Genomic DNA, 243,793 nt, shown 5'->3' with positions numbered 1-243,793 from the left:
ATAATGTGGCCTGTTGGAATCAAAGATTGTCATATTTGTTTTGTATCTTAATATTCTTCCTCTGCTAAAATCCTGCTGCAAACCTCAAACTTCAGTTTTGATAAAAAATTAAGGGCCACCTGCCCTCTGTGCATCCCCTGCTTTGAGAACAAGTGTAAGAAAAGGATGTTCGCTCTGGGACTTGAAAGAAAAAAAAAATGATTTCAGCAACTTAACAAATGCTTATATCTACACTTGGTCAAGTATACAATACATTTTGTTCGTTTGCCACCTTGCAGCCAGCCTTTTTACAGACCATTTATTAAAACACTAATGGTTTAATTAGAAAGATACTGTATTTATACTGTATATGTGTGTGTGTATATATATACATATAAATGTATAATCCATAAAAATCCATAAATCCATAAAAATCCAAAGACCTCTGATGGAACTTGTAATTGAAATTTTACTAGATATGAAGATAGCCATCCGTCCAGATAGGCAGGGTCCAACCTGGACAGATCGCCAGTCCACTTCATTGTAAGATAGCTTACAATTTCTTGTATTTTCTTGTAATTCTTGGACATTTATCACTTTAATCACTATTTATTTACTTTTCATTAGCTTCTGTATGCATTATGTATATGTTTGTGTTTTAATGTCTCACATTATGAGGGTCACACCAAAGTTAAGAAACACAGTCAAACACAGAGTCAAAAGAAAGACACAAGATCACATTTATTTATAATCAATCAAGTTAAATTCGGAGAGGAAAACAGACGTATAAATTGGTTAAGGCTACTTAATTAAGTCAGTAACTTACAATTTTCATTTTTTTTATAAGCTCAAGGGTATTAATGAATAATATTACATCAAAAGTGTAGGTTAGATTACAGTAGAACTACCAGTCTCCAAAAGAGTGAATCGGTGACTGTAAAATTGGAAATGGACATGTCTAGTTTAGTTTCTTTGTGTGTATGTGTGTGTGTGTGTGTGAGAGATGGTGGTAGTGGAGCAGGACTCCACTCTCATGGGAACCATAATTTCTAGCAGCGCCCCTGGGGTAGGAGTCGTCGTAATGTCGCCTTATTTTGTATGACTTAGCAGTTGATACGGAGGAAGCGCATTAGTAGCGGCTTGTTTTAGAAGCAGACATTAACACTATGGGCAGTAGTGGACATTACATCACAATACACAGTTGTTACTGGTTTAACAATATCAGCGAATAGCTAAAATTACAATAGGTAATAGCACGGTTACCGACAAAAGCAGCAGTTACTTCAGAGGGACTTGATACAGTAGTGCAGGTGTGAGTAGTAATGGCTCGTATAACACTTAGCCTATGTAGAAATATCTACCAGTCCCATATTAGCGTGAAATTATTAGATTTAATATACTCAAACTCCTCGCTCGTAATTCCTCTGTACCCTCGCAATGCTCTATTTCCGTTCGACTGCGCATGCGCATCCGGCTGTTCGCGGTTGCGCCAATTGGTAGAGGATGTTGCTAGCAGCCAGTGTAGATGCACAGGCTTTTCACAACAATAACACCAACAAAATTTGCATCTCTGCGACTCTGATTTGAGGATTATAGGTTCCGAGGGTTTTCGGAAACGGTGCATTGGACTGCGTGACGCCGAAACCCCCTTCTGCGTTTTTGGCTACGTCTTCTGTTGACAATGGGAGCGGAGGGGTTTGCAAATCTACAAGGCTCCTTCTTGCCGGGGCAGGAACAAGAATCATGGCTGGCCAGCTAGGCCGCAGTTGGGTTTTGTAGCTAGCAGCAACAGCCCGTAGACATTAAAATACTGTGTACAGGCTTGGCACTTGCACATACAGACTTTTGCTTAGGATCCGGTTTTTAATCGCACAACTATTGTTCATTTTCCGTTTCTTGAGGGCAGCTGGTGAACCCGCTAGCTTCAACCTTGACTGGCTGACGTCTTGCCTTCGTAGCTATTTAGCCGGCTAACGATAGCTAGCAACGCTTCGTCAACCATCCACTGGACAAAATTATCAAGACCAACCCATACATTGTGGGATTTACTGTCATTGTTGGCCGCCACTTCGGTATTTGCACTGCAATTTCCCCGTGTAGCGACCGCCTCTGGATGAATGTGGGACAAAATGGAGACCCCGACGATTGTGTACGATTTGGATACCTCTGGGGGCTTAATGGAGGTGAGTTTGCTCTACTCGAAGGCCGTGATTAAATAAACACGTTCACATATTGGTCATGTTTCAATGTCTTTCCCACCATTATAGTTGCAGTTACAATCAGACCAAAATTGCATGTTGTCAAAGCATTTCTGTGCGAGCTAACTGTAGTTTGTGTTGCCAATGGAGGCCACAAGTTAACATTACCGCCCCCACCACCCCGAGATCAGCATAAAATGGTACAGGCAGCACCGAGTTGCATTTTCAAACCCTTTAGGCTTACAGTCGTACTGTGCAGCCGAGATCTCATCTCACAGAGCTGAACAACTTTTAACAGCAAATCCAAACATTACTGGCGCCGCCGAAGTCAGAGGAAGTCGAGAAGAGGAGTCGGAAGTTGGTGAGAGACGTCCGAAGGAGCGGCAGGGCCACCAACCACGACACCTGCGATAGCTGCCGGGAGGGGGGAGATCTGCTATGCTGTGACCACTGCCCCGCAGCCTTCCACCTCCAGTGCTGGTAAGATTACATGCTGCATGCGCCCTACTAATGCATGCTAAAAACAGACTAGGGTAAAGCAGACTCACCGTTAGGTACACGTATAAATGTTTGATGCTTGTCACCATGATTAGGTAACGCTTTGCTGGTTTTGGTGCTGCAGGAAATGAGCAGGAGACATGTAAGTAAGTCTGTAGACGAGATTCTGTTCCTGCAGCGTTGAATGAAATATGCAGTTGTTGTAGCTCAGCACAAATGGCGCTTCTGCTAAAAGAGTCGAGGTCATCATTTATATGAGTGATTAAATATTCAAACAACCGTGGTTGCACAACATATTAACAATGCTTCCCACGCCTCAGAAGTGTGGGGCTTACCTGAAGAAGGAACATTGAGTTTGATGCACTTACATTTAGCAGAGCTTCCCTGGCCCTGGTAGGTATAGTAACAGGGTTGCAGCACAGCAGTGAACAGATACTACGATCCCATATACAAATTAGTAATCATAAATTATAATTATTTTAATATTGATTGATATGAATGAAATAATACCCCACACTTCGAGAAGCACTGGTGTATGTGAACAGAAGAGGGCGACAGTGAGCCTCGTGGAGCAATTAATTAACGTGGTATTGTAGTCCAGAGTTTCCTGTGGAGTTGTTTATATGCCGAAATTACCGTTACTCATTACGGCATTCAATGATGTGCCCAAGTCGCACGTTTTGCATGTTTGGTGCAGCTAAAGGCACATTTAACTTCACGGATTTTGGTTGGTATCTGCTAATTTGATGTAAGCTGGTGTCGGCTAACTTTAATGAAGCTAACTGTTGTTTCTGGTTAACGTTAACCGTTATGTGACGCGCGGTCAATAGCACTAAATCGTTTGTTATTGACTCTGGAAAGGCTGTTTACATCTGAAGCGCGGAGGCTACCATAAGCGTGTGTACGCCGCAAAGCGGCTGGACTCTGCTTATACTCGGTCCTCCCCTTCTGTCGTGGCTGCAGCCAGCGGAGCTATTGCTGCTAAAAATGGAGTCTGTTTACAATATGGCGACCTCCCTGCTCTTTTTTTCGTTTCCACCGCCATCTTATCAGCCCAATAAATGAAGCTTTGAGAAAACGCGGTTGGTTGTTAATAATTTGCGCAACATTTCTTGTTATTTTACCCGTTTGGGATAGCGGTGCGATAGTGTTGGGTGTGGACAGTGTCTGAGGAGGCGCCAGCAATTCATAGCGTTTTCGCCGGTGCTGCTCTGCATGGTTCTCCGTGAGCTTACTATTGCTTACTCGATGAGTAAGCAATGTTTGTTTGGCTCTAAAATAGGAGGATGTATTCCGAATCAGACACTGCCATGCAAGCAGCCTTTTCTGATTATTATCTTAACCGGAATATGCCCATGTTCCAAAAAATATTACATTACATTACATTATATTATATTATATCAGGGGAGTTTTCACATTGGTGTACTACAATATAGATGTTTATCACAATCAGACCATGTACAAATACACAGGAATATGAATAGAGTATTCTACCAGTAAGTCATGTAAACATAATCAGAACCATTTTTCAAATCAAGGTAAAGAGTCATTATTGTTCATGTTAACACAGTCTGCTATGTACATCACTTCTGGCTTCAGCTGTGGTCTGCTGGTTGTGCATCAGTTATGTTGTCCTCCTTTACTTACTGTTTTTCTGTCCCTTTCTACAGTTTGAGTATATTCTATGATGGAAGTTACTGTTGATGATTGGTCCCCTGTGCATAAATGTATTCAATAATCATAGTTTATTTTGAAATGTATATGGAGTCGATGACCAATTGTTAAAGTATAATGTATTTATTTTCTTGAATTAATTTTTAGCTTGGTTGCTAATGATTGTTTTTTATTTTTTTAACACAGTAATCCACCTTTGAGTGAAGAAATGCTTCCTCCGGGGGAATGGATGTGTCACCGCTGCAATATACGGAAAAAGGTAAGAGGCAGAGCTTTTCTGTTACTACTACATTCCCTCATCAATGTAAGTCACTTTGCAGCTGTTGAATGAAAAGAAGCATCTGTATGACAAGTACAGAGGTTTATCAGTATTATTGTGTTTGTTTTCCACCATCAGAAGCGTGAGCAGAAGCCAGATCAGACCAATGGTCTGCCGGAGAGGTCCTTGACCAAACTCGCTACTTCCCCAGCCATGGAGCTGGAGCTCAATGCCGGTCCCCTGCGGCTTGATGGTCTGCCTCCGGGAGCCGGAGCTGCAGGACCAGGTTTACGTGTGGCCCAGGTGCGCCTTTTGGAGCGCAGGTCAAGCAGTAGGCCAAGCAGCCGGCCCGGGACGCCGACCTCCAACACTTCATCCACCCCGACCCCCTCAGAGGAGCAGAATGACGTAGAGGATGAGGTTATAGAACCTGAGGATGAAGTTCAGGGTGCAGAGCTTGAAGGTGCTATACTATCTGCTCCATCCCCACGCCTCCTCAAGAGGCCTTTTCAGCTGCTAATAGCAGCAGCTATGGAGAGAAACCCCACACAGTTCCAGCTACCCACTGAGCTTACATGCACTACTGCACTGCCAGGTCAGTCTGACATCTTGATAACATGTGTTACACTTCATATTGTTTTTTGGTGCATTTCTTGTCTTGTGCTTTTCAAAAGTAAATATAGATTTTTAAAACCTAAAATGCGTTGATGTTTAGTTGAGGCCAGTTATTTTGGTTATTTTGGTACTATTCCTAATGGAAACGCAAAAAAAATTATGTATCAAACTGAACTGTTCCGCTCGGTGGAACACATTATATTTTTTGATGCATATGATGATGTAACAGCAGGTGAAAATCTGCTTTTCTAATTTCTCAGAAATCCAGAAACAAACACAACTAAACCTCAGTCGATGTAAGTCTTAGAAAGACAGAAATAAAGTGCTGCACACTGGTTGTACAGTGAAACAACATTCAGTGTCACAAACTTGAAGCTGTGGAAAGCAAAATCACTGACCTTTTATAATTTATATTTTTCTAATCGTGCTCTTGGATTTTTAGGCAGCAGTAAACGGAGGAGAAAAGAGGAGCTACTGGGGAAGCCATTTAGGCGGCCGCAGCATGAACTGGATCCCAATGGCCTGGTTCCACTGCCAGTCAAAATTTGTTTCTCATGCAACCGGTTAGTATGACAAAGTTACATTATGTAACAATGCTGTGTTTCAAATTTTTTAACAAATTTTCTTGTGCTTCCTCTCACAGGAGTTGCAGGTTGGCTCCATTGATCCAGTGTGATTACTGCCCCCTTCTGTTCCACATGGACTGTCTGGATCCCCCACTCACAGCTTTACCTGCTGGAAAATGGATGTGTCCGAACCACGTCGAGCACTTAGTGGTAGAAAGCATGGTCTTATCAGAGTGAAACATGGATATGTTTTTTCCTCAGCTGAAAATTAGTGTTCCATCTCAAATGTTTTGTCTCATGTCCAGCTGAATCAGAAGACCCTGAGCTTGTCCAGCCGCTGTCAGCTCTTCGACCAGTTCCAGGACAGGATGTCCCAGCATGCTGTCAAATTGGACTTCCTGCGCAGAGTCCATCGGCAAAGTGCACCCATCAGGCGCACCACCATCCAGCACAACAGGAAGACTATCAAGGTAGACTGAGTCTCTTTTTTACTGTCTTTCTGTCTAACTGTATTCATAAAGACTTTGAATATGTGTCCAAAAATTTGGATGGAGGCCCGAGATGATCGTATTAACACGAGATTTCTCATTTAAAAAACATATGTCTTTGGTAGAGGTGCATTAACTAATGATTTAATCATTGTGAGGTATCCAAACACAATAAACACACAAGTCCCAACATTCATACTGAGACACAAGAAGGTGTTAAAGTGATCCAGTTGTGTTTAACAATCAGTGTTTCTTCTCAGGTGCCAGATTCCATTAAGTCCCAATACCAGAATCCTCCTCCAATGCTGTTTCCTGCGGGAGTGCATCAGCTGGAGCTGGTTTGTAGTGGCGTTCCTGAGCGTCAGCCCTCAAGGCACCTCACCACGGAGGCTGAACAAAAGGAGGTAGGAAGAGCAAATGCTTTTAGAAACTGCACACTGTTGTTTTACACCATACACAAATAGTTTTTGTCCCCCACATAAGTCTAGCCGGCATTTTCTCTAATTTGAAGGTTGATTTTTGGGGTTTCTCTCAAATGTGATGGTGAATGGGTTTTAGCTGTGATTACCCCTTGAATGAGGAAACAACTAAGTATTGTTAAAAGTCACACAGCAAATGTCTATCACTGACATGTTGTGTGATTTTTAAATATGTACCTTGATTCTTAAAATTGTGTTGAAGAACAGCACTAGCATTTAACTTACACTTCTGATTGTATTTGATTCTGAATTGGAAGAATAAAGTGTCCCATAAGTCATACTAGCTTTAAGTGAATTAAAAGTCTAGTAAAAGTAGTATTTATTTATATGTATGATAGGACAGGCTTCTCTTGAGGATTGGTGTATGATTCTTGTGTAACTAAACACTGTTTTGCCATGTTGAACAGTGGCTGCAGGATGTCATCGCCCTTCAGTGCAGCATCATGCGACACTTATCCATCAAGCAGAAGACTTCATCTACAGCGACCACACCGTCGCTAACATCAGCAAAGACTGAGTCTGAGCAGAAAGTTGGTACTAAAACATGTGAAATGTCCGAAGACATGAAAACTCGGGCGTCTTCTGGAAGGACTTCTTCCTCTGAGCCCTGCTCTAAACCCTGCAGCACACCTGATGACCAACATGGGGGCTCTCTTTCACGGGACACACCAGCAGAGCTGAGTGTTTGTAAATGCAGCATGACAACATGTCAGAACTGTAGGAAACCTAACGGACCTCTAGAACAGGAATGTCAACCCCCCAAGGCCAATGGACCTGTAGACTGTAACAGTTCCTCAGAGTCTTGCAGACAAGTGGAGCTGCAGGGCAGAATGAAGCCCAGTGCAGTGCCTGCAGCCCCTGCACCTACCTCTGTTCTGGTGAACCACATAGGCGCACAAATGGTTAAAAAGGAGCCGGAAAGCACGACAGAGGCTTGCTCTCAGAAAATCTGCCCCACTGCCCCAACGATATGGCCCCACAGTGGCCAACAAATCCACAGGAACCAGACGGTGTGTCAGGAGCAGTCGATGACCAGCAACGAAAAACACTTCTCCTCTGTCACCAGCAGTGCCCGATCTGACACACCAATTAAAGGCAATCGGGAGCATGACTCAAGCAAGCTGGGATCATCTACACCCACTCCAGGTAAACACTCATGGGGCAATAAACCTTAGGTTCTATTACTGGGTATTTTAGAGGTTCTGTAAGAATTGTATGAAACACCATAGCAGCCTGTGTTTACATTAATGGCTGCTAATGCTGCTGCATAATAATACTTGACTTCATTGATGCATATTTCTACATCATTATTTAGATTACAACATGTAAGGAAAATTTAAATTGCCTACCAAAAGTAATTTTCTTGTCACATTGAAGGGAAATTTATATCAGTTGCATAGCAGTTACTGTATATTAGAAGTGATTGTGCCGTTGTTGCCAGTAGCTATCTTGAACAACATATTTCAACACCAGGCACATAATGCGGTTTCTCTTCCCTGTCTTACAAATCGTGCAAAACACAGAATCACACACATAAAAAAAACGTGTAGACATATTGTTTATGTTTACATTATTTAGTCAATTAATAATTTTTGCTTGATCTCTAAAGAACAGGAATTGAAGAATGATAAACGTATGTCATCCCTGATACTCAGTCAGTTTTTATCCAGCCTTTGTATATCAGTATCTGTGTCTATGTTGCCTACTATGCAATTGAGTTAAACATTTGCTTTGTGGTCATTAAGACATTGTTAATTTACATACAATTTCTAGTCAAAAACACTCGGCAGAGGTAAATAATATTCTTTCAGCATTACATTTGACTTTTAACAGTGTATTAAACGAGAGAAAACGCTAAAGAAGTTGTATCACAAACGCACTATAAACAACCAATGCAGCAGAATAGAGGTGCAACACACAGTCGAAGATGCACAGTGTTACACCTGTATATCTTTCACTTCAGTCCTTTCAAACTGAAAGCAACTGAATGCTTTTAGATTACTGCTTGAGCAGCACACATCACAACATTTGCAGGAAAGGGATGGGATTACTGCTGACTTGTGATTCAAATGTTTAGATCAGTGTCTGTGATAGTGCAGCCCTACAAACCTTGTTGGATTCTGTTACTGCAATCCTGCAACAAATGAAACTTGACATTTTGAAGGACGTCTGATCAATTCTGGCGACGTGTTGGCAGTTGTTAGGCACCCTGGAGATTATTAACCACTGACACAAAGCAGCACTTAATTGCAGACTGTAGCCTAACGGCTCCCTCTTGTGGTCACTGACCACAATGTTCCTGTTCAAAAAGAATAAAAACAAAACACATTTAACAAGTATATATTTTAAAACATGTTCACATTTATAAATTAATAAACAAAGTTCCAATCCACTTATATGTCACCCTTCCATGACCATGTTGTCCCCTGCATGTGTCTTCTCTACAGAGGTAAAAGCTGGACCTGGAATGGATTCATTGGTGCCCAAAAGTCTCCCCTCAGTCTCTGACCTGTCAAGCTGCATGAAGGGTGGCGATGAAGGAGGTATGTGTGCTAACTCAGCGGTGAGATGAGACAAAACTGAGTCATTAAAGCTGCTTACTGACATTGAACTTAAGGCACTGAGGCATTTGTCTAAAATTGTCCAGATTTGGCTTATGGTAAACAGTCTGTAATGAAGCAAACAACATGGTATGATTACTAATAATGGGTCTGTATGTCTGTGTCTGTAGGCATCATGCTGGACAAACTGGATGCAGAGATGATCAAGCTCCTGGCCTGGCAGAGGATCCAGCAACTTTTCCCTCCCAAAGCACCCAAGTCTTTGCTTCCCCCAGTGACCAGCGATACCACCAAAACCCCACCCCCACACCCCATCAGTAAGGCACTTGTGGAGATAAATGCTTCTGTATTGCTAGTACAGGAGTTTGCCTATTTAGTTTCCTCCTCTAGTGACTAGTGAAATGTCTTGTCGTTACCCAACGTGCAACACACAAGACCATCAGTGTCACGGTGGTGCTACTTCTTTAACTTAAGCCTTTTTTTTTTTTTTTTTTCAAACTGTGCAGCAACTTAACAATTTTTTTTTTACAATGTTTTGCTCTAAGGTTTTAACACTGAAATGCTTGCTAAACGTTAAACTCTGAATGTCCTTGTTCCAGGTCAGAAGAAGGTGCAGGCTCGAGCTGTCTTCTACCCTCTGACAGGGAAAGGAGGAGCTGTCAGCATGTGCTATAGGACATTATACATAGGATCGGGTAAGACATCATAATGACAGCAAAAACTTGTGCTTCTGTATTGATGCTGTTTAGTGGTTTCACTAGAAATGGAAATCTTCAAATCATTTTCTGAAGCCTACTAGGATGTGTGTTTCAACAGTAATAGAAAATGATGAAGTCTGCTCCGAAATGCTTGATTGCCTTAACGTGTTTCTTATTTTAAATCATTAGTTCAAATGGAAGCAAAGTTCTTTTAGAGCTGTTTGTGGAGCATTGTTTTGGCTTGTGACTGGGGGTGGGTGGGAATCACATGGTACCTCACGATACATGGTCCATGATACCAATAACCACAATACAACGATTCTGTGATAATCAATATATTGCATGGCAATCATATAGCGTTACATCATGATATCTGTCTAACTGAAGAAAACAAAACATCCATGAAAAGTTAAAAGTGCAGGATTTCTCTGTTTATTAACAACGTAGCTTCACAACACCATTATCCCGCTGTAAACTCCCTCTCCTATTGGCTGGGTAACTTCCGCCCAAGTTTCCCTTATTCGTTTGCACAGTGCTGCTGTGGTGGAGACGTGAAGTAGGGATGCCGGGAAAGTGAAACTGGCGGGGACTTTTAACTTTAGAGCGCCTTAATTTGTTAAGTAAATTATATTTGCCCTGGTGTATCAACCATTGTTTGTAACTTGCAACACAGCTCATCTTTGTCAACATTCCAGTTGTCCAGTATTTATGGGCACATTTGCCATTAGATGTAACAGGAGCATGGGATTTTCTGCAATGTATGCACATACAGACAGTAAATATACACCAGAGCTTCAGTGACAGGTTGACTAGAGAGTGGAAGAGATGTTCCAAAGTATGTTAATCTTTTATTTGATCTGTAGTTAGTTTTTTTTTTTTTTTTTTTTTTGAATGTGCATTTTAGAGATTTGCCGTACTTGTGGATTACAACCTTTGTTCATGTTTTTTTTTTAAAAGGTGCTGACATGGACGTGTGCCTTACAAACTATGGTCATTGCAACTATATTTCGGGGAAACACGCCTGTATTTTCTATGATGAGGTATGTACTTTTTTCCTTTATCGCCAAACTGCACCACAATTCTGAAGTTATTTTAAGTCACGGTCATGATGTTTGTGTTCTGTCCTCTTTAGAATACCAAGCACTATGAGCTGCTCAACTACAGTGAGCACGGCACCACGGTGGACAATGTCCTCTACTCGTGTGACTTTTCTGAAAAGGTCTCGCCATCTGCACCCAGCGGCCTGGTGGCCAAAGTCCAAGGCATCATCCGTAAGAGCAAATTACACAAAAACAATCTTCAAAATTGCTATAATCATGAAACATTGGATTTTGGTCTGATAAACACTGATTTATCGTGATCATAGTCCGGCCCTATCTGAGTTATTATCATTAACGGTCATGTATGCTATGTGTCTTTTATGATTGTAACCTGATTTGACCACATCTAAATCCCGAAGACATGCATTCATCTCCAACAGTTAGCAAGGGCATTTCTAAAATCTCAATACATAACAGAGGAGTCTGGTGTATTTTGTGACTGCACTGCCGTAAGCCGGCTATCGCGAGCCGCATCACAACCCCTTCTGCAGTATTTCAGTTCACCGGCTGTGTCAGTTCAGGATGCACTATGGAGTAATAGAAAACGATGTGCCTGATATCCAAACAGAAATAGAGTAGGGCTGAGCCGTGCTATCACTGTAGAGTGGAAAAGCGCCAAACGTCTCTGATGCATTAGAAAACCTGTGCTTCTGTATTTATTTTTTCTCTTTCGGCACTAGGCCTTTACTGTTGTTGGTTCCATCTTCCATTCTAATTTGCTGTATTATTCACATATGACTGCATCTCTGGTTACTGGATTCTTAACAAATGTCTCCCGATGTTGTCTGTGTAGGACGGAGTAAGAAGCGCGAGGAGGGCGAGGCTTCCAGCTCTGTGGTCGGTCTGCTGCCACCTGACGGAGTGATGAGCAGCCAGTCTCAGGGCGGCTCCGAGCTGTCCTGCACCTGCAAGGCGAGCAGCTCCAGCTTGATCGGAGGCAGTGGTGCGGGGTGGGAGGGCACGGCCCTCCTTCACCATGGGAGCTACATTAAGCTGGGCTGCCTCCAGTTTGTCTTTAGCATCACTGAGTTTGCAAGTAAGCAGCCCAAAGAGGAGCAGGCGGCCACGTCTGCTGCTGGTTGCACCGGCACCGGCAGCACCACCAGCAGCAGTAACGCAGCCAGTGCCACTACCAACCCCACCCCCCCTACACCACTACCACCACTGCCCAACACTGCCACAGTGAGCAGCCCCTCCAGCCAGGACGAGGCTGACGCTGAGAGTGTCCCTCCCCACCAAGTGCCCGTATTGCACTCCAGCTCTGTTCCATAACCCGCACAGGAAGTCCCACCCTCCCTCCTTTTTTGTTTTGCACCTTTGCAGTTGCAATGAAGGGAAAGAAATCTGCACAGCTGGTTGGTCAACAGGGAAAAGTTGATTTTTTTTCCTATTTTCTTTTTTTTTTAATGGTTTATATCTTTGCATGAACTTGAAGTATTATTGACAATCTGTTCTGTTTTTGAATGACTGACGGTAACCCTCTGTTCACTTCGACCATTAGGAGTTTGAGCAACATTATTTACCTATGCTCAGTTTTTTTGGTTGTTTTTTTTTTCTTTGTTTTTTTTGTCAGTATATGTTATGTATGTATGGTGTAACATTATTCTGTCAGTCATCCCATTTAGCACAAACTGTTTATTTTGTAGTAGTGAATTCCATACATTCTAATTTCTTTTGCTGCTTTTGCACCACAGGTAGCTATATATGTATGAAAACATACATGCTTATACACTATGATATGTATATATAATGTAAATATATACAATTTGGTGCCTCTCAATTGGAGAAGTGCTGGATTTCATGTAGATTTACCATTTTTTGGTTTTTAACTGTACAGTTCATGAAATTTGTGATACCATGTGGAGTACCAGAAGTTTTGTGATAAGACTTGTTCCTAGTCTGTATTTTCCGCTGTAGTCCATCTGTAAATACCATAATGTTTTAGCACTCATTTTAACAACATGTGCTGCTCTGTATATAAGCACTCTGTCTGTATCTGCTTGTCTGTTCAAACCTGTAAATACAGAAAGATTTTCTAAGAACAAACTCGGTGGAAGTGTTTTGTTATAGATTTCAGACCCAGATGACAGTGCTGGTGAAACAGTACATTGTGTTACAGTTGCCAATCAGTCAGTAAGAAGTGACATGACAACTTGTCATATTCCCATGTTCCATATACACCTTGCAAGTAAGAGTGGAAGAGCATTATATTGTACCATAATTTAAATTTTGCTCTGCTTAATTTCTCTAATTAATTTAATGTTTCTCAAAACAATTAGTACAAACAGCACCACACAGTGTATAAGCAAGTCACTTAAAAATCTGATTAATCTCTTGAAAATTCACCAGATATCGATGAACATTTCAATGCCATCACAATGACAAGTCTTTGTTTACAAACATTGTTTAGCCATACTAATACAGCAATGTAAACTATGACTGGACACTGGATCATGGTCATGGCATCCTGTACAGTGTATCAGTATACAATTGTGTGGGGTTTAAAGCAAGAAACTGGACATATTTTACTCATTCATACTCATATATTCTGTAATATGAGGCATTACAGTAAGTATGCAGTATTACAGCACAGTGTACCTTGTTGAAGTAGGTACCTTTTTCCATTTTAACAAAATGTTGAGAAGAGAAGTCTTTGCCTCCAGGAAAAGTAAATTAGTGTTAGTTTATTTATTTATTATTAGTGAAAATCGAGATTCAACAGATGGAAGTTTATCAGTTCACGTCACGTTTACCAAATAACCAATAAATAGAATATTATGCTTAATAATAATAATAATAATAATAATAATAATAATGATAATAATAGTGATGATAACAATAATAATAATAACAATACTATGCTTAAATGTTCTTGGAGCAGATGAAACATAAATAATCAAAATAAATTATAAGTAAGATGAAAAAAACTCTAAAATGTGTCTAATCTTTTTTCTAAACAAAACACATTTTACTTTTGTAGTATTTGTCATTAAAGTGTTTATCATTGACATTACTGTGATTGGGGACCACAGAATATTTTAGTACCTGTAAGGAAAAACTGGAACGTCAGTGACTGTCAAAAGCCCAGACTGTGGTTTTGTGGAAACAGTGCAACATGTCATTTTCTCAAGTATACAAGTCAAAGGCAACTGTTGTTCAAGGACCTTTCAGATATTGGACTTTCTGTTTTATTATCCTTTTTGGTTCAGAGGAGAATATTGAATCTCTTAGGAGAGCACTTATTACAGTTTTACATACTATTGGTCTATGAGAATATAGGGTAATGCCTACCCTGACCTGCGGAGGGCAGCATCACGCTATCTTGCGTACAGCCTGTCGAAACCCTATTAGAAGAAGAAGAAGAAGACATCCCTCGCACTACTTCCGTTCCGTACTGTTGATATGTCGGTGTGTGTTTACTTCGTAGCGGGAGCTGTTGTCCTCTATCTGATAGTTTACTACAATGTGTTCAGAGGAGTGCGGGGCTCGACCTCAGTGAGGCTGGAGGGGAAGACAGTCATTGTCACTGGTAACTACCACTGGTAACCTGTTAGCCTTTGTGAACACTTAGCATCAAGTAGAATGTACACACACACACACACACACACACACTCACCAATGAGTGATTGTGAACTTTTACTTCTGCATTTAACCAATCTTTATTACGCGCTAGTAGTGAACACCAGTGATGGAGAAATTAAGCTTATGTGAAGCACTGAACCACTTGTCAGTTGTTTAGAAAATGGGTTCATTACTCGAAGCCTCATATAGAGCGACCTCTCCTGGCGAAGCGCAAGGCTGCAGTCAAATTAGGGAGGCTCGTAGGTGAACAGGAGGCTTTTAATTGCACACACATCTCAATGAGCATTTGAGTTTTTTTTTTACTTTTGTAGAAAATACCTTTTGTTCCGAAGCATCTTTGCTTTGATCACCGTTTTTAAATGATCTTTGCTTTGAAAATTATTTGATTCACACACACTAAGACTTAGTATTATGTTATATTTACAAATAAAGATTGATGAATGTGTATATTGTGTTAATAAGAAGAGAGTGCTGGGAAAATATGGCATAGGTTGGGTGTGCGTCTATGGCAGGGGGTGATTATGTTGCCTGCTGCCCAATGGGTGTTGGGGGACCCCTCAGCCATTGAAATGTCCCAGGATTTGAACCGGCAACCATCCTGTTATAAGCCCAAGCCCCTTCCAATTGGTCCTATTATTTTTTCTGTATATTTTTCTTTCATCAGCTCACACTGTGGTCACTTTCACTTGTCCACCAACAAACACATATGAATTTATAGTCTGACATGTGAGGCAGAGACCAATTTATTGTTTGTGTAATGGCCGTATTGGTGACCTTTAGTTATTCTTTCCATAGATTGTCTTTCCATTTAAACACACAGTAAAGCACTGCATATTAGGACAATGTGAAACATTGCTGTCACAGTTATCCTGACCATTATTTGCTATTCCTGGCATTGCACCATTGATTTGTATCTAATACCTGAGAGTGGGATATTCATCATTCAGTCACTTACAAGTGGTCAACATCTTGCACAGAGCTGGTACAAATGGGATTGTACTAGTAAAACAACATATAGGTTACACAATTTTGAATTTTGAAAGTGCAGGGTTGTTTCCTTTTGTCAGTTTCTTTTTAAAATGTATTTGTGTTGTTGTGTTGTTGTTAGTTTAATACATGTGGCTCACTTTCCTGCACAGGAGCCAACACTGGCATTGGTAAGGCCACAGCTCTGCTGCTGGCAAAGCGAGGAGCCAGGGTGATTCTTGCCTGCCGCAACAAGGAGAAAGCTGAGGTGGCTGTCTACGACATCCGCAGGGTAAGTACACTGACGGATGCTTTTCAGACATTAGTAGATCAATACATGCAGATATTGTGGCAACAGAGAGTGTAGTTCAGCAAGTTTTTATAATGGATTTTCTCTCTTAGTATTTATGCTATACTGCGTTCCGGCCTGTGCAGGTGGACTTGTTCATGTGTGTGTGACAGCCAGCATGTTGGTTTTTCAGGAGAGTGGGAACAATCAGGTGGTTTTCATGCAGCTGGATTTGGCGAGTCTAAAGTCTGTGCACAGTTTTGCTGAAACATTCCTCAAGACTGAACCAAGACTGGACATCCTCATCAATAATGCAGGTGAAGCTTATTATTATCATTTTTAATTTATCTTTTTCTTTTTGTATTCAACACTAGTGTACATTGTTGTGAAACTGAAGTACAGTAGTTGACTGACTGCCCAATTCCCATGTGGTGTTTCAGGTGTGATGGGTCCAGGATACACTGAGGAAGGCTTTGGCGCAGCATTTGGGGTGAACCACCTCGGTCACTTCCTTCTCACCAACCTCCTTCTGGACCGACTGCAGAGGTGCGGCCACAGCCGGGTGCTCACCGTGGCCGCACTCCTGCACCGCTTCGGAAGCATTGACTTCCCTCTGCTGGCTTCCAAGAAAGATTTAGTGTCCAGTCAGTCCACCTGGCACAACTTCCAGGCCTACTGCAACAGCAAGCTGTGTAACGTCCTCTTCACCAGAGAGTTGGCCAACCGGCTGGAAGGAACTAGCGTCACCTGCTACAGTCTGCACCCTGGTCAGCACAATCTATAATTAGAATTTTTGGTGCAGCTCTTTTGTGGGTAAAGACCAAGCTGGAAATGTTTTTTTTTTTTCTGTCATCTCTAAATATGGGTTTAAGGTAAATACAGAATTAAATTTTGGGCTCCTTTAGTTTTGGGCTCCAGTGTAGTTGCACAGAGTGCACCTTATCCAGCTTATATGTGATGCTTAAACAGGGAGTCTTTTGTTGTATGAGTTGCTGTAGCTTTACATTAAAGTCTCTTTTTTTTTTTTTTTTTTTTACAGGCGTCGTCTACACAGAACTGTGTCGCAGTATGAGTCTGTGGCAGCAGCTCCTCATTATGCCCTTTGCCAAGCTCTTCCTCATGGATCCAGAGATGGGATCACAGACGACCCTGCACTGCGCCCTGCAGGAGGGCATCGAGCCTCTCAGCGGACGCTACTTCTCTAACTGTGCAGTGCAGCAAGTGGGCGCCAAGGGACGAGATGATGCCCTGGCAAAGAAATTATGGGAGGTGAGTGAGAGGTTAACTGGGTTATTATAATCGACTGCAACCTAATCTAGAAGCTCCGAAGACTTTATGGATACTTGGCATTTCACACACAGACCTCAACGGGCTTCCAGTGTTTTTGGCTTGTTCCTAATCTCTATAACTCAAAGAGCTACTTTTATACTGTGTGTTTAATCGTGGGTCATGTTTGTTATATTTCTGTTCTTCTCTAAGCACTGTGCCTCCAATTTGTTAAATGACAGTTTTTCACGTGTTGTAATTACTTTATTTATGGATTTCTTAAAGCACTTCTGTCTGGAAATATCCTTCAAACTTGATTACTCGCAGCTGAGGGTGAGTGATATTAGCTTACAATGATGTCACCATATTCCAGGGAAATTTGTGATATTATGAATGATAAAAAAAAACAAAAATAAAACGAAACAGAATTTTTTTTATAAATGATTTACAAGGTCAAAAAGTGTATATCCATAATTTCCCAGTATGCCTATTTACAGTAGTAGTGAATCTAGCACCGCAAGATGGCCGCAGCATCATGGTCCAGTCGTGACACGCCATAAATAATAATAATAATAATAATAATAATAATGATGTAGTGTGCTACACAAAAAAGTGTGGTGCAATACTTTAACTTCAGGAATGTGCACAACATTATCATCACCTGATGATAAATAATACAATTGACCTCAATTTTTATTACGTGCAGCAACAAACGGGAGCAGTCCAAACAGCCGTTCTGTCAAACTGTAAACAGTCACTGCTTATAAAATGCTTTCATAACTTGGGGGATGGTTTTGGATTCTTGACGTTAGGTTGTACAAGGTACTTGTACTCAAAAATTGTTGATACAGCTGACAGTACTCTCACTGTGATGCTGTGCAGACACAGGATCAGTGAAACACTGCTGTGACAGAAACAGAATGGTCACCTAGTGAAATCAACAAGTGTGCACCATCTTAAGAATACATACCATTACACAGCCTTCTCTGACTGGAAACTGGTTTGTGTTGCGTTGTCAACTAATCGTCCCCCCACAAAAGAGTGAATAATGGCAATTTTCTCACATTTAGAGCAGCTTGTTTTGGACTTTCGCTCATTGGGATCCGTGTTGAATGACTGGTGAGCTACAGACAGTGGGTTAATTGAGCTGCACTGGACTCTGCTTTCACTGTTGTCAGGTCAGGTATTTTGCACACTTTGCACATGCACAGAGTTACAAGGCAGCAGCATTAGGTAAATCAGTGGCCATATGTTATGTTGTCCAGGATGAAAAGGAAAGTCGTTTTAAGAGCAGAACATTGCACAGCAGAATGAGTTCTGGTTAATGTAATGGTGACGTAGCGTTTGTGTTTACTTGACAATATATTTACACAGTTGGTTCAAGAGAAAGCTTTACACGTGTGCCTCACAGCCGTCTGCAAACCTTGTCTTGTCTCTCCTGTGGAACAGCTTACGTTAGAACAAAACAAGGTTAAATAAATGCATGTTGGACTCTCTCTGTACGTGGTGTGTGTGTGTGTCACAGGACTAATTAGTAGTTATAGGGGTCTCATTTTTCCACTTGTTAAGTATTTAATTAAACAAAATTAAAAGACTAATGTCTCTCTGGTTTTCTGTGGTAAGAGATGCTTTTGATTGATGCGGTCCAAAACTGTCAATATCAAAAACAAAAGTCTTAATAAATGAATGAATTAATTAAAAAGAACATTCAAAAGTAAATAAAATGGGGAATCAACACAAATGTATAGAATTATGCCTGAGATCAATGACCTGAGATCAATGACCAATGACTGAAGATGAGCTAAATGTAATATTGTTTTATATATAGATTGTAGTGATAATTATACACAGGATATTAGTTTGTTCTGAAATGTGTTTGGTGTACAAATAAAGAAATGTATTTCAGCTGTCATGGGGGGGGGGGGGGGGGGGGGGATCAAGGTCAGTGTTAAAGTAGACATGTTCCAATATCAATATCAAGAAATGTATGCATTGATCTGACACCACCACATCTTTAGCCAGAATTAGTCACCATGTCAGCAGTTTGGCAGTATTTCATGTTTGAAAGTTCATACACTAAAACAGTTTATTATTGTTTATTCCTACATTTATGTAGTGTTAAAATGTCTGTTACACTGTTTCATACAGGTAATGTGCTGTTTAAAATGTAGGGTCATTTATTTGATGAAATATACATCAAAAGAATATATATACAAAATAAATTCTATACAGGGGCTAACGGGTTATGATGCAAAAAAGGTTGCAATAATCTTGTAAAAAGGGCTTTTTTAAAGTTGCTTCTGATTTGGCTAAACTTAAGGTATGACAAAAAAAGGTTAAAAAAGCTAAAAAGAAATAAAATGTAAACGTTACATAATTACATACTGACTTATGACACTGCCGTGAATGAGACCATACTATTCTCGATACATTTTTTATTGTATGTATTTTCATCTCATGTAGTTCAGCCAATGGTAGAATCATTTTCTGCTTGTATACATACATGTCTTAGTTGTTTACCCCTGTTGTCATCACACTATGTGCTTTACTCGTAACCAAAAACAAATTTGTAACAGGCACACAATAATGACTTGTAATATTAATAATTTATATGATAGAAACATTAATGTTCACGATACAAGGAGGAGGAATCGGATGAGTATTGTGTTGAAAGGTGCAAGCGGTAATAAAAGCAAAACTAAATCTTCCCTGTAAAAATATTTATTTGTTATTATGTGTGTATGACCTGAGATCTTTGCAGTGGCTCCATCCACATGTTGCCACTCATTTCACTTCCATGACCATCCATCCATCCATCTTCTACCACTTTATCCTCCACATGAGGGTCACAGGCGCGGGGATACATGACCCTCCTACAAGACAAAAATGTTGAATCCCACTTCTGATTGCAAGTGTTCACGTTCTCCACCAGGGGGCAGTAGCGCAGCATCACTCTAACAACAGAAGCCCCAGCGTCACATCCTTCTGTTCCTCGGCTGTTGTTGCTCGGAGCAAGGTTGTTGAGGACCATAACCCAGCAGACCTATGGATTCTGTTCATTATGAGCACTGATTATTAACACAGGTAGGCATGAAAGCCAGGTCAGTTGGGTGTGTTAAGAGATGTGCTCTTGTAATTACTCAGTAGGACATTCTTCTGTGCAGGCTTTTCCTTTGACCCCCCAGTGTTGGTGGGGAGATGCACACATCCACAATCGATTCCTATCTCCTCCTGCAACCATACCTCCGTCCCCTTCCTTCACCCTCCTGCTGTGTCTGTTGCATTTGTGAAGGACCTGTGTGGTCAACTTTCTGTTGCAGCTTTCATGACAGCCTTTTTTTTTTTTTTTTTTTTTACCACCATGCTGCATCTCACTTGTTCCAGCAAACGCTGGGGAAGCAGTCACTGGCAAGAGGTCGTTAAGTTCGCTGTCATCAGTCCTAACACCCAAGCAGTTCCAGTCGAGCTAAATCTGTATATTACACTGAAAACACTGACAAATCTCACTGACCTCAACTGTATTGGCACTGAAGCCGAAATCTCAGACATCTCCATGAGTGGAATGGTGTTGGTATGAGCCCAGCTCCTTGTTCCTCTGCTGATGCACAGTTCATCCACAGTGAGCTCTATAGATTGCTCTCTCTTTTTAGTAATATGTTGAGCCAAGTCCCATTACCAAGCTCATTGTGGCTACCTGTTCCATCACAGGTCTATTCCAGGTCATTTTAAGCCTTCCAGCTTTTCTTTAATCTAGAACAGTTTATCTTATCTTTTAGATGTGATGATGATGACCCAGTCATGGCCACGGTCACCTGTTTGCCCTTGTTTTTTTTCGACTTATTCGCTTGGCACATACAGTATGTCAGCGCTCTCTGCCTTCTTCTGTATTCTGTGATTGGTGTCGAGGAAAGTTAGGTGAAGTCTCCAAGCTATTAGAGTCGGGTTCATTGCGTACCTCTAGTTTTATTTGCTGAAGTCCTGTGCATGTTCCATTTGATGGGGAGATAAGGGGGGATTGAAGGGAGAAGACCATGGGGGGCAAATAGGGGGTTGCAGTCAGGGATGGTTTACCCTGTGAAGACACATCAGATCCTTCTCAGGCCAACCATTCCTAGAAATTGTCATGGGTCAATGACAAAATGTGTGCAAAGCTTAATCTCAATTTATTCTCAATTTCCTGGGTTTCCTTTGTTAAACTGTGTAAATGTAGATATTTATATGGTGGTAAACATACCCAACTTGCAGCCACACTTATAAAATTATATAAGCAAAATGAAGGAGCTCCTGCACTTCAGCTCATGAAGACTCCGCAGATGAGACAGCTGTGTTGTTTCAGGCTAAAGGTTTGCAGCTCACGAGTGCACACCTCTCCTCCTTGATCTATAGTTCATAGATGTTCTGTCAGTCCTGCTCCACTCTCTTGTTTGAGAAGCAGCTTGCTGACGACTTGTGGACTGTGTTTGCTTTGGGCAGACTTCACAGCGCGGCAGTACTTAGCGACTGGATTAGTGCATTAATTAGGCTGCTGTCGGATGCATAGAGCTGCGCAAATTGATTTGGATGCCGTTTGAGCCATGTGCCGCTTGTTTATATGTGGACAATATCAACACATCTGAGTGGTGAAAAGAAAAAAAAAAAAGATATTTCACTTACTCTGTATAATAAGCCTGTTTGACATAGTTAGGTGCAATAAAGTCACACAAATTACAGGCAGTTCTTCAAATCTAGCAAATTAACAAGAAGTATTTGAACAATGTGGCCAGTCTTTACTACTGGGACTTTTGCCGAATTGACATACAATATATTGGGTCTGCACTGGTATGTACAGCCTCTGGGAAGTGGCTTGTAAATGCGCAGGAGCCAAAGTTCAACATCTGTCAATCATATAAATGGAAGCATTACAAGTGGAAAAATGTAAGTTCAGGTGTGAATGCAACCTGAATGCATCCTGAATGGGTCTCCTGATCCGATTCCTCACGCTACATTCACAGGTAGTCTGGGATAATTTAGTATTTCAGGACCACCTCCTCAAAACATGAACAGACACGACACTTTTTCTGATGTTTCTCTTTAACTCTGCCTCTCACTTGACCCTGATTAACACAAGCACATCAAACACATCTGTTCAGTCATACTGGTTATTGGTCTTTATAAACGAAAATGACATCCTTTTGTATGTATATAGAGTGGGGAAGTGAGATCTGATTTAAGGAGATGCAGTCAGACAATCACTGTCCACTGGTGTCTGAATGAGACTTAAGTCACTATAAGGTTAACTTTAAGCAGTGTCGGTGCTAACTGACTAAATTATGTGCTTCATGCCAAAACCCTACAGTGCGACAAACCGGTACACTCAGTTCTACTTGTTTACCACTAATATCTCCATCTTCAACAGTGAATTGCAACGATATGATTTCCATTAATTGTAGTCGTAATTGTTGTGAATGATGAAAAAAACAAACAAAAAAAACATTCTTTCTCCACATGACCCTTGAGGTGACGGTAAATGATCTCTATTTACAGTATATAGTGCTTTTCTAGTCTTGATGACCCCTCAAAGCTGCTTTACACTAGTTTTGCCATTCACACAGCTACACATCTGTATATACAGGGAGTTTGCTAACACACATCTTTCATACTGATTCACACGCTGTCAGGAGCGATGCAGGGTTAAGTGTCTTCCCCAAGGGCGTGTTGGCATAGACTAGCGGAGCCGGGAATCGAACCCGCAACCCTCAAAGTACCACTTACCACTGAGCTACAGTTGCCCCCAATTGTGGTACATTCATGTACTAGAGCTCTGTACAACAGCGTAACAAATGCCCAGATGTTTCTCTTCATGATCCATTACGTCCAATAACATTTGAGAAGCCTAGAATGCTATTGACTGTGGGGAGTCAGCAAGAAGTCTTTCTGGCCCAGTCAGCGAGATAGAGAATGTGAGTTCTATAAGGACCCCATCTTAGTTGACACTGGTCAAGAGGTAGGGTAAACTACGGTGGTCACCAGCCTATCACAGGGCCAACAAGTAATTTATAGTCCGCAGTTAACCTAATCCAAATCTGCTTGATATAAACCAATACGGAGAGCATGTAAATACAATTTAGGCTGATATCATATCTAAAAATAAAAACAACGAGGCATTTCTTTAAACATCACATGTCTCCCTGAAGAATGTTTTGCCATCAGTCATTAACCAGATCTTGTAAATTTTTTATGAAGTTGAAATTCGAGTTTGCCTGTTTGGCTTGTAACTTGGGTTGAACGTGTGTGGGCGCGTGTTCAAAGATTGAGGGAGATGCGCTTGGGAGACATCCAGAGAACAAAGTGTTAGTAAGCTCATATCCAATGTTAAATCCCCCCCCCACCACCACCACCTCTTTCCTCCAGACACTCCTCACTTTTCAGTGTGAACACACACACACACACACACACACACACACACACACACCACCCGTCCAGCCCTTATCAGTAACAGTGCGGGTGCCGATAAATGGAAGCATCCTCTGGGTCTTGTTATTTCCTCCGCTGCAATTAACATTCCCATCTGCTAACCTGTGATTAACGGTGTTTACCGATATGCTGCGGCATGTTCGACTGCTTGAGTCACAGTACACACCTTCCCCTCTCTTTCCCAAGCCCTCCCATATGCTGCTCAGGCTGTCAAGAGTGAATACAACTGAACACTTCGCCTGGGAGCCTCTGTTGCTTTGGCCTCAGTGGCAGAAAGTTGGTAAGTTACGACGGTGCCATATTGTCAGTATGTCTGACTGATAGCGACCCTTGAATAATGCTTAAGTATCATTTTCTATGGGTCTCCTCCTACCCTTGACTCCCCCGTCTGTGATCGTCACCCATGGGTTTCTGAAACAATGTTGGAAGGTTCTGATCTGGCAGCTCAGGAGTCTCTTAGAGTTAACGTTAAACCTGGGGTAGGCATTGTATTCTTGGCATTATTAGTCAATACTTATATAATAATCTCTCAGCATAATGTAAATCAAGTGATGTAAGTGATGCACAAATTGGGTCCATGACAGGAGACCAATCACAGGGTACTTCAGAGAGAGATAGGCCGTTCTACAAAGCAGCTGCGTTTGAGCTTCCCCTAGGTGGAAACATTGCTATTCCATCATTGGCAATGACGGCCTGTGCTCCAAAGCAACCTTAAAAAAAGGGAAGAGCTAGACAATAAAACGTTTCAGTGTGAGTGGAGCGTTTCAGAGATTCAGTTCAATCTGATTTCATTTGTGAATCGCCAAATCACAACGGCACATAATCTGAAGTTACATTTAAACACCTAATCTCAAGACCTTAATGTGGACATAAGGCAAAAGCAGAGTTTCTCCTATTCACAGTTTGTGTTCGATAATAGTGGCTGAGAACATGTGACATGTTCTGTTCAAAAATCTTTATGGCATGAGGCTGAATGACCCACAGACATCTGTTTAGTTAGCATAACTCTCCCTCAAACACTGCAACGATATCAAAAACCCTCAGCAGTTGTTTCTTTAAGCTCCAACTAAATATTGTGACACATCTATTAAGCTGCAGTAGCTTCATCCATTTTGGGTTGTCCAGTGCTCTGTTCCCTTGTAGGTCTACAATTTGCCAAGATGGTGTGACACTAAAACACAGTTCAACTTTACATGAAATATTCATGCAGATTATTATTTTCTCTATATTGCTTGTAAAGTGAAATTCAACCTCAGAATTCAGGATTTTTGCTTTAGCTTTAGATATGAGTTGGCTCTGAAATACAGATTTCACCAGTTGGGAGATGGGGCGAGGTAAACTTTTTCTGCTTTGAATGGTTGCAGTAATGCACTGGCACTGGCACACACACACACACACACACACACACACACACACACACACTTTGCCTGCTCAGACTGAGAGGAAGTTCCTCTGGTGCACAAAGATCAGTTTCACATTTTGTGGTGAATCACTGCGTGAAACCATCAGGCTCAGTGTGCAGGTGTTAATAGGAGTTTAAATCATCATCTCCTTTCATTTGTTTTGCGCATGTTTTAATTACGCTGCCTGTTGCCTACTGTGCCTGGAAACGGTATGAATGAGACATGGAGAGAAAGCAAACCTCCAGCATTTTAAAAGCCTCTTACATATACCTTCTGTGGCACTTAGCTAAATGAGCCCTTGCTCATGCTTTTTGCAATTTGCAATAATCTAATGAGAAAATGCTGCTTGCTGAGCAGAGACGGTTAAACAGCAACATTTTAGAGAGGTTACTGCTGTAAAAAAACATTCATTAGATTGAAATTGCAGTTTTGTTGGTTGTGATGACAACAAATTGCCCATTAGCTGCACAGAAAAAAAATATTTTTAATTTATTTTTTTCTCACACCTATCCATCCACTCACAATTGGTTTTCTACCTGAGGACTCGTGCTTCTTTACTGTTAAAATGAAGTGACATTTTGTAACATTAGTAAAATTCCATGTCATTGTGTCCATGTCATTAATAAAAGTCACATTTAGCTCGTCACAGTGGTTTATCAACACATCTCACATATAAGCTGCATGATAAACCCTGTGGGAAAAATTGCACAAAAAAATAAACTTACTGGTGAAAGTACCAGTTAAACCTCTGAAACTTCCCAACTGTTACGAGAACAAATATCCCCAAAATTACATATAATTTTCAGTTAAAATGTGCTGATGTATGAAAGCTTAAAATCCAAAACATATCTGTAATAGGCACACACGATGTCAGCCAAGGTCAAGTCCGGTTTAAGAAAATTTGTTGTGGATTGGTGCACTGCTGTAAGGATATTCAAGCTTTTCTTATGGAGAATTGTCAGATATTTTATCATCACCCTGATTTTCAAATTTCTTCGGTCAGTGCTACAAATAGAAAAAAATTATGTAAATGTAGACGTCTGGAGCAGTGGCACTAGTTTGTTCAGAATCAGCTGTTTATCTCAGATGATGGTTCGTCTTATGTGATTTCCATATTCCCGTGGCAGTCTCCATATTAAAACCAGTTTTTCAATGTTGTGAGCTTGGCGGTCATTGGACAAATCCTGCAAAAATGTTACTTCCAGGGAACCTCAGCTTCTCTGGGAGTCAAGTGAGCAGTGCGTCTGCATGATGATTGGAGGAACTGTCTGAAAGGCGGAACAAGCTTTTAAACACCAACAGATGTTTTCATTCCCCACATGTCACCTATTGTAGATTCATATTTTTATTTCTCCTAACAGTAGTAAAATATTATGTTTTTTTTTGTCTTATTTTATCATAAAGAGTAAGAAGGATCATATTGTCATTTTGCTGTCCAATCCAAATCACATGTCCCTTTTATTCTGAAGTGTTTAAGATATTTCTAAGAATGTGAAGAGCACTTGTGCCCCCTTAAGATTTGTATCAAAACAAGACAAAACATTACTACTAACCACTTTAAAAAGAAAATAAACTTGCAGCTTGTTGACATTTGAAAAAAGTAGGCGTAATGATGAAACCAACACAGACTCCTCAAGGCTAAAGGTTTTCTCTGCTTTTCATTGGGAACTGATTGAGGAATTCTGCAAGAGCACCATTATTGATTAAACGCTGATTGTGGTGGGTGAGAAAAATCACAACTTGAAGACAAACATCTGCGCAATTAACACAGCACTAGACACAAAATAGCCTGCATGAAAACATATCCTTTCACTGGGGTTGGGCTGGAATCTGTCTTTTGTAAGGTGTTTACACAGCACACAGCTGTTATTTATTTGACTTAAAAGAAGACAAATGGCTGCCTTGAAAATCCACTTTTGGAATGAAATTGTTGTTCTGAGTTGGTTAAGGACAGATCGTCAAACTTGGACACACAAACAAGCACACTAGCCTGGCTGTGTGTGCACTGGCCTCAAGCTCCACCTCATCCATCGCAGTGTCCTACACTTCCATGTAGGAGACTACTCAAGAACAAACTTTGGATCCACCCAGTCATCAGGATTACCTGTTGCACATAAGCATGGGGTGGTATGAGATTCTAAGTAGGATAACCTTAAGCAAATATATCATGGTATTGCTTTTGAGCTCTAAAATGTACCTCCTTCGGCCATCAGAACAGAATGACAGAACAATTTACCTTAACATTCAAATACTGCATTATAACTTGAAACTGTTTATAGTTTTTCCCAGTTTTCATAGTAGGTTTTTTACATGTTTATACATGCATGTAAACAAATGCATGTATAACTGACAACTGTGCTGCCACCTTTAGCTGGGAATGGACGTACGATGAGGAAGAGTCAGCACCATCAGTCAGTAGCTATTGATTACCTCATTGAGGAGGATGGGCATTGTGAGTGTGTGTGTGTGGCAGTAGGAACAGAGGGGGGAAGGGAGAGCTGGGTTTATTCAGGTTCACAGGCTTACCCAGCTGTCTCCCGCCAGGGCCTTTAATGGAAACATGCCGCTGATGTCGATACTTTAGGGACTTGGGTCATTTGGTAGCTGTCAGTCAAAATTAGGCCTCCAGTCTGGGCCTGGTGCCATGAGGCTGCACCGTCAGTAAGCCAGGCCCGTTTGTGTCATATACACTAGAGATACTACTTTTACAGATACTGCTAGGGATGCTGTTTTTTTTAATTAATCAGTATTAATGCCATGTAGAAACAGCTACAGTGCAATACATATAGTATTTTAAACATATTGTATAATATATGTATATATATATATATATATATATATATATATATTTACTATTATATATAATATAATAGTAAATAAAAGTCTTGTTTTTCCTCAAAGAGTCTGTGAAAAACATAGCACAAACTGCATGATTTAAGCCCGATTCTCCAGCCAACAAAAGCCGAAAGTCATCATGTGGTATCTCAACAAAGACATGGTCAGATGTTTGCCGATGTGTCACAGGAGTTGTCTCTGCAGAGTCTGTGACAAGTCCAGTCAATAAGAGACCAAGAGGGACCATACAGTAGACATATGCATACCTGATCTCCCTCCCATGGAAATGGCTAGATGGCGACTTTTATGTCACACGGTTGGACATGGCAACTATGAATTGTCCTTTATTAAGACACATGGTCCAAGCAGGTAAATGAGGTAAGAAGAAGAAAAATGAGTAGAGACCAAGAACCAATAAAGAGAAGAAGAAGAATTAAGAAGTAATGGTTGACTGAATACAGAAGAAGGCAGTAATGCATCACTTGATATACCAACTGCCATTAAACACCACTAACTGATTGACTCACTGACCAAAGACTGGTTCTCCACTGAGAAGTAGCTGAGTAAAGTGCAACGCAATTAGTCTGTATTGTTGTGTGTGTCTTCTTGACCAAGAAGAGGCATATTGCTTGGTACTTTACCTGTTGGAAGATCATGTAGGCTACAGTCATTCGACTTCATTTTTGTTTAGAAACGCAACAATTCTGGTCCCGATGAGCCCACCTTCCACACTAACCCAGTGTTTAAGCCCCAAAAACTGAGAAGAAAGGTAAACATTTGAAAACAATGAGGAAGTTACCTGTGTTCACCCCTTGATTGGTTCTTATCGGCAACAACTTGACTATCAGCAGTGAAAGAAAAGTTCAAACTGATTTTCAGTTTCACCTCATTATCGTTTGCTTTTTTCATTAATTTTCACTATTGTTGTTTGTTGTCAGTTATACATCAAAATAAGCAAACAAACCCGTGGAAGAAAATTAGCGTCCTGTTCAACCCAGAACGCACATACCCAGTGTACCTGAATGGTCACAAGACTCAAATAATCAACAAGACAGCAGGTTGTGGAGTGTGAACTGCACAGTGATCCTACGATTTGAAAGTTGTGTAGTGTGATGTCGGCTTTTTTGTCCTTTGTGCTGGCTGTCCTTTTAGTCAGACAAAACATTCGGACACTGTGATTTGATTTGACACAAAATAATAAATGCCACATGAAAGAGCTTCAGTTTTTCAGCTGTGTTTCAGTTTGACTTAGATTTACGGATTTACATTAATATAATCAATATAATGAAGTGAGATTTTGTTGTACCACCCTTTTATCTCAAAGTGCGCAAACTGTTCAAAAGTAATTGAACATCTGCCCACAAAAAGTTTCTTATGTAGCTGTGCGTCATTTGTGTTACTCTCTCCACCAACTTTGCACATGATTCAGAGTTAAGTCGGAAAGTTTTCGTTTCTATCAATGCGAGGTATTACAGATAATAATGAAGTTTTAAAAGCAAAAATCAATCAGAAAGATATCAAAGGCAGATGCCAACCGTATAGGTGAGTGGTGCAAATCTTGTGGATGAAAATGAAGTTGAAGAAGAGGAAGCTCCTTTATGACTGCACAGCAGGTCATGAACACTCTCCAGGTTGTAGACATATTTCCTTCTCAACCATCAAGACATCGTGACATTAATCTCAGAGAATTGACCCCAAGATAAAGTCCTGGTAAACTGAAAAACAGAACGTCAGAAAGACTACAGTTCCCATCAACGACACAGAAAATTAAACGGCTAGAAGTCTGGAAGAACTTTAGCCTTTAGAGGCAACGTGCTCTTAAGATCAGTGTACCCGTGTTAAGCAAAAAAGTTAATTTTAATGTGTTGTCCATGATGTTAAATTAGCCACTGATTCAACCATGAAATACAGATCTTATAAGAGTTAGAACAGGGAACTGTCTCTTTCATATAGATGCAAACCTGTTGAAATAAAGCAAATACTCTTTGATCTAATGTAATGTAGGAATATGGTTTAAAGGGACATGTGTTTGTGCCATGCTGTTTTGTACAGTTCACTTTGGTTTGTGAACTACCTACAGTATATTATGATTTATGTGGAGTGGTGCATAATTGTATTGGTTGGGGCATTGGAAATGGAAACAAACTTGCAGAGTGCAAACCTTTACCAAAACCATTTAATCCACCAAATTGTTGATACACTGTAAAGCTGATTGGATTTTAGTGGTTGCTTGTCCTTGAAACTTTGAGATTTTCTGTCACTCATGTTGTTAGTTGAGGTAGTAGAGTGAGTTGACCCACCTGGCCCCACACTAACATACCTTTCAGATCCACCAACTTGCAAGGATGAGCCTGTGTTGCTCAGGAAAACCTCACCATTATATATCAGTTCAAACATACATAACTTTGGAGATAAGTCCCTTACAACAGACGTTTTGAGTTATGCTGCCCATAGTCAGACAAAGTGGTGGTGTAGGCCAACATACAGACATTTTTTGTCCCTAGAGCCACACATGGAACAACTTGGTTGTTGATCTACTGTCTAGCACTTGGCTGCTTTTTCTTTGGCTCTTTTCACTAAAGCCAGAGTGAGGGGAAAGTGCTGATTCCTCAGCTGCAGCTCAGTGAAAACATGTCCAGGTCAAGCGTGTCACTTGTAAACTTGAGGGCTTTTGATTTTGTTGATCCAAGCAGAATGTGTAATATTAGAGCAGTGAGATCCCACAGCTCTCATGCTTGTTTCTCAAGACAAGTGCACACACACACACACACACACACACACACACACACAGAGGCAAACTCACTTTAGTCTCTTTTCCACTTTTCAGAAAACCCACAAACAACCAATAACATGGCTTTTGTCTGCAATGGGAATAGATACAATTGGCATTCACTCCTGACAAAATGAACGGTTACTGTTTACTTGTCTGAGTAACCTGCAAGCATTATCCTTCACAAACATCATATCATTATATTACATCATATTATTGTTGTGATTATAAAGAAATCCTCAGCATATACAGGCTAACTATATCTATGTGGCTAACTTAAATAAGATGGTCGGCAATATACTGTCAGAGAAATAACATCAACTCAATTAACTGTTAATAAGGTATTATAACCTTATTATTTATTTTTTAAATATGTAAAATGATAAATAAAACATTGAGGCTTCTCCCCAATCTAAAGCAGACATTTGTTATTTGAATTTCTTTCCTTTTCTGATTGTGAATTATTTGGACAATTTCTCTGTTGAACTGTCCATGGTGCTGAAAGGGCATTGAGCACTTGTTTAGGTTGAAGTCAAAACATAATACTATTATTCAGATACATTATTACTAGGTTAAATGATTGTGATATTTTTCCCTTCTTATTCTTTGGAGGCAGACAAAGAGGCAACTGGTAGTGACATAATAATCCCATATTAATCTGAACTCCTGTTTTGAAGTCTTGATATTTGTGAGATGTTGATGTTTTGCAACTGGAAGTTCACCGGCAACCAGGCTCCAATTTAATCCAATTAAATTAAATAATCTTTTTTCTCTAAATAGGTACATCATTTACAAAATCATAATCTCCAATTGAAGAAGACCCAAAATGTGTGATTGAGACTGGAAATTGTTAACTGACATTAAAAATCTAATGAGAAGTAGGTTAATTTCCTCATAGACTTCTGTTCAAACAAAGTCCTTTATGCAACCAGCAGAGCCCCCCACTAGTCGCTATTCAATATATTCATAGACCGATAGATCGATCGATCATGGAAGACTAAGTTCATATTTTATATATGAACCATGAGGCAGACGTTTTAGCTTTTTAAGTCCAGACAGGTGATACATGTTTCATTTTACGCATACAAGATAATAACTTATTGCCTCATGATGCTATATCTTGTCCCAAATTAGGACTTTAGAAGCCCCAGGCTGCTGTCCAAAAAATAACTGTCAATCAGAAATTTGGATTACTAAATGTGGTTACAAATAAAATATAACCTGTTAGTCACAAAAAAGGAAACAAACAAAAAACAAACCTCTCAACACCACTAGGAATAGTTATTTTTTGTTGTTGTCATTGATTTGTCTCAGAGTTGGTGACCTGGCTGTCTTTCTCGTTCTAAAGCATTAGTAAATCATCGACTAACTATTTTCTTTTGTTTACAATTGATTTACAATTGATTAAGCCGTAAGCTTTCTTTGGTTTCTTTGTGCTTTGAATAGAAAAGCTTAATTTGTCATTGTGTGGAATACAGCAAAAATAATATTGTGCAATCCTGGTCACTACTTATTAGAAAAAGGGAAAAAAATGCTATTGGAACATTAAAGAACATTTGAAAAATAAAACAACACGGTAATAGAAAAATGGACAGTGGCAACATGCACCCTGTCATACTACAAAGATGGCAAGATGAGATGTCCTCGGATGACCATGGACAAAAGCATGTCCTTTGTTAACAGATAGTGGGTTGTCTTTGTTTGAGCAAGTGACGCTGCAACAATCATTGTATCCTACACACACACACACACACACACACACACACATACACATACACACAGAGTGTAGATTTCAGTTACTCTGCAGCTGTGGGAGCCAACCTGCCTCCCTGTGCCAACAGTCAGTGTCACAGAGCAGCAGCAGCTTTGCTTTGTTTTGAATTAAAACTGTGGCTCGGGGCACTTTGTTAACTTATTATGGAGAACAGAGGCTCTCACCAGTAACCCCCTCTCCACACACACACACACACACACACACACACCCTGCCTTTTGATAAAGCTTGTACCCTTGTCAACAAGCACACATTTTAATTAGTGTTGATTGTTGTTGGCATGTTCAATAGTTATTAATTAGAGCGGGGAGGGGCCCCAGTCTTGATTGCATGCCCAAAGCTGCAATCACACACCAGAATAACAGGGATGCTGAGAAAAATCTGGTCAGGAGGGGAGGAGTGGAGGCAGACGGGTTATAACCCCTTTGCTAAATAACCTTCTTGCTAAAAACATGTGTGTCATGATAATGTGTAGAAAGATGAAAACAGTCACTGGGATCATATGGTGCTGGAAATGCATGCGCTCAACAGTGTCTTACTTGCGTGTCTAAATGCATATCAGTGTGATACTGGTTGTAGTTCTTGTGGCTGAAATGTGAAAGACCAAAGGCCACAAATGTCTTAGAATGAAATGCATGAAGCAAAATGTATTTAGTTGTTTGCAATATTCAATTTCACCTCTAGGTGCCTCTAAATCCCACACACTGGTCCCTTGAGACAGTAGTGATGAATGAGGTCTATTGTTCTTACTCTCTCTGACTTATAAGGTAGTCTGTTCTAGTGGCTTTTAGACCTCTCTCCATTTTTCTTAAATTGATGCGATTACATAAATGTGTTATCGTGTTCTTACGTCATGCCTTACTGTGTGCTGCACACAGGATGTGATTTTGTTTTATGTCAAGACCAGCGGAGGCAACACCAACATTAGGCCAGTGAAGCTAGATGGCCACAAACTGCTGCTGTATACACACAAACGCTCCCTCAGTCAGGTCTGATAGTTTTACTTGAGGGATGCATTATAAAAAATAATGTTGCATCAATTCTGTTCACAAAGACCAAACAGAATCAGAACAACACAATTACTAAATGTCTGCAGCTTTAATAAAGAGATGAAAACGGTGCAAAAAAATACTTAAAGAAAAGAGGAATACATCCTGTCGCTGTGACCTCTGTTTTTAAGTGGAACCTGTTTGACCTGCCTCTCTGTGCTCCGGGGCTCACACTTCATCAAGTGGCCCAGTGAGAGAACCAGCCGCCCCTCAACCCCCCCCGCCCCTTTCTGCCTGCTCTTCCTCTCCGTCCTGCTCCTTGATGCGCCTTTTGTTTGGTGCCTAATGACAGCTGTGATGGAACCGTCATGGTCTGCGATCACACAGGCCCACAGCGAGGCCTTTTCTCTGCTGCTGCTGTTGCTGCTGCCACCACCTCTCTGCTCCATCTCTCCTCTGTCTCTATCCACTCCCTGCACCAGAGCTCACTCTGCTGCCTCACCTCATCTCCACTGATCTAACATGGCACCATATCAAATCTCATTTCAGAGAAGCTTTTTGTAAAATATGCATGCATGTGTGTGTAATTTTTATATGTATGTATATATACACACATATATGTGTATATATATATATATATATATATACATACTATACGATCCAGACAGGGGGGCCCAGTGGCTAAAAATATCATTTTCCCTGGCCTAGAAATTGTCTGGAGGGTTCATTGGAAGCGTGCAGCTGGGTGCGTTTCCTGCTGTTTGCCTGAACACATACCCTCATTCGGAGACGGTGAGCAGCTCTGCCTATTAAAATGTAAATTCCTTCTCGGTGCAGTGGTGGTGGTGGTGGTGGTGGCGGCGGCGGCGGCGGTGGTGGAGACGGCGGCAGCAGCAGTTGTGACGGCAAGCCCAGACTGTGATGCAGCGGGCAGGGGAAGGTGAAGATGGTGGGGGTGAGAGGTGTGCACGCTATAGGCAGGAGCTGTCTGCAGCAGCTCCTGTGATATAGGCGGTGTACTGTATATGTGGCTGCATAATACGCTCCAGTGGCCTGGCCCTTCAGCCGGTTTTAGGCTGGAAACAAAAGGGTGACTGAGCCATTCTCACTATAACAAACCTCATTCAGAGTGTTTTCTGCTCATGTCAGTTATATTTCTTTTCACTTCACATACAGTATACTGTAGGCTCTATGTCATTAATCAGTATTTAAAATCTTCCAATCATATCATATCCTATGATATTTAATCAATTTAACAGACATTGATCAGCCGCCACATTAAAACCATTCATCTGTTTTAATGTTGCAGCTGATCTGCCGCATGTCTTCCTTTTCTCTCTACATGTTGTATTTCATATTTATAAATATATACTGTATATATATATATATTTATTTTTTTTTATTTCTACATGGAATATTTTACAACCAGATAGAAAGATAGTACATTTCAACACCTTTGTGTCAAAAGTCTCATATGAAAAAGTCTCATGACTCATGTTCTCATGTTCTATACCAGAGCTGATGAAGACAATTAAAATAATAACCACATCCTCCTATATACGGGAGCATGTTGCATGGCAAGGATAATTAACATGCACTCAGAGTTTGGTCAAGGTTTAGGCACAGAAATTACCTAATTTATTGTATTTACCTCCCAAAGTGTGAGCTTTTTCTTCCCTTAATTGCCCACTAGAAATGTTCTTATAATAAAACCTTTGCATGTGTCACAATAAGCGGTTTACACAGTGAAACTCTGTCTGACATTATGTCATTGTAAGGTTACACACAAATACTGTAGTACCTGTATGACAATGAGCACACCGTCATGGACAATGTATACACACATACATGCTCTATGTTTTACTTTCTTGTGGAATCTGTTCCAAATATTAGGTTAAATAAGATAAGGATTTATGCATTTTTTTACATGTGCTATATAACCACGTTTGTTGCTGTAAAACAAACTGAGATTGAAAATAACCAATCAAGTATTTATTGTGTATGATTATATTCAAGAATCTGAAAAAGCTGAAGAACCCCCCAGGAACTCAATTAAACGGAATATAAAAATAGAATAATTATATCATTGTTGCATTAAAGTTTAAAAAAAAAACCTAAACAAAGTCCTTATATATTGAAAGTGATAGCATTAGTGATGATTATGTTTATTTTTAAGTTTCCTGCAAATATAAAAGGATTCTATGTACATTTATTCATTATTTTCTTTTCTTTAAAAATATATACATTCATTTTTTCCCCTTTATTTGATGTTATTCATCAACATAAATGAACACTGAATTGATGAAAATGTCAAATCTAATACTTACCCTAGATTAAAATCAATATTCAGTATGAACACAATATCACACAAACATGCTGTTTTTTTGTTTTTTTTCCTGTTGCTGAACGGATCATATTCTCCTGTTTGTCTGGAGACTATTTCGAATGAAAGATAGATTAAGAACTAATGTAATATCTGTCTGAGCTTCACCTTGCATCCTAATGTGTGACATTACACTTGTGGTCCACTAGATGGAGCTGTGATCATGCTACAGGCAGCTCACTCACTCACTCACTGACACGTTGCAGAGGCTACTCTCTCTCGCAACCTCCATCCTCGTGTCCCTTATGTGCTGAATACAGCTGGCTGCACCAATACTGCACATCGGCCTCTGTGCATAATGACTCTGCAGCTCATATTGCGTTTCTTGTGTATGCTTTGTGTTATTGTGGAAGAAACATTTGAAGAAAGTGAAGGACAAACATACAAAATATTATTTCCAGGAAACTACGTGTTACAGAGACTTTGAGTCCAGAGCTTAGATGGTGCTGAGTCTTGGTTTGGAAGTTCATTATTCCTTAAAAATCTGAAAAACTGTGGTGGAATTCACTTGATGCTCTGATAATTGATGCTGCTGATAATGGGCAGAATTGATTTAGCAGTTACAGTCTGATTTAAATGGGAGCAAATGACAGTCTAATGTCTGCTGCTCTGTCAGAGTCTGTGTCCTTTCGCTGCCTCTGGAGTTAGTCAAACATGATATTTCTGTCATCTGTCAGAGGCTGTGTCACTGCATGTTGTGAGTTAACAAGTCAAAGGAGGAGGCCGGAGCCATTTTAGACTTTTCTAAAACACATCACATGAAAATACCAGACCCAACAACAAATAGATTCTGTATAAATTCTATTGCACTAAATTCTGTCTCAGTGAATCCACTGAAGTTTTCTTCTCGTATCTGTAATTTATCCACACTGAAATGGCGTTTTGGAAGCACAGAACAGAACAATTCAAGTTTAAATATCGACAATCACAATTCAAGCTAAATATATAGCTCAACATAAATCAAGTATTCATAAACGCTTCGACAGAGAGTTTTAAAAGACCTTGTTTGATCTTAATATGTAAACTGTTTCACAGTCACCAGCTGTGAATAACCAGTAAAGCTCCATCTACAGGTCTGAGGGTGTAGTACTGACCTGATTGTCCAAAAATAGGGTACATATAATGTTTTACTAAATAAATACTGTAAGTAAAAACATAACGTAGTTTAACTTAGAGCCAGTTTTTCTCCTCATGATTGTGGAATTACTTTTGTATTTTGAAAGATCATCATTTTTATCTAAGATAAAAGATTTTAGACAAGAAAAGATAATAATTTATTCACCGTTCACACTGAGATTTGTCCTGCATCACATGGTTCGACAATCTTAATCAACGGTATTTAATCAAAACACCGTAAACCTCCATGATACAACAACACAGCCTCTATGTAACAAGAACATGCACCGCAGTCAGCATTAAATGCGTCAGTACCTAATCCAACCACCTTCAGAAGAATAGCTGCAGAATATGGAATCTATTCTTACTATTAATAAAGTCGGTGGAACCTATTCTACTTTAGAACATCTGATCATGACCTTCCCGCTGTTCTTAGTCACCTGAATCCCTCCACCCATTCTACTCATCTGCTTCTTCCTCTGTCTGACAACCTGGCTGTGTGTGATTCTCAGTCTGTCTTGTGATTCAGTCTTTTGCATCGCCCCCCTTTTTTTTGGTCTGTTAGCTTGTTAACGCTGGCTTCCCGTTGCTGACCCATGCCTGACCATGAACGTGGCATCTCCCCTTTGCTCGGTTTTGTCTGCCAACTTTAAGTAAAGATGAACAGTTTAAACCTTTGTCTGAGCCTCAGGGTCGTGCATATGAGTCCTGTTTTACTGAGCCGTGACAGGACAATCTGGTCCATTTTCTTATTCAGCACACACCAATCTTTGAGTTCCAGCCTTTTCCTTCAGAACTCTATCTATCTATCTATCTATCTATCTATCTATCTATCTATCTATCTATCTATATGTCAGAAAAAGTTTGAAAGCCTCTTTCATTGGTGTTTCGAAGAGATGATGTTGTCAAATGTCTTGTTTTGTCCCTGAACCAAAATATTTCCGTTTTAATGATTTCTTTGTCAAAATGAACAGTGAAACCACAGAGTATTCACATTTAAGAAGCTCAAAAATCCCAAAAATCAGAAAACAAATTACTAATTTAGTAATCGATCAGTAATCAATTAATCAAATAATCGTTGCAGCCCTATACAAATGGACACATCTCTGTGTCCTGAAGGTGAAGCCAATGCAGAAGGGCCTTAAACCTGTATTTTATTGAATGGCCAATAGGGGGCGACTCCACTGGTTTGCATGTATTGTAAGTCTATGAGAAAATTTGCCCATGTCTCACTTGATTTAGAAACATCAGTACACATTTTCCTGAAGTGTTTATGCTCTTCTTCAATACAGCATAATTCATTCAGCATAATTTTGTAAAATAAAGTTAGCAAAACTCAAACCTATAGACAATGGTTAATCTATAGAGCAGAACCCACTTTCTCCACATGAAAAAAACCAAACAAACTCAGATTCGATAAAGCATTGTTTTTGCCTGCAAAATGCATGTAGGTCATTTTAACCATCGGTGCACTTGTTTTTCCCTGCCCATCAAAATATAGCGTATAACTTTGTATTCATTTAGTAGCTGCAAAAGTAGACATGAGGAGACTCCACATGGACCTGAACAGTATTGTGCCTTGAATTCAACTTAAGTGCAACTTCAGTGCTGTGTTTTTGTCAGTGAACCTTGAAGAACTAGTCACCTGCGCGAAGCTGTCAATTCAGCCTGTAAACGCTCCTCTTCATGGTGAAATGAGAGTTTTAAGAGTTGAAAATTGTCCATCTGCCGTTTCCAGTGAAAATGAATTCCCAGGTCGAACCAATTGTCAGCCTTTGTGTAATTTAGGGGATTGCTCCAAATATCTTTTAAGTAATGAGAAGTCATTTCAGTGGCTGTTGTTATAGTGTACCACACAAAGGCTTCCATTCTGTCAGAAATGGCACAGTTAGCCGCAATGAGTGGGTCAAAAGGAGAACACCAAAGTCTGAATGACTCTCCGGCCTTTTGAACCCTTAAGTCAAATATCATTGTGTGAAGCCCTCCCCTGAGTGGTCGTCACTAAATACTGCTGTTAGTAGTGATTGAAAATCCTTGAGGACTTTTTTGAAAGCAGCAGAGTGCCCTTGAAAAAATGATATAAAAAACATCTCTGGCCTTGCTATCAAAATGTTGTGTCTGACTTCACTCCCAGCTCAGTGTTTTCACCTGTAAAAAAAAAAAAGGACTTTTATTTGAAATGGCTGTGACCACAACAGTTACAATAGACTGTTAGAAGCAATCAGAGGTCTGGAAGTATCAACGTTGGCCTCTCCTCAATCTGCTCTGCCACTTTGTTTGTTAAGAGTCATACTGAACCATCCACAGAGAATTCATTACTTGGCCTTTAAAGTGATTCATTTCCATCAAATGATTATTTTGTCCCATTCATTTTAGTCATGATGCCCTTGAAGCATAAATACAGCTAATGCTAAGCTCCTCCAAAACAACCTTTGAACCTTAAATAAGCCATAGACTATATGACAATCCAGTCCATTCAGGCTGTTTATTTGGTCATTGTTTGTGATTTCAGGTCTTTAGTACAGCACGCTATCCATTTTGTTCATATTTAATCCCATTTGGAGTCAAAGTGACCATAAAACACTGCATGTAGTGCACAGTGGACACCGTGTGATTGACAATTAGAGCCGTACAATAGGTGCGTGGTTGCAGGTGCTCAGTCAGGCCCACCTCTGCTCTTCTAAATTCATTTACTTCTGGCTTAAAAAACCCCAAAACAAAATGGGTAAAATACTTCCTGTGAAGATGCTCCCCTATGAATGAGCAGTGCAGTGAATCAAAGACACTCCTGGTATTTTCCAGATAGTCAGTAGTTGACCTAAAGCTCAAAAATCCCTATCTTCAAGAGCGCACGGGTGTTTCTTTGCATTTTTAGCCAATGAGGTGGACAATGAACGTGAAAACCTCAGGTGAACGTGAAGATCATTTTGAAAGGACACTATTCCAACTGTTTGCTGCCTTCTCCCTTCACTAGTATAGCTGTTACCAGGGTTCCCATTGGTCCTTGCAATCCTTGAAACCCTGTCAATTTGAAAAAGATTCAAAATTCAAGCCCCTTGAAATATCACCCAAAATAGACATAGGTCATTGAAAGTGTGAAGTTGATATTCAGGAAGACTCCTACTGTTTCATGACCTGCATTACTTGATGCACGTAGACTAGACCTACACAGAACAAATGTTGAGTTGCAATTACAAACATTAGCAGTCGTGTGATTAACTGAGTTGAGAACTTTTGCAGTTGTCCTGATTACATTATTTATGGAGTTCATAACATTCAAAACAGAAAAAGCCACTATTTTATTTGTTGTTCACTCACATTAATATGCCTCAGTTGGACCTGTGGCATTGTTACAGAATAATCTTGGCTCCCATTATGAAACAGGCATAAGTGTGCCTCCTCCCTCCTTCCTTACAGTTGATGCATGCATATGAATCTGTCATTAGTCCCCCCCCCCTTTGTTCTTCAAGGGGTGAAAAAAGATGGAGAAGGATGAAACGATGAGGCGAGCCACCACACATGAAGCACAGTTAAACACCTTGTGATTTATGGAGCTTTAATTTGGTCGAGGCCCATCCATTGTTTTGCAGCTTGCGGTGCGGCAGGCTGCCCCGCTGACAGTAATTTCCCGCTATAGTTGGGGAGGATTGTGTATCATGAGCTAATGGTATCGTCTTACCCCCTGACTCTTGAGGAGGAATTAGGCGTGCCAGGGTGTGAGGGGCTGGAAATGAGAGTTTGTGTTTGAAATCAAGTCAGGAGATATTTGTTGGAGTTGGAGACAAGCAGACGCTTATGCCGAGGTGTATTGAAATACGTAGACCAGGCTCACAAGGCTGTCTGTGGCTGGAAGAGGGTCAGGGCCGACAGTTATGGAATTGATGCTTTATCTTTGCCCTCCCCTCCCCCAGCACACCCTCACCTCACTATAACCTCTCATCCTGATGGAGGTAGACAATTGAGCCTGAATCTGTTCGATTGCTATCTTCCGTGTTTACTATGTGGCTGCTTCCTGCACCCATCTTACCACCTCATGGAGTTCAAAAGGTGCAACCTGCTCTCAATCTGTAAGGCTCCAGTGCACTGTTTCTACATCATCTCCTTTTCTATCACGTCTTTCTTTTTTTAAATGATGTCTTCTTCCTTTCATTTTTAAAAAAATAATTACCTCTTAAAGGTCCACTCCATTTAGGAGGATTATTGTCATAAATTTAATATACTACCCACATGTGTTTGTATAAGTGTATATATTGCCTTAAAATTATAATAATAATGAAAAAACATCATTTTTTTTGTAGCCTTAGAATAAACCTTTTATAGGTACTTTAGGGAAGGGCCTACCATCTTGTGCTGCCATGTTTCTACAGCAGCCTGAATGGACAAACCAGCCAGAGTTTGCATTTCACATTTTGAAGCAGAAGCTTACAACGCAAACAAAATAAAATAACTGCTCTGTGCACATAAATCTGAATAAATAAATACGAAGGAGAAAATGGAAGAGAGCTGAGAAAGTTACGAAAGAGTGTGTACATTGTTTCTAGTGTGCGAAGGCCACCGTATAGAGATGTTGCAATCTGCAGTCTCACCATTAGATGTCTCTATTTCTTACACACTGGACCTTTAAGAGTGTAAGATGTTCTGCAGCTAAAGGCTTTCAACATTCTGTGCCTGTGGAAAGTTCCGTGCGCATTCCGTTCACATGTACACGCATGGTCACAGTTCCATACGTACTGAGATCTGTGTTCTATTCCATTCCGTTGAATTGCCCTGCACGCAGCATGTGCAGGGCTGCACGCAGATGTCTGCAGTCACAGTGGTGTGTTTGTACCGTCATGGACATGGATGGATGACAACATTTACATCAGGCAGACCATAGCAGACAAACTCATGGACACACAGACTATGAAATGGCCTTTATGGTGAATAACAGCATTGACAAGTAGGGCCCATGGTGGCCTTTGTCCTGTCCCATCCAAATGGGTATGTAGCACTATATTTGAGAAGGTTTAGTCATTTCATAGACAACGGGCTTGTTTTCTTACAACAAAATAGATTGACCAATAGATTCCTGTATGTAACTCATACACACCCCATACCTATTCACCAGCTTTTACAGTATTACTATACTGTATAAAGAACATTTTCACACTGGTACTGTATTGGTGCTGTATGTTAACAGTGAAGTACAGATTTCTGTATTTACAGATAAGTCTATCATCTTTCAGCCACTTTAGTCCCGGCCAAAATATCTGGATACTTAACACTATTTTATTGGAAATTAATTAAAGATTTAAATGAAACAAATCTCAATAAATGCATGCATGTTGACAATCAAGGTTTTAGCTTAATCGAGCATAGAAGAACATTTATTTTGTTTAACGCAGAGGTCCCCACCACAACTTTAAAGATATTTCCTTATCAGTTTTTTTATAGAATATTATAATGACTAAACAAAAGTCAATCAATAATGATGTCATATTCTCTTATGGTGGCTGGAGAACAAACATACCTTCCCTCGTCTGGATACGTTGAAGTTGCAGCTCTTATTTTTTTCACTGCAAACACAAAAGTTAACATTTGATCATGACCTTGTATCAACACAATGAGGTGGAGCTGAATGAATTTGTGCTTTCCATGATGGTTTCGCAAGTGTGTCTGCTTCCATACCTTTCACCTCAGGAGCTGAGCTCTGGATGTCTCTGGCGTCCATATTACCTCATAAAAAGCACTTGTTATTAACAGGTTAGAAGAACATTCAAGGGCAAATGACTCTGAAATGGGGAACGGGATATTTTTTTATATATATATATATATATATATATATAAATATATATGTTTCCTCACCTCACGCCACATATTTGATTTAGCTACCTCTCAATAGTAATTCACTTTGATATGCTTTTCCACATAAACAAAGCTATGTGGCTGGAAGCAAGCTGCTGGCCGATGGACTGTGTCGGCCATAAGAATCCATATCACCACAGCTACAGAGCAGTGTCTCCACCAAAATGGAAACAGTGTCATCAGCATTAAGGGAAGGGACATGCCCTGCGCTGATAGCTCTTGCTGCGTGTGTGTAAGGGAAAGTGATGGGGGAGGGAATGATTGTCTGTGTTTATTGAACTGTGTGTTTGTGTGAATCTGTGTGTGCATTCATGCTGGCTAGTCTCATGATAGCTTGGCTGTGTGGTGTGGACTGGTGCTCAAAGTGCACTCCACTAGATGGGCGACAGTGTGTGCGACTCGCGTTTCACCTTTAGGCTGCGGCAATAGTCAGTCTGTCATTTTGTGTGTGTGTGTGTGTGTGTGTGTGTGTGTGTGGAGAGACATGGGTTTAAGGGTTAGGGGAAAGAAAGGAATAAAAAACAGCACACTGGTTTATTTATATACCCACTATTAGTGTTAAAATAGCACATGACTTTGTAATAATTAAGAAATGATCTCATAGTAAAACAATGCTGTACATTTACTTAATCACACAACATCCTGTGTATGACAATACACCAGCATTAGGGTGATTTTCTTCAATAACAACACATAATTTCGATGAAATGTTTTGCTTCGGATGTGTAAAATGTTTCTGTTTCACAAACATTTGCTGTTTTCTGCCCATAAATAATTTTAAAGCCACAGTGGTTTCTTTCACTCAGGAGCAAAATCTACAAATGTCACTTTTATTGTAATAATGACTGATATTGACTGTATTGAAACATTTTTATCATGATGTTATTGTCCTTATCTCTTATTATAGATATGGTCTGTCAGAGAGTTCATTAGGTTTTACTGTCACATTGAAAATTGTCCTGGTCTATTGGACTTGCAGCTTGTTATTAGCTCTTTTGTATTTTGTAGTTTTTATGTTTTGGTAATGTTCCAAAGATGAAGATGTTTTCTTGATTTCAGCCTAGAAGACAAAATATTACATTAATGGTTCTGTGTAACATTTTAACAACGCAACATATTATATTTTCTCATTGAGTGTTGGGGGTGGAGCTAATCTCACAGGACACTGGAGGATTAATGGGAACAGCATACATTTCTCCAGCGCTCAGTCCCAGGTCTTACAAACATTCAATGTCACACTCACACTTACGGGCAATTGAGAGTCGTGAATCAAACTTAGCCACATTTCTGAAAAGAAAGCCCGGAGCACCTGAGGGAAAACCACTGACACAGGAGGAGTGTTCAACCATTATAGTTTCAAACGTTATATTTTATATGAAAAATACACTCATTAGCTAAGTGGCCTGTTCTGAACCATCAGTAATGTGATTTAAATTCCCTAGATTTGGTTATTTTGTATGACTTCAGTGACTTGACCAAGCCAGTTAATGAATAAATGAATGAATGATAAACTTGACTATGATGTCCATAATAAAACGTGTTAACTGGGCAGCTCTGTATACGTGTTAAAAACGGAATTTCAAATTAAAAGATCTCTTGACATGAGCAGAAATTTAAATTTCAAAAGATTTTCAAAACGCCTGCCTGCCTGAGATCCTCCTGTCGGGAGTTCCATATTGGCAGGTACAATTTAGCAGCACCTTGACATTGGCTGAGATTGGTTCATGTCCCTGCCACTGAATACTTAAGGCAATGCCATTGCTACACTCCAAAACGTATGGCCACTCCGTCAACTTGACTCAATAGAAAGTCATAGCTATTGTACCTTCTATAATGCAACTATTGATTTGAAGAGCTGCTGTAGTGAAGGAGAAATAGAAGGGTTTTTTTCTACATTGTACAACATAAGGTTCCTCAGGGCAATAAACTCTGTACATCCAGGCTTATCAGGCTTCATCCAGTCATCCAGAGTCCTTAGTTGGTGTGCAGGTCCAGAGAGGGTCTGTGACTGCAGCTGGCTTCTTCACTCTTCCTGTTGTAAATGGGCACAGTGAGACATGCAGTAGCCAGAGAAAAACCACTTAACAACTGTACTCCATACACTGTATTCGGTGTGGTGGATATATACAGTACTAGCATAGCAGAGCCCGCAGCCAACAAGGTGATAAAACTCTTAACATTTGGAAACCTCAGTGAAAATTGGGGGTTTTGAGGAGGGTTGTGCAGAAGACGCCATAATGCCCTTATCACTTTGTACATGTATGCTATTATGTCTTATAACGCTATTTTAAGTTGCATTAGCAACTCCAGCAGCCCCTTCAGCCCCACAAAAGGCAAAGCTTCAATGGAAAGGCCCAACCCACCGTTTATAAAAGCATCCGAGAAAGCCCCAATCTTTTTTTTTTTTTAGTGCCACCTCCAAGCGCACAGTAAGCACTGATCCCAGCTGTGTGTGTTTGCAAGGCCTCCAGAATTAATCCTGAGCAATTTTTCTGCACCACTTGTGCCTGTGATAAAGGAAGCCTGAGCATTCAAATGGGCTGGGTCCCTGGTGGCATTAAGTTCTTACCATATTGGGCTGCAGTCAGGCCTGCAGTGTGTAGAGGGGACTGGCGCTAACCACTGAGCCTTGCTAGGCTTAAAACTCAATACTGCGATATCTCTCCCTCCCTCTCACTCTTTCTCTTTTGTAACCAATCTTGCCATCTCATAGATAAGACAACACACTCGCCAAGTGAGGAGGGAAGTGCTTTCCTCTCTTTCAATCAATACCAGTGTAAAATTGTTTACGTACGTAATTGTGCTGTCCGCGCCTTGATACGTGCACTAAACTAATTAAAGCTGAGTTAGTTCAAGTGGTATAATCTTCTGAGACTCTTTAAAGGCTTTTTGTTACTTGGTTGCCCTATTTCAATTTCACAGCTTACCTCACAAATTTGAAGCTGCATTGCATTTAGCATGGCTATATTTTTAACCTTTTCAAGCCCAATGATCCACTTACTGGACCAGTCGTTATTCACCCATACTGTACTGCCATACCCACTGATACTAAATACTATATGTCTACACTGTGTTCTTGGTTGATTATTATCATAGGATAATGGCGGCCTGTTCAGATATCAGAGTCTAAAATGCGTGGAATACCAGGATGTAAGATCTTCAAAGTGCTTGGGGGTTGCGCTTCGGTCACATCTATTGTTGCTAAGCAACCAAAACCTGTGTCCTGTGTTACGATGTATTTGTAACTGATTATTTAGATTTGTTTCCTGTCATTAGCTTTTTTGTAATTAAACAAAACAGCAACATATCCCTACCACGGTAGCAACATGCCTTTCTCAGAACCCATCGGATACATCACCTGATAGGGAATTATCTGGGGGCAACACCTAATACTCTGTAGACCACAGAAATCCAGGACAAGACTTCAATTTTCCGTTCTTTATACAATGCTAGAGAGTTTCTAGCTAATTAACATTAGCAGCTGCCTGCAAATGACTGCAGATAAAGTGAAATAAACTACACCCAAAGGATTTCTGTCAATATTCTCCACCTGTTCTCCGACATGCTAAAACACGACATGAGGGCCCTCCGTTCCCTATGGCCTCTATGCATTATCACATGCAGGATCCTTTTAGAGATTAACATCCTTGATGTCATGATAATCATGAGAGCAGAAGAAACAGGAGGTGTCAACAGTTAATCGGCGCGTGAATATCAGGTTTTTAATGAAATAAAATTACATTTCAGACATTTCCAGAGTCCATGGTTTGAGGACTGTATTCGGCTCAGACGTCATAACAGTGAGTGACAGGCTGGAACTGTCATGGAGATGATTTTCCTCGACCTAAAATCTACTTAAAAGGAACATAAAATGAGCAAACTGCATCTAAAGGGGTTAAAGAGGACTTGTGGTGTGGTGTGGAGGTAGAAATTGTGCAGTCAAAGCTTCAGTGTGTGTGTATTTCTGTGTATGGTGGGGACTTTGGACTCAACGCTTCCTGTGGTAGATCTAAAATGTAATCACAGCAGCCCTCGCATATGCCTCAGCTCTATAAGCCACAGTTTCCACAGATAGTTGATCGAAGGCCGGAGAGCCGGTGAAAGATTGAGTCTTGGCTTGGCTTTGATAGATAGAGCTCTTTATTCAGACGGGAAGAAAGGGGAGAGTAGGGGGGTGGGGGCCGTGCTGAAAATCAGCAGAGGCCAGAGAGGAGAGAAGAGGCGGCATTGCAGCTGAGGTGAAGGGTTTTTGGAGAGTGGGCACAATAGCCTATCACAGACAACCTGCCGGTGCAACAATCACACTAGTGGAGAATGGAGAGATGCAATGGCGCTCAACCAGACAGAATCGTATAAAACTCTCCAGCCAGCCCTATTATACCCACTGTAATAAAGCCCAATAGTCTGATAGCGCCTCTCCTCTCACTTTCAAGCAATAAAAGTCACCGCTGAATGCTGCAACCGCTGCAGGAAATTTATGTCACGCTGTTTATTTGTCCTTCCACACACTTGCTAAAGAAATGGTTCCCTTTTAATGCTGTTTGAGTGTGGGGTTGGTTACAGACAGAGGATGATTTTTATTCTGTTGTTTGCAAAAAAAGTAACTGTCCTCGTCTCGTGTCATGTCGCTAGAATGAGTCAAAATCTTACAATAATTCTTATTGTGCAGTGAATCAATGTGAAATCCAGCTATTTACTCTGCCGTGAAAAAAAAATATACTGACCAAACCAAGATGGGTCAAGTCATTTTACCTGCAGTATAATTTATAACAGAAAAGTTAACAAAACTAGGTCACTTATCATATCAGAATTGGACAGAAATGGTGTAAAGCTTTGTCTATAAGTTGTCTTTAACCATTTAATCACTTTTGTAGAGCGAATAAAGACAAATGATAACTTGACTCTACTAATCTAGACTTCACCTATGGTAGAAACACATTCCAAACTCTTTTCACTTTTATCTCCATGTAAGAGTAAACGTTTGAGGTAGCAGCAAATGTTTTTTGTCTCAGAAATTGTTTATTTGTCCTTTTTGTTTTTGTGAACAAAATTATGATTTTCACCTCCATTTTGAGCAGAGTCCGGTCACCGGCAAGTATGTGACATCATCCGGAGAATCTGAACGCTGATTGGTCAAAATTGTCAACTTAAGCAATGGAGCGATTGATGTGCTGCTTGTGAAATGAACGTGAAATTCGACTTTGTATGTAAACTTTTCCAGTGTGAATGCAGCATCACATGTCAACAACATGTTTTTTGATTACAGCAAGTACAAAACTCCACATTTGAATGGTCGCATCTTCACACGTAGCCTGATATAATCTCAGTAAGCCTGGTCTTGTGGGCAGAGGCAGCATCTCTGGAGCTCCTCTCAGTTGACAGGCTCTTGCTACCCGGACTCGACTTGCATTGTTTTTTTTTGGGCATATTCCTCAAATACTTTGACAAAGCTATCGCTGTCTGCTCTGTCATCTTGCCGGCTGAGCTGCTGCACACATTCCCACTGACACAACTGCAGGCAGGAATGCTGCGAGGGGTGTGCAAAGCCTCATAAGAACCTGATGTGCTCACTTATGAATCATGGTTTTTAGATCATATAGAAAAGTATTTTGACTTTTTACCTCAAGGCACAAAGTTGCATAACTGGTCAGTGAGGTGAGCTTGTTTACCAGTCGCATCATTCCTGTTGTTGTCCTTGTTAGTATAGTTAGTATAAGACTGTCAAAAATTAAAGGGCTGTCAAAAATTAAAAAAAAGTATGTTTGTCTGTTTAATGGAAATGGTTCAAATCTGGATTCGATGAACAAATGGTAAATATTATAAAAGGGTATTCTTTGCAGATGGACTTACTACTTGAAATTTAAACAGAGAACAAGACATGCTATTCTCTTACAACTTGTATCTATTATTATAAATGATTAAGCTTAAACTATTGATTATCTGTTCAATTCAGATACTAAAAAATAATGCAAAGGAATTTGCAGTCCGGCCACACAAATTTCAGGGGAATAATATTCCTCCATATTAATTGATGTGAGCTAATATAGATCATGCACTACGTCAACCAACATTTTTTGCACATGTCAGCTGCCACTGTGGACAAAAGCAGGAGAGGGACTCGGCATCTACATGAGAAAAGATTGCTGCTGCTGCTGCTGCTGCTGCTGCTGCACCTCCTCCTCACCCATGTTCCCCCACTGCTCTCCACCCCAGACCCCCTCCCCTCCCTGCTGGTTGATAGAGGACTCCACCTGAATGACATTTACAAATTACCCGGCCCAGAGTGCTTGGTCCCCTGACCCATGAGCCTCTGCTCAGCACCCGGTGAGACTTGCCGGCGTTTTGTCATATAATTACTGCAAATCCTCTGAAAGTAGTCCCCCTATACCTACCCCCCAACACACACACACACACGCACACACATCCCCACACGCACACACACACACACCTAGATATATGCAGGCAGATGCATGAAGGTGCATATGAACAAACTGGCAGAGTTGAATGTTAATATGTGACGAGCTGCTATCTGAGCGTCCGTCATCCTGACAGACTGCGGGTCAGAAACGCTGTCAGCTGCAAATAAAGTAGAGAAGTAAAAAGACCAGAATCCAGTTTGATGGACCGTGACATTTAGTATACACACATTAAGTGAAACATGTCTTTTAAAATTATTTGAGCTTAGTCTTTTCCTGATTACCACACTTAGGTAACAGATTATTTTGTGTTTTACGATGTGTTCGCATAGAGATTTGTGTTGCTAATAAAAGGTATCAAGTAAAGCTATAGCTGTTTCTTGCATCCTAGCTCAGAGTCCGGTTTATTATTTTGCTATTAATAAACTCAGTCAGGAAAATACCCCAGTGTGCTTGGTTATATTGGTAGCGGTGGATTACCCTCAAAACATCCACTTTCAACAAATGCATACACAAATGAGAATTAGTAGTACTAGTAATAATAACAAAGCTATAAAGTACAAAACACAAATAGAAATACAGTAAAAGAATAACATCTTGACACAAGCATGACCAACCACAACAAATAACAAAAAAAAAAACTAGTGATAGGTTTGGAGTTTTGATTTGAAGTAAGATACCGACTCTGCTGGCAGGGAGTTCCAGAGTTTTCTCTCAAACAGCATCATTTCTTTGTGTCATTGATTCCACAGGATGTTGAAACCTTCTATTTGAATCATGTCACAGTCAATGAAATCACATTCTATTTTTCTACATTCTGATGTTGGATGTGAGCATTAAAGCTGCAGTACAGGACATAAAAACGCTAGCATTTTGGGATCCGTGCTGAGTTTTGTGACAGATGACGGTGAGGCGGTCCGTCTCTGAAACTCTCTCACTATATTTACACTCACATAGCATTTATTGTCCAACACTTTTAGACCTTTTCCTTTTTTTAGCTTCCTCTGCGGTGTAGGCAGTTGTTACCGGCACTGGAGTCACAGTTCCACCAAAGATACCTGTACATAGAGAATGGCAACAAGAAGAGAAGAAGTGTCATTCTCTCTCAAATCATTACACTGGAGGGTATTATGGAATTTCTCCTCTATGCATTGGGGAGAACCAATCTTACAGATTCTGGTTGGGGAAGGATGATCTCCATCCTAGCATCCATGCGGATAGTAAAACTGTATTTGGGGAAATGACGGCTGGTATCCAGCGACTGCTGCATTTGTTAAACTCTCCCTCCCTTACTGAATGTGTGTGTGTGTGTGTGTGTGTGTGCTCACTGCTGGTTCTTTGTACATGTCCCCTGGTGCACACAAATACAAAAATGAAAAGGATAATCTAATTGAACAACTTTAAAGCATGTAACAGATTTCATGTAGTCCACTGGAACGGCCTTCATTTCACTGCTGTTGCCCAGCCGAGCGTGAAGGTCAGCTGTCTGCCATCGACAACATGCACAAAATGTAAAATCGGGCTCTCCCTCTCCTCTCCCTCTCCTCTCCCTCTCCCTCTCCTCTTCCCTCCCTCACATCTTTCTTCTCTTCTTGAGCATTGATCCCAGCTCAAACACACCCACAGATGGATGTGTGTGCGTGTGTTTCAGCCAAAAATCACGTCTGATATTCAAATATATCACATGCCATATGCGCACGTTTGTGCACCTCTAAACTATCTACGGTGGCCTGGAAGTGTGAATTTATGACACACACAGCAAAACACAAAGGCAAATTACATATAACCATGACTAAGAAGTGGAACGATATTTGGGTTGAGGTGCAATGTCCTGTTATGATGTCTCTGCAACAGCAGTTTGTTGTCACGATATAAAAAATAATTCTTCACATTCTGTTCATCTGTGAACTTAAAATTGTGTATTTTATTAAAAAAAGAAACCAACACATGTTGCAAATGGACAAATATTAGTATTTAATTGAATGGAAAAAACATACAGCTTAAATGCAATTTGTGACATTTGCCACTGTTCAGAAACACTACGACACGATGGCGCTCATGAACTTAACTTGCGTGAAATGTGTTGATTCAGAGGCCGCGAACAATCCACGTATTAATATTTGATTTGATGCATTCATGGTTTAGGGTAGTACTGAGCACATAATAGGTTTGGCTTGCCAGGATCCGCACTAGTAACGTGAATTTATGCTTTTCTGACATTGTCTTCAAATCATTTCAGAAAAAGCCATATTTTTTTATATCATATTTATTTCCCTGAACAGAGACTTCAAGGACTAACTGGTTAAAGAGCAGCAGGTGCTTTTTTAAAACTTATATCTCATATCTGTGAACATCAAAGCAAATTATTACAAAGAGAAATGTGTTTGAAAAGGGCTGAGAAAATAGATGTTAAAGCAATTGAATTTCTTTCATAATATACATCTGGGACTAGTGTCTTCACCACAGTATGTAGAACAACTTTAGTTTAAAGCTAGGGTTGTTGAGACTGGAAGCGCTAATAGCAGGCTGCACCAACTGTACATCCCACCACCTCCTGTGGGAGGAGTCTAATTAAATCTCTGCTTAAGCGCTGCATTATGGTGCAGAGTCTAAGGCTGAATGATTGAGGGAAAATATCTAATAGCAAGTTTTCTGACAGATAATTCAATTGCAACTAAATGTTTTAAGTCAAGCTTTAGGTCAGTATTCAATGCTTAGCAGATTTAAAACTAGTTGGCACATTATACCATCGCAATATTGATAGTGCTCAGTATTTTAATGCAACAATGAGTACACAAAAAAGTAATAATGCAAGATAAAACAACTCAAAGAGTTTGATTGAAATAGATAGATAAAAAATGTGATGTGCTATATTATTACACTTAATAGCAGCCTTTGCAATTTGCTTATTGTGTTGTTTCAAATTGCCGTTTCGATTGAGAACAACTTGTTTAGCCCGAGCAGTGCGTGCACAGGTTAGTCAGTGAAGGAATGAGCTGAATGAAATGATTGGTTGGTTAGTTAAATGATTGGTTGCGTTTAGTTGTGTAGCAACTTTGAGGAACCCAAGGCTATTTCTTCTCTTCTTTCGGGTCCAAATGTATGATAGTAAGGCATTTGCAGATGCTTTTGAGTATTCATCTTGCTCTCCCATTTTGCCCCCCATCCCCTCTCCCCTTGTCCGTCTCAGTGTGCGTCAGGGTGCTTCACATACCCTTTTGCACCTATAGTATTTAAGTCTATTCACTATCCCTCTGAATGAGATCTCCCGCCAGAGAGAGAGTAAACAATGCCTGGCAGAGAGACAGAGGGGCATACAGAAAGGAGGATTCACTCGCCTCTATTAGCATCTTGTCTGTCTCAGGGGGGGAATAGAGAGCACCAGAGTGGAGGATGCTGGGATAGCCTGCCTCAGCTGACAACCCTCTCCTCCACCGCGAGCTGCAGGGTGCAGGGCCTGGAGTCCGTCTTCTTCTCCCCTTGCATTTCAACTTGTCACCCAAAACAGGAACATGCCCCTCCAAGTGAAGCATTGAGAAAAGTATATTTCTATTTCTCTCAAGTGTAAGAAACTTCAGATCAGGAGTTTACAACAGCCCGAGTGCTCTCCAACTCACAGAAATGACTCTATGGATCTCATGGATGTGTGTGAACTCACCGTTATCTAGAGCGTGTTTCATTTCACAATACTTCTTGAATGTGTTTTTCTCATTTTTAAAAACTGCTTAGATTTGAGTACGCCTTTGATCTATTTATGTTCTCACTCCTCGCTCTGAAAGATGAAATACTTGGAAGCTACAGCCAGCTAACTCCATTATTTGTTTTACATCAAAAGTTTCATTAATTATTCCATTAGCTGCGAGGCAGTGGCTGCTGGGAGAATAAGACAGGAACACAGAGGGTGTAAGAGAAGATTTGGATGGGGAAAATGAGCTGACTGCCTTCTTTTCTCGAGGAGGGTTAAAGGTGAGCCGCAGTGGGAGAGACTACAGTTTCACTTATATCTGATATGTAATACAGAAATGACACTCTGTACATTTACCTTTTTTCTGACAATACATAAGATTACTGGTCACATGACTCTACTCTGCAGGATCTTTGGTTGCCATTGTATGTTTCTACAAATGTTCATGACAATGTAATAGCACCTGGTTAGGGTCAGGAAAATATTGTGGTTTTTCCCTAAATCCTGTCAACATCCTCTCTATGGCCTGATACATTTGCAACAACCTGCAGCAAAATCTTCCTTCATTCTCCAACATTTCCTCTTCCTCTTAGTTTAAATTTTGCCTCATATTTGCCGTAACCCACAAGATTACTAGTTTTGGCTCCTCTTCAATGGCACATGGTGTCAGTTTTGTAAATTGTGTTCCAATTTAGGGGGAAATGGATGACAAAGATAGCACAGCACATAAGAGTGGACACCATGTCATTAACACTCGGTGTCGTCCATTAGGAGCCTGATTGCAGGTGACTCCTGTGAACTTCCGGGTTCAAAAATTGACATGGCACCTGTCAAATCACAAATCTCAAGGCTTCTCAATCACAACAGGAGTTTGTTTTGCAACTGCAAGACTATGTCCATTATTATATACAACCTTTGTGGAATGAGGATATCAAGATGTGTTGCTTTAGTTAAAGGCAGCCAGTTCAGATAAACTCTATTAGTAACCACTTAAATTAAGTCATATCTCTTACTCGTCTTTATTTGCAAAAATTAACAACATTGGCATCATAAGTAAACTGGTATTTGACTGAAGGAGAGCAGTTGGGATTCAGGGGAGGATATAGGAGAGAAAAATAGGGCAGTGACTGGAGAGGTCGAGCAGAGGAGGAAAATCTAATATGAAAATGAAAATGTAAATGTGCTGAGGGAGGGTGAGGGTGTTCAGGAGGAGGAGGAGGGAGGGGTAGTGGTTAGCAGTTTTTCAAGCCAACTCTAATCCTCCCTCTGCAGGGTCCAGATAGCGATCGCTAACAGGAGGCCCGACACCGCAGCTCCTTTGAAATGCAGAGTGGCTCTGTGTGTAAATTAGGAGGTGCACCAATGCTGCCAGCAGATGACACGTGGCACTGGTGACCCTCAGCGCCCGTCCAGGGGCTGCAGCGCCACAAAAGTAAATCTTGCACATCAGACAATTTAATTTTCGGCACAGGGGACAGAAGTCGCACAATGAAAGCGATGCGTGATGCCCCCCCTCAGAGGTGGATCATCATTTAGACTTTCATAGTCTGATCATGTGAACTCAGGCCTGATGAACAACAGTTAGACACAAGTTGTTCTCTGGAAACACTTTCAGGTTTAACGTGCACTGCGGATCCGATACATATTCCCCATTAAATAAACAGTTCCTTATGTTAAAAAATAACACGCACATGAAAAGAGAAGAAAGAATTTCAGCTAATCAATTGATTTTGAATGCACAATGTACAACTGAAAACATTTATTTTGGCAATTGCAATTTGTATATTCAATATGACAATTTCATTTTCTATGTATCTAGTAATACAGTAGCCTACATGTATATGTTGGGGTTATACAATATCTTTTCCTGCCTTTTGTCTTAAAATGAGTCGTAATATACTGTGTAAATATGGACAGTAAGTACTTGATGATAATATTGACATTGTCTAACAAATCTGAATGTTTTTGTTGCATTACCATTCCTTCTTTGCAACAATGCATCCAATTCTGATGAAAGACAAAGGTATCATGTGTATCTCCCGATTGATGGTAACAGTTTGTAACTTTGATTTTTATGTAATAGGCAACTATCTTTGAGCAGGTTGTTAATGGGAAGAGCTTCACTTGTAGAGTAGGCTAACACCACCATATCATCGTGACACAGTGTCGCCCACCAATACATGAAATGGAGAAGAACCCAACTAAGTAAACACATTATTTGGCCTTGAATTTTATCACTATATGCATGGTATGATTTTCTATCAAATGAATCGACAGACTGCAGTGAAGCTCAATAGTTAATGGACCACTGTGCATGGTACCCCAACAGAAGGGAAGCAAAAAGTGGTTATGTTGATTTCCTACACAACTGTTTCCAATCAGGATACAAATAATTGCATTATGTATCAAACTCCTCCATTTTAAAGAATGAACAATGTGACACAAAGGCCATCTGTACACCTGCCATTCATTTTGCCAATTCTGCCAATTCATTTCTGTGATCAGATAGTGATCGGATAGTACTTCAGCACATTCATTTAGACCTGGTATTAGGTCCAGGTCAACATCCATTTGCTCCACCTCCCCCTCTGTGCGCTGCCATATATATAACAAAAACAACAACGTTAGCCACATGTGAAGTCGCACTTTTGTATGGACTCCTCTTTGCTTTTCGATGAAAGCAGAGGAGACTGAACAGGTTTGGACGTATTTCCGCTCACATAGTTGTTGTGGGTGGAGCAGAGACACTTCAGAGACTCGTTGCATTTGCACGTCTGTTCAATGTGATCATCAATGCGTCTCCAACCACCTCCTGTTTGGCAGATCAGACAGCAATCTGTCCTTGGGTGTATTTACACCTGTACTCACAAGTGGTCAGGTGCTATCCCCCTCAATCCTATCACAGAAAACACACTTTAATGCCATGTGTAAAAGGGGCCAAAGAAAGAGAAGTTGGGCCCAGGGATTTTTATTGTTGCTATTTTTGGTTGTTTTTCGCTTCTGTATTTTCTCTTTGTTTCATTTTCCGGTTGCTGATGCTTTCTGACAAAATGCTCTCTAAAGAGGAAGTAAAAAAGCACTAGTGTTCTCAAACATTTCCACGCCATCAGCCAACGATAATCCACGGCCCACTCCCACTCAGTCTCCTTTCATCCACCATGCTGCCGGCCCTGCTGTGGCTAGCTGTCACTGTAGACGAGGACAGACCGTGGCCGTTCTGCTAACTTACCAAACCAAGCCTCTCTTCCCATGTTCCTTCACTCTCAACCTCCTTCTTAATCACTCTATTACATGGCAGCTCATGTTCCAACACAAGTTCCCAGGCTTTTCCACATCTCATTGTATTTCACACTGGCTTACGCTGGCGAAGTCGCGCCACACTAACAGTCATGAAGCGGCCTCATATTGCGCAGGTCCATGAAAATAATATCTGGTTATTTTCCCTCTCTTGGCTTATGTAATTGGTTCACTCACCATGTGGAACAGATGGTGATGGATGCTCTAATCTACCGCTGGAGAGTGAAGGGAGAGAATCCTTTTCTGGAAGAGAGGCCCATGTAGCATGAGAGCTAATAGCATTACAACTCAAATTACAGTGAAATCAAAGGCAAATCTGTCTTTTAATGAAACCAACACACAAACTGCTGCAAAGAAAAAGCACAACTGCTGGCAGTCAAATGAACACACATTTTAGCTAGGTTACTAACATGACTGGCAGCATCATGAAGCCAAGTATGCTAACAGGGTAACATGTAGCTTGGACCTGAGCCCCCCCTCCCACACCTTCACCATTCCCTGTTCCAACACTACCACTAGCCCACAGCCCCCAACATATAGATGGAAAGTGACACCGTGATTGTGTGTGGGGCCCAGCCACGCTCAGATGAGGGTGTCACTTCTGCCTAGCTTGATTGCCACATTCGGCGAGCACAGCGGCGAAGAGTTAAATTGAGGGAGAAAAGGTCGGGAGCCAGTGGTCATCTGCTCTCCCTCTTTCTCCCCCAAATTACTTGTCCTGCAGGAGAGGAATGAAAACAGACAGGGCCCGAGCCGGGGCACCTGGAGCCTATAGGAGATGATCTGCTGGGCCGGCACAGGCCCTGGGGGAAGAAAGTGAACGACGGATGTGGGGAGAAAATAAAAGTTAGGGGGGTTGGGGGCATTGGTGTTATTTGGTTCAGGTGTGTGCATGAATGAGAAAAACAGTAGCTGGTAGAGGTGTCAGACTCAAGCGAGTGTGCAAAGCAGGCAAAGCTGTTGTTGGAAAGGACAGAGGGTCAAGGAAAGAGTGGGGTTCCATTTCAGTGTGTGCGTGTATGTATGGCAGAACATACACATTTGCATCCACAGATACTGTATGATACGGTCCTGAGGACAGATTCTATACAACCCTTAAACAACAGGTGCCCTGCCATGGCCATGAAAAGGAAAGACAGAAGAAAGGGTCTGTATTTATTTAGCACTTTTCGAGTATTGATGACCACTCAAAGCTGCTTTACACTACAGTTTTGCCATTCACCCATTGACACCCATTCCCTCACACTCTCATACTATGTGCAGTGTATTCTTTCTAGCATACATCTTTCATACCCATTCATATTTTGCCGGCACAACTGTCAGGAGCAACGTGGGGTTAAGTGTCTTGCCCAGGGACACAGGGAATCGAATCCACAACCTTCTAGTCCAAGGACGACTCACCCTACCACTGAGCTACTGTTATAAAACAAATTTAGATACAAACTAATGTAAAATTTTAAATAAAATATAAGTAAATGTGGTTACCACCCTATGAATGGAGGATAGTGGTTAGTCTCCAACAAGGTTAGTCTACTGGTGTGTTCACCGCAGACACAAAGCAATTTTTTTGCAATGCTTTACTTTGCATCGCTGGATTATTTCATTAATCCCATGCCCACAGAGAGCTAAAGCCAGCAGGTGACTGCCACAGCAGAATTGCCGATGCTTGACCGGCCCGATGAGTCACAAACACCCCTTTGCAGGCCAAAGGTGGAGCTGCTTTAGTGGATTAACTTTTGAGTTTGTAAGTAAACACAACTGGCGACTACTGCCCGCTACTAATGCTTTAATAGTATAGTGTGACTAACAGCTGGAATCAAGTGACAGGGAGAGAGTCCAACTACATTTCTGCTCCACCCTGTCTTTCTATGTCTGGTCTCAGTCACTCGGGCTTTGGACCTACAGCAACTGTCCTTCAAATGACACGCATGCTCTCGCATCTTTGCATTGAATGTATGTGCATACTCATCATGTGCGTGAGGCCCAAAAGACTGTAGCACAAATTGCTGAAAGTTAAGCTGTTGCTGATGCTTACGTCACAAACACAAGGTGCAAAACTGGCAGGGATGTTTGGAGCAGTTCAGATGCAACATAGCCATTATATTGTTCTTGAATTAAGGGTCTCATATACACCGCTCGGTCTACCATAGAAAATCAAACAATTTATCTGCTGTGATCTCACAAGTAATCACTACCTACCCCCTCCAGTATTACAATGTTTTTTATTTAAAAGATGCGAATTCAATAGTTTTATACAGTTGCCCAAGTGGGGACACTTGGGAGACTGTACTAACAAGTGTAGTACTCTCATGTCCACAATACATCTCTACACAAACCCATGAATGAAACAGAAGTCTTAATTCAGCCTTAATAATTCTTATTTTCATTTTGTGATATATTTACTGTACTTGATTTCATATAAGTCTACATTTTGTTTACAGCTGGAGATTTAGTATTAGTAATTTTATCATTTTACATTCAAAACATACAATTACCTTACGAGTATAGAAATATTAAGCTTGGATAAACAACCCAAGATTAGCCACAAATCATTCTGCATGTTCTTTCTCTTCTGATACAGCATAATGTGCATCATGGTGATACAATAATACATATGCATACACATATTAACAATGATGCACAGGCAGAACAAATATTATCTGGTGGTGGTCGGTCAAAGGACCAAATAGGTGAAGCAAACATAATATTTGTGAATGTAAAATTATTATCTGTTTTTTTATTTATGACTACTTTGAAAAAAAACAAAAAAAAACAAGGTCTTTCTAATTATACATTTCAAATACAATGGCACTTTTACTTAAATGAAGGATGCAAGTTCTTCTCAATCGATGAATAGCAGATTAATCTGCAAATGACTGATTTTCTTGTTGAATAATTACAACATATAAAGCCAAACTACTTAGCCAAACTCAAACACACAATGGAGTTATTACGTGCAGATTACCTGACCATCCTGCAGATGCTGTACCCCCCTGCCTCCATTAGGTGATGCTGTGGGACAGCTCCACTGTCTAAAACCATCCCACGATGATGTGCCTCACATCATATACAGTATGACACAGCTGACAGCCTCTGGCAGCATGTGGTGATGGTGCGAGCCCATGGGGCCTCATGCGGAACTTGGGGCTTACTGTACAGGGTGGCTAACAATTAAATGACCGTCCAATTTTTCTTCTGCACTGGGGCAATTAACCTGCTAATAATACAATGAGCATCCCCCTCCTCACACACACACACACACACACACACACACACCTTCTACCTTTCTCCCTCCCTAAACTCATAGACACCAGGCCATCAGAGAGCCATTGGATTAGAGGATTCTAGCAGAGATAGTTTAACGTAATGAACCATCGAGATGACGACTATTAAAAATGATTTGCAGTGTTCCAGTGCAGAGAGGAGAAGGGAACAGTGACCTGAGTTTGGCAGATTGATCGTGTTGGGAAGATAAAGAAGAAAGTGATGAGCGAAGGAAGTTGATTTACATAGTTTTGAATGTTGGGGGGGTGGGGGTGGGTTTCAGTGATATGGCACATTAGGCCACTAACCAGTATTATCAGGATTTATTTAGGAGAGATGCCAATGCCAGAAAATAATCAAGTTCAGGAAGACGGGAGCAAATGTAGGATGAAATTCCACATGGGATTGTTGTGAAGCCAAAATACACAGACACTTCAATGTTTCAATTCAGTTTGCTTTTGTGTCACTTACACAGCATTTAGTCAGTAACGTGAATATATGTATAGCAAATAGACAAACACTCCAAGGTTGGGGATTCTCTCTGCTGCTCTATTATTGGTTTGAAAAGCCTCAGTCATATTTGTGTGGGGTGACCACAGATTGAACCCTGATACAATGAAATTTATTTTTTTTATCTGACAACCTCAGCTACTCTGAGTTAATGACAGACAGTTGCAAGAGACTAGACAACCATGCCCCTCCTTTAAAAGTCAACACGTGTGGATCTGCACGGCAGAAGGTTGAGTTTTATTCTACTGAATATACCAGGGTATGTGATTGGCGTGGAGCAGAGGAAATTTGACCAGAGTGAATAGAAAATGAAACAAATGACTCACTCACTCACCTTCTACCGCCTCATCCTACACATGGGGGTCACACGAGAGACAAAAACCAACATCCAATTTGCCTAAACCCCAAATCTGCATGTTTTTGGACTGTGGGAGAAAAACGGAGAAAACCCACGGACACATGGGGAGAACCTGCTATCTCCATGCAGAAAGGCCCCTTTTTCCGACGGGGTCGCAAACCCAGGTCTCCTTGCTGCAAAGACAAGACTGCTAACCACTACATCACCTTATCTCTCGCTCCATCTTGATTTAATTTCACTACACCAGTGTCTGAAGTATATGTGAGGAAGAGGAGGATGATGAGAATGCAAATTATCTTATTTGGGAATAAATCTTCCTCCTGTGCAAAGTCTGTAGCTGACTTTGCTCAGTCTATTTACACCACTGTATTTTAATGGTGGTGATAATGGTGTTACTCCGAGAGCTCAATATTTTCTCAGGTGGTGCTTGGTATAAAAAGTTTGAGAACCACTGGTCTATGGAATGCTTCTAAACCTCCCACCCCTTCCATCCACTCTCTTGACAAGTACTGTAACTGCCACCAAAACTTGATTCTTAGCTTTTTGTTTTGTGAGTTAGGTGCCAACTTTTTTATATATATATATATATATACATATACATATATATATATATATACATATATATGTGTATATATATGTATATGTATATGTATATATATATATATATATATATATATATATATATATATATATATACACATATATATAAATATAGCATATACACTAACCACACACATATATGCTGTATTATGTGCAGTGTATGTGCTGTAGTAAACCTGCCACAGGTTCCCGCCGTGTGTGCTGTTGTGATGCAAACCGTGTCTCTCAGCTGTTATTTACCATCGAGCGACACGGGCATGAATGTAAAGACGGAGTGGAGCCCCTCACCACCATCTGCAGACCTCACTCAATCTCTCAACATCTCTGCAAGCAGAGGACCAGATTGAATTTTTCTCTCAAGTCTCCCAGGATGAGACTGGACGTCACTGGAGGATACTTCCCTTTTTATGCCTCCTGCGGTCCTATAGATGCTCGCCTCAGATATTTCTCCCCAGATGTGAGTGAAGGCGTCAGGTGTACCGTGGGAATGCTCTGGATTCGCTTTAGATTTTAAATCTAGTCAACAGTGGGAATTCACTGATAAACACAGGTCTGGTCCATCTGGCATGAAAGGCAGCATCCTCAGAGAGCAGGAGCATGTTTTCTAGATTGGAGCTCGTATAGCTGATCCCCAGCATAGTGATAGTCACACAAAAGGAACAAAGCGCCCAATGTTTGCCTCTACATTCTTTGATAATTTCAGAGCTAATTTTCCCCTTTGTCATTTCAGCTACCACTGTGGCCTATCAGTTTGGGTGTGTGTTTGTATTAGCATGTGTGTGTTCTGTAAGCAGGATAGGAGAATAAATATTTACCATCTGTGTTTTTTTCCCTTCCCTCTCTCTCCCTCTACCATGCAAGATTCCAGGCCTTTTTTTTTTTTTTTTTTATCAGCGCCGGAGTTCAGCCATGGGCCTTTTTAATTTTCTGCTTTTGTGTTTTTAGCTGAGATTGACAGGCTGCTCTCTCCCTGGAGCATTGTTCTATTAATCTGTTTAATATGCTACAGAAACATTCGAGTGCCGGAACAGGCAGCTGGGGTAATGGAATCACAGCAGGTAAAGGCGGGCTTGCATATCTGACGACTAGCGAGGGGGCACGAGAGGCGCAATAGACAGCCTGGCATGGTGCAGCAATGGTAGCTGAAACCTCTCCCTGCCCCTGCACCCCATGACCTTGTGCGGATAGACAGGCGGAAGGACAGTGCCACGTGTCCCCTCATGTATTATTGCTCAACATCAAAACAGCTCACCATTGTCCATCACTCAGCATCAGCCGCTGCTTCACGTACCAGTGCAGATTCCTCACAAGACGCACAGTTAAAAACAAGCCTCACTGACTTCTAGAATACCAACTATGAGCACTGAACCTCAGCAGCATGGGGGTAAGAGTGAAGCATGTGCATTGAGAAGTGACCGCTAGCAGAGCACTATACGTTGAGAATGGTAGGTAAATGGCAATGTATAATTGTACGACCCCACCGCACCCCCCCCCGCTCTCGCTTTTTCCTCCTCCTGCCCCCCCCTGCTGAGGCAATGAGTTGTGGTTTAATTAACTCTGCCTTAATGGGTGCACAGCAAGACAGAGGGGGGTTGGAGGTTGCAGGTTTGTGGCATATGGCACAACGCCGCTGTCCTCACGAGATAAGCGAGAAACTGTTCACATTCCCTGTGACAAAAAGGCTCTCCTTCCGACATCCTGCCCTGTTCTAAAGACTTGGGCAGTGTGTGGAGACGATGACGGTCCACCTCGTAGGCTGAGGAGAGAATAGACGGAGCAGAGCGCTAATGACATGCGAGCGAGATAAGTACGCACATGAATTCTCAAAGTCTTTACAGCCTCCCAGACAAGGTCTAACCTCGTTTTATCCTTCATGTAATGTGGCGAGTGTAATGTGCTGATACTCTTACTGGGGTTAAGCTTTTGATCAGGCTGTTATCCCAAACTGGCCTGGGGATGAAAAACAAAGGAGTCGCAACTGGATTTTGCGAGAAAGCACGATGACACTGCGAGCAAAGACATTCTGCAGGGGGGGGGAAGGATTTGTCACTTTTGCTTTTGCCTGAACTGACAGAAATGACCTGAAAAAAAAATCCAAAACCAATGAATCCGTTAAGCACCATTGCCCGTCATTCTTTAAAAATATAATGCTCTTATTACTCATATGATTCATGCTAGTCCAGTAATGTGATTGATTTTAAAGGCAGATGAAAAAAGCTCCTACTCTTCTAATCAACAGTGGCTTCTAGTTCTAACTTTTAATGAGGTGAAACTGTTAATCCACTCTCCATCCCCTTTCTCTCACTCAGAAAGTTATTGTCATAACTGTGTCCAACTCTGGGCTTCTGGGGAAAATGCTGCTGCCTGATATATCCCGCACCGCTGCTTCTATTTTGCATCCCCCCCCCCCCCACACACACACACACACACTGCAACTGAACCTGTATATCCACCATTACAAAAAAGGTGCCAAAAAGAAATTAGACAACCTGATGAAAAGCGATCGGAAAGGAAAGTTGTGAAGCAGCAAAAGGCCTCAGATCAAAGTGAGCCACCGGTAATTAGAATACATGCTGAAGAGGAGCAGACGTCGGCAGAAATCAGGATTTTAGCTGGAAAATTACCTGTTGAGCCATTCAAATAATAAACGAGAGCCACGTCTCGGTGAAGTGGTGAGACTAAGACGCAGAGCTTTGCAAAGTCAGACTCACCGGTCGCCTTGCTTTCTTTCCCAAGGCAGTGTGACAGATGTTCGGGGGAGGAAATAATCTCACCTATTTTCAGTTTTCCCCTCTGTATTTCAAACCCTTTTCTCCTCATTCTCACCCTTTTCTGCAAGGACAATTGATCTATTATGAATTTACTCACATTTTGAGCACATTTGGTTGCCATCTGCTTTTCTGGTGTCGCATATATACTCACAATTCATAGCTTTTTCATATGATCTGTCATGGAATACTTTTATTACTCAGTGTTATGTTGACCAATGAATCCCTAAAAAAAAAAAGACATTTGATTGTTTGTTAAAATTAAGCCCGCAATTCCACAACATCCGCAAATGTTTCCTTCAGTTTTATCATCAGCCATTGCCACAAACATCAAATATTTAGCTTTGTGCTGGTAAAACAGTGCGCTCTGATGTGGGAAGATCAGTGTGGAGCTGGAATCGGCTCAGGATTAACCTAGTTTAGTATACAGATTGGGGGGGAAAACAACTGCTAAAACTCTGCCCAAAATAAGAAAACAAACACAATTATAACACAATATTCCATTGTGATATCGCAATTAAGATATTCATGATGATAACTCACAGAATTTCAAAACAAAAGTGCATGTTTTAATGTGTAATGATGTTCACTTCACAATAAAAACACATTAATGACGCAAAATCTAGTAATATCAAAAACAGAGAAATGCATCAATAACTAAATCTAAAATTAAGTAAATAATAGCGTCGGCAACTGTAATTAAAAAACTCCGAAACAGCTTATATATGTCTCTTAATGTTGAATACATTATAATAATAACCAAATGTCTTATTACAATTATAAAAACATTTCTATCAAATATATATAGCATTATATCCAGTCCATGTTTTCAATATAACATGATATTAGGTGGCGGGCCACATTTAATCGATTGGGGGTCGCCAGTTTGACACCTCTGATCTAAGCCAAGACTTCTGTTTTTCTAACACTGTTTATGCTCTGATAAGAAGTGTGAGGTGCATCTGCTATCAGCTACATATATGCATAAAAAGGCAACACGCTTAAATCAATGTGTTTGTTTGCGCTCCGCACAAATTATTTACCTGTGGATAACCAACTTATGTATGCGTACACATTGGTAGTCAACGTAGAAATCAGAACCAGAAGGCTTATAGTACTGAGTTCTGGGCCACCTCAAAAATAAATGTTTCCTGTTTGAATGTACGTGTATAAATGTACATACTGTACAACGGGATTCTGTTTTGGATTAGGTTTTCTTTCTTTCTTTCATAAATGTTTCTCCAAATAACTCACAACTGTCTGGTATTCCTCTTTCCACACACAAAACATACCAAGAGACTCTTGTACCTATACAAGAATCACATGAATTTGTTGTTGGAGTGGAAATAAGCACGGGTGCTGCTGTTTCAGACTTGGCATTGCGGGTACAAGTGTGTATACGTATGTACATTAACTGCGTTCTGTTTTTGCAGTGGCAGTCTGAGACCCCGGCGTGCTGTAAATGTCACCCGTCGTCAGGCGTTTGTGCAGCACATGCCCTTGGAGGAAGGAGGGAGAGTGCCGATGTTGCAGATCCCAGCCTTTGATTTAGACACGAAAGGCAGACCGGCAGCGAACGCACCGAGGCATGAAGGTAAATTCCTATAATTCACAGCTGAAAGGTTAGCCAGTGGTGCGCTCTGCTCCTCCCTCATGTTAGCCGCTAACAAATGTCACCTAATTGAAATAAGCCCAGTTCTACATTTTGTGTGTGTGTGTGTGTGACAGCGTGTGTGTGTGAGTTTGCCGCTGCAGCCCCTCTAAAACTGATATACAGTGTTTTGTCATACAGAGTAAATCTGCAGTGCTGGTCTGCATCAGCACACCTTCACTCAGCCACTTCATGAACACTACAAGGGCAGCAGCTCCACTCATACGTGTTCTCCACTGATATGAAGGGGGTGGATTATTTACACTGAACAACTCTACTCATTAATGACTATTAGGGCTAATATTTTCACTTTTACATTAGTCTTTTTAATATAGCCACGCCTTTGAATAAACAGCAGACCATAACGTGAGGCTTTCATAGATCATTACACAAAATCTCGCTCTTATTTCTGCACTTTTTTCTGTTTTCGTTTTGAGCGTGACTGTTGTTCAATGACCAGCCAAACATGTGACAATGTGTGCAGTAACTAATACAGGAAGTATCTACAGGTGAAGCATTTGAGGATCAGATTTAACAGACGGATCAGATTTCAGACCTTCACAGACCTTGAGATAGTGATACATATCTATGCTATGTACAGGGTCGAAGCTAATTGAAAGTGATCAATCATTTTTTGTGTGTGGACGTAGACAAACCCACGTTTGTGGCACAGTTTTTGGGTGCAGGAGAAATGGAGGCGCATCCCGTCGCCCTCCAAACAATCGCTGCAGAGCTCAACAGAGCACCAGAGGAGACTGGTGTGTGTTGCAATGGCTTTACTGTCCTCTGCAGCATGGGTGAATACTCCTGGCATTGGTTTTGATGTTGTCGTGTGTTGCATTAAAAATGCAAAGGACTCAATGGATTAAAGCCGCAGTGTTCAACTTTTTTTTTGTTGATGTTATTTTTCTGTCTCCTTTTGGTTTTGTGAACTGAAGTCCTATATCTGAAAATGAGGCCGGTCAAGCAATACTACCAGACCTGACTGAGGGAGCATTTATCCTATCAAACTGCTGAATGACTGGGTTTTTTTGAGCAGTAGAATTAACTTTCCATGGGTGTTACCTTCTGTTGTGTTGCTTTATGAGCTGAATGCTCCTGTTGCCTCCCTCTGTCTTAACTTACAACAAATGATCTTACTGTTTGTAGCAACATGGGATAGACTTACTCAGCATTGTGTGGACTCATTTGACAATGGTGTGGATGTAATAGATATTTGTATATATATTAAGTTTTATGTCTTACAAGTGTGGATAAATGGCAAAAAGTGGAACCGCCTAATTTAAAAGAACAGAAGCGTGCCAAAAAAAATGGGATGGTTCCATTTGATTATTTTGGTACAGTTTTGCCAATCAAAATACTATTCAAATAATTACAGAATGTAAACACAACTGAACTGTACATCTGAACTGGGCTATATTTTCCCTCACTGGAAACCACAATATCCAAATATTAACATTACCATTTAAACTCACCCCAGGTTTGGTTCATTACAGTGTGAGACAAAGGGGAGACTTGGAGGTCTTTACATATACGAAAATGTCTCTGATGATTAGTTGACTTCCTATGGAGTAATATGCATAAAGGCAAGAGCAGTTTTCCTTTTATTCCTCCTGCTTGCCTCCTCCCATTCTCTCCTGGTGTTAAATGAATATCCACAATCCCAATACACACACACACACATAGACACACACAATTGAGAGTATGGCATAAATTTTACATGACAGCCCCCTGGTTCATTACAGCCCATGAGTTATTAGCTAATTTGCGGCCGTGAAATTTCTAACCACTATGAGTGAACTGAGGTGTCAAGAGTTCGCTAAATGTGGTGTGTGGAATTTGATGTTTGATGGGCACCTTCTGGAGAGGACTGTGTGTGTGTGTGAGAGAGAGAGTGTGATAGGAGATATGCAGGCATGTAGTTTAAGTGTCTTTTTATTTGCAACATTACAGTAAGGCACATTTGTAAAGTGACATAAATCTGACAGTACATTCATGCCACTGGTGAGGGTTCAGAAGTTTTATCTGTGCACACAAAATGCTGTCCTTGCATACAGTAAGTACAGAATATTAAAGCATGAGTCAGTGCTCATTTATTATCCCTAATGTTGCAGTGTCACAATGAGTGTGTCACAGTAGATTATACTATGCTTTTATATTTGCTTTTCCCATGCATTACACCACATTCTATTAATTATTATGTCATAAATTATAATATAATCATATCAATAATAGTAATCGTTGGTCAATGTCAAATCCTTTCTTAAAGCATTCTTTAAATTAACAAAGTTCCAAGTTTACATGTGTATTATATATACTGATGTTAATAATATATAATAATTAATATTCTCTTTTTTTTAAAAAAAACATGAAATAAATAGATAACTGGATGTATAAAAAATATCTGAAGACAAATAGTTTTTATCTCACAATAATGTTCTCACTGAATCCACAGGTTAGCACTGTTAGTGATGCCTCTCCCATTAAACACACACAAAAAGAAAACATAGAAAGAGAGACACTATGAGTTTGTGTGTTGGCTTGCGTGTCTGAGAAACCACCCCCCCAAAAAAATAAAACAATAAAAATAGTACAAGTGAGATGAGGTAAATACCCTCCCCGTCTTTCTGAAGTGAGAAACAAAAGGAACAGTGCTCGGTGTCGACCCAGTGTCCCACTGTGGGAAAAGCTTAGCAGCAGCTCGGGTCAGCGAGGTGAGGTCTGTTCGGCTCGGCTGCAGCTCCACACTGACCTCACTGCTGCCAGCCTTCCAGGAAATTACAGCAGGGACTGAGACGCAGCTCTCACTCCCACAGCAACACACACACACACACACACACACACACACACACACACACAGATTCGCTCAGCTATTCTTTTAAGCACAGATATTGAAATTTATTCATTTGGGCAGCCTTATCCCTTACCTTAAATTAGCCACAATGTAAATCGGATCCTTAAACTAGTTCCTTAGAAATGAGTTTCTGAACCATTAGGACCAGGTTTGGGTATCCATCAGGTCTACTAGTCCTGATATGGTCACACACACACACAGACACACACACACACACACACACACACACACACACACACACGGCCTGTTCTGATCAGTTCTGATCACCAATATATTTTCTCTGGTGCTTCATACCCTTGTAGTAACTCATTGTATTTGTAATGCATTTCTAATGGTAACCATTGTAAATTAATTTAAAGAGGCAGTTGACAAGGACACATTATTTTGCTGTTTCTTTTTATGGTCAGAGTCGTAAAAAGACTCAACAGTAGCAGGATGACGGTAAAGATGCTGGTGTATCTCCTCAGAGCTGATGTTGTGTCATATTACACACGTCTCTGTGTTCAAGAGTATAATGTAGTAAAAGCAAGAATCACAGGACCAGTATAAACACACATGTGTCTCTTTTCTATCAGCAATTACACTGTGCAACCAGTTTCAACGTCATACGGAAGTCTGAACAGTCCTTTGCAACCTCTTTTTTCAACTTTTCTTTTTTGTTTTGAAACATTTGACATTATATATGTCATCATCATTTAAACCCTGAGACAAAAATTGACAGACCATGTTACACACCTATACTTAAAAATATAGTGTATGAAACATGACAACACTACAGACACTGTGTTTGCACAGTGACTGATAGCTGATATTAGCCTCCTAACTAAAGCCTCACTTAATAACATATATGCCTGCTCAAGTGTGTGCGATCTTAAGAACATGTTCGCCATTAGACGAAGTGTTTGTGACACTTTGTAGCTGCTTACCCCGCCAAACAAAAGTTCACATGGGAGATCAGCACGTTTACCTTGTGGAACCATGGAAACTGCTGCTTCATTTTGTAAGTTTGTGTCACTTAGTTAAATCTGAACATATCATTTCAAACACCAAACTTACGACATTTAACTCGGGCTGTAAACTCCTAGTCGACTGGTTGATACGTTGATTTTTTGCCAGGTTAATTTCATCAGGAGGAAAGTACCAAGTGCTAATGGGGGTGTTTTCAGAGCACCCCTGTTTCACAGGTAACAGTGTGTCTTCAGAGAACACCCCCCTTGTTTTCACTATTTTGCATTAGCCCAACCGTTCAACGTCCGGTGGTTTTATTTAATTTTGAGCTTTTCAATTTAGGCTACAGTCAGTCCTCCTCTAACACCCATGTCAAAAATATCGGTAGTGTGGCAGCATTTTACAAAAATAGATAGCGGGAAAAAAGTCAAATGCAAAATCTGCATGTCACAGCTCGACTACAAACATGGCATATCATATAAAAAACGTTAAGCTAACTTGTCTGCGTCCATTTTGAGTATACGGACATATATGAATTGGCATATTTCCATGTTTTAGTCTAATAATCGTTGATTCAAGTGTTTATCCATCTATTTGTCATTCAGTTTTGACCATTTTGTTATTTTTGTTAATAGGTAATTGGAGCTTGTGGGTAAGGTTGTTATATGAATCAGTGTGATTTAGTTCCTCCGTAGACAAACTTTGCAAACTGATCATTTACTATAGTGTTATGTTCACTGTCATCAAGACTTCACAGGAAACACAACATGTTTGCCAGTTAATTTATTATTTACCTCCATCATTTATTTTCAAAGACATCCACTGATCAGGACGTTGGTCATTCTTTTCGACAGTAGCTCAGTCCGTAACATGTCAGGGGGCAGCGGATCAGTCAGGAGCAGCCACAGCGAGCTGTTAGATGAAGAGCTGCGGGCGCCGGCTGCACACCTTCAACTTCTCAGCCAGGTAACCAGCTCCTCTCACTCTGCCCTGCTGTTCGCAGCCTCACACCGTGTGCAGCATAGAATGAGATCACAGTTTTTCACAGAATGATGGAAAAAAGGCCAATTATTGTCTGACCTCTTTTGTAGTTTGTTTTGCTGCCTGCCTCCTGAATTCTGAGTCCTGCTGAATGGAACTGCATTTGTTGTCACAATCAGTGACTTCAAGGGGCATTGACATTTACCCTTGAAGTCATTTTCCATATACAGTAGTAGCTCAACAGGTTACAACTCATGTGCTGCTGTTGGTTATTACAGCCATTTGTTTATTAAACAGCTCTTTGTTTTCTGTGTTTTAGTCCTGAGAGACCAGCCTTCTCCATGCATCATATACTTATAACTATACTTAACATAACTTTATGGTTAGGTTTGTAGGAAGCAACAGCTTGTTAACTTTTGTCTGTCACAATGTTCCTCTGAATATGATAATTTTTTGCTCCACTTTTTGGATGATGATTATTTTCTGTTTAAATTTGTCGTAAAGTACACTTACTGTATCTACTATTATTATTCGTGTTCAACATGTGTTGATTCATTAAATCTGGAAAAGCCAACTTTTGGCCTAAATGTATGGTGGCCGACAGAGGCAAACGCACTGCAATGACCCAAAACACATGCAGGAGGAGAAACAAGCTGCATATTCACAAACTCTGCAGATTCAAAAACACAAACGAAAACAAAAACACACGCAGAAGCAAAAACACACACAAGTCCCAAAACACATGCAGGACAGAAGACACACACAAACCCCAAAACACATGCAGGACAGAAGACACACACAAACCCCAAAACACATGCAGGACAGAAGACACACACAAACCCCAAAACACATGCAGGACAGAAGACACACACAAACCCCAAAACACATGCAGGACAGAAGACACACGCAAACCCCAAAACACATGCAGGACAGAAGACACACGCAAATCCCAAAACACATGCAGGACAGAAGACACACACAAACCCCAAAACACATGCAGGACAGAAGACACATGCAAATCCCAAAAGACACGCAGAAACGAAAACACCAGGACATTCAGAAACAAAAGTGGTTCTCGTGCTCGTTTTTGTGCCATACTCGGGGACTACTTAATTCTTACTTTATTAAGAGACCTTAAGAGAGGTTATCTGACTGCGGTCAAGCTATCCGACATTCTTTCTTTCTCCGTAGTCAAACTATCTGACGCTGAATGTTAATGCCTGAATTACAGAGGGATTTTCTGTAAACCACAGACTCACTTTCGTTTCTGAATATGATGGTGTTTTCGTTTCTGCTTGTGTTTTGGGACTTGAGTGTATTTTCGCTTCTGCGTGTGTTTACACTTCTGCATATGTTTTTGTTCTTGTTTGTTTTTTTTCAATCTGCAAAAAGCAGTGCGTTTGCCCCTGTCGGCGACCGTTTAAATATGTCATTGTGACGTTCATTTGTAAGTGTAAGGGGATGCCTTTTAGGACCCAGGGGGAGTAGGGGAATCTTTTTTTTAGGATACAAGAAACAAGCAGATAAATTGCTCATTTGTTCAGTTCTTGTATCTGATATGTATTTCTATGTTTCTCTTTGGCAGAGGATTGAAACAACATCCTGCTGTCATTTTACATTCATGGGTAATGGTCAGGAATAAGGAAAACGTTTGAATTGGGGGCTAAGGTTTGTGTTCTGCATGCTAAATAACAATCCTAAGCTTTTCTGCCATGTACACACCATTCACACTGGGGCCATCACTGCAAATGGAAATATCCTTCAATCATGTGTAAAACTTTTCATATGGCTGCCTTTATATTTTGGCCCTGGAATGTGGCCACAACTATAGCTCGCTCCTCTTTTCTGTTTCCACTGTTAGTTTGCAGAACATTGAAGCACAGCACCTGTAGAGAAGACATGAGGGAGATGCCAAGTGGTTGATATTGAGCCCTTTACCCAGCATTTGAGAGAGATTGAAAGCAGCTGAATTGTCACCTTATAGGCACACTGCTATCACAGCTCCAGTCGTCTGCGGTCACTGGGCTGGATGTAGCTTGGTGTGGATGAAAAAAGGGTTGTTTTTAAAGCTCCGGTGCTGGACTTCTGTCGCCCCCCTGAGGAATTCTGTGCAATTACCAAAACACAGCCAATGTCTCTACATGCCATTTCTCGCACCACTCCCACCGTCACTGACCCAGTTGCAACAAGTGTTTATTCCATTAAAATGGAGAACGTCCAGGGGCTTTTTTAGCAGAAGAATTCACTTGTGAAAGTTTTTGTGGGAGCTTTTTGGCTTTTTTGTCTCGCTTTAGTAGTGCAGTGTTGCAACTGTGCTTCCACCTCGCCTCCTTGAGTTCAGTTGTAACATAAAATGAATCCGTTCCTGTGTGCAGAGCATTGATGTCGCTGGGGTGACACAGGGAATAAACACTGCCGCACAGAGAAACACAAAGAGAGTCGTGTAGAGATGATAGGCTTAATCTTGAGTTTGCTTGACAGCACATTAGATTACATTAGATTAGACTTTATTGATCCCACACTGGGGAAATTCACATGTGATTGATAAAGGTGGGTGTAGCTTTAAAGTGTGAGGAGTGGTTTCCTGCAATGTTTCATCCAAGTGCCAGCTTTATTTCCAGAACTCCACAGTAGTGCTGGATGACATGCTAAAAAAGTTGTGAAAACATGTTCAATTCACTGGATATGTATACATATAATGATTAATGTCAGAGGATTTAAAATGGCTTTTTACTCTTGAGCGAAAGTTGAATAAACCTGTTTAATTGTGGTTTTAAATGTTTATATGGACAGAAAAACAGTTGAAACATATTTTTTTTTACACATCTAAGGTAAAATATTTACCTTATCTTAGTTATTACATATGTTATTCCTCAATGTGTGTTTATAAAATACATAAACATGATATTATAGTGTAAAGCAAGTTGTGTTGGATAATTATAATAATAATTTTTACTGAAATATAGTTCACTGTATATACATACCTCCCCACGAGCCCCTGAGGCAACCAGTGACTGTGTAGATTGGAGGATAGATTGGAAGATTAGTGTTCTTTCAGTGTGTGTGTGTGTGTGTGTGTGTGTGTGTGTGTATTCATATACAGTAACTGTCTTTTTTTAGGCTGTGCGCCAAAGTCCTGTGACGCTCTTTTTATCCCTTTGTTTCTGCGTCTGGGAAAACTTTCCCCTGGCAAAGTCACACTCTCACTCTGACTCGCATTGCTCTGCTCCACAATCCCATTTCTTATCTATGTCTCCCATGTTCAAGAGGACGCTGGCAGCTCAGCTCAATCCTTTGAAAAGCCTGATATTAAAAGAGAGCGATGCTGTGAAGAAAGACAGTGATGGGGTCCAACTTACCCCCTCCATTTACTCTGTTTGAACCCTCTGTCCTGTTTGCAGGTGTGTGTGTGTGTGTGTGTGTGTTTCCGTCAACCAACCATATACGCACACTGTGTCTTACGTACACAGAACATGCAATTGCGAAAGTGCTATTAAAATCATTTCCCATTGTTCTGTTTTGTGAGCATGTGCACACACACACACACACACACACACACACACACACACTGAAAGAACATTAATCCTCCAATCTACACAGTCACTGGTTGCCTCAGGGGCTCGTGGGGAGGTTGGGTGGGTGGAGAGGACGGCTCTCCAACGTGCCGTGTGATCTCACATTGTTTTGTGAAAATTGCAGCTTCTGATGATGGGAATTTCATTTAGGCAGCGCATACATAGCAGGAGCAAAGGGAGGGGTGGAATAGTGAGGATGGGAGAAAGAACCAAGGGAGGGTGGGAGAAGGCAAATGGGAAAGGGAGGTACATATACATACACATGGATGAAATGGTAGAAAAGGAAAAATGTTCACTAATACATTATAAACTGGACTTTAGCATGGTGTCCTATTTGACTACTTACAATTACAAATTCAACAAATAATATTTGTGTTGTGTCATAATTTCTTGCTTTAGTATGTGGGTAAAAACATTTTGTCTTATAATACTTGAAAGCATGACGGAAAAAAAAAAAAAACAACCAACCAACTAACTTAAATGGATAGAATTTAAGTTTAACAGTGGCACCAAAATCAAACTTGTTTTTCGGTGTTGTAAGGCAACAGGCATCCATTACATTGCATTCCTTTCATCTTCTATCATCCAGTACTTCTCTTTCCTTTCCATCTCGTACCAAATTGCCTTTTCCTTCTTCTTGACTTTTGTCTTCTTTCACCTTTTCTAGGAATTGTTTTTGTTTCCTCAGGATGAGTCCTTCATATTACACAGGATGTATTTCATGGTTTCGTCCATGTTCTACTCTTTGTACAGTAGCCCAGAATGGACAAAGGCTTTTCATGTTTTTAAGACCCTAGTATTTTCTCATACACACTTGGATGGGGAGTGTGAGGCAAAAGGTTTAGCCTGATACCTCTACCAAAAGTGTTAATTTGTTTCTGTTTGTGAGCAGCATCATTTAAAAAACTAAAAAATGTATAATATTATGGAGATTTGATATTAGTAATTGTTCAACAAAAATCTAAATAATTGATAACCTTCAAGATAGGTGAGTGTATTGTACTAGGATGTGGTTGTTGCCTGACCTGGGCCTTTTCTATTCAGCTTTAGTAAGCTCTCATATTGTAGTCATTTTGTATTGTATCACTCTTTATGTTCTAGACCAATCCAAAATGTCATTTTTACAATCACCACTAAAAAAGATTATTGGTTTCTAAGTTATTCTTTTATTTTTTTTCCCCAAGCATTTTTCACATGAAAAACATATGGACAAAATGTGAACAGGCTATTACTTACAGTAATTTAAACTATGAAGGTAAAAAAAACCCACAATAGCTCAATGTAAATAAAACAGAACAAAAAAGGTGAGATGGATAAAGTGTTGAGAAGGTCCAGGATAGAATATCTTTGTCGATTCAGCTTTGTGCAGCGATTTGCGCGTCAGCACCATGGATTGCATCATGAGCTGAAGAGGAGAGAACTGAGACGGAGAGAAAGACGCTGTCCGTGGTGCTGACACTGACAGCTCACTACACAAAGCAGTGCTGACCAAGATATATGCTCATTCCAGGACTTAGAGCCATTCTCTCTTTTCTACATCACTGTGTCATGATTATTTCTGTTCCACTGTACTTCTCGTGTTATTTTCCATTTTCCAGCTCCAGCTTTCCCTGCACCATCGGTCTTATATTTGTTCATTTGCCTGTCTTCTGGTGGCGCTTCACATCAATTCATTAAAACTTAGCCTTTGTACATACATTTACCACTAAATGTAATATTACTTAAAATAAATGTGCATATACTTAGAATGCAATTAGGTGCTGTGTATGAAAATTAAGATAATTTAAATTCAATCTCAAAAGTGGTTGCATTGTCATGGTGATGTGTATTGTATTATAGCTACATTAAATATACAAAGCTTTATATAAACATGGGCTCTTAAATTAAAGTGCATGTGTCACTTATGATTATTATTTTGTGTCAGCAGAGATGTTTTGTATTTCAGTTTTCTCGACTATGCAGTAGTAATTTATTTTACTTCAGCACTTCTGAACAAACGTCTTATTTATTTATTAATCAATTAATGTATTTATTTATTTATTTAATATTATGCAAGCTTCTTAAACTTTTATTGCTGACAAAACTAAATCAGGTCAAATTATGTCACAAAAGTGTGAAGGCCACCAAAAGGTTCATATGGCTTCCTTCCTTTAGCATTTTACTTAAACGTGCCAATAGCCAGAGGTAAATGACTGGAGGAATGGTTTCTTCTGGCTGACTTACATGGAAAGAGCGATACACAGTGTTGTTGATCCACATGCAAGCAAATATTATGCTAAAGTGATTGGCTCTCATCGGGTCCTAACACTGCAATGATGCTGGAAAACAGCAGAAGAAGGACAGCAAGCCTCATCTCTTTACTCCCCTCCCCTAATTTGCATTGCATACTGAAATGCATGAACCAGGCCCATTAACTGAGGGGCCGTGCTGTGTTTTGGTTGTAGGCAAGGGGAGGGGGGCTGTCATATCTTTTGATTTGCTTGATATGAAAACAGTGGTGGTTTGCAATCAATGGAACCTGTGGTTTATTTGGGGTGAAATGAGATTTTTTATTGGGATGTTTGCATCTCGATGCAATTTGCAAGCTTTATTGTGGCCGACCCGGGAGCATCCTTGCTTGATTTTACAGTAAATTTGTCATGGGGCCAATACAAGAGTTGAAAGTGAATATGGTTATTTATTTACATGCACAAAACAGGCACACTTTGTGAGACGCTTGTGATGATTGCCTGAATGGAGATCCCAGCTGGCTGCATGTGCTGGAGCCTGGTGTGAAGGCAGCCTGAGAGAACAATGAGGCGGAGGGAGGGAAGGCCTGTACCAGCTGCTGTGCATGTCACTACATGGGGGAATACAATTTGAGATTGAGAAGAAACCTGAGAGATTTATGTCACTTTGGCTTCCATAGTGAACTTTATGTGAAGGGAAGTTTGTACTTGACTTTGACAAGTGATCATAAGAGAATGGTGTTTAATAGAGCTTAAGTCTACATCTTAAAAAAAACACATCTGTCCATTAGTCAGCCCTTTTCAACTGGAAACTGAATTTATGTGTTACTTTGTACACCACTCACTCTCCTGCACTAATATCCCTATAATCAACATTTCTAGTTTGCAGAGACATGGGATTTGTTGGTTTTCTGCTGCCCTGTTTCATAAGTGTGTGCCACATAGAAAAATCAAAATTAAGAATTTAAAACACACACATTCACAAAATAGCACATTTTTTTACTTACCAGTGGATCAACAACGTCTGTTTCTTTGGACTTGACAACTCTGGTGTTCCATGATGTAGAATTGCCACAACTTGGCAAATCTTCACATATCTTAGTGTTTTATAGTTTGCATGTTGGTGTGCCAGTGAGCAACAAGAAAAAAAGGAAGAAAAAAAGGTAAGAAAACAAATCTCCCTAGAGAAAGCTTATTTAGCATGCCTGTAACTGCTCCATTAAAAAAAAAAAAAAAAAAGTTTTATAGCATTTTCTTTATTAGACAACTCACAGTGAAAACACACAGAAAAATAATGGGGGCAGAGGGATTTAACAATCTGTAAAAAAAAGAGGTTTATTTCAAAGCTAAGATGCTCGTACAGTACCGTAGCCAAATCAGACCTTGTAGAATTCTGCCCTTGCCGCCTCTGTAGCCTCCAATCTGGCAAGGTCTCTCCCATTACAGATTCATTTCCACATACCTTTGTAAATCACGTTCAAACTGTTTATCCACTGCAATACAACTGATGCTGTTCTGCTTTTATTTATTCATTTATTTATTTTCCATTACAAATTGTTTAAAAGAGACAAATAACTGGTTTATTATAAATCAGGGATTGTAAAAGTGGCCCGTTAGGCTGCTCGAGAAATTAAGCACATCATGCATGACAACATAAACTCAAACTAATGACTCTGCGATAAAGGGGTAATTCACTTTAGTCATACAAAACAAATGCATCCCCTACCTCATTCCAGCCACAGCTCCCTTCCTCTACATGCTTTCAACAAAGTGTTGCTTTTATAGTCCATGGCTCCTGCAAAGCCCAATAAAAGCACACAGCCAAAAGCGATTTTTAACACTTAAAAAAACAAACAAACAGTCCAACTAGCGGTTATACAAACTAGTTAAATTGATGATTCGAGTCTCATCCACAGGTTGGGGCTCTCATCATTGTCAGAATCACTTCAGTCGATAAGCGTTGGTTCTTCAAAACAATGTTTTGTGGGTCCCTCTGCGATTCCAGGGCACTGAACACATTGAACTGTCGAGACTGGGTCATCTGGATTGAAAGTGATGTCAAAGAGCTTTTCTGGAGCCACACATAAATCCACACAGTCCACAGGCCTGAAGGATTTTGATATGAGTGTTGTTATGCTACAATCCAGGAGTTTTGACAGTGGCGAATTTGGAAGCAGTGGTATATGATGGTCTTTGCTTGTTACCCTTCCATATCTCCTTCTTCTATTGGTTTTACTGGACTTTTTTGTCTTCAAAGTTCAGGATTTGTTCCTTATAGACAGTAATCACTCTCGGTTGGTTCTTTGAAAGAGGTGTTGAAGCTTGAACATGTCTCTTCTTTCTGATGCATCTTCACCTTGGCATGCTGTGACACCTTTGCGCCACAACTACAAGTACGGACAGTACAAAATATCACAGTACATTTTTAAGGGACATGGCATGAAAAGACGAATGAATGCATAATGACAATTATGCGACTTTACAAGTTTAACAAATGGTAGGGTTTGCTTAAACTTCAGTCTACACTCCCTCACTGAACTTGGCTGCAGGGAAACCACAAATAAACATGTATACAATATAACTTATCAACTAATGCACTGTTAATTACAAAATTTTTGTCATCTTTATTCCCTGAACATGTCAGACTTTAATATGTACAGTTTAATCTTACATCAGATGGATTATTTCACACTTGTTTTGGCCCGACATGCTGGCCTAAAGTTTATAAAATGCAGTATCCTTGTAACACTATCATTCATTTCCACTATTACTGTGTCAAGATGACACCTCGCCTGTGTTTTCCTTTAAAAGTTGTCTCATTAACCTTCTGTTCATGTCACAATATCTTAGAGAGAGAAGTTTCAAATACTTGATTTGAGCCATTGAGTCGGGCGTATTATACAGAAGCTCACTGCATGTGCACCTAATTATTCATGTGTCACATGCATCATGCGAGCTATAGTCTGACTTGAATAAATAAATTAGCCCGGCTAATTACAGCTAATCATTGTCCTCACTATCAGTGTGAAACATGGTGTCAGTGCTTTGGTTATATTATTATTGATCGCTAAATCAACCATGTATTTCAGCTGCGTACTGGGACAGAAACGATGTTCTCAGTGTAAACTGGAAATTAAGTGGTGGTGGGACATAAACATATGACATTTATTTGTTATTACTGTTATTTTGTACTAGCAGAAATGAATAAATAAGGAAGTTAAATATATATATTTTTAAAACACAGAGGGGAAAGTTTTGTCATATCCTGCACATGTGATGATTTGATATGATCCTTTACTGTTCTGCCAAGAAACTGAGGTCATTTCGTTTGATGAGCGGCAAATGGTGGGGTTCATTTTGCCTGTAAGTACTGGATTAATACTGATATTTTTAACAGAAGACAGATAGAGACTGTATTCTGCACAGTGCGACATATATTCATTTTAGGACTCCCTGTGTAAATACTGCTATCCACCCACTTGACATGAACCTTTTTTTTAAAAAAAAAAAAAAAAACATTTGACAGATGATCTGAGAGACATCATCAGCTCATTCAGTAACAGACTGATCGCTGAATGCAATATTCAGGATCATTTCCTATTTAGTGTTTTGATCATTTGATGCAATGCCTTATTCTGAGATAATTATTTTCAAGGCCAGCCTGTAACAGACAGGTCAATGTGTGTGTGTGTGTGTATAAAATTTAACCTTCACAGTGAACTAGTGTGGGTTAAAGCTACACTATTATAGTATATGCATTGTGGGCTATTGCGAAAACATGGTGGTCCAAAATGCCAAAATGGCAACCTCTGTAGAGCTGACCCGACTTTCTGGGGTAATGAAAAAGAACAGTTCATACATTCAGGTGATTGTGCACTCATAGTAACATCTAAGAATCTCCCGTTTCTGCCACACAATGGACTTTTAAAATTGTGCATCTCTAATTGTAGATATGTAGATTTAATGCTGCACAAAACTACCTGCACACACCTGTGGCTATTTTTGTTTCTGACCAAACATAATGGAGCAATTCACATACTATAGATTGCAGGTGATATTATTTCACTAATTTGTTGAATTAGTCTTTGGTTTGGCCTGCCATCTAATGGCTTAGAAAAAATGTGAGCTCATCACCTGTAATACAAAGCAAAGATTCTGGCTGGGGGAGGAATCAAATGTCGTACATTGTGCCTATTTTGTGACTATGTGGTAAGAACATCAGTTTACTTGCCCAAGACAATAAAAAGAAAATAATGACAGGAATTCCATTCCTCTCACTGTCTATGACTAAAGGCTACAATAAGATACCAATTTTACACAAAAAAATTATACAATTTCAGCAGGTAGCTGTTTGCATTGCAGGTATTTTTATTTATTTATTATTATTATTATTATTATTAATTTTTTTTTATTATTTATTTTTTTATTGTTGCTGTATTGGTTTTTGTTCTGCATCAGGATCAGCAGGTTGATACATTACAGCACCAACCAGGCTTTTACTGAACCACATATTCCCCAGCAATGATTGATGAATCCACAACATCGCAAAACCACCATATTGCATGCATGTTTGTGTGATTCCAACCGATTCACTGTGACCTTGATGAAAAATCATTACACTTTCATGCACATTAGACACCACACATGTCCAATCCATCTTTTGGCTAATCTTAATCTATTTCTGTTAGCCCAGACTTGTTTCCAATTAGAAAAGATATATATCACACATCCAGTTTTCAGTGGGTACCTGCAGAGAGAAGGAAGGAGCACTGAGGCAAATGCGTGAAGGTACAGCAGGGAGTGAAATAGACAGAAATTGAGAGGGAGGGAGGGAGGTGAGGAGGCAATGTAAGAAAGCCGGCTATTTTTCACCGGGGTCCATAGTGAAGTTGTCTGGCGGGAGTGTATGTGAGCCCGCCAGATGATAATGTGGCATGACACTTCTGAAATGAGAATCAGGTTGCCATGGCAAAAAGCAGGGAGGGACAGTCTCTCCAGGGGCCCAAATAAAACAAGCTGTAAATTATGTTTGATTAGGATTTAGATCATGGAACTGTTCAGGATGGCCCTTTTGTTTGGCTGTTCGCTTACGCCTCAGAGGCTTTTTGTTATGTTTGTTTCCGAGCTCCGCCATGTGTATTATGTGCGTGTATGTGTGCTGTCTGAGTCTGCTGAAATAGAGGGTGCTGTCAAGTGCTGGCCCCAAAATGAGTGACTAATGGTGTATCTTTAAGTTGACATGGAATCACGTTTTCACTAATACATTGTGCCTTCGATAAAAAGCCATATTCCTACACAGTAAGTCCAACACTGCAACCCTATGCCAACATAGACTGTATAGTCATCCGGTTTCTTTGCTGAAGCAAACCTGGAAATAGCAGTGTATTGAATAGCCACAAGGGGGAGACTCCACTCGTTGCAAAAATAAGTCTGTTTGAATGGGGAAATTATCCTATTTCTCACTTGATTTACAATGTCAGTAAACATGTTGTTGATAAGTCAGTCCATACAGATCAATCATACATTTTGTTTTAAATTTTTAACCCTTAAATTGCCAAGTTTTGTCATGATGTACCTTCATTTTATTGTCTTAAAAAAACACAATAAAATAATGATTTTCAATAAACTTCCATGCAAACTGGATTGTTTTTGCTTTGATTATTAAAACCTGGTAAATGTGAAAGATGAGAAGAAACATTTGTTTATTGCCGCTCTCCATTTGCCATATATGGCAACATTAACATCATCGTGATGGAAATCCCTCAGAGCACACATTTAAAGCCTAATGCAGAAGATTCATGTTTTTGGTGGGTTTCAATGATCACATTTTGGTGCGTAGGTGTGTTAGTGTGAGTATTTTAGTTAGCTTTGTTTACAATGGACTATAGATTTAGTACATGAAAAAAGTTCAAACACTCAAATTGCCCGCCATACATTTTTAATGTTTAATATGTGCATGAAAAAATATGCTAAAAAGTAAAAGTTAAAAGCACCAAAAGGTGTCTAGGTGCATTTAAGGGTTAATAGAGCATGATGTTGATTTTGTTAAGTTTATTTGTCCAATTTAGAGGAAAATAAATGGGAAAATATAACCTTCGAGTAAAAGTGGTGCACAGTTTATTTGTCAAGAAGCTGCTGTCAGTGATGTTGTCATTTGGCTAACTTTTTTCTAACTTGCTCTTAGCGACACGAGTCCTCTAACTTACAGACCATTGTCACTCAAGATCAGAACATAGACCTATTAAACACAGATTTTGACCAAACCTTTTTTCCCGACAGTAGCTTTAAGTTGTTGTTTTGCTATGACAAAATTTGCTGTCCAGGAATTGTGTTTCAGTCTCAAACAAAGATCTGGACACAGACAAAACCCACAGTAGTCAAAAACAGACCAATCCTTCACGGACCTAACTTCACCTTGATGACACAAAATATTCTCATTTCCATAATTTGCTTTCGGTCCATCTCCTCTGCTTCGCATGTACACACATGCACACACACAAACACACTGCTGTGCTGTTTATGGCCCGTCCACTGAACCTTTGTTTCAGGTACACAAAATATATTTTCTTGCATGCACACACACACACACACACACAGATTTTGGTAATGTAATCCTTATCACCCTGCGTCTCCTCTCCAGCCACACATCCTGTTCAATAGCCCATAATAGGAGAGAGGCGTTGACGTCAGCCGCCATTGAGAGAACATTATGATGTGTTTCTCCTTTTGTGCAATCTCTGCACTGCCTTGCCTACTGTGAACAGACAGGGGTGAAATTTATTCTCTCCTCTATTGTCTTTTAGTGTCTTCTATTCACGGCAGGGAGAGCACTCCAGTTTTTGTTTCCCCCGTTCATTTCTTTGGGAAGAGCAAAATGAAGATGTTCCTCACTGCAAACGGAACCGTAATGATCATCATCCGCTGTAATCGTTCTTCACTTTTTTTTTCAGTAGCCAGAGTAAAGTGATGCCTCACAGGGGGGAAAAGAAACCTTAAATTGGCATCGCGATTGGCTGAAAATGGCTCCTTAACTGTTTTTTTCTTTTTTTGGGGGGAAAGTTCATGTGAGATTTACTTTTTTGAGATACTCACTCACAGACCTAGATCAGACATTTGGTTGAAACTGCAAACCATGAAGTGTGTATCATTGCAAGGGTTGGAAACAGTTTGAAGTCGAAAGATTCCCTGCAGATTTATCTGGATTTAAACCACTAATAATTGTTGTATTTATATTATAAGTATACCATGATTGCACCATCTACTTTATCTCCATCTCTCTTCAGACGAAGCAGATTGTTCTTGTTCTTGTTCTTGTTCTTGTTCATATCTTGACGCAGATAAAGACCAATTATAAGTCATCGTTTACATGTTTAATGTATCATTTTCTCTTCTCTGTTGCCAAGTGCTTGCTCATTGTGTAGATTGATACTGTATTGTCTTGATCTCACTATGTATGTGGCTTAAGATCATGCGTGCTGTATACAAATAACATTTACTTAAAGCGAAACAGAGGGCAACATAATGGCCAATTTTCATAAATAAAATATAGCCTTTATTTCAACCCTAACCCTATTTAAAACATGATTATTTGACTCTTTTGAGAAAACTTTTTCATTCTCACATTACTGTAAACAAATAGCAGCATTCTCTTTACCACCACTTGGGGTCGCCAAATGTGCCAAAGTGCAGCTCGTACAGCTTTAATTATCAGCCAACGTGCAGATACAGTGATTTTAATGTTTCTGCACATGCCGTATTTCCCTCAGTCTTTTTTCCTCTCTCCTACCATTCCCCTTCAGCCCAGGTTGCTAATGAACTGCTTACCAAGGCTGAACTAATCAAGGCTGACTGCTCTCTGTCAGTGTCAATTATACAGCTCACCCTCCCATCCTGTCGTCCTCTCACTCCTGCTCTTCATCTCCCTTATAAAGGGCTGGCAGGGACCAGACCCTGCTCCTCTGCTATAAATTGAAAAGTAACACATAAGAATGATGGGATAGTGCCAGACACAGGAGTAGTGGAGATGTGTGTGTGTGTGTGTGTGTGTAGCTCCCATGCACCCACAGCTTTTAACGCACTAGCTCTGACAAACCTAGAGCTTCCCTCATTTTTTGGAAACTTTATATTAATTACATTAGTAGTGAATGTAGATTGTCTTGAGATGGCACGTGTAATAAAACAGCCATTTGACTTCATCTGAAATCAATCAACTGTTTTATTTATATTATACAATATTGTCAATATTTTTATTTTTTTCGGTTGCCAAGCCTGTAGAAGTCCTCTTGTGCTACACTGTCATAGATCTGGTTTAGTGAGACCGAGACAGACCCTATGCTCAGAAAATCACATAACTAACTGTTTGGATTTTCCTTTAATGTTTTTTTTTTCATGGACAAAAAAAAAAAAAATGATGCAATAAAAACATAGGAAATGGAATGGGCATAAAAACGGGTTCAGGACCTGGACAGAGACAAATAATATATGTATTTTTTGTCATCTTTAAAAATAACATCCATGTTCCACCCATACGTCAGTTAGGACAAAGCAAATATCTTGCACTGTCAGAAGACAGAACAGAACTGTATATAGGAAGTGTCGTGTCAATAGTCCAGCTGCCTTGTACAAAGAGAGTCTGCGTCTGTTCTGTTTCTGCTATTAAAGAAGAAATGTGGATCTATGTGTGTCCTTCAGAAGGTGTTTAACACTGCGAGTGGCCTCCTGAACAAAGAGAGCAAGCAAGGGTCATGAAAGCAGAGTGAAAACTAACCACGACAAAGATAAACAAATGTGTAAAAAACAACCCAGTAATGATGGCAATTTAACAAACTGAAACTGTGTAAATAAAGTTGGATTGGAATGCACTTGGTGGGTTAAAGAACTGAGCCAACAGACACTATACTCAGTTTTCTGCATCGGTGTAACCAACATCATTAAATATCATTCATTCTTTAATGGAGGAAATATTCATTTAGAGTTAAATGAAGTAAAATTTTGATCCATGAGTGAAAAGACAAAACAAGAACAATTATTTATTGCAAAACATAAATAAATAACTAAGTAAATAAATGCATGTGCAATTCCTCCATTTGTTTGTTTTATCACAATTCCAAATGAATGGGATGAAAAGGAAAACCAGCCAAAGCAGTTTGTTGATCTAACAAGATAACACAAGTGATTCATTATTGTACTTTATCTTGTGTTATACTGAAGGCTGATCTCAGGTTTTATAACTTGTGTTCCCAGTTGCAAACTTAAACTATATTTCCCAAATGTTTTAGAGCTGAAGCTAAAAGCACAATAAAAAAATGGAAATATATTGAAAACAAATTTAAAACACAAGTACCAGAAAATTGCACCAAAGTACAACAGTTAAATAAATGCAGTGCCCACCAGTGGAGACACATCAGTGTTTGTAAGACAGTTTCTGAATATTAAGAACGAAATGTCCCCCTTTTAAAAGACACTTTGCTGACATTATATTATTGCGGGAATGTTTTTCAAGACTCTTCTATTAACTCAGATATTGGGGCAAAGTTTCTTTTTTTTTGGTGAAGCACCCACATTATACCACGTTCGGCTGCCACATAATTGTGTTACTGTGTACACAGACTTGCTTTAAAGCACTACCTCCATCTGTATGTATGAGTATGTGTGATGTATACGTGTGTGTGTGTGTGTGTGTGTGTGTTTGTGTGTCCCTCTCAGCTCTGTTTGACTAATCGATAACATGCAGCACCAGTTACAGCACCAGTGGCAGATGGAGCAGGAAAGAAGTGAGAAACAAACATACACTCGATTCTCCTCTGATGCTGCAAATGTTTGTAGTTTACACACTGTTTGTGTGTCTGTCATTGGAGTCAGTGTGTGTACAGGTTGACTTGTCTTGTACGAGGTGAGCGTGTGATGGTGAAGTTTGGAAAAATGCTTCCTGCAAAGGTGCCAGTGTTTCTCACACATGGGGCCCCGCTTTTTAAAGTGTGAAACTGTGCAAAATGATTTAGAATAGGTTAACTAGAGATTAATGCTTTTTAAAAGGACAATTTCATTTTCTTAATGTTATTTAAAACATGAACTCATAAAACTTAAGTAAAACGCTAGAAAAAGAAAGCCTCTCTGCACCCATGACAATTTGTAGTATTGATTTCATCAGTTACATACCGTATGATTAATAAATTATATAATATATATCCATGTCATAAATAAAATACTTTTAAATTTGTGCTCAAGAAAGAAAATCAAGATAGCAATATGCACCTATTTTGGTGCACAACATACAAAGACTGTGATAAACTCATTATTGTACACTCCTTTTTTTTAAATTCAACCAGGGCAGGATCACTATTTTTCGAGTGATTTATTTATTTATTTAATTATTTCCTTTATTTCATTTATTGTCCTGAACCTTTGACCTTAAGTAAAAAGCAGATACAGACCTTTGAGGGAAAACTTTGGCAATCCCTACGAACACCATGATCAGGAAAAACTCTTATTCTATTTTTAGTGCCATTAAAGGGCTGCTCTTTGGATTAATCTTGTTACACCACAAATCAAATCCTTCTTTGGGATTAGAGCTTGGATGAAGAATTAAGATCAGGATAATTCTTGTGTTAAGAAAGGATACTGTGGTTAAAGTGAGTTAAGGGCTAAGGTTACGATTAGAATAAAGATTAATTTAAACTAAGTTAAAGGATTTAAGGAATGATCACAGTCAATGGATGGTCTTTATAAGCATTGTAAAGTGTGTGTGTGTGTGTGTCCATTCACCCCTGCCTGACAATATCCTCCAGCAGACAAGCAGGTCCACCTTCTCCACCTGCCCGATGACTGTCCAGAGAATTAAAACACCACTTTTCCTCCATTCGCTCCCAGCCATGTTATTTAAAGTAATTAACCTTAATTTGCCCAAAAAGAGACAAATCTGAATTAGACCACTGCCTCTTAAGTGGAGGCCCAGTAGCAGACCGCCGTCCATCTCCCTTTGCTCCTAATGGGGTCTCGGCTTAATCAAAATTCAGCCATCAGATCTTGATATTGAATCATCTTTTAATTGGGAGCTACATTCTGGTTAATAGTTTTATAATTCACAGGCTCTAATAGTCTCACCACTGGGATCCGCTCCAGTTTCTCCCGCACAGTCGAAGCTGCCACAGCGGTGAGGGCGTTTGCACACACACACACACACACACAAATATATGTGTGTACATGTAGAGAATAAATCCTTTTACCCTTCCTCTCAGCCCCACTCCCCCATCCAGTCCTTTCTAGGGTGTCTTTGCTTGTAATTCCACTAATACTGGATCCATAAAATTAGGTCAAATGATCATAAAGAGCTGTCCAGAGCCCCCGAGGCTCAGCCGCTGATGCTCACCTCTATATTTAGCTGCCGAGTGTACTTCATTCTTATGATGTGTGAAGTAACGGGGGACTGTAGCTGCATTGATGGTGTGTCTCATCAATATATTTCCAGCTTCTCTGGGATGAGGGTTTCTTTTCAAACCCATCTTTCCATGTCTGAGCAGGATGTCATCTACTGGATGGTGCCTGGTTAGATTTTTCTTTTTTTATGGTCATTCTGAACTGATTCATGGCAGGTCTAGAAATATAAAAGACAGGGAAAAGGTGCTGATTTCTCTGCGCATGTAGTGCAGCTACACGGTGGTGCAGTGGCTAGCACTGTTACCTCACTGCAAGGAAGTCAGCGGTTCAGATCCCGGTTGAATGGTTCTCTCTAGGTACTCCAACTTCCTCCCACAGTCCAAAAACATGCAAAAATTGGAGATTAGGCTAATTGGAAGAATGACTAGTTGTAGCAGTTGTATCAGGGGTGTCAAGCGTACGGCTCATGGGCCAGAACCGGCCCACCAGAGGGTTGCAGGATGAACTTGTGAACATTTACATTACGATTAGATCTAAACATAATGTGAATCCATCCACTGTATAAATGGTAAATGAAACATAATATTCAATAAATTGCACTTGTTTTTCTCAGGAAATGTCAGGTTGTTCATAATATGTTTTGCACAACAAAGGGAAACATTAGGAGTTCTTGTTTTTTATACGTTATTATGCTATTATTTTACTGGTCCGGCCCACTTGAGATGAAATTGTGCCGTATGTGGCCCCAAACTAAAATTAGTTTGACACCCCTGAGTTATATGCATGCACAACAAAGATAGATCATGACTGCTAATGCTGTCCCCATGTCATCGATGGAAACAGACATGTAAACAATAGTGTATGCTTCAAGTTACTTATGAGTCCAGGAGCTCGCTATCGCAGAAATGCCACATCATTATTAACAGTAGTCCATTTCACTCCTTGTGTGAAGGCCTAAATAATATTATTATTATTATTATTATTATTATTATGTTGAACGATCTACCCCCACTCTCAAAATGCACTTTCCTTGATACTGCATTGCCTGACTTTCTCATTATCTGACGATTACTATATCCACGAAAACTCATGTTACAATGAAACATAATTATCAACTTATTACCTCCACCAAATAAGTTTTTTTGCTGTGTCTGTCTCTTTGTATCTTTGTGAGCAGACTAACTCATTTTCTGGAGCTACACTGTACATTATGATCCAAGGAGGTCATTGTTATATTTTGGTGGTGATCCAAAACCAGGTCCAGTTTTTTGTTTTGCTATAGATGGAGGAGTGTATTGACACTGTAACTGAGTGGCCATGGCTGAGGTTAGCACTCTTTGAGTACTTCCTCTCAATGACACTTTAAGAAGAGTGTTTGCTTGACTTTAGCTGCATATTTGACCCATGAACCATCTTGTCCATTTGCATGGATTGTGAATCTGTCCTTGTTTACCCTACTTAACCCTTCACTATTTAATTATCATTGCCCATTCATTCAGCTGCAAGACAACATTTATTAGGGTCACACACTGTGAACACTCGATTGTGCCTTTTGTATGATTTAACTGAGCGGGATTGTTGTTCGTATTATTAAAACTTTATTTATTTTTTATCCCATTGTACATTCATTTCCTTGCTCATGGAGAATACATTGCTAAAGAGCATGGTGATATTAAGTGACATCAAATTATGTCCTTGCTCAGCTGCTGTGGCACATCGTACCACTTCCCCGTCACACAATACTAGAAGGTATGTGCTTGTAAAGTGCTGTTGAATTCAAAAAGGATGACTGTAAACAGCTCTCGAAATTCATGCAATATTCTGAATGCAGATTGGAAAATGCAGGAAAATACAGTATATCACAGTTTCTGGGACTGTGTGGAGCAGAATGAGGCATGAGCTCGCATTGTGATTTTAATAAGACTTCTGGGTGGGTCGTGTTGGTTAAAAATGGTTGAAGGGCAGAGGACTACAAACACTCACACGCAGTCAAAAGATGGAGAATAGCAAGTAGCTTTGTGTTTACACAGGATCATTCAGAGAGTTTGTTTAGCCTGCACTCGGCCAGGGGTCGATCGAGCAAGGTGAGAGGAGAAAGATGCAGCTGGGTGAAATGGAGAGAGCAGGACACGCCTTTGTTGTTCTTTTCTATTCTTCTTCTGTCCCCTCTCCTGTGGGCTGATTTGCTATTGATTGGCAGGCTGGATTCCAGCTCCAAGGCTCCAGCTCCAAGGCTAAGGCGCAAGGCTGGGCCTCAACAAGTGATCAAAAGTATAATTGTGTACATGTTTATAGAATGTGTGTGAGCACACACACACACCTCTGTGACAGTCTCACCTATAAAGTGATAAACTATAGTGTCAATGAGCAACTCCTGTACCAGTTTCCAGCTATATTTATGAAAAATTAGAATTTCATTCATATATAAATTATGGATGGAAACACAGGATAGTGGCATGAACTCCAAATTTGTTACTGAAAAAGCTGTCGTAATCACCCGTGCTCCCAGGTATATAGTGGTTGGCATCTAGTCACTATAGCAACAGTTTTAGCTCTCATTGAGCACCCAAATTATGTAGATCAAGTGCATAGTTGATGGAAATTTGCTAAATGTCACATTTTCTTTAATCAGAAATCCATCGATTCATCTTCTACCGCTTTATCCTACACATGAGGGTCATGGGGGGAGCTGTGCCAATTTCAGCTGACATAGGGCAATAGACGGGGTACACCCTGCCCAGTCCATCACAGGGCCAAATAGAGACAAACAACCATAACTGCTCTCACAATCACACCTATGGTCAATTTTTTAGTGTCCAATTTACCTAATTGCATGTTTTTGGACTGTGAGAGGAAGCTGAAGAACATGGAGTTAATCAGAAATATGTTTTAAAAATTAAAAAAAAAAAGTTGGTGGGACCAAGCTAGTGTCATTGCAGATATATTCAAAATGGAAACATAATTTACAAAACCCACATCACGTTCTACTGTAGAAGACCTGAAACTAGTGATTGAGACCATTAACGCATCAGCAAATTGTTTACTGATGTGATAAATAAAGTGAGTAGTAGGCTCATTTTCCCTAAGGCTTCTACCGGAGTGGCACCCTCGTGGCTAACTGCTATTTCAGTCCCAATTCTGGGGCTTCACTTTTCAAATCAGTTTCCATGTACAGTCTGTGGTGCAAACACCTGGATCCTGTAGCAGTGCTGGAGTGACTGCAGTGATGCAGCATCCAGGCCCAATGCAGGAGTGGTGGAACCCACTGTGTCTGTAGCCAGCTCAATTTCTTCAGTCCCTGCAGGTGGACTAGTACTGGGTAAGGGTCAGGGAGTTGCATGACTGGGCAGCTGAGAGAGCAAGGGTGGATTATGGTGAGTGGATTAGGATTGGGAGCAATGGCATATATGTGGAAATAATTGTGGAAATGTGCTTTAGCATCTACGAAAACAAACTGTTCCTCATTTTTTTTCTAACTTCAGGGAATGGATTTCATTTCTTAACTGATAAACCAAATAACACACACACACACACACACACACACAGCCATAAACTCAGACAATAGTGAATGGACAATAAGAAGAATATCATTAAAAACAAGTTAAATTATGATTTTTGAGGCTGAACACATTGATACAAGTTGCTGAAATCCTTTAGTTTAAATCTGTGACACATAGCTCTATACTCTGATAGCTGTCACTGCTCTGGTCTCAGGTGTAAGAGTTAAGCATTGCTGCCTCACAGCGGGAAGGCCTCCAGGTTGGAATCCAGCTTAGATCGTACTGTAAATTGATACCTATACACCTTGTCACCAGTAGGTGTTTCGACTGAAGGTCTTTCTGTGTGTGCGTGCAGGTACTCCATCTTCCTCCTACAGTTTAAAGACAAGCAACGATCCAGAACTTATAAAGAAGATTCCCATTTCAATGTGACTTCCTATAGTAAAAACAAATATATATATTTATACTGGGCGTGGAGTATAAATTATGGACATGAAACACCACATGTGGAGACATGGTGTCATTCGTCTATCACAACTTCAGTTTTAAATTATAATGACAAAATGTATGTAAAAGTATAGTACATTTCAGCTTCAAACCAAAATAGTATGATAATAACACAGGTATTAGCAGTTTGTCACACCCAGCCCTATGGTTTTCCTTTTTGTATTGTCATTATTATCTGCTATATGCTCCTTTTCAATCCTGCATCTCCTCCTCTCTCTCTCTCTCTCTCTCTCTCTCTCTCTCTCTCTCTCTCTCTCTCTCTCTCGCCATGCCAAGTACACTGCTCTCTTGCTAAACACACACTTGTACATACTCACATCAGACCGTTGGTTGGTGTGCTGTGGAGTAATCTCTTACACTGAGGCAGAGGGAGTCAGTGGAGGGTGGAAATGAGGTTTTCAGTCCTCCTCCCACCTCTGTTCCCCCCCCTCAGCCTTTGTATCCAATGCCCCCTTGCTCATTCACTCTTACTGATGAAATCTGAACTTGCATGTGCAGAGCAAATTAGATACTGAGCATCATTTGTTTACATGTATCAGCGAGCCCCTCTTTTGTATGGTTAGGTGTAATGTTTTAAAGACAGTGGAGACCCTTGGATGCCCCCTAAAGGTTTAAACAGGCCACCGCAGAGGCCTTCTATATTAACAGTCACATCCTCTTGGTTTTTTCAGAGATGTGTGCCAAGATGGCAGAGGACACAATAGTCTCCCTCTCACCTTCTTTCTCCCTGCCTCCATCCCTCCCCCTCTCAGCTCCTCTGTCCTCCCGGCCAACCCCAATGTCCCATTCATGCATTAGAATAGTTCACAGTGGCGCTCCTCGCTTCACAGGTAATAATAAGTCCCGTTCCGAAGGCTGCCTTTCACATGGAGGTTCCTCTTGAATAGCCAACACAAAGCGAGAATATGTAGCGGGTATGAATGGCCTCTTGGGTGTGCCGTATCATTCGCAGGAAGCCAATCTCTCTGCTGTTCTCTAAAAAGGACCAAAGGTGATATCAAAAAAAAAAAAAAGACAGGCATGTATCAGTTTTTTTTTCCTTTATATTATCATATCTCCAAAAGCTCACTGTCAGTTTAAGTTTCTGTTGATAATGACAGGGATAGGGACACAAGGACATCATATATTGACTGAATCTGCATTTTTTTAAATAGGAAAACTAAACTGATTGTGTGTTCACACTATGTGACAGAATTTTTGACCCCAAATTTCTCATCAGTTGAGCCAAATAATGTGTGGTTCGCCTTCGTCCCTCCAGTTGAACTACTTGACTTCAAGCTTTAACGTGAAAGCAGATTGAAGCTAAGATATTGTTCCTATGTGCACTCTGAGCAAGCAAGAGTAAATTAGAAGAGGAAGTTGTAGTAAATTCAAAAAATTTGAAATGTGTCCATGTCACTTGATTCAAGCTGTTGGTCATACTGTTGTTAGCTGTAGCCTGTTGTGTTTACTTCACAGACCATATGTAAAATAGTTAATAGAAGACTTCCTTGTCTCTTCTGAAGCCAACCAGAAAATTCAAATATATTTAATATCCTAGGGCGGTGACTCCACCACAGTAGTTGCAAAAATAACTCATTTTGAATTGAAGTCTATGGGAACAGTTGTTTTAAAATGTGTTTCATAAAACTGGTAAATATCTTCTCTAGGAGGTATTTTTTAATAGAACCCAATTTTAAAAATGATCTCCTAGAACACTGACCATTCAGGCAGCTTCTCCTTCCATTACTATGTTCAGAGTGATTGACAGCTGATATCATCCAATAGGAGCCTGGATGCAGGTGAATAAAACATCACCGTGTCCAAAAAAGACATTTTTGGGGCTTTAAAATTGGAGTTCAAAATCAGTGCCAACCAGTTGCAGCTTGGTTTACTCACATTACTGGCACAAGTAACGGCATGCAAAAACATTGCATGTTCCATGTGAATGAATCATAATCCTGTGTAGTTAGTCAGCTGCACAAGTTCCACACTATTAAAGCCTCTCCATAGTCTCTGCATTCTGTATCCATAATGTCTGTCCTGGTCACACATACAGTACATACTCGTGATATGGGTTCATGTCAGTGTGGCGTTCCACACAGGTGTATCTGATTTCTGCAGACTTGAGGACATGGACAACTATCAATTTGCCTTAACTCTTGACACAAGGCAGGCTTGGTCAAAAGATTAATGCTGTTAATGCACACATGAACTGAGTATGAATCGACACTTTGACAGTGTAGGTGCAGCAGGAGGTTTTGACTTGATTTTTTTACCGATTCAAATGTGGCTCAGGAGCACATGAGTCAACCAACATTGGCACAAGAATTTAAAGAGCAGTTCAATTTATTTTGGAAGTGGGGTCATATGAGGTGCTGACACATAGTATGTATTGCACTGTATGCACCCATAAAGCACCCACTGCACTAAGCACCCACTGCTCTAAGCACCCACATAAGACAGACAACAGGACAAATAGTATTTGACCACTTTACAAAGCGGCTCACCTGATAAACTATTACTATACTAACTTAAATGGATTTTTTTTCAAATGATTATAAACACAGAAATCACAAAATATCACATTTTAACGTACTTGATGGAGGCAGCGGTAGATGAGCAACTATAAGGAGGTGGAGCTGTGTGATTTCAAACCAGGAAAAAAAAAAAAAGAATATATAAAACACAAATAAAAAAAACACATGTCCTCCCTTTGGAGGATAATCTTCACACTTGTTTTCCTGTGAAAACATTGGCGCTTAGAGATATAAACACACACACACACACATACTGATGTCCACGGGGCTGTGGCATGACAGAAGAGACAAGCACTTTGTCTCCTCTCCTTCATCTCTCTTTCTATCTCCTGTCTGCTGAGTCTCCTCTATCTATTCATTTCCTTCATCAGGCAGCCATCTCTCACTCTGGCCATCTCACCTTCAGCCCGCTCCACTGTTCGCACCTCCTTCTTTCTTTGCCTCTCTCTTCTTTTTATTTGTATCGAGTGGTGAGCACTGACAGCTCTGGCAGAGACAAAGTGCTGATGCTGGGCTTAAAAGTGACCGCCCCTGTCCTGCAGCCACACAGTTGGCGAGCCAGAGATCCATCACCCCGTGACATACATAGAGCCGCATGCAGACAGGAGGAGGACTGATGGAAGGAGGCAGGAGTGAGAGAGCGAGAGGGCAGGTGAGAGGAGAGTAATTGGAAGACTGACAACAACACGTTCTGCAAATCAAGGACTACCTCATCACGACAGTGTGTCAATGGGAATTTAGTACAGTACATTACCTGCAAAGGAACTGAGAAGTGACCAACATAGAGCTGGACAATTAATTAACATTGATCAAGTGCCGCACTGATGCTTTTTATTTATGTATATGTCAAAGTAAGTGCATTTTTTTTGATTAAATACAAATGCAGATTTGGCAATAAAACTATGTCTGCCGCCCAGATGGATGAATAACGGCCATACATTATCCACATGTCAATATATAACATTATACTGCATTTACAGTAGGATCATAAGTTGTTTATAGTGTTCAAAGGAGACAGTGTGATTTTGAAAGTACAAATAAAAAGTACAAGCCAAATAGGAAGTACAAATAGGAAGTTAAATTCATAGACAAAGCACTCAAACCTCTGCCATGGTCAGTTTCCTGCAGAGTCACTTGCAAGGTACATATCAGGATCACTACATAAATCTGATCTCTTTGGACCACAACTGACATTACCAGAAAATTAGGATGTTGTTGCTCTAGACAAATGTGGCCAAAAACATAAACTCCTTGTCTGAGGGGATAAACTAAAGCATATAAAATACAAGATGATTTTCAGGGATTGAAAAAAAAAACAGGCCTAAAAAGTTGGGATATAATTGTTTTTCATCGTCTTTTCCATAATAAAGTTTTAAAAAATTACATCTCAAATTCACCACAAAAAGTATATTTTGACATACGTAGTCCTTGTGGGGTATTCAAAGTTATGATAAAAGCTGAAAAAGATGGTCTGGTATGAACAAACGCAGACTGCCTGCTACAGAAGCCCAGACATGCAGACAAACTGCACTTCTCCTGCTCATACATATTCAGTCATGAGAGGAAAGTGAGAGCTTTGCGCAAAAACATGTCCATGTCGTGGTAAAACTGACAATCAGAGGAGGATTTTCACAACAGTGATTTACCCATCACTGCAATTCTGCTTTCTTCTTCTGGACAGTGGTGCTCTGTTATGGATAAAGTTAATTCTCACTCATTTTCTATACTGCTTTGTCCTCCCGCAAGGCAAACGCAAACAAATAACCATTCACTCTCACGTTCACACCTACAGTCACTTAACTCTACACAGAAAGGCCCTCAGTGGAACCGGGATTCAATCCATGACCAAAAGTCCAAAGTAGTTATAATTAGCTTTACTATATCCCTGTGACCATTGTTAGTGCCTGTGCTAACATAACGTGAGACTGCAGATTGTAACAAAAGTAGAGTCTTCCACCATTCCCTTTCCTAATTACCTTAGGGAACTGTGGTGGCCTTCAGGTCATTCCTCATTTGTGTAGTAAGGGTTTTGCTTTGAAATGTGAAACCTGTGGCTGGTTTGTCCGCTCAGGCTTCTGTAGAAACGTGGTGGCGAAACAAACAATCTTTATTTTAAAGCTGTAGTGTGTAACATAATGCATGGATGAGTGTGCAGTGTGCGACGACTGCATCGCTGAACTCTGCAGCGGTGCATCGTTCATCCCTGCAAGTATTTCACAATACAGCCTCAGGGAACTGAAACAGTGCAGTGCTTTTACTTTGAAAGGAAGTTTTGTGTTTGTGACACTGAAACTAGGAAGACAGTCTACTTTTGCTGTGAAACGTGCGCACACAAGCATCCAGTGTGAACCCACTCTTAGATGAACTTGCAGGCCCAGTAGTAGGAAGTTCAAACTGTTCTCAGAACAAAATGTAAGTAATGAAACTTTGAAGGGAAGTCAAATCCTCACGCCTAGAGCTGTTTCAATTTTCCACAAGTCAGCTGGCCAGTAAAACCATGGAGCAGCCATTATTTCTGCACTAACCTGCCAAAATGCCTTTTGGTTTCAGTCCAGTATTTGAATGAGAGAAATGAGTAAAGCTAGTGCAGTGCTGGAGTTTGCGGAATACTCACATGCTTCACAGCACAACAACGTGTGCCACACAAAGTTACCATCAGAGATGGTTGAGGCTTTTACTCGGTGTTTTGCAGCGTCCGTTTAAAAGCAGATGTGGTTAGGGGGTTGGCACTGTTCTGTGGAAAGGGAGGTAAAGTTTCAAAGAGGAGAAGAGGAGGAGGAGGAAGAGGTGGTGGTGAAGGAGAGAGAGGGGAGGGGTGGGGAGGTGTGTGGGGGTAGACTGAGAGTGTGCTGGCTGGGTTGTCTCCAGGATAGGAGGGGTGGGGCATTAATCATTATTGGCGCACACCTTCGTCCACGACGCACCCTGACGGCCCTTCCACCCCTGACATAAATCATCATTCCCCCACAATAGATCCCCTCTCTTTGCCATACCAGGGAAAAAAAGTGTGCTAGTTGTATTGATTTTTCCTTTTTCTCCCTTTTGCCTTCCCTGTCTCCTCTCCACCTGCTCCCGTCTCCACCCCAACCCTGCCCGCCGCACCTCCTCCCTCCACCGCCTGTCCGCATTGCTGTGTCATTATGAAACATAACTGATCTGAAATTCATAGAATACTAAATAAAGTTTACGAGGGCACTCAACTGTACGTGCCCCCGCCCCCGTCCTCCCTCCCTCAGTCTCGGTGCATGAGAAGTGAGCACGACGAGAGGGGGAATAAACAGAAAAGAAAAAAAGGAAAAAAAACCTAATGATATAAAAATTACAAAGCATGCACAGTGTTATTATACTTCTATTGATTTGTTTTTTGAAGCACACCTAGGCTTTGAAGAGTCGCTCGAAGAGATTAGAAATGGCCTAGAAAAGGAGGAGGAAAGAGAGACGGGGTGGGGGAGGTGGGGGGAGGTAGTTCGATGTTCAAGAGGGAAAAATAATAGGAGAATTTTGGGGATTAGAGGGAGGGGAGGAAGAAGATGATGCCATTCAAAAGGTTCGAGGTTAAAGGAAGTATAAGTACAGAATGAGAGAGACATAATGCCCTCTTAATACGATGGATAACTGAAGTCATGTGATAAGTCATGTAAGTCAGTGATTCCCTGCCCCCTCTCCAATAACGTGTCACAAAATAAATCCGGGGAGCCTTGAGAGGAGAGAAAAAACAATACAAATCTATCCTTCAAAAAAAACAACCTTTTCTTCTGTGCGTGTGAAATACTGTGTAGTTGGAGCCCAGCTATTTTTGGCCAAGAGTTTTTTTTCTGCTATTTTGTTTTACGTGTGTAACTAAATCCTGGTGTCAGAAACATGGAGCCCCTGAGCCTTTATACAGATTTCTAAGGAACTTTGAAATATTTTGTGAACCTTTTCAAAAAAAAAAGTACAGTATATAATGTGGCCTGTGAATGCCTGGTCAGAAATAAGTAGACAAAACAAAAGGAGACCCCCTTTATGACAATGATACATCTTCATGATAATAAAATGCAGTTCACGCTGATCAGATCTGCCATGTTCTACAGTTTCTCAGTACCATTCAGTTCAATTTAAAATGAAACTAAAATCTATATAACTGAATACATGAGATTATTAAATATGTAAAATTCAAAACAGCACTAGCATAATATTATTTATCATTACTTACAGGTCCAGTCTGATGGGAAATTTTCCTAGAAGTAAAATCTCTCAGCTCAATGTATAAACTACTACCTTGTTCTATTGTTGCAAAATCTCTTTTTTGAGCGAGACCTGGCAACATAAAATCATAAAAGTCATAAAATCATTTAAGTCCAGTTAGCAATTACACTCAAAATCAAATAGAAGCTCAGCAATGATTCCAGTATTATATGTTTCAATGAAATTATAATACATAAAATAAACTTCTTTTTTGAGATTTTAGTTTTCAGCAAACTATTACGACAGACCATAATGTGTTCACTGAAATTATTCATTGAAAGTTTAAAGTGAATACATATAGAAAATCAGCTGGGTAATGGGTATTTAAACCATATTTGAATCATTTTGAATAATAGTTGGTATAGAGCTTGATAGACTGATCCCATATTAATGTGAGGATTATAGTATTTAACGTTTATACGTACAATATTTATCATTTATCCAGGCAAAACGTTAATAACAAGAGGAAACTTATAAGGACTTTGTTTTGTTTTTAGACATTTAACTTCACTGCCCCAGGATGAGTTCCATGGAAGAAAGGTGATATGACATATGGTGCGTTGCTGAGTTTATTTTTTTATACTATAAGTAGGAAAAAAAACAATGTCCCACATACATGGTATACCGTTAATTTGTTGAACACTTCTTACATATGATTTGAAGGTAATATAATTGGCATCCTTCTTTTGGGACTCCTCAGAAGCTTCAAATCCAAGTCCATGCACGCACACACAGTCTGGACCATAGATTAATCCACTATGGTGATGGAGTCCAGGTGGGTGGCTGACAGGTGGGAGTGGGAGAGAAGGAAGGAGAGACTGACTGGATATTGGTGGCAGAAGTGGGATTCTCAACCTGTCCAGCATTAGAGTCTGGAGTTGAAGGGATATTAATGTAAAACGGAGGGGACAAGTGTGCTCCTGTCCAATTATGCTGCACCCTGTCACTGCCAACCAGGGTACAAACAACAGGAGGAAAGGATTAATTGCCTTGGACTCTGCCCCCACTACAGGCCCAATTATGGCAACATATTGGCTCGCAGTGCTGGTGCAACCACTGCTGTGCAGGGAGATGGTGTGAAATTTTCAGCATGGTCTTCAAAGGTCAGAATGAGAGGAGGTGTTTGGGATGAGGAGTTGGACCGTTGATAGAAATTGCTGGAGGAGAGGTGAGCGGTATAAGCTCCTCAATCCTTGTCCAACAAAAAAACAGTAAACCTGACCATTTCAGGAGCACACTTGCTCAGTAAGCCTGAAAATAAAAGCGTGAAACAATTACGTAACCTTAAAATGATACGTAAGAAATGACATTCAACAATTAAGACGACAGCTGACCAATCAGAAAACATGCTTTGATTTCTTTGTTTGCCAGATAAAAATGGAGATTAAGAAGTAAAGTTGTTAGTAGATACATTTTTAAAATTAGTTCAAATAAAATACCAAAAAGCTGCAGTAAAGTAATATTTCACAATGCTGAGCTTAATTTTAAACTGGCACTTGAGACATTTCATATTACTTCTACTGTTGGAGACAGAAAAATGAACCCTTTAACACCTAAACCTCAAAATGTCCGCTTGGACTTTGCTGCTTATTTTAACCATAAAAGGGCCAGCCAATGTCCTGTGAGTAAGTGCTTTTGCCCATTTTCCCCAGAATAACTTCTGGCTGTTATTTACTGCATGTTTAGTGTATTAACAATTTTAAATGAAGAAAAACCAAAAAAGTTTATTTAAAGCTGTACATGAACAGTACAAACATATTTAAAATAACATTTGAGTTTGTGTCCCACTGTCCAAAAAAAGGCCAAAAAATGGAAACTATGTACAGGGGTTTTCCAACTCTCTCCTCTCTGGTGACAAAGACACTGTTTCGCTGACTTCCTGCAACAGCGCGAGTGAAATTAATAATAATAACCACAGGTTGGCTTTGACTTCTCAGCTTTCAGACACAGTTGTAATTTTTTCGATGGCACAAACCGTTGCGTAATTACTGTAATGCAAATTTGTGTGTAAAAGGGTTTAAGTTATCCCCAACAGTTAAAGTTTTTCTTTATTTTTAATTGCCCTCACAGAACATATCCATTGTGACTTTTGAACAATTACATTTTAATTTAATTAAATTTTAGTTTCAGGGCCATTGTTACCTTAACCTTTGGTCAAAGTGTTATTATGTGAGTCCAAGAACAATTTGTGCTCTTAAAGCTTTCACAAGGCAAAAGAAAGAGAGAAAGAAAAGGTTTGTGAGGTCATAATGAGCTGATTTGAGAGGACTCCCTGAATATGTGAGGCAATAAATGTTCCTAAATATAAAACACCAAACCTTTAAGCTGCTATGAATTTTATAAGGTGAGCCTTTTTTTTTGGTTTTCCTTGTGTCTGCTGGCAGCCACGTTGTTTCGTAAGAGTGTGCCTGTCTGTTCCATATTGGTTCTTCATGCATGTGGCATAGTCAGCAAGGTCAGTGTTTATGCCAGAAAATGTCCTCAAGAGGTAACAGATACAAGTACACACACACACTTAAGCTGTACAGTTAACAGACTAAACCTGTTGTCCGTGTAATGCCACACATTTCCCATGCAAAGCCTTCTACCTTCATCAGATCCCCCTGCTGTGTTATACGTGTCATAGTGGACGCTTAAATGCCAGCTCTGTGTAACTCAAACTTTGAAGCAGTAGCAGCCTCCAGGAACTCTAAGTGAATATTAAAACCTCAAAACATTAGCTTGCTTAAAAAACGGCACAGGGAATCCAATGGGGGTCCATAAATTGCCCAAGTCAGTTTTCACAACCTTGCAAAACGGCCTGTTTCCAATGGTAGTGTGGAGATATACTCACACACAAAAATGACCTGCATCTGCATCTCAGACACTTGGCCTTTTATTAACACATTTGTGCATTATTGTGCAATGTGAATCAGAGTGGAGCATATATTGTTTTTTCACATACCCAAGAATGTGCTAAAAGCAGCACTTTGCCGAGAGGAATGAAAGTGAAACGCACAGCTTTACTGATGGCAGGATGAAAATGTGACAGCATGAGAAATCTCAGATACTGGTCTATCGGGCACGTGTGATGATGTTCCGTGGCCAAACGGAGAGAAGCAATGAGGCCTTTTTGTTGAAATACAGTATTGAGCCAAAGGAAACCACTGAGTATTTTCTAATCAGAGGCAGAAATGGGACTGGAGTTACTGATGGTCTCGTATGCATACAGGCGGCAACCTGAGACCACACAAAGCGCATTGGAGGCGGCACCTTGACGGATGCCCACTTCATGAATTTTGAATTAAATTGGCCCTTGATGAATTTGAAATGTGGTACCTCTCTTCCAAAGCAATAGGAATCCAATAAAATGTCGGTGCCATACAAATAAAGCCATACATTCCCCTAGACCAAGGAATGAGCCTCAGGTGGGGAAAAAAATGACTGCAGCACCAGGAAGCAGCAGCGGAGAGGGATGAGAGAGCGAGGCGAAGGCGAGAGAAGGAGAAGATGGCAAAAGAGCTCCTGATATGAGAGGCAGATAGAGAGGCTCTGATATGGAGAAGAAGAAGCAATAGGAGAGCGGGACAGTCTGGCAAGATAGAGAGAGTCTTAAATGAAGGTGGAAGGGGGTTTTGCTGAGGGGTGCCGAGGGGGCGTCAGGCCTGGGTTCTAGCACATTAGCCCTGTCCTTTTGAGTGGAAGGGAACATATTGGTCGGAGCCAATCCCCACATGGGGCTCGGACTGCCTGGAGCTCATCAGCGAGACATGCCAGGGCCTGGAGTAAATCAGAAAGCCCCACTCCTAAGGCCCGATTTCCCCAGAGGAGGCCAGCCACAGCCACTCAAATCAGCCTGTGTGCCAGGGAGCTGTCTGTAATCTCTTGTTCCTATACCTCTACATCTGCCTCAACACTCCAAAAAGGAGCAATACCTCTCCTCCCATCCTAAATCAGTGTGCGGGTTGATGGGGCTGATTACAGAAGACAGACTCGTTTCTGATGATTCCTTGCATTGACATGTGTATAGTATGTCATGGTGTTATAAACTGATCATGGAACATACATGATCAAGTTATTATTACTTTCTTTTGTGACCAATGATTTTATTTTTTATAAAAACTTGATAAAAGTTTTCGGTCTCTTTCTTCTCTCCCCTCTTCCATCATCATTCTCACCATCCAACCCCTAAAAATAAAACTCACATGATAAAGAACAAACTGCACAACGGGTACAAATAAAACACACAAACATAATACAATAGAATGATCAATGAACTAAGATACAGTTGAAAAGGAACTCTGTGGGATGACAGGTTTGTTAGAATTTGCGTTGGATCAATCAGGGATAGAGTTAGAGGAATGCTGCTGTCTTTTTCTGCTTTGTGATTAAAACTGAACACAAAAGAGTTTTTACTTTTCTTTTAAAAAAAACAAACAAACAAAAACAACTCAACTATTATAAACAACGAGTGTCTCAGATACAGAATTCAGAATAACAAAGTAACAAAACAAATTACACAGTATGTGCAAACAGGACATTTACCAGAATCTACCAGAATGTTTGTGATTTTCTGAGCAGAAAAAAAATTGGTTTCTAATTTGACAATTTGTGAAGACTCATCGATCAGTGTATTCAAATACAAAAGTGTGTGTTATCAGTGTGGCTGTGGAAATACTTCTACCACGGCATGTAATGTTACCAGGATTTAAACACTGGGAGAGAACGGTTCTTTCAGTTAAGAAATAGATATCTTTTTTTTTTTTGACTTGTGCTCGTCAGTGACATAGTGGACAAAGTTTGCTTAAATATTTGTCAATGAGACATTATGGCTGAATAACATTGGGCCAGATTAACCTACAAAAACGCTGTATACTGTGTCGTTTTAAAGAAGAATGACATGGAGTTGTACTTTAGTGTATTGTGTTTTAAACTAAACGGCTTTGATTAAACGTTAAATAATTTTTAAGCCCCGTTTTAATTGCAAGCCCTATTTGCGCCGGCAGTGCAATGACTAAGCAGCTCCCTCCCTCCTTCAACGCTGGCTCCGCTTCTCTCCCACCAGCATGTGCATACTCTATTATGAATAATGTTTCTCCTCCAAGTCCCCCCTGTAATAAATGGAGTGCCATTTCGCACAATGGCAAAGTCAGGCTTGTATTGATTAACTCTCATCATCGACTCATGACGCCGGCTTCCTTGATTTATGATTGTCTGTTATTTTTACATTAGCTGTCAAATTCATCTTGTCTCCCCACAGCCGGGGTCGGCATCTGCAAACAGTAAACACCATAGCACCCTTTGCTTCTCTAACCTGCTGCCCCCCCCTCCCAAAAAAAAAAAAACCTCGCCCAAGGGACTGGACCGTGTTTTCTGTTAAGTACAGCTCCACGCAGCAGTTAGAAATGTGTTCAGGCTGGTTTTTACAGCAGCTTCAGGGAAGAGAAGCTCAGCATGGAGCCGCTGGTGGATGATAGCAAAGCAGGAAGAGGTCAAACATTATACACGGCCTATGTAGAGGTGTTAACTGTACTGTGTCAGTGGTTACCAACATTTTTAGACTTATCTTTTATCTAAAATCAGAAAGATGATGTATTGTCAAAATGTGTGCGAAAACCAGTCCATCACAGGGCCACATAGAGACAAACAACCATCCACTCTCACACTCACGGTCAATTCAGTGTCCAATTTGCCTAATCACCAAATCTGCATGTTTTTGGACCGTGGGAGGAAACCAGATTACCTGGGTTTTCTTGGCGCAAAGGCAAGAGTGCTACCCACTACACCAACCGTGTGGCCCTCCACCAATTCACACATGTACATATCACGTGATTCTCCTCTCATCGTTATCTCTCTCTGTTACATCCATATTGTTATGATTAACTGATGAACTCCTGAGCAGGGCTTTGTGAAGTCTGCAACCCAAGCAATCTGTCTGAAAGTCAATACAAATTCTACTTGAATTTGCCTATTAATTATAGACAAATTGCTCGGTTGCTGCATGGATGGATGGATTGCAGTAGGAATTTCACTTACTCCATTGTTGAAATATGTGTGTGGACATGTTTTATTGCATATTTGCTGCTTTTGGTGTAATCCAGATCGGATTTAAGATTAGCATCTCACCAGTCACTTAGGTGCACAGCACACCTACCTGGTGAGGTCTTCTGAGTCCTGCTTCTATGTGTTTTGCATGCTGTGCATCTTGGTGGTAGGCTAACAGGTCATGTAAATCTTCTTTCTTCACCATTAGGATGCTCGCTTTGAGTAGGTCGTTTAGATCATGTTTACATGCCTAATTCATTAAGTTGCTAGCAAGTGATTGGCTGATTGGATTGATATTAGATTTGCGTTGACAAGCAGTTAAAAATAATAAAGTGGTCATAAAAACACACTACCTTCTTAATAGTTAAATGACAATAAGAAGGAGAAATTGAATATGATTGAAAACACAAGGCTAGATTTGTAAATTGTTACTTTATAGACTGAAAATGGCCAGAATAGATTATTGCAATCAAACAACTTATATAAGTCAAACAATGTCTTTTCAGAACATCATACAGTCGCTGCCACACTTAACGTCTGCTCAGTCTGAATGTTCCACATCTGTTTAAACAGCCCTGAATTAGCATATGTATTGGTGCTCTTCCGATGGCAGTCTTGAATTAGCATATTCCAGGATTGAATTTTGGCGGAAGGCGGACTCATGTAAGACAATATGTTTATAACTCTGAGATAAGAGCGCAAACCTTCAATCGCAGCTCTGCAATTTGACCTGAAATTTCCCAAGTTGCAGAACCTTATAATGACTTGAATAATGTTTCACTGATGGATTTTTTTTTTTCTTCTTCTGTTTCTTACCTTGTTTTCAAAATGACAGCCAGATAGACACTTAGCATATGCAATAGCCATGCTTTGCTTGTCCATTTGGAATCAAGATTGGACACCGGGGGCCAGCCTGGCGATCAGTTATCAGTTTAAACACAGTGTCCAGCGCTGTCAATTTAGAGAGCTGCTATTTTGCAGTCCCCCACCCACCCCCACCCCAACTGAACTCGATTTAGCAAATGTCAAGGTACACAGGTCTAAGTTAGAGAAGCCTCCCCTTTTCTTTATGTTTCCCCCCTTCCTTTCAGATTGGCAGCGTTTCACCCTGGGAGAATGAAGCGATAATAACAGACGGGCCGAGGCGAGTGGTGTTCGGGTAAAGCGGGTCCTCGGCTCTAATGGCGGAGCTGTCTGCTCTGCCGGACCCGCCGGCATGAGGGTTCATTGAGATTCCATTAGAGGCTGCGGGGTGGGATTTCATTGCAGCCTTCCTTTCGTTTGCCTGACACTCACACGGGGATCATTGTAAATTGGCTCTGTCATAGCAGACAATTTTTGAGATGTGAAGTAAATTAAACATGTAATCACACAGGATGTGCTACCGTGGGTTCCCACCACTTGACTCCCATTGCAAGCGGCCAGAGGCGTCTCACTGACTCGCTTCCATTCCTCGTTACCCTCCTATCGGTACCTCCATCTCCTTATTGTTAAATTACACTGTACCATTTGCTTTGCTGCCACCTGGAAGAGATGATGTGTTGACCTCTGACACCATCAAGCCTCCGCTGCAGATGCAAACTCTTGTGATGTCTAATATGCAACCTATGATTTAACTCTCTGCCGTTCACTGGTCATATTTACATCTCTGTCACCTCTTTAATAGAGCAGGTGAGGAAACTTTAAACACACCGTTTATTTTTCAGTGCTATAATCAGCTGACACGTTTTTTTTTTCACCAGCCCATAAGATGAGCCAGTCAGTGTATTGATGGCCAGCGCATGTGTGAGTCATATAAGGGAAAAAGAGAATTTCAATTAAATGAGACACTGGGACCGACATTTTAATCAAAACAGCAGCAACATAATGTTCCAAGCAGGGTCACATTAACCTCAACTAGAGGTGGTAAAATAAGTTTTATCCATTCAGTCTCTAGTTTGACCAAATACTAGTGGCATCACTGTGGTAGTTTTAATACAGATTAATACTATTTTAGGCAAGTCGTTATATTTGTGGCAACCTTTTTTTGTGGAAACATTTTTTTAAATAGTCTTTGTAATATAAACCTGTGTTTTAAAAAAATACCAAATATTTTCATGAACACTTATTATGCAAAGGCTGACATTAAACTTAAAAAAAACCACAAATGCTCATAGTGAATCTTTTTGAAGACCAAATATGTATGTAAAGCAAGTAACAATACCAAACAGTGGAAGAACAGTGCGTTTGTTTAACCACTGTTTTTATGGTAGCATCATTTTGTGCTCCGTGGATATAAATCGTCTAAAAAAAGATAACATTTAACTTTAACAGAAATCAAATATTAAAAATAATTAGATGTCCCACTTATTTTGTGCCTTAATTTTAACATGAACCTATTTGTCCCATTGTGTCAATTTCCAATCTCTTACAGATATCCTGATATAATATTTTTTTTATTATTACAATAATTATTATAGCAACCAAGCCACCACTTGATGATTTATATAAATATTTTTGTCATGACATCATCATTGAAATCATACTTCACTGCTAATTTACATAATTAGTTAGCATTAATGTAAAAAAGGGTTTACATTTCTTGAGCACACACACGATGCCACACATATTAATCGCCACAACATTATGTACCAGCCTGTTTAGAACATTTTATTAACTGATATCTGATGTTGTATTTGCATCGTATAAGCCACAGCAGCCATGTCGCACACTATGACAAAACCAGACCCATAATTCCTTATTTTACACTTTCCTTTGCCTTCGCCTGCGTCTGTTGTTCCTGCTTTGTGATTAAGCTGTTGTATGTTGTCTCTTCCCATTGCCATGTTGCAGCTGAAAGCCCAGTGAAGTGCAGTTGGCAGTGCACCGGCCAGGTCGCACTTGAGTGGAGGAAACAGCAAGGATGGGGCGGCGTCGGCTGAAAAATTAGGTCCCTGCCTTGTAATTCAGCGGCGGGAGCTGATATTATCAGGCTGCGGTTGGATATCAGGCAGGTAATACCACCCACCGACTGTAATCGCTAATGAAGCTACTATTGAGTTTATAATGCGCTAAATGATGCAGACTCCCACTCCAGATAAACATGTCCCAAATAAACGATTTGGGTGGTAATTGCACTCTGCCAGTGGCTTGTTAATAGAGTTGGGCTCTGATGAAAGGGTTAACTCTCTTTCTGAAGCATCCTCTCACTGGCTCATTGCACTCTCATTTCTACAGAGATCTCAGCATTCCCTTGGTTATCAGTGTACTTAGAAAGAAAACCTAATTAGACAAAAAGCTCCTTTTTTTCCCTCATTCTCTAATTAGGTCCTTAACATAATTAGCAGGTGATGTTAATAACCCTCTTTTAAAACCTATTAAAAGGCTGTTTGGGAGCAAGTGGTGGAGAGGAGTTGGCCTGTGGGCAGTCAGGCGGCCCCCTCTGAGGGCTCCGGTGAGGACATCCCAGCATGTTGGGAGTACGGTTCATCAGGACTGGAGTGCCACTGCACCAGGACATGGGCCTCATCGGAGACCCTGTTAATAAAGAGCAGTGTAGCTCCTCTGCCATGAGGGGACATTTAAGCGCACACATACAGTACTGTGCAAGCACCAATCCGGACTCAACCCGGGTTTGCAGGATTATTGGGCTAATCTCATCATTTACACGTTTATCAGTTTGTATGGTAGATCAGTTTGGATGTTGTTTTGTACGGCAGCAAATAACAACATAGATTATGCTAAAGCTCTTTATGTAAGGCTGAGACCTTGCAGCGTCATGTAGAGAGCCATTGATACATGGTGGCACAAGATGGTGGCCTCTGTAAAACATGACCCTCGTCTAAAGTACATATAAAAATCTTACTCTAAGGTAATGAAAACCATTTCTTTTCAAATTATGAAGGGATTACACACTGAAGCAAACATACATAGGTAGTATATTTAATTTCTACCAATAAATCATCTTACACAGTATACCTTTTTATGGACAAATTCTACAAAGACAAGAAAGTGCACCAGGACCATATACTATATCATCTATATCAGTAAGAATCAATAATTGTCTGTCTGTGAGCAGCGTAACTTAATAACTTATTGGGCAAATTTGGATGGAATTTCCTTTGGAGATGGGGACTTGTGTCTTGACGCTGTGGGAAATGTCATTAGTTTTAAACGTTAATGATTGATAGAATAAGTGTGTGAAATGTGTAAGAGCGGCCATGATAATCATCTACAGAACGTTTTTAACGTCTTTCACATCATTAAAGTGGTTTTATGACCACGACTTGCAACTAATCATCCGGATTTTTTCAGCAGCAGCTGTTTTCAGTAAAAACACAGCCCATCCGACAGTAAACAGAAACACCGATACTGTTAGTTTAGATAAACTCAGGTTTGAGCGACAAAGGAGCCAAACATGGTTTCCTCTCCATATATAAATAGCAACTATTTACTAATCTGTTCAACTGATTAACTCAACTGGTTAAAATTATGTGAATATGTTGCCTTTACAGCTCTCTGTGCTGCCTCCATGTGGCCAAAGATCGACCACGATAATGGACCAGTAATGTTTGTTAGTCTGCGGCTTTTACACGTCTATCTGTACTTTGACTATAGTGCTGCACATTTATTAATGACATTCATTTAAATATACAATTTGTGGACTTGTGTTACTATGAAGTCTGTATATTATACTATTGTTGTCAGTATTTTTTTAAAGGTTGGCAGCTATTTTTTTTATTTGATTTAGCAAAAATGAATGTGTCACACATATAATATGAATGTAGAAATGAAACTTGAATATTGTAATTCCATGTGTTGGTCCTAGATAGCAGCTAATTTTCATAAACAGTTATTTGGCAGGTATAGCTAACTTGCAAATTTGGAAACTCGTTTGATTTTTATCTTTATATTTATGATTTCTTTTTTTTTTAAAGCAGTTTCATTATCTAGATATGATGTTAAGAGCCTTTTTCAGTCGGATAAATCAGTATTCTGGAGGGAAGTATTGCATTTTAGTAATATTTTCAATATAAAGTATAATTTATCTGATATCACAAGTTCTAAAAGAATGTTTAAATTCAAAAAGCACCTAAAGGCATTTGTCAGATTAGAGAGTGAATTTGCTTTACAACCACACATAGGTTTCATCTTGTGTGTCAACCTCTAATGTGTCACGTGGGCATCAATCTAATGGTATGAGATCAGTATCCTGCGACAGCTGACCAGTACACACACACACACACACACACACGCACTCAGTATTTGTCAGTGTTTACACACTACAGGGCAGCGCTGCATTGTCTTTGTGTATGGGTTGGTGTCTCAAACCACCAGGGGGCATTGTGTATTCAATATTGCACCAAGAAAATTACCATAGACGCAAAACAGGGGTGCATTGTCACTAACTGGCCTCCAGTGAGATGCTGTTGACAGGGCTCAGGGAAGTGCTGCAGGTTCCAGTGAGCAGTCTGTGCACTCTGCCGAGGAGGAGGAAGATGAGGAAGAGGCTGCCGCCGACCAGAAGAGCCCAGTCCTCGTCTTTAATTAAGTATCTGAAACATCAATTTAAATGTAAATATCGGCGGTGCAGCACCACTCATGCGTAAATTAGAGGGTTGGCCCAGCCACGTCTCTCTCTCTCTCTCCCAAGTCCCTCGCTCACTTATGCTGACATCTGCTCACAGCTGCTCGTCCTAGGGCTGTCCCCCACCGTGCATGCGCACACGCACACACGTCCACGTGCGCACAGAACTCAGATTCACACAAAAAATGTTCAGGTGCACTTAGACTTTTGTCACTTTAAGTTGCTGCAGATTTATTTTTTGTCTTCCATTGGCTGTTCTTTACCTTATGACATCCATGAATGGCTTCTACGGTGACCACTATACAGCAATAATAGTATAATACTAGTATACAGTAACTTTGTTTGTTATTAATGAGCTTTGAAATGTATTACTAACATTACTTGAAGTATTGCATAGAACAATAATTTTTGCTTCAGTAGTTATGAAACCTGGAAGATCATGTTTCTGTGTTCAAATCAATACCGGATCAGATATTTGTGTATTACAAATAAGTAACAATAACATATGTATAGTCAATGTTCTGGGGGAATGTTATATGTATTTTATGTTGTCTACACATTGCAAGATTTAAAAGTTTCGCTATTTATTGAATTTTTTTATTACTGGAAACAGAAGTTTGTGTCCTTTAGTGAACTACTCACTCTCCCGCATCATATTTTGCGTCATTGCAGAAAGGTGTTGTTGAGCTACTAAATTAACTTATAATAAGACCCTGTTATTTTTATCATTTCAAAAACTGTATATGAAACTTGACATAGTCTTCCTGTTGCATAAGAGACTTCTTTTTTGAAGAGAGCTGCACAATATTAAGTAGTATTAAGCAACCAGGCTTCTCCTATTGGACAGTACCATCCAATTGCATGGTGCCCACACATGGGCGGTGCTGTATTACCTTTAAATGGTAACACCATTTTCAAAGTTGACATCATGTTATATTTCAGAGGACCTGATGTTCACTGGAATTATCAAATGAGAAATAGAACTTATTTCCCCACAGACTTCACATACAAACAGTTCTTTGCAGCCAGCTACACCTGTAATAGGCTTCACTTTTCAGTCGAGAAGTTTAAGTAAATTTTCTTATGTACAGTTTTGGAGCAGGATTAGAAGAAAACTTGAAGCTAACCCTCAAATACCCCCCTTATCTCAACGACAAGGCTGTGACTTTAAGTCTATGGTGTGAAACCAAGCTTCACACACACAAGCACAAGGACACGCCTATAGTGTATGCACCTAAGCAGCGTGCAAGCAAGTGTGTGCCACTTGTGCCGTAAACTGTCCCTTCCACTTGCATGCTCTCCTTCTGGAGGCACCCAAGTGGGACGGCTGGCCTTTATCCTTCCGTCTGCTGGCCCATCAGGACACAGCTCATAAAGAAGAGGAATGATTTAAAGCAGGGGTGGAGGTGATGTCTTCTTACAGCCCTCTGAGGAGTCCCTCCCATCTCATTGCTCTCACCAAAAGGCGGCGAGTGGGAGCTCCTTTTGCGGTGGCCACGGAGGGAGACGTTGTCCTTCATCACCTCACTAACCTCAAGCAGGGCTGATTAAGCAGCTCATACTCAGTTGTTTAAAGGTGAAGAAGTGAGAACAGTACTGACAATGTGTCCAATATATTGCCTTTTGTGTATTCTTCCTGGGATCATGGTATTAGAGGATGACACCCTGGTGTAATGCCTCAGGAAGATCTTGGCTCAGAGCAAAGACTCAACTGGTGTTCAATCTGCAACTGCCAGTTTGCTGATGGGTTGTTAACTGCGGCAAAAGGAATTAGGGTTGACATGTTCACTCCGCAGAACAATGTAGCTTTTAAGTGGCATAGTCTCTGCTCCTTATGGCTCTACATGTGTGAGACTGTTCTAATCGTTTAGACAGCGCTAATCTGAAGTCACAGATTTCCATAGGATTTCTCTCTGTTGAAGCTGTTAAAGCCTGACCTTCAGAGCAGTGCTGGGTGTTGAATTAGTGCATATGTGCTGCCACTCACGCTGCTACTCAGAAACTATTGTTCTATATGAATAGGTGTCTCGTTTCAGGCAACAATAGCTGTTCACATTTTGAGGTATTAAAACATTTATACTGTCATCCCAGGTCTCTGTGCGTGATCTTCTCTCGGCTGCTGAACATAATCTGTTGTAGAAATTAACAAAACCATGACCACAGAAAAACTGTGTTTGCAGAACAGGCTGTAAAAAGACCATTTAAAAGTCCCCACTGGACTAAGAGGTGTCTCAGTGTATTTCTGTCCTCATAAAACATTTCCAAAGAACTATTAATTTAATTTCAAGCCTTTAAATTGACACAGTGTTTTATATCCATGTTTACAAGCTTGCAGTCATTCAGGTGCATGGGCCAGTGGAATAGTGCAGTGCCACTGGTAGGATTGTGATAGATAAACCAAATAAGGAGCCCTGAGCCAATTTCAATTAAAGTTGAACTGAAATGACTCCAGGTTGTCTAATCTAACCAACATTTAAGGGTGATTTGAGACGTCCTGCTCCAGACAGTGGTTGCTGAGTTTCAGCATTTTCTTCCAGCACCAATAAAAGTGATAACATGCATGTCAACATCAGCAGAGAGATTTTCCTTGGGTCATCATGTGTCTGTCATCTGATGAAAAGAGACCAGCACGTAGAGCTGAGATTTTGAATTCTTGGTATTATAATTACGCCAGCAAACAACATTTTTTTTCTATTGATTTTTCCTCCCGCTGTTTTGTTTTTCCCCAAAAGTTATAGTCAAGCTGAAACTTAAAAAAAAAAAAAGAAATGCTTCACAACAAAAACAAATAATATGATATCTGCTGCTGAGGTGATCAATGACACTCTTTTTAGTGCCTTTAAAAAAAAAAAAAAAAAACATCATGTTCTAATATGGCAAATGCTGTATTAACTCAACATTATTAAATGTGGTTCAGTAACAGTAGGTGAAGGACTTTCTGACCTTGCCTAAACCTGTCAAACTTTAGGTTACGTTTCTATGACTACACTGTTTTATTCCTGAAGGTAGAATCCTGGATGAATGGTGATTACCCTTTGATTGATTTAAAATGTAAAAAAAATAAAAATAAAAGGTCAAAACTGTACTGTATATTTCATCACTAGAACAATAGATCAACGATATGACTAGTTGGAGACAGAATCAGAATCAGTTGTTGATCGCGCACAATTTTCTTCCGTTACATTCCCCCAGCAACACGGTGCATTAAAACCAGTGGAATCAATCAGTTGACGGCACAGCGTAGTTGTTTTTTTGTTTTTTGTTTTTAGCTTGAAGGGGATTGGATAAATGCAGTGAAATCATCACTTCCAGGGAAGCTCAGCATGTCTGGGAGTCAATGGAGCAGTGGGCGGGCACAGAAGCTGGACTGATGCATGATGATTGGAGGAACTCTCTGAAAGGCAAAACCCCATTTTTGATTGGAAGTGACCGGAGCCTTTTCTGTAGAATCACTATCATCAGACATCACAGATGAAATTAACTTGCAGGTATCGGTGCTATTAGTTATGTGCTAGCATCACCAGTGTAACCACCATGTCACATGTCTCAGAACTCAAATGCAACACCTCCCTAGTTAAAGCCACAAGAGGCCTTGGCCTGTAGCTCTTCCAGTCAGTGAGAGTGGGGATTTGTGGCAGGCAACCAGCTGACTAGTAAGCCTGTCCCAGCGCTCGTGCCCACTGGCAGCCATCAGCAGCCACAGCTCATGCTTTGGAGGACCACCCTCGCCATGGCAAGAGTAATTCCCCCGTCATACACCACAGTGCTGCCTGGCTGGCTGTCTGGCATGGCTCCCTGTACACATTCTTAGTCAACAGGATTAAGCTTGCTTAGTGTGAGCTCTCCGGGATCACCTATACTCCATATTGTACACTCACAATGCTGGCTCAACAGTTTGGCTGCAACATCCTGTTTTTTTTTTTTGTTTTTTTAACCCCCCTTCTCCTTCTCTTTGAATGTAGAGCATATGAATGTGGTTCCCTTGAGCAGAGAGAAGAGGATTGAGTGGTGACAGAGGCCAATCGTTTTCGGGCTTGAATGGAGGATCTGAGTTAATTTGCCATGCTATTTATAGCGTGGGATTAATAGACTAAAAACTGTAGGTTGGTTGTAGGGATGGATTGTTTCACGCTTAAGAGAGGCCTAAAAAAGCCTAGACAAACCAGCCAAGTGCCAAAAGAAAGAACAAAATGACATCAAGCAGGTAAAGCTGTTCATTTGTTGTCACTAAATATTCTCATTAGCCATAAAATGGATTGTGGTTTCTTTTGTTTGATTGCACAAGCGCTTTGCCTCTTGATTCACTTCTCTGAGTGGTTTATGACACAGACTGTAATTTTACCGCTTGTGAACGGTGACATTTGTCTGGATTCAAATGCTTTCTTGTTTAGGAATTGAAAAAAGACCCTTGATGTGTCACAACAAGGTGTGGAGCAGTCAGCATTTATCACATGAATCAAATATAGATGTTAATATAGGAGGTTTTAAGGAAGAAAAGGTGCGACGTGTGATGTCATCCATTGCAATGTGCAATGCTGTTTTGAAAACTCGTTTTTTTTGTTGTTTTTTTTATTTTGCACAGTTTTCTTGTCTTTTTCTTAAAAAACAAAACCAAACAGAAAAGACAATATTTGGATGAAGTGGAGCGGATAGACTTTTTAAACACTTCCACATTGGCTTCACTTTCTGGATGCAGAGACCAAGTCCATTATTTGTATTTCAGTGTTGAAAGTTAGCCATGAAGGAAAAATGCCGCGCTGCTTCTCAACCCCTGTCAACAAACCTCTGACTAGTTACTGAATGCAGCCTCGCACCAAGTGGCTTCATACAAACTTTGGGGCGTTTAAGCAAACTGGGGAGAGACATATTTATAGCCAAAAAATAAAGATTTAATGGATTTTACAGGGAGTTTCTAAAAGCCAATTTCATTTGGCTGAATATGTTTGAATTTCAAGCATGTAGAAAAATAAATAAATAATAAAATAAATAATTAAATCAGTCCAGGTTTTAAATTTCCCACAACCAAGTTTTTGTGACATTTGAAAATGTATTTTCATTTGTAATGTCAATATTTGTATTATATGGACAGGGCTCAGTGTCCAAACAGCTTGAGACCACAACTCAACAGGTGCAAAGCAATAATAACAGAGAGGACAGACTTTGCTGCTGCTCCATCTATAAATACAGGGCTGGGAAATAATTCAATAGCATTATATATTGCAATCTAATTTTCTTCCAAAGCAATGTAACTCAGGTCTAACATAGATATAATGTGTGTGCATGGTGCGAACACATGTTGAGACATTTCACTTAATAACTAACGGTTATTCAAGTTGAGTTATCTGAGTTTTCTGTCCACAAACAACGTTTAACACCACAATTCACAGGTTTCTTCAACTTTCTTTCTGTCACTAATTTATCATTACAATTACTGATATCGAGTGATTTGAAAATGCTTTCTGTGATAACTTATTTTTGGCTTTATTGCCCACACCTTGTGCAGCACGGCATAAATCTGTGAACATGATATAACACCTGACGGAGCCACCATGTGTCTGTGCATAAAAGGGGTGAAATAATTCAGCAAAGAGACGACTCGTGCCAGTCTATCTGTTCAGTTTAACCTCCTCTGTGTTATTACCAGGGTCATACGTGACTCCTGAGCTAATATGTTTAACTAAAGAAGCAGCACTTGAGTCTTAGCCTGACCTTCCAGTGCGGTGATTTTCCCTCGCTGAATCCTGGGAACAGCTCTCCTGACTCAGTATTTTGGTATTAAATTGTACCTCAATGCCATTTGTGTCACATTAAAAAATGCTAGCGGTACAGAATGTCATTTGGTAGAATCGGGGGCATTTGCTCCAGAAAATTAATGCTGCTTCCTCCAGGATCTCCATCTCTTTCTTCAGGCTTGTATTTCATTGCAAATGAAATGCCCTTCTACCAGCAGCACCCTTTTGACAAGAGTAATATTTAATGAATAGGACTATTATAAACTTCTAGGTCCCGGGGTATATTTCTTGGAAGCCAATAGGAACGTCGGCATGCGGGAGTGCATCGTGAGGAATTGACAGAGATATTGTGAAGCATTAACCCGGTCATGTGTCTCTGTGTTCTTTGGATAATCACATTTCAGTAAGAAGAGCTTGGAAATGTCTCCAGTACTTTAGAGTTTGTCTTATAGTGTCACACATTGTACACATTATTTCCTGCACATGCAGAGTATATATATATATATATATATATAAATATACATATAAATATATATATATATATATAAATATACATATATATATATATATATATATATGTATATATATATATATATGTATGTATGTGGGAGCACATTTGATCCCAGGAACTGTGTAATACTGTATAGATGACATGTGGCTGAATATTTCTGTCAGTTCTCAATAAGAATGTGCAAATATGTGCTATGTGCACATGCATACTGTGTGTGTTTGTGCTCAATGCCTGCAAACATATGCTCCCACGTTTGTCTGTGCACACACGCACCTGCTGCTGCACCGGTGCAAGTGCAGAATGTGTGTGTGTGCGTGTGTGTGTGTTTGTTCACATGTCTGTAGGAGGATAACAGCCATCACACACACAGTCTTAAGTTAATTTCCCATGTAAATAGCACACTGCTGCTTAATCACACAAAAAACGCCGACAGAGACGGTGGCAGTGTTCAAACACGGTTGAATGCAAGCGTTTACAAATCAAGTGCTAAATATAGGTGACACCGTCTAACTGCGTTCCTGTGTTTGACGAGACATGGTTTCATGTTTCATGCTTTCTTTTTTTCTTTTCTTTTTAGACATAAAAAAAAGTATCTTCATAACATATGATCCAATTGAGACGTTGTGCTCCTCCCAGCATGAAGGAAAATACATAAAACTGCTCCAAATGTACACAAATAATGAAAAGAAATGAATCAATGAACAAATATGTGAATACTCTTCATCACTTTCTTAATTATTTTGCCCACAAAAAGACAAAATTTAGGAATTTTATTTATATGATTATAGCTGTATAGCACATACATTTTTAATCTATAAATGCAGATTAATTCCACAGCAAAATGTGAGAAAAATAAAGCTTTAAATATATTAAAGGTACTTCCAATAAAAAGGGGTTGGATTCAAAAGAGGAGCGTGAGGGAGACTTTCTGAATTCAGAGCTCAGGGTGGGTGAGAGGGGTCAGGAGGTCAGCATGTGAGCTCTCTTAGATGATTCACACTTTACTACAATTTATATATTCTGTGTACTGTTCTTATGCCATAGTACTTGCTGTGAGGAAAATACCTGTGTCCATATGTGCTGCAAGGTTTCAGCAAATATTCAAGCTTTGTGTGTGTTATTAAAACTTTTGTGTCGTGGCTGGAATAAAATGATATGTAAATGAAACATACAAAAAGTGTAGTGGTTACACATGAAATGACTTGGCATGTTGTTTGTATGGCGCAGTGGCCATGCCAGACCGCACATGGAAGCACAGCACAGATGATGTTTACACAATTGCATCGTTCTTGCTGTGAAATGCAGTGAAGAACCACAGGTTTTTCTTTTGTGTGTGTGTGCATACACTACTGCAAATAAGTACTCGCTGTCAAAGGAATATAGTGTACAGAGGTTGATCTCTATAGATTTTCTTAAGTGACTGATTTATGAAAAGGACTTTGTTGTTTGCTATTTTTTTTATGTAATATCTCAATGTTTTTAGGAGCATAAATTAAGTCCCGTTTTTGTGTGTGAACTGGTCCCTTTAAGCACAACCTAACAGGTACATTTGAGCGGATCCTCAGCTCTCACTGACAGAAAAGCAGTGGGTCAGCTGTTCAGGACACGTCTAAAGCTGTCGGTCTCGCTCCTTCACGCCTCAGCTCACGACTGACCCCTCCTCGTCCTTCACACCGGGGCCACAAGCACCTCAATAATTTTGGACGGCAGTGGCGGCTTAAAACCAGCAAATCATAAAAAAAAGCCACTGCGAGCCCCATAGTGAATTACGAGGAAATATGGCCTTCCTTTACAGCGGGGGCCGTGAATGAAGCCATAAAATTATGAGCAGTTTTTATGATGGCCCATTGAAGTAGGATGCTTGTATATTGATGGTTCACAGGCTGTATCCCTCTTCCCCCCATGCGGTGGAAGAGCTGACAAAGGGGCCCCTGTGTAACTATTTTTCATGCATTTAATATATTAATTATCCGGTAAATGTTCCCCAGGCAGTGCTTGGGATAGCAGAGAATGACAGCTTTTCGATGAAGCTCCCGGGCTGGCCCATCAGGCCACAGTGTATTACGTGGGAAAGGTCATCGTGGGGTTAATGTAACTTTTTATTTGCTGATTTTTCATACGCGGGGAGGGAGGTGAGGAGAGGATGCAATGCAGAGAGAGGGAGAGAGAGAGATGGACAGGGACACAGGTATAAAGAGTAGAGGAAAATGCTAATGTTTTTATTATTGTATTTCGGTTCAGATTTTTTTATTTCTTATTCATTTTTCTCTCTTTCTCAGTCTTACACAGTCAACACACACACACACACACACTGCTTTTGGCTCTGTGACGTAGGTGAACCCACGGTAAAATAGGAATATACTCCACTGTAACTCACTGATTGTCTGCACTCATCCATATACCACCTTCACATCCCATCCCAAATCAATTCTTGATCAATTTCATGCCGGCAAAATAAATAATTTCTCCAAAATGGAGAACATATTCAGTTTGATCATTTGTGCTCTTCCACAAGTAATTAACCTGCTGGGTGGAATAACTGAAAAGATTATTGTGCTGCTGCTGCTGCTGCTATGTCTTCTCTCTACAATTTAGATTGTGATGCTGAAAGCATCTCTTTCAATTGTGGTTATGAGCAAAGAAGAAAATAAAAGTAACTTTTTTTAATCACCATATGCACCCTCACTAATTCAGGTGCTCTGAAGTGCTGTCAAGAAACAATTGAGTGGGGAGTCGGTTGAAATGATCAATTGTGTGCAGTCCCTAGGTGGGGCTCTCATTTGCTGGCGCGTTCCTCCAGCTGATAGAGTTAATTAGGCGGCCCCCACATCCTGCTGATTGGATGTAAACATTAATATGCCAGAAAATGACTCCGTCGATGTTTACTGCAGCATTCCGCACCGCGCTAAATTGATCGGCTATGGAAAAACAACAAAAAAAAAAATAATAATAATAAAAAAAGAAAGAGCGCTGCATTAGCGGCTGCTGTGGTTTGATAACATTTGGAGATAGTGATGGGTCTCAGAAGCAAACACCCTTTCGTCCACCGCCCGCCTCTCTTTTCCAAAAAGCTGCTTGATATGATTTGTTAAAACTCTCCTGTAATGAATCAGATTTCCCTCCGAGTTCAAATTTTGTTGGTGAACTTCCGCACACTTTTTGTTTTGTTTTTCTTGTGTATTGTTTTGCTGCTCCTCCCTGGACAATCCCTTCACTTTTCCACCCAAACCCTTGTGCCCCCCCACCCCCCCCTCACAGTTGAAGAGCGGCAGTTGGTGAAATACAGAGCGAGGAGCGCGGCGTTCTCTGAGATGGTCTTTTATAAATCAGAGTGTGGGGTGAGGGCCCAGCTCGATATCTCATCATAGACGTGGTAGTGTTCGGAAAAGTGGCCAGAGCAATGAGCCAAGGCTCAACTATCTATTTGGAGGTGTACGTGCTTTGTGTAAGTGTGTGGATGGTGTTTCTATTGACCAGTGAATGCACCATTGTACACTGATTTATGAATATGTGCTTTCATGAGTCCTGCATGCATTCACAGTTTGGAGGGAAAACATGGTTCATTTGTCAGAGAGGCTAAGATGCATGCAGCTGAATGAACACGGATACTCTATGACTGTACCTGGCCTGTCTGTTAATGGCTGCAGCCCAGTGTGAGCTGTGTTTCCCATGTCACTGGCAGTCGGCAGCATTTGAAGATTTGCTCATAAAAATAATTTATTTAGATAAAAAAAGACATGTTACAGGCTACTTCCCCTTATGTGCCACATCATAACAATACACTACAGATGTTCATGACAGATGTTCTACTTTCCACTCCATCTTATACTATTTATGTTGCTTTTCCTCCACATGGTCCTGGTGCGCCTCGCCTCGGCACGGCACGGTCATTTTGTTTCCATTAGCAATAGTACCTTGGTACCTGCTCTGGTTCCAAGCGAGCTGATGCCATGCGTGACGTCGTTAGACTGCCAACCAGTGATTGGTCAGAGAGTGTCGTCACAGGAAGAGTCAAGGCGTCCGACACAAGAATAAAACCGACCAATGCCAAACTGTAGATCAGTTTAAAGGACTTAAAAATCCCCAAAACCTGCGTTAATCTTCAACATTTAGCAAAGGAAATGTCTAAAATCTCAATATTTAACAGAGGAGTCTGTTAAAGCTGCATCACAAACCCCTGCCGCTATATTCAGTGACTGTGTCTCTGTCCTGAACTTATTGTTTTATTTAACTGATTCTAATGATTCAGTTGCACTGAAAACAATTGCTTTACAAGTCACTAGTTTGTGTGTGTAAAACGCGTATAAAACAAAGTCAGGACAGTTTCATGATGACTCCGCCCACAACACAGGTTGGACCAAGTTGAGACAAACATTCTGAAATATGGTTTGGATTTGGGTTCAGTGACGCTGTCTGGCCTAGTGTGAGTACATGTGTTGAATGTGCAGCGTCATAAATATGTAAATTGCATACCAATGAGGCCAGCAATGGTCATTTACACTGCCTGTGTCTGTAACAGGGAAAACAAGCAGTAAAACAAATTTACAAACAGCTTAACTTCCCAGGGCTCAGGTTTAATTTGGAAACACACACAAAAGGGTCTAAGCTGCACTCTAGTCCATGTGCACCCAGGAGGACATGGGTGGAGAATGACATTTATGTAACAAAACAAATGTGGAAACTATTATGTGAGCTGCTAAAAACACAATCTGCATTTATATAGGTCCTTTTAAAGTCTTGATTCACAGTTTGTTTCACTGTTTCACTAGTTTCATGGAAGTTTCCTGACTACTGGGACAGAAGATGTGGAAAAACTTTGATAATGATTGACGGCGTAAGGCTAAATACTGGCTTGGGAGAAGACGTTTAAAATGGTGAAATCATTCTTGTTACGTATAAAATAGTAATATGTCAAATAGAGAGAACATTTATTAGCATGTATCATTCTTTAATTGTATTTAAAAAATAGGTTTGTTTATGAGTAAAAATTAAATCAGGAAAAACATATGTAGTGTAGAGCTGCAACTAATGATTATTTTCAAAGTCGATTAATCTGCCGATTATTTTCTTAATTAATCGGGTTTTGGGGTCCATAAAATGTCAGAAAATGTTGGAAAAGAACATGTTGATCTGTGTTTGATGATGTTCTCGGATGTCTTGTTTCGTCCACAAAATGATTCAGTTTTAATTATTTCTTTGTCAAATGGAGCAAAGAAACTAGAACATATTCACATCGAAGAAGCAGAACAATTTGAAAAATGTGTTTTAATTTAAAAAAAAACAAAAAACTAGTTGTAGTTGACGACAAATAATCATTGCAGCCCTACGTGTACATGATCATGACTTTGCGAGGATCCGTGTGGATGAAGAAACTATGAATCAAGTTGCATAAAACCTACACATTTCTCTACACAAATTAGCAACATGTTAGGAAAATCCCTCACCTAAAATTACAAAAGAAACGCTAGAAAATCCTGTAAAATCTCTGCACATACACAATAAATGTTTGATATTATGAAGTTGACTTCAGTCTGACAAATTTTATGTGCACTTAAAGTTTAAGTAAAATGAAGGGGGCTGACGGGTTTAGAACCTGCATATTAAAGTGAGATTAATGAAATGTATAACCAAGATGTGAACCATAATAAACTGGAATGATCCTTTAATTTGTGGAGCCCAAAATCCAGACTGCTGGTGTTAAGTCTTTGCCCCACTATAGTTCCTTCCCGTCATACACAGTTGTTATGATTGCAGAGGGTAACAGCTCTGTGGTCTGACAAAACATCAGTACCTCCCCCATCACCCGGCCTCACCCATCCCATCCTCGTCTCACCCTCCTGCAGTGCATCAAGCCCCATTAACCCCCCGCCTGCCTCTCCACAGACTCCCTGTGTGCTTAACACAGTGGCGTTAGCGTAAAAGATGCTCCTTCAGATGAGCTTTACACAGTTTAATAGAGGTCTTGGAGAGGTCCACATTAATATAGTAAGGCTGCTGAGAGAAGGCCATGACTTACAGCTCTCACTCCTCCCACACGGCACCCCGTCCTCCCCATTTTTTCTATCCTCGTTTCCTTTTTTCTTCTGAGACAAGTCATTTGGCGGTGTGGTGACATGTCTGTCCTCACACTGGTGGTACTGTGTAAACTTTGACCTTGCAGCTGGGTTATAACCCGCTCCCATCTGTGTGTGTTGACAGCAGCGGTCAAACAGCCACAGGAAGGTGGTGACTTGCGCTGCCTTTTGCACTGTGCTGATGTTGCCAGCGTCTAGTTTGAGCAAAGCCTTTGGCACATAGGCCAACGTGTTGAGGAAGGGAATGTCTGAGGGAACAAGGTTTGATGTTAGAACAAAGGACGGAAACAACTTTTGAGCCGCAACAGTCTCCGTAGGTGGCCATTCCTGATGCTGAACTAAACTACAAAGTAAATCTCAACTAATACTGGACAAAGTGCAGATCATTATGGTGTCTTGTTGTTGACCCCATTAATTCATTTCTATCAAAAACAGTTAATGTCTACAAAAGAACAACACATTAAAGACAATGTTCCACATTGTGCACAATAACCTACATTACATTGATTGATATTAGTATTATTCTGTGTTCACATTATAAATATGGCTGAATATTAGACAAATGCAACTCCGTCATAACTGATTACAAACAGCAGCTGATCAATCGAATCACATATTGAACCAGCAGCATTCTTATTACAAACCAACAGAAAACAAGAGCAGTCTGAGGCTGCTGTAGGAAACAGAAATCATTGACCTAAACTTTCTTACGAACATGGCAGGTATTAAGAGTCTGTGTGTGGGTACATTAAGTGTATTTATTTACATTTATAATTCATATAAGTCTGTATGTCATGTATAGGATATTTTTTCATGAGAATTACACACGGCGAAATGCATTGAGTTTATTTCTGATTAGACTTTTATTTTTGCTATTCCACTGAATCGAAACATGGTAGATTTCTCATATTTACTAAAACCTAAAAGTTGATTGTTAGAGTGTAGAGCGTACAGAAAAGTTTTGAGGTGTTAAATTTGTCGTCTCAGCTGGAACCAAGCTGGTGCTGCTGTTGCTTTTTGAGTATTGATTTGAAAACTATACTTAGCAGGCATGTCGGTAAAGCAGATGTGTTGATTTGATTTGATTTATTTATTGCAACAGTGGACGCTTCCTATAGCTTTCTGATCTCAATTATTACAAGTGGATCCATTTCTTGGTAAAACCTGTATTTTTTGTAATTTCATATTAAAGCAGACCTTTGTTGTTCTGGAGAGAGTCATCTATGCATTTACCCTGCTCTTCCTTCATAACATGTACAGTACAATTGTTACTGTTTGCTTTGAAGGCACTAAATGTGCTGGTGCCGCCTTACATTGGATGTCTTTCAAGCCTCCATCCACATGTGTATGGTCACTTCTTTTGTTAGTTCCTTCTCAGTCTTGAGTGAAGTGTGTGTGTGTGTCTGTGTGTGTGTGTGTGGTGGTGGGGGGGGTTTATGCCTTTGCTGCCATGGCTACAGGAGATACTGGATTCATCCCCCATAGAAGAATTCCTGCATGAAAGTGACTTTGTATTCTGTAGAAACACTGACATGTGAGGCTTTGTTTTACATCAGTGTGGCTCATACCTAGATTGCAGGATAGTTGTGCCTCAGTTAATCCTACTTGTGTATTCAGTATCATTACTTGTACCTTGTGCTTGTCAAATACAACTGAAAAGCTGCAGCACAAGCGGCCCGATCTCACACAGATACGTGAAATGACCACGTAACGCGGTGTTAAGAGGACGTGGTATTGAATAACATATTGATAGCGTATGTCCTGTGCTTTTTTTTGGACACGTTTGTTTTAATTTTCCAACTCTTATTTTGTCCAATGATGTATTATTAGAACTTTTTTTTTATCATACAGCCATGATTTCTATCGGATCGATGTTGATTTTTTCCGACCTTCTTCTGATTGACTGATTGTTGTGTTGTTTACGATGACGTGCAACTAAAACAAAGTGGATCACCGGACTCGTGTGCTTCCTTAAGTCACTTTCTGTGTGATAAACAGTCAATCGACTCTGCCTCTTTGGAGCCCTTTGGAGCCAGTTGATGTTTGTTTACGTAATTTTGACACATTACGTGATCGTGGTCATTTCGTGGTATTTCTGTGAGATCAGATTGAGCACAAGACTGAAGCTGCGTTTTAGTTGAACCTGAGAATCTTACTTGTCGCTACCTTGTAGACGACATGAGATGACCTCTGTGCAAGACTTTATATCTGTCAGTCTGTCCAGAACTATTATATACTGTATATCAGCAGGTGTAATAGGGCTGGGCTTACCCTGGATTTACATGTAGTCATTGCTTAGCAGAGCAGTGTCTCTCATGGCTGCCCATGTAGCAAGAATTGCTAATGTTGCTAAAGTAATGGTGATGTGATGCCACTGTGGGGTGCATTTCATCTGACAGAAACATTGTTAATGGGGAGAAAAGCCTTGGCTGAGACCCCCTCGTGTTTGAGCTAAACCCTAAACATGATTTGATGAGCTGGTGCATGCTGATATACGTGCATGTTCCAATTTGATTGGCTGACGCGAGAGCTGATTCTTGGAAGTTTAAGAATTCTCAACTTCTGCACACGGCACACGGCACAATGCGAGCAGTCCGGCAACTCTTGATGCTGCTCCATTCAAAGCCAATGTTTCAGTCGACACTTCCATCGTGTTTGTGTGCATTCAGCTTGAGAGTGTTGGTGTTTTTGACTTTTGACTTGAGTGCGTGCGAAGATTTCAGTCCTGTCATTTCTTCACTGTGGTACCACTCGCACACACGGCTTTCTCTACACACTGATTGTTATTTTTACTTTCCCTACTCCTTCATAATTCTGACCCCTCTCACCCTATCAACTGTCCTCCATGCCTGTCTCCCCCTCTTTCTCTTTCAATCTCCACTTCTCCCTCTCTCTTCCCACTCTACCCTCTTTGCTCTCCATCTAGATCTCTTCATAGCTATACCACCTTCTCTCCCTCCAGTCCCCACTCCCTCTCCTCCCACCCTAACAACACCACCCCCACCCCAATACCCCCCCCCCCCTCCCGTTTCCCTTCCTGCACAGCCGTCACTCTGAATTATTTTCAATGAGCTCCTTTATAGCGGGCACCAGATCTCAGCTCCAACTCATCACTGAGCACAGGGCTGGGGGGACGCGCTCTGCATTTCGATCAGCTCTGAGCCTCCACTTTGCTATTAACCCCTTTCACACTAAACCCCACCACCACCAGCACCACCCCTCCTCCACCAGCACCCCACCCCCTTCCGTTTCTACACCTTAGCTCACTCATTTCTCTACCCATGTTTATGGTCTCACCTCTCTACCTCCATCCTTCAGCCTCAATTTTTTTGACTCGCAATGTTCCATAAAGTCTTTCTTCTCACTGCCGACACCCGTCTGCACACTCTTGTCTGATAATGCAGCCACTTTATCTGCATGATTTTCTTTGTCAAACCACATTGCTTAAGTGTATTGTACTCTAATATATTTGTCTCAAGATAATCTGAGAATTTGTGCTGCACAATATTTTATAATGACATGATCATAAACAATATATGTAAATTATTTAAAAGCTATCATTCATCAGGGTTCTCCACTGAATGTACTGTATATGACGGACAGTTGTTTTATGGCTTATTTAAGTTCAGGAGGTGTGTATGTTTGTGTAGGATCTTTTCTGACATAAGCACTGACCTTGTCAGGACTAGTCCTCATGGAGACCAAAACCTGGTCATGAGGCACAATCTCATTTCTGAGGAATTTAGTGAAAAGGTTTGAAATGTGTTTAGGTTAAGGTTAGCGTAAGGCATTAACTGGTTAGGGATAATGGATGTCAAGGCCCGTCCTTGAAAGGAAAGCTGCGTGAACCTCTGTGTGTGCGTGTGTTTGCATGTGTGTTTTGAAATGAGCAGCTCTTTCATAGGTGTACAGTGTTAATACATTTCAGTTGTGTTTTAGCATTTCTATACGCCAGATGACTGAAATGAGACAGTTGAAGTGAATAAAGAATTTAGATCGAGCATTTGAATGCACAGTCAGATATTGACTTTAGAAAAATGTGTCAAAGTATGTTATAACACAGCATTAAAACAAAGCCATTCATGTTGTAGAAGATAAATGAAAAAATACAATCCATAATGCAAACTGTCAAATATTACAATTAACCCTGCAAATGCGGTTCGGTTGTAACATTTCACTTCCATAACTAAAGATGCAATTGTACAAAAACGGTAGGTCTGCCCTGCTCTTACCAACACAGTTCCTGTTGGCCTGTTTGCTTGAAGACATCATGCAGTATGTACACAATTTTGATTATTGGCAAAATACTTTAAAATGTGTTTCATATTATGGCCACTTTATATGTGATCAACACTTTTCTCAAAAATTGGGTAAAGGACATTTCCCATACTTCCTGTCATTTTTCATTAAAAACTGGAAAAGTATGGCATATGCTGCAAATTGTGAGATTTAAGTACTAAAAACTCCTGAGACCGGAAGAGACAAACAAAAGAAAGTGGATATTGTGTTGTACAATAATTGCCTGTAATGATATAACAAGATTTGGCCACGATGGAGATTCATGAAATCATCTTAACAGACGTTTAAGGAATTCTTAACTCACTTTTTAAAATGAGCAGTTTGTGTTATAGAAAATAATACTAACCCAAATGCTGCAGTGTGAGAGGAAGGTTATGCCAGAGGAGCTCTGAATCATTTTGATATTGCACTTGCATACAGTTGAGGGAGTCACACGAGGCAGATTAAAGAATAATGGTCACAACTGATGCAGCAGATGGTGCAGAAATCCTGACTTTCATCCTCACATACAGGTGAAAAAATCACACTGCTTAAAAATTCAACTAGTAGTGTCTGTATCTAGTCAGATAATCACCCTCATCATTTGAACTCCACATTTTTCCACATTAAACACAGGTGTTCGTGAAGGTTCTGTAGAGAAATGTGTTCTGTGGAGACATATTAGAGATATAACTGACTTTACTATGGTGTAATGTGGTGCAGTATGACAGCACCACTGTGACCTCAGTGCTGAATTACCACCTTTATGAAGGTGTAATTGCAAGCTGTTATTGGCATCATAAATGTTGACTTTAGGGCTGAACAGTTGTATTGGCATGCATTAAATTATTCAGGTGTATTCAATAAAGTGGCCACTTATCTGTCGTCTTCCGTACGTACTATGATATCACTAAAGACATTTCAGGTTGCCTGTGAAGCTAGTGACGACTGCCATGTTATCAAAGATGTGGGTTGACTGCTGAACTTATTAACTAAAGTTACAGTTAAAAAAACTTTTATTCAAACTTTATTTGCTCTCTGTATCTACGTTTACATGGACAAAAGTAATCAGAATAAAAGCCACAAAAATGTGTCATGTAAACATGCCAGCCCATTTCTTTCGGAATAAGAGGGCTGGTATATGTTGTCGTCATTTGAATCTGTGTTCATAAAAACAGTCGATCTGATCATAATTTCCTGGTTTGACACTATCACATTGTTTGATCCACGTAAAGTGACGTATTTCCATTTTGTTACTGCTGTATTTGCATTCCAAAAAATACTGCTCATGTCCAAATAGTCTCATTCCGACTGAACGCTTGATGCACGTGTACACACGCCACAATCAGACCATTTTATTTTTGCATCCAGCGATGGACTTGTAAACATAACTAGTGACTTTTCCCCTTCTGCTCCTGTTTCCAAGCCACACATGGTTTAATTGGACACTCTAAATTGACCGCAACCACATCCGGTGTCCTCCTAGTGCCAGTCCCAAGTCCTGATATACGGGAGAGTTGTGTCAGGAAGGGCTTCCGGTGTAAATAAATCTCTGCCAAATCATATATGTGGATCACTGAAGCAGGTGATCCGCTGTGGCGACCCCTAGAGAGGGAGAAACTGGAAAAAAAAACAAAAAAAACATGTTTTCTATCCTGCTCCCAGGTCTCTCTGCAATCTCTGCTCTCTCTCAACCTGCTGTTGGAGAAACCTGTCCTCGCACATCCTCATGGCAGACCAGTAAACACTATCGTGTTCCCTGTCTGATGATGTTCCAGAGACATGTGGTTACACATCAGTCACTCCCTGGAATCTGCTGTTGGAATGAAGTGTTTACATTTTGTGGGGCGAATTGGAAATGTAGCTTGATTGGCAACAGCTATCAAGGTATTACCTCCTGTGTGCTGGATGCAGAACACGGGCAGTGACAGTTAGCCTGTAAGAATTCCTGGGAATAAGTTACGAGTACTGAACACTGCAAATGTTGTGGCGCCTAGGCACAAAAAAAAAAATCCACTGAGAATGACTGCTGCTTAACTGGACTCTGATAGAACTAGTGTTAATCGCTGCGTCTGTCATCTTGATGCTCCGAGGCAAGATTAAAGTGTGGTGTAAAAGCAAAGTCAGGAAAACCCCTAAAAAGACTCTCTGTCTCACTCTTGCCGACAGCTTGAAGGCATGTGCCAACCACAAAGCGTATCCATTATCGTGGAAATTTATCTTTAAGACTTCCCGATTAGTGAACAGCAGCAGTGACCCATTGCTGCTTTGCTATTCGCCCCCTTTTTATGTAGCATAGTCTCGAGAAAATGTAGGACAGACAGGAGATATCTTTGCAGCAGAAGTCGGCCGCCATTGTTCAGAATAACGTCTGTCGCCTACAGGAATGATTTGTCATCTACAGAGAGTTCAGGTTTGGTGGCATTCACTCCCTTTTCAAGTTGGGAAAGCCTGTTTGTTTGAAGATCACTTGACTGTGCTGAATCAATTCAGCCATCCGTGGCTAATCCGAGAAGAGTGTGAGGAATTGATTTGGGGACGCAGCCAAGTGATGGCTTTGACAGTGGCATTGTTTATCCTATATGTGCTGGGCCTTGATGTGCTGAGTATGATACAGCTGTTAGAAGACGACCAGAGAGAGGAGGGAGGGAACAGTGCGCACGCTCAATAAGAAAGTCAGATGTTTGGATGTTAAAGTGAATGTATGTCATACAGTTACAGATACTTTCATAACAATCAGTGTTAGGATGATTATTACAAATTGTATTTGTTTTTTATTATTGTTATGAACCAAATGGTATGTGACTGCATTTCACATGTGCAAACAAGGACACAAGTCCCCGTCTGTGACTGTGTGTAATACCTGGAAGAGAGAGAGAGAGAGAGAGAGAGAGAGAGAGAGAGAGAGAGAGTTGTTTCCATGGCATCCAAGGATACTGGAGTCATTTTACCAAAACATTAACATGTGTCTTTCAATTAAAACTGGATGGTTAAAATCAGTATTTACCATTTTCATGCCCTGATGGCTATCAATAAGCATTTGTTTTCCAGTGAGTCATACTTGATGTCACAAATGCCTTGAAAAAAACACCTTAACCTTTAAACTTTATATATTTGTAATCTGATCACCCATAATTAATGCATAATATGCAATGCATATATGGACTAACATTTCAGATACAATGTAGTTAAGCATGATTTTATGATGAAACAGTATATGCACAACAACCAGCCTTTTGTAATATATATACATATATATGTATATGTACATATATATATATATACATATGTGTGATTGTTATGTTTCTTTTGTAATTTTGTTAACAAGACGATCAAGAACTCTTTTTTTCCTGGAATCCTGAGAGGTCGTCAATATTAGCAGCTCTGTAAACCTAAATGATGCTGTTCAACAAGTTTGTTTTATAAGTTAATTCAACTTATTCTTTTATCAAACCTTTTATTTTATTTATTTTTTAATATTTTTTTAAATCTCAATATTGGCCTAAGAGTGTGCTATTCAGAATCTATACATTTTCTCTTACTTAATACAATTAAGTCCACATTTTGTAACTACATGGTATCTTGTCTTCCATGTATGGAAGTGTGCTATGCTTCCCTGCCTCTCTTTGCTGTGGCTTGATCAGAACAGAGCATCACTCACCTCAGCCTCACTCCACATGGAGGACCATCACTCCACACGCAGATTACTGTAATTGTTCCAACTTTGCTCTGTACCTGACAGAATACTATTCCAGTCAATGAGAGCACTCTCCAGTGGAGGACTGTGGCCATTAGCACGCCTCAAATTGATTTCTGTCAGTAAGCACTCTGTAATTATGCTACACCTTGTAGTGCATCATATTTTGGTTCGGGAAAGCTGCTGCTTGGCTTTGTTGTCCCCGATAGCTTTAGAGCGACGGAGGACGGGAAGAATGTGTTGTAAGTATTGGAGAAGTGCACGCACACAATCAAAACCTCTCACATGTAGAACACAAATGTTGATTTGATGCACAAGTTAATGGGCAACGATGACAGATGATACATGGCCAAGCAATACAAGCAATGTTGCTTTTAGTTCTGGTTACTGCTATTTGCAAGTTCATCATTTAGTAACTATGAATATAGTCATGTCCCGTTTAAGGAGCCTTTAATAAGAGGCAATTTTACGATACCAAATAGACGAGATACAAATCATTCAATCACTTACAGCTCATTCATTTTGAATTATCATAGTAAGGCGACAGTTTAATATCGCTGTAAACTTATAAAAGCTAGAACACAAAAGAGACTTTACATTTAATTGAGCATCAACCCTCAGAAACTCTGTTGATTAATATTATCCTATTGAAATGGGGCCATAATATTTATTATGTATTAATTTAGTACAACACACACTGTGTCCACTTATTTTCAAGACCAGATTGGACACAAGGGGAAGACTGGAACACTTAGTTTGTCATCTACAGAAATATCAGCTTAATCTGCCTGTTGGTGTTCTAGGCTGTTTCCTACTTTGACCCATGGCTAAATGGAAATGGAACTTGGCTTGTGACTGGACGGTTGCTAGTTCAAGTCCCTGCAATGTCAAAGACAGGAGGACCCTTGAGCAAGGTATCTAATCTAATCTTAATTGTCAGATAGGGCATCTGGCGTAAACATGACTGCCAAATAGACAGGGAGAAGCCAAAAGAAAAGAACAAAAAAAACGATGTGACATCATAACAATATATTGACATTACACATACACTGTTTGTGTACATTCATAGATTAAATGTTTAAAAACAATATACATTGACTGCGTGTTCATGGGCGAGGGGATGGGTGTGGAAGTTTACTGTTCATCTGAGGTGAGGATAGCAACAATTTCAAGAAGTAAAAAAACAGACAGCGCTCCTGCATGAAATACACTTGAAAATTACTACTGTACAATGGAGGAAATTGTAGTTTAGACAAAAGCCAGGGAAAAATGAGCATTCTGTCGATAAAGGGAGTGGTAATTACAGTAGAAAGAGGCAACTATCGCATCTAATCCTCCATCTCGAACGGACTGCCAAAATCCTCACTCTGAAACAAACACACACACACACACATAAACACAAAGCTTCTCTCTGTAATAACAGTTTATGGAGCAACATTGTACAGCCACATAATAGCCATGTTATAATTTGCTCTAACAACTCTAATTATGCCTCTTATTGATTCAGGCACACATTTTAATAGGAGCAGCCACACCTCTTGTATTACCAGCCATTGAAGGTGTTCAATGGTGAACATTTGAAGCTTCTCGTCCTCTCTTCATCCCACATGGATGTGTCCCTGACAGTGTAATTCGCTGGCCCAATTCTGAGGCCACTGTAAACAATGCACAACAACAGTCATTTTAGCACTCAGGGACCTTGTTGCCTCACGCCCTCCTCTCCCCCCCTCCCCCTTCCCGATGCCGGAGGAGACAGGCAGAGAGGTGAAAACAAAAGGTAAAGACAAGCTAGTTTATTGTTGACTGTGCCGAAGTGGGTCAATCTCAGTGTTTTGCAGTGACAGCTCACCTCATTTTGTTTCTAATTGCTGTGTTGGGTTTAGAGTCAAGGTCACGTGGGACGAGCAATTGTGGCCGCGTGCTTCTCCTGTCACTGTATATTCACTTGTCTCCTCTCTGCAGAGCTTTCTTTATTTTGCTGTGGTTGTTTATGCTTTTGGACTCAGACTTTCAGGATTTTCCAGCAATGTCTCTATCAGGTTTGCCCAGGACATCCTTGTTAAAGAGATTATTAATCTCAATGGATATTTCCTGGATAAATTAAAGTATAATTTATAAACATGTAAAAAAAATATATAAATGAAACAATTAAAGTCTTGCACAATGCAGAACTGTCATTATTCTGCTTGTTGTTATTTGACCCGAGGCCAGTGTGCAGTCATTCACTTCATTTAAAGAAAGCTGCATCTTTTTTTAGACATCAATAGGAATTCATTTAATTTCATTGTACTGTTGACATAATGTGACATAACATGATTTAAAGTGAATGGTAATAGAAATCAGATTGGCTTAGGTAATTAAAAGTTCCTAAGCTAAAATTCGTAACACATGTTTTTTTTTTTGCAAAACCTTTATTAATTTCATTAAGAGTAAAGTAAGAAAGCTGTGTTTCACATCACCAATTATGGTATTTGTCAGATCCAAATTTAACATTAGCTCTGCATCCTGTACCAGAACACACACTGTCCCTATTCCCACTCTTGAGACTTTAAGTTAATCATAATTCAACTTTCCTTCCCCAGGCAAAACATTTTTATGTCATTATGCTTTCAGTGTTATGGAACGTTGTCCACTGATGAGGGAAACTGACCAATCATGGTGCAGTTAAGAAAAAGAGTTTGCTCCTCTTGCCTGCATGGGGGTCATAAGCAGAAGTTGCCATGGTTTCTCCAGGTGACGAAGATGAAGAATATGTGATATCATTCAAGGGGAGCTAGACATTTGTTTTGAAGTCTATCTTACAGTGACATGCTCATATGTACATTGGAACACTTTGTGCTTGCTGTCAGTCTTTCCTCTGTCTAGGCTGACAGAGAAGAGTGTCCTTCCCAAAGCAATTTCAGTGTACAAGTGATGGGGCTCAGAGTCCACTGTGTTGAAAAATGAATTTGGGTCAGCTGATGATAATATGAGGTGTCATAACTCTGAGACAAACCAAGACAGAGTCTTTCAAAGTGCAGTTTTGTCTCAGAGACATTTGGTTTTTTATACCCAGACAGTTGTTTTCCTTCTGTTTTAACTCGCCAATGTAACTTTCTTAAATGTCTCATGTAACTCAATTTAGACTTTAAAGTAATGACATGGAGAGAAGACTGGCGTCTCCCATCTCATACTGAACTTATTTAAGAGAGGATCCTATCCTATTCTCCTATCCTCAAAAATGACGAAATCACCCACAACACATTAAATAGTACGAGGGTGCAATAGCACTGCACATAGATGCACTGTATGAAAGTGTGAGTCAATGTGTGTGAATGGCAAAACTGTAGTGTAAAGCAGCTTTGAGTGGTCATCAAGACTAGAAAAGTGCTATTTACAGACCATTTACAATCTCTGTGATGACATGTAGTTTTAGCATGGAGCACAGTGGGGACTGGGAGACACTTTCTGTAAATTCAGACTCAGCTTCATCAGATAATGATGATATCTGATATAAAATACTATACCTTTGTGACTATAATGGCAAAACAAACAGTCATTTGTACTAGAATGACTGAAAATGTTCAGTATTCAGACTAATTGTTATTGTTTTGATAGACTGAAATTTGACAGGAAATTTGAGGACATATGGCATGGAAAAACTGACATGGATAGAAATAAGACTGATATAAGATAAAATGTTGCTTTCACAAATAATAATTAACACGGGCATGTGATTATTGGTTTAAAAATACTTCTGTGTGTGTTTTTCTATTTGGTCAATTGCATTTTTGTCACATATTGTCCATATTTCATGGACATATTGTCACAGTCCATGGAAAACAGTCAAAACAGACAACTTCCCAATACACATACAAACAATTCCACTAACTACACACATTATTTTTTTAGATAAGAGAAGAGGGACTGCCAGATCTAATCAGATTGTGATTCTCTAGCCCAGAAAGAACTTGGAGGTGAAAAGTACTGGTCACCTCCCCTCTTCTGCCCAGTGTATGTATTTATTTATTTAGTTATTTAGTGTAGATTGCAAGGATGTCAGTCATCATCTACAGCTTTATCCTCCGCCAGAGGGTCGCGGGGGGTGCTGTGCCAATCTCAGCTACATCGGGCGATAGGCGGGGTACACCCTGGACAGTTCGCCAGTCCATCGCAGGGCCACACACAGATAGAGACAAACAACCATTCACTCTCACACTCACTCCTATGGTCAATTTAGAGTGTCCAATTTACCTAATCCCCACATTGCATGTTTTTGGACTGTGGGAGGAAGCCGGAGAACCCGGAGAGAACCCACGCACACACGGGGAGAACATGCAAACTCCATGCAGAAAGGCCCTTGCTCTTGCTGCAAGGCGAGAGTGCTAACCACTACACCCACCGTGTGGCCCATCGCAAGAATGTGAACAACATAAACAAAGAATGCATACAGCAATACTAGCAAAGCATGGCCAAGTTTATGTCACGGAAGGGGTAGTTTGGGGAACATTGAGTTAGCTTAGAGGAACACTTTGAAGACAAACAGGTTTAAGATTATTTGTCTCGAGATGAAAGTAAAGACAGTAAAGTTTGTTGAGGCCAAGCAGGGAGTAAATATTTATTGATTAGCCACCACGGGGGGGACCGTTGGTTGCAAAAAATGACGTTTATGGGAGTTAATGATTCATGTCGACTTAAATAGAGCATGGTGTTAGTTTTGTAGAGTACTTTATGTTCCCATTTGCAGGAAAATAGACAATAAAGCACAGCTGGTATGGGCTAATAGGTGACTGGTTGCAGGTGATGTTTGTAAATTTCCAGTTTCAGAGCCTCAACATTATGTTGGCCAAATCACAAATCCTGAGGCTTCAGAACAGGAGTTGAGATTCTAGTGGGTGACATCACTGCTGGTTTTCACTTTGGCATCAGCTTTTAAACCACAGTTGTTCTAGGTTTTCTGATGGTTGGAATACAGAATAAATGGCGGCGCTCGAAGCTGTAGTGCAACACCTTCTGCGCAGTGCTTTGTTCCTTCATGGCTGACAGACTTTGAAGTCTCGGGGTTGAGTCACCAGGATCACCCACAGGCTTCTTCTCGGTTGACAATAACCTCTTAGTGGATTGTTCTACTGATCTTGTGTCCTCTGTGCCAACAGCACAGAGCAGTTGGGACAGTCAGTACATTACATCACATGTGGCTCTCATTAGTAAAGAACATGAATCACAATACACTGCAAGGCTGATTATACACCTTTCTTATCTGTGTCAGTGTCCTTTTGCTATCCCGAGACAGTGGAGGTCACTGGGTTACCCTGACAGCTATATATTCTCCTTATAGTTGCCTTTATCATCAGATTAGAAACAACTATGTTTTCAGCGTACAGTTTATGATCTATTACCTTTCTGTATTTATCATGTTACAAGTAAGTCAGTTGGGTTTTACCAAATAGTCAGGTTTCACGATTTTTTTGCACGATTTTGCATACAAATCTAATTGCGATTATTTTGACTGAAATTGCGATTGCGATATGAGAGGGAATGGTCATTTTTAGATAATTATTTTCATTTGAATAACATATTTGAAATGATTACTGTGTGATATGTGTGCAGATCTGTGAGAAACAAAGATGTTCTCTTCAATCTGTAGAACATGATGTGCACAGGTCAGGACATGATTTAATCGAAAATGGTCGTTTGGCACACAGTTTGGCTTGAAGAAATATTGTGCTTCCTGCAATTTGAAAATTGCTGTAGGCCATATTGTGATTATACCATTTCAATTGTTCAGCCCTAGTATAGGCTATGCATTTGGGCATGAAGACTGTGCGATAGTATCAAGCAATAGAGGTGCTCACACCCACTCTTCTAAATATTACTTTTGAAAAAGTGAATTTACATCATTAAATTATCTGTACTGGTCAAGCAGTTTAATAGAAGAATAAAATAAAAAAATAAAAAACGTTACTTTAATTTTCTATCATGCCTTATATTTGTGTAGATTGTCTAAGCGATTGGGTCATTTGCTGTCCATTTCAGAGCCATGTCCGTCCCTCCATGTGCTTTTTGCCCTTCAACCTTTCATTTGCTTAGACCTGCCCGTCCTCACTCTGTCAGCCCTTTAAAACACTGCCCTTCACACGGCCCTCGCTCCCATCACCGCCATAACTCATTTTCAATACACCAGCAGGAAAAAAAAGAACGAGCACAGATAAAACATGGGTCACCTTCATAGTACTTGATGTAGTTATGGTGAATTCACCATCAGACCAAGTGTTCTATTAGGATTTTTGACAACCAAGTCTCCTCTAACCATTTCATGAAAGTGCTAATGGTGTCTTCTCAAGGGCCGGATGTAAAAAGTAGAGCTGAGCAGGATGTGAAAATTGGATCCATTCTGAAGACTACTGAAATAGCATTTTTACTTTGTGGTGGCTACAAAAACCTTAAAAACACAAAGTCCAGTCATTAGCTCTTTCCAGCTTATGATAGAAGTAGCTAGTTTTGGTCATGTTAGAAAAAGAGAGTTGGAAAAAAATGATTTAAAAGTAGACAAGACAATTGTATGTCTATCACATGTAATTGCATTACTGCTGGGACCTGAGAATGTTGTGGCATTGTTTACATTAAGTTGTGAAGTAAAGATTGGCTTGGGTTGCATTTTTTTTCTTTGGACCTGACCTGAACCTAAGATAGTGCTAACGTCGAAACCCAACTGACACCGTGTGTGTGTGTGTGTGTTTTATCCAAACCCAGTCCAAGCCTGAACTATTACCACTATTACTGCTTATTTGACCAGTTTACAAACAGTAAAGTACCAGAGGCACAGAGTGTCATGTACAACACACCTATTATTTTAAGCCAGTAAGGGCTTAAAATCCCAACATTTAGCCCAAATTCCCATTAACCAGTCACAATTTGACAAATGGCTGGCGTTTCTTGACTTTTGTGCACTGCTGCCTTTGTTTCCCCCGTGGTCACGCAGCCGTGAGATTGTTTTAGCAGTGGCGAGGTGTTGTTCAACCCTCCCCTCCCACTGGGTGGAAGCTTACCCAATAAATGCCAGCCAGCCCAGGTGTGAAGTGTGGCTTTGGCATGTTGTGCTGGCTAGCTAAAAGCCTGCTGTGTGCGTGTGTTTGTGTGTGTGTTTACTGACATGTGTGCGTTTGTGTTTTCAGCACCAGTCTTTCTTGACAACTTGGTGTTGTTTTTCACTGTGTGCAGAGAAGTGCTGGAGGTCAGAGAAGCCAAGTGGAGGACATAAGAGAAGGGTGGAGGGGAGTGAGGAATGCTGGTAAAGTTTTGACGCAGAACAGTGAAGGCCACATTTACATGCAACCATCAAAACAAGGACACTGTTACAAGGTTGTCCACGGTGCTAACTCAATGTTAAAAAAGTAGTGCATAACTTTAAAATATAAACAAATGTCTGCTACATTCAAGCCAGTGTCAAATTACATTACATTACATTACATGTCATTTAGCAGACGCTTTTATCCAAAGCGACTTACAATGGAATCAAGTACAACTAGCCAGGGGTGGAATCGAACTTGCGACCATGATGTCTTTGGTACGCAAGGTAGGGTCTTAACCACTGAGCCACTCCACTCCAAATGAGTTCATCGGATGCTGATTTAGTCCATCATCTCCACATGACTCTTTATGTGTTTCTAGCAGTGTTTAGTTTCATTTGTTTACTGTTAAGACAGACAGAGGCAACAGCAACTTTATGCTAGAAAAGCTAGATGACTGCAAACAAGTTAGATTATGGCTGAAAATGCAGACAGGCCCATGAAAATTTTCAGAACTAAATTGTACTGCTCAAAAAAAAACCTTATTGTTTGGCAGTTTTAGAGAATAAATGCTTATTGTTCCGGCCCACCCCTGTGCTCTGCTACTGCTGTGTACACACTGCTCCCTCAGTCAGGTCTGATAGTATTGCTTGACCATAGACTGTTGGACGTAGTCTCACAATTTGTAAAGTAGAGCCGAGGAAGTCATAATTCACAGGTGGCTAACATGGAGTAATCTGCTGGTTGCAAAAAGCACCCAACTTAATTTTGACTTGATTGATAATGTCGATAAATATTTTTCTGAGTAATTAATGGTCTCATATGCTACTCTCAGGTCTTCTTCAATAGCTCATAATGTTAAACTGTTATTGACAAACAAGTTCTTGGTTGCAGGTGATACCCGTGTTACAATCATCCACAAAACTGCATCCATTTTTACATAGTCAATTTGCTTAACAGAGCCCGTTTTCAGATGAAGGATGCAACATACAAATCATTTTCACACTGTTTCTCCCATTATAAAAGCACATGTACAGTTATAACACACACACACACACACTGGGCCACAGGCAGAGAAAGGAGCCCCTGTTTAATTTTCAGGCTCCCTGTGAAGTTTGCAGAGGGTGCCAGGACTGATGACACGCAGGGATCATCACCAGCCGAGAGGATCAGTAGCAGCAGTTGTGGGCTGCTCGCCACATCCACCCATCACAGCGGGCTGTAGTCCACTGTGACACCCAGAGACATGACCCCGCGCCTGCAGCGTTCCCCCAGAACACTCAGGAGGGTTAGAGATTGAAGTGAGAGGTACCAGGCTAAGATGGAACAGATAGGGGTGGAGGAGAAAGGGATCACAGGGTGATTGTGATGGGAGGAGAAAATTAAAGTGTCAGAGAAGAGGGAAAGAGGGAAGACAGAATTTGGTTTTCATTTTAGAGAGGGAGGTAATCCAGAGGGATCCTGGAAAACCACCATTCTATTCTTCCTGCAGCAGACAAATGCATCTCCTTGTCTTTTTGCCAACATGTTTTGCAGTGGCAAACTCACGATACCTTTAATAAGGGTTAAACATCCATTCATCCATTCACTTTCTACCGCTTTATCCTTTCACATTAGGGTCGTGGGGTGCCGGTGCCAATCCCATCTGACATAGGATGAAAGGCAGGGTACACCCCGGACAGGTTAGCCAGTCCATCACAGGGCTACTACACTTTCACATAAAATATTTTCAAGAATGAAAGGAAAGCCCTTATAAAGCAACAACAACAAAACTAATCAACCTTTAGGTTCATGAGAAAAAACAAATGTCTATGGAGTGTAATACAGTTGATTTAAAAAGTATTTTTTTCTCAATTTTTGAAGTGAAAAGAATAGCCCCTGCAGCAAACAAACACTTTAGGGAAAGGGGCAACACACAAATTTCATATTTCCAGCTGTTTCATTATTGTCATAAAGATGCAGCTGTAGCACCACTAAGGAGTTGTTCTTTTTCTCAGCAACCCCACTGTAAAAAAAACACTGAGGTGCCTTGATGACCACTATTCTCTTCAGTGTTTTGGATGTAGTATACGTGGAATAGTTCCTTTGTGTCATAAATCCTGGCATAATCCATGTCTAATAAAACCTCATCCCGTCATCCCAGGTGTTTTTGTTTCTATCATCAATCAGTTTCATCATCAAAATGACACATTTCAAACAAAACGCTGTTTCTTTCAGCTTCAGTGCACCGTTATTATTTCACTGTTGTTATATCATTAATATGTAGAACATTAAAAAAAACCTATAGTCATAAGTTCTTACTAAACCTAACATGCCCCTCCTCCTTTTTTCAGATGATTCCTCCATGTTGACCCAGTTTGTCCAAGTGACACTGTTCACTCAGTGTTGTTCATCTGTATTGTCAGCAGCCTATACCCACACTGTGAACACTAATGGCTTTGGAGGCCAAAAGACAAACAACAGAGACACCCAATAAAACAAAACGGGCTTGTTGCCGTCAAGATCACACGCCACAATGACTGAGATATGGCCAGCAGAGGGCCCAGCATCAACACCACAAAGTACCAGTCTGTCTGTCCCTCTATCTAATAATCCCCTCCCTCCCTCCCTCCCTTCACTCCCCGCCCATGACACTCCATCTTTAATCCCACCACCCTTTCCCCCTTGAACTTTATCACCTATTAACTGCAGACCAAGTAAATCCCACATGAAAAAAGCAGGAGGTTGGCCTTATATATATATATATATATATATATATATATATACACACACACACACACACACACACACACACACACCAGTTTAGTCTATATAGCCAGTGGGCTGGCACATAGATGCCCTTGTTATATGACTTGATGGGGCAAAAAAAACAGTTATTTCCCACTACACAGCTTTTCAAATTGAGTCTTATCCACCATCACGTTCCCCTCTCCCCTTTTTTCTCTCTCTCCACCCTGTTTCCTCTCTGACTTGCCAACCTTTCCACTCCAGACCATCCCTCCACCACCACCTCTACTGTCCTCATATGTGACCCCTTTCCTTAAATTGTGCTGCCATCAGTGTTTGAGCAGGATTAGTCAGAGGACGTGGAGAGGGGGATGCTGCTAGATGGGTCGAGCTGATGGCACCTGCCCCCGTGAGGTCAGCCATTAAGAGACCAGGGTGGATGGATGGTGATGACGGCACGTGTTTAACCTAAGCTCCTTAGGCTTGTTGCACGAGGGATGTTGGCTGTGGGCAACAGCCGTAAATGTGTAGTAAAGGTGAGACTCATTTTGAGGTGGGCTAAAGGGGCTGAGATCAGCCAGACAGTCATGGATTCAAGTGAGTTTGTTTGCTTTGATTCGAGGAGATAGATCACAGGATCACTGTGAGCTGTCTGTTAGTCGAGAGATATATGTGCTACCTTCAGCACCTTTCTGTTACTGGATGAAGAAGCAAGTTGACACTTAGCTGAGAACAGTAAGATGGAGTTGAGAAATTGTGTCTTACCCACTCGCATTTGTCTGTGTGTGTGTGTGTGTGTGCTTTCAGTCTGTGTATGATGTATGATGTGTGTGCTCACCTACTGAATGTAATACTGGCAGCAGACTGTGTGCAGATCTCTGTAAATCACGCTGTCAGAGCCTATGAGTATGCAGATGGTGTAGTTTTTTGGAAACATGTATCAGTGTCTTTTTTCAACTGAGGTCCGGATGTGGTTAGCCTAGCTTAGCATAAGACACAGACACAGTCTCCCAACCAGGATCAGGTGTTGCATTTTCCGATTTCTGCAAACCACTTACACAAATCAACAGCTGCATAACAATACAATGGTGTTTTAACCAGCTCCTGGTTAAAGTGGTGGTTTAGTGCTCAGTGAGTTAGTGTAGGCACTACAATCACCTGTTATTGTTAGAAAAAGATCATGATTTAAACGTTGTTGGTTTGTTGGCGTATGTGGAATGAAAGTTAAAATGTATGGAATGAAAGTGTGTGAATAAATGGATTGAACCTTGAATATTATTTTATTATAATTTGGATATATGGCATGACCTGGACTATACAGAATAAAAGTTTTCATTACTATTCCACACAATATCCTTCACTGCCATGGAAGGACAAGCGCAGCAAACTCCAGGCACACTGTTTGCTGTATACTGTACATTTATTGTGTAAATTGTTTATGTGGACGGATATAACCAATAATCCAAATACCATGTCCTCTGTGGCTCAGAAGTTTCAGGAAATCTTTATTAAATCTATGCAAATAGTTTTCTCAGTTACACACACAACAATTTCACAACAGCATATTAAAACCCTGCAAATCTGCTGTAAGTATGGGGTTAGATTTCTTTTTAAAGTTGGTATTTAACAGTCAGCAATAAGGAGCATTATATGAGATTGAATTAAAAGTCAATAAATATTGAACTCTGTTGTTTTGACCTGTTACACAAACTTGTGTAACTCAACTAACTCACTACAGTAAAACAAAACCCATTAACCATAAAGAAAACACTGGATGGGTATTTTATTTATCTATCTAATAAAAGAAAACTTTACATAGTATATCAAAAATATTAAGACCCTAGAGAAGTGGTGAGAGTGTGTTGTGAAATGCTTTTGACAAATGTTGGTGTTGAAAAGTGCATCACTTCTTCACTTTGCTTCTTCACTTTAAACTCAAAAGGAACATCAGCTGGTGTTCTGCACTCATTACTGCATAGAGATCCTCATATAATTTTAATGTGTATTATTTTTTGATGCTTCCTCAATTCACTTTATTTCCATTAATGGACAATATTTATTTATGATTCCATAACTGGAGTAATTTCCATCCCCGTGTTTGTGTCTAAACCAGATCCAAAATGACAAGGAAGTCAGCTTCCTGTTTGGAGCTGGCAGTGCAGTGATGAGGTTTTTTTTTTTTTTTTCTCTCCTCCTCCCCTTCACTTCCCTCCCTTTAAATTACCCACTACATGTCTGGGCAGTGGGGGACTGGAATCAAATTCTCTTTGCCGCCTCATCTCTGACCTGAATCTCACTGGGGTTCACAGTAACAGCTCAGAGCAGTGGAGAGAGTGAATCTGAGGGAGGAATGAAGTGAGACATGGAGAGAAAGATGGGAAGTTGGAAGGGGGCTTTGTGTGTGACACTGGGGAATAGATTTGGAAAATAAAAAAAACAAATTCTAACATGTACCCAAGATGCACTTCTCCTGCAATAAGTTACAAAACTGTGAAGATCAGCTACTTTAACTTCTCCGTGAAAATGCAATCAGATTTTGCTGGAATACTTTAATGTTTCAGTGACAAATGATGCAGTGGCACCATGTCCACCTGCTTATAAAATAATCAACAAAATAAATCTTCACATGAAACTTCATATGCTGTATATCAGCTCAAGGACCATTCCCTGTTACCAGTAGGTGGCACTTTATACCTGATTATTGGCATTAAGATGTCTTCAGACTGGCACTCCATCAAATAAGTCAAGTTTTGGGGCAGATGGGATTTTGGACTCACTCAGAAACAAAGGAGTGTGTCCCACTTTGGAGTTTTGACTGAATCGAGCCTTACGTCACTGTCCATTAACAACTACAGTGTTTGCAAGTGGTATCCTTTAAAAATCAGTAGGTTGAGAGTTAAACCAAAAAAATGAAGATGGCAGTGACATAAGCAGTAAATTGAGTTCTAAACTGTTGCCCTATCAAAGTTCTAGATGTTTCTCGATCTGGAATGTCACTCGCCATTTTCAGAGTGATGATGGAGTCATCCATGCTGTTGAGCAGTATCTGAAGCTTGATATATGGCTTGCCTCCATAAAGTGATGGTGAAGCTTGAAACTAAAGCCGTTTTTCCACAGAGTGCAACAGTTCAGTCTGGTACAGTGTGGTACATGTTTTTTTTTTCTTTTTGCATTTCCAGTAGGAAAAGAATCAAAAATAACCGCCCCGACTGTTCCATTCTTTGGTAAGCTTCCCTTGGGATATTAGAGGAAAAAATGGTATGGTACAGTCAGAGTCGATGCTTGACGTCCTGTTGAGACAAACCGCCACAAACACAGCAAGAAAAAAAGAGCGACTGGATGTCCTACATTGTTGTCTGTTGTGTTGCGTTCAATGTCATTCATTGACGTCGTCACACTGATACGACGTCACAGGTATGTCACTGACGCAGCCATCGGGCACAGCCCACACCAAGCCTAAGTAAAGGTACTGTTCTCAGGTGAAACTCAAGCCTGACCCAGGGCTTTACCATTCCTAACTGTACCATTGAAACACAGCATAAATGGACTTACATTAAAGAAGATGTTAAAAATAAGAAGCTATCACAATCTTTCTCCTGTAATTATCTGGGTGAGACTGAGAACTTTTTGAAGTGCCCATACGTGGAATCATTAACCTCCTATCCAATGGTGACATATTGAAATTTACTGCACTGTCACGGACATGCCATTTATTGATGCCTTAAAACCTTCACAATTTAGTGTCACAAAGGTCTTAAAATTGAACAGGCTGAATGTGAACTCAAGCTGATTAACTCCGTAGGAGGAGTTTGTATGACCTGCAAATGGTGAGAAAATGCATGGAAATTGTGCGATCAATTAGATAGATTTTGTAGGAGTACCAAATTTCATATTTCAAATTAAAAAAACATACTGCATTGAGCTAGTTCATTGAAATTTTTCTAGGAGTTGCCCTTGTGCTTTTTTTGTCACGCCCATGGTCACTATCCTCCACACAAAGCTCACCTTCTGTGACAACTGTGCAGCCCTCTCGCCCCATTACTCCTAGTCAGAGATCAGTGGCATTTTTCATTGGCTGTCAAAGGCGAAGATGGCAACTGTGACATCACAGGCTGCATTTTTTTTATTAATCCATATATAATAATCACTAATCAGCCGATAATGGTGTAGATAATAAGCCATTCATCAATCCACTGAACCATCTGTGGCGTCATCAATCATTCCACTCATTCATCCTTCATCACTTTTTTTATCCATTATTTTGTTTGTGTCATGACTTTATTCACCCATCTTTCTGTTTGTCCATCCAGCCATTACCCACTTATCCATGAATCTGTCATTCCTGTCCATCTTTACTAGTCAGTCCATTTAAGTCTCACAGCTGACATTTTCGAACTCTACTTTTACCACTGTGATTTTTTCCATTAAACTATTGTCACCTATTCCCACACTCCCCCGAGTGCCACTGCTGATATATATTAACCTACAGTATATGTATATTTTCTGCAGTTGGGAGTGTAATTTACAGCATGTCCACTACGCAAATGTGCTTTCATTTACATAAATTAGTATTTCACTTTATTACGGCCAAATGTATTTCCCTGCAGGACAGCTATATATTTGAAATGACAATTGTGTTTTAGCTCCTGCTCATGTCCTCTCTCACCACTTGTCTTAGTTCATGTAGTTCATGGTGTCATGTCTGGTCCTGCTGCGTTCCTAATGAGTTTGTTTCTCAAAAGAAAACCTGTGCGAGTGTGCAGGTGTGATTGAAAAACAGAGACAGCCAGAGAGGACTTTATCTTTTTTTTTTACCAATTTATTTGTTTCATTTCACCCTATGATGAATTTTCTCCTTTTAATTTTCCTTATTTATTTGATAATCATGTTCCAATATTTGCATCTGAAACTTGGACAGATGTCACACTGAGAGAAAACTCCCCCGGGCACACACAGGTTTTCTTCTGCCCAAAACTACATTGACTTCCATCCATTTGGAAAGCTTAAACAAAGCAATTCCCCTGAGTTGGTTTAGTTAATGCCTAACCCTAACCTTAACCTAACCACAATTCAAATCCGGTTCCTCAAAAATGAGGTTCTTCCTCATGTGACTAATAATTAATCTTTATTCCTCTCACTATTTGCGTGACACAATGTTACAAAAGCTAATCTATGTTGAGATTGGCAGAACTCATATACAAAATAAATTAGCTTTTTGTCGCTCAAGTAAACATGTGTGTTACATTTAGTGCAAAAACACCATAACCATTACTTTAACCAGGACCTCAGAAATAATCACTGTGACCTCAGTCATGGACCACCCTCAGGATATTTCTTCAAATGGCCCCCAGTCCACCATCCATACACCAATAGTCTGTGTTTATCAAATTGAGCTCCATTTCAGTCCAAGAGATAGTGTGGGATGATTACATGATAGCACATAACAGCAGAATTGTAGTCCAGTTAGTGCTGGAACTTCCTATTTGTGATCCTCTTTGTTTATTCCCCACAATTAATTGTATTGCAGCAAGTTGTATAGGAAGCTTCCACCCCACTCACACAACAGCCTCCCTGTACGTATTGGCTTTGTTATGAGTAAGACTTGATTTTAGGGTTAAAACTATTAGGTTGGGGTTAGGCATGTTGTCGTGGTTAAGGTTAACATAACAAGCTAGGGAATGTAGTGTGACAATGATGGTTTTAGTCAGACAATGATGTGTGTGTCATTGTACAGACACACATGAGTACAGATTTCCCATTCTTGTTAACAAAGGCGATTCATTGTGTGTGTGTGTGTGCGTGTGTGTCAGTCAGTGTGTACATTCAAATGAGGGTGTTATCTCCTTACCCAGGGTGCTCAGGGCCTTGTCTTGCCACCCTGTGATTCCTATCTTCTTCCCAGTTGTCCTCTCCATTCCTCCCTCTTGCCTCATACATATTCTTGTCCCCACGCCCACCCCTCCTGAGGTCAGGGGGCAGGACAAAGCCATAACCACTTCTCGAATCACCTGTCAAGCCTACATACAGCATAGCTCTCTTTGGGAGTAAAGACTCGCCTTTAGCCGGCTCCTTGAAGTTCTTTTGGCCATCTTGCTTTCACTTTGATGGGCGACGGTAGCTCAGTGGTCTTTCAACTTGAAGGTTATGGGTTTGATTCCCGCCTCTGCTAGTCTACATGCGGATGTGTCCTTGGGCAAGACATTTAACGCCAAGTTTTCTCCTGACAGCTGTGCCAGCAGTGTGTCAATGGGTATGAAAGATGCTTGATAGAAACACATGATGGGTGTGAATGGGTGAATGGCAAAACTGTAGTGTAAAGCAGCTTGAGTGGTGATCAAGACTAGAAAAACTATATATAAATACAGAGAATTTGCGATGTACTACCACGACTCATCTGCATGCTGTGCACTTTATATTCAAGTGATACTCGGTATCATGGCATTTGTCCTTTACAGAAAACGTTGTATTAATTGGTCAGTAACATAACCTGGGAGTGTCCAAATGAACTTGTCTCATATAAACACAGTGAACAACCCCATTTTGAATGTAGCATATATACATACAGGGAAAAGCATCTCTGACTGGTCCTCAAAGCAGAGCCTAGATAAAAAGACAAAAAAAAGTGTGTGACATCACTCTCTGCTCAGCATTACCACTTTTATTACATTTATTTATATTAGTCACATTTGTCTCCTGACATTTTGTTAAGCTGAACTTTGCAAATTGGACCTTTAAATTTCATCACATTTATGCTTGAGAGGGTTTGTATTATTATTTGAGGTTGTATGCACTTTTATATGGCTGACTTTTAGCTTGGTAACATACTAGATCCAAGAGTTTACTGCGCATGAATGTGGCTATAGTGCAACTTAAACACACTTAAGATTACTTTTGGCAAAAGCAATGCTGGTCTCTGTCTTTTTAATGTTCTTTTTTAGTAAGATGACATGGGAGCAGACTACACAGCAGTTGAACAGGGTGTGTCTGTGCAGAGTTTGCGTTTTCTCTGGAAAATCCTGCTTCCACCAACAGTCCAGAAACAAACAGATTGGGGTTAGGGCAATTGTGTTTTAGCTCCATTTCAGAAGCAATCCGCATCCATACTAACACACCTGAAAAAATATCATGTGACTGTTCAGGTACATGGAGGATGTACATGTTGGTGAAATCAGGAGATTTTCTCCTCCCTAATTGTTTGTTTCAGAGACTATTACAAAAGAGAAACAACAATGGTGAAATGTTTTGAAAGACTATAAGCTGAAGTATTACGAATCTATCACAAGATACGATAAGATAAGATCTTTAGATACCACAGCCCTCGACTGTCCTACCCAATCAGGAATTACAAACAAACTGTGCCACAACCATGGCAGTGCAATGCCTTTAACGCTTGCACTGTGTTACATGAAAGCCGATTAATCAGCAATATTGAGTGTGTGGGCTGACATATCCCATAATTCTTCTGACCTTAGCTACAGTCTATCCCCACAGGTGACTGTGAAGTATGTAGTTGTAGTGAATTGATAGTTTACCATGAATAAAGACAGTACACTGTTGGAGCGTTACAAAATGTGGTGTGGCTGCTGAAGCGCTGCACATATGAAGGATGGTTTAAAGGTAATACAGCGAGAGACCACTATATACTGTAGTGTGATTCCCCTGACCAGGTGCGTGTGTGTGTGTGTGTGTGTGTGTCAGGCTATGAATTTTATTACAGCTCCAAAATAGACTCTGGCCCCAAAGCCCAGGCCTCTACACATCTTCAATTTCAAAACGGTGGAGAGTGAAGAAAGAGGGAGAGAGAGAGAGAGAAAGTGTGGGTGGGGGTTTGGGGGTAGAATAGGATGCCGTGAATAAAAGAGAGAAAGAGAGAGATGGAGAGAGAGAGAGAGAGAGAGAGAGAGAGAGAGAGAGAGAGAGAGAGAAAAGCCCAAAAGAATGGCAGGGAGGGCTGAAAAATGAAAGTGAGCTGATTCAATCTTCAAGCACCTTACAAGCGTTTGCGTCAGGTTTCTTGTTTAAAAGGACAGGTTGGTGAGATGTGGGGAGAGAGAAAGGAAGAGAGTGAGTGTGGCAAGCTTGGTGAGGCAGTGGTGTGTGTGTGTGTGTGTGTGTGTGTGTGTGGGGGGGGTCAGTGTCCACAATTCCTTCTCATTTTCTCCCCTCCGGTCTCTCTCTCTCTCTCTCACACTCTCTCTCACTCTCAGACACACAAACACATTTATTCCTTCTTCTCTCCTTTTTTTTCCCCAAACTGTAGTGAAAAGATTAAATTGTTTACGAGTGCGAAGCGTGGCTAGCTAGAGCGGATGAGCCAAGAGCGACAGAGATAGACATTCTAATTCACGGCTGTACTTAAAGCCCGGGTCCCTGTGTGGAACAGCTAATTCTTTTATCTGGCTGCAACACTCAGAGCTTCAGCCACATTCAAAGAATACATATATATATATATATATATATATATATATATATATACATATATGTATATATGTATACATATATTGTATGGTATTAAACAATAAATGGGGAAACATACATTTCTTACACTATATGCAACTGATAATGTAATCAGTCTGTCCTTGATTACTTGATTTCATTTTCCCCACCCGCCTCCCTCATTCTCGTCATCCTCCCAGTCGCACAAAGAAGGGCCGTCCGAGTGTAGTCTTAACCCTTTATCTTGACTGAGCAGAAAGACGTTGCCAGCATCTCTGTCTGGGTAGGGCTTGGAGGGAAAGTGTGTGTGTGTGTGTGTGTGTGTGTGTGTGAGTGTGTGTGTGAGCGTGTGCCAACATATGCGAGTAAGAGGCTACATGTTAGTTTGTGCTGGGTTTGCACAGCTTGATGAGAGATGGACGGACTATGGATTGTGTGTGTGTGTGTGTGTGTGTGTGTGTGTGTGCTGGTATGCGTCTGTGTGTGTGTCTGCAAGACGAGTAAGGAGGGGGTATACAGTATGGAGAAGAATTACTGTTATCTCCCAGGCAGAAGAGAGGGAAAGGGGGAGATAAGAAACTGCTGCAGCTGACAGACAGAGAGAGAGAAATAGAGAGAGAGAGAAGTAGGCAGGCGAGAAGTCGTGTGTCGATGGGGCCCACGCTGTTGTAAATTGGCAGAATATTCAGAGCGAGCTAGCCCTGCTTGTGTGACTGCATCCATCTCTCTCTCTCTCTCTTTCTCTTTCTCTCTCTCTGTCTTTTTTTTCAAACCAGAGGTCTGCACTCCTGATAGTGGCATTGTGCATGGCACAGTGTATAGAAAGCTCATCAGTGCTGGTTGCCTATTGGGGTGTTATCAGACCTAGTAAGGTAACTGCACGCTTATAGACTGCACCCAGATAATGGAGGGCAGAAGAAAGGAGATAAGGGGGGTGAGGGTGGGGGGTGCTCTTCTCATTAACAGCTATCTACTGCACTGCAGACACTAGGTTGTATTGAGTGGTTCCTATGCTGGGCATAAATTAAAATGCACCCACAGAGAGGAAGTGGAGGAGTGAAGGGACTGAGGAAGAGGGGGGGGTCTTGTAAATGACAGTGAAGCAGAATGGGTTTGTGGGGGGCAATGGGGAGTCTCTACTCTTGGTCCAGTTTCAATCTTAGTCAGCCATGCCCACAGATGTGAGAAGAAACATAAGGTGTGTACTAATAAGTACATGTACCAACTGGTTGATGGATATGTCAGCATGTGTCTCACTTCATTGCTGGCCACAGTGAAAAACACATGTCATAACAACATTCTAGACCCTAAAGGGTAAGACAAGAACCACGGTGCTGCTTCACTTTGCTCCAGTTTAATTTAGTGCCTTAAACTGTAGGTCCACCAATGATCAGATGGTTCTTCCCAAATAGACAACTTTGACATTATTAGAGGCTAAGCTGAAACAAAACTTTGTCAATTTTTAGGTTTGGTTGCTTAGCTGTGGCAACATGTCATGATACAGGAAGTCATTGTATCTCATCTCTGTGTTGTCTAATCTGCCAGAAACTTCTCACGTCATGTTCTCATGTCCCACCCAAAATAATCTCCATGCAAGAATTCATAGTAGTCATAGCACCACCTACTGGTGACTGGAAGTGTGACGTTGTATTCTCTGATGTACACCGAGTGGGTTGAACAATTAAATTTGGTTATAAGTTATAAGAGGCTACAGATGACTGTAAATTCAATACATATGGCAGTACGTTTGAAATAAAAAAAAAAATAAAAATTGTTACTTAAGTGGCAAATAGATTGAGCATAGACCTGCATCAGAGGAGCAGTGGGATGTGGAACCTAAGATCTAGTCATCATCAGATATTATGGAATCGAATCATTGGTAGACTAACTAGACACTGTCTTCTGTGACATTTACATTGAGGACAGTGTTGATGGAACTTGTAGTTTGTCAACAATAACAGTGTTTAAGAAGACATCTTTTGGCTTTAGAGCTGTTTTCTATCTGGCAAATAAACCGCTTTCCCTTTTTATTACTGCACTGTATTTTTGAGATAAAAGTGAGTGTTCCAAAAATTCATGACTCAAGATCACTGTAGGACCCAAGGCATGATCATTTGAGAACCACTGGTACAATAAGTATCCAACAGATTGATATGCACCAAGCTTTCTGGGGTAACATAGGGTGGAAATTAAAGTTTCATAATACAAAACTTTAAACTGGGCTACAAATCATGCCAAGGGGTGCCTCTTTATCGTGCCTCCTTATCCATCCCAACATCAACCATGTTTATTCAGATTATAGATGGCTACAGCTCACTCAATCTCTATTTACTAATGTTTACAGGCCAAAAAAGATGTCCTGTTAAACTGCATATTGGTTTTATTGTAATGGTGCTTGTATGTGCACTCACACACAGTGTATAGGCCATGGTGAAGAGGGATTTTAGATGTTAAGATTTAAAAAAAAAAGAAAAATAATTACACTCATCTTACTTTTCAAGCTCCTCCTTCCCTCCATCATCTCTGCTGACACACAAGCATGAATGTGCAGACAGCCTGAGTATATACTGACACATGCTGCACTTTAATGGGTGTGTGTGTGTGTGTGTGTGTGTGTGCGCGTGTGTATGTGTGGACAAGACAATCATCAGCCAGCAGAGTCCACATCTTCCTGATAAACCACATCCCCCTCTCTTGTCTTCTCCTCTCTCTCTCTCTCTCTCTCTTTCTTGCTCTCTTGTCTCTGCACCTTGACAATAGAGACTGTGCCTTCATTTGCATGGCGCAATTGGATCTCAGCTGTAGTGTGTCGTAGCGAGACAAGTGTAGCATTACAGGGGAACAAGTTACTATGGGGGGAAGGTTAATACAGACAATAAGGGAGGCAGATAATGGGAATTGGGCTCCTGTTTTTCCAACCTCTTATCGGCTCTGGTGTGAGAAATCAGGGCCTTGCTTTGAATGAAGAGGTGGGGGGTATTTAAAGGGCCAGCTCTGTCAGGAGCACTGCTGTCATGTTCCTACATTACAGGGGTTTGTTCTGTGACATTTCCATAGATGTGAGTGGGAGCAGAGGGAGAGGGGAAGGTAGTCAGTGATTGTGATAGGCACCATCAACGCTACAATGGCTGGTACCCACTGCCACGATGGTCAAACTTCAACAGTCAGTGAGTACATACAGTAATGGTTGCACAGTTTAATCAACCTATGGCCATAGTCCGACTGACAGTTAATCAGACAACTTGCAGAGTCGTATACATGCGGAGGAGACAACCGATTTATTGGCTGTGTAAGTCTGACTCCACCTGGATAAAAAAAGACAGCTTCTATTCTATTCTATTATATACTGTTCTATTCTATCCGTCTGTAAGCTAGTGCATATTTAACCAGTCTCCTGTTGACCATTGCGTCACAGAAAAACAAACAGTGAGATGACGTGCGCTGTGGTTCTGTATGTATCGTACCTGCTCTACCTGCATGTTAATTATTATAGACATTATATCAAGCATGGCTCTTGTGGTTGTTGTGTTGTCCGAAGACAACAGTAATGCAGTTGATAAGCCTAACATTAAGAAAACCAAATTATTTTCTTATTCCGACTAAAATCAGACTTTAACACACTGAGTGACCCTGCATAGCCTTCATATAGATGGTTAGATGTTGAAAAGAGACAGAAATGACAAAACAAAGAAATTACTTACAAACCAAGGGGCACACAGCAAGGGCTCATATGAACTTTGAACAAGCTTCATATGAACAAGCTTGACATGGGATGATTAAGAGACAAGATAAACAAATGCTACAGCACTGCAGTTTATATTTGCCATTGCCAAATATGTCTTCCAGTTTCCAATTTTCAGTGATGAATATTGCTGGTCACTCACTGGCTATAGTTGTGTCATTAGTGAGTGCAATTTTGGTGGTGTGCAAAGCTGAAGCAGCACTATTGTATATTGCTGTTCTTTGCAGTTGGCCTATCATCAGGCCATGTGTCCTGGGCTGGTGTTAAAAAAAACAAACAAACACATTTTATTCTAATAAAATAAATATATGCTCATACATTATGCTCATTCATAGCATTTTAGAAACCTGTGTACATGTACATGTACATGTTCAGGTATATTCATGTGGATGCAGCTTACTTCACATATGGAACTAAAATGCTTGTGACAGGATAAAAAAAAAACACAAGGATGTCCCAATAATAGTATTAAAACACCCTCAATATGCAAGTCCATCTCTTTTGATTAAAACAAGGGAGAAAAAAAATAAAAATAAAAATAAAGATGGCTTGTTTTTGCTGTGCAAATTAAGGCAACGTGTATTCAGTATAACACTTGCTGAACTGGATGCTTAGGACTGTGCACTTTGTGCACAACAGTGAACAACAGTGAACCTCTGTCCGTGTATTATTGAGTTTTTGTAAACACAGAATCAAATCAAAAACCAAACATCAATGAAAAAAAAAAGGTGTGAGCTTTTTAATACATCTCACATACAGGGTAAATGGGCTTCATTTATGTAATGTTCGTGTTGTGTACAATTCATATTCATTCACTCATATACATTCTTAAAGCATTTAGTTAATCACGCACCATTCAGTGACTACTGAAAGATCTGTTTAGTGTAATATGGGGCTCAGTGTCCTGCTGAAGGACAGTACCTCGTAGCCACCCACACTTACCTTGCTGATGCAATGGAACTGCTTCCTCTTTCTTTTTATTTAATCCACACAAATAAAATCTTTTGTGCATGGGATTATTTTTATTTATCACATAGCAGAGAGGAAAAACTGTACATTTATCACATTATATGCAACAGATGTGATGCAAAAGTGTCACAAGGCACAAGTTGAAATATTCTAACTGGATTACACTTTGCCATGATAACAAGACAGAGATAAAATGTATTGGCATAACTGATGTCCCAACATTATGATGTTGTTTCAGATATGGAGGACAAAACAATAGTTGTGGTACGTGATCCTACTTCTACTTAAAATCCAAATAACGTCAGGCCTAGTTGATGGTGAAAAAAATAGCCATCTGCCACTTCAATTTTCTTCATACATACAGTATGTCAGAGAAGTCACAACTCTCACAGACACAATAGATGCGATATACATGATTCTGCAAGGATCCACACTGTTACATTCAGTAGAGGTGGCAAAATATACCATGTTTCCATATAGGGTCCAAACAACTTTCAGTTGAAAATACAGGTGATTGATTTGTCTGTTCAAAGCTACTGTAGATACATTATAGGATGTATCTACATTACACTCCATGGAAGCAAACCTGCTGCTAATGTGGACATGAAGGAGAGCAGTGGATCAGCAGGTCGTATTCTAACTACTAGGTCGGCAGTTTGATCCCTGGCTTGTCTTGTCTTTATGCTGATGTGTCCCTGGATAACACGCTTAACCCGAAATCGCTCCTGGCAGCTGTGGCAGCAGTGTGTTAACAGGTGTGAACCAGTGGTGATTGGCCCAAGACAGCAAGGAAAGCTCACCTTCCTCTAAAATGTTGTCAAATATGTACTGTGTTGTATTTACATTTCAATAGTACATGTGCGCTAGAAGGAGATTATGTCTTGTCACTTGTCCATTCAGAATCAGCTGTTTATCGCGGATGATGGATCGTCTTACATGATTTTCGTATTCCTGTAGCAGCCTCTGCATTAAAACCACTTAAAGTTCAGCTTCAACGGTTCTTTATGGGACGACACAGACTAGGGTCCTTCTCACTACAGTGAGCTTGACAGTGATTGGACAACTGTGGCAAAAACATCACTTCCAGGGAAGCTCAGCTTCTCTGGGAGTCAATGGAGCAGTGGGCGGGCGCGGATGCTGGGCTTCTGCATGATGATTGGAGGAACTGTCTGAAAGGCGGAACCTGTTTTTGATTGACAGCCTTTCAGAAACAAACACGACAGCCGAGCCTTTTCTGCCTCAGTCCTGTGTGGATCTTGCAAGGGAAGTCTGTAGACAAATAGCTGGTCATTGTGTGTTATTTGCTCTGTAATATCGCCCATTTTCTACATATACACTGTAAATAAATACAGTATTATAGCCTTTTAGTTTTACATAATTATCACGTTCTAGTTGTTCAGTTGCACAATTTATGTAAGAATTTATATATAAATACCTGGGCCTGAAATGAGCTTCCCCTGTTTCACAGACCAGTAAATACCACCGGCGTGAATGCTGTGTGATAGAAAATTGCACTACATTAAAAGTAGATGCTCTGTATGAATGTGCTTGTGAATGGGTGTGAGTAGGTGATTGGCAAAACTAGTGTAAAAGTAGGGTAAAGCACTTTCAGTGGCCATTAAGATGAGAACGAAAAGGAAAATGCATGAAAGCAGACCAATAGAGGCAATTTGATATCACTAAAACTAATGCAAATGCAATGGAATCATAACTATTGTTGTTAAATAATCAGGAAATTACACATGTTTAAGGCAGGCTGAGCATGGCAGGTATACAGTCAATACACAGTGAGAACAGGGGTTTGTGAGCAGAGTCCTGCAAGAAAGTGACAAAGACATAAAACCTCCAAGTACAAGCTTGCATGCTTGTGGATATTATGTATGGCAGGGGATTTGTTAGATGAACTGGCAGTGGTGGAGATTTCTTAATCACCCCCGTCCTCCTGCCAAGTGGCCCCCATCATCATGACATGTAAAATATTCAATAATTATCTCGCTGACTTGATGAGCTTTCTCTGACGCTTATACCCTCGACACACAGCAAACACTGAAATAACTAAATAATAGGGAAATGTGTCATTGCCCCATTCACTTGCATCATTTTGAAGGAGCAGTTGTTAGATACTTTATGGCCTATTGTGAGAGTGTAGCTATTATGGCCCTGAACTCTGAGAATTATGGGCCTATCGTTAATGTAAATGTGCTTCTCCAGCCCCACTAATCTACCTAGCTCTGCTCAGAAGAGTCAGTAGATTTGATAGAAAGCAGGTTTTTGTACTTGCTTTTTATCCTGTTCATGAATTACAAGTCTTTACAACAAATGTCTTATTGTTGCTTACAGTATGTGCAATATTTATTTCCTGTTTGGGCCCTCTGCAGGTTGTTTTTGTAAAGCAGTCATTAAGGTCAAAGGATCTGTGTCTCTTACAAAATGTAAAGTGAGCTAACACAATCTAAATCTAATAAATTAAAAAAAAGTTATGAGCAGATAACAATACAGATAATGAATGCCACATGTACCAGCTGGTGAGACAAAGTGCTTCCCTCCCAATGTGCCAGGTTTCCTCACTGCACAAACTCAAACTCAGCTTATCACATCATATGGAAAGCTGGCAAAATTGGCACTCCAGTCGGTGCAAAGAAGTTGATACTAGATCAAAGTCCACATCAGATCATAACTACAACTCAGTATAGTCCTATAATTGTGCTACACGTCAGAAATACAGTCCCACTTATATTTAACTCTGAACACAGAATTCAAAACCCAAAGTACTAACCATTACATCATGGGACCCCCACTTAGTTTGTTTGCCTGATGCCCAACAGTGCTTATGTGCTCATGACAGGTGGATTGGACTGCTGAACCATCGTGACTGCGTACGTTGATAAGTACATCTGCAAAGATAGTAAAGTTGACAAATTAAGGGGCAAATTAGAAGAAAAAAAAAAAACAGTACTTAAACATTGTTAAATAACAGATGGATGACTGCATGACTGTGTCCCAGTGCACAAAGCAAGGACTATAATGACATGGTTTGATGAGTTTGGTGTGGAAGAACTTGACTGGCCAGCACAGAGCCCTGACCATAACCCCATCAGGCACCTTTGGGATGAACTGGAACAGAGATTGTGAGCCAGGCCTTCTCGTCCAGCATCAGTGCCTGACCTCATAAATGCTCTACACAATGAATGGACACAAATAAAATAGGGTGGAATCTGTTATAGCTGCAAAACCAACTCCAAGTACTGTATATGTATTTAAATATGTCATTACAGTCCCTGTTGGTATAATGGTCAAGTGTCCAAATACAATTGTCCATTCATTGAATGATATAAGTACTATTTAAAAAGTCACCTTTTTCCTTGACATTATTTTGTAATAGTGACTGTGACCCTTCCTCCATGCCACCCCCACCCACAAGCTTTATTTTTTTGTGCTGAGATGCTTTTGGTGTCCCCACACCTCCTTTGGTTGTTAAAGGTAAGGGCTTAAAGCAGTCTTATCTCGATTTCATCTTGGCTTCAGCCGCTCCTGGGTCACTGAATGACACCCATATTCCTCAGAGGAGTCTTTTAGCGTTGACAGAAGATAGAAGGGTATCAGAAAGTACCTGAATGTCACTTTGGTCAGACACACTGCCCATGTGGTAACCCTTTCTAGGAATATATTTAGGAGTAGATATATGTGGAGCTGTATACCATGGCCAGGCTAAACAATGCATAAACTCTAGTTCACATACCTCAGTGGGCCTGTTCAGACTGTAATAGGTAACTTGTATGATGGCATCACACGTCAAAGCACAGGGATAGACACACTCAGGTTCAATTTAATTCAATTCAATTCAATTCAATTCAATTCAATTCAATTCAATTCAATTTTATTTGTATAGCGCCAAATCATAACATACATTATCTCAAGGCACTGTACATAGACAACATCAAGGAGAGAAGAGAGCCCCAACAGTTCACACAATGAGCAAGCACTAGGCATCAGTGGAGAGAAAAAACTCCCTGTTAACAGGAAGAAATCTCTGACAGAACCAGGCTCAGAGATGTGCAGTCATCTGCCTCGACCGGTTGGGGCGAAAGGAAAAATGGGGGACAGTGGAGAGGTGGGGGACAGAAAGGGAGGAGAGAAAGGACAAGAGGGAGACGAGGTAGAGACAGAAGAGAGAGAGAGACCAGGAGCAGATACACAACAACTGTATCAGGTTACAAGTTTATACAGTTAATGATATCGATTTTTTAATTATGGCACAATAATAATGGTGATGATGTGGGTAGCCTCGAAAACTTGATCTTGATCCCGCAACCTGCATGATGAGAATACAGAGAGAGAGAGGGAAGGAAGGAAAGACACAAACTAGGGAGAGGTTGCACTGACAGAGAAATAGTTTGAAAAATAGCACAGCACACGAGCCAGTGACCAATGAGGGAGGAGAGACAAGATAAAGAATATGAATGGGGAGCTGAAAAAGAGCAGAACTAAACTAAGTGACTTGTCTGAAAACGATCAGAAGTTGCTGCATATGAGAGAACCTACGTATGGTGATTTTAACCCAAGGATGATAATTTGCCAGTGTCAGCAAAACATATTTTGTAGCCTTCATAGTGCACATATTTTAATGTTACTTTTGTTCTGTGTTGTCCTCACGTGATGTACTGTCATTTTATAATTATATTTATTAGGGTTTCTTTAATTTATGCCCTTGTAAAGGTCTTGTCCATTTCGTCTTGCATGTTTCGTATTATCTGTTTTTTAATATTCATGTGTGTCGTGTCTGAGAGATGCATTAATTATCAACAAAGCATCTTTGTTGAGGAATGTTTTGGTTCCAATTGTGATACCTTCATGCATGTGGAAACAGTAGCAAATGTCAACCAGCACAACCGCACACCCAGCCCACATCGTGAGGGCATATTTTCCCTGATTAGTTTTGTAAATCAAAAACCAATACATATACAAGAATTAATTTGTTTTATATTCCTTGGTTACATTTTTCGTAGAACACATTTGGAAGATTTAGAACGTATTTGTGCCTGCTGCTACCCACCATTATATGCTTCAATTCATACATCTATTTGTGAGCTCATAAAACAGGCATTGACTACCCATGTAAATTGTATTCCCTACAATAAATTATATGCATACTTGCAAAAATACATAACTGCTGTCGGTCTCTCCGCTCCATGTCACCAGCATACTAATAGCACCGTGCTAGGAGGCCAATGATGCCATTTCCATTATTTTTCCATTTAGCCATAATTTTGCGGAGGAAGTTAAGAGTTGGTGAAATTGCCTCCCTCTGCTTTCCTTGTGCCTGATTACCACCAGCCTTGCTCCTTGTTTCACAGGCTGGCTCTCTATCTCCTGTCCTCGCTCTCTCTCCCTCTCTCTCTCTCTCCCTCTCTCCTTATTCAGCCTCTGAGGCACATGGGGGTTGTTTTCATCCCTGTGAGTGCATAGAAAACGCCAGTGACCTGAACTAGCCTTCGGTTCACTGGGCGATTCCTCAAGCTGTTACGAGCTCGGGGGTCACAGGTGAAGTTATCCCACTGTGAAATGGACACCCTACAGAATGCGGCGCAGCTAAAACCAGCATTCTAAAAGCCCTCTGGTGATTACTACATCATGAATCCTTTGTCGCTACTTAAAATTTAAATTAAACAGTGTGTTTTTCTTGTTGTATTGTCTCTTGCGACATACTGACCTGCTCTGAAAAGCACATGGAGGACAGAATGTGAATCACAACACAAAATGAATATTGTCAACAGAGACAGTGGCATTTATGCTACAATGAAATAATTAAAGTGATAAAACCATGTTTATTATAGCAGTGAATTAAAAAAGCAGTTGCCTAAATTAGTCTTTTTTTCAGTCCACCCATCCACTCTCTTTCTGTGAATTATTTGGAGCTTTCTCTCTATTCTCTATTTCTATTTGGAGTCCTTTCTCACATGAGTTCGCATGAACTTTGTCTGGAAGTTTGACCACTGAGCTGACAGGAGAAGTCAGGAGAGACGTTTGTGGACATTTGCATTCTCGCATACAGCTTCTCTGGTTAATCTGAAGAAAATGTCTGGACTTTAGTGCATGAAAGCAGTTATGGTGAGATCAGTGTTTGGCACAAGGTGGGGATGACACTGAGAAAAAAAAAGAAAAAAGAGGTGAACCTGGAACTTAGTTCAGTGTCACAATCAAACAAGGCACTGTGCATGGTGTTTGGCATCAGTTCAGCTGAAAGCTGCTTAAACTCACTGAGCGTCCAGTACTGCATCACATGTCCCTCCAAATATATTTGCTGTTGTTGTTGCTGCTGTTGCCGCTGTATCTTGGGCACTAGACTTATGTGAAGTGGCTGGATGAGCTACCAAACAGATGTCTACCTACATTCACAGTGCGCCTTTCAACATACAACTGCAGTATGTAGCAGTCTGGATGTTATGCTTCAGACACTTCACTTTTGCACTAATTTATTTAAGGTTAAATGATAAAATGACACAAATGAATACACAAAAACATAGTCGATTTTTTTTTGATATATATATATATGTTTGGAAAACAGAGTAAACACACACAAACATAAGAAAATAAGGCAGACAATATTCTTCTATTGAATCTAATCCCCTAATCTACATGCCTGTAGACTGTGGTGAAACACACAGTCACCCACAATAGCACGCAGACAGGACAGCATAAGATATCAGAATTTCAAATGTATCTTGAGTTATGAAGGCTTCAAAAGCACCAAATACACCAAGGACACTTCATCCTTAAAATAGTCACCTGTATTCTTTATAGCAACTGCTCTCAGGACACCGACTGTCCTTGGACTGACAGCTTTTGTCACCAATGAAAGTTGGTGTTCAATTTGTGTCTGTGTTTCCGTCAGCTGTCAATCCAACAGCTGTCAATCCACACACACTGTGGCCCGGAGGCTACAGGGGCCTTTCGGACTCCTGTCAAATGTAGTTTAAAAAGTAATGACTTAGATTAGATTGCAAATCAGAAAGGCATCAATTTTTTTTTTTTTTTTCCAGTGGATTAACTAATGCAAATTTATGTATGCAGCATATTTCAGGAGGGTATTGAGTGGACTATAAAGGTTGTATATGGGTTATTTTATATGTGAATGTGAATGTTATATGTGCAGTAAGACCTGCAGCATCATACACACTCGTAGACCGAGTGTGTGTGTGTGTGTGAGAGAGAGGTTTGATTGAGGCACGATAGATGGCAAGAAGAATTTAAACACGGCGAGAGAGAACTGAAGGTCACTAGAGCTTCTCACCCCACATACACACATGGCACAAAACAAACACACACTCTCGCTAAACTTGGGCTCTCTCACACATGCACAGTCATGTGTGCACACACACACACACACTGACGTCCCTCTCAGCTCTTAACGGTTGCGGAAAACCAATAAAATTGCAAATTTCCCTTCATATTTTCACAATATCCTAAATAAACAGCAGCCTAGCTTTGCATATCCCCTCTCTCTCTCTCTCTCTCTCTCTCTCTCTCTCTCCCTCTCTCACCAACATTAAATATTAATCCATATGTGGCTAGGATGACTTCAATCAGTGGAGAGTTGGCATATAGGGAGACGGTGGCTGCCCCCTCTAGGTAAACAGTGAGGAGATTGTTAACACCCCACCACCACCACACACTTGCATGCACGCGCACACACACACACACACGCCACCACCACCTGAACCATCACCACTTCCATCACAGGACAAATGCTCCTTCTATTTACACAAACATGCCTCTCTACGGAAAACTGTGGAAGGAACATGTTCACACAGGCCTGTGTGGAATCTTGCCAAAGTGACATTGGAAAAAAAAAAAAAAAAATCATAGCTGAAAATCAACAATAGTGATAAGCCAGAGCAGGGACTTCTGATGATGAATAAATGAATAATAAAAGTTTTAATGGAGCACTTCACAGGCTAAATTGACAGGCGGGCCAGAAGCCAGAAGCATTTCAAAGCTGCTCCTTTTTCAAGATTCAAAAAACAGAATATGTAGCAGGTGAAGTTAACTGTCACACAGTATCACCTTTCAGTTTAGAGTTACAGTACTTTTCACAGCAGGAGTAAGTAAATTGTTGAGCAGCACATAATAAATTTACTCAATATTTGTATATAAGTGAGCAGGTTAAGCTGCTAAGAAAACTGCAGATGTACTGATCACAAATTAAGACACACAGAATAGGATAAGGCCTTAAATAAAAATCCCCATACAATCTTTTTCTTTGTCATTTTTAAAGAGATGCTGACACGGCATCATTTAAAGAACTAACTAAACAACTCTAAACATAATGCCGCTACAGAAATACCACAACAAACCGAGAAGTATATTTGCACGCAGCATGCACGCTCTGTGAAAACCTTTTTCACACAGACACAGAATGAACCAACCAGGGTGAAAAATATAGAATAAAATATCGAATACAATTACAAGAGCAAGAGAGAGAGGTGGAATAATGACATTATAAAAAAATATAAAGAAATAAGCTCAATAGGTTCTTGTGATTGCACGTGTGTAATCATGTAAATCCCACTCTGTGTTTGTGCTGCCGTCTTGGCCAGGTCACTCTTGAAAAAGAGGTTTTAAATCTCAATGAGTTTTTTTACCTGGTTAAATAAAGGAAAATAATAATAATAATAATGTTTTCCAAAAATAGTGTTTTTCATTGTTACTTTTTACATGTGGATAAAAAGCCGATAAGATATAAAAAATAAACTTTAGTGGATTCACCTAAACTTGTTTCCATGTGTGCAGCCAGACAACTGGACTAAGTGCTTTCTTTCATTCAGAATGAAGACTCCCTTTACTTATGAATTACCATTAACTCATCACATTTGTTCAAGCACAACTGTGCACAAGAGTGTCTGATCTCACCTGTGATTCTTCAAGAATAATTTCACTCCAACCCTTCATTACATTATATCTTAATAAACACCATCAACTTAAAACAATATTATGTGATATTATTTTATACTGATATAATGTGTCAACAAAACTGAAGGCCCACTGTGCCCGTGTACCTTTACATCCAGAAAGAGCATCTCCCTTTCCTTCCCCTCCCTCTGTCTCATCCCCATTTCTCTAAGTGCATGAGAGAGTAAATACTGCTGTGAAGCCACAAGGGGCAGCAGAGGTACATGCTATTTGCAGCTTGTTGGATCAGTGTGTCTCAAAGAAAGAAAGAAAGAAAGAAAGAGAGGAAGAGACACTTTCATGGCGATGCAAAACAAAGACAGAAAAAATACAAAGCATGACAAAAACAAACAGATTTTAATAGAACTTGCATAAACAAGTAACAGCCTAAATACAAACAATACAACCAACGAGAAACGAGAACAAACAGAAATGCTTGAGAGAGGCGAAAAACTGAAGCAATGAAATACCAAAAAAAGAAAGACAAAGACAACAATGTGGCAAAGAAAACAAACAGCCGGAAAATAAAGTAAATAAAGATTACAAGTCTTTTTTTAATGGAGGACAAAAAAAGTTGTGAAACATGTGACACATATTTATCAATTGTTCATTGTCTCTCTGATCTAAACATGGGATTCACTGACAGTTTTAGCATTCAAAGTTCAAACAGATCTAAGTACAGATTACCCATTTGTGTACAGCTTGTGTGTATGCATTTATTATTATTAGATTTTTTGTCTTACTTTCTTTACACCAGATTCCCTTCCTGGCAAAACCCTCGCATTAATATCGACACTAGGAGTAAAGCGTCTGTGGCCCCATCGTGACTGCGAGCAATTTAGAATATCCAATTAATAAATGGATACCTTGCTCAGGGGTAGCCCAGCCTTTGACCTGACAGGGATTCAAACCCACAACCCTCCAGTTACAAGTCCATTTCCCTTCCACTCGGGCAATATTTTCTCAGCTAACACCTGCAGGTTTGAGCGATTGAAACTGATCTGGTGCATTAGTGCAGGGGTTTTGTTGTGCTAAAATTGACATACTGTTCACAATATAGTGGGACTAGTTGTACAGCATATTGTCAAGGTAGCCTAAATATGTATTTGGTTATAGTTTTTGTTTGCAGTGATGAATGTAAAACTGATAGGGACAAAGTCACATCCCTGCTTTCCTGCAAAAATATGTTCCAGTTTTATCTGAAGCTAAAACGAAAGCTTCTGCTCTGTGAAGATAATAACATGAAGATAATCAAACAGTATCTTCCACAGTGACACTATCTTCCAAAGATACATTTTTTTTTTTATCATATACTGTATAATGTCCCTTTGTTTAACACCCAGCTCAGCTTCAGCAGTGCTGCAACAGGGCAGACAACGCACAACTGCCCGGGGGCATCTCCTGATCAATATGCTTACTTTTTAACTAATAAAAGGTAACTTTTTGAGTTTTGTGTTGTTGTTTTTTCTCAAAACTTTATGAATCGTGTCTGATTTATCTTTTTATCTCAAACTTGGCTTGATTTCTGTCCTTGAAGAGAAATGTAATGTATTATTTTTTTTTTTAAATTAATATCTTTTGATGTTATGGACACCGTGTGATCCTTGATTTAACACCTGACAACTGAAAAACACATTTCCTGTTGTTCACTTTCCCAATCGTCACCCCGGATTAATTACATGTTCCCATCACTCCTCCACTTCACACTCTATTCTTTCTCATCCTCTCCCTTATTCTAATTCTCAAACATTCAAAGTTGTCTTTTCTTAATTTTTCTTCCCCACCATCTTCCTCCCATATGCATCTCCCCCACTGCACTTGTCTCACCATGGACACCTCGGCTAAAAACCTGCCAGACACACACACATAAATCCATCCCCACATGTTCACACTCAGTCAGAGAACCAGAGTCCCCTCCTCCATGATGGACCGGGATTGGCTCCCACTGTCACAGTGTGTGATTGCGACCTCTGTTTGACCTGCTTGGGAAATATGGCGTCCCCAGGTTATCTACATAATGCACAGGGAGAGAGGGGTGAAGGAAGCCATCTCTGAACAAGGGAGGAGGGGGAGAGAGAGAGGGAGAGGGAGGAAAATAAAGAGCCTGGGCAAGACGATATTATAGCTGAGGACAGAATTTGATTATATAGACACAAGTGTTGGCTAAATGACAAAGACAGATGCTGTATTTCAATAGAAGCCAAGGAAGGAACAACATGTGTTTTTATTGTAGTTGTGAGGGAAAAATAATTTAAGAATGCTTAAAACTGTAGTGCGGTAACTCTTCGATTTTATTAAATGTCCATTATATTCGATGTGCTCAACATAACTATCGTGTGAGTAATTTTAACAACTCACATGATGGTCGTGTTAATGACCTCAAGGTGCCAAGGGTTAAAAAACCCAAGGACTCCCACAACAAAATCACAACTGCAGAAGCCTTTTGATTTGTTTAATTGGCATTTACTCCCGGGTCAACTTTGTTTCCAGCTCCGATCAGCATTACTGCATTATGCAAGACCCAGGTGAACACACTAAAAATACCTGAAACTAATGATCGAGACCATTACCTCCTCAGGAAAGTGTTAACTGGCGTAAATCAAGTGGGACGTATAAGCTCTTTTTAGGATAGACCTCCATGTTTGTGCAGTCCTCGAGGTGAGAGGCAAAAAGGGCTGGGGAGAAAAACCTGGAGAGGAAGGGGGTAAAGAAGTGGATATTTAAAGGGAGAAACTAGGAACTGCTGTAAAACAGTTGCATGCAAATGATCTCAGAGTAGTTGTTATGATGACAATAATGATAATAATATTATAATAATGTTAATAACAGCAGCAATGAGAGCAGCAGACATTCAGTGGTGCTAGTGTTAATAATAAGAAGCAAGAGTTGTTTAAATTGGAATCAAGTTATTTTGTTATTGTGCCTCTTTTTCTGTTATTTTGCTTCCTTTTCAATCTTTCATCAGACGTAAAAAGGACAAAACAACCGTCAGGCATTTTACTCGCGTAACACCTTAATATGTGGCACATTACAATGTAACTTAATGCGGAAGCAGTGCAAGAATTATCTGTATGCTGAGCCCTTAAACGGCAACTAAAAGCCTAAGGTCATTGATCATCTTCAAACATAGCACAATGAAGCATAATCCCTCCCCATAATACCATTCTCATAATCATCATGACAACTGGCTGGCTGCTTCCCACACAAATAAAACACACTTGGAAAACAGTTAAAAAAAAAAAAAAAACACGGGCGCATTTAAGAAGTGGACCATTACGACACAGTCACTCTCCTTTCATTTTTTTTTTTATGATAGCAAACGATCAATTATCCAGATGGCAAGGGGAGTGGAGGGACGGCTGGCTTTGTCCACAAACACACACACACACGCTGACTATAGCACACATTTACACAGTCAGAGATAAACAAAGATACATAAATTCAAAAGCAGAAAACATACCCTGTGATACACACCGCTGCATGCACACACACACGAGTCATAAACATCTGTTGTGTTGTACATGCAGGTATCCCGCCATGCTGCCCATAGCGGCAGCAAGTGCACAGATGAGGCCCGCAGCTGCTCCGTGCTTCCCAGTGAGAGTAAAGCACTGCTGTGATGGATAAGGTGGGATTCTTCTAATTGACAGTTTGCGGGGGAAACAGATGGTTTATTTGTTGGCATTTATCACGTCTTTATGACCAGCAGAAGATAACGTCACGGCAAAAGAAGAGCTCTTATTTGAGTCTGTTACAAGTGTTATAGTGTTACCGTAACACCGTGAAGCTCCAGTACTTGGGTGTCGAAACACCTTGATATTACGATCCTTTCCTTAATCAGGTCATTTGGGTGGCCAACTGCAACCCTGTGGCTTCCTCCCTCTTGTTCCTACAAGACATAACTGCATCTTCAATCACATTTTCGTAAATAACATATTTTATGAACCAAACTGATGTGACTCACTTACATGTCTTTGGTCTGGAACAATAGGGAACAAACCCTTTGAGGTTTTGTCTTAAACTGGTCTAAAGAAAAAAAATAATCCTTAAAAAACATAATCGAGAATGCAGTTTAGTTGTGTTCATGGGAACATAATTATTGATGGTTGCAAATCACGCTGTTTCAAAATGCAATGATCCATTAAATGAACATGATATATTTATTTTGGAGGTTATAGATGTGCATATCTCCCCTTATCATTCACTTCCAGAACATCCTCAAATGTGCATGTGTGTCATGGCACATATGCATCTCCAAGCACCTGTAGGCGTGTGAGTGTTTGTGTGTGTGTGTGTTTGTTTGTGTGTGTGTTCATCAGCATCCCTACCTCCTGGAGTTTCCATTATGCCCATGACCATTCTATAAAATGGAGGTCATATCAGGTGCCATTTCTTCCAACCCCACCTCATCCAAAATGCATCATTTTCCCACAAATGGCACATGCATGATGCTTTCAGCAGTGGAAAAAATCCCCGGTGAAACGCAGCATTACTGCTGCTGCTTACTTTAAACAGCGATGAAGAGACAAACCGACACTCAAACAAATGGACAGTATCCGCGACATGCACAAACACACACACACACACACACACACTCTATCACACACGCATACACACTCTCATTTAGTCATGAATATTTATCTGCAGGAAGACAAACTTTTTCTGCAGAAAATTTAAATATAATAGCGTTTTCATTTGGATTCTAACCAGTGACAGTCTGGTACATACCATATCTTACAGTACATGCTGCTACAGCACATGAGTATAAGTGTATTTACATTGCTAGATAACTTTGAAACATTACAGCCTCATGTCTGTCATCAAGGCCTCCTATTATTTAGAGTGAAATAAAATAATCACTTCCTACAGAGTCATTACTCACTTCCCTTAAAGCTATGATCCGTAGTATATTTAAAAAAAAAAAAAAAATTGTCTTTGGTTTGTCGCTATAGTCATCAATAAATAAAAGTGGGGGAAAAAAAGGTAAATGGTTTATATTGTGCTTGTCTATATTCAAAACACTTAACAATACACTTAAACCATTCACCCATTTGCACACATGCATAGAGTCTTGTTATCTATATTGTCCATTTACATGCTGTGAGCATACTGATAGTTGCAATAAGCAGAAAACGCCCTAATTGTTTGAAGGCCCTGTAAAAAAAAATGTGTAGCGCTTTAAGATAGTACAGTGTGTTGTGTATTACTGATGGCACTTTCCATTATACAGTTCCAGCTTTTTTTTTGCTTTTACATTAGGGATAGTACCTGGTACCTGGCGAGCTGAGCCAATATTAAAATGTGACGTCAACAGACTGCCGGCCATTGATTGGTCAGAGAGTCCTCACTGGAAGAGTCACTGTAGATCAGTTAAAAAGACTTGAAAACTTAAAAATCTAGAAAACCTTCACTAATCTCCAAAATTTCAATCACAAGCCATTTCGGGTACCTGAATTGGCTTCATTTTCTAGACTCACAGACTTACATGCAGCCCGTAGTGACCACAAGAAGCGGTTAGCCAGGAAAACATGGACAGAGATTATTTTAAGTGACATAATAATACATGTTTGTGTGTCTAACCGCCTCATTCAGGGACACAAAACAATTACTCACTGTATTACATCCTGTCTAGCACCTTCCTCTTATGTGCATCTGTGGGAACTGGAACACGTGCAGTGAGATCGGAGGCCACAGCTGCCCCCCCCCTCCCTAAAGTGTTACTGCCCCACCATCACGAGGACCACTTTTGGACCCTCGCTGCCCTAACTGCTGTTCAAGTACCACTGTACCCCGCCTTACCCGCCCGCATCATGGCTCAAAACACGGTGCTGTATTGACTGGTCTGGGATCCTCCTCCTCAGGATAGCCTACTTATCCTTGCAGCTCTGCCTCCATCACAAGAAGATAATCTCCCATGATTACCTTCTATTTCTCATCTCTTTCCCGCTCTCTCTGTTTTGTTGCTTTCCACTCCACTCTGTTCTGTTGTTATACGACTGCCACTGACCCTCCCTTCTCACCCCACAGACACACACATGCTCACACCTTGCTTTCTTTTTTCTCCTTTCAGCTCTTTCTTTTTTCATGGGTTTGGAGGTAGCAACAGTGAATAGAGAAGGCCTCAAGTCCACCACGTCCAAGTCTCACTGTGTGTTCTTTTGTACAGGCGGTCCTCAGCCAGCTGCCTATTCACACAGCCCTGCCAATTAGGACCCCATTCAGAGAGCATGAGAGAAGACATGAGATGAAATGAGATTAGTTTACCACCACACACAAAACACAGATACATTTTGGGTCATAGTCTCTTTTTTTTTTTTTCAAAATTTGACCTCAATGACACTTTGACCCGTTTTTCTCATGTGTGCTTCATTTCTAATCGATCTAATCAATACTGATTTTTGACATTTGATACCGAATTTGAATTGAATGTTTGGATTGAATGTGTCTGTGCTACATTAATTATGGTGTGTTACTATTTCCATGCAGGGAAATCTCATTAGAATCTCATGAACAGGGTAACGCAGCAGAGTAAAACAAAGCTACTGACCCTTATATTTCCTTTTTTTATTATTATTATTACTCAAGTGTTGGTTAGACATTAATGACTTAAAATAGACAATTTATTATGAAACAACAAAAAGATCTTATAATAAAAGTCCCTTCCTCACTGTGCCAAATGTCACATTTAACATATTAAATCAAAACTGGAAATGCAATTTTAATTAGCACTTTTATACAAGATTTGCAGCTCAAAATGCTTGACAACAATAAACATATAACAAATGGACAAAGGCTTCTGGGTTCTTCATGAACCAAAACTGGAAGTGCAAATATACTGAATGGCCACACGGGGAAACTTTGCTGGTTGCCAAAATGAATACATTTCAAAGTCTATAGGAAAATGAGTCTACTTCTCACTTGATTCATAACTTCAGTAAACATTTTCCTGAAGAGTTAATGGTCTTAATCTGTAGTCTCTCATCTTCTACATTAGAAAATAATCAATTTTGCTTTGTTGCAAAATGTCGGCACTGCTGAAATTGCGATTGTGGAGGCTTCACAAGAGGAATCCAGATTCTTATGGGTGACATCATGACAGGTTGCCACTTGTTTACAAAATGGGTTGCAGTAGAAGTGTGCTTAATGTGACATTGGATGAACATACATGCCACGTCACATACAGACAGAAAATAAAACCAGCCGGATAATAACGATGGTAATACAAACTAGAGCTCTCCCTTGCTTTACATTGCCAAGAAGGGACTAAATAAATACAAAAAAAGTAAAGATATATATCTCACAACATAGTATACAGAAAAAAGGAAAACAAAACCCATGGAATATATAATACCATGTCTCTAGTTATGTGTTACTTTTATTCTCCTCTTGCCACAGATGAGTTTGAGATTAATTTATTTGCTTTACTCCTGCCATTGATTACATGCACTGCCTTAATCAATCACCCGTGTTTATTCAGCCACTAACCTGCAGTATTTATTCTCATAATGTCACTATTCTGACTTTATTTACCTGAAAGCTTTGCCTCGTGTTAGTCTCCTTGTCTTTTTATGTTCCTCTGCTGATCCTGCCTGCCCGTGCACCAAAACCTGTTTACCCGTTTCTCCAACCTGTGTCTGTAAGCCCTACTTTAGAATGAACTTCCTGCTCCAGTTATGATAGTATAATGTTAAAGAAAACACAATACTTAGAGGTTTAAGGGTCAGTGCATAGAATTAAGTGGCAACTAGTGGTGAAGTTGCAGATTGTGGGCAAAACTCTTCTTTTCCAAGTAATTACGAGAAGCTATGGTGACCTTCAGGTAACATAAACAGGCAAATGGTTTGTCCTGTCCTGTCTGTGCTACTACAGAAATATGGAAGTACAATTCCCTTTGTATGTCAAAAATCCTGGTTGTAATGAAACATTTCCATTACCTTCTGTATCTCTGATAGTCTCTGATAAGAACTGATACCACAAAGACTTGAGCCTTAGATTTGATTTCCCAGGATTATTAGATCACACTCATCTATGTGTTTCTATAGAGAAGACTAGTAGTTATAGATATTGTACATTCTAGTAAAGATTTGGAGATTAAAGGCCTCTGCATATTAAACACGTTATTCATACAATTTAGTTGCAATCTAATAATAATTTTGAACCAATATCCGGTCAATGCAAACGTTCACATCAGTGACAGACTTTCCCTGAGCAATGTAAAAAAAATATTTCTATTGATTTTAAATTATTATTTAAATGATTGATTTTTAAGGTAAAATATCTTAAATATTAAATGCATGAAGCAGATGCCCACAGCTAGGACAGTTTCAAATTAACAGGGCCTGTCCAACAGAAATCCTGTCTATTTATTTTGTATATATATATATGTGAGCACCTGCTCTTCATTGCCAGATGTCATAATTTAGATTTAACCCCCCCCCCCACAAATGCTTCACAGAGATTTCCTCAAATAAACACAGTATATTAAATCCTTAGCAAAACAGTCACTAAAATAAGGGGTAAATGATCTTTTTTTAATGTGTCATGTATTGATTATGGTGATGAAAATAATTCCAGGTGCCATGATTTCCTGCCTTTGCTATTATATTAGATGACAATTTTCTCCCGTGCACCATTTTAAGGGACACGCCCACACAATTTGGGCTCTTGTCTTGAATATAAAATGACCTTTTGTGCGTTACAACAATGGCTAGCCATGCATGTGTTTGTAATGATGGGCCACAGGTGGGTCTGGCTACGTTGGAGAGGTTAACTCAAGGAGGCAATTCTGGTACTTTTACATCCCTGAAAGCTTTAATCAACCCAGACACCAAGTTACACATTCACTTCCTTGTGTTGGCTGCCACACTCACACTCGCCCCACTACAATGGCCCTCTAATCTCGCTCTGTAGAGCAATCATTAACAGCCCGATTCCACTGTGGCGGAGATGGGTGGAATAAAAAGAAAGAGGAATGTTGGGAGGGGAGTAGAGGAGGGGCCTGTAATGGATACTATGGCCAGTAATTAGGCATCAGGTCCCGTGTTAAAGTGTCGTGACTTTGGGAGAGCTATTTAGCCTGCTAATGAGTCTCTAACAGTTTATTGATGCCACTTCTCCCATCACTTTTCTGACGCTTGCTTCCCTTCAACCCATTTTTCCCTCTGCCCTGTGGGACTCCCTAAGCAACCATTGTGGCTAATTAATTGAAATTAGGACAGATCAAATGCATTCCAACTTTTCTCATATGAGCAGAAGTACCTAAGGGAATGAAATTCCAATTTAGAAACTTGGGGATTTCTGCTCCGCCCCTTGAACAGTGTTAAACGAGGATTCTTAATATGTGCATGAGGCACTAATGCATCTGAGTAATAGGCGCTAATCTACAGGCCATTTGATTCATTGTGATACAAAGGCATTTGTATCAACATGGTAGTATACTTTTAGGCTTTACTGCTTTGCCTTAGGGCATATTTTTCCCCTCAATGTCCAATTGCATTCTCGGGCGAGTGGCAACATATTAAGACTTTTGATTACAGTAACTTACGTTTTGTTTTTCTATGCTTTCTGGCTCTTTTATGAAGTGCTGCAGGACCATCGTGAACCACCTATTTGTGTTGTTCCTAAAACTTGTGTGGAAACAGCCTTAATAATCTCTAAATAATAAACAAAAAGCACAAACGTCATACTAACATACACTTGTACGGAGCTAAATAAATGGCTGAAAGAGAAGAGAGACAATATAAACATTCTTGGCCTTTTCGAATGAACGCTTTTTGTGTCTGAGCTTTGAACTATGATATGTATTAGCACCATTTACAGATACACCTTAATGATGAGTGGCTACCGAAGCAAAATATAAGGAAGTTAAAAAAATCAGCAATCTAATAGGTTCAACGATATAAGAAGATCTAATCTGTAAAGGTCCTTAAGTGTGGTTGCATGAGGTATTGGCACACTGTCGGCACTGCCTTCACCAAACATGCTGCCGTCTCCAAGAACCAGCCCGGACATGACTGTTCACTGGCACTGAAAATGTGGCTGCCAGCAGGGACACAAGGAAAAACAGATTTTACCCACTCCACAAAACCTCAGCTAATAAAATCTACACCTGCTCAGGGTCTATTCCATCTCAAGAATATGATTGCCATTTATTCCTCGCCATTAGACAGACTTGAAACTGAAGTGTGTTGACTGCTCGCTCTTCCACACTAAAGTCATCAGTGTGTCAGCGTTTGCCGCTCACAGGGACAAACGGGCTGCTGCGCTAATGCTGCCTTTTTTTGGTAAGTTTGTTTCACTTTGTTAATTCCAAACAGAACATTTCAAATAACAAAGTCACAAAAAAAAAAAAACGACTGGTGTTCAGAATTTTTTTAATATTATTTCCATATATTTATTTTGGAAACGTATTCATTAACCTCTGAAACATCTAGTGGCCTAAATTATTAGTATTCATTTTTTTATTCATTTACATGAAAAATGTTTTTTTTGTGACTATAGTAAAGCACAGGAATTTAGTTTTATGTTTATGATTAAATTGAACTGTTGAAAAGAAATGTGTGTCATATCCAAACTATAGATACAATAATAATATGTTATCAACAAATCATTCTAGGACTAAGACCAAATCATATATGAAGTCCAACAACTGTTTGAATCACCACACAACTGTATTTGCTATGTAGCTGCACACATTTGCAAAACCATGTTTAAATATTTTTTTTGAATCAAGTTCAGCAATAATAATAATACTTAATAATATTTTTTGTTCTTAATTTGCTTGTAGTCTTTTATTTTCTATGATAGTAAACACCTTTGAACAGTAACATTAAACACAACCTGCAAGACAACAGCAAAACAAAGAGATATTAAAAACAGTGTTAAAAAAAAACAAAACGCGATTCCTTCTTCGCTCAGCCTTCTCTTCCTGTTTGTGTTCAGCGTCAGCCGTACAGGGAAAATTGAAGGAGTCAGCGCAGCACAGAGTGAATGGCTCCGCTGGGGTTGAAAGAAAGCAGGGCCGTATGTCTTCTTTAAAAGTCAATCTCTCCCTCTTGTGTACTGATTAAGAGGCCTTATTGGCATGTACATCTGTATTAACACAGCTATCAGTGACCTTCTGTGTGCGTGCATGTGTGTGTGTGTGTGTGTGTGTGTCTGGCCAGGCGAGGCGGGAAGAGCCCCGCCACATTGATTCACAAAAGAAAAGGGCTGCTTCACGCTTGTCACAGGGACTTTGGGAGGGGTGGGGGGGGCGACTAAAAACCCCCTCAGGGTGGAGGGTGGGACTCGACACCCACCTAGACAGAGTACGGGGCACCCGGCGAGAGAAAAGTGCCCACCCCTTTGTCCAGCTGACTCCCTTTTCTCCCCACATCACACATACACCAATACTGAAACACACCACAGGGACTAGGATTAAACCCAAGAGAGGTCCACAATAGGTGCACATGTGTCCCCCTCAGCCAGCCTCGGCCCATTCAGGTCCTCTGCTACTCGCCAACCTAACAGGGATTAGGCTTAATGAACTGGAAGGAGTTAACAATAAATGAATCAGGGCCCATAAGCAGCCTCCTAATTCCATTTTGTGTTCTGCTGCTTTTCTTTCCTCCCTTTCTGTTTGAACACAAGGTGTAATCCACTTGACTATCAAAGGTGCAGGGAGAGTATGAATTGAAACTAGCCCTGCCACATACACACACATATACACACGCGCGCCTGCCCCCCCGATGCAGCTTGCTGATACCATCTGCTACCGTCAATACTGACTAGAAACCCACAAACACACACACTTTGGAGAAAAATAATAACAATTCAAATATATTTTTTATATTCCTTTCTAATTAAACCATTAAAAACCCAATTCAAAGAAGCTACTGAAGAATGGAATAGCTAATTAAATGTATTATTATTGAATGCAGCCTACTGTATAGAAAGTGTTGATGTAGCCTTCAGGGGGAATGTAATATGTTTGTTGTTTGTGGTTGCAACAGCACATTTGGGCACATTTTTTAATTTCCTCTGTAATTATGCCTTTCCGGGGCTTTGTCAGGAAATGTTCAGACATCTCAATATGAAATCAACTTGTTATTTAGATATTTTACAAGTCAATTAGGCTGTTCAAAAGATGCAGAAGAAGAGGTAAAACGAGGAAAATAGAGGAAAGGAGAAAATGCAAGGCTTTCTCATCTGATAAATCCCGTCTGTGTGTGTTTTAACTTGTTTTGCTGACTGTTTCTTTGTGCATGTGTGTGTCTGTGTGTGTGAGGCTACTTGTGCATCAGTGCAGGGAGCTCCTGCCTGCATCAGCGTGTCGTTCAGTGTTTGTATTGACTCTAGTCTCTGAGGAAAAAACCTGCACATTCCTCTTCCCTGCCCATGTTTTTTAATTGGAGTGGCTGTATAGTGGCACACGCACACACACACACACACACACACACACACAAACATAAATTTGATCAGTTTCTTTTAATAATGTGGAGGAAACAGGAAAATGTAGAAATGTTGAAACAAACATTAGGTGACAAAAATATTACTGTCAAGAGAAACTTGTCTCATATCTGACATCGAGGTGTTTTTGAATCATGAATGTAGACTTAGTTATGAATTGTATCACTGTATCAGTGGTTTTATTGGACAAAAGTGAAATAGACATACATACTATATACTGTTCTAGAAAGAAAGCTGAGCATAACTCAGCTAAGAAGTACAAATTGCCAAGGACATACAAGATGACATGTAACAAGATGCTTTGTTTGAAACAAAGGCACTCATTTTAATTCTATTTTTTTTTCACATGAATATTTTAATCTTATAACATAAAGAATAACCAAAAAGATCACATGCTGAGCTAAAACACAAACAAACATGGGTGTTATTAAATGAATTAAAAATTCAGTTGAAAAATTACATTGAAACACAATCCTTGACTTTATCAAACAACACAGTTATTTAATATAATGTTTTTTTTCTTATGATAGCAATTAAACCGGTGCACATTTTATGGTTGACAATGCCAAATACACATTTTAACAACAACCCTGAATTAATGCTTTTAAATGTTAACATTATGTTGGTGTGAGGAGCAAAAATTAGTTGGATCGTATCAGTATTTTATCAGCCACAGTTAGTTTGAGAGTCCTTTTTGAAACATTTTATTTCCTTTATTTTGAATATAGCAATAAAATAAAGAACGTATACGAGTATTGCAACCTTTTTGTTCCCACTCCACAGCACTTTAACACGCAGAGTGAATTCTTTCACCTTGATTTTAGAGAGAATCTGTTTCATCTGTGTTGTTTGCGGTGACTGTTGTCAGAAAGTTTGCCTGATCTTCTGACCTGCAGGTGATGAATCTAGATAATCAATGACCAAGACCATTTATACTACAGAATATATGAAGGGTAGAAACAAATCTCCACATGTTGTTATTTGCATCCAAAAGTCCAATTAAGTCCCAGAATGAAGGGATCACTCTCTATTTGTGTAGTAGATGTCAACACACCACTCCTGCCTCCACACACACATGCACCCACACTCCAGGAGGTCAACATTCAGTGATTCCTAATGTAATCCTGTCTCCACTAGGTGCAGAAATACACCCGTAGTGGAGGCTCCACCTGATAAGTGTCTGCAATTCCAGAGGCAATCACATCTAAAATAAGATCGCATCCAGCTCAATCGCAAGTAGAGGTCAAGCCGGGTTCATCTCCTGTCCTGTGCTGCCATGACACACAGAGTATGTTTTCATGCACAGTTACAGGTGTAAGTCAAATACACTGTTTAATTGGACTACTGTCCTTGTCCTTGTAGACAAGCACGAGCGGGGAATTGATTTATTGAAGCAACTGTGTCACCTTTCATCTCGTTAGTATTAGGCCCTTTCGGGGTTTATCTTTTGGCTGGTTGTTAACATCTCAAGCACCATTCCAAGTCCTCCTATACCTTGCATGAACCTTGAAATATTCAATTCTTTGAGCTGGCAGAGATTAAACTGTGTCAGTCCTAAAAATGTGCTGGCCTGGATTTAACCATGTTTTCTCACTGTTGTCTTGTTCTGTTTGGTGACTTCTATTATTTCTTGGTCAAAGCATGGAGGTGTAACTGTGGAGCATGTGCACACAGGCCAGCTTGAGTCTGACTTTGTACACTTTTAGTCCAATTTTAGTTGGACTAACATAATAATTGCATGGCTTGTAAATGTATTTATCTAAGTCAACATAGTAATCTCAGGACAAAGGAGAACTGTAACAGCTTTGTTGATTTGTTCAAATCTCACAGACAACACATCTGTGAGCATAGCTGATATTTGGTGGCAGGTCTACATAGAAATGGACCATTGCCTCGCCTCAAATGCTTCCATCAAAGTAAATAATCTAAAGATAAAAATTCAGTTCAGTTGTCACCAGGTCGATGTTGATGAGGTTGATGAGTCAAACCTTAATAATTTATTTATTAATTTTTGTGATCGAAATTCAATGTTGAACCCCCCTTCCTTTCAAAATGAAATCTAAATATCTTTACCCCTCGGGGGGGGGGGGGGGGGGGGGGGGGGGGGTTAGACTGTTACCCCACAATCCAAACCCAATTCTGAATCAGTGTGTGGATTGACGGCGCCGTCACTCCTAGAATCTGATGAGGCCTGTCATTTTCCTCGCAGCGCTGATGAGGACGCTTCTGCAGACGCATCATTAGAATATGAAAGAGGAAATAAGGGGTCAGAAGTTTCCTGGATGGCTTTCATGAAAACTTTTCTTGATTGGGACATTTTGTGACTGTCATTTCCTCCCGCCAGCTCTCCCCCATCCCTGTTGACGATTTGAAGCATCTCGTGATTGTTTGGCGGTGTCCGAGGCGATCCAGGCGCCTGCTATGCTGTTGGCTCGGTGGATGGGAAGCGGCCAAATCAATCCTCAGCTGTCAAAGGGGACGTGGTGCAGGTGTGTGGGAGTGTGTGTGTGTGTGCATGTGCGTGTGTTGGTGGTGCGTGTGTTGCTGGTGGGAGGGGGGTTGGGGGGTATCACATTTACATTTATATATGAATGTAGATGCCTGCAGCGGGGGCTGCCATCAACATGTTAAGATGTTGACATGCTAATCACAGGGCTAGGGGATGCCACCTGTCCAGTGAGGTGAAGGGGAAAAGGCGGTCAGGACACAAACACACACACAAACACAGACACAGACACACACAGGGTAACATGTTCAACCTGCTCCTACAGATAACTACCTGTACTAGCCGTCACTTCTCTGACAACACACAATATTATGCAAATGGGCGTCTGCGTGACAGCATTGCTGCTGTCTGTGTTGCCCACTTGGACCTGCTGACTACTCATCAGCCTTACTTACATTCCCCACATGTCCATCTTCAGTCTGTCTCTCCCTCTGTCTCCCCCCGTAGTATATTTAGTGTCTGGATAACTCTTCTCATCTCACGACATCACACACTGGTGCTTTCTCTTTAACAAATCCTCTTTTTTTGGTACCTGCAAAGTTTGTTGCCTCATTGTCTCTTATTTGTTCAGCCGTGTGACATTTGACCAATCGATGCTGACACTCCCGTCCACTTGTACACGTTTTGCAGTTATCAGTGAAACCAAACCATCACCCCCAACTGATAAGATTTGACCCCAGTCTGACCTCTCAGACAACCTAAAGACGCCCAGAGCCAGTCACAACAATCACAGCTGGATCTTCCTTTCTTTTCTTTTTTCAAAAGTGAAATGAGCTGGGAAAAGGCTTTAGTGGCTAAGACTGTCTAATAAAGTGTAATATGATTCCCACCGTCTCACAGGGATTTTCACATCTAAATGGCTTCTCACATCCTTCATCAGTCAATCAATCAAGCAAGCAATTAATCTGACTTTATTTATATACCACCTTTCCAATAATCAAATTTACTACTCAAAAAATAAAGTTGACTTTAAAATTTGCAAAAGCAATCATTTATAGTGAAGACAACAATAAAACCATAGTGAAAAACAAATATATGCAAGCACGGTGAGTATGAGATAAATAAGGAGCTCTAAAGAACATATTTACAGTGTTTAATATAATATAATATAAATTAAAGAGCTGACTCTCTTATACCACGCCACAGTCCATGGAGAAAATCAATGATTTTACATACAAGCTGACTCCATCAGCAAGTAAACACTGAAGTCACAACATAACACATTGGAACTTGTGTTCATTGAATTTGTTTAAACTATTTAAAATGTGTTTAAACTTTGTTTAAATGTGTTATTTTTTGACTGCAGTGTTTGCATTTACCTTTGCTTTGTAAACATAAACCTACATGTTGGTTTAGATTGTGTTTCCATTTAGGAAACACAATCTAACAATTAATAATGCAGCAAGCACATTTTAAGGATAATCTGCTCTGAAACTGGCATTTATTTTTATGAGGTTAGCCTTTTGGTAAGAGGCTAAATTCTGTTTTTTTTCTTGTGTCTCCACTGGCAGCCATGTTTTCAATAATGTTCCTATTCTGTAACAATTAATATTATGTTAATGAATAGGTAAACCAGCCAGTTCCAAGAGATACAGTATGTAGTAGTACAGTATGCTTGATAAATGATTCACAACTTCATTTCATGCATGTGCTATTTCATAATAAAGTTTTTTAAATATAAGATGGCAAATGTACTGTATAAAGATATCAAAATGTCACAATACAACAATATTGCGGTGTCAAATCCATGGTACGGTTCTTATTTTCAAATCTGTGATAGTATTCACAAGTTTAGGATGACATTTTGGTCTGAAAGACCTACTGTTCGATACTGTCACAGATGGTCATAAGATACTTTTGTTAATGCAGCGCTGTAGGTCCTGACTCATCTATCCATCCATCCTTCCATCATCAACTGCTTATTTGAGATTGGGTCACAATTGGCCAAACTTCCCTTTCCCTGACTGGAGGATCCCAGTCTCTCCACCTAGTCCTTGTTCTCCTCTGAGGTCTCCTCCCAGTTGGATGTGCCAAGAACAACTCCTTAGCGAGACACCCTGATGGCATCTTTGCCAGATGTCCAAACCACCTCAACTGGTCCTTTCCAGCCCTACCGTTTCTCCTGGATGACTAAAGGCCCTGGTACTTCCGCTCATGCCCCACATGAACAGCGCATGCGCAAACATACGTTCCTCCCCACCGATAGGTGCAGTAAGCCTAGCTCACCGAGCAGAAAAAACATTTTGACAACAGAAGAAGTAGTCGCCAAGGATTGTCATCCGAGCCTCAACCTGGCGACCCATAAACCGGATGAGACACTGACTCCCCTACTTGTTGGGCCTTTCAGCTCAAACCAGATGTGTCTGAGGGAGCTGTAGCATTGTTCTCTTCTTCTTTAGTAGGAATGTGTCCTATTCCCTGCATCCAAATTTGTACTGCCATTGATGGTGAAGTGGGATACTCTTGGGGGCAAAGACTCATTCCCAACCCAGAGAAGGCAATCCATCAGTCCTTACTCAGTCCCTGGGAATCATGGCTGTGGACTACGTGATCTGGAAGGAGGTCTAAAAGCTAAAGAAATGCATATAGAGTTGGAGTGCTCCTTTTTTTTCTGAGATCATTTCACATGTTGTTTCCTCTTGGTTGTCCCTAGCAACAACTTTTTCAGACATGACAGCTGGAATGATAGCAGTCTGGAATCAGCATGATCTTCTCAATCACTACGTGGGATATGATCTCCCTTAACTCTCCCAGTCCATGGCAGCATTAGCCCACAGTTGAACCTCACACTGTGCAGACAGGGCGTTTTTTTTGGCCACAGTGATTACATCTGTCCCTGGAGCAGGGCCACGAAAATGGCCCTTTTCCACATTTCTATTATCACATTTGACCTTCCTCCTCCTCCTTGGCCTGATGAAATGAGCATTTAAGGCACACTTATTAAACATAATCTAGTGAAGTTATTAAAACAAGCCAGCTTACTGAGAGATCTGCCACAATTCAATTACCTGTGTAGCTGCAGGGAGAAGCGGCCAGAGCGGGTGACAAGTCTTTTGCTTTTACAGAGCGGCAGGAATGGTGCAGTTAGTGTGGCTTCAATTAACACAATGGTGCTGTGGTGGTAATGAGTGAGGCCACGATTGGCTTAGAGGAGAGTTGGAGGTTGGCGGCTGTCTGCTGTTGGCGCTGAGGGCAGTGTCGGGGCCACGGTGAGCTCATACTTTCTTGTCACTCACTTCCTAGCTAGTTCCTGGATTGTGGTTTTTCCATTAGAGCTGGAGTCAAAGATATGACACTGTCATTACAGTGCACTGATGGAAAAAAAAACGCTAAGACAATTTATTTCATCTTTTAGAAGCTCACTGTTATAAATTACTGTCATTTGCTTGTTGAATTATCTATTATCTCACTTTTTGCTATTTTAGGTTCCATTTTGTCTTTAATCATTGCCAGAACTTGCCGTATATAAAGAAGATTTCCCTCTTCTCTTCATATTTTGCAGTTGAGCTTCCATGACACATTGTATCCTGGTGTATCATGGTGTGGCTACTTGATATTATAGTTAACAAACCTACAGTGGCAAAAAGTGCATCCTACAGAACTGAGCATTGAAATGTTGAAATTGCATTAACACAGAACAAAAGAGTCTTCTTTCTTGAGGATGTTATTATAATGACGATGGCTCAAGGGTGCAAGTGACGTTTAAGTTGATCTAAAGGCAACAATATTTCTGGAATTATCATCTGCAAACAAATTAAAGGTCAGAAAAGAAAACATAGTACAGGACAGGAAGATACAGCTTATAAAGCAAGTGCGCTAAAGCACCCACTTTGGTGCTTTAAGTGTGCACAATATTCAATTACTTCATAATACTACACTTGAGAGCATCATATACATTTACACATAAACAACACGCTTCCATACAATACATGTCCTGTGCACTATTAGAGTGAGTATTTAACATTTGTCCACTAACCCTGGAGCTTTTATTTTCTGATACAATGAGTTACCTGTCATTTAAAAGTGTTTATTGCAGCCATGCTTATTGTTTAATGTTTCAACACAGTCCCAGCAAGTGTTATAATAGATCATTATATTTTATGTAGTGGACCAGAGCAGGGGAGGATAAATTGAGTGCATTTATATAGTCTATTGAACACTCAAGGCATTTTACAGTGTATTTCTTATTTAATCATTCACACACCTTCAAACATTAATAACGTAGCATCAGGAGCTGTTAGTGGTTCACTGTGTTGCTCAAGGACTCTTCAGAATGTTCTCTGAGGGAGCCAGGAATGGAATCAGAAAACTTTTGATTACTAGAATCGTGAGCTCTGCCTGAACCAGACCCAAGATGGTGCATTGGTTCTGTCTCGTTCATAACACTGAGCTGGTGTGACACAAACTAAACCAAGAGAGAAGGCTCTCTGACCAGGTCATATACTCCATGAAGGAGCTTCCAGCCAGTCCTTATCTCCAGCTTCCAGAGCTTGAAGTGACTAGGAGAATTTCTACTCCCTCGTAGATGAGTTACTAGTCCACACTCGTCCAGTTGGAAGACGACAAGCTCAACTACTAATCCACAGCTGCCCCAGGTCCACAAACTCTTTCTCCCCTTTGCCCACCCACTGTTACTGTCACAATAATGAACATTTCAATGGATAACAAAAGACCTGTTGTACTTCTCTGCAGCTGTATTATAATGCAGGTCTGTTTGTCAAATGACAGACTCTTGCCAATGTGTCCATGTATGTTTGTGCGTCTCAATCAACGTGCCAATGCTGCTGTTGCTGCTGTGAGAGTGTATATCTGTTTACCTCTGTTTGTACCAATGCCTCCTGCAGCATGCTGGCATCTGTGGGTTATCAGTGTAATTGGATCACCTCCATGTCATCTTGTCCCGGTGTTTGTTGATAGGCCCTGTTTTAATTTGGCCTTTGTCTCTAATCTGTGGTAGCTGGCCCTCACTGCAGTAATCCCTCAGATAAATGACAGACAGATTGGGTATCTGAGGAGCAGCAGCCATGTGCCTTAGCCTCGTCCGTAAGCCTCTGTAAATACAAAGGGGAGGGGGGACTATTTAATGGATAAAGCAGTGTAATATGAAAGAGAGAGAAACAGCAGAGAGAATATGTGTGTGTTGAGCTGACGTTCAGCTGGAATGCTCAGGTACTTCATGTTAATGTCAAACCAAGGTCAACAGTAGGTGTCAGACAAGGTCAAAGGGGCCTCCGGCATTTTGTAGCTATTCCTCTGGGTGTCACTCTTGGTGAAAATGACTGCTGAGACACACTATCTTACTGACTACACACTTCAGACCATTTCTGCCAAATTATATCATTATATCTGACTCATCGCATCTCCAGAAAGAAGTGTGATTAGACCCATGCTCCCTCCTAGTGTTAACCCACTGGTTCTAAACTGAACTAAATCTTTACATTTAGGGTTGTCTTTTATCTTTGATTCCAAACCTACTATAAACACATTAAATGAGAACACTGCCCATCTTGTTTACATACAAAAGTGATATGTGGACATGAAGAACAATTGATTATGTCAAAGAGTTTGTTGTATTGAAAATAATTGTGTAAAAGATAAATATCAGTAATAGCATACTTTCACTTCTCTTCCAACTACATTTTTCCTCATGACCACTATCCATAATCCATAGCAGGAAATACCTGTGCGCAAAGCAGATATACATGAACAGAGAGATGACTGAGGCCCTGCAGAGCTGAAGTGGAACCAGAAAGGGAACTGAGACATCTTTCAAATAAGAAGAACTTCTACTCAATAGACACACAATATTGCATTAGTACATGAAGGCAAGCAAGTACTGGGCAGTCATTTTAGATTACATGTTTTTTGCCTGACTGATGTCACAGGATCCTGACCAGGAACGTCCGCAGCATCTTCCCATCAGGGCGTTGTCTAATGAGGATATGGAAAGGCCTAAATGATACAGTCAAAGTTTAGTCCCAGCAACAGTCTGATGCAGCTCTCCAGGGAGAAAAAGAAATCTGCTGTCCCAGGCTCGTTTGGAGAGGAGCCTAATTGAATTAGGGCAGAATGAGCACATGCAGGAAGAGTTCACATGCTTCATAAATGCCTGGAGATCCGTTACTTAGTCTTGGCAGGATCCTTGGCTCTTTTAAGCTGACACTAAAACCACTGAGCACACTGAGAAATGACAGCCATTGAGAAAAGAACACGACCTCACACCAGGGATTCCAATGTTCATATCTCTGGCACGCAAACACATTTTAAATCTATAGTGTTCTGTGCATCTCACTTTAGTTGTGTCTCTGAGCATTCTTTTTTTACTTGAATGCATTCTTGTTGTACTTGAATGTTTTTGTTGTTTTTTTTGCTTTAACATCTGTCTTAAATTAACTAATTTATACTTAGTAACCCATACATGCTTTATTGTAATTTTAATTTTTTTATAGCCCTTTTCCCATATTTTTCCCATATTCCTCATGATGGGCCTGCTGCCCACATTAGTGTTTTCCTTTTAATTATTAACCTCATACACCTTATTAACACACATACACTTCTGTTGCTGTAGCCAATTTGCTTAAATGTTTGATGTACTGTGTACTCGGAGATGGTCATCTACATACCTTGGTTGTAATGAGTGGTTATTTCGGGTTACTGTTGATCTCTGGCATCAACAAGGCATTTTCACCCATAGAACTGACTCTCACTGGATATTCTCAATGTCAACGATGAGTTCAAAGTCACTTACACCTTTTTATTTCCTCGTTCTGATGATGAGAATAACTTTATATAATGTGCAATATTGTACAACATTCTATAGAAAAGTGTATCATTCTGTGGTGTTAGTAGAAAAAAAAATATTTTCGCCATTACAACATTTGTATCTTACATACCTTCTATAATATTTCCCTTTTCTAGGAAATAATGTAGAGATAAGTGTCTGCCTCCACCACAGTATGGAATTTAGCTGGGAATTCTGTAAAGATTAGCACTGTATCTCCTTGTCCTAGTTCCTCTGGATAATCCCCACAACATACTGCCTATGCTTTTTTTTTTTTTTTTCCAGGGCTGGTTCTTACAAGGAATGTAGTTCCAATGGAAACTGTTGACAGTGGAAATTTGTATAAAAAAATAAATGCTGCTGTTACATTTTTTGAATTGTCATTAAAATCTGCTGTAGAAACCACCGACAAAAAAATCCAATCACCGTCATTGTCCTGTTGTGAAGGGAGACATTTATGAGAATTAACCTTAAAAGAACTACTTAAAAAATCTGTTTAAAATTGGCCACATTGCTGGTGAGTTCCAAGCAGCATTCAGGTAGTATTTTGTGCTGTGGATGTGTAGTCTGGTTCATGCCATTTCCAGGCCTTCAGCTTCCACTGGTGCAGTCCTATTTGCCCTGTCTTCTCTAGCAACGGGGCCCGCTAGCCTGTTTGTTTTAATCAGCACAATGTTTGCCAGAGAGCTTACCTCAGGAGATGGGAGTCCTTGTCCTGTGAAGCAGAGAGGACAATACCAAGTAAAATCATACTGTTGAGACCCAGATTGTTCAAGATTGTTTTTCTGTCTAAGCTTACAGTCAAAGAGACCAATATTAGAGTCACCATGGTAAGAAGAAGTTCATAGGCAAATATGAACCAAAGTCTCTTGTGACGATCCCTAACGTAAGGATCTCTGTTGTCCGTTACAGGCCCTTGACTGGATCAGGCATCAAATCCACCAGCATGTAGAGTACACTCAGAACGTGTTCTGATCTTATACATGTGTTTGATAAGCCACATGTGTAGTAAAACTTTTGGTAAATTTCGTAAAAAGTGCCTTTTTCTAATGTTCTTCTATTTTTTTTAAGGTTAAGAGTTAGGGTTAAACTAAAGTTTCACAGGGTTTGGTTAAAGGTGCAAAAATAAACATATTTTGATTGTTATTTTGGTCTGGTTTCACCGTGAGTCAATTTTGAGTTGCCAGTAATCTTGAGTAAACACATACATTTTATTTCTAATAAAACACTGCATGGATTGACTCTCTCCTCTTTTCCTTTTTATCTTACCTTTCCAGGTGTCTAGACTAATGGACAGTTTAGATGAAGGAAGTCAAGCAAAATAGTAACAAACGAGAAGTATAGGATGATTTTCCTATAGACTTCTATGAGGTTGACTCCAGTGCTACTGTCATTTTTTCATAGAGCTGACACAAACTTTCAAAAGTAGTTTTCACAAAAAAAGCTTCTTTAATAATCTTTGTATCTCCACATTGTGGAAACAGTTTTTGCAGTGCAGTATTGCTCTTCTTTTTGATCCTGCTCATTAAATGTCTACTTTTGGCATTCACATGCTCCCGCCTCTCCTCCCTCCTCCTATTTGGTCTCCATTTCTGCACGTCTGCCAGGCAGATTATCATCAGCCCTCATTTAGCACGTCCACTCCCAGCCAGACAAACCATCTCTGGCATCACACCCTTCTGTCAGGCCGCTTCTCAATGGCATCACCTTGGCCCACTATTCCACCCACACCCCCTTTTGTCAGCAGCAAAACGTTGATCTATTTACCCAACATCCCGTTGATCTTTTTCACAAACAACCCAAGCAAAAGGAAGGAGGGGATGCAGAGATGTCAGTCGGCCAGTCAAACAAGCAACCCGCCAGCTTGCCAGCCAAGCACAGCTCCTTTCCTTCAGTCAGCTGTAAAGCCCATCTGCTGGAGGCAGCATTAGATGCAATATCCAATTCAATCCCTTCCCTCAACTTTCCAGAAAGCTTTTAGCCACATTTTAGCACACAAAAGCTGCTGTTCTGGCCTTTGTAGCTTGAGCTTCTGTTTAGAAAGGTGAGGCTGAGGATGCAGGGGGGAAGAAATCAATAAAGTGTCCTGGCTCTCAATCTTCTTGGCCTGCAGTGGTGGTGTTTTTAGGGTTGGGAGGGAGGGCAGGGGAGAGTGGTGGGCTGTTTTTGTCATTCATAAGCTTTGCTGACAAATCCTTGACATCATTTGGCGGATTGTATCGATAACTTCTTCCCCGGACTGCAGAGGACAAATCGAAATCATTTGTCTGGCTTTGTTGGGGACGTTGCAGTGGCAATGTGGGGTTGCCATGGGCAGCAGAGAAGGATGACATTCTGGACAAAGCCAGTTTTGCCAACCTCAGATGTGACATTGGCAGCTGAAAGCATTTGTACTGCAAGGAAGATCAGGGGTCACAGTGCAACAGGCAAGTTGTGTCTTTCTCAGTTATTCCTATTGTTGACAGCTGCTGTTTTACAGCAAGTAACCTCCACAGGAAGACACAGATTAAAGACACTTCTTAGTGGACGTATTTTATTCTGTGGTAAGTATCACAACATACAGACATTGCCCAAAAATGGAGACAAATCACAAAAAAATGACATCAAGGCCTTGTAACACTGACAGATTAACATTTTAATCCCAAAATGCATATAAATATGCACTCACACTCACTCGCACCCCAAAAACCACATTTATCTCTCATAAATATGCCCACTCACACAGATCTGTATTCATGTATTCAAAGTGGGGGCTGTTTCAGAAGGGAGAATGAAAAAGAAAAAAAAAAAAAAAAAAAACTTCCTGCCTGCTGTTTTGACAGTTGTGGCTGCAGCGTCAAATGGCAAATCTCTTAATCTGCCCTTATTAATAAGGAAAACATGCGACCGACCGTCTGATGCCTTCACAAACATTCCCATCTGCAATGAAATGAAATAATACTACAGAGGTATTAGTATTACATAATTTACAAAAAAAAGGAAATATGATGATACAAATTCTTTTCTGGTGACACCTGGATCAAATTTAGTGTTAGGGTTGAAAATTGTGTGTGTGTTTGCACGCATGCTCTGTATATGGAATAGGGGATGAGACAGTGTTAATCGCAGGATGTATTTGTGGCTGGGGCAAAATATTTGGGGGTGTAGAAGAACAGACTAGGTTCATTAGTCTGATCCCTGTGAAAGGTTGAACATTTGGTCTGAAACGTCTTTCTGGATGGTGATTGGCCCCTAAACATTACACAGCTATTTAAAAAAAATCCAAGGCAGACATTTATTAGGTCTTTTTGAAGCCTGAGAGAGAATATACATATAATAAATCCTCTGGAAAGATGCTTAATTTACTGCAGTTTTGTGGTGATTTGAATACATGTTTGGGGATGAAGGAGGAAAATTGGTTGAGGCATGATGAAACTCAGGTATACAGCCATTACCCAGGCCTTGGAAAAAGGAAGTTTTTGTTCCTTATCCTCATGGATTAAAATGACGTGTTTATAGGCATCTTCATTGTATTAAAGATACAGAAACAGGAGGTGATAAAAAAGACTTGTAAAATAAAACATGCATGTTAAAAATGTTTAAATGTGTGTTTTTTCTCCTCTTCCTACGGCACACCTTTTGCCCCCAGGAGCTTCCTTGTTGTTTCCCCTTCAGAGATGCACACAGATGCACACACAGCAACAACATGGCTACCGCAAACAAGAGCGAGAAGATTGTTCCCAAGAAAGGAATAGTATCGTCAGTGGTTTGGAACTGGTTTGGATTTGCGGCAACAGACGTGGAACAAGTGACTGGACGCTGCAAAGTTTGTCTAAAGCCCATTTCAACAAAAGGCAGCAGCACAACAAACTTATTCCAGCATCTAAAACAGAGACGTCCAGCCAAGTGGGAGAAATGCCAGTCTTTACGAGGGGAACAAGACTGCTCCAACCAACAAACTCCCACTACAAAGCAGCTTACTGTGGTGGAATCCTTTGCCCAAGGCACCACGTATCATAAGAAAAGTCAGATCTGGCCACCTTACGCCCTAAAACTCTACCAAGCAGTGTTTTACATCATCTGCAGTACCTTTAAGAAGTCTTTGGTGTTGCCCCACAATGTCATTTACGATATCTCACATGCTTTACATATTCTGCATTATTCATATAATAGCTTAGCCCTCACAAATTCTAACCTTTCATCATAATAAGACTTTGGCTTGCTGAAAAGTGGCTCTATCTTTAAAGGCCTTCTGTTTTATCTTCAATCGCCTACTGATTAAGTCTCGGTGGAGATATTTTCAGGAAAGGTATATCCAGAGAGAAGAAATATGAAAAGTTGTCAGATTATTCTATGCATGATGTCACTTTGGGGCTTTTAAAGAGTTGCCGTTGAGAAAAGGTTTTCAAACTTTTAAATCTGAAACATTTGTTGTCTTAACCTTTTCACCTTTATTACAGCAATGTCGTTCCAAGAGCTCAGCGAAATGACTGCAGTGTCTACAATGTTATCACAACTGCTCCAACTTCACATTTAAGACCTGTGTTTCTTTGCTGGAATTGTCTTTGAAGAAGAGCGGGAAGTTGCCGTATGAGTGGCAGGGACACTCAGGCAAGGTCAGAGGTATTGGGAGTTAAAATGTGGGAGCAGCACAAGAGTTTGCTCCCCCTTGTCTCCCCCCACCAGCTCATTGTTGTGGCCCCTATCCTCTTGTGCATCCAACTTCAATTCCACTTCAATTTTTATCAACCTTCTGCTTGCCTCTCAAGGAGATAGGATTCAAACCCTGACACACATTAGCCCCCCAGATTGACTTGATACTGCCACACCCAGGGGACATTCCACAAAACAGAGACCCACTTTTTTCCTCCTCCTTCCCCCCTTCTCTTCAACCTGTTCCCTATCGCTTAGACTCTTGCCCTCTACATTATGTGTCCTTCCATTTCTTATCCTCTCCTCCTCTTCCTCCTCACTGTAGTCCTATGGCCCCATCCCTCACTTGTCCATCTCTCTACCTCATTTTGTTTTTCCCTGTGCATGCCTCATTGTCAGTCAACTGTCAAGTGCAACATTCCACCTCCTCTTTCAGCGTGATGGACAGACGCCACTGGGTTCTGATGGAGTAATTTGCTTACAAAACAGACTGGTATAAAAAAAAGAAAAGAAAAGACAAGAAAAGAGGAGGGGGAGGCCAAGTGACTGCATTAAGAAAATAAAAGAGAGAGTTTGGGAAACAAGACGAGAGGGGAAGGTTTTACGTTTCCACTCATTGTTTATTAATATTATTATTGTTGTTATTTACCTTTTTCTCTTTCCCCTTGACATTTTGTCTGTGGCAGTCAGGGCCACATCAAAGGAAATACCACAGAAAAGAATTATGATCTACTTTAATACAATTGACTATTAACAACTGTAAAATAATGAAAATAAAAGGATTACTCATAGTCACACACAATAGCATACATCCCTAAACTTAAAGGTACCAATATTAAGCCAATAATTCAAATAGCTGCCTTATAACTTATGATGTATACACATTGAACAACAACAGAATTTAAGAATTGAGAAAGCCTCTTGGAGGAGAAGTGAAACATCTTTAACAAGCAAGTCCAATTTACACTCTTGAAAATTCAATGACCATGGATGACTGATGTATGAGTGTCCATCCATCCATCTTCTACCGCTTTATCCTCCACATGAGGGTCGCGGAGGGTGCTGTGCCAATCTCAGCTGACATAGGGCGATAGGCGGGGTAGGGGTATACCCTGGACAGTTCACCAGTCCATCGCAGGGCCACTATAGAGACAAACAACCTCACACTCACACCTATGGTCAATTTAGAGTGTCCAATTTACCTAATCCCCATATTGCATGTTTTTGGACTGTGGGAGGAAGCCGGAGAACTTGGAGAAAACCCACGCACACATGGGGAGAACATGTATGAGTGTGTCTCTGTAAAATAGAATCAGGCCACTCGGCACAGTGACAGAGAGAGAGAGCTGTGTCAAGTTTGTTTTTTTCTACAAGCTTTAGTAAGTTTTCGTGTCGTTTACCAGCGTTACTTGTCCACACAGCTCCTAGGCGGATGGCAGCTACAATTCTGACTGTGATAAAAATAGGTCTAGGAAATAGTTAGTCCCACTGAACACCCAGTTGTAGCATTAGAATCCACTTCCAAAACTTGTGTTGGTGCTTTTGTGGTGTTTGCTGCCATAGTGTTGCTGTGTGACGCTGTCTTGACTTATACTTCTGCTGGGTGCTTCTTCCACCTCACCTGTTTTTATGTAACGTGTTAAAAAAACTGCTATACTTAGAAACAGAGTCATGTGGAGCTGGCTTATTCTGCATTGTGTGAAATCACATGGTAAAGGTATGAATGTAACAGATTCTTGTATATATTTATAAGTGTCAAACTACAGCTTTAAGTAAGACTTTATATTACCTAAATGTCACTGGCAAGAGCAAGGCCTCACAATCCATATTGCCCTACTCGCTTTATTGCTGCTTCGCTCATCATGTTTGGACTGCAGAATAACTCACAAGAGTTATCTGTTCACAATTATATATATATATTTTTAAGTGTATATATATATATATATATATATATATATATATATATATATATATATATATATGTATATATATATATGTATAACAGCACCACATATAATGCGGGGACACCCCATTTAGCTTTACATATAGTGCTGACAAAACCCACCGTGGTGATCAAACACTGGACAGCCATCCCCTACACGAGCGCTACCATAAATGAGTATCACCACTATCAATACACACACACACACACACAGAGTCACAGTCACACTATCCGGCCTGCTGGTGATTCCTCACAGATAGTATTGATCGCCGTTGCAGGCCTCATTCATTACAGGCTGACTAGCAGCAGATGAGCTTAGGCTTAATGCTGAGCAGGGCCTTTCTCTGTCATCTGGAAAACCACAAGGGTAAATTGTAGAAGCCATGCATAAGTAAATGTGAAGGCGGGCTGTATATCTTACTCAGCAGCGTTACGTAACAAGCAGCATTCCCTCCGTGAGAGAAGGGACAACACTTTGTCTGAAAATAACGATGTGATCATATTTAATCATGGAGTTTGTTGTATTCTGCCCGTAAGGAAGGTTTCTGCCAGGTGAAGCGCAAACAGTGTCAGAGATGCACCTTAGTCACCACCAGCCATCAATTCATACATATACTGTAAGTATATTCATACCTACCGTATATCATACTATCATATAACATACAAAATACCCGTAGCATTCCCTCTATTGTGTGAGATAGAAAGTTTTAGTCAATCCATGTAAATGTATCAGTATAGATTATAAAATGTATTGTACATTCTTATTACTTATACAAAACCGAAAACACAAAGGTGAAATAAAATGTCAGAAATACTCCTTTAGCTAAATTGTTCTACGATTTTAAAAGCAGTGAATGACAACGTTGGTAAATTCAAATGTTCAGCTGTCTGGCATTTAAAAGCATCCCTCTCGTCTGTGTGATGAGATATTCAATTAAAACTCAATAAACAAACAAATAAATAATAGGACACTGGTAAAACATGCTATAGCTATTCACAGTGTTCTGATTTTCTGAAATTGACCATAGTACTGTGATGATCACAAAATCTATCTAAAATAATAGTAATTGATTACTACATTTGTGAAACAAGGCTGTTTTTACACACTCGAATAACATAAACTCCAACTGAGATATGAAATAAAATGTGGATTTTATTTTTTTTGCTTGTTTGTTTGTCTCATGCTGCACAATAGTGGAATTTAATAGGGCTAAATTATAATTTGTTTGGATGTGATATTTAGTTTATGAAAATATAATTGGTATAAACAGCAATAATGTGATGGGAAACCTTTATCATAGTCACATTTGACATTGTCCATGTAGTTTTTTTTTGTTTTTGCAACAAATCTATTTCTCTATTTTTTCAGTTTGAGTTGTGTAAAATGAAAGTCGCAATCGTATAACAAATATTCTGCTCTGTCATTAGTTGTTGCTGTTGTTGAAATAATATGAAGTAAGAATTGTGTACGTTTGCATTGTCAGAATTACACTCACATTTTTGTCCTAAATCCCAAACTCCCAGCATCTCATCATAATTTCTGTTTTAAATTAACTGTGTTCATGAGTCACCACAATAGCACCATGTTATCTCAAATGTTTGAGATAACATAACATGGTGCTATTGTGCTATTGAAATCCCTGCAGATATTGACATTTGACACCATCTTTGAGCTCTGGCTCTGCAGCCCCAGCCTCACACATGCAGCTGCATTTCCCTGAGTATGCATCACATCCCTGTTTCCACAGTGCAACACGCTGCCATTTCCAACAGGGTCCACGGGTCACACAGAGAGGAGCTCTAACTGCTTTGGCGAAACCAGGCACAGCTGTGATTTGGCCTTCCCATGCTCCATTTTCTGCCCTCTTCTATTTTCTCATAGTTCCTGGGCAGCGGGAAAAGGACGTCTTGTGCTTAACGATAAAATCAATGTCATTTTGAGGCAGAAGCGAAAGGAAGGGAGGGAGGGAGGGAAGGAGGGTGTAGTGACAAGAGGAGGCGAGAGAAGGTGAAAGGGGGGGAAGTTGGGGAGGCGAGTATATTACTGAGCTGGCAAATGTGCCCTCATGCCAGGGAGTCAATTTGAGTGAAGCCGTGCAATGTGACATCATTTACTCAGAAATCCCTAATTTGTCAGCATTAATATTTCAGCCCCAGCATCGCCTGTCACCGTCTGCCAGGAATGACTGATCAATCTATAAAACGGCCGCAGCTAATTTATTGAATATTTATGTGCAATGTCATGTGCGGGAGAGCAGCAGGAGTTATTCCAACACACTCTGCTCTTATGCCCAGGAACTTTCCTAAAATAATCTAATTTTAGACAAAGAAAGAAAAAGAAAGAGTTAGAAAATGACACACAATGACATATTTTACATTGATTATTTTAATACACAAAAAGACCAATGAGTAATGTGGCTCGTAGGAAAATTGTATGCTGATGTAAATGCGTTCTTCCAAAAGAATCTGATTCAACACATATTAGTCCGACATAAAATAGTGTAAATTGAGATGTAAAATGCGCTTTCATTTGATTAAAAAACAACTGGAATTAATGCTAGGTTTGTCATTAGTGTTTTTGGTTAATTGTTTTTCAATGCAAGTTAATTTTGAGGATTTGTATGTGAAATACATCAGACACATGCTAAAAAAAACCACCATATCTATTGTTTGTGCTACAGCCAAAACGGTTCTTTGTTTGGTTATTCTCGTTTTTTTTATAATAGGGTTTTATTGTTTTTACATCTCCAGTTAATGGGCCACTTTGGGCAGCTCTGTACAACAAAAAAAAAGGTTGTATAAAACAAGTTACTATTACTTTTTATCCAGACACATTTATGGATTATATAAAAAAAATAAAATAAAAAGGCTCTCCTGTCAAGAAGATTTTTTCTTGTTAAAAAAAAAAATCCAAAAGAATCATGTGTTTGAACTGTGTCCAATATTGCAAAGGATGTTTGATCTGCAAGGAAATTGTCTCAAGTGTTAATGGGTTTATAGTTTTTAATATTTACAGGAGTGCAGTGTTTCTGGTGATAATAGAGTGTTAAATCATTAGCTCGGGTATTAACCAGCGCAGCTTTACTCTATACATTTGAAATTGATGAATCTGACACGTTCATGCTGAGTGACGAAACCAAAGCAGCAGCTACTCTCACCCAATGCATGTGAAACCCCTAATGTAACTTCCTAGCCTGTGTGTGTGTGTGTGTGTGTGAGAGAGAGAGAGATTGTGTTTGCAGTTGGCACCGCAGACGTCCTGTGTCATTGTCTTACTGCATACTTTTCTCCCAGTATTATGCCTTCTATGGGGATAGATTTTAAGAATAACCCACATTGTATGCAATTATTTACTGCCTGCTGATGAAAATCCCTCCATTTTCTGCCTTTGTTGGCAGCTGCACTGCACATCTACACAATAGGCATTTAGCACGGACAGCATAATTATGACGGCACATCAGAGCTGAAAGTGCTGGGACAGCGCCAAGGCGAAAGCTGCTCATACCCTCATCCTTCAATGCCGCCCATGAAGATCATTATGAATGAAAATTAGTGCCAGTGGGATGTGGAGACGAAGTGCGAGAGAACAACACCACAGCAGAGAGCTGGAGGCGCCGTGGCTTCCCTGTACGCCAGGGCTTCTCTGAGCAAACACTCCTGGAGGACTGGCGACCGCGTGTTGAAGTCATCAGCGAGTCAAGAGTCTAAGGATACGTCACTGGAGTTACGCAGGGTCTGTGGGCCAGACCTATAAAATATGTAGCCATTGACCTAATGTACATCTATAACTATAACATCTACAACGATGGAGGGAATCCTGGAAATCTGTGTTCTTTTTTGGGTTGTTTCTCACAAGACGAAGACAAGAAGAGGCTGCAGGCTGCGTGGAAATCACACCTATTTGTCGACAAATCAACAGACTGCAGTGTGTCCGGCTCCACCCTGTAGGAGCAGACCACTGTGCTTGGTACCTCGGTAAAACTGGAACAGCACCGATCGGTCATTTTGATAACATCTGGAATGGAAATGAACATAATGTGTACAGTACTGAAGCAAACTGGACCAACTGGTGGAAACAAGGCTTTAATTTTAGTGGGGATGATAAAGTGTCTCCTTACTGTAGGAACAATGGTTTCACATGAAATTTAGCACCAATACTTAACTTCAAAAAACAGTTAAACCACCTGCAACATTTCCAGTAGATAAGTGTACTTTCACTGAGGAACAGTTTCACTCAGCAGAATCTTTACCCTTATAACACACCTTTTTCAAATTTTCAAATTCAAATTTAACCACCCACAACAAGTCAAATTTGAATGGATACTGTAATTTCTTCAGCTAGGGGTCTCTCGGTCAAAACAGTAACAAAAGACTTAGTTGACGTTAGATGACATTTGAAATCAGCAAAGAATCATGGGAATTGTTGTTTTGTTGTCTTGTTTGGTGTCATTTGTGTTTTGGGCGACATAACACGCAACAAATGGCATGAGACATTAGTGACAAATACCCACAAAAATATTTAAAAAGCAACACACTTACTAATTGGTAGTAGTCCTACCAAATATTTCGTTTGAAACAGGACGTTTTAGCAGAGACAATATTCACAAGGTGAAAAAGGTTTCCTGTTTTCCTCACAGTGACCTTGACCTTTGCTCACCAAAAACAAATCACTTCACCATTGAGTCCAAATGAATGTTGGTTGCCACATTTGTCACAAGGATTTCCTGACGATTTTCTTGAGCATTCAAAAGGCAGCCAGAGAAGGAGGCATAAAAAAGTGACTAACAGAACTGAATGATTTTACTCAGCACCACCAAAAACGCTTCCCTCTGGGAGTTTTTATCCTGTGAAGGTGTGTTTCCGCCTCTTGCCAAAACACGGCCCTCGATCGGGGATTTTCCCCTCTCTGTGTACTCAGAGAGCCGGCCGGTCAGTGGGTGACCGATACGAGCAGCTTACAATTCAAAATGTAAATCTCTTTTAACTTGCACCACAGTTAGCTTTAGCCCCTCCAGTCCCTTCATTATATCAGGGCTAATTACAAATTCTTAAACCAGTGCCAGACATTACAATAAGACAGTGCAGTGAGCATATGGCATAATATCCTATTAATGAACACTCTAAATTCAAACTCAGGTCAGCGCTATCACGCCGGAGAACGTGTCACTGATCCGATGGAAGTGGGAGGAGGGGGGCGGCGGGGAGAGGGGGGTGTATAGCAGGAGGAGGAAGTGACCTTCTTCTAAAATGCACAGACTAATTTGAAGGGGGAAGGCAGCCCCCGGGCCGTCTCATTGTTTTACTTGTTTAATTTTTCGCCAGCAATTATTGATATAATATTTTGATGGCAGAGCTAAGGAAGGAGAAGTCATTAAAAGGGACTGAAGGAGGGAGGAGTGATTTTTTTTTTCTCCACCTCCTTCATTTTGCTTTGCCATTAGCTGGTTCTACTCATCCTCCTCTTTTCTCTTTTTTCCCTTCTTTTTTTTCCTTACACTCCTCTTTTACTGCATTTTCTCCTACCTGCCACTCTCCATCTCTCTCCGGGGGGAGAGCCGAGCTATTTGCATTCGCTGTCACAACAGTGTGAGGAACAAGTTGTGGCCGTCTCACTGGCTCAGTCCTCAGCACGCTCGGCGTTTTAATGGGGACTGTCAACTACGAGAGATGGATACCAACCACCCCCTCCCCCCCTTCTTGCATCCCCCCCGGCACTCTTTCTTTTGGAGGAAAAAGAGGGGGGGGTGGATGCAAATAGACACATTTAGCGTGATTGGATCTGCGAGTGATAGATGTTCCCTGTGGCGTGTTTCGTTTTGGATCTGGTTTTGGGAGTTAATCTGACGAGATGACCCCTGCCTGAACAGAAGCAGGGAATGAACGTGGAGAGCAAGAGGACAACAAAGGTAGCAAAAGGTAGAGGAGGGAGACACTTCACATTTAACTGAAATGGAGCCGACATCAGTTCCTTTCCTTGTCAAGGACCGAAAGGCCATCAGCAGCTAAAATTACCACCTGACTCCAGATTTGAATTTGGTGCTGATTCACTGTACCTATCGTCTTATCTTTTTCTTTTTTTTTTATCTATCTTCTTTTCCTCTTGCTGCAGCTGTGATGAGGAGCTTCAGGGGCTCATCAGATTACATGGGACCGTTCTCTTTCTACTCGTCCCTGGGGAAGGCTCACTCTCAGCAGTCCCCGGGGCTGGACCCCTGCCCCTGGCCCCTGCCAAGCGCGGCGGAGCCATGTTTGTTTAAAAACCAGACTTAATCCTACGTAGCAGCTGTCTCAGAACAGGTCCCAGTTCAGCACTGAGGGAGACGAGGTGACTCACACAAGGCTGCAGGTGCAGACAACAGAGCAGATGTTGACGATTGCAGAAATTTGGAGGTAATCACAGTGAGAACGTCACAAGTGGAGTGTCCAAACTGACTAAAACAACACTGTAGCAGAACAAATTTGCGAGTGTATCGAGATTATAATGATGGGGTGGTGAATAATGACTTAACAATCAACACGTGTTTTCTGTCAGGAGTCACATCCCGAACATTGTAACTTAAAACCTCAACACGCTATCTTCTACACGTGTCCTGTGACAGCAGCTTTCACCATGAGTTGGTTATTATAAGCAGTGTGATTGTAAGCAAACAAACAAATATCAAGAGCATGAACAAACACACTGATTGCAAAACTTTATTACATGATAATAGAGTGAATATGTGCTTTCATTAAAGCTTTGACAAAATGGAGCAAAACAACAGATCCACCACACAACCACTCATCAGCCAACGTGTCTAAGCTCCTCCCACAAACCACTCAAAGTCACTGTCTGTATTGAAAGTGAATTTCGGCAGAAGTTGGTCATATTAAGTACAGTATTGTGTGAGTGACCCTAGCTTTAATTTTGCACCGAGTGACACACTGCAATGCATTTTGTATGCATTATTGTTACATCACTGTAATAATCAGTGTTTGCCACGTTCATGACATGTTCAGGGAGCAAATTTTTTCACAAACAAAAAAAAAAGTTTTCTCCTAACTGTGGTTCATCAAATCATTTGATGTTTTTTCAATATTTCAAAACAATCCTTTTAACTCATAGTTACATTGCAATCAGGGGTCGATAGTAACTAATGCATGTATACTCTATAATGTATATTTTCTCCAAATTTGAAGCTTGAACCAATGGATGCTTAAAATTTGTGCAGAAGAAATAATTCTTCATGTTCTACAGGCTAGAAAATCAATTAATTGTTTCATCTCTAATTTAGTGGGGGTGATTGATAAGTTCATAACCTGAAGTAGGAGTCAGTTTTAGAAACAGTTATAGTGAGTTCAGTGGCCTATGTCAAAGTCAGATCGTGACAATGGTCACCTGCTGGCAACTGGTCTACTAGGAGAGACCGTGTCTTTCAGGCACGGTCTGCCATGTTTGACATTAGCAGCCCACACCTTCACCAGGCTGTGACAAGATGCGCCCTCCCTCTATGCTGCCACCCTGTCCCAATGGACCTCCTCTAGTGTCCTTGAGACCAAGGAAGCAGATGACAGCGTGATGGCCAATGTTTTTCTCAGACAATGCTGACTTGCAATATTCAGTTGCCTGAGATAAAAATACCAGAACCTCTGAGCATTGCTTAGTGACGTGAACTGCACAGGTATAAAGCCAAACAAAAAAACAAAAAAATAAAAAACATGACCCAGTCGCCAGGAAAATTTGTTACGCGTCTGCAAACCACAGACACATGTGAGCTTAGTTTTTCTGAACCAAAGTTATGGAACATAATTACTACAGATATGATGATATTTAGTGGAAAAAGGTGGTTATAGGCATACAAACCACCTGATTAGACGCAGAAAAAGCTCATTGTTTTTCCACATGGTATTGCAAAATCTTCTCACAACAATCTGCAAAAGATCTTCCAGTATTTGGTCTTCAACTTGGTCTGTTTTTCTAAAGATTTCTTGTGGAAGTTCCACTTTGTTACACACCACCAACACTTACTTATGGTGAGAATTCTGCCCGGAATACTTGAGAACTCAAGTGTTGATATTTTACATGCATTCAGTCATTAATATGTACAGAATGTGCACATTTTTGCCAACATTTCTGACTCTTTTTTTTTGTCAAATCCACTTACTCCTCATTATTAAACCACATCTTGATATTATGGGATGACAAAGGGAACATACGGACTCCACACATAGAACAGATGAAGTTAAACTGGGATTTGGCCTTGGGATCCTCTTGCTGAGAGGTGACAATGTTAATCACCATACCACCGTGCAGTCCCTCTTCCTGTGCCACAGGTGTACCCATGCACCCATTTGCCATGGGAACAATACACAACCCCTTATATGGACGGGTTGTGTCAGACTTATGATTCATTTTTAGAAGTGATATAAAATAGCAATATTTCAATCCGATTTTAAACATTTTGAGTACTTTTTGCTCAGGTGTGTTTATATAGTTGGTGAAAATGACAACACATTTTCATCAGATTGTCTAGGTTGTGCTGAAAAAAAGGATATAAAACACTATATATTGCACATATATAGTCTTCTTATAGCCTCTGTATACTGTACGTTTTAACATAGTAATGGAAAAATCTCAGATATGGTAAATATGAGTAACATTTGGAAGTTGCAGCTAAGTTCACATGCGTGTGCGTATCTCTGTGTCGTAGAAAAGCTAGTTGCTTGAAATGAGGGTCCATCCCTTGGATGTTTGCGACTTTCCAACGCCCCACTTCTGGACAAAGAACCAAGCTGTATTGGTATTCTCTCCCAGTTTCAGAGCTGCCTGCACGCACCCAGCCATCACTCATTCATTCAGCTGATAACCACAAATGAACAGAGGGAGAGAAAAGGCTGTTCGCTGAGTATAGACTCAACCTGTAACGGCTTGATTAGAGAGAGAAAAAAGGTCATCCTTGTCCAGGAGTAAACTGGATTTATTGTTGTCGCGGCTGCCATGCTGTGGTGATAAAAATGACCTCAATAAAGAACAGCACAGGCAATGCCATATGCAAATGATTCCATAAAGGCATAAATGAAAGTGGAGGGGGTGGTGATCAGTAGGGTGGGTGTGGGTGTGGGTGGGAGCAGTGGGGGTCAGATGTGGCAAATGAAGGCCGAATGGCGGCCCGGGCCATCACTCTTCACGCCAGCCTTTTATGTAGCTGTCCAGTAGTCCCTGCATGTGCCACCTTTTCTCCTTCACTGGCCCTCTGGCTCACTGATAATGCAAAGGGCAATGCCATGTGTGTGTGTGTGTGTGTTTCCAGAATTACACATACTGTCTTTGTGTAAGGAAAAAAATTGAGGTTTTATTTTAAAATGATGTATGATTTTCAAAGTAGGCCATAGTAGGATTTTCCAATGTCTTTCCCTGACATTGTGATTTCTTTCACTGATTTCAGCATAGTTGCTGCACATACTGGTATAAGAAAAAAAGCTGAGTGAAATGCATGAATCATCTGCACAGGAAAGAACAATAATGACTGGGAAATCAGTATAAACAACTTTTTCTGGCACTTCACTGTCACTATTTCTCATCCACATATTTTGATTATGGCGCTTTGAGTAATTATTTTATAGTCCTAATTCATACTGATAAATGAAATCCCTCTAAAATTGGAATTATACATGTGGGTTTTTTGAATTTACTCTAAAATTTGACTTCCTCTCATTCAACATAATTCCTCATGGTTGACTGGCTGGTGGGAAGGCCAGGATTATCACATTATGGTGTTAATTTATATGTACCACATGTAAGGAATTAGTTTAAAGCTGACTTATACACAGGAGTTTTAATAATCGGGTTGTATCACACACTGGAGGATAATATTAACAGACATTCTGCTCTCTAATCTCAAACGTGCACACGCTACAAGATTTTAAAATAATTGCACATCACACACAACAGGATATTGTTAAGATTATCGCTGCATGTGATCTCATGAGGAAGAAAGCGCAAACAAAACAAAGTGGAAAAACTGGCATAGAACGACAACTTGCTTTATCAGTGTCCATGCTTTATAGTGATAAAAAGTGAGACCAGCAAAAAAGGCTGGTCAACAAAGCCAGGCAGAACTGTATTTGTCTTAAAGCATGTGTGTTGTTGTTGTTGTTGTTGTTGTTGTTTTTTACACACATATCACAATAGACTGTGTATGCTATGCAATAAACATCCTCCATAGGTCATAAACCAGACATTGAGTTAAAATAGTGTACAATTAGTCTAATCTTAAGTTCTTTTTTTGTGGTTCTCTTGTATTTTTCAGACCGTGACACAGGAATGCAACTCAAATACAAATCCTGCACCTTACCTGTTACACAATCTAACGCACTGGATGATCCAAGGTTTACATGACTGCATTTGGCAGCATGAACCTCTGCTGGGTGAAAGCCAACATTTAAGAGAAGCGTCACAAAGAGTCTCACTCACAAATACAAAATAGCACTTTTATTTGCAGAAATAATGTTTTCTATTTGGAGTAGACGTGTCATACAAGCTAATGGCGTTGTAGTTTTACTTGCAGAGGAATTAAAATGTAAAATGTTTTCTGGAACTGGAACACTGTGAAAATAAAACCATTTTAATCCTGGATGTGGGACACCTGGTATAGATGAGATATTCACTCCACTGTGTGCAGAGATAACGTAGAAACTAAAGACAGTGGAAAAGCCAAGTAATGTGAGAGACAAAGCAATGGATAGAAACATACAGTCATTGAGACAGACACTGTAAAACAAAGAGAGGAGGCTACAAATGAAGAGTGCAGCAATGCTGGCGGACATTGGCATCCCTTAAGCTGGCACGCTACAATGCCAAGTTGTAGGATTTACCCTGGAGCCCTTGGGTGTCTCTCTGAAAAGACTCAGCTGGCTTGAGGGGCCCCGTGGCTGGCGGCAGCCTTGGCTCCATTGTCTGGGCCGCTGGAGAGAGGAAAGCGCTGGATGAATGGAAGAAAAAGAAGAGGAAGACAGAGAGGAGGAGGCCAAAGGGAGAGCAGCAAGTGGTTCCAGGGATCAGGGCCAACGTGTAGAGAAAGAGGCTGCTCAGTGCTAGAAGGAATACACCATTCCACTCACTGTAACAGCCGAATTTACAAATATGTTCTTGGCAATTCACCTCAGTATTTATACCACGAGATAAGGCTGGAAACTAGCGGTGGGAATCACATGGTTCACAAAACAATTCACAATACACAGCTTTTCCAGCCAGTAACTTAAAACATGTGTTCATATTACCAACATTTCTGTAATAAATGCGACTGTGTGGTGTCATGAAGCTGCTGATGGTGGTAAGTCAAATTTAGCTGAGAAAGCTGTGTTTGGTTCTTTTTGTTTTGGGGCCTATAATTAACAAAATATGTACAGCATGTTGCTATAATGTAATATTAATCTGCAATCATTTGTCGTGCTACAATAAGAATTTCTATGGATCAATACAGTCAGAACACACGAAATGAAGATATTTAGTCTCATGTTTGTGCAACTTTATTCATTCATTTCCTACAACTATCCATAGCGCGCGTGTGTGTGTGTGTGTGGTATACCACTATGTTCATTTATGAGGCAGTGTGATAAGCTGTGTGCACTGTTTTGTCAGCAGCTGGTGGGTCGGAGCAGAGATAGAAGGTGTGCACAGACCAGGAGTCGACCATGAATGAGAGCTCATCTGCGGGAGCCGGGGAAAGCACATGGTCAAGTGGTCAACAAATGAAAATGGAAAATTGCTACCACTTGTTGGACCCATTCAAGTACATGTAGGCGGGAGAGGTGGTCAGGTCATGATGGATGCTCCATGTCCCGGTTGTTGTTGATATGATCAAAAAAATATCAGGGCCAACTCCTGAATCCTCCCTCATTTACCACTATAATAGACAAACAGATGTGTGCAGGTGGCCCACAAGCTCAGAAAATTGTCTGTGTGCAAATTGCCTGTAGGATGAAAAATTTTGTTTATTTCCTGTGCGAGTCCAATCATGCTTTTGAGTCTGAGTAGACTGTTTTTTTTTTCTCAAAATACATGGGATTTGGTGTATTTTTCAGTTAAGTATGGTGCTCTGGAACATGCCCACCGCTGCCCAAGAGAGCCACCTGGAAATTAAAAGAACACAGTGACAGTACTTCCAGTTCTTCTGAAGTATAGACATAAGATGTATACTGTAGCTCAGAGAAGGTCATTTATAAGATAGTTTAACCATGAAGAAGTTGAAAGAGATTATCCATCCAGATGTGAGTGTGATCATTATGTCAAAATGCCTAATGTATTTGTAAGTAGTGAAGATGCCGCGTCTCTATATTATAAGTCGAGTAAAATGTTTGAGCATCATTTACCACGTAATTTGATGCAAACACTGTGCGATGTCAGAATATGGAAGCAAATACACCAGAATGGCAATTTAATATAAACAAATGTTGGACGTGGAAATGCAGATGTAATTGCCTGTTTAGAGCAGAGTCTCTCTTTCACACACACACACACACACACAGGTTCTAAGGAGATTGTATTTATCTGATCATATGCATTTTACACTCCATTTCCAGGCTTTTTTTTTTAGTTAGAGGCACTTTACCGCTATCATAAACTCAACCATCTCACCATTTGTGTTACATCATTCTGTGGAAAATGTGCAACGCAAAACGGGATTATAAAGGGGAAATAAAAGTTGAAAATGTATTTTTACTCACAATCGCTAGCATCTGGAATTTTACAACACAATTTAAATATAGATTATGTCATTTCTGCTATGGGGTCTCTCGGTCAAAACAATAACAAAAAAACATAGTTTGACAATGTCAGGGAGCAGCGTGGGTTCATGGAACATTGGGATGTTGTTGTCTGGTCTGGTTCCCCTGCGCATTTAGATTTTGCAGGGATAGTTTCAGTGGCAGAATTTACACACACACACACACACACAAAACACTGGTTAACTAATAACAAATTCCCTGTTTCACTCTGTTGTTTCATAGGGGGTTTGTCCTGGAAGTTACAGCAGATACAGTAAAATGGATTTTTATATATTATATATTTGAAGTTATTAAAATGTATAGTATAGTAGAAACTATTAATTCTGATCGTCAATGGAAAATATTGCAGCAAGGCAGATTGAGTTCATTTGCAAGAGACTTACAGACGACGACTTCCTCTTGTTGTCCTCCCATTACACAAATTTGGAACTAAACGGCCATTTCCATTGTTTTGTTATGAACAATATCCCATAACCTTTTCAAGAAAGACAATTTGCTCCATTCCAGATACATAAAGGAAGCAAATACCCAAACTAGAAAGTCAGACACCTTAGTTACTTCCACATTCAAAAATAAGGTCTAAGGTGAAGCATGAAGGGGGGAGCATCACTATCAGTAATCTGCTGCTTCACTCCAATAGTAGCCTTATTAACCTAACCTCAGAAACACTGACATGATAAAAAAGTGATGACAAAAGTTGAATCAGGTTCAGAAAAACACACAAACACACATGCTGAGGTGATGCTGCCAATCACACATGACTGTAGTCAGCATTTAATCACAGCAGGGTGAGGCCCTTTGGTCCTCTGTCCTCCCACCCACAGCGCTGCCTCAACCTCTCTGTCAGTTTAAATCTAACCTTGAATAGGTGTCCATTAATTTAACATACAATGATTTTATACAGTCTTTTGCACTGCTACTGCCACAGCGGTACCACAGAATGTAAGGATATTTTAGAAATGGTCTGGTTTTCTTTTCCATATAAGCACGTATAGGTTTCTACCACACGATTATTCATACTTTTATTTTAGCCATGTTATTTATCTACCTTTAGGGTGTGTGATACAAATAAAGCAACATGATTTTAAAAAGGTTATGACTTGGGTTGTGACGGATATTATATGCCTCTGCCATGATCATACTGTGTTCAGTCTCTTCATAATCACTTCAACATATTGTTCTCACCATCTTAAGTATAGTTATGATTCATCAGTAAACCACCACTGAGAGTTTGACTGCAGCACATGTGAAGTGACCACAGTGAAGCGTTGGCTCCAGCCTTCATTTAATTGCATAAATGTATTATTATTAATAATTCACTTGAGATTTTGGTATTCACCGACTATTTTATTTTTTTATGCATAACTATTTATTTATTTATTTAGTTGAATATTTGATGAGAGGATAATCCTCCTGAGATGTATTGTCTCGTTTTCAGGAGGGTCCTTTCACAGTTTGATTGTTTAATGCTTATATGCAAAAAAAAAAAATAATAATAATAATAAAATGTCACAAACAGTTAATACCTCTAAGTTTTCATCGTTAGGATACGGACTAAAGTTCATGTTTTGACACTGTAATGCGGTAATAACAATAACAAAGTTATTTTAAATCTACTGCACCATGAATATTGAACTCAACCTTGACTTCAATTATATCGCACACATCAAATCACACTTGTGATGTTGAGTAGAAAAATTGCAATTAGATATTCCCCGCAAATCCTTCAGCCCTACAAAGAAGCATGATGCAACAGGTCCTGAAAAATGAGAGAAAGTCTGAATAGCTTTTTGTCATTTCTCATTACTTGTCGGCACCATCCAGCTCAGGCATGGCGAAGCGTGACCCACATCAGGTTAGGGCAGCCTGGTCCTTCCCAGCTCATAGGCCTCTTTAGGAGAGATATTGATGATGGTCAGGAGGAGGTTTTGCTAAATGAGCCTCAGCAATGAGGTGGAAAATGACTAATGTTCCCTGGGTGAGCTCAGCGTGGTCGGGTCTGCCTTAACACTGCCTGCTCTGCTCACTTTTTAATGACTGAGGGAGAGAGAGAGCGAGCATGCACACACACTGTACACATGTGTGTGTGTGTGTGTGTGTGTGTGTGTGCACTGCTGACTATCCAATATGCCCTTGATCTAATGTGGACCATCATCTTTTTGACATACAGTGGGCTTATACTGTTTCCCTGCAACTGTAGCAGAGAACATGGTGTATGTTTCTAGAATTAACTGATAAATGAACACATGTCATCACATCCCCCAATCCTGGCTTTAAATGTTGTATTAAAATATTACTAACTCACCTTTGAAGCTCATGGTAGTCCACATTTTGTTATATACTGTATATATTTACCATTATAAGCTATCATCATCATGGCATAATTTATAGAAATGTAATTTCTATAATGATAAAAGAAATAATCTAAATACATTTTCTCTAAAGGAATGATTCCTGTGATGTCATTTCCTGACCTCATCTAATCATTTCACAGATTCAAGGACTTTTATGTGTCACATTCACAGAGATACAGAGTAAAAAAAAACATGCAGTGAAATGTGGTGGAAGCTCACTAATAGGAACCAACAATAAAATATCACTAAATGAATAAATAACATAAAAGTAATCATATGAGATAAAAATGAGTAAATATTTAACTTTTTTGATGATTTAATTCCTGCTGCATGTTAATAATTCATGTTTGTTTTAGGTCATGGTGTAAACAATTATTTAGGATGAAAAATATACCTGAATTATTTCATTCTATTGTTTTTGTTATTATATTTCTTGACATTTCTTGAGATTGTTTTTCAAAATGTTTTTTTTTTTTTTTTTCTTTGGACATATGTCTGTTCACATTGACCTCTGACCAATCACAGTGCTGCCTGGTAACAGAGTTACAAGTGGATACAACATAGTGAATGAACACTGACAAAAATGTGTCAGTCCATAGAGAAAGACATAACTGATCCTTTGTCTCCTCCATCAGTTTTTTGAGTTCCATGTTTGACATTTTTTTAATTCAGATTTAGTTAATGCAAACTTAACAAATGACAAAGCAGTAGACCAGCAAACTGTTTCCTATCAGCTAAGAAAAACCCAGCATGATTTCTTTGTATGGACTTAGGTGAAGGGAAAAGTATGTCTAACACAAAGATGAAGAGGCAAACATAGTTTTAAGCTGGTGTAAAAAGCTAGCAGCCATGTTTTAGACTGAGAGCATGCCTTCCTGTTTTATGCTGGTTTCTCAGCATAGTCAGTGCTCACTATTTGTCAGTATACCTCATATTTAAAATTAAAACTATCCCTTTATCTAATAGAATTGGGTCGTGCATATTATACTGCCACTAAATAAATGGAATAAACAAATCAAATTGCGTTTAAAAAAGTGGATTTAATCAACCTATGTTGAGATGTTTAATTTTGCTATCAGGAGCCTAGTTTAAATCTGAACGAGTTTGATTATCAGCTCTTCCAAAACCTCCATTAAAAACTGGCAAAATAAGTTGACACACAATTCATCCATTTCATGCATATCACCAACCATCAACGGCCAAACTCAAAACACTCGGGACAAATCAACCAATTCGACAGCTCAGTATTCCTTTTACTTTATTTGTTGAAATCATATCAGACTCTGTGGTGAGAGAAGAAACACTTGCGGTTAAGTGTTGCCCTCCTCCTGCTTCTTTCCTCCCTCCATCTCCCTCTTTCTCGCACTCTCGCCTCCAATCCACCATTATTAGTGCCTTCAATACTCCAGAGGGCAAACAAACTTTCAAAAAATTCCCCATAACCCGCCAAGCGTGGCCCATTTTCCTCTCCATGCAATTAACTGCGCTAACATTTACAATAATATGATTACAGACACTTTGGCAAACTCATGGGGGGAACGCAGGGCATATTAGGTATCAGCAAGGGGTTGATCGTAATGGTCGCGTTTCCCGGAGACTCACATTTTCTTTTGCACGCAATAGTGAGAGCCACTAAATTCTCCTCAGGCAGTAAAAACCAATGCACTGGAACCATGATAACAAACACAGGCACTTTCTTTCTCATCGCTCTCTTATTTTGTTTCTCCTAGTTTGGGGCCTAGGTTTTTTCCTTCTTTTTTTCTTTCCCATTCCGTCTTTCGTTCTCTTTCCGCTGCAGCTTTTTACTAAACTGTCCCCCTCGTTCCCTCACCCCCAACCCCCCCATGCACGCCTCAATTAATTAAGTCTTTCACGGCCATGTAATTAGGAACATTAGCAAGTCATAAAGTTGCCACGAGTCTTGAAATGATGTGCTGGCCCTCAGCAATTTGTTTGTAATTCCTTTTTTCGAGAGACAACAGCACCATAGGGTCCAATAGATCTTCCTGGGGCCCCCACTGTGCCCCCACCCAACCTTCTCCTCCCCACCGACTGCTCGCAGCCATGTCAGGCAGGATAAGAGGGGGTCCTTGTTGGGCTGAGTGGGGGACAACATGATGCCGGGCTGTCTGGCACCCTTCCTGCTTCTCTCAAAGGACTCCCTGGAACAGCCCAACAGACACTGCTGCCTGTTTATTGCGCTTGTCTCAGGTTTTTTTTTCATCCATCTTGGAGAGACATAAATGTAATTTTCTAATTTGTTAGCATATGTGGTGATGAGCTCCAGCTAAGGACAGGCAGTCACTGTATGTGTTCAGACTCAGCGGGTTCATTTTAAGGAGCCTTGACACCCCCGACAGTGATCCAGTGGAGAGTCCACCCTCCCCTGTTTAATTGCTGTCCCGTGCATCCAACATGAAGTCCTGATCTTTATCAGACATGCTTCATATAATATATACTTTTATGGTCCTGCAGTGTGATTGGTGTCACTCTGGAAAACATCAAGACAGAAACTGCCGTCAGTTGAAATGACAGTGTTTGGACGGACAGCACTGTAAAATAATATTTTCCTTCCCTTTCTCTTGTATTTCACAATGAAACACGACTGCACAAGAGACTAAACTACAGCCACGTTGTACTGTGATAGTGATTTCTCTTCATTGAAATGAAAGTGCTTAAAGTAATTGTATTTTTTCTCACATTCCCAATAACAAAAGACTCATCCGTATGTGCATATGCAGATGAGATGAGATGAACATTTTGGGGCCAGAAGCCTTCTGATTTCTACTAATTCTTTTCGACCAATCATGCTTGAGTGGGCTTTGGTTGCCTGCAGGTCCACATGGAAAGCAAAAGAGGTGACACATTTTGCCCGAAATACATCAGCTATTGACTACTTCATGTATCTGCAAGCATGTGCATGAGCTATTAGCTGTTGATAGTCTTTAACCAAAAGCTAGTTGCGTGTTAAAGTAAAATACAGTTGTTGATGTCGCCTCTCGACTGCAGCTGCATCTCACATCTCAAGGCTCATTGGACTGTAGAAAAAAAAAAAGAAGTGGGTCTTGGCCCAGATATTTGCAGTCTATGCAGGAAACCAGAGAAGCTAATTTGTCAAAGATGCTGCTGATTTGATCTCTCGAGTTGTTTCTTGAACTGTGGCCAATGCTGTTTTAAGTTATTAACTTGTGCCTACAGTTGCTTTACCTTTTTTTTTGTTTTACTTTTTTAAGACTTTCATTACAGGTGATCTAGACAGTGAGAACATACGTGAACCATGCTTCAACCTGTCTGATTTTGAGCCAAAGGTACAACACACGTTGAAACACTTCTGCAGACACATAAATAATAAGGTAATAAGGTTTTTTTTTGTTTGTTTTTTTCCAGAAATGATAGAAGTGATAAAATCATTATGTGACATATGTACTATAACAGAACATACAGTATATAGCGGCACCTAATTCCTTCTGTAATGTTTAGGTATAGGTGAAACCCCTAAAGGAATGGACATGCATTGAATGATAATAAAACATGGTGTTTTTCAGTCTCCAACAGATATTCAAATCTACATTAAACCATCCTATCCTATGCAACATGCAACATTTATAGTATTATGCATAAAAAGCCAGAATGAAGTTCTCAAACATACAGACATTTGAGCTCTTATGTTTAACATTTAATAAGTTAATATATAGAACCATAATAAACAAAACACCCACATCTCAGATGGAAATAGAGAGAAAGAAATTCACATTTCACTTCCTGTGGACTACTTCAAATAAAAGTCGTCCTGCTGCTTGCTAATGGAAAATAGCCATAGACTTGCTGTCATGTACCATGAGCTTCATTCAAAAATACTTCATACTAATACTACTTTTATTGAGTTTTGTTTTCCTTTGGGCTGATGTTGCCCATGTGAGGTCTAAAGTGAGTTCAATGAAGTGTTTACTCAATGTTAATTGAATAAAAACGACATTCCAACTTCATTTCCTGACTTAAAGGAGACATATTATACCCTATTTCCCCAAGTTAAAATAGTTCCCTGGTGTCCTAATGAACATGTCTGTGACATGCTTTGGTCAAAATACCATAAGGATGAAGCACCATAGCAGTTCAATAACCCTGCTAAACCCGCCCCTTTCAGAACACTTGGTTTTGTGCCTGGTCCCTTTATATGCAAATGAGACACAGGCAAATACACACCCACTTCTTCCAGGGGGTTTCTGATTTGTCCTTTTTACTGCACTCACTCAGCTCCTGTTCCCTCCGCTCCATTCCTCTCCCCCTCCCTCCACTAGTTCTCTGACAATATCAACATGGCAGCATGCGCGGAAAACAGCGAGAGTGCCGTCACAGGAAGAGACGTCCGACACAAGGATCAAGCCGAACACTGCCAAACTGTAAATCAGTTTAAAAGACTTAGGGACAGCACCGCTGATCGCCACCGCTGATCGCTGCATAAACTGCTGCTGTATGTGACTGTATCAGACTGAGTCTGTGCTCCGGTCATGGAGGACGTACTGAACAAATATTTTTAATTAGGACGTGTCAGAATGGTCAGTTATGAGCTCTATGTGACCTTTTCTTAAAAATGTGTGTGTTTGTACGTCGGTGAAATACGGTCGCTGACTAAATACGGCGACCGCTGGCCGCAGTCTGATGCGAAGTGGTGCGAACACACGAAAAAAGACTTTATCCGTCACATTAGCTTCATATATAAAATCCTCTGAGGCTGGAAGTTTGTGTAAAACACTGTGCTCCACTGTGCAGCCACCAACAGCACACTTGTCCTCCGCGTTGACATAATACCGCTCTTCCTCCCTCGCCTGCACTCTCGCATTTTATAGGGACAAGGTGGAGCTAAGGTGGAGCTCTCGAGGTAAACTTACTGGTGGGGTGGTAACATTCGCGGTGAAATGCGCACACTGCCGTCATAATCGCAGGGAATTCAACATGTTTTATCGCCTATACTTACACTAAGGGGGACCACGAAAACATGACTGAGTATTCTTTTTCCACACTTTGGCGACTGGTAGGGCCTCCAGAGTCCCAAATATAAGTATTGAAATGGTTAAAAAGTTGATTTTGCATAATATGTCCCCTTTAAACTTAAAGGGCCCACACACATGACCACATACATGACACGGCTATGGGTTTGTTATTTAACATGATACAGTCAACAATCACAAAAACCTCATGTAATGTTAAGGCATAATAAAGACATAGGATGAAATGCATTATTCTACATTATTTTTCAAGCATTCTGACCGATTCTTGCAGAAAGTGTTTGGTCAAATCAGGGAAATTATGTCTCAATCAACCGCAAAGCGCCCACATCAGTCACATCTCCACACATGCATGTGATTTTCTCCCCCAGAGCAGACTAAATGTGTGTCTGCTGCAGACGCCACTTCGTCCAGCTCTTTTGTCCACGCTGCTCCACAGAGAGGTTAAAGTCATCGACGCCTGTGTGATTCCAGCTCAAGCACTCTCATCAGCAACCTTATTCTCTCCTCCGGCTGCACCCTGACCTCCCAATAACCATACACTATTGTTTCTATTTACCATTTGCCAGAGATGGAAGAAAAACTGGAGAAAGAGCGTGGCAGAGAAAAGGAGAGTAGGGGCTTGTATTGATCGGCTTCCACAAGTATTGAAACCAGATATTGATTTTCTTTCTTTTTTTTCAAATGGGAAAAAGTGCATTGTCCGACCGAAGGAGATTTCTATGGGGATTTGGGGAAAGAGGAGTTGAAATGAGCATCCGGTGCACCGTTGTCTCCTGTGGATTGTGTATAGGGCTGTGGTAATTGAATTGAGTGAACGGGGCCCTTTCTCCAATATGTGCTCTCTGAAGAGTTTTTGGCCTGTCGATGTATCTCTGTAATATTTCAGGTGGAGGAGACTTGAGAAAAGCCAAGGAAAGTTTTCCAACACGTGCAGCTCATTCTAAAGAGTGGATGTTTGTCTGTAAATCAGTTGGAGACATACAGTAGGTTAGTCAGACATTTCTTACCCCAATTCCAAATGGTCATAAGGTACACAGTTTTTCTTTATGTTTTTTTTATCAGCTTTGGCTCCAAGATTGAAATAAAAGATGCAAAAGGGCTATGGTGTTGTTGTTTTTTGCTTGACCTTGTCTTGTTTTCTTTATGGCACATTGGTGATGTCACACTTTCATGTAGGAGTAAAAAAAAGGAAGAACACATCACATGGCAGAACAACACTGCCAATGGGAACAGTGGTACTTTTGGTTATTTAGTTGATCCACTCAGGTTTAAAAATCGATTGTACTCACTCTTTTTAAAAGCATAGTTGTGATATTTTGACTAAAGGAGATGAATGTGTCAAATCAAGAGCTATAGTGACTTGTGTGTTGACATATTATATGTATATATATATATATATACACATATATATGTGTATTTTTATATATATATAATTTTTATAATAAATTAACGATTTTCTGCATTTGAAGATAAATGGGAATGTTTTCTTGGAATTTTAGTCTGTTTTCATAAGTCTTTGCAGAATTGTAAGTTTTTAATGTGGGCAGGCAGTTACTGAGATACTTGGAAACGATGATGCAATAATCCACATTTGCTTTCCAGGTTGGTTCAGCCAGAAGTCTCCATGATCAGCTGTGACCAAAACATGCCGTTAACAACTACTTGTAGTTTCACCTTGACATATCTAATGAAAGAAAAACCCTGCTTTTGCTTTTTAAATTCACTGTGACTTGTTATGCCCAGTGTACATGAATGGTCTTGTGGTGAACATGTTCGGCTGTTATAGTAAGGATGCAGATTAATACTGTGACAGAGACAAAATACTATGTGGACACTGGTCTATGGTGGATGAAGTCTGAGTACTGTTCTACAAGGACAATGATGACAATGGAGACCGACGGCTCCCAAGACTGCAATGGAAAAGCTGTTCTGTTGGTTAAATCATCAGCACATAAGATAAACAGCTTAACTTTTTACTGCAGTTGGTATTTAAAAAAATAAAAATAAAAAATAAATCGAAAGCCAAAAGCTCACAGACAGTGAGGGGAAACTGAAGGTTATATTTTTGCAAAAACACATTAAAACATGTATTCACTTTGACACTCTAAGTCACATTTAGATAATTTGGGCAAATTAACAATCACATTTCATCCCAGTGGAAACGAGGAAAGTGGTGTGAATGATTTAAAGCTCTAATTGTTGCCTCTGACTGGCAGATTTTTTTCTCTTTGTTGTTTGGAGCCAAATTGACAGCAAGTGTAATATATTATTAAAAAGTGGCAGTTAAGTGGGAATTTAGGGTTGGAAAAGATACTTAATTAGACACTCCTACTTGTCACCGACTGTTTCAGGGAATGTTTCCAAACTCTTGGGTAAAATCTCTATTTATGAAAATCAACTGCATAGCCTCTGAAGAGAAAACACATTTGAACTGATTCTCATTTGATCAAATTTATATGAAAACTGGCAGTGCCTATTCAAGAACCATCAGATGATCGGCTCTAAGATTCTATAAATAAACCCACTGTTCATGATCTTAATCTTAAACAAATCATAAAAGGAAAACAACAGAACAATGATTTTCAACGGATCCACAAATGTACAGCCTGTCGTTACTGTTGTTTCTCAGTCAGCTTGTCGGGTGAAACATTTAACCATGTAAAGTGTCATTTGTGAGATTCTATTCCTTTAATATCTCAAAGCTGAGATCTAAAACAGGGTTGGAAATCTGTCTTGTGTTCCACATCCACTGGTTTTTGACCTTTCAAAGGCTTTCGTCAACTCTTGCTACTTTTTTCTCTCTCGTAATCTCTCAAAAACCCAAGTCTTGTTTTGGTTTGTGTGTTTGTGTTTCCTGCCCAGCCTCAGTTTGCACATCTCTGCCTTTGTGTGCTCATCTCAACCGTGTTGTGAGTCGCCTCGGTGGCCGCATGCAGCCGGCACCTCGGCAGAGCCTGCTTCTCATTCAGCCCGCATCAGCCTGCTCTCCCACTCAATTTGCAATTAAGACCAAATTTAGAGCGCTGAAGCCTGAAGGCAGGTGGGTGTCCACACAAGGAAGACGTTGCCTAGCAACTGGGGGGTGGGGGGTGTCAGGAGGGTGTACCTGAGCTACAGCGGGTGGTATGTATGTGTGTGTGAAAGAGAGAGAGAGAAAGTGTTGGACATACAGCATCTGCTTATAACAGACATTTATAATAATGATAATAGTATTCTTCTTATTATTATTATTATTACATATCAGGATTCATTTTAATTATTATTTACATACTATAAAAACTCTGAAATATTTCCGATTACCATGTGTATACCTGAATGTCCCAGGTCCTTGTCTGTCACAGCTTTAATGTGATGAAAAATTAAGAATATCAGACTTGTTTTAATCTCACTAAGCTACTATGATGTGTAATGTACCACAAATATATCAAAATATCAACATTTCATCTGCCCAAAGTACATTTTGCACAATACTCGATAAAAGAAACCCAGTCCTCATCTGTTCTTCACTCTGTGTTCTAAACATCCATGGGAGGAAAAGTCACAGCTTCACTAACAACTTTTTCTAGCAATAGAACACAGACAACAGACAGGCGCCAAACCATTTCAGATGAGCGAAAGGTCAACAGAACAGCCTTAACAAAAAAAAAAAAAAAACTACAGAGGCTGCAGATCATGAATCAGAAGGACCGTTGGAGCCAATATTTCAAAAGCACTGTCACCTTTTAACAGGAGAGGAGAGCACAGCACAGACAGTAGGTCCTCAGCAGACCACGTTGAGCTACTGGGGATATATGTGGATGTATCCATGGTGTTCTAATGTTATTGCAAAAATTTCAATTTTAATTCAAATTTCCACCACATGCTATGCTTCTCTTTCTTTCATTCTTTCTTTCTGTCACATTATGGCATTCATCTGGCATTAAAATACTACCTTTGAACACGTTTGATTGGCTTCTTGTGTGAGCTGTTGAATGAATGAATGTCATTTCTGTTCACAGGGAAGAAAATAAACACAATCGGACTGTGTCTGTCATCAGTGAGTGTGTGTGAGCATGTTTGTACATCAGCATAAATGACCAGTAGAGAAAGAAAACAGAATTAATCAGAGCACTACACACAGTTGTAACAGAAACTAGAAAATTCAGTGGATACATTTTGATTGTGCCTGCTACTTGCTGCCAATTTTGGGTGGATTGAACCTTTAAAACTTGAAACTTTTGGAATGGGTGTCCAAACTTTTTTAAACGAGGGCCAGATTTGATAATGTGAAGATTTTTGGGGGCCAATGATCACTTCACACCTTTTTAACAGTGACTTTTACAAACTGTTGGATTAAAATTAGCTGTCTACCTATGACATTTTTGTCAAATTTTGGACGACATACTAAACTATGACAATTTTGTCAAATTTTGGACGACATACTAAACTATGAAATTTTTGTCACATTTTGGACGACATACTAAACAATGACATTTTTCTCAAATTTTGGACGACATACTAAACTATGACATTTTTGTCACATTTTGGATGACATACTAAACTATGACATTTTTGTTACATTTTGGACAAATTTTGGACCACTTATGACATTTTGGTCAACTTTTGTATGACCTACTACACTATGCCATTTTGGTCACTTTTAGGACGACATAATAAACTATGACATTTTACTATAAGATCTGAGTGGCATTGTGGCGTAGTGGTTAGTAGGTCCTAACTATGTTATTGTTGCAACATTATGCTGGATTCAATTCCAGGTTCAACATATCTGCGTGGATTATGTGTTTGTCCAATGCCTTATTAAAGTTTTTTGCTAAACTATGACATTTTTGTCAAATTTTGGACGACATACTAAACTATGACATTTTTGTCACATTTTGGATGACATACTAAACTATGATCTTTTGGTCAAATTTTTGACAACATACTGAACTATGACATTTTTGTTACATTTTGGACAAATTTTGGACCACATACTTAACAATGACATTTTTGTCTAATTTTGGACGGCATACTAAACTATGACATTTTTGTCACATTTTGGACGACATACTAAACTATGACATTTTTGTCACATTTTGGACGACATGCTAAACTATGACATTTTTGTCACATTTTGGACGACATACTAAACTATGACATTTTTGTCACATTTTGGACAACATGCTAAACTATGACATTTTTGTCACATTTTGGACGACATACTAAACTATGTAATTTTGGTGGAATTTTGGAAGATATACTAAACTCTGACATTTTGGTGACTTTTTGGACGACATACTAAACTATGTAAATTTTGGCATATTTTGGATGACACACTAAACTATGACATTTTGGTGACTTTTTGGACGACCTACTAAACTATGACATTTTTGTCACCATTTGGACGACATACTAAACTATGACATTTTACCATAACACCTTATTGGCATGGTGGTGTAGTGGTTAGTAGGTAGTAACTATGTTACTGTTGCAAGATTGTGCTGGGTTCAATACCCAGTCAAGGATTAAATTTGTTTTTTTCATGTTGTAATATACTATAACATTATGTTGTGTCAAAAATGTCATACAAAGAAAATGCACCACAGAATATCCTAGAGTTGGAATTGAGCCCAGCACTGGATTACAACAGCGACAGTGGTGACACATTTTGGACGACATACTAAACTATGATATTTTTGTCAAATTTTGGACGACATACTAAACTATGACATTTTTGTCTAATTTTGGACAGTATACTAAACTATGATATTTTTGTCAACTTTTGGATGACATACTAAACTATCACACATTTTGATACAACATGTGATGGGGTTTTCTCAAAACTGTAGGACTACTAACGTGCCAACATATGGGAGGAAGAGGAAAATCAAGAAGAAGAATAAACGCGCTGTAGAGTAAGAAGAGATGGTTGTGCTGCATACATTTTAGTAAGAACCCTCTTACTTTAGTAAGAACCCTCTTACTGCCTTGCAGCAGCAGGCACTAAATATCCCTTTAGAAAAAAAGTCAGTGTTAATGTCACTACATGTGGCTACAAATAAAGCCATGCATGGACCCACAGAAGTGTACAAATACTTTGATTTTACTATAATAGTGCAGGAGGTCAAGGCCATCAGCTGGGATACAATTTGTGTTTACATGTCAGATCTGATCACCCCTTTTGTGATCATATCTGAAGATGCATTCAGGAGAAATTGTAAGCCTTTTGAACATTACTGTGCTGCCTGTCACTCAGAATGGAATTGTTGCAGTCTGAATGGCGTCTTTGCTCTTGTAGTTTTACCAACTTCTTGTGCGTCAAAAAACATCTGATAAGACTCGCACTAAGCTTACTCATACCCAGATATCTGACACCAGGAGAAATTAAAAATATTGTCCTTGATGGAAGTCGCTCATCTTTATCTTTTGTTCTTTCTATATAAAATGTCACCCCCACAAACAAAACAACAACAGGGCATGGGTTCAAAACAATAGCAGCTCTCCTGCCAAACAATAACCTAGACCTAAACAGTCAGCGCACATTATACAGCCGAGCACTATTCCCCAATCGGTATCATCTTCCATATTTGCATGTGCTTGGATGCTGAGAGTGGCAAATTGACTGAGTAAATAGCCATATTACCACACAGTGGGAGAGGGAGTGTATCATGTGCAGCAAACAAAGGAACGCAACAGCGGCGGCTCCCACTCTGAGCAAATGTCTGCTCTCAACTCAGCCGAATCACCAAGCATGTTTCTCGGGGTGTGTGTGTGTGTGATGGAAGACAATAGCAGAAATAATGTCAAAGATTTCTGATGATTCGTGGACTCTGAATCACGTCATGGGCGATGAAGGAGAGCATAGAGCTCTGTAATGGCTGATACTTGACTATAATGACAGACTTTTTTCTGCTGTTCGGCTGCTCGCGCATGATCTGCACTGGTCTCACCAAGTTCAACATCACTTTATGGAAGTCAAACTGAAAGAAAAGGTGTTTTTTTTTTTTTTATCCTTGTTCCTTTTTGTTGACCCACATCAGTTCTCTTCGATGTATATGCATGCATAATTGTTTACACTTACGCTGTGTCAGGTGGTTTGAAAAACTAATTTAAGTAAAAAAAAAGTTGTTTTTTTGCAAGTCAAAAGTTATATTGGTAAGTGATTAAACACACACTCATGCAAGGTCAGTACAAGAAGCATGTGCAGCATGAGAGTTTTGCCTTTGCAAATAGCTATTAATAATAATAATAATAATAATAATAATTATATATATATATATATATATATATATATATACATACATATATATATGTCCTATGAACTCTATCTATCTAGCGAGCTAGCTATCCATCTTGTCGATAGTTGTCTTACAGTAATTCCAACAGCAGAGCATATTTATGAAAATAATACTATTTCAAATAGTTCATCCATATTTGAAAATAAAAAAATAATCTGGTCTTAATTTAGTGGTCCAAGAACAGTTTGGCGAGAAAGTCTCTCATCTATATTTTTGCCAAAATTACCGACAACATTATCATCAAAAGGCATCAGTATACTTTGCACAGTGTGGTGTGTGTATAAACAGCTGTGTTTTGGTAAAGTTGTATTAGAATGTGGTGGAAACAGCAGTCATGAACCAAACCCTAACCCTGTGACCACATGTTCTTATCTGATGGTCATGGAAACAGGCACTGATCAAAGTGGGGTAATTAGAGCACATGACCCAATAACACAACGTTGGACACTGACCAGGAAGTGTTGATTGCAGAGAAACTCAGCTTCCTATCTGCTGCTTAATCATTCACTATTTACTCTTCTGTAGTTGTGTGTGTGTGTGTTGGGGGGTGGGGGGTGCAGAGGGAGCATGTGTATTACAAAAGTCCTCAATTTCACACATGCTTAATCTTAAGTGAGTTTGGCATGAAGGGATTTGTGGAGGAGTGTGTGTGTGTGTTAGGGAGGTAAGGTAGGAAATGAGGGAGGGGGGAAGGCTGGGGGTGGCGGGAACAGGAACGCTCCTGTTTAATGAAGTGACAGCAGGAACTTTGGTCTGCTCTCCACTGTTTCCTGATTTTCATCTTTAGCGATATCCTCTGAGCGGCCGTTCAGTCGGACTGTTGTCGTTTGTTGTTTTTGTCACTTTATTTTATTTTAGGGCACACATCAGCTGAACATGCACCATCAGTGAGTGGGCTGTAGACGAGTAGCGAACGATTCAAAATTATACCAGTTTTTTATATTTAGATATAGATAGATTTTATCTGTGTGTGCTCTGACTGACAGAGAGATACGGTGTGGGAGTGAGAGGCAAGGTTGGAGAAGAGTGTGAGAGAGGAAGTGTTTATGTAGATCACTAAGCAACCTGATGGACGGGGCTATGAAGCGTTTACTGTGGGAAAGACCTAAAACACACCATGACCCCCACGCAGCCCCACCACACACCCAGTGAACCACCTCTGCACAGCACACTGTGCGCTGGGATGCGTGGGCTGAGTCCTGAGAACTTGTTACTTAACAAGAAAGTTCATTTTTTTTGTGTGGTTGTAAGAGGCATTGACACATGATTAACACAGACTGCAGAGTTTATATGTTCACATTGTATCTTATATTTAGACCAGTGGTGGCCCGTCAATATGGGCCACCACATATCTCACACCTGTCTCACATGAAGAAGACCATAGGAATAACATAAAATAATCTGCATTCAAATGTAATTAAAAATGTTCTCATTCGTTCACAGTGAGTGAACGGTCAAGTGACATACTTCATATAGACCCCCCCTCCAATACAAAAGAAAGGACAACGCTTTTGCGCCCAATGACCGCCCACAGCCGAGCAGAGTGGACTGCTCCAGATAATCGGATACGGAAATTCGCTATTAACATCTCACTCCGGTAACTACCGGGACATGCTCTTGTGCGCACCTTCAAATCTGGCAGCGTCATGCAACACAATACCCCTCTCTCTCACAGCTCTGAACAACGATCATCATGTTTGATCTTTCATTTCTCATCACCATGCCACCACTGATTTAGACATATGGTCATTTTAAATCACTAGGGTAAATCCAAGTCGGATCAAGGGCCTTTCTGCATGGAGTTTGCTTGTTCTCCTTGTGTATGCGTGTGTGTGTTTGGGTTTTCTCTGGTTTCTCCGGCTTCCTCCCACAGTCCAAAAACATGCAGAGGTTAATTGGACACTCTAAATTGACCTCAGGTGTGAGAGTGAATGGTTGTTTGTCTCTGTATGTGGCCCTATGATGGACTGCTGACCTGTCCAGGGTGTACCCCACCTTTTGCCCTATGTCAGCTGGGATTGGCACCAGCGCCCCTCCCCCTGTGACTCTCATGTGGAGGACAAAGCGGTAGAAGATGATAGATAGCTAATGCTAATCACAGTCTTAAGTTGCAAGCAGGGCTGTTGTTGACATGTGAGCTTTTTAAGATGTCTCTTATTTGTAAAAAAAAAAAGAAAAAGAAAGAAATGCATTCAGTTGTTTATCTGTTGACTTATTTGAACCATCCTTATTCTGCATTTCAGGTTTGAAAAGGAAAATCTTGCACACCTCATAACAGTTGGAAGTCCGTGTCACAATCAGAATTAAAACTCCAGAGAACCGCGCAGCTGTGAATTTAATTGAATTAACAAACAATTATTCAAACTCGATTGAATAATTGTTTGGAGGTTTTCATTGGACAGAAAGCACAACATTTAGTAAGGGCTGGGCACAGGGAGATAATGTTGTTAAAACAATTATATTTTTGTATTTATCTGATCCTTAATAATAGTTTTCAAACAGTATTTTCACTAAATTTGTCTGGTTATGTGGTAATTGAAAGCCCTCTATAATCAAATAATTGCCCTTAATTAAAATGTGTTCACCTCATAAGTGTCAAATTAACTGAGTGGAGGCTTTTTTTTTTTTTTTAATGTACTGTGGTTTGGCAGGATCTGGTGAAAACCAGCACAAACTCTCAGTAGTGCCGTGCACACGCCTCTGTCTGGTTAGAGAGATGCTCGGGATAAGATAGGCCACACAGATAAGGCAAGTCTTTTCAAAGTGATTTCCCGCACAAGCTATGTGCTGTATTCAATTTAGATGGTAAGATATGCATGAAATAAATTGGATTTGGAGGGTGAAGATAATACATTTCTACATTCCCAGTTGTTATTTTGGGAGCGATTTCCACGCTTTAGATTGGTTCAATTTGTTTATCCTGGCTGTGTAGCTTGTAAAATGATGAGGTGAGAATTGGATGATGCACTCTGTTTGGCCAGTTGAGTCTGGACTGGTAAAGGGAATAGAAAACTGGTACAGCAGGCAAGTTATAATGTAGGTTTTGTAGAATAACTCGGCAGCTGAGGCTGATCCAATCTTATCGAAGGTCTGAAGAGAATCCCCCGACAGTTAGTATGTGTGCACTGTATACTCACAAATGTAATATGAAACCTGAAGAGGAAGCTGTTCATTGTGCTGGACAGATATGTTTAAAGATGAACTATGCATCTAATACTGCTCTTATTCTTAATGTAATGTAAAAACATTAATTGTTCTGGGTTTGGAGATTGAAGCAAAAGCCTGATGTTTGAAACCTTCATTCTCTTATAGTTCCATCACAGAAGTCATAGAGTTCCATATTAAAACCGTTCAAATATAACAGAATTAAAATAAGATAATTTATGCAATCGATCACTACTAGGGCTGCAACTGATTTTTCTCAATTAATCGTGTACTTGTTTGGTCCGTGAAATGTCAGGAACACTTTGTTGTTTACCAAACCTGTAAATGATGATGGTCTCGAATGTCTTGTTTTCTTCCACAAACCAAAATGATTCACTTTTATTATTATTCAGATTCCTTTGTTACATGAATCCAGAAAATATTCACATTTAAGAAGCTGAGAAATCAGATAACTTGTTTTAATTGTTAAATTGTTGTTATTTATGAAAATAAAAATCTTGAAAAGAAAATCTATCTGCTGTTTCCTTCCAGCAGTTTACACTCTGCAGTTTTATTTTTATGTTTAAGCGCTGCTCAGCTGCCATCAGATACTTCTTGAGCATGTTGATGTTTCACATCATTAGAGCATCATAGAGATGAGTGTGATTCAATAATGTGAGTTAAAATGTTTGCACATCTACTAACAAAATATAAATCAGACTGTTATGATATTTTCCTTCTTATTTCAGTCTAAATATGATACAAACACAATCTCTCACAGCCTCTCCTCCACTGCCAGACCTAATGAAGAATTCCAGTTGCCAGCCTGGGCGGGCGATGCTCGGACAGTGGGGATTTTTCATCCTGTAATGTTGGCACGGGTCATTAATTGTGCCTTGCCATGAGACCAGTGGGCTTGTCATTTGGGTATAGAACCGCTATACATCTCCTAAACTCCACCCCTCATACACACACACACACACACACACAGGAACAACTCCCTGCTCATCCTCTGGGTGTGTCAGGGCCTGGGTGGTCTTGACGCCCACCCATGCATCGTACAGAATGGACTGACCCACTTACTGTCACTAACTGATGACCTGTCCTCCAGGGTTTAGACATCCATGCCAGAAGACGTGTTCATGGAGGAGACAGAAAGATATGTCATCTTTACCCAACTCGGTCAGGACCAGTATTCGTCTGTATGACTTCAATCGTAATAGTGGGTTTCCGTTTGACCACATGTGCAGTTGATGATTTCTGACTAACCTTTCATTAAGCTTCTTATGCCTGAACTATATAAACATTAGACATTGTAATCAGAAAAGGAGGCTTTAATCCAACATGTACACCAACACCAAATGAGAAAGATTCTCATTTTCCTTTGCTTTTCCATTAGTGATAGTACCTGGTACCTGGTGTGAGCTGAGCCAATACTAAAATGTGACGTCAACAGACCACTGATTGGTCAGAGGGTGTCGTCACTGAAAGAGTAAAAAAAAACAAAAAACAAACAAGTCGGCAAACGTAAGTTGAATCACAAGCTGTCCAGCCGTATTTAGCCTCTTTAGAAAATCTATTTGAGGCATATTTTATGTGGATTGCAGAAAAAAACTGCCAAAAGGATGATTCAATTCAATTCAATTCAACTTTGTTTGTATAGCAATAAATCACAACATATATTATCTCAAGGCACTGTACATAGACAAAATCATCTGCCTCGGCTGGTTGGGTTGAAAGGAAAAATGGACAGAGACAGAAGAAAGAGACCAGGAGAAGATGTATAACAGTTGTGTCAGGTTATATAGCTTTACACAGGACATTTCTGAATTAGTTATGACATGTTTATAGTACTACAATGTCATTTATACAGGCAGTAGGAGAGATATTTGATAAAATCATACCAATATCAACTTTAATTGTAGCATAATAATAATGACAATAATACTGCTGCTAATGATAATAATAATAGTCTTGAAAGTGAACCTGGATCTGGATCCTGCAGCCTGCAAAATGAGGACAGAGAGAGAGAGAGGACAGAAAGGGAAAAAAAAAACTAGGGAGAGAAAAAACAAGGTTACTGACATGTAATAAAGTTATATTCATACACTGAGTGTGAGAGAATTTCCCCTAGCAGTCTATGTCTACAGCAGCCTAACTAAGACATGCCCTAACTATAAGCTTTATTGAAAATAAAGGTTTTAAGTCTAACTTTCAATACAGAGAGGGTGTCCACCTCCCAAACCAACACTGGGAGCTGGTTCCACAGGAGAGGAGCTCTGGGAACCACAAGTAAGCCTGCATTTTGGGACTGAAGTGATCTGTTGGGATGATATGGTATAGGTCAGTGCTTGTACATGAGGAGGAGGATTTAAAGTTCAATACTAAACTGTACGGGGAGCCAGGGTAGAGAAGCTAAAACCAGATGGTCTCTTTTCCCAGTTCCTGTCAGAATCTATTGGAACACCCTGATAGTAAGGAGTCACAGTAATCGAATCTAGGTGTAACAAAAGCATGAATTCGTTTTTCAAATTTTCATGATGTTCCGCAGGTGGAAGAAGGCTGTTCTGGAAATTAGTTTTATCAGTGAGTCAAATATCCTTGTCTAATGATCTTGATCTAATCATCTAAAGTGACAATGTGGTCAGAAGGTTTTTTCTCTAAGGTGTTTAGGGCCGAGTATAATGACCTCACCAGTTCTGTCTGAGTTTAAAAGTAGAAAGTAACAGGTCATCCATCTCAGTCCACAATTAAGATTTAATTTATTCTGATGTAAACTGACAGTCCTGAGTAAGTTATTAGTTCTGTACTTTCATTTCATAAACACGCCGATATTGAATAATGTAAATTTAAACAACAGCTGTAATGTGCCAATGCGAACATTTTTACTGGTATTGTATTAAATAGCAGATGGGAAAGTAAACAGCTACATCATGTATTCCATCCACTCTGTTGTTGCTTTACACACTCACATTTACACATTATTGTTTTTACTATGTATTCGTATTCCTATTTATTTTTTCCTCTCTCTCAAAGCTGCAGTCCCTGCAGTAGAGTCTGACCGCTTGTACTGAATGGTAAGGAATTGATTTCTGGACTCACATACTCACCAATCAGGCATTTCTGATACTGGAACATCCAGCATATGCATTTGCACTATAATTATGAAAAAAAAAATATACAATCTACTGTATGTGCACCTTCTAATTCATATATACAAATGTAAGTTTATATGCACACACATACACAGTGTAACTACTACTTTTCAGTATCCTGTTAATTTCCTGAGCTCATGTATGGTGAGAATATCTGTTTGGTATGTTTGTGTGTGTATGTGTGGCAGCACTTAAATGCTAAAAAATGCTTTTCCACATTCTGGCATCAATACTGACAGCTTATCGCTTCCTCACAGTGTGCCCCAAACAAAGCCGTATTTGTCTCTTTTTCGAGGGCAGAAAGAATTCCTAAATAAAGGAAATGGGCTCTTAGTTTCTTCGGCATTAGGGGCGAAGACAAAGAAAGCAAGCGAGACAATCAGGGGAGACCGCAATGAACAATTTCAGCTTTATTTAGTGGTTTTTAGGATTTCCACGGCTAATGTGCTGTGAAATGCAGCAATGGACATGGAGATAATTTCCTGAACAAAACCTCCAGTAATTAGTGTGTGGCCAGATTCTGGAGAGCATCCCCTGGTAAGACTCCACCAGCTTTGGCTCAGAGTTGGCACATTTTCAGGAGCCAAAGCACCAGCTGCTTTTATCCCACCCTTCGCTCCGTAAGATCTTGCTTCACCTCCATCTCATTCCTTCTCTTTGTCGTTTCCTTTTTGTCTCATCTCTTTCCAGTTACACTGAGTGATGTCTGCCAGCTTGTGGTTAGCAAATTTGTGAGCCGTATGCAGTATTTTGTTCGCAAATAATATGTTCCATGCCTGAAGGTTGACTGCACAGTTTCTCCACCATGAAGTCACTCGTGACAATGGAGCTTGATCGACCACTGAAACAGTATTGTGGAGGACAAAAATACAGTTATATTGAAGCCTAACCACAATCTTACAGTGTACAGTGTATAAGATTTAACAACATTAATCTGTGAAGTTGCAGCTGATTATCTCTTACCTCACCCTTCCCTTCCCTTCTGAAGAAAGAAAAGGAAAAACAGGTTGTTTTCAGTTATCACCTGGTGTTTTTGTGCTTAAAAAACTGCTGGTAGAAAATGGTGTCCACTGTAGAAAAGACCCACTTCCTGGTGTAAATATAAAGAGCTTATTCTGTGGTAATGAAAAACAACAATTTCTTGTACACTATATTTCATTTCTGCCAAATTAAAAATAATTTTACATAAATCTTACACACTGAATCTGCCTTATAAGATAATGTCTACTTTAATTTGCTTTAAATAATAATGAAATATTGGTTGCACCGCTCATCACATTTACAATTCAAATTTTAAATGTATTTCCAAACACATGTATCTTCAGAGCAGTGGAGAGTATCTGGAACACAAACAAACCTTTCATTCAGACCACAGGGTTTGCCTATATACTTGTGCACATCACAATAAGCCAGACAGACTTACAACACTGAAGCAGAGACATTAGCTGGAAGTTAATTCACATATGAACATATCCACTGCATTGACTTCCAGTGTTTGGAGAGAAGAAGTCCCATATCCTGGCCATAGCTTTTTCCCTCTGTGTCCCTCACTTATTTTAAGTTTCTTCTGTTTTGTGTGTGTGTGCTTACTCCAGGTCTCCAGATTCCCTTTGTGTTTCTCCATTTAAGATGGTTTTCTTGATTAAAGACCCTTGTTTTTTTGTACTAAAGCCCTGCATTCAGGTCCTGTTTGTTAACCTGTAACAGAACAAAATGGCAATGAAGCATAGAGAGCAGGGAGTGACAAGGGTGGAAACTTAATAAGACTTATCAGACACAGGGGAATCACATCAGGGCGGTGCAGATAATCAAAAAAGAGAGAAACGTAACAAAGGCAGGGAGTAAAACAAGACAAGGACCACAAGGGGGGAAAAACTGCAACGTAAAACAGGGAGTAGCCACAGACGAGAGACACAGGTACAAAAAGAAAAACAAACAGACATGGAAGCTGAGGCAGATGCACGATAAATAAACCCAGAAACCAAACTCTTAGTTGAAGAAGTCCAAACTGAATCATATTAATGGTGTCAGGTGTTATCGTACAGGATCATGACAATTTGGTGAGTAAAATGTTACTATTACTCAGAGGAACAATTGCAAAACTACAACAAAATAAAATATATTTCATAAAATGAAAGTATAGGCTGAATACATTTCAGTGATGTCACTGCTGGAGGATCTGATGGAGTGTGAATATTGTTTCTTACTGTTTTATTGGTGGTGGAAGGGGGCTGAGTTAAACAGGAGAATATTGGGTTTGGTGAACATCTGCAAACTGCTTTGGTGGACGCCAACTCTCCTCTTCATCCTCAAGCTCTCAGTACCTACTGTGGCCAATTAAGTGCATTTCAGCAAAAGACCATTTTATTAGTATTTGCCCACATCCGCAGAACACAGCGATAAATTCTTCCTTCGAGCACTCTGGAAAACAAATTGGCACATTAACGGGTGAACGACTAGAAGAGGCTCTCCTGCTCATGCCTCCGGGACTGGCTGGGGGATTCGCAAGTGTGCCGATTCAGAGGCAATCTCTCTGCTTTATCATTCAGCATGACAGTATGGGGCTGGAGTGCAGGACTCAGATGGGGGCGACCAATGCCAGATGTCAGCCATTAGCTCTTTCTCTCTCTCTCTCTCTCTCTCTACTCTTTCTACAGGCAGAAATACATACAAGCGCCCTCCAACATTGACTCCCTCTGTTCCCTTTGGCAAGCCCAAGCTGTTTGCTTTTGTGGCCTGACGAGCCCTCTCTATTTATCTGTTATTACATTAGAATTGTCAGATCCAAAAACCAAGAGGGAACCTGCGGCGTGTGCCAGCACTGTTGGCTGAAGGTCAGTGTCTGCTGCCGCCACCCCTCTCCTCCTCAACCCTGCCTGTCATTCAGAATCACTCCTACTATTGATCAGCTCCTGTTTCGAAGTGAGAAATCCGACTGTCTGTATGCATACTGTGTGTTTATATTACACTCCATATTCCAGCTCCATTTGCATTAGGAGCTGAATCTTTTTCATTTTTTTTTTATTGCCACCCACAATCCTTCCTGGCTACATGCCTCCCTTCTCCTCCACTGCATCAGAGGGGCTTTCAGCAGTGCTAATGAGGATTAGCATGTTTGTGTTGTTTATATGTGTGTCACCCTAATCCTTTTAGCAATAAGCTGTTTTGCCGGAAGTAGGAGTAATTTATGCATGGCACATGTTTCACTGGGTTGCACACTCGCAAAAATGGACATTACATGAGGGCTGGTGCAAGTACATCATTTGGTAATTTAAAAGAACCTCATCAATTATTAATCCAGAAAATATGATACTCTGGCTGGTGCAACAAGTGGTGCCTGTGTAGTGTAACCATACATAGGAAGGTTTGGCACAGTATGTGGAGGCAAAATTTAGGAAAATGTCATGGTTTTGCCACAATAATTACTTTTTAATGACCTAGTTGCTTTTCTCTGGCCTTCTCTGGTGCCATGAAGAAAGGAAAGCTACCATTTATCAGAATTTGGGTTTTCTTTTTGTATTTCTTCCTTCTTTTTTGTCACTTACTCAACGCTGTACTCCTAAATGCTGAACCATGGCTACAATGCCACACATAGGTCCAGTCAAACTGAAAGTGATCCCACCTGAAATGTTGCCAGTAATCCCTCGTTCCACAGGAATTTACTATAGCAAGTGCAATAAGTCTAGATTGAGGGAGGTCTGTAAACTGTGATGGAAGCATTTTTACACATGGGGTAATTGTTGTATTGTTCACATTTGCATTTCAGTATGTTTGGCTATGCTGACATATACTGTATATCTTCATTGCAGAAAGAAGCGTCTAGACTAAAGTGACAGAAAAGGAAATGAAAATGAGTACTCCTTCTCTGATGTTTGTGGTCCCTGTTTCGCATTTTGGGGCAGAATCTTTTGACACAAGAAAGGAAGAATGTTACATGCACATTATTCCTGCATGCCAACGCCAATTGTAGTTTCCTGATGCAATGGGGAAAGAGATGGGTGAGCAGAGGAGTCCTCTTCCCTTTGGTGCAATCTACCGTCTCACCAATACATGTCAATAATTCTTACACACTGAACCTTTAAAATGGTAACTTTTACCTAAATATAAATAACACATTAGACAGTATATTGATAGAATATACCATACATTGCTCTAAATTAAATATTGTTTTGTATTTGTAGTATTTGTTACTTAGAGTAAGCCTTTTATATGGCAGGAACTTTGCTTTCAAGAGGCCATCATCTTGCACAGCCATTTTCTTCAGTAGCCCAAACACATAAACCAACCAGAGCATGAGTTTTGCATTTTAAAGCTGAAGCCTGTATGGCAACAGAGATGAATGCAGGGTATGCAAAGGCCACTGTAGCCTGACATGCTTTGGAAAAGAATGGAATAGGGTAGAAGCCCCTCTACATACTACATACTGCATACTGAATCTTTAACTGCACTGAAACTTTGCACTTCCTCCCTCTACTTTGGTTCCTGGAAGACTCTATGCAATTGAACTCCACTCTGCAGGCCAGTTATTGAGGCCTGCTGGTTGCTGGAGGAAAGATGCCAGGCCTGGGCTGTGGGCCCTCACAATGTCAAGCCCTGTCAGTCAGTGCATGCTGCTGCACCCGGGGCTTTCATCCTCTCCACAACCCGGACCGACCCCTCCTCCAGTCCCCACAGGACCATCAAAGGCTGATTTTCCATGCCAGTGGGCCAGCCGGGGAGGCTCACAGCCAGGGACAGGTGGGAGGCAGTAGAGGGCTGAGGAGGCTGGTGAGCCAGCATCTGAGCCTGGGGAGGGTGCTTGGCCCTGCCTAGTGACTGAACTGAAAATAGTTCTGCCCTGACTTACAGGCCTAGAGATGCAACAACAGTTGGAGAATTTACCTTGCACCAACAAACACGTACACCGCTCAGCCATTACACTTTAACAGGATCTATTCATTGATGTTATGGCTCTCCTGCGTCAATAAAACATTAAAAAATGTTGAGGCGACACACTCCATGAATCAGTTTAACAGCGTGCTATTTTGGCAGCTGCAGTGGACATAACTCTGTATGGATTTTATAGACATATACTGTACACTGCAATAAACCGAGAGCCACATCTGAACAGACAAAGGCACATAACTTCGAGTCATAACAGTGTGAATTTGAGTCTATCCTAGATTTGATTTTGTTTCAGTCCATCTGAGTGGAAAAAATGATAAAAAAAAAAAAAAAAAAAATCAGTGTCCATCCTCCACAAAGGGTTAAGTCGGTATCACACCAGTGAGGCCACTCAAGCCATCGAACCTATTTTCCTCCCGGTCTCTCAGTCCCCCGTCCTTTTTAGATTTTAAACTTCCCCTGCCACCTTCCATTTTATGCCGGTGTAAATGAGTTCCCCCACAAAATCTATAGTGCGTCTTTAAAAAGCGATAACTCTCATGGCGGTGCCGTGACATTGACCCCCCTAGCAGGGCAGTTCCGGTTCAGTGCCCAGGCCTCATGCACACTGAACACACACAAACACACACACACACATACAGGCTCAGACCCCAGGTGCACCAAGAGGAGCAGTTAAATTTCATCATTACCCTTTCTTCCCTGTGTTGGGGCTTTTTATAGGGCCTTTTTACAGCCCGCTCTGAAGGTGCCACTCTGGTCCCAACGGTGCACAGGAGAGAGATAGATAGATGGAGAGGGACATAGAGAGGGGAGAGATGAGAAGGGGGAGAGAAGAGCAAGAGGTAGAGGAAGGGGCTCTGTACGAGAGGGAGGAGAAGGAGGCAAAGAAGCGTGCATGGACGCCCACAAACATGCACACTGTCAGGAGTACGAGCACGGCAAGTGGGGCACAGGGGATCGAGAAAAGAGAGAAATGGCATGAGAAAGACTTGGGGGTGGGGGAGGGCGAAAAGAAAGGGAGTGAGTAGAAATGGAGAGAGAGGGCCATCAGTTGTCAGTGTGACTGCTGGCTGATATAAAAACAGTGGCGAGGGTGGCGGATAAGGCAGATGATGAATGGGCTAGAGACACTCATCCATCCCACTGACGGATTTGTGGCCAGGGAGTCGTGTACAGACACATCTAAGGAAGAAAGGACTGTATGTGTGTGTTTGTGTGTCCATGCATGCGTGTGTGTGTGGTGGGAGGGTGTTTTGTATGTGTTTCAGGAAGCCGTGATGGACTTGTGATAGGAAGATGGAACAAGGCATAAATAAGGTTTTCTCTACAAAAGTGCGTGTGTGTGTATGTGTGTGCGTGCTGTTGGTGAGTCAGTACAAGTCAGTTGTATGCATGGATATACTGGACATGTTCGTGTGCATACTCCTATGACTGAGCCCCGTGTTGCAGAGCCTGGATGACAGGCCTGGGCGGCGGAAGATGTATGACAATGCTGCTGTCTGACTGCGTACAGGCCCATCCATATCCCTCACTGCTATCAGCACTGTCCAACTCTGTTTTATAGCACCAAACAATGGCCATAATGACACTAGGACTCCAGGATGTCAGGGTAAAGTAGATCGATTGGTAAACACACACACTTGCCCAAGATACACTTGTACATGATTGTCCTGATATTCAGAGGAGGGCAGTAATGGAGGCAAAGTTATTGGGGATGATGTGCAAAAATGTATAATACATGTATAGGGGTGTTTTGTAAGTAAAACCCCATGCACTACAATGTGCAGACAGGTTTAGAATATAATGTACAGGCAGTGAAACTCTTAAGGTTTACTGTGTAATATTTAAGGGGAATTATCATCAGAAATTGAATATACTCCCCATAAGTATGTTTGTATAAGCGTATAATGGCTTTGAAATAAAAAACCTTTGTATTGTTTAGCCTTAGAATAAGCTTTTTACATGTACTTTAGGCAAGTGCCTTGCATTACATGGACCTTTATGTTGCACTGACATGGTTCCGAATGATTTTTTTTCATGTGAGACAGAAACTTATGTGGAAACAAACACATGCTCAGTCCACATAAATGCAGTGCATAAACAAACTAAGAAGAAGAGGGAAACAGCTTAAGGAGTGGAAAACAGAGTTTGAAGAGTGTTTACATCCATGGTATGTAAAGGTCTGGTGTTATAGCATGTTTGAGACATGACGCTATAGTTCCAAGAAAAGTCACAGCTGGAGACAAGCTACAAAAATGGAAATGGAAGGGACAGGTGAGTGAAGCAGACTGAACCTGAAGTATTAGATAATTCAGTATTAGGAACTCAAGAATTACTGACAAACCACTGATGAGGATTTGACCTTGATGCGTATTACGCATTGTAGGTTGAATGATCTGGCAGAGACTTGAGGAAAGAGCCGGGGTTTAAATTCTGAAGCGGGTATGAGAGTTGATTAGCTCATGGATCACAGGTGCTTAGGTGAATTGGCAAGAGAAGAAACCAGGTCACCATGCCCAGCAGGAAACACACACACACACACACACATAGGGAGGGGAGAGCAGAGGAGAACCCAATAACTGATGAAGCGACATAGCCACGGTCTGGGACTAGGCTTTAATTATACATCACAGCATTAATTCCTTCAGATACATTTAGGTTCATTAACATATTTTGTAATTATGTATATGATATTGTTAGTAGATCATATTGTGTGGAATTTCATTCATACATTTCGAAATAGCTTTTTATTTTCTTCTAAAAGCCCTGACTATGTAAATACTATATAAATTAGAGGATAATCTGTTGAGATACGCTATTTTCAGTGAGAGTAAAGTGAAAGCCAGTCAGTCAATGGGGAAGGTTCTTACAAAAATTGGGTCATAGATTTAGTCTAGTCAATTTAGTCTTCCAATTGGAAAATAAACTCATGTTTTGAAGCCCTGAGATTCAGCAAGATAGATTTTGCAACTGGAAATTCACTGATGTCACCTCCAACCAGGTACCTATTAGACAATAAAAGCTGTATGTGTCATACTTTATCACCAGCTTATATAATGTTCCTCTAAATAACTTTGCACATTACATATGCTATTGAAGAAGACTCCAAACCATTAACTCCTCTTGAAAAATCAAGAGATAATAAGATATGTTCTGCTTGGAGGTGTTCAAAATAAGCAGGACACCTCCCTGTTGCAAATTGTGTGGTTTGTTTTTGCAAAATATGTGTGTAGCCTATACAGCAGGGTCCTCATGTCAAACTCTTTGCTTCAGATGTCTTGCAAGAGAACTTCAGTCTCACTGTTGCACCTCATCAGTGCCAGTGTCGCTACCTTGTGTCTTGTGCCAGGCTCAGCAGGCGCCGGTCCTCGGCTCGCACCCCATGGCCTGGGTCTTTGCAAACTCCCCCATGTGCATATGCTCCGTATGGTTCAAGCACCTACGCCAATTTTCCACCATCTGCCTGTGCCCTGTATTTACACACAGAGGCAAGGTCTCCACTGGATAGCGACCACCACCCTTCACCTTGTCAGAGCGGAGAAATTTCAAATGTTAACTTGCAGCCTGCAGGAGATGAGAGTGATCCACAACCACCATGCTGACTTCAAATGTGCTCATATTTAGGCACTGAGTAGGGATTCACCTCTGCCATTTTTTCCCTCTTCTTACCCTGCTTTGTCAATTTCTCTCAGATTTGTTTTTTCCTCTTCCATGCTTGCCTGCTTTTCTCCACACCTCCCCTCCTCTTCTTCTGCCTATCCTCTGTCTCCCTGTCTTCATCCAACCTTCTCTTTAGCTCCACGTTTCCCCCTTGCTCGGTCTTGCAAATGGCTGCCTGCCAACGGTTTGTCTGAGGAGAGAACAGATTTGAATGAGGAATGGAGACAAAGGAGGGAACAAAGAAGCAGTAAAAGGTGCAAAACACAAAGAGACAAATGCCTGTTGGAGATGCACAGTTTGCATGCAATTTTCATGTGTGAGTGTTTGTGTGTGCGTTCAAGGGTCTTTACTGTACAGTGGGCAGCAGTCCAATACTGGAGGGTAATCCTTTACCCAAGCTTTACCACTGGGAATGTCAGGAATAAGTCAATCATGATGATGCATGCACTCTGCTGACGACATATACGCATGTTCAAGGAATATCTAGGGCTTGCAGATGTGCCAGAACCCTGCTTCGGCAACACCAGGGTGCAGTTTATAATGATAGTCAGATATACACACACACATACGTGCGCAAGCACAGACACACACACACACACACACACACACACGTAGGCATAGGCAGACGTGCATGCACACTTACAGCTATGGAGGAAAGCCCAGATAAGCAGATTATTTGAAGGAGGCATTATTCACCATATGAATGCAATAATTGGTTTAATTATTTGGTGGGAATTTCAGCAACAGTAAATGAAGAATTAGATGTGCTTGGTTCCCCAGTGCAGTCTTGAGCTGTGCGCACTGCTTGCCCACCACGGGTCTGTGCTTTCACATTGTGATTTCTGGCCCTTATCTCAAATCACAGTTAGTGTGGCTGCGTCTGCTTTTATTTGTTTTAAGGTGGTGTTTCAGTAATAGAATTCAATAATTTCAGGATGTTTGGTCCATTGTCAGTGTCTCTGTATGTGTGTGTGTGTCCCTCATTCTGTGAGTGTGTATATTCTCTCTGTCAGGGAAACAGTGGTGGGCGGGCTAAGGGGTGGGGAGGCCTACTTTAACGGTCTTTTGAAGGAGATAAATGGCTTACAGATGGCCCAATCAATATATTCAAATGAGACACAGAGTCCAGCAATGAGCATTGAGCAGGGAGCAGAGTCGTGGGGGGGGGGGGCTGATAATACACCTCGGGTCATGAGTAGACCACACAGCTTGGCTCCAAACCTTGGAGCCAAACCTTGACGAAATTGCACATGAGTACTGTTTACAATGTGATTGTAATCGCAACATTAACAAAAACAAGGATACACGTTGTACGTGCTTATGAACATTATTTATTGTAGGACTGATGAAGAATGTATGTGCTGACACTGACACAGCAATCAGAAAACATGGCTGTCAGAGGGGACTCAAGGAAAAATAGATTTAAGCCAGGTCACATTGGACTCACTGAATAAAATCTATGTCCCCATAAGTTTACGCTATCTTAACAATAATGTAAAATATTATCTTTTTGGGAAGAAAGGTGCCTTGTCTGGTAAGTTTGTGTCGCTATGGTAAATCCAAACGAATATTTCAAACACTGAACACTCCAAATAACACGTTTGAACTTGCTGATGGAGGCAGGTGTGAGGAAACAACTTGTGTATGCCATAATGTAAAATCACTTATTTTCTTTATGCACTCTGGTAATAAAATGCTCCAAGGATGTCTCTCCGAGGGCCACACCATGGTTTAGTGGCTGGCATTGCTGCCTTACACCATGAAGGTCACCAGTTTCTGGTTTGACCAAGGGCCTTTCTGCATTGAGTTTGCATATTTTCCCTGTGTGTGTGTGGGGGTCCTGTTTGGGTACCCCGGCTTCCTCCTACTGTCCAAAAACATGCAAAAGTTTTGGATTAGATAAAATGGACACTAATTTGACCATAGGTGTGAATTGAAGAGTGAAGGGTTGTGCATCTCTGTATGTTGGTCCTGTGATGGACTGATGACCTATCCAGGGTCAAGTGGAGGATTAGGAGGTAAAAATAAATAAATGGATGTCTGTCCATGCTTTCTGTGTTCCATGTCCACAGATATTTACATATATATCACTTGTACAAATCCCTGGTTCCATTCATACTAAATGAGCGTTGACATTGGTCTGGCATTCTACGTGTTAGTACCTGATCCCATATTCCTATTTCAATCGCATACATTGTCCTGACGCATGCATACTCTCTGTGCTGTCACAATTGTGAGCTAAAAACACGGACACTCATGTCCTCCCATCCTAGACATGGGTGGAAGAAGACATTTACATCACATGGACCATAGCTGACCTCAACAGATTAATGGACCTGGAAAATAAGAATTTCTGAATAAAAGCCGGGTCAAAACCCTTAAGTGACACTGGGCACTAATTTGATAGCTAACAACGTTTGGTCCGGAGCACTAAAGTCACTGAAGTGTGTATGGATTCATATTTAGTGGTCTCACTTTCCCACCAGACCCACATATTTGTGTGCTATTAGCTGTGCTAAGCACATGAGCACTTTCGGTCTCAGGCATAGAATTGTTCTCTGTTTTATAAAACAAATGAGTAAGACAACAAACGTGCATATTTCCTAAACAGCCTAAAGGGCAACACATATTCTGGGATGATGTATAATTCATGTGGTGCTCGTAACAGTAAAACCTGCAACCTTTTGCCATTTTTAATGGCAGGTCAAACCCACAGCTTCTGGTAAACACAGAGAAGGTATATAGGACTGCAAATAACAATTACATTGACTGGTTAATCTACTTCCAAGTATCCTCAATAAATGAATCCCCTGTTAGTGTTTTTCTCTTGCCACCATGATTTCTGCTACCATTTTGTGAGAAATCCGATGTACAAGAAAAAGCTTCTCCCTTGATCCGCATTCTGTCCAAGACAGAGAATTGTGGTCCCTAATAATTGCACAGGCTCCACTATCGTGTGCCATATGGTTTTGAGCCAGAAGATAATGAAAGGTGATAATATAGATAATGCTAGAAAGAATAACCCACATCCCAAGAGATAAAGTTGTTTACTGACAAAAGCACCTTGTTGAAAAATGGTTTGGGAATGATTCAGCCAGCATGGAGAACAAAAAAAAAAAAAGAGAGATAGGACAGAGGTAGTGGACATGAACCCAGTATAACCAGTACTTGAGGGTGGTGTTATTGAGGAGGGGTATCCCTGGGGGAGGAAACATGGCTTCCCAGTCTGGAGATAACATCATCATGCAGACTCCTTGAGAGAAACATAAAATTCCACCTAGACATTACCCACGTATTTTATCATGCCCTATCAGATCCCATTCTCCCTTATCACACTTTACACACACTTAAACACGGATACCCACTTCTGGGCACATTGCTCACATTCAAATAGAAGGGGGAGGTAGGGGAAGAGGGGTCCAAGCTTGCTACAAGATCGAAGAGCTCCGCTGGATTTTTTGTTTATTTTTTTAATGGAGCCCCGCCATTAAAATACACTGTTTTAAAGGACCAATTCACTAAAAACATAAGAAATTAGTTCAGTTTTATGTGCCGGCATTCTGCTGAAGTCCAAGTAGCAAGTCACTGCCAGCACAAATCATATGTCATGTTAATGACCTTAACCTTAAGTATGTCATTCAACACTGTTTAGTTACACGTCATTAAGGGGCTCATAATTTATAAAAGTCTTACAATAATTTTAGTAATAGATGTCAGAGTAAAAAAGGACACTGTGATGTCAGTTATGAACTCAAATTAGCACAATATTTACACTCATTGCTCCATTGATTAGTGGAATGGAGAATAGTGGCGCCTCAAATGTGTTTTAATGGGAGTTTTTGCAGCTTGAGATATTCTGTTTCTGAACAAATTTAACACCTAGCTTAGCACCGGTAGCTATGTCTTGTTTTTGTTTTTTTATCATGGCCACAACAGTTGATTTTTACCAGTGTTGCATTAGTGGCTGCTGCTCTAGTGTTCATAGGAGTATATTTCATAGTGTAGTTAGTTCCATACAAGCCAGCGTTATGAGCATGTCAGACTGCCTCACTGGCCAAATAAACGTATGAAGCCAGCTGCATAAATCATTATTTGCTTGGATTACTTCACTAACTTAATTTCCTCTCTTTCTATCCACATTTCTCTAGAGACAGACAGACAGACCAGTATCTCAATTCAACCAAATTCAGTTTAATTTGGAATGTTGTACTGTTATTGTATAAATGTTACACAAAGCATTCTTAATTTATACATAATGTTAATAAAGCAGGTTCATTAATTCATTAAATAATTCACATTCACAACAGCAATTTGTAACTTTGTTTGAGCTGTTATTATACGTACAAAGCCTGATGAACATAGAGGCAGAATGGCATAGAAGATTTTTGTTGGCTCAGGATGAGACCGAGATCGAGGTTGTGTCTATGAGAGCCACAGGAAATATCGAATTGTGTATGTGTTCCTGGGTGCACGGCAATGTGTGTGTGTGTGTGAGTGTGTGTAAGAGAGATAAGGCCACGTGTCATAGACAACATTAACAATAGTCTATTTTGGAGCAGGATAAAGGCAGCGTGCCCCCCTCCCACCCCCATCTTTCATGCCTCCTCACTCATCACCCAGCAGTCTGCTTCAGGCTTCACTCTATCCTTGACCCTTGACCTCAGGTTAGCCAGGTGCTGACCACTCTCTCCCAACCCCCCATCCTCCACACAGACACAGGCAAGTGCAATTACTTGCTTTTGCTTAAACTCTAGCAAACAGTATAAAAAGGCAAACATGTTTATTTTTATTTCATTTTTAAATCATTAACACGTGTACTGTTCACACATTACTACACAACATGGATGCTGATGTGCGTTTTTATTTTTTCCCTCAACAAAACAAAATACACTTGACACAAAATCAACCAACACATAAAAAGCATGCACACAATACTGTCCGCTCTCTCCCGCTCCCTCCCTCCCTCCCTCCCTCTCTCTCTCTCTCTCTCTGAGGGGTTTTAAAAAAATTAGAGTAGCTCAAGTGGGAAAACAGTATCCATTTGTCTTTGGGCTAATATGAGTGTGGCTGCATTAAAGACAAATAGCGTCCACTTTCATTTCCTTTATCATTGTCAGGCCAATTAATAGGCCAAGGATTCTGTTACTGAGTTACTAGATGGAGGAACACACACACATGCACACACACACACACACACACACACAAAGAGAGCTCTTTCAGCAGCTGACCTTGGCTGCTCCTCCCAACACAAAGGACCCCAGAGATGGATGCTTCTATGGCGAGCACAGGGTTCACAGACACACATATGTGCACACACACACTCACACGTACGCTAATACATGTGTAAGCAAATACATGTCTAAGTGCATACTATTTACACTAAAGATGTCAAGGGGCTGACAAACACATGTGTGTGTGTGTGGTTTGTACAGCTGAGTTAATTTTTGAAGGATCTTTTGAAAGTTGAGCGTCACTTGTGTTTTAAGGCGACAGTGTGGCTTCACTGCGTCGCTGTCACTGTCAGTGTCTTAAAACATCCCCCCAGTTGTGGCACCCCTCAGCGAGGTTCACTGCTCTTTGATGTAAAGCTGCACTGAGAGCGATGGAGAGCCACTTCTGCCTTTAATGACACTGAGCATTTATCAGTCATGTAGATTACAATGTCACCTGAGTGTCATCAGGCAACACACACACACACACACACTCACTGTAATGTATTCATATTACATAGGGAGCCACTGTCTCTACACAATTCCCCCGGGTTCAACTTTTATTATGTGATGCATTAAAGCTTGAGTCTGTGATTTGTTTCCAAAATGGGCCACATGGTGGCACACATGGCTCGCACTGTTGCCTGCAGCAAAAAGGTTGCCGGTTCACATCCCCGTTGGGGCCTTTTGCATACTTTCCCAGTGTGTCCATGGGTTTTCTCCCGGTTTTCCACTTTCCTCCCACATGTCCAAAAACATGCAGAGGTTAAATGGGCACTCTAAATTGACATATAGGTGTGAGAGTGAAAGTGAGTGGTTGTTCACTTGTTATTTGACCGGTAACGGACTGGCGACCTGTCCAGGATGTACCCTGCTTTTCACCCTATGTCAGCTGGAATTGGCCCCAACGGCACTGCAACCCTCATGTGGAGGATAAAGTGGACAATGACTGAATATATGTGTCTCCAGACTTTATCCAAAGTGCATGTCTGAAAACAGCTAAAGTGATTAACCTGTACTTTCAAAAAAGATAATGTTTTTTTTTTTCTCTCATTCCATTCCATTGCATAAAACTACACTCATAACACCAGGGTCTCCCCCTCCACTCAGAATGTCATTGTTGCTGCACTCCTGTCTCACTATCTCGACCTTAAAACTGGTGCATTATTTGCACATCAACTTGCACATTTCTCGCATTCATATTTGGCCTCCGGATCGGCAAAGAATTCCATCTTTTATTGGTCAGAGGACATGTGCTTTTCTTTGAGACTCGTTTGATGATGTTTGCTATTTTTCTCCCTTCTGAGGAGAGATGGTCACATCATGATGTTCATAAACATTATTTAATGTCATTTTGTGACTCAACAGTGAAGGAAATTATTAGAAAGTGAAAAACAACCACACAGACAGGTACATTTTGGTTCTCAAGGCAACATCACCAATGCCAAATCACTGTAAAAAGGAAGAGGAAGGTATATTGAAAGAACCTTTTTAAATGATCATGAAACTGACACTGAGACTATTTTTAGACATTGCTCCATACCATATCATCATATTATCACCTGACTCTTGTCCATGCAGGTCACAGTATATTTCCAATTCATACAATTCAAAAGCAGCATTGCGTCATGTTAGCATGCATGCATAGACATTTTTTTCACCTCCCATGTATGTCACATTAATTTTACACATTGATGAGCCTGATATTCAATCAATGAAGATTAACTTCCCCAAGGTAAGTCCCCTCTGTCCACTGCTCTTTTTTTTTTTCAAAGGAAGAAGCCCAAATACGATTACGCGAAAGGGGAAATTATGCCAAGATGAGTAGAGCTTAATATATGGTAATTATTTGACAGGATATACTTACACAGCGATTAGCATATCTCCAAGACGAGACAGAGATAGAGAGTGGAAGGAGAGGAGAGGGAGGGACAGAGAGAATGCAGGGGAAGACGAGGGCTCTCTGATAAGGATTTTTCTCTCTCTCTCTCTGTGACAGAGGGTGGCTGGAGAGCCTGCGTAGGCAAACTGTTCTTCCATATGTATCGTCACTGATAAGCCATCTCTATAGGGCCTGGGCCAATGGCAAACAGGCCTGATGTGCCTGGCATACCAGACAAACAGCACATTTCATGCATACATAAATCACACATACATAGTATTATTTTTTTTCTCCATAAAACAAGGTGTGGTGTGTGACAAAACTCAGGTATGGCATTCAGCTGACATGCAAAAAAAAAAAAAAAAAAAAAATCACCCACAGTGTCAGCTAATATTCCTCTTCACAATACATGACTGAACATTTGCTGAAACACCCAATACAGACACAGTGCAATCCATTACAGTGTGTTTGTGTGGCGGTGTAGTACATACATCTTACTGTCTGCCTCGGTGTCCTATCGGCTTGGCCCTGCCAATACTCCTGCTGTGGAGAGTATATTTGACTAATCTACACTGACCAAGAGGATAGATCTGTCATGCACAAGCACACACACACACACACACCCCGACATTTCTGTATGGCTCTTAATGTGGCTGCTCCATGTTAACTGTAGCAGTTACTGAACAGATGAATTCAGTAGGATGTTCATTTTACGAATAACACATTTTTCTTTTTTTATTATTACATACCAATCTATTGATCGATTTATTTAGTGATATTTTCTGCTGCAACATGACAATGCTATACTCACAAAACGTGGGTCGTTTGTGTCGTGGAGCTTTTGAAAAAGAACATTATCCTCACATATTATTTGCTCCTTTATTTTGATATTGACATGTTTTATATAAAGTACAGTGTACAAGTTTTAAGCGGGTGTGAAAAGTGCTGTAAAGTAAAAATAAACATAAACATATTTTTTTTTTTAGCAAATTACAAAATTACTAAATCAAATCCATATTTGGTGTGACCACCCTTTGCTTTAACAGCATCAGTTGGTACACTTGCTTTTGAAAGAACTCGGCAGGTACGTTGTTCAAATAATCTTGGAGAACTAACCACTGAGTTAAATCCTCCTGTCTCTTCGTTTTCTCTTAATCCCAGTCACACTCGATGATGTTGAGATCAGGGCTCTGTTCAGGCCATACCATCACTTCCGAGACTCCTTGTTCTTTATGCTGCAGGTAGTTCATAATAACATAAATAAATACATTTGGAGCCAATCAAACAGCTCTGTGGTGGTATTGCATGATGGAGAAGTATCTGCTTGTATTTCTCAGTATTAAACACCATTAAATTCTAACCAATTTCCCATCTCAATTTGCAGAAATGTGGTCCCAAACATGCAAGGCCATGTCTTCCACCATGCATCCACCATGCTTCACTGTTGCCTGCATATAGTCATTATTGTACTGCTCTCCAGCCCTTTGGCGAACAAACTGCCTTGTGCATCTCATCAGTCCAGAGCACCTGCTGCCATTTTTTCATTGTTGTTTTCATGCATAGTTGGAACACTTGGCCTTGTTTCCACATCTGAGGTATTTATTTTTGGCCGCGATTCTTCCATGAAGACCACTTCTGGCCAGACTTCTCCAGACAGAAGATGGGTGTATCTGCGTCCCACAGGTTTCTGCCAGTTCTGAGCTGATGAAATTTCTTTACATCTCCTGTTTTTGAAGGGAAGTAAGCACGACATGTCTTCATCTGTCATCTGCCACACTAAGTTTCCCTGGCTGACTACCGAGTATGTGGTCCTCAAGGTTGCTCATTTCTTTGTGCTTCTTCAATAGAGCTTGAACAACACATGTTGAAACCCCGGCCTGCTTTGAAATCTGTACCTGGAAGAGACCATGCTGATGTAATATAACTGCCTTGTGTCTTGTTTCTGTACTAGTCCTGCCACATAGTGTACTGTATGACCTGTGACATGGAGTGATCTTCTTCAACCTCCCGTTGGTAGCAGTGTCTGGCTGTTTCTCATCCAGTTTAAAGCTTCCTATCCTATTACACCTGTTCCTATTTCAGCTAATGACTGTGTTTCAACCTTCATATGAAAATGATGACCATTAGCACCTGTCTGGTATAATTTTGTGCAAGAGTATTTACACTAATAATGGATGCTGCTTTGAAGACAAACAGTGGTCACACCAAATATTTATTTGATATAGATGTTTCTTATATTAGTGAAAGCATTCTTACTTTACAACTAAAAATACATATAATTATTAATTAGTTTTCCATGGGCCACACAGTTGATGTAGTGGTTAGCACAAGGGCCTTTCTGCATGGGGTTTGCATGTTCTCCCCTTGTGTGTGGGGGTTTTCTCCAGGTTCGCCGGCTTCCTCCCACACTCCAAAAACAGAATGGGTATTAGGTAAATTTGGAGTTTGAGAGTCTATGGTAGTTTGTCTCTATATGTGGCCCTATGACGTACTGGTGAACTGTCCAGCGTGTACCCTGCCTATGTCAGCTGAGATTGGCACAGAAGTGGCAGGAGATGGATGAATTAGGTTGCCACCAATTTTTGGTGGCCATAATTACTGTATAGTTTTCTCTTCTATACTTTGGAAATATATCCTTATACTGACCCAATAATTATGACTATTTCTGCCTTTCAAAAGGGGGTTGTTGTTTTATGGACGGTATGTTATAAGGGTCAGATTTGTATGTTTGCCAATTGATTTTTTGCACCTGCGTCAGAGTCATTTGTTCCCATAACTTTACCATTTAAATACCAAACATGCCACGGTTACCACTTCTGCCTCTGAGTTTACACGAGCCTTCATTCAAAGGCACAATTAACGAAAATGTGTGATGATTGTATGTGTATTAGTGAGTCTTTGCGCATGTGAGCAAATACAAGATCGCATCTATGTGGGATTTTCAAAATTATCAATTCTTCAAAGCACTTTATCGTTCCTATGAAGTGATGTCTGTCAATCTTACATTGTAATCAAGTTTATTATTATCAAAAGAACACATCAAAAAGAGATTTCCCCACACTTCCTGACCTGCACAACCTCACAGCCCATTTAATCATGCCTCTTTTTGTCCTGACAGAATATTTATTGGCTTATTTATTGTTAATCACAAACAGCCGCTTGTCTGTTCCATTGAGTTCAACCCCCGTCACTCACACACACACACACACACACACACAGTTAACAGCACAGCTGAACCCCTTTCCCTGGTTGCCCCTGGCAGTCTCTCATCGGGCCAGTCAGTAAGTTAGTAGGTGCCAGTCATGGAGTGAATGGGTGCGTTAGTCTGTTTGTCTGCTCGTCAGTCAGTCTGTCAGTGTGATTGTTTGCCAGTAAGTCGGCCGGTCGATCAGCCAGTCACTACACCCGTGTGTCAGTCAGTCATTGATTTCATCTGTCATTCAATCAGCCAGTTGTTTCGATGGGGTTAAAAGATTAATTTATATTCCTGAGACTTCACACCATGTCATTATCATATGTAACATGAACAGATTGAGCCTTTATGAGGAGCAAATATGAGAACATGGGCTACTGTTTTCCATGTTTCTGGCCATACTAAGAGTTGTTTATTCACTTATTTACTGCCATTACTATTCTTTGATAATAATGAGCAAAATAGTTATTTCTCATAATATATTTTAAAAGTGTACCATCACCTGATTGTGTGGGTTTGTGTTTTTATTACCCCATAACAGGCCTTTTATATTTATATCAGGAGCCAGCTCAGCTCAGGGTAGGATGCCATTTTGGATCACCTTGTTTTTACACAATGAACAAACTAAATATGTTCTGTGTTTTAATGCTAACTGAAAGCCTACATTCTCATTGAAGGGAAGCATGAGGAGAGAGATGCTCAGCTGCAACATGCAACCTCACCCATGAATGTCGTACATATTTGTTTTAAAAACTGTTGTTAAATTAAGCTAGCCACCATCAATTAGATTTAAGTAAAATGAATCGCATTAGAGAAGTGTTGTCAAGTCAGAGGAAATAACCCTTAGAATGTCAGATTTCATAAGTGTTCTGCCACAAGAAATGTAAAACAATTTATGTACATTATCTATATGTCCATTATCCTTGTCT

At 40.3% G+C, this 243,793-nt stretch overlaps 2 protein-coding genes across 5 annotated transcripts; both read left to right on the top strand.

The window, feature by feature from the left end:
* The first annotated feature begins 1,045 nt into the window (after nt 1–1,045).
* Nucleotides 1,046–13,161, top strand: phf12b (PHD finger protein 12b). Of its 3 annotated transcripts, XM_058633672.1 has the most exons (16): nt 1,046–2,162; nt 2,476–2,657; nt 4,536–4,608; nt 4,747–5,203; nt 5,484–5,519; nt 5,666–5,786; nt 5,867–5,999; nt 6,095–6,259; nt 6,538–6,681; nt 7,164–7,902; nt 9,204–9,299; nt 9,488–9,634; nt 9,917–10,012; nt 10,973–11,055; nt 11,148–11,286; nt 11,909–13,161. In XM_058633672.1, the coding sequence occupies exons 1-16, from the start codon at nt 2,097–2,099 to the stop codon at nt 12,385–12,387; spliced, it is 3,156 nt and encodes a 1,051-aa protein (XP_058489655.1). In that variant the 5' UTR covers nt 1,046–2,096; the 3' UTR covers nt 12,388–13,161. The 3 variants fall into 3 exon arrangements, with proteins under 3 accessions (XP_058489655.1, XP_058489656.1, XP_058489658.1); XM_058633673.1 differs by lacking the exon at nt 5,484–5,519 and having other exon boundaries at nt 1,047–2,162; XM_058633675.1 differs by lacking the exons at nt 1,046–2,162; nt 2,476–2,657 and adding an exon at nt 2,797–2,817.
* Nucleotides 13,162–14,484: 1,323 nt separating this feature from the next.
* dhrs13a.3 (dehydrogenase/reductase (SDR family) member 13a, duplicate 3) lies at nt 14,485–176,922 on the top strand. Of its 2 annotated transcripts, none has more exons than XM_058633676.1 (7): nt 14,485–14,644; nt 15,837–15,955; nt 16,146–16,269; nt 16,393–16,719; nt 16,992–17,221; nt 65,115–65,275; nt 176,815–176,922. In XM_058633676.1, exons 1-6 carry the CDS (start codon nt 14,518–14,520, stop codon nt 65,226–65,228), a joined length of 1,041 nt encoding a protein of 346 aa, XP_058489659.1. In that variant the 5' UTR covers nt 14,485–14,517; the 3' UTR covers nt 65,229–65,275; nt 176,815–176,922. The 2 variants fall into 2 exon arrangements, with proteins under 2 accessions (XP_058489659.1, XP_058489660.1); XM_058633677.1 differs by lacking the exon at nt 176,815–176,922 and adding an exon at nt 106,904–107,001.
* Nucleotides 176,923–243,793: the final 66,871 nt, after the last annotated feature.

The sequence above is a fragment of the Solea solea genome, chromosome 7 (genome assembly GCF_958295425.1).
Source record: "Solea solea chromosome 7, fSolSol10.1, whole genome shotgun sequence".
Lineage (NCBI taxonomy): Eukaryota > Metazoa > Chordata > Actinopteri > Pleuronectiformes > Soleidae > Solea > Solea solea.
The sequence above is the reverse complement of the archived record's forward strand: the minus strand, read 5'-3'. Positions and strand labels throughout refer to the sequence as shown.

Bases quoted from the DNA above. Each gene is read 5' to 3' on its own strand.
- phf12b (XM_058633672.1), top strand. From the start codon at position 2,097: ATGTGGGACAAAATGGAGACCCCGACGATTGTGTACGATTTGGATACC. The intron at 4,609-4,746 runs GTAAGAGGCAGA...TTCCACCATCAG, and splicing joins GCTGCAATATACGGAAAAAG to AAGCGTGAGCAGAAGCCAGA. The intron at 5,520-5,665 runs GTAAGTCTTAGA...TTGGATTTTTAG, and splicing joins ACAACTAAACCTCAGTCGAT to GCAGCAGTAAACGGAGGAGA.
- dhrs13a.3 (XM_058633676.1), top strand. From the start codon at position 14,518: ATGTCGGTGTGTGTTTACTTCGTAGCGGGAGCTGTTGTCCTCTATCTG. The intron at 14,645-15,836 runs GTAACTACCACT...TTTCCTGCACAG, and splicing joins GAAGACAGTCATTGTCACTG to GAGCCAACACTGGCATTGGT. The intron at 16,720-16,991 runs GTCAGCACAATC...TTTTTTTTACAG, and splicing joins CTGCTACAGTCTGCACCCTG to GCGTCGTCTACACAGAACTG.